Below are 277,494 nucleotides of genomic sequence, written 5' to 3' on the forward strand. Positions count from 1 at the left end.
TTCATATTTAGCTGGCAAACCAACACACCTGTATCCTCCTTTCATATCTGCCATCCCCAGCTCCACTTCCTGCCCCTCACTCTGGTCTTTCCTGCTTTTTTGTTCCTGCACTCACTGCCAGTTCCACCCCTCTGTGTCACTGTGTCCATTACAGGGTTGGGAGGATGCCTTTAAAAATGTAATCCGTTACAATTACTAGTTACCTCATAGGACCAAGCACCGATTCACCATGTTCAAATCATAAATCAAAACTCACCTTTTCAGAACTGCTTTTAATCTGTCATTTGTGTTTCATATATTTAAAGTGTGTTGTTCTAAATGTGTGTTGATGAATTTCTACGAGTTTCCAGAAAAGCGCTCTATAAATAAAATGCATAATTACCTGTAAAACTTTTTTGAATCAGTAACCAAATCTTGGATTAACCTCAACAATAGTAGAGAAAGAAATATCGATACGATGTTTTTGACCTCAGTATTTTCTGTAAAACAATAGAACAATGTGACCTTAGACAAAAAGGAACAGATATACTGTATATAGGATAAAAAGTAGTAATAGTAGAGCTTGATAAGAAATCAGTATTCTTGTTTTAATAAGGACAACATGAAATTAGCCTAAAATGAAAACCAAAGAAAGTTCTGGCAGTACGTCTACCTGCATTTTGTAATCCCCATTTAAAAAATGTAATCTGATTCATCTTTCTTCATGTAACTGCCAGGGAATACTTTTGTTTGTATCCTATCAAGTAATCCCGTAACCATTACTCCCCCATACCTGGTCGATTACCCAGTCATGGCAGTGACATGTGGAATTTTTCATTACCTCGCCCCGGGGGCACCATGCTGTCCGTGCCTGTGTATCGTGCAGATTTTTTTTCCACCCCTGCCTTCTCTCTCTCTCTCCCTCACACACACTGTCACTCTCCCTCTGTGGTATTATTGTGAGTCAGCCGCTGTTGGCTGGGGTTTGTTGTTTGTGCTTCACTCAGCTGTATGGGGCAGTAGTAGTGGTTGTCAGAGCTGCTCTCCATGGCCTGTCGACCCCCCGGCTCTGGCTCCTACACTGTGGTTATCATCCCGCTGAAGACCAGCCTCTACAGCCTGGACGCTCTGCGCTTCTACCTATGGGTGAGTAGGGAGGTAGGATGTGTGTGTGTGTGTGTGGGGGGGTGATCCAGTATGAACGTGCTTTCTAATCAGCTAGATCTCTTTGACTGAAGTGTGCTTTTCTATGGTTGAGGATTGCTATCAGCTACTGTGTGTACTAACATGTGTTTTGTTTCCCAGTTTTAGCACCAAAGATTGTGGTTATACGGTAAAAGCTTACTGTACAGTTTCTGATTGTAAAAAGTTCCCTGCTTACTGTTACCAGTTGGAAATATCCGGACACGGTACCTTCACGTGACATTTTCTATTCCTCTGGAATGTGGAACTAATTATTCATTTGACTCATCCTTTAAAATAGTTCACTTTTCAATTTGATACCAAAAGAGAGTTGTTTAGTCGATTTAGACACACTCACAATCCCAATAAAAAGGCCTTTATAGGATTTTATCCACGTTAAATGTGTCTGAATTGAGTTGTTATGATTAATGTAACATGGAGGGTGTGTCAACAGGAACGCAGTCATTTGAAATACTAATAATTATTCCAACTTCCTGCAGTACACACCTCCTTAAAGATATCAAACGCCTAAAAGAAAATCTTCAATTTCAAATCAATATTAGAACTTCCACAGCCTTACTGTTAAATTATTCTTCCTGTACCATTTTACATCCCATAGTGAAGGAATTAATGCAGCTCCAAAGCTTCCTCAACACTCCAATTAATACACATGTTGCTGGTAAATTCTAAATTCTATCTAAAGTCACGATGTCCCATTAAGTTCTCCCTACGTTTTTGGATTGGGGAATGAAAAACAAGTACTGATGACTGAACTGACCTTGACTGGCACATGACAGCACGAGTGAATGATTCCTGTAAAAATGAGAACTTGTTTTGTCCATGCTGGACATTTTTTCTCGTAAAGTCCCTGTTTTTAATCGGTTTTCCCATCGTTGCTCCAGTGTTATTTTGAAAGTAGCGTGGCTGCAGTCATCCCGGTGATACATTCCCACATGTCAAGTCTGGCTCTCACAGCTTGCTGTTAAAGGCTGAATATAACCAGTTTTTTAACTACTGTAAATGTATCAGTGTAAGAGTTGAGATCTGAGATTATTATCATAGCTGTAAGATCTTATAATAAAACACAGGGAGCTTGCGGGCATGTATTGGTACTTGATTAATCACACGCAGCTAAAATGAACCATTAACTAGTGATACAATACTGTCATGAGTTCCTAACTTCCTCTTAATCCATGTGATTGCTTTAAAACCGGACTGTTACCCCATGACAGTGGAGGTGTATCACCACCACCCTACAGTATGTTATGATTGCCTGTTGGTTGTTAGCTCTGTGTGAGCCCATTTAAACAGCATGTTATCCAAAGAGCGGGGACAAAAGGACTAAAGGCCTCCTGCGGCTCTGTAGATTGGCTCTGCTGATTCAAACAAAGCCTTGGGGCCTCTGGAAGACAACAGGCAGCGCTGTGCATTAGTCAGCCCCATGGTGACATCAAACACACACACACACCTCACAAAACTGTCTGTATCTCCATAAACAACATGATAGAGTTTCTGGGGGGGTTTTCTGCTTTATTCAATTGTGGAAATGTGACCTGAAGAGTCTGGATGCTGACTATGAGAGATAATTGTTTGTTTCTAATGGGGGTTTTATGAAGTACTTATCATAGTGACAGTATTATCTACAGTAGATGGTGGTCAACCTGCCACCAGTTTGGATAAATAGGAAGGATAACAGGTGCAGCAGTGGAAGATATTTTAGCCACCTAAACGAGCGCCCACCCTTAAAACTGTGTGAGTTCCCTGTATTAACCAGAATAATTTCACTGCTTCCCCTTGCCGTTGGACAGCCTGAGTAAGGTAAAATTGCTATTTTATCAAAGAAGAGTGGTGTCTTTGACCAGAACAAATTCCCAGTACCATCCAAAAAGGGGTTGGTGGTAAGGTAAAGGGGAGGAGATATTCTTACCGGATGTGTCTCTGGGGGCAAATGGGCAGCAACCAATTAAAGAGTTTGTGGTTCATCCTACAGCCCATGCAGTCAACATGTCCGAGTGTCCTAGAGCAAGACACCTTAACCCCCAGTTGCTCCCTTAGGCATGTCAATGGGATTTCAGTACACTGATTCCCCAGTTCACAGCAGGACATTTCTTAGCTTCCTTGCAAGTACTCCTGTCTGGTTCTCCAGAAAGGGTATCTCCTGCTGCAGGTGATACACTTAAGGATAAGTACCTTAATTAAACCCCACTTCAAACATCCTGAAGTACCCCCCTGAATTCACGTGATTGAGATGTGTTCCTCCCTCGTCAGGTTAAGCGTCGTAAGGACTTAGAGCAGGAGAAGGACGCCCTGTGCTCGGGCCTGGAGGTTCTGGAGAAAGCCCGCCTCTGGTACATCCAGCGGCTGGAGGAGAACCGAGCCAGGAAGGGCATCATCCAGACCCAGAGTGGGGTCGGCATCCGGCAGGACGGTGCAGCAGAGGTACAAAGCGGGGCCCGGGTGCATGGCCTTATTTACTTTACTGATCATAACTCAGTGTGCTGTCACTCATGGTGTGTATAAACGCCCGCCTCCCTGCGTCTCTGCAGGCCTGGTCTTGCCTCCTCAGGTCTCGAATCCAGCGGGTGAACGGTTCCCTGGGCTCTGTGATGAGTGAGCCAAACGTCACCAGCGGCAGCAGCGCCTCTCTGCCCGGCGCAGTGACCGACAGCGACCTCCGGTGGCAGAACACAGCACTGGCTCAGGTAAGGAGAATGTAATTACTGTAAACCTTTAAAAGTCTAATTGTTTTACTTTCTTTTGACATGATTTTGTGAAATTAAATCCCCCCCCACCCCCTTTCATTTTTCTTTTCAAACAAATGATGCCTTTGTTTCAATTTGCAATAATTTCTGATGGATTAGTCTGTTTCCGTCTTTTTGATGTGGCCATTTTTCCCCCATATCTTTGACAGGAGGTGAGTGACAAGAACCGTAAGATCTCACTTTTGGAATTTGAAAAAGATGCCATCCTTGAGCAGCTTGATGAACTGCAGGCACGTTAATCACATCATTTCACTTCATGTCACACGGTTGCTAACTTATACCCACTTGTAAATATGTATTTAATTTAATAAATAACACTTAAGGGTGCATCATTGACTTCTGTATGATCCTTTAAGAACCAACCAGTTTTTGCTGAGTCACTGAAACTTCACTGACTTGATAGTACTGCTGTGATGATTAGTAACTTTATTATAACCAAGCCCTGTTGTCATTATGCATCATGAAACAATAACTATTATAATTGTCCACTCCCTGCATCTCACAATTGATACAGTGAATCAGAGAGATTGTTTTAAGTGCATCAGCATATTTTCTCTGCAGTGTTTAGGGTACAGCCTTGCATCATTGTGTGTCCTGTTACTCGCATTTGTTCCGTCTCTGAATGTGGGCTCTGTGTCTCGACACGTTGCAAAAACCTTACCTGGTGGTCCCGCACTGATCTTATTTAACTGATAACGTTATCTATCATAGTCATAGTGCATGTTTGCAGGTATGTTCTCTCCTGCACAGCACACATCTGCAGCCTTCAACACAGAAGGCAACACTAGCAGGCTTATCAAAGAACTCTAATCTGTGGCACACACACACACACACACACACACACACACACACACACACACACACACACACACACACACACACACACACACACACACACACACACACACACACACACACAGGTGTTCTCTGATCATGTTGTTTAAGATATTTATTAATCCCATCTGTAATAACCCATTCCCTCCTCCATCTTGGTTAATTATTTCAGCCATGGATTGATTTTTTTAACAGGACCAGGAGCCCAAAGTTGCAGGGGTCCAACTGGCCTTCAGCTACAAAATGTCACTCGAAGATATATACCAACGAGGAAGAATGTCAAATGACCACAACGAAACACATCCCACTCTGCAGTCAGCTGCAAAGAGACCACAACAAGACTCTAAATTGTGAAGACAATAAGGCAACTATAAAGACTCCAAAATAACGACAGAGAGAGGCAAAACACCTGCAAAATAACTACAAATAGACTTAAAATGACAACAAAATTACTTCAGAGACACAAATTGACTAGATCAAGACTCAAAATAACAACAAAAACACAGAAAATTATGTAAAAGCTAAACAAACATCCATGAAGTCTGTCTTGCTTATGTTGCAGAGATGCCCAGGCTTTTTTAAATGACTGTCCCAGGGGCCATTGTCAAATTGTTTGCTAATGATTCTACTTTCTTAATATCCTTAATTAGGAAACCTTTTTCTTTGCATGTGCATGTATGATGTAAAGATATTGAATACAAGTGTGCAGTATAATGTGGGAATCTTAGACTACAAGGTTAATGTAGAATATTTTTCAACAGATATTCAAGGATATGATCCTTAAAGTTACCGAAGCCTTTTTGTTAAATCCCATTCATGTATTAGCAACTACCCTCCTGTAAAATAAAGCAATGCCTGTGAGGAATATGTGCAGGAATGAGATTAAAATCAGCATGTGAGCATCCGGAGAGAAAACATCCATTATAGAGGAGGCTTTCATTTAAGTAGCTCCATCTTCCCTATCTTCAGAATGCCACTGAACCATCCAGCCCCGGGTACCAGCACTTGGATAATTATTGGGTCTAATTCACACACTGCACAGCCGAACACCTTTGTTGTGTCACGCTGTTGTGGTAGGCAGTGCTTTTCTTCCACAGCAGCACGGTTCATTTGAAAAGCACTCTGCTGGTCTCTCCAAACCTCTTCTATTTGTCTACATTATCATGTTTACTCCCCCCCCCCCCCATTTGTGGTTTGGGTTTTTCTTAAAATCTGAAATTGTGAGCTGTTTCCGTGAGGGTCAGCGGAGGTGGGAAGTATAAACACAAAAGCATGGCTTCCTGATAAATGCATTCTTAAAGCTGTTAGGGAGGAAAGCTTCCTGAGATATACAGTGCAGTCAGTAGGTGGTCTTTGAAGAGCACTCAGGGAATACACACATGGTTTGGGGTGTCATTTGTGGGCTTCAGAAGCCAGTTAAGCCTACTTGTTATTTATAGCTTTAAAGCACATTTTGTAGCTTTGTAATATATTAAAAGTATTTAAGATCTGTTGTGTAAAAATGTATATTAAATATTAATCAAGATCTTGTCTTTATCAAATGTTCTTCTGGAAAAAGCATTTTCACACCTTTAAAATATCTAGCATGAAAGGAGTGACACTATAAAACACAATGTTGGAAAAAAGTGTGTCCGCACTGTCAACATAATAATTAAAATGACTGTAAATGGGATCCATCCACAGTATCTTTTGAGGTTATACTGTCATGTCTTAATATGTTTGTTATTTATGTCGTTTTTCCTGTATTAAATACACTGATAAAAAACGATAATCAACCCCCAAAAAAACGTTACAATAACCCTAATGTATTGATGTGTCTGTCAATTGTACCACAAAATAACCATAATTCTTCTTTGTAAAATGAACTCTGAATTCTTACGCCCAATATTGTTATATGAAAGAATTACGTTTTTTTATTTCGTGCTATATTAACCTCATTCAGTTTTTAAAATATTGAGAAGCTACGGGTTTTTTTTCTTCATGTTTTCAATGTCACAACTAAAACAACCAATGAGCAGTTACCACAAAGCACATAACCACTATAAATGTAACATGCAAAAAAGATATTTAAGCTTTAAAATATTAACTGCTTTGTTAATCTGATTCTAATTCTGATGGTTGTTTGTTATTTGTTAACTATGTTCATTTCTGTTAATGCAGACTATGGAATAAAATCAGACAGTTGAATATTGTTTCCATTTGGCATGTTTTACTTTACAATTTAAATAATGTACGACAGATCACCTAGAGACATGCACTTAATATCAGTAAACAATTTCCCCACTATCATTGAGGCCAGTTTTGGATTCTCCATCACTGTTGCACTCTGTCCCCTGCGGCAGCGACGCACGGTTACGCGCATCTCCAACAAGTGGCATCTCCATCCCGGACACGTTTAAGTCCAGTAGACTCTGCAGCTGTTTGATATAGTCAATAGCAGCGCGCAGGGTCTCCACTTTGCTGAGCCGCTTGTCCCCAAACTCCTGCGGCAGATGCTCTCTGAGCCGTGCATAACCTTCGTTTACGCAGCGCACTCGGTGCCGCTCCCTTTCGTTCCTCTTCCGGATAAACGCAGGCTCAAATGAATAATCATACACACCGAGGGGAACATGGAAAGGGAAATAAGGTAGCTGTCTGTAAGGTAACCTCTGTCCGTGCACTGGGTCCAGATATGCGTCCAGGTGGAGGGGCAGTCTCAGTCTTAACGCATCCTTGTAGTGTGCTGCACCGTCCAAGCCGTGGAGAGCCAGTGGAGGGATGAATGGAGTATGCTCCATTATATCCTTACAAGTATGGGACATCTTTCTGAAAGAAAAAAAAGACAAATTGAAATACATAGCTGTTAAGTATGAAATACACTTTGCTCCATCAATGCAACTTACCCTGAGTCTCCTCACAGTCATCTCGTGTTTTCAGCAAGAATTTCCTTTAAATCTCACCACTTCGTCACTAAATATCTAGGTTATGATCTTCTGAAAGTGGGCCCCTCTTGATTGGGTAAATGTTCTGTCCGTATGTCATCTTGTTAGTTTGGGTTTTGAGGCTGGAGGTATGGTGGGTGTGATACGGGGCGGAGATGCAGCGTGGTTTTCTTATCAAGATAAATGTGTTTACATGAAGTTTCTTCCTTCCGTTCACACTGTGAAGCAACTCTCATCACGAAACTGACTTTTTAATTGTAAATGTGTCGCACATTTAACCAAAATTAACTTGGTTTAATTTGTAATGATCTAAGCTGTGTATAAATATGTTATGTCAAAGAATGATCATTTAAGTTTACTCTTGGGTAGTGAAAGATGACATTTGTGTGGTGGAACATCTAACAATGAATTCAAATTATGAGTGACATTAAATTATTTGACAATTTCGGTGACATATGTTCAACATTGTATATTAGTTAGATAGATAGATAGATAGATAGATAGATAGATAGATAGATAGATAGATAGATAGATAGATAGATAGATAGATAGATAGATAGATGGATTTTTAAAAAAGGGTCCCCAGTAATTTTAATGACAGTATTCTTGGAAGTAATGAATCTCTTACTATGGTATTATTTTATCATATTAAGTCATTAAAAGGGAAAGTTTAGAATAATGACTTACATATTTATCGGTAGAGTGAAGGACGGAAAATCTGACCTGAGCTAGAGCCCACGTTCGCTCTTACATCTGCGCATGCGCACTATGGGCTAGAATACTGTCATGGCCCCGTTCAGGGAGCTATTGTGCTGGTATGTTTTTATTTTTAAGTCATACTCCTTTTCAAATAAGCAGTATTTTTGGAATGGAGATTCACATTCGGTGGTGACAGGTATTTATGCACTTTAAGATAGCTAAAATGCATGATGATTCTCTGTTTTGACGATGTTTGTATTTGTAAGTTAGCAAGGCTAATGTTAGCATTGTAACACAACTGGTTGAAGGTACTTGCAAAAAATGTCGCTTTAAATGCTATTCTTTGTTTTATTGGAGCTGCTCGAATGGAAAATCTACAAGAAGTATGAACTGGGTGTTGTTTAGGTAATGTTGTTATTATACCAGGTGTTTTATTTCACAGGGAGAGACGAATAAAAGCACCCCTCAGCAGTACGAGGTGAAGGATGGGCAGTTGTTGAATTCAGGTAACGTTGCTTAAGTGTACTAACTATGTGTCTCTACATGCTAACAATTACATAAGGGCAATACATCGAAATTAAGACTGATAAAATAGACTTAATCTAAGTGTTCATGATAGCTAACAGTGACTAAACAGTAGCCAGATAACAAACACTGTTTGCATGCTATGAGCTCGCTGACTTATAGATAAATAGATACTTTTTGGATCCCAAATTTGCAGCAACTGAAATATACACTTATACTACAGGAGCAGAAACATATACACACAGCATACACTTCTTTCTCTGGAGTAACGCTGCTGTTGTTCCTGCAGGATGAATGACATGAACCTGAGTCCTGTGGGCATGGACCAGCTCAGTGTGCCCTCAGTGAGTGCCAGCCACCTGGGTCTGCCCACCTCCCCCACACACAACCCCATTCCCACTACAGGTAGGAAAGACACCACCAGCCAGGCCTGTTCGCTCAAACAACGCACTATAGCAAGACCAAGTGTGATAAGACAAAGCGTCACATGGTCAGAGACTGTATAGATTGAAGTTAAAGAGGGGCACAAATTCCTCGTATGTGTAAACCAACTTGGTTATAAAATCGATTCTGATTCAGTTTTTTTGTTGACATCCTCTCAAACTATTGGGTCATGTTTAGATTTGCCCTGTTTTTAATTTTTGAATGTTTTATATAGAGTAACATACACTTTTAAAGTTTATAAAATAGTTATTCTACATTAGTCTTTGTTGGATTAGATATTAAGGATCAAGTCTCAGGCTTCTGCTTTCTTTCCTTTCTTTACAAAAAAATATTCTTGATGTCATTTCTTTTTTATTATGGTTCAGGCATGCCAGTGGCCATCCCCAGCCTGGGCCCTTCCCTGGGCTCCCTCCCCTCGGCCCTATCGCTGATGCTCCCCATGGGTCCGCTGAGTGACAGAGGAGTGATGTGCGGCCTGCCGGAGAGGAACTACTCTTTGCCCCCGCCTCCGTACCCCCACTTGGAGAGCAGCTACTTCCGACACATACTGCCAGGTAAGAAGCTGTTTGTGTGTGGGATATAAAACTCATCTCAGAGCAGTCTTCCAGATTCTTGTGTTGTGGACGCTCATTTAATTTGGCTTTATCCCAGATGGTCTAAATTGTTAGCCTTTCCTCCAGTTGCATTTTGTAATTTTGAAGTGACAGTAATCACGTTCCCTCTTACGTTCCTGCTGTAGGTATCCTGTCCTATCTGGCTGACCGTCCACCCCCTCAGTACATTCATCCCAGCAGCCTCAACATGGATGGGACCCTGTCTGTGGCCAGCAACAACCCCTCAGGTCTGGATCACTACAGTGGCCCTGGAGGCCCCCTGGAGCAGGGCCTGGTGCCCATGGACTCCAGACAGGTCAGCGGCCAGGGGGACCTCCACCAGCCCGGCACTCATGAGCTGGACTCTTCGGGATTGGCCATGGAGTCACGTGTCAGCAGCCCCATGTCCCCTGACCGGATGGGGGAGGAGCTGGCTTCCATGGAGGGAGTCGGAGTGGTGTCGGTGTCTGACTCCCAGCAGCAGCTCGGAGGTGGGAGGCAGTCTCAGCAGCACGATGGACTGAACGGGGTGGACTCGTCCGGCGGGGTTATGCCCCTCCATGGACCCCCTGTTCTGGAACTACCCGTGGTAATGGAGCCAGATCACATGGGGGGTCGAGTGGGGAACACTGGAGGAGGAGGAGGAGCAGGAGGACTCCACACAAATGGGGAGTTGAACTCGGGCGTAGTCAGTGTGGTGCTGAGCCAGGGCCAGCTGGAGCCAGTGTCGCTCCACGGACACTCTGGGATGGGGCTGGAGGCGGTGAACGTGTCCCCCATCACTGCAGAAGTGTCGCTGGGGCCCGAAAATAACCTGGTGCTGGTCAACTCCACCCTGCAGCTGGAGGACTCCACCTCCAACAAGGAGAACATGGTCACTGCCTACACCATCTGTGAGTGTGTTTTTTTCTTTTAACCTTAAAAATATCAATGGATTTTAAAATCATTTTCTAGGTCTGACAAAAGTTTTAGAAGCTATGAAGCTCTGGAAAAACTATTATTCCTCCAAAATTAGTTAAGTACATTACTTTATTCTTACCTTCTCCCATTTTTTTTCTCACTAATACCTTTTTGACAGCAATTAATTCTAGAAATCAGTCTTGAAGTTAAAGTAAAAAAAACATGGTGCACACAAAGCAGGTCCTCGACTCCCTATAAGGCAATAGTCTTGTATCTGTATTACCTCGTTATGTTGTTATTGTCTCCCAGGGTGCACGCTGTGTGAGCGCTCGTATACCTCAGACTGCCCAGAGCACGGACCGGTCACCTTCATCCCTGACGCTCCGATCCAAAGCCGGGCGCGCCTCTCTCTGCCGCGTCCGCTGTGCCTGCGCATCTCAGTGGCTGACGAACCGCTCGGTAAGAGCGTTGTGATCATTTATACGTCTGCTAGTTCATTTTTATCCGTGTTTATATAAAGAAATTATAATTTGTATATAAAAAAACTAACACATAAGTAGACAAAGCTTTTAGTAGACTATAAATTAGCTTGCTGACATGATGTGCCCCCTTTAGGAGTTTTTGCACGGGACATCATTCCCCCAAGGACCTGCTTTGGACCAATGGCGGGCCAGCACTGTAGCAACGTGGATTTCTCTGATTGGCCAGAAAAGGACACGCCACAAATATGGAAGGTCAGTGCGGTGGATTCTTTTTTTTTGGACTGTGGGTTTTCCCGTCACAATCAGTGCAAAACTATATTAAGTGATAAACCCGTCTCTTTTGTCTCAGATGTACCACAACAATGTGCTGGAATTCTACATCGTGACAACAGACGAGAACGAGTGCAACTGGATGATGTTTGTACGCAAAGCAAGGTAAGGAGTTAATATGTATTTCAAGACAACCAGAATTTTGATAAATGGCAAATACAATAATGAGAAGTGCCAATTTGTCATCGCTCGGGATCAATGTTTGCATTGACATTTCGCCAATATGTAAATAAACCTGTGGTGTTTATGTGTGTGTGTGTGTGATTGTGTGTGTTTAGGAGCCGTGAGGAGCAGAACCTGGTGGCGTACTCGGCCAACGGTAAACTGTTCTTCTGCACAACCACAGAGATCCACCCGGACCAGGAGCTGCTCTTCTACTACAGCCGAGACTACTGCAGGCTGATGGGTGAGATGACGGATGACTTTACATGTTGTGATTTAGGTTATCCACTGCTTGATGTTGACCTTTATACTGCCTTTGGGTCTCCACAGGTGTTCCTCAAGAGCCAGAGGGCCAGATCTGCCAATGTGGCAAAGAGTGCTCCTCTTTCTCCGAGCTCAAGTCTCACCTTGGCAGCCATAACAGCAACCACAGCCATAACCAACCTCCACACAGCCACAGCCCAGCGCAGCAGGACCACTCTCAACAGCAGCAGCAACAGCAGCAGCAGCAGCAACAGCAGCAACAGCAAGAGCAGCAGCAGCAGCAACACCAGGAAGAGAAGCTGACCAATGGGACCTCAAGCTCTTCCTCCTCCCCATGGCCCTGTCACGCCCACGCTGGGGGACAATTACACAGCAGCAGCAGCAGCAGCAGCAAAGGCGGCGGTGATAGAAACTCTAACAATGTAACAGCCAGAGGAAAAGGTCAGGGTCATGTTCGGGAGAAGAAATTCAAGTGCAGCATGTGTTCCCGGGCTTTCATCACATCCACCAGGCTCAACGTGCACTTCATGGGGCACGTGGGCATGAAACCACACAAGTGTGATTACTGCAGTAAGGCCTTCAGCGATCCCAGCAACCTCAGGCAGCACCTCAAGATTCACACAGGTAAAGGGGCCTTATTATGCTTTGGGGGGTTTTCCCTTTCCTCTAGTGTGATTATATAGGTTTAAGTGCATGTAAATGGTGCGCAAAGGCTAACATCCTAAAGTTCCTACACACTCATTCCCCTCCAGCACAGGCAGTATGGGAAAAATAAAGATCTTTTTGAACAGTAAACGTGTAAACATGTCACAGTAGAGGTACCAAATACCAAAATGAACCTGAAAATGAAATGAATACGGCTTTTTTTTTCTTTTCGGCACAACAGGTCAGAAGAACTACAGATGCACTGTTTGCGAGAAGCTGTTCACCCAGAAATCCCATGTGGCGTCGCACATGCTCATCCACACCGTTGCAGAGAAATTCAAGTGTGACCTCTGTGAACGAGCATTCATCAGGAAACATGACCTGAAACAGCACATGTTCTCTCACACACAGTACGTTACTTATTTATTGCACTTTATATAAAACTGTAGAACTAAGCTGATGTTTTAGTTTGTTTGCCTTTTCTTTCAGTCTGCTGGTCTCTTTTGCAGGAGAGATTTTTTGCAACCAAGGATATAAACGTTATATAATGTGTGTATTGTCCGTTTTTCCCCGCAGCGAGCGCCGGATACAGTGCCCAAAGTGCAACAAACATTTCCTCAAAAACAACCACCTGAAGAAGCACATGAACTCTCACGAGGGCCGGCGAGACTTTGTCTGTGAGAAATGCCACAAAGCTTTCCTCACCAAGTACCACCTTACCCGTCACCTCAAAATATGCAAAGGGCCCAAGACTGAGAGAGCGTCGCGTAAGGAGCAGGAAATAGAAGAGGAAGAAGAAGAAGATGAGGAGGAGGAGGAAGAAGATGAGGACGATGGCAGTAGAGGAAGAGGAGCAGATTCAGCCAGCAATGAAGACTGCGGTTTAGACGTTGGGGGATACAACTCGGAGAAGTCCCTGTCACCCCCCCATTGACAACACTGTGCCTTTTTGAGATTTTATTTATATACTTTACTACAAAACTGATGTTTACCTCCAGTTTTTTGCCAAATGTCTGTTTCATTGTCACATATTCACTGCATTGCAATTACCACATTGTATATAATTACACGTCAAGTCTCACAATATTATCAGTGCTGCTAAAATAATATTTGTCCTATTAAAAGAGAACTGATAAACATCTGACTGTATTTCTACAAAGCTCTCCTTTCTCTTCATTACCTCAGACCTGTGTAATATTGGTTACTTATTTCTTTTAACCCTCAATAACATGGGATGAATGGCTGGTGTTCATTTGTAGTTGCGTAATAATGTCAATTCAAACTTCTGATGCCATATTCTTGCATTTTAGAGCTGATATGTTATTGCTAACTGGACTGTGCATTACTCTATATATTTAAAAACAGGATTTTGTATTTCTTTTTATTTAAGTAAAAATGTCTGTGTGAATGAAAGTAAGACAGGAAAACGGGAATCTGGGCATTAAATTGATATTCCTTTTTGTTTGTGTTTAAATCATGAAATGTTATAGCTCCATCCTATCTGTTGCATTATGTTTGAATAAATGGACATTAACTGCTGCTTTATGTTGTTGACTGATTGAATTGAAAGCATACATAACTACTTCACTGAATACATATGTTGCTGCTGTACACCCATCGCATCTTCATTTTGTGCAATACTATACAGATCAAATTGAGCTATAACGCCCTCCTTTGGCAGTATACGATTATATCACTTCTGGCTAAAAATCCGACGATAATAACCATATAAATTAATACATATTATTGCTTTGCTAAGGGTGCTACTTATCTAAATATCAAACATAATTTAGCATATATCTTCAAACACTATCATAAAAAATATGTATGTATTTCTTCAATTCTATCTGTAACTGTCAGGGAATTAAAACAGCCCTTTTTCCTTTTGTTTTTGACTACTTGTCAATATTATGCTGCATTTCCTGGAGACGTATGTTATAGCAAAAACATTTAAACTTAAAGTTATTTAAAAACAAATGAAGTGCTAGTACCGGAAGTACATAGTGTAGCTTCCGGTTAAAATACAAAACATGCAGCGCTGCAGCTATCATTCACTTTAACGTGGTATGAATTATTTATATTACATGCATGTTCTGTTTTTTATGTTGGTTGTATTATAGTATCGGTAAAGCAAGTATGTATTTTTAGTGTTTGAAATGTACACTAAAATCTATATTTCCACGCGTTTTCGGTACTGTTTATATGTAAGCTAGCTAACTTATGCTAACCGTTTAGCTAGCATGTCTGCTAACTGTTCTGCACTTCCAGCATGTGTATCATGTAGCCACAGTCTTGCGGCACTATGTTTTATACGCTAAATGAGAGGGATTTGTTTGTAACACAAGCTACATGTTATTAGTTATTGTTATAGTAGTTATGGTTTAAGATCACTCCTGGAATGTAGCTTGGACAAAACAATACTGTCACTGGTACTGGATCTTTATTTTGTGAATGTGCAGTTGTTATTTTTATCCTAAATATTTGTATGCGTGGTTCTCAATTAATATTAAGCTATCTTTGTCTCATTACTTGCTGTAACAATGAACATTTCCCTTCTGTGTTGCAAATACAGATATTCTGATTTCTGTCTGCATGCTCATTTTGTCTGACTGTCTTTCTGTGCTTCATGCCTCAGCCTGAACAGATCAGATCATGTTGAGTCCAGTGAAGGACGGGATGCCCAGCATGATTGACAGGGCGCTGAGGATGAGGAGGGAGGAGCAGGCTCGACAGGTGGTCCTGGCCTGGGCTGTGCTGAATGTGTCTCTAGCTGGCATGATTTACACTGAAATGTAAGTTGGTCAGCAATGTTCTCTCCTGCAAACCCTAGCAATCGTTTTAATGACCACCTAATGATATGTTTACCTCTTGTACTTTATTTTAGGTCAGGGAAGTTGCTGAGCCGATACTACAACATCACCTACTGGCCTATCTGGTACATCGGTGAGGTCCCACTGCTCACTCATTTATTAATGGATGTGGATCTAAATTATATTGAAAATCAAAAATCTGAAATTGAATTTGACAATAACAGACATACGTGTGTCCTTGTATTCTTTCCTTGTTTGCAGAACTGGCGCTCGCCTCTCTTTTTAGCCTCAATGGTCTGTTTGACTTCTGGAAATATTTCAAATACACCATGGCTCCCTCCTCCATTGCTGTATCCCCAGAGCAGCATAAACTCCTGGGTCTAAGAAACACAAGTAAGGCTCTGTTTCTTTACCTAGAAATGTTGTTTTAGATGTTAGTAAAGAAATGTAGTTCTAAGTATGCTGGTTGTTGTCTCTCCCCTCCTAGGTATTCTGGCCTCTCCGCCTCAGAAGCCTGAAAAAAAGGAGACTCCAGTCCCCGCTCAGTCGTCTCCTCTGCAGGGTCAAAGCGTGCTGAGTTTCAGCCCCTCAAGGCCGGCCAGTACCAGCCCAAAGTTTTCCCCGAGCTGTGTACCTGGGTACAGCCCTCCACTCAGCAGCCCATCCACCCCCAACAGTGCAGGGGGGCCCTTTTCCCCTTCAGTGGCCTTTGGAAAGGTGCGTTCATCACATCACTGTTATCCCTTGTAGTCTGAGGGGTTGTGGTTGGTCAATTTATTGTATGACTTTTCCTCTTTACATTGAACACATTATGTCCTCCTCAGGTGTTGAACTACAGTCCCACCCCGGGCTCCTCTCCCTACGCCAGCAGCATCGGACCAGCAGAAGGCTCCAGTTTGAGAGCCCGATACCGCACATCCCCCTCTGTATTTAACTCCCCTGGAAGCAAGGAGGACTACATGGAGGATTTGAAAAGCCTGGAGAGGTTCATCCGCACAGAGGAGGAGAGGAGTCACCGCAGCCAGCTAGGTACAGTCTTTAGATTATTCAGTCATCTCAATCTGAGTTAACGTGGAGGGACATGCCCATGTTTGTGATCACCAAATGAAACCTGTTGGACATCATGATGTATTGATGTTCTCTATAGGGAGTCCAGAGTCTGTGTCTCCGAGCCACAGCCCAACATTTTGGAACTACAACCGCTCTGTGGGAGACTACGCCCAGAGCCTGAGGAAGTTCCTGTACCAGCCGGCCTGCCGCTCTCTGGCTCCGTCAGCCAGCAAGGACGAGACGGACCTGGGCTCCAAACAGGCTGCAGAGGAGGTCCGTGAATGAGCCGTATTGGTGTACTGTTATAAAGAAAATGATTACGGATTTTCAAAACTGGATAAGTTAGTCTGTCGGTGTCATAGTTGAATGCATGATTTACATTATATATTTTCCTCTTCCGGTTCTGCAGGTGTGGGCCAGAATCACAACCAGTCGCCCTGTAGTGGACCGCATTGATAGCTGGACCGCCAAACTTCGAAATGTGAGAGTTCAAACATATACACAAAACCACAAAAGAATTCCACTATTATAATAATGTACTTGCTATTTTTGTACCTAACATTGCAGCTTCACTGTATTGTGCATCATTTGTTTTGATTAAACAAATCTTTACAAAAATAGAAAATAACCGTAATATGTGTCTCTTCAGTGGATCAGTGACACCATCTTGGTCCCTCTGGTGAAGGAAATCGACTCCGTCAACAGTCAGCTCAGGAGGATGGGCTGCCCTGAGCTGCAGATAGGAGGTAAACCATCAGCATTTCGGCTGTGTGTGTCCACGGCCCACTGTAGATCCGTAAAAAAGGCTGTCATGAATGTAGATCTTATAGTATAATATTTCATTAAGTCAATATTCAAAGGCTTTATTTTCCCATGCACAATACATACTTATGCTTCCTCCACCAGAGGCCAGCATAAGCAGTTTAAAGCAGGCAGCCGTGATGAAGGCTTCCTCCATCCCCACCATGAACTCTATTGTTCAGTATCTGGACATCACCCCCAACCAGGAATACCTCGTGGAACGTGTGAAGGGTACGTTCAACAACACAGTACATGTGTGTGTGTCTGACATTTGATGTGATGGTTTGTGTGCGAGTACGTGTGTTTAAGTGAGGAGAAGGGAACAACTATATATTTCATGGTGGAATGGGTGAACGTGGAACATATTTGTTATTCCTTATCTGTGTGTTGTTTTTAATTCTGTCCTGTCAGAGCTCGCCCACAGCGGCTGCATGAGCTCCTTTCGCTGGAATGGTGGCGGAGATCTGAAGAACAGGAAGTGGGACACGGACCTCCCCACGGACTGCGCTGTGAGTAAACACACACACTCAGCTAATGTGACGCAACAACCAGATATTTTCGGGATTTATCTGGTCCATTAAGTATCGGCAAAGTGGGAAATGTGGACAAATGGAGTGCATCCAGTGACTTGGAGTAATCACAGTCTCAGCAAAAATTGCCTCTTTTACGGTTACAGTATAAACTGCAATGTTCTCAGATATTTACTTGATTTTCCCCCAAAAAAGGCAATCGGTGCATCTCAAATTTGTATCAATGGGTTTTTTATTTTTAAAACAAATACCAGCAAGAGAGCCGCCTCCTCCGGCTGGGAATAGATAGTCTTGCAACATAAAGTCACACAGTTTACAGAATGCTTAATGATATGTACTTACCAGCTGACATGGCCTTCCTTTAGTCTTATGTCTGCAGGATCTGTGCTGCAAACTGGATACAGTGACCGTGTGGGGGGCTTTTCCTCGTCAGTGTGGGGTTACTCACCAGATACCTCTGCTTCACACTCTGTCTCTTTAGATCCTCATGCATATGTGTTGCACATACTTGGACTCCAGGCTGCCCCCACACCCAAAGTACCTAGACGGGAAGACCTTTACCTCGCAGCACTTCAGCCACACCCCCGACAAACCTGGTGAGCACGCACGCACGCACACACACACACACACACACACACACACACACACACACACACACACACACACACACACACACACACACACACACACACACACACGAAAGAGGAATATTAAAAGGCTTGTGATTTCTTTGCTTCACATCGTCGTGCTGCTTCATGTCTCTTTCTGTGCTATTTCTCTCAGATGTTACCAAGGAGAGCCTTTTCTGCATCCACCAAAGCAGCACCACCCCCCCTCACTACCAGCTCATCTACCAGGGACACATCTACAGTCTACCCAAGGTGACAGCAAAGACAAACCGTGTACTCACTTTCTTTTTATTCAGATTTTTATCAAAAACTGTTTGTGCTCTTATTTTCCCCTTAACAACTTCAAATCCAATCCCAAGAGGTTTCAGTTCTTCTTATTTCTTTTTATACATCTCCTTCAAGGTGGAAGATCGAACCATCTTTACTCACTCCCTTAGGGATTGAACTGTCTTAATAGATCATAAAAAGCAAAATAATAAATGCAAAGTACATTAAAATAACGGGGTGACAGAAAGTAGCAAACATTTCCAGGAGTAAGAGGTTATATTCAGTACATCTGAACAAGGCATGCGATGATAGGAACATGATTATCGAGGGCCATGTAAAGTGTGATTTACAATGTTATCCTGATTATCATCAAAATGGGTTCACAACTTTTAAAATGGCACTACTTAAGCCTTTACTTTTCTATTGCATCACAGATAAAATAATTTTAGTCAGCATCCTTATTAGTAAAACATAAGGATGAGGTTATCATAAGCTTGTGAATACAGATGAAAGGAATTATCATTCCTGTGTTGAACAATCAATTCATCAGTCGTTAATTTTTTTAATTGGTATAAAATCTTATTGTGAACACAGCAGAGATCAGATGAATGTGGTTTAGTTGCATTCTGTAGGCTTTTCAATATGTCTGAATAGTTTGTTTGTACAGGGCTTTGTGGATTAGATCCACGGTTATAATTTATACAAGTGATACAACATAGAGAGCTTCGTATGTATGTGCGTTCATAATAGTAATCCACACGTATGTGAAAAATACCACTGAGAAATTCCAGGGAACTCAAGGGTTCTTGAACAGACACTCATTCATAAAAAATCAGCAGGTCTTCATTATTGCTATTACATAAACCCATCCTGATTTGTATTTCAGGGCAGGAACAACCTGTTCCACACTATCCTCATGTTCCTCTACGTCATCAAGACCAAGGAGTCAGGGATGCTGGGGTGAGTCCGTCTAATGCCGCTGCTACTATGTAATTTCACAGTGTAATCAAATATTGATTCATTCGCTGAGGCCAAACCCCAAATTGCAGATTGCATGTTGTTATGTAAGGGTTTGACCCTGCTTGTCTTCAGTATGATCATTTAATTCCTTTTTCTTATTTCCTTCAGGAGGGTAAATCTCGGCCTCTCTGGTGTGAACATCTTGTGGATATTTGAAAACTAACGTGTCATCATTTACGAGCAACAAAAAGCTACAAGTGGATTTTTCCACCCACAACGCTGTGTGGCCACACTGGTTGGAATAGCGCTCCAAATAAAGGACTGCCCTTTCAGCAGCACTGAAGACGATAATGCATATTTTTGGACATTTTTCTCAATTTTAGTGTAACAATCTGTACTGTCATTTTAAGGACACCTTTATGTTGCGCCAAAGTGTGCTTAAGATACGCTGCAGAGTTTTTTTATAACATGGTAAGGTTTTCGGATTTTGTATTTTGAGAATGTACCAGCCGTGTGAAATAATGCAATGTCAGTTTTATCTGGTGACATGTTGAGCGCTCAGACCCATTTAGCTTGAATGTAAATACAGTATGTGTGGAATTGACTTTTGTTACTTCAGTTGTAATAAATCTTTTGGAATTAGTATTATTTTTATTCCCTAGAGTTGAATGATTGCTTTAGTAGAGGCGTTCCTGACATGCTTGAAGTCACCCACAGAAATGGGACTTGCATTTGGAAGCAATACACACAAGTTTTAGGCTTTTAGTATTCTGTTTTCCCAAAGCTTCCCATAGTACTGGGCTGCAATGCAACACAACCCTGCTGGTAATTATTTTGGTATGAGATGAACAAATAAAAAGCCTTTGAACTACCAAAGCCCTTTTCTTCGGAATATAACGACCCTCAGAAGGGTTTAATGTGTACATGTTCAAACCTTCACATGGTTGCATATTTTCTAAACTGTCATTTTACATTTGTCAGATGAGACTTGAAAATAAAATTGAGATATTGACAAAAAAAAGAAGCAAATTCGTGTTCATCTTCCTCTACCTACTGACATGTGTTTTCTACTATCACAATGAAACACTTGGTGGCAGTGTAGTTCATTGTTTAAGATTTGACCTTACTCCTGGTCGCATTTTCTCATGACATACTGCATATCCACTGCACAAGCACTGTAATGTGATGCAGTATGTTGTGCTGCAGAACTGTAGAACATGCTGATTTAAAATGTCAAGTAACATTGAAATAACGTTGGGGAAACTCTTGCTGGGAAATTATTTTAAAATGCAAACAGCAAGTGCATCCTGGTGCATTCAATCATATGTGACACTGATGATTAAGCACATGATTCAGAGTGCATCATTTCCTAAAACCATGTGTAAATGTTCTATGAGATTTTCCTGTGAGCAAAACAGCCCTGTGTTGCATAAATCGGTTTGTTTTGTAGTTTGATGTCGTCTTCTTTTACGACAAACACCGTTTCCCACAATGCAGTTCGCAGTGGAGCTTGTCCTGCTGGGGAATGTGGTCACTTAATCAATTACGAGTCCTTTATAGATCAATTAAATTAATATGTCAACGGTTTGATTTGTTGTTTTTTTACCCATGTTGACTCGTGTTTTGTCAAATCTCACATGTATGCCCAATATTGGTACTGAATGTGGTCTGTGTTGGGGGACATGTTTTAAATACTTCTAAGAACTACACGGACCACAATGCATTTGGGCCGTAGTCGCTCCACGGTTCACATCCGCTCGACTCGCTATTTGTGTTAGAAAAAAAGGACTTTGTGAAACTGCAGCGATGTCAGTCCAGGTTGTGGCAGCGAAAATGGCAGAGGTCGAACTCAAAGACGTACCCACCGGCAAAGACTTACCGGCGGGTTCCCCGATGACACCGACCTCGGAGGGCAAAACCCTGGGCAGAAACGACCCACATGAGGCCGGTTCCTCCGCTGCTACGTCCCCTACAGCGGAGCCCTCCAAAGCCGGGGAAGGCAGCCTGGGTTTGCTGAACACGAACCCGGCGAAGATGCCTCAGGCGTCGGCTTTGAAGCGGACAGACCCGCAGCAGAACGGCGGAGAGGCGTTTGTCAACCGGGACGGTACCGTGGCCGAGGCTCCGCGTATGAAAAAGGCGAGTGAGACAACGTTTTTCTCCCCGATATACACTCTGTGTTATTGGATCAACCGCTTTGGAAAGCCTGCATTGTGTGACGATGCTAACAGGCTAGCTGGTCCCAATGCTGGTTCAGTGGTGACAGTTGTGGAAGAAGTATTTATGTTTTATCCCCAAGTAAAAGTACCAGAGTGTAGGAATACTCTGTTACAAGTAACATTCCTGCATTAGGAATGTTACTCAAGTAAAAGTAGAAACGTGTTAGCGTCAACATGCACTTCAATTGCCAAAAGTTTGCAGATTGGCCAATTTCAGAACCATATAAAGGATGTGTTTTGATTAAATGTAGTGAAGCATGCATGTGTTTATCAAAGCTGATACTTATACTGCAGGGTAGCTTTTGAATTTACTCCAGGTGCAAGTAAAGTCTTTTTATATTTCACATCATTAATCCAATTGTGCAAACATAGCTAAAGGTATTTAATACATGTAGTGGACTAAAAGTACATGATTTAACTCTGAATTGTAGAAGTACAAAGAAAAGGAAAGTACTTGAGTAAATGTACTGAGTTACTTTACACCCCTGCAGTCAACGCTTTTAATAATGCTCTTGGATTTTAATTGCAGTGTAGAGGGTGTAATAATGGCTAAACACTGTTTGTATGCATATCATATAGGCTGACATAGCTAAATATTGAGGACACACACTCAATTATAAAAAAGTATCCATAAGTTTTGTGGAGACTGGGTTTTGCTATTCCCTTTTGCTAAACTAGGTTACTTGTATTGCTTTGTGAATGTGTGAAAAACGACTATCCTGAACAGAAACCCCTTAAGCCAAACACAAAATACAGGCTATGATGCGAGCTAAGAAAGCTGTGTCAGTCACTTGAAAGATTGCTTAGCCTGTGGTCTTGGCTAAGCTGTTTAAAAAAACATGTTACCACAAGGACATCATAGTAACTTCCATTTAAAGTGGCTACAGGATTTGGACGCAGTAAAGCAAAAGTGAAGACTTGATTTTGGTAGTTCAAATGATCCTTGCACCTTGCTTGACCTCAGCTTCGAGATATTTACAGTTCACTGCCTTACATACACGCCATTGTAAACACGGTTTGATTGATGCATTGCCACCCAAGGTGTATGAACTGAGGCAGACATAACAGTAGTAACTAATCCCTGACCCCAGAGCACTGCTGTCACTTTTCTCAAGCCGGGTTTAGCCTGTATGGCACATTTACGTCAGCTAAGGGAGTTCCTGTCCTTGTTGCTTAATTCAGAGGTCGGACTGACTGAGCATGACTTTTCCTCTGCGAGCAAGGATCCAAAAATGTCTTTCTGTGGTTGTGACCTACATGCATCTTATCTCTTTGTGTCTCACAAAGTATTGATTGGGATAGAGTGAATATGAAGGACAAGGTTCAAGGAGAGAACGTTATTGATAAGAAATCCTTTGAGGAAGCTTCCAGCTCTAATCCTTTGATCAGTTATTATTAAAAGTTGACAGTAATTTATAGACTCCCGTACACTTTATCAGTGAATGTCAGAATCAGGAATTTACTTTAGATATCGGATCTTAATAAGCCTAATGCTTAAGTTGTTTCACTCATTGTGCTTGCCAGTTTCTGCTTCTACTGTGACACCATTGCAAAATACTTGTGTGTTTTTAGCTTTTGGGAATTATTTTAAGACATAATCAGAGTCCTATGTATCTGTATCTCTAGAAAAAAAGACTGTAATCTCTACCTAGTTAATCATTAACACCATATTATTATATATAATACTGAAATGTTCCTCAAATGTACATTACAGTTGTTTAAATCAAGGCCTAATGTCTTATAAAATGCTAAGTATTTTAAGTTAAAGTAATGAAATCAAATAAAACAAACATGTGCTTATACTTAGAGAGGCTGCAGGCCCTGTACGTATACATTTGTTTTATTTAAGCTCCAATCCAGTCACTCTAATTTAATTTTATATGAAGAATAATCATTTTAATGATGAAGTGAATAATAAAAATAATGTGAGGGTAATTCTCTGTCTGGTTAATCCACTTAAATGTTAAGGGATCATGTTAATGTAAAGAGAAACTGTACAATAAGGAACGTTTCAACCTAAAAGGCATTTCTGAATGTTTAGGGTCAAAGGTTGTTTTTATTGATATAATACAGAGACCTCTAAGCCTGAGTAACGGGTAATATACTCTTAAATACATTGGGGCTGGTATCAATCCATTATATTCATTTAAATACTCTATAGTTGCTGCATGTGTGTTCATCAACCACTTCAGTGTGTATCCACTGGTGCTTCCAGCCTATTTATAGTCCACAACGCATATATGGCACACTGCATTATAGATATACGACCACAGTCTGGCCTCGCACATCTGCTAGTTCCTGCTTGCCCAGTGCAGTAAAGGGTAAGTGAATCAGGACGCAGGCAGGCAGCAGTGTTTCCTGACTGACTGTACGACTGGCTGTCTTTTAATCCATGCCTTTATCATGTCGCCACATGAGGGGGATTAACTGACCAAACCCTCTGTTGTCGGTGGTCCCACATGTTGGCTTTTAGAGTCCAGTGATGAGTTTCATTCATGGCTCGGCACGCACATGTCCAGAAGTCTCATATTCAGCACACAAGGGTCGGCTGCGTGGCTTCACTGAGGCTTTGTTGGTAGAACACGGTTTACCTGTTGAGCACACTGACTACCACAGTGATTAGCATGATATTTGCAGGGTGTTGGTAAGGTCATCCCTCGCTGATGTAATGTGATGTCACCCACTAAGCCGGTGTTCTTGGTAGTGCTCGCAGGCTTACGGTGGCTGCTCCACTTGGGTTGAAGAGGTTATGTATCCAAAAAGACATTTAGGGTTTAATGCAGTGCTCCACTTCTCTCAGTCTGATTCTGTATTTTGTAACCATTCCATCCTGCTCGGCATTAGTGTCCCATTAAAAGCCTTTTTGGCAACCGATTATGTTTTGCATTTGGTGTTGCACACGTGTAATCCCTCAGCATTTCTATGGATGTCATATTCTTTAAATGACTAACACTACAGTGATTTCATTATGGTGGGAAAAGGTAGACAAGCATGCTCGTTGGAGCCAAAGGGTAATGGATAGTGAAGAAATTAATTAAGCGAACATAAGGCCACAGGTTGATGTTAGTTCATTAGCCAGTTTACTCATTAGTTCCCTTCATATGACGATGGAAAGTTAACCAATAACTAGCATTATTAAATAGGGAGATGAAAGCCAAAAAACATCCAACATCTGTTCAATTATCAGTAAAAAGGCCCCATTTTTTTCTGGATTTCCCTTTCCTTTATTGTGTTTGTGTAGGTTTTGGTGCATATAAATGGTCTGGAAAGGCTAAATTCCCTAGAAACTATATAGCTCTGTATCATATTTGTTTCATTTTTTTGTTAAATTGAACCTCGTTCTCTTGCATATCGTGTTTGATAATTGTGTTGAGCGATCTGAGGGAACAACTTCCCCATAATACCTTTTTGCTGATCGAGTTACTGTTACATTTCTGTCAAAATTCAACAAAGCATAGGTGGATCTCTCTGTAAGAGCACTGTAACGCGCTGTGTTGATTTCCAGAATTCTCATTGAGCATCTTCATCTGCCTGTGATGTCATCGGCTATAAAAGAGAACTCTTTCCACTACTATGCCTTCTTATTTGTGAGTCACCACCAACAGGAGCTGGTCTGCAATGCATGTTTCACTGGGAGCAAGCACAGTGGAAATCGCACGCAGTTTCCCAAGGGAATCCTGTCTTCTTTTATTGGAGTCAAAATGTGGCCAGAGTTTATCCTGCCGTCGATTTTGAGTAGATATAATATGGATTTTATTTGCCTGAATGACATCGTCACCCTCTTATACAAACTTGTCTAACGTTGGCCTTTAGGCTATAGAAACCAACAGTATTAATGAATGTCCTTGGCCCAGCAAAACCAACATTACATCACGGCTGTTATGTACTGTGACATTATGGCATTCATCTTTAAAAGATCCATTTCTATATCCACATAAACACGTTTGAGATGACATCTTAGTGCGACTGGAAGGTGATAAAATATAATATACGTGGCATTAAAACTCACATCTGCAGTCACAGTGAGTAAACCAGCACTCGCCAGCTGCGCCGTCTTTGGCAGCAGCATAAAAAAGTACCAAATGTGATTTCATTCTTAGTGTACTAGACACTTTACCACATTAGACGGATAGAGTGTCCTTTTTAAGAAGTCCAAACACACACATCCAGACATCCTTTTGCTGTGTGTCGACAAGGGGAATGTGGAGCCCTGGTGTGAAGTCTGAGAAATGCCCTGAAAGAAGGACAGGTTGGACTCAAATCCCTCAGTCCTCCACACGAAAAATAACCTTGAATGTAGGCATAGATATTTTTTAAAACGGCAAGGCCTTTCAGAGAACCATTACTATTGATTTAGAAACCGAGTGACAGGAGTTTGCCTTAAAGCTCCTGCTATCTCCGTGCAGCCCTGTAATAGATTCAGCTCTGCAGTGCTGGTTAGTGTGCTGACAGCAGCTTTCATTGGCTCTCCGAGGGCAGGAAGTCAGTTTGACCATTGTCAGAGGGAGCTCTCTGAGGAAGAGAAACACTCAGGTTAGGGCTGTATTTAGAAAAAGGGGTGGGGAGTGGATGGCGTTTTTCTGTTTGCTTTAACACATACCTTGGCTGTTAATGATTCACAGATGAAGAGTTAGTCACCTCTAAGGTTTGTGGGTAGTAATCCATGTGAAATATCAGTGCTAGGGTTTGTTTAGTAGACACCTCCCCAGTGTCCTGTCATGAACAACCCTGAAAAAACATTGGGACTTAACTGATGACGAATAAGGGAAATGACTGGAAAAGTATCGTCCCTTTTTTGCGTCCAATAAATGCTGCATGTAAGGGAGTATGTTGCGTAATTGGTAGGGAGAAATAATCAACACTACCTATAATTATACAGTATTTAGTGTCCTTTTTTACTTTTATGAAGTCTTCAATGTGTATAAATGTAGTAGATGATCAGAAGGTGTATAGTAAGTGATCTTTGTTTCCAATTATACACATACAGTATGCTCTTGTTCTTCTTTTGCTGCTGTGACACCTTCATCCCGTGGATTTTTTAAGTTAATATAATTGCGGTTCAAGATCCTTTAAATCTTTGTCTTAACTATACTGACTTATTGTGTGTTCTCCCAACCACGTGCTCTCAGCCACGGCCACTTTTCTGCGTAGAAACCCCATAATTATCTTATATTAGTCATATAACCGTCACAGACACCCTTTTTATTAGTCATTTAAGAGTATTTTTTTACATACTTTCTGGAGGCTCACTCTAATCCCTTTTTTCATTTAATTATTGTACTCGATCTTTGTGTATTTAATCACGGTTGTTCTCTCTTATTTGATGGACTCGTTGGCACCTTTAACCCTGTAAATGAGTTACAGTATCTTGCTAGACAATCAGTGTTGGCGGGGCGGACTAGACGTGTTTGGTTTTGTAATTCTGTAAACCTGAAGAAATAAGAGTCTTTCACCTACTGTAAAACTCTACCCTGCAGCAGAAGAAGGAACCCTTCAAATGAATTGTTATAATTCAGCATGTCTTAGCTACCATGGAAGAGGGATGGGATATATTTGGCAAGTTTAGCCCTCTGTGCACTTATCTCTGTTTTGATGACCTGTGAGTGAAACCTCGATTCATCTGATCTTTTCGTGGCGCTTTCACTCCTTTCTTTGCCTCAAATTTCCGTGTCACAACACTTTTATTTTTCCCTTTTCTCCCTTCGTACACTATTACACTCCTCTTCCTCTGTCTTTAGTTCCAAAATACACCAGCCCCAGGCCGCCACTTCCTCTGTAGTTTTTATTGTTTTGTTCTGGAGTTCCTGTCTTCTCACAGTCTCATTGTGTTCATGTGCTGAGCATTCTGTAAATCTCAGCAGCTCACAGCAAAGGCCTGAGTGAGATCTCACCCCGCTAACCATCTTCATCCGTGCCACGGAGGCCGACTCGGGGACAGGACTTTTTGGCACTTCACACCAGTTTGAGTTTCTCTCACCCCCGGGCTGCCAGAAAGTGATCTCTCCTTCTCATCACGGTCCAGACGGGATGTTCTAGCAGCTACATTGCTGTCGGGCTGCATGATAGGATTTAAGATCACAATTTTATCTTGATCTCAAAAGTCTTTGGAAGAATATTCTTTCAAGTGTGAAATATTTATTTAAAACCATATTTGTAAGCCTCAAAAAGAGACACGGTATCAACATAGGATTGAATAAGATTCACCTTAAGGAAATGACACTGATTTACAGTCTCTTTCAATGTAAGTCAATCCCATGACGGATGTGGAAGCGTTATACTAGCGCTTGGCCACTACGAGTAACTTGTTTCAACGCCCGGCTCACTTTCTGGGGGCTTGATGCTGCATACTAATAGCCTTATCTCTGTTTTTCTTCAATACAGAGGTACTGTACATGCATGAACACAGATGTTGGAGTGCCTTTGTCGAGGAATTCAAGCCAATATCTAGCAAAACTATTGCATAAACTTGAATTACCTCAAAGTTTGGCCGGTAGACCTTTTTAATGATCACCTCCAACCTTTTTGTGACATTTTAAAACGGTATGAGTTGAAAAGAGTCCCTGGTATGTATGAGTTCTGTCAGTTTCTGCCATTTTCCTATCCGACACCTGTGCATGATGTCGGAGGAATTACTTGCCTTGCCAATGGCAGTCACTTCCGAGCACCCATTGACTGTCTCTACATGCAACATTCATTTTCACACTCCGTATATTGGATTCCTTACACCAGGGGTCTTCAACGTTTTTCAGGCCAGGGACCCCCAAACTGATGGAGAGTTGGAGCAGGGACCCCCTACTATTAATATGGCATACAATTGTATTTTATATTAAACGGGGCCTAGTGCAGTGTGTAAACATAGATACTGTTATTGTACATTCAATACTAAGCTATTCAAATAATACACAGGTTAATATATTCATGTTTTTATTTTAAACAAGTGCAAGGTACAGTGTGGCCGTACCACTGCCATTTATGAACATATATCTTGCACACAACACAGGGCTATTAAAATAAATCACAATAAAAGTTTGAACTTTAAACAAGTGCAAGGTGCAGAGTGGCTGTGCCACTGTCATTTATAAACAAACACTGAGCTATGAGATTTTAACACTAAACATGCATGTAGATGGGACAATGAATCCTCAAACCATCTGTGGATGGCACACGTACTCTCACATCAGTGAGATGTCTGACCCTGATGAGCAGCACACAGCTGATCCAGCCTTGGACGGATGGAGGTTGTCAGGCAGAGGGTCATATCAGCCTCAGGCTGCAGCCTTGACCTGTATTTGTTTTTCAAGTAAGTCAGTGAGGAAAATCCAAAGATAGGTTGTGGCAAAGGGCAAAAGGCTCATCATGGCTTTTCCTGCCAATTGCGGAAAGTCTTTCTGGCAAGAGATCCAGAACTGGGTGAGTGGTTTTGTGTCATATATGTGTCTGAACGTACTGTCAGTGGATAGTTCGATTAGCTGATCCTCCTCCGTCAATGTCAGGTGTGTGCCGTCTGCTGCGTTGTCTGTGAATGGAAACAGTATCCATGTCTTGTCCCTGCGCCAGGAGTCAGCCTCAGAAAAGTAGTGCCCAAATTGTCCCTCGAGCGCCTCCAAATGCGCAAGAATTGCGCGTGTAATGGGGGGCGAGAGCACAGCAGAATCTCCCAGCTCATCCACTGATGGAAACATGGAAAATATTTCCTCCCCGATGCGCTCCCTCCACCTTTTGATTTTTTTTAGAAAGCCTTCCATTTTGTCATACAGTTGAATGGCATGGGTATTGCGGCCTTGCATTGAACTGTTCAGTTTGTTCAGCTCAGCGAAAACATCAGCAAGATAGGCAAGTTTGGTGACCCAAACATTGTCACTGAAAAGTGCAGCCAGCTCTGTGCGCTTTTGGAGAAGTAAAAACTCCCGAATAGACTTGCGCAATTCCAGCACACGTGACAACACTGTTCCACGTGAAAGCCACCGAACCTCGGAATGGTAGAGTAGCGCAGTGTGTTCTTCTCCCTCAGCAGCATAGAGATTCGAGAAGAGACGTGTTTGCAATGCGCTCTTCTTGACTAGGTTGACTACTTTCACTACCGAGTCCATGACATCTGCCAATTCAGCGCTCATATCTTTGGCAACAAGTGACTCCCTGTGTAGCATGCAGTGCGTCCAAATCACTTGCGGAGACACATCCCTTACAAGCGCGATTAGTCCACTTTTTAAACCAGCCATGGCTCTTGCACCCTCAGTGCACAGCGCAATACATTTTGTCCACGGAATGTCATTCTCTCTGAAAAAAACATCGATCACTTTGAAGATTTCAGAACTACAGAAAAAGGGAGGCACTTACAAAACAAAAATTCCTCCTGCATTTCCTTATCATCGACAAAGCGCACAAACGCCAGAAGCTGGGCGTCCTTCGACACATCTGTTGACTCGTCTAATTGTAACGCAAATGCATCTGCCAACCTCAGCTTCTCTATCAGTTGCATCCTCACATCAGATGCCATCTCGTCTATACGGCGAGCTATGGTTGTGTCCGACACTGGAATGGTTTTCAGTTTATTAATGTCAATATCATTTCCATACATGGTTTTACACATATCGGTTGCTGAAGGCAATATTAAATCCTCTGCAAGTGTGTATGGCTGTTTCTTCTGGGCAATCCGAAGAGCAATTTGATAAGAGCATTTCAAAGCTAGCTCCCCAACTTTGGCTGATTTTCTGATCAATGTCTGTTGACCTTGGAGGGATTTGAGGCTAGCTTGGAAGTATTCAACAGGTTTGTCTTTTAAGTGGCTGTGTGTTGTCTCCAAGTGACGCTGCAGCTTTGATGGCTTCATAGATTTGAAAGAACAGTAGAGCAAATGACACACATTGGAAACTCAATGCCATCTGTCTCCTTAAAGGTAAACTACTTCAGATAATGATCTGAATATTTTCGTGTCTTCTCCCTTTTGCGCTTACCCTTATTAGCTGCAACATCTGCAGGCGCAGCAGGTTCTGCCTCGTCACTTGCATGTTCACTGGTGGATGGTATCTCGCTTGTGCTTGTTGATTTTTTCGCTCGAGTTACAAAACGATCCATTTTATATGTATGGTCTTCTCAATAATGTCGCTGCGTGCATCCCTGTGTCTGGGTCTTCAGTAAACTGGGGCCTGAATAGGCTCTCGTCCAATCACAGGGAACCTGACATAATATTATGTCTATGAGCCAGCGTGTGTCACACGGCCTCGTGATTGGCACATCTGCCTCCATTTTTCCGTTCGCTATAATATTTTGGATTTGTGTTGTGCATTTAAAGACATTGCAATTTGTGGGAAAAAACGGTTTGTAAAAAAAAAAAATATATATAAAAAATTGTCTAATCAACCAAAGATTTCGCGACCCCCCTGCAGTACCTCTGCGGACCCCCTGGGGGTCGCGACCCCCCTGTTGAAGACCTCTGCCTTACACTATCCTAAGGCAGAGAAAAGAGTATCTTTGCTCTGGTTTCTGGCAAGTGGCTCTTGGGTTTTAGTCTCTCAGCTCTGTTTTTATGCTGCTATTGCCAACGCCTGTGTTTCCTTGTTCCTCCGTGTACTGTACCACCCACACATGTGCATCTGTGACTCCCCAGCTGACACTCATTTCCTGCCCCGTCATCCCAGCTTGCTATCTCTGAGCGTGTGTTCATCTCATTGAGTTACATATTTCTATTATAGACACATTTATTTTTCTCAGGTTCTTGGAACAGGGAAGTAAACAGAAAGAGATAGGACTCACTTTTCCAGGAACCTGTGCTCACAACAAGCCATCGTAGTGTGACATTTTAAACCCCTTGGTTTGGTTACTGTTGCATGGGTCAGTGTGTGTGTTTGTGCACACAGTGTTGAGTTTACATGAGGATCAGTAGACAGTAGCGGACATTAACACTGAACTGGCTTTGCACCATGACGAGGAATGCAGCTCCATATTTGAGCACTGCATGTGAACAAAGGACCAGTATTGTGTACAAAAAGTGCTGCCTCACAAAAGGGCCCTCACAAAGCCTGAAATGAACCCCCAACACTCCCATTAGTCTGCCCTGCTTCCTATTAGTCAGACCAAACCACCAACCCCTGGCAGACAGAGGGGAAAGCTGTTAGGCCTGGGAAATGGATATATACGTTCATATCATCGTATAGGTTTACATCAGGCAAACATGGAGCGTTATTCTCTTTCTTTTGGAGATGTATTCCTTGCCAAAAATAGAGTAGCACAAGTATCCAGTAGATTTAGGGTCCATTTCTTAATAGAAAACTTGCTGCTGTTTGAAGGAAACCAAACCGAGACTATAAAGTCGACAGCAGTCAAACCAAAACAAGAAGCTGAAAGAGGCTAAAACGTCCAGTGAAACTGAGTGGAGAGTGAGGTGATATTTACGTGAGCTCATCAATAAAAGTAGTTGATCGGATTTATACATTGCATTTCCTCACATTTAAGTCTTTTTTGCCAGCATCGACTTATCTAGAGCTTTTTCACCAAGAGGATAACAACATTTGAAATCCAGCCTAATAACCGACGAAGAATTGCTCCACAGCCCTTATTAAACATTGATCGTTGACCCCCTTAACAGGTTTATTCAAACAAAGACCAGCTTCACCTGGGTATGTGTGGTTTTCAGTGTAGTTATACCTTCCCCATTTGGCGATTCAAGAGCCGAGAAGAAACAGACAACTTTGTATTTTTGAGACTTTTTCTAGCTGTTAAATCTGTCGTTTTGCTTATGGGAGGATTCCTTTCAGCTTAAGGTCTGACAGTAACAATCCATTTGTTTAATTCAGTGAAAGGATTTAACCCTTAAGAGCTGGAATGGTTTTTAAAAACATGACTAGTGGAGTGGATTGATTTTGATAAAGTATACACAGCTTTTGTTTAATTCACGTAAAAGCCTCTGCGCTGTTGATCCATCGTTGAATCAAATCTCTTCATCTGCTGCATGCGTTCATTGGGTTTTAGCTCCGATTTGAGCACCCTATAGGGTCGGAAACAATATATATTTTAAACGATATGATCGATATTGCTGATCACTTTGCAGTCGGCGTCATTAGCTGCGATCGCTAAGCCTCGGGGCTCCAAACTGTGCCCTAGTTTGGTCAACTCAGGCAACAAGACCCCCGTCACACTACAGAAGTGTATTTGAGAAAGGGAGATAACATTTAGAAGTAATAATGGAATTTAAGGGGAAAACCACATACCTGTAGCAGACCTAGCTACAAAAAAGATCATTCTTGGGCATATTGCAAACAGATTTCTTTGATACCAGCAACCCAGTGAAAGCTTGTCCTTGAATGACCTGAAGCCTGCAGTCTTGGCATTCTGCAGCAGATAAGAAGGGGAAAAGCATGTGAACGAGAAGCACAAAGTTACAGAAAGCCTGAAGTGTGTGTGTGTGTGTGTGTGTGTGTGTGGACTCCTCTCCCCCCCCTCTCTGTTGAGACATAGGTAGGGTTTAATCTGTCACTAAGCCCCATCATTCATTGCCTGTTCTCCTTTTTAGTATCCGTGTCTCTGACTTTTTGCGGTGAATATCAGACCCTATCACAAGGAGTGTTCTAGTGGCCAGTGCTCGCTGGAGATGGCCCTGCATACTTTCCATAGTTTCACAGCAGCCCTGGGATTATTTAGGGCTGTAACAGTCAGTGAGTTTGTTTACATGGACATGAATAAACCGTTTATGAGGCTTATCCTGGTCATGATCATATTGGATATGTTGTTTACATAAGCATTAAGGCATCGGGTAATGGATGATAAATACTTAAACAGGTCACTGAATACTGCTTTCCATTGGCATAGGCACCTCATTTGTATAAAAACAGACAATACAGCCGTACATAAGTTTGCCTGTACATTAACTGCTAAGCAATGGTGTCACTGTCTCAAAAATAAACTTCACTACCGGTCATGCTTTAGTATTTCTGTCATTCACTGGTGCAGTGATTGCTAGACAGAAAGCAGTAGTAATTTTATATTGAACTTAGGATGTTGCAGATAATAAGCTCCTTGGCACACACACATTTATGACATCTACATATCAACACATGTGTAATAGTTTAGGCATACATGCAATCTCCAAAAGTAAAAAGCTAAAGTGAGGCTATGGATAAACTACATGACAGTGGCATGCCTTCACAAACTGCCGCTAAGCTAAAGGCAGCTAATGTTTGACTTGATGACGTTTAGTAGTCTCGTTTAGCCACTTGTTAGCAACATCGTTTTAAGATGCATTAAAGCATCAGGCATTCACCAGTGTGGTGTTTGTGATTTATGTCTTTAAAACAAAATGGGAAAGCTAACTGAAAACTAATTTTGGAGGGAACTCAGAAGTGCTAAAATGCTAACTAATTTCCTGGTTTAGGACTTATTCCTTCACCAGTTCATGATGGGTCCTATTGAGAGTTGTCTAAATGCAAGTGCTGTAGAATTGATTCATTCATCAAGTTTTTAGCACGGCAAACTGTGGCGCTCTCTTCCAATAACAGACATTTGTTACACCTGACCACCAGTTTGTCGAGCAGCAGGGACTTATGCTGTTAGCCTTTCCTCTGTATGCAGACGCTGTTTGTAGTATTCATAGAGGAGCGGCATTGGAGGACTTGGTCTGCTGCTGGTGGTGACGTGGCTGCAGTAGTGCAATTTTGTGTGTGTGTATGTTTGTGTGTGTGGGTGGGGGCATGTGTTAGGCCACTGGTAATTGCGTGTAGGACTATGTATGGTGGTGTGTGTGTCTAGGCAGTTGTCTGTATACATAAATCATCACGGCTCGTTCTTACATCACAGCCACCCTCAGGGCTGCATGCTGCGCTCTGATACGCACACTTACACACACACCACCACCTCACAGTAGCTGCTGCTCTTTCTTTCATTGGTTAGCTAGTCTTTACTATTCCATGAGAGGAGGATAATTGAGCTAATACTGGAGCAGCCACCTTCCCTTTCAGGATGTTCTTGTACTTGTGCCCTACTTTTTTGTATTTTCTCTCACTGTGCACGCAGACTCGCCTGTTGGATTTCTCGTATGTTGCATAAAAATCCCGTAGAAAATTGCACGTAGTCTAGTACAGGGACCTCCCACCATAGTGACCCTTGTATGGAAATGTCAAGGTCATAACAGCTGGTTCACATTAGAGGCATACAGTGACAGGAAAACACCAGTAATGTGTGCATGCACTCTGAAGATGAACACGTTTATGTATCTATGTCTCTCTTGCTTCTTCCCTGGGCTTTGACTTGAAGGTTTATCGCTTGCATTTACTTGGAGCAGTTTTTTCCGCTGAACTGGAGTCCACTCCACTGCTTGCAAGTGTCTGTAAAGTGTAAGCCAGTAACTTGACTTGTGACTCCGAAAATGCAAGTTAAGCTAAATTTGCCATTACTCAGACAAAAGGTGAACACAGACGGGGGTAAACACGCACATTGCACCCCTGCTGCTCAGTGTGAGTTAGTGGACTGCGCTTTGAGCTGTTAAATGATAACCTACTGCACAACACATTAAAGTTGTGTTCATGGATCTCAGTCTGTCTATTATATGGAAAAGTGCATAAAACACTAATTATTTTGTAGCTCAACGGCTTTTATAGTACTCATTATGGGGGATATTATAGAAATATAAAGCAGGGCTTCATTCTCAACTGCTATACAACTTGGTAAGCATTTCTAAGAACCGTGTTTACCACCAGTCTGAGGCTGTATACAGTTCAGTCTGTCCTTTTTTAATCCCTAAACATGGAAGCTGTGCGAGTTGAAACGGATGCCAGTGGATTGTGTTTGATGTAGCTTCATTAGGGATGCAGGGAAGGTGTGGAAAGGGCTGGTGGAGGGATGACAGAAAGGCAGAAGAAGGAAATCATAAGCACTGCTTTTGTTTTTCTTGCAAACATTGACAATTGGTCTTCCAGGAATAGTAGTTGAAAGCATAGAGAAACACATTTCCAGTGAACCACTCTTTGATGCGCCATGCAAACGGCTTCATAACATGGACATAATGAAACTCTGCTCTACTCTCCAGTCCATCAACTTGTATAACGACGAGTGTTTTTAACAGTGGGAAGGAAGAAAGGAGCATTTGAAAAGGAGTGAAATGAAAGGAGAAAAAGCACAAACAAGCCTCTGCAGAGTGTTGCGTGTGGGAAATCTGAAAATAACACGTCTCCTGCTTTGTCCAGTAGCCTCTCGTGTCCAACTGAAAGGCAGCTAAACAAAAGGACTCCGGCCTCTCATTTCTTTTTCACCTCTCTGTCAGAACATTTTGAGTTTTGCAGGCCTGTATTTTACTCTAAATGACTCCCAGATTTGGGAGAGCGTGGCAGAAGCACTTTCAGGATTTAGCTTTGAGGATATTTCCAGTCATTTGTTTATAGCATTAAGCCATTAACAGGACACGCTCCTCTGTTCCTCTTCCTGTAGCCCTTTCTGATACCATCACTCACTTTCGAGGTCTTTTGGCAGACGTCATAACATAAAGCTATTAAAAGCCCATTGGCACTTTGATTTGAGACGAACCCTCCCTGCACTTAGCCAGTCTCATCTCTGTGTGATCCCATTTTAACTTTGTTCAGTCATCAGTAGCTCTTCGGCTGCTAGCATCACATGGCCTGCCTGTGGAGAAGCATTAGAGCCAAACGCTGGCTGTTCGCCCTCTGAAAAAAGGCCTGTGGGTTTAACATTTGTACACCATGAGCTTTGACAGCTGTCCTATTCGTGGTCATGTTGTCTTTGAAACATTTAAATGAGATGCTGTTTATTTAATCCTTTGAGGCTTCTACCGCTGTATGTCTGGAGGAAATCATATCATAAGCCTGACTGAGCTACTTGTTGACAACACACTCATCCTCGCATCACCGACACACACGCTGACTCTGTGTCTGTCGGGTAATACGAGATTTCCTGTTCTGTGCTAGCTTTCCAGAACGGAGAAGGTGTTGATACTACACATACTGTAGTAGCGGTCCAAGTTTTCAGTTAACAGTGAAAATAGTACATTGTGTTTTGGTTTGATGTGGGTGAAGGACTCTTTACTGAGCAAATACCTCCAAGAATACTGCTTATTGGGATGACCAAAGCGTACTTTAATACCTTAATTTACTAATGTGATAAAGAAGTTGCAGTTATTTTCCAGAAATGATCACTCCCTCTTTTTATCTATTTACACAATGACATGGTTACCCTTAAAGAGAGCAACAAAAAAAGGTACTATTTTAAGGTGATTAATCCTTTATAGGACATTTAATTGTTGTCCACATAGACAATATAAAGTATAGGTAAATGTAAGACTTTAAAAATGCTTCTTTTCACTATTATTTGGGGAATATCTTAATATTTTATGGATATCCTGAGCCTAAATATGGTAATATGACAGTGTATTGCTGGATTTACAGGTTGCAAAATGGTAAAGTGATGTCATTCTCTGAACTAAGCAGACTTTTCTAGCTGTGCATTATTTGCCTTTCCCCATTCAGTCATTATACTGACATTACACATGATCATTTATCAAAAAAAGGTATTTTTTGTGAAAGAATCAATGGTCAAACCTCCGATGTCATTGCTACATTGATACTGAAGTATTTGGCCAAAGATATTGGTATACAATCCTCTCCTTCTCTGGTGTTGTTCCTTAATACCAGGCCCTGGCATATATACCCTTTGGCTGGAGCTCAGGTTGTGTTGCCAGCGACAGAGGCCTTGTTCCCCCATAGGAACGCAGCCAGGAGGAGGTATGAACGGCCAGCTTCCCAATGGGCCGTTATGGAGAACACTTCCTTCCCTTCCCTCCCTTTAGGCTTCCCCACAAAGGACCTTGCAACAGGTCCCTGCTGGTTTAGTTTTCCGCGAGAGCCTCTCTCTTCCCTGATTCAGATAGACATACAGGCTAAGAGAAGTTTACAGAAAGCTGCCGTTCTGCAACACACTCTAAACTTATTTCAGGAACAACGAATCCTGAGAAACATTAATCCTTAGGTCACAGCCGCTCCAAGTCCTGTAATTCCATCTCAATGTTAATAGCTTTTAAAATGTGTCAAATACTTAACATACTCTTTGTCTTTGTACGTTACATTGCATCATCTCAAAACCCAAGCTTGTAAACTTGAACAGAAGTTGGAAATTAACCCACAGGGTTCCAAACGGGTTGCCTGAAAACCATGAGATATCTTAAATCCTTATGTGATGTCTTCAAACCTTTTAAATATCCTTGCATTTTGAAGAGATGGGATTGAAACCGCTTGAAAGTGTAACGGCCAGACTTGGCACACAATGTATGTTTAGTGGAGCACAATAAAATTGCACGTGATAAATGTGTAAAATAATCAGGACACAGTACATCCTTTAAACTGTTTTAACTACTTAATTAACCAAAGGTGCTGGAAAAGCTTGGAAATGCACCTCGAAAGTGCTTGAATTCTTCCAATTTCGGTCAGATTTTTGATAAATTGTTGGGTGGAGTAACGGTACAAACGGAAACGCCTAAAGTCAAAGAAGTTGAGCTTTTGTTTTCTCAGTCAAGGAAAAATTGGCTCTGACTTTATCTTTATAAACACAGATGTGTTAGAACAGTTCCTTTCCTTACATTCAATTTGGTCTCTGGGCAATGGCTCCTTGTTTTTTTGCGATGGAGGTGTGAGTGATGTGACATTTAATGGTCTGTGGCAGGTCTTTGAGGTGCAGGTCTAGAAACAGACAACTGTCTGCGGTGATGGATGATTTAGTGTCTAAAGGGCAGTAATTATAGATGTCGTGCAGCTTGAAAGGCTGCGTTGAGGTGCTATAAATATCAATGTTTGTGGGAGTGTTTCTTTTTTTCCAATTTGATTTAATGATGAAAGACCAGGCTTGTCTTATTTTGTCTTCATTATATTGATGTTCTGCTTCCTCACTTCATCCTCTCATTTGCTGAAGGGTATAGAATTGCACAGAGAAACAAACCCATGAATCAGAAACATGTAACCGAGTGGATAAAAATAAGCGCACCCGTGACCTTGTCGAACAGTTTCAAGGTGGCGCTTTATCGTGAAGAGCTGAACCTCGCAGAGCACAATGGTGGAGTCGCTGTGCATCAGAGCAGATGAAGCCAAAACAAGCTTTCCATTTTCCGCCAATGAACACCATCACATTTACATTTTCTAAAATATGGGAATCTGCAAACGATGGTAAAGGTTCATTTTAAACTGGCCAACAAGTACATCCAATTTATTGAGGTCTAATTAACTGTTTCCGTGGACCAGTCCAATAATGGGGGTCAAAACTGGCTGCCAAAATGGTTTCATGATTTAGAATGTCTATTACGTTAGACCTTTGGCTACTACCCTAAAAAACCAAATTGAAGCACTTGGTTGCCATGTCTTCAATATGGTTTGCAGTTTAAGCAGCAAAACCAAGACATTGCTATTTCCAGCTGACAGCTGAAGAGGCCCAGTGTCGGCTCGCTTGCTGGGGTCTTCATCCCGTGACCCCTTTGTGTTTGATTAGGATCCGGTTCCCCTGTGACACATGTGTGGAAACATACTGAAGATGAATCTCTTCTGGTGTGGATCCGCTATAAAAATAAGCACAGGAAAAGCTCATACAGCGAGACAAATGTTATTTTTTTTAGATTTGTGGAGTCAGGTACTTTTGTTTTGAGAGACCCCAATGTTCAGTTCCTCTGCAGTGGTCTGGGAGGGGGGATTCTCATGTGTGGACTCCCTGCAGCTGTAGAGACATTGCTGTATGTCTTTAGCGTCACATACCATCTTGTATCTTCAGCTGAATACACACACACACGGCACACATGCAGCGTTGGTGTCGCCACGGATGTTAGCATCACCTTTAAATGTAAAATATTTAGCTGACTGCAGGTAATGCACGGGAAGGAGCTTCTGTTTTCCAGCAAGAATCCTTACCCAAGGACAAACGATAGAACTGTGATGTGTGCACATTTAAATGAGTAACGTATTCCCTATAATCCTATGTTAGGCGAAAACTAACACGCCATTAGATTTGTGTCGCTTGTATGACTATGACCCATTCAACCATCTCTAGTTAAAGACAAGCCAAAGAGTGTGTGTGTGTGTGTCTGTCTGTCTGTGTCTTAAGTTACACATTTCTATGCTCATCAACCAGGGACATCAGAGATGACGTCAAACTGGAGATACTGCAGTCCTGTTACCTTAACGTCTTGACATCAGAGATACTGTTTGACTTTTTCGAGACGTCACCACTGCTGATGTTTTGCCAAAGCTCCGACTAATCTGCTACGGTTTTAGACAGATTCCAGAGTCATGCCAAAGGCTTAGAGTGAGTGCAGCTGAGGGAGCTTGGCATTTTGAACTTCATGTGTACATTGTTCTTGTGTCATTTCAAGCTTTTCTGTAGAAGAGAAAAGTAACTTACATTGGCAGACAAATCCAAGCTATGCCTCGATTTCTCCGATCTGTCGATTTTGTTTTAGTAAACAGAGATTACTTTAGATCCAGCGGAAAAATATCAAGTGTCAGCCATACAAAATGAAACCTACGCACGCACACACATCCCTACCTGTAACCAAATCCACCCATCTTGTATGGTTTTTCGAACAGGAGCTGTATTCATTAACATAACTGCTAACCACCGAGTTGGGAAAAACCATTCCCGTACGGATTATGTAATAGTTTATAGTATTTAGGGTATTACTGTATACTATCACCAGTTAGATAAGCAGATGGAACACAAAGCCTGTGTGTGATCTCCTGGGTCGGATATTCATTGAGTTTGTATTTTGAGTTACAATGATGAATGAATTATTACTCAAGCTTACTCCTATACCCCGTCCCAGCTCACACATGGAATTTCTACATACATTTTTACTGACATTTGTGAGTGGTGTCTAATTTGTCCTATAGACCCTAGGAAGAAATCAAATCAATGTGTTAATATTTGAAAGCGTGAGTTGTAAAATTAAGCCACTTTTCTGACCAGTTGCGTAACATTTCCTGGAGGAATCATGGTGTGAATCTTTATTTGTATACCTCATTTAAATGTGTTAAGGAGTCGTAATCAAGAGGGCTGGGTTCTGCCAAGTCTGTGTGTTTGGTTTTCAATTGAAACACATGAAAAGAAAATCCAAGACTGTAGGTTACCGTATTTTAGTTTTCAGTACTTTGGGTGCCAGTGTGTGTCAGAAGAGTCATGGTCCCTTAGCAACACTAGGAACTATTATCAGCCTTTTGCACGGGCATTTGTATCGGACTGCTAGCGTCGTAAACAAGTTCCCGAGTCACCGTTGCCAAACTTCACAGTCCACCTCGGTGGGGTTGCTGCACCTGGCTTCACTCCCAGTATCCCACATCCGTGTCAATCCCACGCGTATAGTATCTAAAAGCAAGTTTTAGCTACTATGCCATTTGGTTTCCCTGCAGTCCAATTTGGAGTGCACGGTGTCGGTCTTGGGTGAGCTCCCATGTGTCCCAGTATTGAGTGAACATTCATTATTCACATGTCACCCTGTTCCCAATCAGTCACCATCCATAATGTAAAGCAGTGCGACGTTAGAGAGGTTAAAGGAGGATGGAAAATGTCACAGAAGGACGGCAAAAGAGACGGGAGGAGAAAAACGTCCAGTTTGCATCTTGTCACGGACACAACAGATTGTTTGTTCAGCAGTCTGCATACATTTCTCATCCCCATGAGGTATTTTCTACACTCTTATATGTAAAATAAGAGAAGATCTTACCCAGATATGGTAGAAATATTCCTTTCTTCATAGTCAGTCAGATTTATTTTCCCAAGCTGTACTCTAAATGTAGATTCAATGAACTCTACATGGTAACCTTTCTGAAAAAGCAGCCAGTGGTTTGTAAAATGAGCGTTTCACATGTTGCTGAGTCACTATAGAGTGAACTAGAATCTCTGCCTCCATTAGCTGTCCTCCGTGTATTTCTTACATAAGGGATAATACATCTCGGGGGTGGGGGGGGCTCTGTCATGTTTATAATGTGAGCTCAGGTCGCCCTCATTTGATGAACAGCTGTTTGTTTCAATATTGCCATTTGACCCCTCATAATGCGACAGACTTCTGTACTTGCACTCGCTCTATTGAGTGCGTTCATACTCAGAATTATGACAAGAAATCTCGGTGCTATGAGTACCCAGATGGTGCAGTCAAAATTCCCCACTCTAAATCCAAAATGTTCTCTGTGCGACATTTCAAACTACTGGGCGAGACACGGTATATGTATTAAAGGGGCCCTATTATGCTCTCAGAGGTTTGCCCTTTTCCTGTAGTTTCGTTCTATAGGTTTTGTGCATGTAAAGGGTCTGCAAAGGCTAAAATTCCAGAAGGAGTTTTTCTCCGACAGAATACCCCCCCCCCCCTCTGCCTGAAACCCCTCAATTGTAGTTTGTTGTTTACCTCTGCGTCATCACTACATAACACTCGTGCTTCGATTTGCTAGCGCTCCAACACCTTGTACGTGCTAGGCTAAGGGGCGGGACATCTCTAAGCGGTTGACCGATCACAACAGAGCCGGCCAGCTAACCAATCAGAGCAGACTGGGCTCTGGTTTCAGACAGAGGGTGAAAAGAGGAGCTGCAGCACAGGACAGTATGAGAAAAATAAAGAGCTTTCTGAACATTAAAGCATGGAGACGTGTCCCAGTAGAGACACTAAATATTAATAGGAACCTGAGAATAACCGTTATAGGGCCCCTTTAAGAAATTGCTCACAGAACTGAGAAAAAAGGCAAGACATTATTATAGTCTATCATGAAAAGTATAACACTTTTGTGCGAGACCTCCGGCAGACTCAATGTTCTTTGTGAGCTCGGTGCTTTTCAGAAGAGCGTACAGAACAGAAATCCTGCAATTTCTCTTTGATTGAAACCTAAAAATATTTGCTTCTATTGTACTCAAGGACGGTCCTTTTTCAACAAGGAGAATGAGGACGGTGAAAAATGAAAAGCACTGACTCATTCTGCTCCTCTTTTAATGCCGCTCACCACCTCCGTCTGCGTGGCATTGGCGAATTTGACGTCATTCAAAAGCTTTTCTCACTTAGAAAAACACACTTCAATTGCTTTTTCACCGAACTCCATTCACATGTTTTTTTTATGATAGGAATAAGTGAGCTATTTATTCTCCATAATGTTATCACTACATGGATTATAATGCACCAAGCTATTGACTGTAATAACGGAAAGAGATCAACAAAGAGATAGGATCATGGTCAGTTTGTGGCTACCGTTAATAAAACCTATTTCACAGACCCGAGATGAACTGTTGTACCTTGGGTCTGCTGTGTGGCCTTGTTGTCGGGTAGATAACGGCCCCATTGTCTTCATTATCTTATAAAAGTCAGAGTGAACTCAACTACTCCCTTGCAGACGGCACTGCAAACGTTCTGTCTTTTCTTTTTATCGTCAGCCTTATATCTTAAAAAAAAAGAAGCTTATTCCGCTGTCCTTGTATCGACGCAGGGAAAGAAAGTCATAAAAAAAGAGATTTGCTCTGAAGTCTACTGACAGCCCTGACGACCATATCACAACAGTGTGTGTTTACACAATAACTGTATATGTGTTCAAAACCTGGTGGTTATTTCCAAGAAGTAAGAGATACCTAAAGGCCCATGTCCACATACAACTTTTTCAATTGAACCAATGAGAACAGAGCACATGCCGTTGAATGGGGTTGCCTCATGAAAAACTACATCCAGAAAGAAAAGTAGCAGCCGAAAGTATTGAAAGCTTTCAGAAACAGCCGGTAGACATTTGTGAAGAAGCTTGTGTTTTTTTTCTCACTATAAGGCTTTCAGACTGAGGCATGAAGCTCATTAATACAGAGTGTGAGAGCAAGCACCTTCTAGATGGATGTAAGAGTAAAAAAAAAACAGATGTCAAACTGGAATATAGTACCACCAACAGATCCAAGGGCGCGACGCTAGTCTGTCATACAACAGTGGTGATTTGTTGCCTTTCTGACAGAAAAAGGCACTATTTGGACACAGGTTCTTTATATATGTGGTGGCTTGAAACTTCATAATGCCAGAAAAACAACCCTTTTTATGTGATCTTCATTACTGTGGTTGTAAATCTGTATCGCGCTCTGATCTCTGTCGCTTTTTGCTCTCTCCACCAGCAGATCCAGTTTGCGGACCAGAAGCAGGAGTTCAACAAGCGGCCCTCCAAGATTGGCCGGCGCTCCCTGTCCCGCTCCATCTCCCAGTCCTCCACAGACAGCTACAGCTCAGGTACACACTTCCTGTTGCTCAATGCCAAACAGCCCACTACTTATCAGATAGTGGACATGTTCCATTACGGTTTGTTTTTTTTATGACACCAGAGATAAAGAAAGTGATTCCCCTTGGAAATCTGTTTGCTTGGCCTGATTGTAGTTTCTATTAAGGGTCAAGTGAGATGGGTAAAACAAGGGAAAGTGGCACTAAAGGCTGAAAACGGAGGGAAACAGCTTCTCTAAAAAGCAACCTAATGTATCTTCCAGCTGCTTTTAAGCCCACAAGTTAAACATTATTCAAGAATGATTGTTAATTGGTTTTACGGGGGATTAATGCTGGACTGTTTCCTTACTTCCGGTGCTTGTCTCAATGAGTGGTCACGGCAAACGACCTTCTTTGACTCAGTGTTAATGTTGGCAGCTATTTTAGATTTAGTCTTAGTCTTAGTCTTTGGACAAAAATGGTTATTAGTTTAGTCACATTTTAGTCCTTTTTATCCTTCATAGTTTTAGTCTAGTTTTAGTCGACGACAACTCAAAACGTTTTAGTCCAGTTTTAGTCGATGAAAAATCATTACATTTTAGTCAACTTTTAGTCAAAATGTTTTTCTCTCTATAAACTAATTCAGTTAGGCAAATACAGGTATCTGAAATTGGAATCAAGGTGACAGTATTAAGTGTTGGAATTCGTAAAGCAACATTTCACCCTCTTAACACTTTGTGTAATATCTGGTGTTCTGCTATAAGGTTCATGCAGAGGCAGATCGCCCATCCCATTAAGAGAGAGAGAGAGAGAGAGAGAGAGAGAGAGAGAGAGAGAGAGAGAGAGAGAGAGAGAGAGAGAGAGAGAGAGAGAGAGAGAGAGAGAGAGAGAGAGAGAGAGAGAGAGAGAGAGAGAGAGAGAGAGAGAGAGAGAGAGAGAGAGAGAGAGAGAGAGAGAGAGAGAGAGAGAGAGAGAGAGAGAGAGAGAGAGAGAGAGAGAGAGAGAGAGAGAGAGAGAGAGAGAGAGAGAGAGAGAGAGAGAGAGAGAGAGAGAGAGAGAGAGAGAGAGAGAGAGAGAGAGAGAGAGAGAGAGAGAGAGAGAGAGAGAGAGAGAGAGAGAGAGAGAGAGAGAGAGAGGCGTGGCGCTGCATGTGTGTGTGCATGGTAGAGCGAGCAAGAGTGAGCGTGTATGTGTCTGGAGAAGTGAGCGGAACAGCAACAACAAAAGTATATGTGTAACAGGTTTTAATAAATACAACGGCCTCCAAAAGAAGAGCTTGCCTGTCCACTTATTTGGAAAAAGTGGGTTATTGAACCCGAAGCCGGAAGAGGAAAATAAAATATCCTGCATTTTGAATGTCCGATAGTCCACCATTTACACTTTAGTCCTGTCTCGTCTCGTCAACGAAAACAAAATACAGATTTCGTCATAGTTTTTAATAATCAAAAATCTATTTTTAGCTCGTCATCGTCTCCTCTTAGTCATGTTGAAAAGGTTGTTGACGAACTTTTTTCGTCATAGTTTTCGTTGACGAAATTAACACTGCTTTGACTACAGGTCAAAATCACTGTTTTTCCAAAAATGTCCAACTTCACTTCACAAAAGGCAACCTCTAAAGAAAAGTATTGTCTTCAAGAGAGACCGTCTGATATGAATAATCCTGTTCTGCCCTCGGAGCATCCATAGTTGAAACACAGTGTGTACACATTGGTGAACTCTGCTTTTAGAGTTCCAGCAGTGTGTCAGGGTCATTGACGTGATGGCTTAATCTTCATTAGCAGAATATGATGGACAAACAGATGGCCGGCAGATGCACAAATGGAGTTTCAGTTAGTAATATGGGATGGGTGCTTAAAATATAGTTAGTATATATTACTCTTTCTGAGAAATGATGACTTGTGACTTCCCACTGGGACGTTTGCCGGCCATCAAAGGCCGTTTAGGGTTAGGGTTAGCAACAAGGGTCAGCTGACCTGCAATGCATTACTCTATGTTTTCAAGGGGACTGCTGGAACTTGTATATCTATTGATTTGCTTCTTGAATTCAGCTCTGCTTTGATCTAGACCTTTGCTGGTCTAAGATCAAAGTTAGCTGGCTCGATGTTGGGTCCCCTTTATGGTGGGATTTGGATTTGTTCCCATTTCACTTTAACACACATCTTGTGTTGTCCTGTCTTCAATCTTTCCCTCCTCTCACCTCCCGCCAAGAGCCTTCCTCTCCAGCCTGAGGTGCTCTCATTAAGTATGATCTGGATTTATTCTACTAGATATTGAGATAATGATCAGAGCTGCATTTATTTCACTCAGTTATTCGACAAACTAGCTGTGCTTTCGGATTCCTTGCGTATTAAGCAGCAACTGTAAAAGTGAAATGCGTCAGTGCAGCCAACATTATTTTTCTCAGAAACATGTGTGGCCCTATTATCCCCCTTTTTGAACCATCTGTGTTATTATCCTCTTTCTTTTTTTTCTCTCCCACCCTGTCCGCTGATTCCCTGTCTTCTCCCATAATTCCCTCACCACAGTGCCTCTCATTTCTTTGATGGTTCCCACAGTGCAGAGGAGAACTTTTCCCAGGAACACTTTGGTTTAGATTAAGATTATAAAAGGTTCCCTTTAAGATTGTGGGCCTTGTAATACGTTTTTGAATGAGAGGAAAACAAGACATATTGGTTTGTGGTAATTTAGTTGTGTGAAATAAGAGTTTTAGATTTGTTACGGCCAAATATTTTCAAACAAGTCGTTCATTTTTACCCAATTTTTACCCTTTTGTGGCTCCAGTAAGTCTGAAGAAATTGCTTGTAGTGCATTCACTGTCCGGGCGACAAGACTACAAATTATAAAAATAAAAACAATATGGAAATGTGGTCGGGCTTAATATACCCCCAGAAACACCGCCACCATTATCCTCAAAGTGGAACCGATACCAATGCAGTTCTTGTTTGTTTCAGTCTGTTTACTTTGATCAAATCATGTCGATGGAAGCAGTTAATCGTGTGAAGTTCCACCACTTTTTCCCCCATAGCTCCTTTTGTAGCAAGCGCCAATCACACGTAGAAGAACGCTTGCGGTGATTTGCTTAGAGCGAAACCATTTGAATAGATAAGAGTACAAAAGGACTGAATGCAGGTCTACAGTAGTTTAACGGGACAGCTGGTGTTACTCTTTGAACTGGGTCGGGTTTTGGACGAATGCCCATAAGAAAAAGACAAATCTGACTGTAGGGGTACAATTCTACATCATTGGATGACTTTTTTTAATGCACACCAAGTTTTATCTTAAATCTATAATAACAGTTATAGATATAAGGAGTAATATTCCCTAGTTTAAGAATGGTAAAGTATTTCCTCCTCCATGTCTTTATCTTCACCAGCTCACTGTATTTGGCTTTGTCCCAGACACAAGTCTCTGTACCCCCCCCCCCACCATCACCCTTTCCTCCTGTCAGTATGGATGGGAGGTTTCAAAAGAAAAACGGTACTCATGGAATATTCTTTTTTTTTCCTTTAAAGCTCTTTCCCTTTCTTGCACAGTACAGCATGTTCTCTAACTGCAGTGTTGCTACAGTGCTGGCGAGGTACCCAGTGTTATCTGGTACTGATCCATGGTCATTTTGCATGGTCATGTGCTGCGGGGACACGTTTCCTTTGTGCATTTTTACCATCTTTACGTTCCACTGCAGTATTATATTGCGAAGACACTGGGGTTTTTGCAGAGGGGTTTTACACATGGCTTTATAATCAATTAAACTCTGAGCTGGCCAGCATGAATCTGTGGCCTACCAAAGTCTAATTGCAGGCTTGAGTAAAAATACAGGCTTTATTCACAGTGAAGAAACCAAAGGACGCATTGTGTTTGTTCCTGCGGTATGAAACCTTAAAGCTCTAAATTGCCTTTGCTGTTGAAAGGACAAACACACAAATCTGCAAGATATTCAAGGTGCTTTACATGCAAATAAAGTCATTAAGGCGAGGTGTAAACCCATGGCATGGTAAACACACGTAAATAGGCTTTAAAGGGATTAAAAACAAAGTAAAACAGAAGATTAAAGTAAGATTCCACGTGGCCGTGACCGCGGGCTGGATTTAATTCCCGCATTAACCAGCGTTTCTGTTTTTATCAGTGCATCCCAAGAGAGATGAGGCAGAGGATGGTGAAGGGAAGAGGATTTATGAGACTGATCCATAAGCTGGTTGTAAACACGCTGACATTGAGGCTGTGATGTTTTGTCTTAGCGGTGCCGGGTGCCGCGTGTCATCCTCAGGGCCGATGGGAAATAGTCCATCGGCCCTTTAACTCCCCCGACATAATGCCTGCGCTTAAAGGCACCATGTAATCGATCCTTTTCACACCGCAGGAATTGCCGAGTCATGGGTTGAGATCTCTTAGTCGGCTGAACATGCTGATCCCTCTGTTGACCATTGGCAGCGGTCCATACGGTTAAACAGTTCAATGAAACCCTTGTAATCTAGGGGTTACCGATGCAAAAACACAGGCCATAGTTGAAGTGCCATGGAGGTCAGAAGACTTCAGCATTGGGTAAATATCCTTGCCTTGAGTTTGAGTAATCTTCTCTAACGGAGAACAACAGTGTGTGTACTTTGTTGATTATGATAGCATAGCAAGTTCTGGGCACAAGGCTGTCAATCTGCATTTCCGCTTAATTATACTCCACTGCTCTACACAACTTACTCTTTCTGTGTTTTCCATTAGCAAAGTTGTGGATAATACCTGGTTTAATTAACCCGTTGGCCGGTTCGAAGCTAGCTAAAAGGGTATTAAAAGGTAGAGCAAAACACTGACTGGTCCAAGAGAATCATTGCTTGCCTTTTTTGCTTTTACTCTAACCCGAAGTGAGTCGAGTGGCGCAGAACCGATAAGTAGAAATTAAGTTTCTGTTAGAGTCGTGTTAATGTCTTGTTAGCAGATGGCACTTATAAGTAGATAATGGCCTCCTCCAAAATTCTTAATAGGAAACCAGCTTTTAATACGTTGTAGTTTGAAACGAGTAGAAATAAAATCATGAAAACAGTCAATTCGTTACAAGCCTATTTTCTACCTCCTTTATGTGTGTGAGATACTGACAGATAGTGTTTATGTGCTTGTTTCTTCTTTAGCGGCGTCGTACACGGACAGCTCTGACGATGAGACGTCTCCTCGGGACAAACAGCAGAAGAACTCCAAGGGTAACGGAGACTTCTGCATCAAAAACATCAAACAGGCCGACTTCGGACGCAGAGAGATCGAGATTGCAGAGCAAGGTAAACCAAACGACCATCAGTCATTACTTAATTAATTCACCGAGTCCATCACTAATCCAGACATAAAGTGTGTGTGTGAGACTGTGAGGACAACATTTAGAAACCAACGCATAAACACCAATCATACATATCACTACGTACACACACACACACACACACACACACACACACACACCCTTAGCATCAGTAACTGCTTCAGCAGGATGAGTCGATGGATTAGCGATGAAGTGTCAGAAGGATTAAACGTTTGGAGTTCCTCAAACATCCAGCTGATTATCTGCTCTCTCGTGTGTCTTTCAGAGATGCCGGCCCTGATGGCTCTGAGGAAGCGAGCCCAGGGGGAGAAACCCCTCGCCGGGGCCAAGGTGGTGGGCTGCACCCACATCACTGCCCAGACTGCTGTGAGTGGGAATGCAAAACACACACACCTTTTTATCATAAGTTATCTTTACTGCAGCTGTGATGACACACTCTCCTCCTCAGGTGCTGATGGAGACCCTCTCAGCTCTGGGGGCTCAGTGTAGATGGGCCGCCTGCAACATCTACTCCACCCAGAACGAAGTGGCAGCTGCTCTGGCAGAAGGAGGTGAGACTGAAAGCTTATTGATGTGTGTGACCAAATCCTTTTCCTGCTTTTTTCGGTATATGAATAAAATGCTTCCTGTCTCGGTTCTAGGTTTCAGTGTTTTTGCATGGAAGGGTGAGTCAGAGGACGACTTCTGGTGGTGCATCGATCGCTGTGTCAACGTGGAAGGCTGGCAACCCAATATGGTAGCACACCTACACTCTAAACAAAGCTTACGTACTGTCTTTCATACCCAATTTAAATATTTTCTCTCTGTTCTACTCTGTCAGATCCTGGATGACGGTGGAGACCTGACTCACTGGATCTATAAAAAGTACCCCAACATGTTCAAGAAGATAAAGGGCATTGTAGAGGAGAGTGTTACCGGTGTGCACAGGTAAGACACATGTGAACACATCCTTCTTTATCTTAAGCAATGTTTTTGAAATATATATTACGTCTTACCCCAGATAAAACCAGTTCACTCTAGTTTAAATGAGAGAATGTACAAGTAGTTTTTCCAAACTTCACACACTTATTGACACTCACAGTTTCTGGTGCACCATCGCCATCTAGTGGTGGAAATGTTAACAATAATAACTATTTATACATCCTTTCATACAAACATTCAGCCAAAAGGGTTCACACAAAAGAACAGATGCATAATCTACATTTTGCAAGACATAACAAATATGGAGCTTGACAATCTAACATTTCACAGAGCTTATATTTCACAGTTGCATAGTATTGTTTCTGACTTGTGTGATCGGAACACCTCCAGATCAGAAAATCAATATTTAATGAAATAAATACAATCATTTCCAAAATTCACATTCTTTTATTTGACAGAATATTCCCTTTCAAGCTGTATTTGTTCCAAAAACCAAAAAAAAATAATGTTAAAGAGCAATATTTGTTTGATAATACATACAAAACTGCCTACGGGTTGAAGCTGCATTGGCAACACTAGTCATACAAATGATTTGTTTGTGTTTGTGTGTAGGTTGTATCAGCTGTCCAAGGCGGGGAAGCTGTGTGTTCCAGCCATGAACGTCAACGACTCGGTGACCAAGCAGAAGTTTGACAACCTGTACTGCTGCAGGGAGTCCATCCTAGACGGGTATGAGACGTATATTAAAACAGAACAGAGTATTTATTGTGGGGCGGTTCCACTCTGTTCCAAACAGTCTGAATATGTATTACTCTGCCGGGGAAAATAATGGTGTTTCTGTCCTCAGCCTGAAGAGGACCACTGATGTCATGTTCGGAGGCAAACAGGTGGTGGTGTGTGGGTACGGAGAGGTAAGGAGGACATTCTCATACGGGAACATATATCTTACACCTCTATTCTGAAATACTGTTATTACTGAAATAATAAGAATCTACTTCACTATACGGAGAGATCTAGAGATAGAGGATCGGCCTCCCCCTTTTTTTAGGCACCAAAGTACGTAGGGGACAGGGAATTAAGTACGCCAAAGGTTTTCTTTTCAGCATATTGATTAATATAAATGGTGACAGGTCATTATAGAGCTATGCAATCCTCACCATCTATAGCATTGGCCAGCTGCTGTTGACAGCTTCTGTTTGATTCTGTTTTGCTGGATGGTTCATCATCAAAGACTACCAGACCGTGGAAAACTGTTGAATAATTCATGGTAAAAAAATGATATTGTGTTTTTTAAAGAAAGGTGAAAACAACAAAAATGACTTTTATTCGGGACATCCATTTTGGGTTTCCACTAGTGTTAAAAATGAAATACTAATTTGGAGTATAGATTAGCTGCTATATTAGCAAATACAAAGAAATGGGTAAGCCAGCCAGCCAATCTATGGCTTAATGAAGGGGAAGAATCTCCCCCTCTGTTATGCTTTGGGATTTTAAATTTCAGGACATTTGGGAATATGTGGTTCATGCATATTCCTGGAAATTACCTTTTTGTTTTGTTTTGATTTTTCTTAGTTTTCTAAACTTCAAATGAAAAGCAGACAATGTTTTCAACAGTCACAATATCACAATCTGAAAACGTTGATCATTCTCTAATGAGTAACAAAATGAAAGTCTGTAATGAGACTCCACATAAAGTAAAAAAGGATAAACAGTAAAACAGCCGATACGATAAGACAGGCTCCCACTGAAACACCGCCTGCTTTAACTGACGGATAAATGATTGAAACATACTGCTGTGCTTATTATCTCTTGTCGTTCACTCCCAGGTGGGCAAAGGCTGCTGCGCTGCCCTCAAAGCCATGGGCTCCATCGTGTACGTCACAGAGATCGACCCCATCTGTGCCTTGCAGGCGTGGTAAGACTCCACTCGTCTCACTTCCTATGCACCACTGCTGTGTTCCATTAGCTTCACACACTTTTATCTCCCAACCACAGCATGGACGGCTTCAGGCTGGTGAAACTGAATGAAGTCATCAGACAAGTGGACATCGTCATCACCTGCACAGGTGGGCTCAGCCGCCGCCGCCGCCGCTCTCTGTGCGAGCAACATGGCGTTCTCTCGGCGTTTCTTCAGGATGACTGGGCAGATTCTCAGTCTCTGTCGTCACAGTCGCTAATCAAGTTCTCAGATCAGCAGCCAGGGAGTTGCACTTAATTAGAGCTGAGAATTACTCGCCTCTCTGCGTCTTTACTTAATGTTTCGCTGGCAGGCCTGCAGCAGTGGGGGGGTCTCAAAGGGTGACTGCAATATGACAGACAGAAAGATAATAAGGTAGAAGAAGCTGCATGGGACTCATGAAAGATGTTCCCTTTTTAAAACAAAGTGGTGTAAATTAAGTTAGCTCCTTTAACTTGTTTGATTCTTGTGAATTAATAATGCTTCTGTAGTGAAATAAGGGGGAAATAAGCTGTCATAAAAATATCGAGCAGCTTTTGGACATAAATGATAAAGCTCCTCTACTGTCTTTCGTTGTGTCTATCTTTTTGTCTATTTCATATTTTTGATTTGTGACCGTCTTGCTCTGCGTTCTGTCATTTGTCCTCATCTTTTATCGTCTCTCCTCCTCCCTCAGGCAATAAGAACGTGGTGGTGAGAGAGTACCTGGACCGCATGAAGAACGGCTGCATCGTCTGCAACATGGGACACTCCAACACTGAGATCGATGTGGTCAGTTTCCAGCTAGAGATACCTTGTAAAGAAACCGAAACATTAGTGAATAAAACAAACCACGTGACATGAGGACAAGAGTTTGATGTAAGATGAACCATTTGTGGTCAGAATTTTAAAAAGCCAGGGACAAATGAACTATAAGCTTCCTTTACTGCTTCCTTTTTTACCTCTTTAACCTTTCCCAAACCCTTAATGAAGGTTATGATCCCACTGTGTAATGCTGTTGTTAGAACAGCTTAGTTCTTAAGTATAATTAAGCTTTTTACCCGTGTGCTCATGCAGAGTGTCTTACAATTAGTGTGCAGAGATGAGGGTCACGGTGCAATGATTCTATTCTCCTAAACATAAAAATGCACTCGAAAATATTGCAATTTTGATAAACTTATGATGAATTTTGCAGCTTTAACAAATGTGTGACTGATTGATTATTTGCTCCTCCTGTAGGCGAGCCTCCGGACTCCTGAGCTGACCTGGGAGAGAGTGCGCTCTCAGGTGGACCACGTCATCTGGCCTGATGGCAAGAGGATAGTGCTGCTGGCTGAGGTACACTCACTCACTCACTCACTCACTCACTCACTCACTCACTCACTCACTCACTCACTCACTCACTCACTCAGAACACATCAGTATAAGCACTTTTAAAATTCCTAGCTGGAGACTGTTATTTATTTGAGATGTTGTAAATAAATTTGAAAAGAACGAGGGATTATACTTACAGAAACAACACTGCAGATGCACATTGCAGTTTAAGAATAGGCGTGTGTGTCACACTGACAGAATGAGAGCAGTCTGTCTATCGACGGCTGTGTCTCTGCTGCTGTTAGATCTCCAGCAGGTTTTAACCTCATCAGTAGATCCTCCACCCTCACCTCTCCTGCCTCCATCATAGCTCTCTGTTCCAAAATATATTTAAAGAGCTGATACATAATCTTAACGTAATCATTTAGTGCTTCAGAAATAGTGACTTTTCGATAGCTGGTTTTCAAAATAAGAGCTTTGTCACCTTGTTTTACAATGCAAGGCTTCACAATCATACATTCTCATACACTTGTCTTCCTCTACAGGGTCGTCTGCTGAACCTCAGCTGTTCCACTGTGCCCACCTTTGTTCTCTCCATCACCGCCACCACCCAGGTAAAACAATTTAGTTCACATGATTTAGTTTTTGTATTTCACATTTATAAAGATGTTGGCAAAAGTGTGTTTGTGACTCACACTTGTGTTCTCCGCCCAGGCGCTGGCTCTGATAGAGCTGTACAACGCCCCAGAGGGACGCTACAAACAGGATGTTTACCTGCTGCCCAAGAAGATGGGTAAGACTATTATTCAGGCCACAATTTGCTAAGGAATCAACCAGACCTCTGAATACAAAAATACTTCAAACACGTGGCAAGATATCACGCCAGCATGATCCAAAATTCCCCTGTTTGGTACTGAAGTAGCCACTAAGCAGGAAGTCGTTCCAGGGAGGTTGTTTCTGCCCGAGCAGAGAGCCTGCAGGCAAATTGCTTTTATCTCTATAGACAACACAGTCAGTCTCATCTGCTCAGACTGTGGATATCATTCACAGTGGACTGACTCTGTGTGTGTGTGTGTCTGTGCAGCATGTCTGCAGCGCTGCCCGTCACATCTCTTAGCGTTCTCTCTGTGACTTAAAGCAGAGCACACACAAAGTAAATAAAAACAGAGGCAAATGTAGGTCAGTGTCGGCTGCTGCTAGCACAGCACACACTGATGATGGATGCGAGGAGAGGAAGGGGTGAGATGAGGAAGGAAGGAAGAATGTGGAGAAGGAAGAAGGAAAGAAACAGACGGTAAATCAGAGAGCTTCCGTCATTGGATAATGGATCAGCCACAGACACCTGGTCATGGTGAAATGTTTATTTTCTTTTTTGCCATTTCAGATGAGTATGTGGCCAGCCTACATCTCCCCACATTCGACGCACATCTCACAGAGCTGAGCGACGAGCAGGCCAAGTATCTGGGCTTGAACAAGAACGGGCCCTTTAAGCCAAACTACTATAGGTAAGCAAACACGTCAACACTTGACAACAATCTTATTTTGAAAGGACTTTAGGTGCTTTATACGACAACGTGTTGGAAGCATTGTATGTTGTATAGAATAAAGTGAAGCCACATGGAGGGTGGTACATTTCTCTGTAAACACTCAGGATTTCCGGGATTACATCTGTAAATGAATCTCAGATATCTGCCGGTTTAAATAGGTACAATGGCAAGATCAAACTCAGAAATTAAGTTCAATTAAAGTCACACATTTAAAAGAAAATATCCTAGAAAAATAGTGTGTGAAAAATTTGCAGGGTTGATTTTAAATAGTTTTTTTTAATGATTTAATAACATTATATTCTTTGGAGAAATTCCCCTTTTTCTCAGATTATTACCCCCTACCCTTGCTCGGTAATTTATTTATTTTTTAGCTACTATGTGCTGACATTTAAGGGATTATCCTTTAAAGGAAGAGACCGTAAAGTTGTTTTCACCTTTCTATATTTAAATCAACTATCATCCTAACGTGTGTGCTTTCTCCCTTTTCTCCCTCAGGTATTAAACCAGTGTCGGCGTTTGACTGCAGAAATACAAATACTCCATGATTGGCACAGACTCATAGAGGGGGAGGAGGAGGAGGAGGAGGAGGAGAACAGAAGGAAGGACACACCTGCTTTATATATTGGGGGGGGAGGTAGGGGAGGAGCTCTGACTGAACCTGAGGAGGGGCCTGGGCTTATCTTGCGTTATGGCAGCCGTTTTATTTATTCTCGCTCGACAACAATAATGGTAATTCTAAATCTGTGGAGCTGCTCCCGCCATTAGCCGTGAGCTAGCTCCGCGACGTCTTCTTCTGGAAGATGTTTTTCTTCCTTTTTCACCACAATTATCTCTCTTTCTCTTTAATCACTCGTTTGTATGTCGACTTGTATGTAAATCCTCCATCCACCCTCCCCTTCCCATTGCCAGATCTTTTATTGTTTAACTATTAAAGATGAAATTATTGATGCTTAAAAGATATATACTATATAAAAACAAAAAACTTGATTTAAGAAAAAAAAATCTGTGTGAATGATGGCCGTTGAAGATTCAGTGACGGACACTTTTCTTTCATGTCCTATTTTTGTTGTCTTCTCTTTTCTACCTGTGATTTTGTTTTTCTCTTGCGTAATATTGAGAGGGCGGGGTTAAGATCTAGTGGGCGGGGATTAGGCGGGATCTCAGGGTCCAATCATATCATGTCTTTTATTTGATCCTCCTCATTGAGATTCACCGTTGTGTCTGTTTTTAAACGGTTCTTTTTATGTTTTCTGTCCTATCCGATCAGCCTGTAGTTTTTCAGAACTTTTCTTAGTATGACTGGACCGGGTCTTCCCACCTGTCACTCAAAGCCACAGTGAAAACATCTCATTGGCTGCTTCTTTCTCGGCTTCCATGCTCACAAGGCGCCTGTGTTGAAGTATTTCCATCTTGTGAGAGATTTCATTTAGTCTCTTCCTTTACCAATACTGACTTTACTGTATTAGAAGCATGGCAGGTTGTCAGACCATTAAATACTGTATATTTAGATATTTATATTGAAGCATTTTCTATCCTTTTCTCTCCTGCGCCACCTCCTATCATTACTTTTCGAAAGGAATCATCATATGTCCTAAAGATAAGCAATTAAGTGTTCTGATGATAAGTGTAATAAATGTATTTAAGCCCTCACTTTGAATACTGTGACAGAAAATATTTAAAGAGAAACCAAATGAGCAGCTAATTGCTGCCTGGCCGGTACTTAAACAGATCTTCAATCAGGTCCTCAACAAAAAAAATGTATGTTTTTTTTTACAGTATTTACCATACACACTACAACTCTTTGGTACTCACTGAAAAAGTTCTGTTTAACAAGTAAGAATTATTCTCTCTTCAAGAAGCACATTTACCCTCGCTGTAAATCCACATGAATCTGCCTGTAAATGGAAATGTCCCCCCTTTTAAAAAAGAAAAAAAAAACTTGGCTTGCTAGCCTTGAAATATTTGAGTTTCTTCTTCCCCTCCTGAAAGGCTTAGATTCTCTCCAGCTGACATGACGGTGCAAATTAGAAAGTCCTGACAGTCATTTCAGCTGACAGCCAAGTTCTCCCCGCCCGCCGCAATACTGGCTCTGCACCTGAACCCATCAGGTGCTCTGCTAACCTGCTGAGAGACGCTGCCACCATTCCCCTCACAGAGAGGGATCACATGCTTAAAAACACATATTCAGGTCTTGGATCATTTTACACATTTCTAATGAGAGGAAATAGCACAAAAAGCTTTTTCATTTACCAGTTTTGCTCATTCAGACTAAAAATAGGCACAGGTAATGCAGTTTATTTGCTGTGTAACACTGACTAGTATATTAACAAACTTTTTAACATCAACAAAAGTCTTTTGAGAACTCTTAAGAAAATGTATGCCAGCAGCCAGTTAGCTCATTTTAGCATGAAGGTTAAAGGGCAACATTGTCCAACTACAAACGCCTCTGAAAGTTGGGTTTGCTTTAAAAACATTTTAAAAATTAGCAAAACTTAAGTGAGCTTTAAAGATGCTTGCAGCTAAATTTTGTTCATTTTGGACAAAGCCAGGGTAGCAGTTTTCCGCTGTTTACCGTCTTCGACCTAAGCTAACTGGCGGCTATCCACAGCTACAATTTTAGCATACAGTTATGAGTAGGATTGATCTTATTATCCAAGTTTCAACAAGTATGTCAATTAGAGTATTTCCCAAATGTCAAACTATTCCTTATTCATTTGATAAAAGCAAATTAAAGTATAAAGAAATATACATTTATAGGCGCGTAGTGACCTAGCATACGCCCAAAGATCCTACACTGTGTCACAGTGCACAACCTCATTATCACAATGTGTGTGCATTAATGTCTCCTTGTGCAGTTGAGAAACCCTTCTTATAGTCGTGCGACCTGTGCTCTTAAACCTGTTGTCTTACTTTACCCTTTTGTAGGTGTGAATGTGTGTATAACCTCTGGAGAGAAAGATAAGGTGATTATAGATGATGAGGTGTGTGTGTGTGTGTGTTAATGTCCTTCAGTGTTTTGAACACATCTTTTCGTCTACAATTGCTTTCCGTTAACAGCTGCCTCAGGATCCTATAGCCTGTGCGTTAGGGGGAGAAAGCATTTTTTTAGTTTGGTCGTACGGGTGGGCGGGGGAAGACACCAGCATCATATCTGTATATACTCTATATACAGATATGACAACCTTTAAAAGTATAGGAAGGTAAAAGAAGATCCACTCCTGTATTTATTGTTGTAAATCCTAATACAGTGCAAACTGGCAAATTCTCAAACATGTTTTAAGTTGTCGATTAAATAAAAAAATACCCTATGTTTAAATATTGCAAGTGATAATGGTAGATGATGAGCAATAATTTAAAACATTCTGTAATCTTACTGAATAAAGATGTAAAAAAACGGTAACCCCTTTGTGTTCATCTTCTTTATTCGACTGGTCTCTACACATAATCACCCACTTGTGTAGGTGTTTGTGTGTCTTTGCAGTCCGGTTTCTCAGTCGTAGTGGTTATGTGTGTTGGGGGAAGGGGTGCAGCTGCTGAGATCTGTCCCAGCCACAGTGATGTCATCTGAGCCAGGAGCCAACACACTGGGACGTCTCTGACATCTACAGCTGGCTGTGAGCCTTTTATTTATTTGTGACACACAAATCAACTCTACAAAGTTAGCCCATTTGGACCCTGAAAGTTAAATGTTTAAGACCTACAGGCACAAGGTCTGAAGAGATTTTCAAAATCTGTTCAGATGGAAAGTGAGTTTTCATTGTACTGTATTAAAGTCATCCGGCTCAGGGGACTACTCCTTTTTCTTTTGACTATATTAAAGGAGAAAGACTTAATATAGTCATGAAATTGCTGAACTGTATCTTTAGAAAATATAACTATATTTCAAATATTAACCCATCATGGTCGATATCAAAGAAATGTACACTTTTACATTGTAAACAATTGTATAAAATAAACACAATGAAAGTGTTCATTTAAAAATGAAAATCCTGACTTTGACCATTAACAGAAGTGTAATTCTATTCTCTGATCTGAAAAATGTCGTTTTGGGAGAACAAATGTGCTGGCTTCAGAGTATTTGGAACATCATTTTAAATGTGCACGCAAATTTGAGTGTAATCTGGAGCCGTGTCAATTGTTATTTTTGGAGATGCTCTATGGAGGCGTTTTAGAAATAACCCTGATGTCACCAACTTTATTTCAACTTGGGCTTGGAGACTATAAGTGTAAAATAAGCAGCATCCTAGAACCACAGATACAACCATCTGACAACTTCTAGAAAACTCTCATCTAGATAGATAGAATCGGAGGATGAAACCCTCTTTATTAGTCACATACATGCACACAGCAGAGCACACACAGTGAAATTGGTCCTCTGCATTTAACCCATCCTAGTACTAGGAGCAGTGGGCAGCTATCGAGCAATGGGGAGGGGGGATTGGAGGTGTCCGGTGCCTTGCTCAAGGGCACCACAGCAGGGCCTAGGAGGTGAACTGGGACCTCTCCAAGTAGCAGTCCACTTTCCATTTTACAAGTCTGTTCGGGAACTTGAACCGGCGACCCTACGATTCCCAGTCCAAGCCACTGACTGAGCCACTGCTGGACAGTTGTCATCATTATAGAAAATATGCATGGATATATAGCTTTGTGAGACTTGAGTCTAAAGTGATTTAACCAGCAGTACCAGAAGCTCGACTGTACAATCTAATCATGTCATCGTAAGTGGTTTTTCACAGTCAGGCGTTAGTGTGTGTTGGTAGAAATTGTTGCCATTATACACACAAGCCCCCACCTCCATATATCAATAATTCACTTGCTTCCCTGAAGGGAGGGTGTGGGCGCCTCCACCTCCATCTTACAATTGAACTGTCACAGAAATAAAGAAGCAGACACAACTGATGTGTACCACTGACAGCAGATTGAATTGCTCAACGTTTTATTACCAAGGACAAATCCTGTTTCATGTTGATTCAGTCTGACACAGCTGGTGGGGAACATCATCCATCATCCAAAGCTGGTAAAAATGTGATGGTTCATATTTTTCTACAGGCAACTGTAGCCACCCTGCTGTGCTGCCAAGGGCAAAACACAGTGACCACTATTTGATCAAAGGGTAACTTAAGAACACAATATGATGATAAGAGTTTATCCTTTTTTTGTTGTGTTTTTACATAAGATTACACAAATACACAGAATATCTACCTCCATATTTATCAAGCATTGGCTCTTGAGTTTTGAATGCACCACCTCGTTTTACTTTCATGTGGTCCTCTCTGATGTTAGATCTCTAACCCCGCCTTCTCCGGGCGTCCAGGGACAGCAAACCAAATAGATAGGAGGAGGAGGAAGAGGAAAAGGAGGAAGAGGAGGAGGAGATCCTCAACTTGAGCTCAGGAGCCGGTGCCTTGCTCCAGTCTCAGCTCTCCACCGGACCGGTATGCACTATCCGCCTCAGAGGAAGTGATCCGCGGCGACCGAGAACGATGCAGGCGGAGGACATGGAGGTACCTATCATAAATAACCTTAACGATAACGGCGACAGACAGAGGCCGAAAGGGAAAGATGTGTTCAAGGATCTGCAGAAGGAGTCGGAGGTAAATCGGAAGGGGTGTTTGTGTACACTCGGATACTACTGCTTATGGCATAGGAGTGTGTATGTGTGTGCGCGTGTTGTTGCTGGGGAGCTTTCACGCGTCCTTTTCCACGCAGAGACTCCGTGTCTTGGCTGGAGAGCAGGCAGGCAGGCAGGCAGGCAGGCAGACAGCGAGGTGTTATTTTGGACCCGGCTCCTATAAATAACCCAGCCGTAAGCTTACTGTGGAAGTCAACGTGGAGAAGAATGCAGGTGGAGGAATGTCAGGACAACACCACCACCACCACCACCACCAAACATACACCTGCATATTAGAGTCATGGTGTGGGAATTAGTCCATGACTTATAATATCTGTATTCTTCAAGTTGACATTGACTTCTGTCCTTTAATTCGTTGCTTTGTTGACATTTTGATAGTCTGCTATAAAAGCTAATAGTCGATGGTAAACATTTAGCAGGTTTCGACTTCAGATAGGCAATATAATCGTCACTTAATGTCATTATAAAGAGGTTTGCTAGTCAAATCTAATACATGACATGATAAGGCTATGGACATATGTTTGAAAAACACTTGATTGTAGGTGAGCCACTATCAATTATTTTCAATATTGTTTCATCAACTGTTTTCACCTTTCACCAGTTAATCATTTTGTCCATTACTTAAAGATTAACAGTGATAATTAGATATATTTTTTCCTCACCTTGCTTGTTTCATTAGACCAGCTGTCAAAAACCAGAAAAGATCCACCTTAACATTATATAAAAGCACCAAATCCCTACATATGAGATCTTGAGGAGCATCAGTTGTTGGCATTTCCTGTTGGAAAAATAACCAAAAACGTTACATTTTAGATTGCCTTTTTAGCGGCTGAGTCATTCCAGTTTACAAACCAACTTGATGTGATTTCAACAGTGTTTCGAGCCAGCTTCTAAAAATACGTAAGTCTGCTCTGCTTCTCTAAACATGAAAGCAGCGTGGCTCAGTCTGATGATGCCTCTTTTTCCTGCAGCTATAATTCATCCCCTCATAAAAAAATTAGAAGAAGATGTGTTTTCATTCCTGGGTTCCTCAGCCCTAGATACACCAGAGGAGCTGAGCAGTCAAGGCTGTCGTCCAAGCCAAAACTCCAGCCACCCCTGATGTCTGTGTGTGTGTGCGTGTGTGTGTGTCTGTGTCGTCTAAGCACATTGAATGGTTTTGAGGGGAATTAGAGCATATTCATCTGACAGCCATTGCATTCCGGGAGAGGGGGGTTTGATGGTGGTGTGTTTGGGGGGTGAATGACATGGATGTTGAAAGCACTTAACATCAACGTTGTGTTGAGGCTGAAACTCTCTGGCCACTGCAGTCTGTCAGCTAACTTGACCTTAAATCTGATTCACCCATGTATGTGAATTGTCATGTGTGCTGGGTAGAGGACTCGTCTATGTGGCATATGTTGCTGGGAGTGGGGGTGGTCTGCCTTGACATTGTGCCCAGTGTTTGCACATGATGTGGTGTAGGAGCACAGGAGCGGTGCCAGTTTGGAGCTTTGGTTATCAGCTGGGGTAGACTGGAGGAGGGCAATAATAGGGAGACAGGGTGAGAAAAAGGAGAAGTAGAAACTCAGGCGTTTTCTTTCCAGTGTGGATCCCTATTATTTAACGGGCAATGAGGTGCTCCATATCAAGGCACAGTTCCTTATAGTCGGCCTTCTAATAGAGCTTGTCCTTAATTGGTATTGGTTGCACAGCATCAGAAGATTTTAAGTTAAATCATTAATTCTCCTTGAATTATAATGTACTAAATTAATAATTATGACAGATAGTAATGAGGCTGCTGTCCCCTAAATGCCTCATGCCACTGGGTGAATATTAATCAAGTCAAGACATATGCCAGAAACAACATACTGGTGATATTTATTAACATCATAATTAGATTTTCAAATGACATCATGGTGTTTTAACTGCAAGGCCGCGCAGTTTACCAAAGAAACATTTCAAGTTGTAAGCCTCCAAAAAATGCCACTTCAGTTGTTTTTCTTGGTGATTTTTTTTTTTACAACTAGTTGTAAAAGTGAGGCAGCACCAAACACCCACAGGCTTCCTTCACTCGTACTCAAGAGTTGTGGGTAATTTTGTTGAATCATCCGAGCTCCCAAGTGGATATGATTTCTTGGTTTACACAAGCAGCAATGACGTCAAATCTCACTGCTGTGGCTCATCAAAAACAAACCGCCGTCTGACGTCCTGTTTATTTCAGATCCTGCTGACTGGGCCGCAGCAGGTATTTATAGCAGACAGTTACATGACATCACATGGAGTTATTAAAGATGACTCGCAGCAAATTTAATTAGATTCTGTCCCTGGGACACTTCTCACAGGGTAAACATAAAACACTCGTAGCTTGGGGCCTTGAGTTTTTTTTAATTGTGTATTCTCATTTACATAAAATGAATTGGTAGGCTTCCCTGGAGGGACATTTCATCAGTTCCCATCCTCTACCCGAAAGACAGAGAGATGATCCAGTCTCCAGGCTTACTCTCTTACTAAAATGAAGCTTCTTTATCGTCCCAGGTGTTTATCATATGCAGATTAGACTCTCAAAGTTCTTATTAAGGAGGCCCTACTATGCTTTTTTAGGTTTTCCCTTCCTTGTAGTGTGTTAAATAGATTTGCGTGTATGTATATGTTCTGCAAAAGGCTAAAATCCCAAAGTTGGAGTTCCTCTCAAGCACAACCCCCCTCCCCCACTGCCTGAAACGCCTTAATCGTAGTCCTTTGTTTATTTCCGTACCATAGTGACATCTCAATGTAACAGTTGCGCTTCTATTGGCTAGCACTCCAACACGTTGTACGTTATAGGCTAAGGGGCGGTATCTCTAAGCGGTTGACCAATTACAACAGAGCAGACCAGCTAACCAATCAGACTAGACTGGGCTCTGGTTTTCAGACAGAGATAGTAACTGGTCCTAGAAACGTTGTGCTAATCACAAAAGGACGCTAAATACAGAAGACCCTAAACCTACAGGAGCTTTAACTGCTCTAAAACAAGGGTCCATGTTGCCTGCTGCTCCGTATCTTTCCTTCATCTTTGCAGTAAAAATACTTAAACCTACGATCTGGATCTTTGTCATCGTTCAATCAGTCCAATCAAAGTTTTCCCGCAGTGAGCATCTGTGGTTGTGAGTAAAATGACTAATCAACCCTGTCTCAAAAGTACAAACAATGAGAGCAAACTGTGAACGAGCCTGAAGCGTGTGTGTGCGTGGGTGATGTGTGGTGACTGGAGTGGTGGTAGGTGTTGCGGATTGTGAACAGCCTGCAGTATGTTTGATTATTAGCTGCAATCAGTGTCATATTGTCATGTTTATGCTCATGTGTGTTTTCTTCTTCACAGAGCTCCATGGAGTCCCCTAACCTGGAGTTTGAGTACGGAGATACAGACGTGCTGACTGCTGAGCTTTCAGGTAACAGTGATCAGCAACTAAAAATAACCTCTAGGCCAATGGTGCATTCTAGACGTAGAGAGTTGTTCATCCAACTTCTGTGTGTTCATTCGATTCAAATTGTGATGTGGAAACAACATGGACAGAACCAACATTTTCATTAACTTTACGAGCGGTTGTCCAGACTTACATTTTTTTATTCCGACACCACATGAATGCAGCGCAATTCCCGTACATGAAAATGTTAACCAAGGTGTAAAATAATGAATCCACTGATGATTTGAATCTGATCAATAAGAATGTGTTATTCCTTGGCCCATTCTTCACCTTTCCACAACATTTAATGCAAAGTAGTTTTTCCAGTCATTCCGCTGAAGCTGACATGCACACATCTTGCCTGGTAGCTTGCTTGAACCTGTCCCTTTGCACGATGCAAAACAGAATTATAGCTTTTATTGTGAATGCTTCGCACGAGCATTCATGCGGTAATAACTCTGTTTCAAATTAGCATACAGACTACAATGTGCTATTGATTAGAAAATATAATTCCCCGTCTGCTTTCTTCATGTTGTTTTCAGCTGTTTTAAGTTACAGTGTTATATATCAAAACACAACAATGTGCTCACACAACGCCGAAGGAACAAAACATCATCTGGTCCTGACATCAATTCCAGACGCAGGGCACATTGAATGACTAATTTTATGAGCACTCATAAGAACTGAGATTATTTATTTTCATGATCCAGTATCTGGTAACAGCTCATGCATGACTTGGAACATGACTTCTAAACACCTAAAGATGCATGAATGACAGAAGAGCTGAATTCAACAACACTGACAGATGTTACTGATTGTAATCTGGTACAATTGTTTATTCCAAGTGCCTCATTTCGATTCCTATTTAGCACCAAAATAACAACATTGATTGACAGTCAAAACGTAGGGGCTTGGACTGGGAATCGTAGGGTCGCCGGTTCAAGTCCTCGAACAGACTTGAAATATGGAAAGTGGACTGCTACTTGGAGAGGTCCCAGTTCACCTCCTAGGCCCTGCTGTGGTGCCCTTGAGCAAGGCACCGGACACCTCCAATCCCCCCTCCCCATTGCTCCCCGGGCGCTGCACGATAGCTGCCCACTGCTCCTAGTACTAGGATGGGTTAAATGCAGAGGACTAATTTCACTGTGTGTGCTCTGCTGTGTGCATGCATGTGACAAATAAAGAGGGTTTCATCCTCCGATTCTATCTATCTATCTATCTATCTAACGAGTGTTCTCCTGTTGGATGGCAAGCAGCAGTCCACGTTAGTCACATTGGCATACACACACAACCAGACAGACATTCACATCGGCTTTCTAGTGACAGCTACTCAGGGTCGAGATGGAGAATCATGGCAACGTGACGAATCATTAGTTGTGCATGAGACAGATGAGATCACCAATGAGGAGACAGCTGCTTGTCTGTGTGTGTCATTACCGAGCACTGTGTTGATTATGGATTCATTTATGACCCGTTTAATCTATCAAATGTGGTGAAAACAAGTCTTCTAAGCTGTGGCGATTGCTAGGAAATGTATTAAAATCATAGATGGAACAACAAAAAAATGGCCAATTATTTCCTGTCTCTCATCTAATCGATTCTTAACTGATGTTCTTAATCTCTGATTCTTTTGTCTTCTGTCCACAGAGCTCTACAGTTACACAGAAGAGCCGGAGTTTGCGCTGAACAGAGACTACTTTGAGGAGGACTTCAGGAGCCATGGTAGTGTGTGTCTGTGTGTGTCTGTGTGTGTCTGTGTGTTTTAACTGAATAGGGCATGTTAAATGGATTGCATGTCCTTTAAATTACCTGTAATCTAATCTTCAGTGCTTATGTAAAGAGTAGAAACTGGGCTATCTGCACTCACAAATACTGACACTGATATGGCACAGCAGAGAAAGCTTGGCACACACACACACGTCCACAGCGTTGTTTCTCACAAAGACCTTGATAGCTCCACCGGCAATGTGTCTGCCGATGACTGACAGAATAGAGTCTTTTATTGTAGCTCTGAATATCCCTATTAAGTGTTTCATAATAGTTGTAAGATGTTGAAGGTTAATTAAACAAAATGTACACACACAGATGATAAAATGTGTGCCCGAAGGGAGTAACGTTGGTTTGTGCCATTACATGTGCACATAGTCAATTTTCCACCTCCCAAGATAATGAAATGTTATTATACACGAATCATGAGTCCATTTTCATGCTCCAGTGCATTTCCAAACTTCACACAAAAAGCTATTAAAGTGATGTGTTAAACTCCACTCCATTTTCTCACCTTTGAAGTGCGAAACGCGCTCATCAATGTGCTGCTGTGTTTTTTTTATTCATAAGCTGTCCTGTGTTAGGCGAGGGTAACCGGGCACATTAAAGCTCCGCTCTTTTAAGCTGTTCAAAGAATGAATATTCCCATGATTAATATGTGGTTAGCAAGAACTAGGCAGCTTTTTCAGCTCGCGTTAAGATATTTTGAATCACACTGTATTGGATTTCTCCTCTCTTTGGTGCATTTGGATGCACTTTAAACAGGTTTTTGGGTTGAGGATATATTGTCTAACATACCATAAATAAGCCATAAAGGTCTCAAGTCTCTGGCATCCAGACAAGCTTCATCCTCTTCATCTGTCGCCTCCTCTCCAAGCTGAGCGATAATGAATAGCAGGATTAGATGAGAGCATCTCTGGCTGCTGTTTTACAGCGATAGACCGTGGAGCCGCCTCTTCACGTTACATCCTTTTCATTAGCGTATTATTGTGTGTTTGTGCATGTGTGTTTAGTGTGCACTGCAGTTGTCTAAGGGTGGTGCTCCTGTTTGACTTTCTGTTTGCTGTGTATATATCAGGGCCCCTGACAATGTGCTCATCAATGTGTCCTGCCACTACCCATAAATTCCCACTCACCTAAACACTGTGATTATCTCGACAGGTCTAATGTTCATCTTGTCTCAGAAGAAAAAGATGTTTTTTTTAACTGACAGTGAAATTAGAAAGCCTTTTTGTTCTCCTGATTTCTAAGTAGACAGAGCATTTTAGAAGATCTTAAGTAAAGGAAGCACTGAGCTCCACATATCATGATGTTACGCTGCTTATTGCCTATTACTGTCTGTTTAATCAAATGAAAAGTCTAAGATTAGAAGACATACCTTGTAAAAACAGCCTTCCATGCACATATTGAATACTTGCCAGAGAAGGTCTGCAATTCTCATAAAAAATCCTGATTCAGTGAATTTTTGCCCTCTATGCTTCAGCGCTCACTAGCTTTCAGCTATTTCCAGAGCTGATGCAGTGGGCCTGATAATATTGTAAGAAACTAATTACACATAAACACAGTTAGTCTTTTTAATCAAACACGATTTACAAAATGATTACTGTGAATATCTAGATCAAGATTCAACAGTCTGACTAATTATTATTTTTAACTCATTTCCAGAACAGTCTGAGTTAAAATAAATGTACACGTGAGACCAGGGGAAGGAAAGCAGGATAGATGAGTGGTATGACATACAGACAGCTGAGAGTAAGGAGAAAGCACTACCGGGAATCCACTGAGGGAAAAACTGCACATTACTCGCACTTCCAAGTGTAAGGATTCAAGATGAGGCAATTCCCCAAATTGCTGAATTGTGAATCCTTAATTTAGCAGAATATACAGATTTGCAGTTTGCCTGTAGAGTTGTCTGTGTCATAGAAATGTTGCTCTTAATTACATTCCAATGTAAACTTAACAATGTATTACAACCAGAAGACAAATAGTTTGTGACTGACAGAAAACTAATGAGCATGATACATGAAGCTAATTGTGTTGCAATGGAAAGTTAACAAGCATATCATCGACTGTGTATTCACAGTCTATGGTGTGTTAACTACAGGAAGCTAGTAAAATGGTTATACAGTACTAAGTAAATATGTTAACTACACTAAGTCAATGGTATAATAGCTACAGTAAGGTAACTAGTATGAAATGATGGTTAGCTAACAAAGCTAATGGTATTGTAACCACAGTAAGCTAACAACTTTGTTTGCTTCTAAGCTTACAAATATGACACTACAGTAACGCAAAGCAAAAAGAAAAGTAAACTGTAGTAAGCCAATACACTAAGGTAACACATCATAACGATGGTGAGCAACGTAGCATTAACGTTAGCAAGTGGTACGATAAGGAAAGTAAGCTAATGTATGATACAGTAGGGTCACAAGTATGCTAACTAAGCTAAGCTAATGATATAATAATAAGTAATAGTTCAATAATGTTTGTGAACTTTAGGTAAATGTTGCTGTGTAATAGACATTGTTGAGACATATTTCTGACTTTATAACTTTAGATGACTCCATTTTTGATTTGGGTTGAGTGCCTTAGCATTCAGGCTAATTTTGCTTAATCTTATTCAATTTAGCTACTCGACCCAGGAATCAAATCTTTCTCTCTTCCTCATGTTTACAGTCTACTGTCACCTTTTAATAAAGGAAAAATTCAACAAAGATATTATAGTGACCTAGTCTACACTGTTTATGAAAAGGGTGCCTCTGTTAATAACCTTGTGTTGTTGTGCCTTCCTGCAGCTCGAGACAGGAGGTGGATCGAGCTGAAGGTGGAGGAGCAGAAAACCTATGTGATGAGGTTGTTGGATGCGTTGGAGGTCACGGACAGAGATAAGAGGCTGAAGGTGGCCAGGGCAATCCTCTACTTGGCTCAGGGTGCGTGGGTCTAATACCGTACAACCGGCATTATCCATTTTCCACTTTGTTATTATCAGACAAAGTAGGATAAGCACAGGTGTAACTATAAAGACATCCTAGTGAGTAAGCTACTATAGTTTGACAATGTGCCAGGATGCACAATACCGGAATTAAACATAAACTCAGCTATATTTAAGATTATTTTTACCAATTGTGCTTTCTACTGTGAAAAGTCAAAATGTCACCATGCTGTAGCAGTTCATGTATGGCCATTAACCACCTACTTTTTAATTAACAGAAGCTTTATTAGAAAAGTCATCAATGTGTGTACAGCATTGCTCATATGTGCATACACATCTATAGCTTTGACCAAGCCTAAAGGGTAATGCGTTTGATTGATAAATGACCTGCAAACCCCCCGAGGTAAAGGCATAACACTTTGGAAACATAAACTAACACCTCTTGTCTACTGTTTACCCCAGGAGTGTTTGATGAGTGTGACACTGATGTGGATGTGCTCCACTGGTCCAGACACAATGTCTTTCTGCTCTACGACATGGGAATCTTCACAGCACTGCTGGAGCTGCTTACCATGGAGATAGAGTGAGTAGGACACGTCGCATATGCTTGGGATATACAAGTTGTTGAATATGTTTTTTAACTTCTTCAAAAGGTTTAAAAAACACACATGCTGGTGTGTCATTCTGAGCTTGAATTTGATCGATAAGATAACAGGGTTGCTCCCATCCAACGGGATATGGAGTCCTACAAAATACATAGGTTAGACTTTTTCTTGCAGTGGTGCAACACAGTTCATCTATTTAAAAATATATATACATCCACATTAGGCAAGGCCTGCAGCAAGATAGAAAATCTTTATCATGCAATCTTTCATAGGGGGACTGTCTTGATACCAAGCGGTCATAGGTTCAAGCCCAGAAAAAGCCTTCAAAGATCTAAGATCTCTTAGTATCCTCCTGTGTTTCAAGACCTAGTCCCTCAGCACATCTCTTAGTTCCCTCCAAGGAGTATAAGTATAGAAAGGCAATCATAGAAAGGCTTTGAGAGAAAGGACGAGAGATACTGAAATGCAGGAAAACAGCAAACGCACCATCTGTGATCCGCACTTCAAATCTTTCGTTGAGGACACGTTGCAGCAGCGGCTCCTTCAAGTCAGTTTTGTTGCTGCTGGTGTCAGCCTCAGTTTGGGATCCTGCTCTTCTTTGTTGTTACATAAGCTGCTCTGAGGCCTCATTGCACATTGTCTGGCATACTGCACATCAAAGCAGTGTAAGCAAACACTTCCATGGTGCTGCTTATACATCGCATTGAAAATGAGTCTGTTTGAAAACTCTGTTCTTTTTCAAATAGACCACTGAAATGATGCAGTGTTTACTTTCTGTGTGCAGCAATAACCAGGCGTGCAGCAGTGCAGTGAGGAAGCCTGCCATCTCTCTTGCAGACAGCACAGAGCTCAGGTAAGAAAAACTGTAAATAAGCTCATGACTCAGAGCCTACTACACATTCCTCTCACTTCACACAAAGCCAATAAGTACAACAATATCTTCCAATTCTTCAAGTTTATGCCTCCTGTCTTGCTCTTTCTATTATATACTTCATTCTCTGACATTTATTTTCAGCTTCTACATAATGGAATTGATTTTGAACAAAAGAGGCTGAGCAGCTCCTCTGCACACACGCACGCACGCACACACACACACACACACACACACACACACACACACACACACACACACACACACACACACACACACACACACACACACAAACACACAAACACAAAAAGCTTCATACCCAGAGTCATACGCTTACAAATAATAACAGGCTACAGGAGTAGATTTGCACTTAATTGCTGCTACGGAATTGAAAGCCATTATAGTTATTTTGAACTTGAGATGCTTTGTTGAGGGGACAAAGCGTCTTAATGCACAAAACACCGCCTGACTTGCATCAGGTAATTGTGAATGGATGCTGCATTATCCTGACAGAGAACACAAATCATTTCCTTTTGTACCTCTGAGAACAAGAGATTGCATTCAGTCCTTCTTTGTTGGTACTCATTACTACCTCCACCATGTTATTGTCTCTTGTACTTGTAGACCTTTTAGTCCAATCATTCATTGTTTTACGTACCAGGGAAATGTCTAACGCACATACACACAAGCTAAGAAATGTGTTTTTTGTCCTTGCAGAGTGCTACTGAGCATCATGTACCTGATGGTGGAGACAGTTAGAGTTCAAACTGAGGATGATCGCCCAGAGTGGAGAGCAGCAAGAGAAGCCTTCAAGAATGAGCTAGGTGTGTGTGTGTGTGTGTGTGTGTGTGTGTGTGTGTGTGTGTGTGTGTGTGTGTGTGTGTGTGTGTGTGTGTGTGTGTGTGTGTGTGTGTGTGTGTGTGTGTGTGTGTGTGTGTGTGTGTGTGTGTGTGTGTGTGTGTGTGTGTGTGTGTGTGTGTGTGGTTGTGTGTGTTGTGTGTGTGTGAATTTATGTATCTATTTAACAAGTAGTAGCTGTTTACTTTCATTAATGTACATTCCTTTGATCTGATTTTGCTTACATTTCTGTACAGATGACTAGTTCATTAAGGAAGCCGTGAGAGGACTTAGAAAACAGATCTTCTCACTTACCTTCAGGGCTTCGTAGTTTATTTATCTAAAGAAATAAATGCTAAATCGCCATATTTTAGCATTATAAGCTCAGAATGCTGCCCTTAACAGATGCTTTCCAATATCCAATCCAAAATCCACCTTTGACCCCTCAGGTTCCCCTCTGTACAACGGAGAGCCCTTTGCCCTGCTCCTCTTCACCATGGTGACCAAGTTCTGCAGCATGAATGCCCCACACTTCCCCATGAAGAAAGTGCTGCTGCTGCTCTGGAAGACAATACTGGTTAGTATATTATGACCTTTCAAACTTTGAAACATAATGCATTACATATTCTATACTTTTTTGCTTGTTTATTCATTATGTTTGAACCTGATATTTCTGCAAAGTTGCAGATAAATATTAAGCTACATTAAAAGTATTATGATTATAATACTATTGGTGGTGTTGGAGCTAGGTGCCAGTGATGGTTGTGAAGGATTTTTAACTCGCAGAGCATTGTTGGATCAAAAAGTCAAAATCTGTGCAATAAAGAGTCCCATCAAATTGGATGAATCACATCTCTGAATGTAACAAAAATCACTTTCCTATATTTTGTACATCCCCTCCATTGCATTACTCACTTACCTTCCATGTAGCATTCTGAGTATCATCTACAGAATGGACTGTATTCTAGTGAAGATACACCCGTTCCTCCTGACTCTCTTTGACTCCCTGCACATACCCTTATCTTTCAGTTCACCTTGGGGGGGTTCGAGGAGCTCCAGGAGATGAATGTGCGGGGCCGGGAGCGTCTGAACCTGCCCCCGCTGCCGGAGGACAGCATCAAGGTGGTGAGGGCGATGAGAGCTGCCTCCCCTCCGGCCTCTGCCATGGAGCTCATCGAACAACAGCAGCAGCAGAAGAGAGGCCGCCGCAGCCGAAGGGTACACACAAACACACATAAATACATACACACAGCTAGTGTATCAATCCGAGTCCCACAATATATTTGTACTAACATAAAATACAGCTTCGTCTGTTTCAAACTGATCCCTTAGACTTCCTTCTGTAACCCGCATTCTAACACCCTGCTGAGTCATCACTGGTTTCTGCTGTAAGTCAGAGATGTTCTCTGTGCTGGGCTTTGACTGGACAGGCTCTCCTCTTTAAATCCGCTCTGGTTTCTCATTGCCCCTCTTCCTTGTGTCCCCACAGAGTGCCTTTGTTGATAGCTTGGAAGGAGACAGTCCCTTTCCCAAGAAGCAGGTCTTTACCCACAAGTTCCCTCTTTTCCTTCTGCATTTTCTCTCTGCATTGAGCTGGACTTGCACTCCTCCTTTCCCAAATCCCTGCAACCTTCTTTACGCTCTTTCTGCTTTCTGCCCTCCTCTCCTTTCCCTTTCTTTGACTCTCTTCTCTTTTTCTCTTGTCATTTAACCTCATACAATCTGGATGCACCAAAAACAGGAAGCAATTTTTTTTCAACAGGTCAAAAATGTGTCCTTTTCCCATAGTGAATATAAATGTCCAAACTATACTGTTTTTCCATCAAAGTAATACACGAGAAACCAATAGATCAATGCTCCAAGTGGTTTTGGTGCAATCCTACTCATTGCCATTAATATCAAAAGGGATAGTTTGAAATTTGGGAAATGCATTTTTTTGTGTTTTTGCTACGAGTCAGATGAGCATTAAGATGATGCTCTTCATATCGAAATGCTAAATATGAAGCTACACAAAACAGATGGTTAGCTTAGCTTAGTTTAGCTTAGAATAAAGGCTAACAACATTGGGAAACATGTGGCTTGCCTTTTCCAAACCTCTAAAACACATTATAGCTTGTTGTTAAATCAGCACCCCAACTAAAGCGTAAAAACAGCAGTATGTGATTTCACTGGCAGTTACGCGCTGGGACTAGTTCTTGTCCGGGTCAGTGACTTCCTGAAATCTTCGATTGTTGCCTGGCAACGCCACTGTGACGAGAAGCAAAATTGATATCAATCCTCTCAAGTACTGTAACTGATGTGTGAAGAAAGCGAACAACCAATCTTCCCAAAATGTTGAACTATTCCTTTTATGTAATTGTCATCATCTGCATTTTTCCATTTTGTTGTACTTTAATATATCTTTCCTTTTAATTAACCTTTTCCTTATCAAATGCTTATCTTTTAATTCCTCCTCCATACATATCCTCTACATACCTCCTCACTTTCCTTCCTTTCCTTCATAGGCCCTCATTATTAACTACTGTTTGCAAATAAGCATTTGTTCTTCTTCTTTATATTCCTTATTTCCTCACTTTCATCCTCCCTTTCCTCCATTTCCTTCAATCCATTAAAAGTAGTTACACAACAAGTTCATACATAAGTGAACATACTCTAGACTTCAACCCAGGAGAGAGACGTTGGAGTCTTGAGGGAAATTAAAAAGACAGCAGGAAAAGTTTTGAGTAAAAATTAGACAACGTGTGACTTACTTAACGAACTGCGTGATATACATAACATAAAAAATGTCCTTCCTGTCCTACTGTCCTATTCCCTCATCTTCCCATGCTCATTCCACCATTTACATCCTTCCCCATACTCGTCCTCTGCCACCTCTTCTTTCTCCCTTCTTTTCCCTCCACTGTGGCCTGCTCAGTACGGGGGTGGGATTTAGAGACAGGGCTGACTTGCTGGCTGTTGTCATTGGTGCTGGAGCGGTCACTTTCCACTGTCCCGTTAAAGTCACTTCAGACATCGACTGTATTAGCATCTCCCCTGTAGTTCTCATCACATTGCTACCAGGTTTGTCCGCAAAAATCACCTTGCACTGAAGATTCTGGACTAGGGGCCAATGTCCTTGATATGCATTCATTGAGGAGGTGAATTGTACGGTGGTCAACGGGTGCAAACGCATGACCAGAACACACCCATTAGAAGAAACGCCTGCAGTTTCAAAAACGATGCAAATATATAAAAGCAAAGTGCAGCGCGTTTCTTCTAATGGGTGTGTATTGGGTCGTTGTGGCGCGTTTTAACAGCCACCGTAGAATTGAGACCAACATGAACATGCTTTCTCTTTCAGTTGACCTCTCTCTCACGTGGATGTCATTGAAAGCGGTTGTCCCCTAACCCTGATGGAAAAACGTAGCTTTACATTCCCACATAGCACAGAATGGCTGCTCCATAGAGAATGGCTCACAACACCTCTACCTGCCTCCCTCCCCCCCTCCCTCCCCACCATATTCTCACTAGGCCTCCTCACTTAGTCCAGCGTTAGCACTGCCACCGGCGCACCATGCATCGACTGCACAAGCTCCACTAATGTCCAGAACGCTGACTCATGCCTGATGCTTGCAACTTTGCCACAGTCATTCATTGGAGAAGTTGTGAAAACTGCGGTACTGTGTGTGGGAATGTATGTTTGACATGTTTTCAGTAAAGAGTTAAATATAAAGTCTTAGCCTTATTGGGCCATGCTTGCATTTTCTTTGTATGTTTTGAAATGCAGATGTGTGGTAAGTTGAATGTGAAAATGTTGCTTGCGTTTGCTGTGGGTACCTTTGGGCAGAGCCAGGCTAGCTGTTTATGCTAAGCTAGGCTAAGCTAATCGTCGCCTGCTAGTAGCATGATATTTGATGGACAAATAGGATTTATTTTTAAATAATGGACAAATTGGCTGCTTCTTTCTTATATACAGTATGTCCCATGCATTGTGCCTTTAGGATGCATTCAAGCTGCAAGCCGTAGTGCTTAATATTGCTCTATAAATGGGCTTTAAATGCGTATCTTTCTGTACATATGGGAGATATCAAATCCTGCTGCATATATAAAGTGCAGTATACAATGCATTAGAAAAAATAGAATAATGTCAAGTACATATAGACAATGGCTATATCTCAAAAATAAATCAGTAGTCTTTTATTTGAATATCAAAATAAAGGACAGTTTCTTTGGATAGTAGTTTCAGGATAGTAAAATTAAGCCCTAGGTTGTTTAATTTGTTAATATTATTTTATTCCACAGTATTTGACAATTTCACACAGTTCTGTATAAGCTCGTCCTAACTCTAAAATAAAGCTATATAAAGAGTTAAATAATTACATTCAAAACCGTGCAATTCATCATTTTATACATATTTCCTTAACATTTGTGACATATTTGGTGTTTTTTGGAACTAGAGTGGGTTTGAACAATGTTTGACTGCACAGCATGAGCCTGCTTGTTAAGGGGCTGATAAATCATGTGGTTGATTTGGGTAATTTTTTGCAGTTTTACAGCTGGAATTCACTACATTTCCAATAAATGATGAGCTTAATTCCCAGCGGTGTTTTAAAAGTTCACGTGGCTCTTAAGATAAGCATTTGACGGTCTCTCCTCTCTCTCTCAGCCCCTGGTGAAACAGGACAGCCTGGACACGTACAACGAGCGGGACCCCTTCAAGAATGACGACGCCCGGGATGAGGAGGAGGACCCCGAGGACACAGACAGCGGCATCGAGGGAGAGGTGGACCCCTTGGACCGCGATGTCATCATCCAGCCCCCGCCTCCACCGCCGCCCCTCAGACCCCCCACAGAGAAGGTCAACTTACCCAAAGGTCTTCCCTGGGCCCCTAAAGTCAGGTTAATGCACAGTCTTCAGTCCTTTTTTGTTTCTTTATATGTTTTTGTGACATGACGTGAGACTAGAAGGGACGGAGTGCATTGTGTGACATCACAGGAATAAAGGGGCTTTCCTCATACTGCCTCTTTTCACCCTCTGTCTGAAACCAGAGCCCAGTCTGCTCTTCCTGGTTATCTGGCCGGCTCTGTTGTGATTGGTCAACCTCTAAGAGATGAGGATTTTAGCTTTTGCAGACCATTTACATGCACAAAAACGTATACAACTCACTACAGGAAAGGGAAAACCCCACCAAGCACAATAGCGCCTCTTTAACATGACAAAGCTTAAATAACCTCAGTATGGTTTGAGCTTATGGTGTGAGATGTGTGTATTAGCAAAGGTGCAGTAATTAATTTTGAAGGGTTCTTGTGAGCAAATGTGGAGGAACCACTGCAGGGAGGGTTTTATTCTTCTTGTTTATGGGCCAGATTAGCCTTTATTTGAGAGTGACAGTGTTAAAAAGAGGAGATGACATGCATATAAGGGATGCAAGCCTGAGAAACAGCCAATAAGAGCTTTTCTGCCTGGGATGGCTGATGCAATCCCTTGGTCCAACTATTTTCTGTTCTCATTATTTGCCAGTTTTTTTACTCAAATGTGTTTGTTTTTGTGTAACGCAGTGGAAACACCTACTTATGTGGCCCTGAGGCCGTGGGAAGGAAGTCGATTCCCTAATTCCCTTTCCCCTTAACCCACCCTGAACAACCCCAGGATCCATTGGGAGAACTTGTTCATATGGGGAAACATAATGTATTTATTTTGGTCTTTTTACTAAGACATCAGTCTACCCCAGCAGGGAAAGAGAAGGAAAATATCATTGGAAAAATAAATGAGAACAAAAGAATAAAAAGGAAGTAAAAACACCTACAAAATATCGATAAATTAACGATATAAGCTGTGGTTATATGCGTCTTCTTGAAGTTTTAACTACCCTTTTACAGCCTTACTTCATTATAAATGACTTATTAAATCCCCAAGCCACAACGGAATTGTTAACACGCATTAAAAACTGCTTAAGTAAGAGCTTTGTGTGATAAATAAAACAGATCCATTACTGTAGCGGCCAAAAATGATCCTTGCCAGATTTGTGTATTAGTTTAAAAGCACTTAGCTCTTATGCCACTGAATAAAACATATAAATAATGCTTGGGCTTCTGCCATTCTGACCAGTAAGATGGGAAACTGAGAACAGCTGGCAGCTGTTCTCAGTTTCCCATCTTGATTTTGTGCCACCATTTGAACGTTAAATCTCTCAGTTTACTTTCCTCGCTGTCATCCAGCAATACGCTCTCCATCTGTGTGTTCCTCACAGTGCCGTGTGGTGTCCTCGCAGGGTGCCGCCTCTGCTCTGCAGCATGAATAATGCATCAGAGACAGGACACAAATCATTTATAGCAGTCCATTTATCAGCCGTTCATTATCACAAAACCTATATCTGTCTTTCTCCTAGTGAACCTTGAGCAGGAGTGAGTGCTGCAACATACAGGGCTGATGAAGTGCTGATCAGAAAGAGGCTCGCAGAGTGTGACTGATGAGATTTTAGAAAGCGTCATGTTGCTCTTTTTCATGTTTGAGTGGGTGCATGTGAGTGCTCCCTTGAAAAATGCCTGTTTATTTCTCAAAATCTGTCTGTGTGTGTACAGGGAGAAAGACATCGAGCACTTCCTCGAGACCAGCCGAAACAAGTTCATCGGTTTCACTCTGGGGAAGTAGGTATTCGATCCGAGACAATATCACATATTCTGCCTTCTTCAGGTGCTGCTGTAACTGTGTGTTGTGTTCCAGTGATACAGACACCCTGGTGGGCCTGCCCAGACCAATCCACGAGAGCGTGAAGACTCTCAAACAGGTGAGTGGGGAATTCTTCGCCTTAAAGACATCACTTTAAGTCACTTTAACAAATGTTCTTCTTCTTCTTCTTCTTCTTCTTCTCCTTCTTCTCCTTCTTCTTCTTCTTCTTCTTCTTCTTCTTCTTCTTCTTCTTCTTCTTCTTCTTCTTCTTCTCCATCTTCGTCTTCTTCTTCTTCTCCTTCTCCTTCTCCTCAAAGTGTTTGTTAATCAATACTCTCTTTCTGCTGATTCCCCTGACATTGAGATCACACTTCAAAATCAATACTTGGTGTTTAAACAAGCTGGATGTGTATTTACAGAGAGGAACACCCCTCTGTGTGTCAGTTAGCAGTGCTAATTAACCCTTGCACCTCACTAGGGACCTTGGCTTTTTGGCAAGTTTAAGCTCAGCTCCTATAATAAAGAGAGATAATACACTCATCCTTTAGAGGACAGAAATGTCCCGTATTGCAACCCAACATTATTGATCCAACTTCCATTACAGCAGAAAATAATACCTTTGATATAACAGGCTGTTAATCTACAGCTCTGGCTCCTATTTTCCAGCAGATTAAAACACTTGTTTCATATCTGCCCTTGGCCTGCTGCACCAAAAAGTATAAAAATGGATCAAAAATCAGGTAGAGAATCATATACCTAATAAAGTCTTGAAGAGAAATTCCCAGCATTAAATGTGCAGAATTCAGATTCACATTTTTGGGGATTTATTTTTCACAATCTGGGATAGTCCAGGGTTTGAAATTCTTAAAAATCAACAAATATTTGGTCATGATCAGAACTGTAGTGGTTTAAAAGATTTCACTGAAAAATAAATGTTGGGTTTTTATTATGTATACATTTTTGTACTCTTAGGACGTCAACTTTTATAGTTAGTAACAAGAGTGAACACTTCTTCTTACATTTATATAATTTGTTTTTATTCATATGGTTTTTCTTGTCTTCTCCAGCACAAATATGTTTCCATCGCAGAAGTCCAGATCCAAAAGGAGGACGAGCTGCAGCAGTGTCCAATGACTCTGGTCAGTAACGTCACTCCTTTGTGCTATGCTATTTCCAATCAAGACACTTTTACTCAATAAAGCTATTCTATTCTTCTGTAAAGTTTGTTTGCATAATTCTCTCTGTGTGTGTTGTGCAGGGGGAGGAGGATGTGGAGGACACGCCAACAGAGATGCTGTACCTGGGCATGCTTCCTAACCTCTCCCAGTATGTGGTGAGTGGCTCTCAATCTGTGTCATTTTACGGTCACTCTCTTCACACCTGTTTTTTACCCCGTTTTCACACCATTTTGCTACCAACTGTGTCATTTTGGTGTCAAGAGAGCCTTTATAAACACTCTAAACAAACGGATCAATGTTTTACAAGCGGTACATTATCTCCCTAAAAGAGAACATAATGAAAATGACAGTTATTGGAACTATTTTCAGGAATGCATTTTATCTGTTAAAAATCCAAACATAGATCAGAATCAGAATACCTTTAATATGGTTAATGGTTTAATATCTCAGTCAAGGTGTAAAAGGTTTTATTGTTACCCGTGTCAGATTGCCCTCCTGAAGCTGCTGCTGGCTGCAGCTCCCACCTCCAAAGCCAAAACGGACTCAATAAACATCTTGGCTGATGTTCTGCCTGAGGAGATGCCGTGAGTACTGAACGACACTGTTTGAATCTTTTGCCTGATACTCAAAAAGCATCTCAGGGACACATGAATTTCTTCAATTTTTTCACAAACTACCACTTAAGGATACACTGATTTAAATTTGGAACCAAACACCTCTTTGGATAATATTAGAGTTAACTCTTTTTGCCATTTTTTGACTAATTTATTCTGGGCTTGTTTTGGGTCTGCAATATGGGCTGTAAAATAAATAGGAATAGAATAGAAACCATAATAATCACCACACTGTCCGACAGCGACACACCTGCAGCCTGTACGTGTTTTTGTTTGCTTTCCAAGGAGAACATAGTCTCATTATATATTTATTTTACTGAAACAAAGATGTGTTTTTATTAGAGATTTAGAAGCCTTACAATTTGTGTGTGTGCCTCCTCCAGTATCACAGTCCTTCAGAGCATGAAGCTGGGAATCGATGTGAACCGCCACAAGGAAATCATCGTCAAGGCCATCTCTGCTCTGCTGCTGCTGCTCCTCAAACACTTCAAACTCAACCATATTTACCAGGTCTCGCACACGCACGCACGCACGCACGCACGCACGCACGCACGCACGCACGCACGCACGCACGCACGCACACACACACACACACACACACACACACACACACACACACACACACACACACACACACACACACACATACACACCTCCAGCCCTCGCTCACATTACCACCGTTCTCTCCTTTTACATTATTCTCCATCTCGCCTTCCCCCAGCACACACACATATCCCTGCCCCTCCCCCCATGCCACCTCCACTGCCCTCCACCTGATTCTCCCATCAAGTCTTCAATTGCTTTCCTCCTCTAATCATCCTCTCCACCCCCACCTTTAGACCTCCACCCTCCCAACAATCTCATGAGCTCCTTCCCTCACAGTTCATCTCAATGAAGACGTTCAAAGAGGATTATTTGGCCGCTTATGTTGTCTTTTTAAATCCAAAACAATTTGTATTCAATTCACTGGGATTTTCTGTTGCTAGGAAGAGATATTCCTTCTCACACTTGTAGCAGTAGCGCCCCCTGCTGCCACAGCAGGAGATTGCACGCAGAAGGAACAAATCAATAAGTCTAGGACATTGTATTATGAGAACTGTTGTTATATATCTGTGATAATAACACAAATCTACAGAACAACCAGGCAAAATATAGCACTTTTGAATGAAACACAGTCGGTGAAATGCTGAAATATGACCCAGCAGCAGTTTTTTAATCTTGGTAAAGCTTCTTGGACGAGGGGAAGTATTTTAAGATATTTTTTGGGGGGCTTTTTGCCTTTAAACGGATAGGACAGTGGAGCGTGACAGGAAAGTGGGAGAGAGAGTTGGGGTGGGATCCGGAACGGGAATCAAACCCGGGTCGCCGGCGTATGATGCAGGTGCCCCAGGCAGTTGCTCCACGGCCGGGGCCGAGGTGAAGGATTTGTATAACCTCTGGATGAGAATACAAATCCTTATCCTGACCTTTTGCCCACTCATCAATCTCATCGTCAAACTCATCAATGACGCAGGATTATGGGCTACAGGATTATTTTTACAGTCTTCTATTCTTTCCTGATATATGGATTCCCCCTTCTGGCATTTGGCCAATCAACAAAATAATCTATCAGATGTCCTTCATCTCATCTCCTTTATGAATCCCAAAACATAACTAAGAGATAGAAGTTTAAAACTTTATTTCTGTGGTTATTTTTCTCCTAAGGCCTAATGTAATAATTCAAATCGATTTTGAGTTGTTGTTCTTCTCCAGCCTTTAACTCTGCCGCCTCCTCTTTTCCCGCAGTTCGAGATTGTCTCCCAGCATCTGGTGTTTGCCAACTGTATCCCACTCATCCTTAAGTTCTTCAACCAGAACATCATGTCCTATATCAGTGCCAAAAACAGGTAGGGTACTTTTCTCTTTCTCTGTCGCCTCACAGAAAGCACTGCATGTCTCCTGCTGCTTACAGATGCAGGGAGATTATGTAATTGTGCCTCCATTTTCAGTAACTCTTGTAAGAAACAGCTCCCATTTTAGTACTTCTACTGTTCCTGAAAATATCCGCTGCACCAAGGTTAATTTAAGAACCATCCAGGTATGGAATCAGCAGGCGTCCAGATGGCACAGATGGCATCCCAGCAGCAATACAATTACAGGAGATGAAGGTGGGGGAGAGAAACACCTCAATGGTGCATTCAAGTGCACCTTCGAAGATCCCATTTCTTAATTTAAGAAGTTGTTCTGCAGACTTTGGTTTGCTTTAAGTCATAATGTGGAAACAGCATGGAGGCTATAAAGAAGATGTGTCGTATTGAAACGCTCAGAGCATTGGATTCCAGTATTTTCCCGACAACGACAAACAAAGAACATTTCTAAGCTTTAAAACTATACTAAATTCTCAATCAGGGTGAATAAACAAATACGAAGGCATTTTATAACTTATTCAGGTCACTCATACACAAACACAACACAAACTTACCCCTGTCCGCCATGTTTCTGCATACTATGACGTAAAATCGGAAAGTCGTGTACCAACATTGTAAGGGACTTCCGAGGTCTTAATCCACTTGAATGTAGAAATCATGAGGGATTACATCCTTACGATTAGTCCAACACCGATTGAATTCAGCATAAGCATCAAAATAGGTGTCAGGAGACGTATATGAAGCAGGGGAAAGTTCCAAACTCAAGGCCGACCGGCTGTGAGGTAGTTTGGTCGCCTAACAACTTAAGGTTGGGAGTTTTATCCCAGCCACTGTAGTCAATGTATCCTTGGGCAAGGTACTTCACCCCAAATGTATTCTGATGGCATGGCCTAAGTTAGTTTCCTTGAGCAGGTGCACGTTGCATGGCAGCCCCGGCCTTTTTGTGAATGATGACATGAGCGTTTAAAGACTGGAAAAGCACTTTTATAAAAGCAGTCCATTCACCATTTAGAAGGCTGGACAGATTTAGGTGATGTTAGAGTAAATGTGGTGGGTAGATTTGGAAAGTGACCAGTGTGTGTGTTTTTGCAGCATTTGTGTGCTGGACTTCCCCCACTGCGTGGTCCATGAAATGCCTGAGCTCACCGCAGAGAGCCTGGTGAGTCAGCGGGACCCCTGATTGTTCGTCAGTGGATGAAGGTCATGGTGTGTGTGTGTGTGTGTGTGTGTGTGTGTGTGTGTGTGTGTGTGTGTGTGTGTGTGTGTGTGTGTGTGTGTGTGTGTGTGTGTGTGTGTGTGTGTGTGTGTGTGTGTGTGTGTGTGTGTGTGTGTGTGTGTGTGTGTGTGTGTGTGTGTGTGTGTGTGTGTGTGTGTGTGTGTGTGTGTGTGTGTGTGTTTGAACTGTGTGAACTGTGTGAACTGTGCATGTCTTTCAGGAAGCAGGAGACAGCAACCAGTTCTGCTGGAGGAACCTGTTTTCATGCATCAATCTGCTGAGAATATTAAACAAGCTGACCAAGTGGAAACACTCCAGGACGATGGTGAGACTGCAGAACCTCATACTGCTGCCACAGTGTGGGAATTTTAGTAAAGTAACCCATCCTAATGAGTCTAATAAATCATGTTGTGTTATATTTTGAATAATTAGTAGGTGAGAAGTAGTTTTCATAAAAGAAGTGCCGCACACGTTCTGTACAGGAAGGAAAATAGCCATCAAATAAGCATGAAAGGGGAAATAATTAGTGGGAAAATTGATATAAAAATAAGATAAAATACAATCCATTAAATAATACAAATTCTAAAAGTGCAGTAAACCCAATCTGTGTACATTTTATATTGGGGTGCTACACCCAAAAAGGTCTTCATGGGTGGGCATTTTGTCGCAATATGCCTCCAAATCAGCTCCAACATGTTTCCCCTTTTCAGATGCTGGTGGTGTTCAAGTCCGCCCCCATCCTGAAGAGAGCTCTGAAGGTGAAGCAGGCCATGATGCAGCTCTACGTCCTCAAGCTGCTGAAGATCCAGACCAAGTACCTGGGCCGCCAGTGGAGGAAGAGCAACATGAAGACCATGTCGGCCATCTATCAGAAGGTCCGCCACAGGCTCAATGACGACTGGGCCTACGGAAACGGTAAATAGCAGCAGTCGGTCAGGACGTATGTTCAAAAAGTGCCTCTTTTCACCCTCTGTCTGACACCAGAGCCCAGTCTGATCTATATCCGACATATACAACACACTACAGGAAAGGGAAAGCATAAAGGGTCCGTTTAAGAGCGAGTGTTTTATACAATAACAGTTTTATACCTATATCCCTCCTATTTTTAATCAACCAATTGCAACCTTTCCTTAAAAAGACAGATGCAATGCTGTTCTTTGTTACAGCCCTAATTCATAATTGATGGTGCGAAGCTTATTACATCATCCATAATTGATCAAGTGCAGATTTAATTTATTTATTCTCTTGAACCCAGTTGGCCTCTCTTGAGGTCTTGATGAATAAAACGGCCTTGAAGATAATTATTCCTAGCAGCCCTCACACATACTGATTATAAAACACAGACTGCAGCATGAAGAGGGTAGCGCTGCAAACACCATATTCTATACCAGTACACATGTTCCTACTTCCTGACGAGTGGTAGTGGTGTGCATGTGTGTTTAAGTACCTGTCTGTATGGATGTACCGTGCGTGTGTGAAATACAATGCTCCTGCAGCCATAGGGGAACAGCCTGGACTGGGTTGCCATAGCAACAGAGAAAAAAGGAGGACTTTTTCAGGGTCACTGTCCCTCGCGAGACAGCAAGTGATCTGTCAGCATTAGTGTGTAGAGAGAGGGTAGATAGAAGGGTGAGAAGAGGGGAGGGAAACGTGAAGATTCAAACATTAAATACAGAGGTGGGAGAAGTACTCAGATCTTGTACTTGAGTCAAAGTAGAACTACCAGAGTGTGGGAAAACTCTGTTACAAGTAAAAGTACACAGTTATTGGCATCTAGTGTCAGTTCAAACATTTAAAAACTCAAGTAGAGTGCTGGTACCTCAAAATGATACCTAAATACAATACTTGAGTAAATCTACTGTACATATCCCCCCGTCTGTTTTTTAATCCCCAGATATCGACGCTCGTCCCTGGGACTTCCAGGCGGAGGAGTGCGCCCTGCGGGAGAGCATTGAGAAGTTCAACAGCCGCCGCTACGACAAGAACAAGAACGGGGAGTTTGCGCCCGTTGACAACTGTCTGCAGAGCGTGCTGGGCCAGCGGGTGGAGCTGCCCGAGGACTTCCACTACAGCTACGAGATGTGGCTGGAGAGAGAGGTCTTCTCACAGCCCATCCAGTGGGAGGGGCTGCTGCAGTATGGAGGGCAGGGAGCGAAGGGTGGGATGTAGAGAGAGGTCAAGCCTATTGGAATGGTTTTAAGGTGTTTCCTTAGTGCAAAAAATGGAAGTTGAAGGAGGATGGGGGTTATACTTCACATGAGTGATGGGGGAATGGGGGAGGGTGAAGAAGCTGGAGATGGAGAAGCCACCTCCCAGGCTATGCAGGGATGACAGAAAATGGAAGATGAAGGGAAGCAAATTTGACGAACGAATGGAGCGTCCTACTGTGAGCCAAACACACACAGACACACACTCGATGTTAACATGTGCCTACGACTACTGTGAACACACATGGACAGGCAAGAGCAGAGGTAGCAGCTAATAAGAAGTAGCAGGACATGGCCAGTTATACTACCCCCCACCCCCCCCCCCCCCCCCCCACCTGAAAAAACAATGTCACCACTTTGTCAATTTGTATGTCCCCCTTTTTAAAACGTTGGTGCTTTTTTGGACGGTCTTTTCCTATTTATTTGTGAGGCGTTGAAATTCTTATTTTTTTCAAATTAAGATGATTTATAATCCGTTTGTTTTTTTAATTATTTTTTACACAAAGCCTACTTTAGGTTTCGGGGTGTAGTTGATGGATTTTTCTTAAGCATTTTCTAGAAAAATATAAGGGCCTTTTGGGAAGAAAAACCACAGGGTGATTTTCATGGTTTAAACGTACAAGTCGGATCTATTTCCACCAATGGCATAGTGATTTTACATAATATGTCAAGAGAATATACCAGCTGTATTGTTTGTTTGTTCGTGAATGTAAAAATGATGTAGCAGGAGAAAGAAAAAAGCTACATGAAAATAGGAAGAAGTTGTGATATAGAAGGAATCTGATATCTTTTTCAAATAGAAACCGATATAGAATCGTTAATATTCCAGGACTTTTAGGGACTTCAAAATCCAGAAATCACACATTTATATCCCTGATGTCATCCAGCATTTATTCCTATTCACATTTCAAACCTAAGAGCAGTTATGGTCCCATAGAGAAAACAGAGGGGTGTTTTTGTGCACCAAAAAACGTTGTCTCCACTTTCTAAAAATACTCTTTAAAAATCTTCAGATAAATTGGAAATTCCCGTTTTTGTGTCGCCTGTCAAAGGTCATTTCTGAGTATGGGGGACATACCACTGAGTTTTTATGATGAAATGATCAGAATAACTAACAATCGTGACTCCACCCCCCCCCTCTGACCAACAGCACAATTACCCACAGTCCTCCTCGGTGGTGGCCTTGGTGAGCACTTTGCCACCCTTTGCTTAGAAGAACACAGCTGTCACAATAATGGTGCTGGTTTTTTTTCTCATTCGTCTTCACTGTCGCTCACATCCAACTACCTAAAGCGGGGCCCCAGAGTTGGGAGCTCCTGTAAATGTCTGAAAACTGAAGCACATAAAACAAAAAAGCGTGGTCACCTTCTTTTCATATCACTCACACTCAGATTGAAGAGCAGTCATTTATTAACTCTGTATAGAACAATAGTTTTGTCTTTCTGTGGAAATGTGCATGGCCACTTTTTTTGTACCTGGTCACATTTTAATTTGTGGAATGGCTTTATTTTTTTTCCCAGCACAAATAGAAAAGTGTACTTGTTTCCTCTTCTGCATTGCAAGAGAGTTTTTCTTCTTCTTCTTCTTCTTCTTCTTCTTCTTCTTCTTCTCGTATAAAAATAATATTGTGTTCTTAATAGATTCTCAGGTTTCCGGAGATAATATATTGCAAAGGTTTTTAAGCTTCCTTGCCATCATCTAGCTCATTACCTGTAGTGATGAAGACACTTTGATAATCACATTCTTATATAAAAACACCTGAAGCATTAAACGTATACTGCACAGGCTGGTCAACACAACAACTCATCGTAAGTTTGTATTCACGTCAGGAACGTTTCATGTTGGGATGTATTTTTTTGTATCTTGTGCCAAATTTCAGTGCCATTTTGTATATTGTATTTCATCGTTGTTGCCTCCATGATTATATTTTTTATCATTCAATTAACCACTGAAGGTTTGCAATACAAAACTGTTTTTTTTCTACAGGAGAATTGTAAAATCAATGAAAGTAGATGTTTCTTGTATCTGGTTCAGTATTTTAACAGGGGTGTTACGCATTGTATGGGTGTTGCTACAGTATCTAAGTGTTTTTTTTTTGTTACTCACATTTCCATATCTGTATAGTCTATAAAAAATAAATGAAATACTGGATCTGTTCTGGGGTATGTGCAATGACAGATTCATAGAGGCATTATTTAATAGAATGAAGTACAATATTAAATAATGTTGAAGAGTTTTTTGGTGAAGTGAGTTTTTATTGGCTGATGGAGTTGTGCAGCTGGTACACAACACACACACACACACACACACACACACACACACACACACACACACACACACACACAGAAGGTCGAAGTGACCACACACTGGCATCACACTTTTCCTCAGGCCAATGTTCCACCGGAGCGGGTACAGCTGTAGTGAACATACCCCCTTTGGGATTGGCTAGTGGTGTAAGGATGTAAAAATGCCCTTTATTCATCCCTCAATATACAGTATAGTCAAAGCAATGAAATAACTGCAGCAAACATGCTTACGATAGGGCGAGCTGTCTGGTTTCAGACAGAGGGGGAAAATAGGTGCTGCAGCACAGGCAGTATAAGGAAAAACAGAACTGTATGGACATTAAAACATGTAAATCAGTCACAGTGGAGACACAAAATACATATATGAATTTAAAAATGAGCATAATGGGCCCCCTTTAAGGTCTTTGTCAGAATTAAGTACAACAAAAATCAGTATTTTAGATGAGTCTTTACCTATATAATGTAAATTTGAAATGTACATAAAGAGTGATTTAGACATTCCAGTACAATGATGTTTTGCCTAAATGTTGTGCTGCATTTTCAGGCCCAGCGCTGCTTTGCCATGGAACTCCCCAGTCCATACTAGTCCCTGGATGTCAGTGAACGACCCGTCTCCCTCCAACCTGCAACACAAAAATCTTACATTGGATATGGTTGCCAAAAGGTCTAAATATATATCCCAACCAAAATTAACTTCATTTTGAATAAGGTGTTCTGTGCAGCTTTTAAACTTACTCCAGGGGAAATGAAAGGAAATTGGTTAAAGGGGCTCATTTATAAAACCCTCCAAAGGTCAAAATGATCTTCACTAAAACACTTATCGCATTGGGAATGTACAACTACAGTCTCTTGTGCTTTAGTCTGGTTATATAAGCAGGCTAAACTGAACCACTGCTTATTTATTAGACACAGTCCTACATAATAATCATTTGGACATGGCTTTTTCTAGAAAGAAATAAAGGAACTACCCAGTACGGCTAAGTGCCTCTTACCTGTTATTGTTGAAGTGACCCTTGTAAGTAGAGCCATCTGGAAAGGTGTATGTTCCCGTGCCATAGTACATGTTGTCTTTGAATTCTCCTTCATAGTGTGCTCCAGAGGGATGATTCAGGGTCCCTCTGCCATGCATCTGTGAGAAAGAGAGCGTGCCTGTGTGACTAACCACAGACATGGATGGGTTGCTGAACTGGACTATTAGTCGCAGGCTCAGGGGTCAAAAGTGTCAGGGCCCCAATGTCTCCAACTGCAAAATGTCCCTCGAAGAGACACGTACCAACAAGGAGGATAGTGAAATTGGCCACAGGAAGCATAAAAGAGACTCAAAATGACCTCAAAGAAACGCAAAAGGATTACAAAGTGACACAAAATGACAACAAGTAGACAAAAAAATACTACAAAGAGACCCAAAATGAAATGAAAATGACAGAAAGTCACAAAACAACAGAAATACACAAAATGACCAAAGATATAAAACCAACTCTAAATACAAAGAGACCCACAAGTACCACAAAGGGACACAAACAAGTCTTATGCATTTCGCTTATTATAGGGAATGTGGTGGGTTTGCAGGACTGTGACTGCATAGCAAATATAACTATCAAGCCTTTAGTAACAGAGAATAAATACATACTTTGTCTTCCAGCCACTCTCCTGTGTACATGATGCCATCTGCTGAGGTTTGTGTACCGGTACCGCTTCTCATCATCACACCTGCACACCTGCTGCACTCCCCCTCTGTGGAGAAGAGAAGACACCTTAACACACACCTATATATCTGTATTGTCAATTTGAATCTGTGCCATCCGGTTATCACTCACCATATATGTCACCATTGGGAAAAATGTAGGATACCTTAATAGGTCCTTCCCCTGTAAACACATATTTTACTTTAAGCAACTTAAATCTCATGATGTCATGAATTTGCAGGTGTTTAACTGTGATATTTACCTTGAGTTTTAACATCTCACTTTCCTGAATGTCTGAAAGTGGAAACAAATACAAAATAAGACAGAAGACAGTCAAGACAACAGAAATGGTGGGTGTGCTGGGCGTTAATGGAACATATTCACAATCACACCCCACCAGACATAAGAGATGGCTGTCAGATTGGACAGGAAACGCTGTGAAGGGAATTCGAGAAGTCAGAAACTTGAATAAAAATAAAGTTTAGTGCTGTTTTAGTTCACTTTATCGTTTAAATAAGAAACAGTTCTCTGTGTTGAAGGTAGCGCGACCAAGCGAACCGCAGTTGCCATGGTTACATGATTTGGCGTTTTTCACGTCTTTTTTTTTAAACAGTTACCAGAGCCATAATGAGTATTACTATTTCCATAACAATTCACTTTAGCTAGAAAAAAAGTCGACTTTAATGTAGTGCAACCACGTCAACATGTTGATTATAAAAAATGTATAATATGTTGTTGTTTATTTCCTGTCACCGTTCTCTGTGGAGAAGGCAGCAAACTGCAGTTGCGATGGGTACGAGATTTGGAACAGCCTTACAATTAATTTTGTTTTTTAAACAGTATTAATTTAGCGGGGGTAAAAAGGAAAGTTTACTTTTAATTTTAGTCCGACCCCCTTCCAAATATTAATACAAATATAATATTGTATTGTTTATTTCCTTGTCACCGGACACCGGAAAGACACTTTGACCTCGGAGTTTCGACCAATGAAAGAGAAGCAGGCTACCGGTGGTCGGAACCGGTCGAAACAGCAGCCTCAGGTTAGTCTATACTAGTTATAAAAGTAAAGTTTGATCAAGTACGTATAGGTTTATAGCGTATAATAAACATGAATACGTTGAAGACATCCTTTAGCATTAAATACATCTGTCTCGACTAATGAGAAAGCTTTCTCTGCTAGCTTGTTAAACCAGAAGTGAGCTTGCTGGCTTGTTAGCATGTTAGCTAGCAGAAGCTTTATGCACTTTACTTTCCGGCATGGCACGCTATGGCACAAAACCACGTTATTGCTAATACCAGATACATATTGTCCTTTCATAACTTTGCTAACTAAGTACGTTGTCAGTCCGCCAGGCTTGGAGGGTAAATGGACTTCGGCTTTGTTGGGTTGTTAAGTGTGCATGCTCTGTTTGGTTGCATAATTGTAGCCACCAGCGCTGTCAGTCCCCTTCTCATTGCTCGCACTTGAACTAAAGTACCACAACGAGCCACCCAGCCTACAGCGATGTGCAGCTCTGTGCACTGCAGTGGATATACAGTAGCTGTCTGCCCAGGATCGCAACTAACAGCTCTCTCTGTCGTTTCCAGGATTATTGTACACTTCCAGGACTGAGAATATTTACTAAAACGATGCATTTGATGTCTCTCTTCACAGATTATTTGCTACTATGAAAGGACAATAACAGAACGTAAGTACACTGTGTAAAAGCTGTTTATTTTTGGCAATCCAGGATGTTGATCATAATTCTAAGGCAAATTGCTCCAAATATGTGATGTGTTCATGTATGGTTTTTGACAGAGAAATGAATGCAAGGAGAAGAGGGGGGCAGCCTAATAGAGGAGGGGGGAAGTTTAACAAGCCAAGAGGAAGTGGACGTGGAGGTCGAGGTGGTGGTGGCGGCGGCGGCGCTGGAGGTGGAAGTAAAAAAGGAGGAGCTTGCTATGATGACGGTGATGATTTCAGTCTTGATTTCGGACCCTCTCGTCCAAGCAGGTATGTAAAGTGCAGGAACTAATTATCAGATTCTACCTTTTTCATAGTGTGCTCATTTCCAGCTGAATCCCTCTTTCACCCTACTCCTCTTGTTCCTCTCCCTCTCTTTTGGATTACCAGACCTGGACGAGGTGGAGGCGGTGGTAGAGGTGGTGGTGGCAGTGGCAGCGGTGGTCGAGGTGGTGGAGGCCGAGGTGGTGGGGGCCGAGGTGGCGGTGGTGGGGGCCGAGGTGGCGGTCGTGGTGGCGGCAGGGATGGAGGTCGAGGAAGGGGAGGGAGAGATCGAGACAGAGATGGCAGAGGCAGTGGGAAAAGCAGCAGCCAGCCTCTCCCAAGGTCCCTGGCGAGGACACGAACAAGCCCAAAGCCAGGTGACAGCATCCGGCCGGAGATGAGCACCATGCCCCTGCAGAGGATCTTCATGACTAATGAGAACCAAGAACAACTCAAGGAACTGCTACGGAACCTGCAAACCCGGGACTTTGACGTGCCATACGAGTAAGTACATTCTACTAAATATACTTCAAATATATAAAGATATTTCCTTCCTTCAATTCCACAAGTGCTCTTATCATTCTCTCTGCCTCAGTGAATCTGATTCAGATTATTCTGAAGAAGAGGAGGATGATGAGGAAATTGATGAGTTGGACCACCGTGACGAGGGCCAGTTTTGGGCGACAAATGATGAGCCTGTGGAGAAGGCAGGGAGCCCCGTGTATCTGACCGAGTCTGATGATGAGGATGAACGGCCCACCCCTGAACCTGTCATCTCCTTATTCGCCATAGGAAAACTCTGCAGGTAATGCACAGAATTGTTGTCCTGCTTTTCATCTGAAGCTATCTTTAACTGCTGTGCTTTCCGGAACCTAAGAGAAGCTGGAGAAGATTGGGAAAAAGGGTTCAGATACAGTTGAGTGAGTGACTCAGGCAACAAAAGGGGAACAATCTATTTTGATATACATTTTGTATGCAGGAATGCAAGGAGATGCTGTTTTCTGCCTGCCCAATTTGCAGATTTCCTTATTATTTAATTTAATTGAATCATAATAATCTGAATTCTTTGGGTTCTAACTGAAATAATGTGACATTCATCTTGGACATTTAACAATCATTTTCTTTAAATCATCTTCTCACATTTTCCGGACCAAACAAATAAATCAATAATAAAAATAATCTTCTGTTGCAGGCACACTCATAAACATTTGTTTTCTTATTGTTATTTTGCGTAGGTATGGCTTTGACAGGGAGCGTGGCAAGCAGGCATTGGAGACTAGTGGAGGAGAATTCGGGTGCACTCTGGAAAAGCTCCTCCTCCAGATATTCAGTGAGCGCTACGGCCAGAAAGCTGTTTCCCCTGATGGTCTGGAAGTGGTGCCTATGGATGAGTGTTTGAGCCAGAGGCAGGAGGAAGCTCTGGCTCTCGCTGCCATTTACGGGGAGCGCTTCAACGAGCGCATTGCCAATGCAGTGTGGACTGTAACCCTGGACCTCTCATTCCTCTCTGAAAATGCAGCCAAGAATGGCAGGCACGGTCGAAGGGGTGAAGGAGTCGTTCACATCCGAGATGTCTGCAAGTTCTTCCTGAAAGGACAAGGCTGTCGCTTTGGGAACAAATGCAAGTTTAAGCACGAGTTCCCCACTAAAGGGAAATCTGGGGCTGGCTCCCCAGATTTTCAGGGCCCGAGCCAGCCTGGCTTCAGCAGCATTTCCCCTCCTGAGTATGAACTAGAGGTGCGTTTCCCCAAAGGAAACCGTTACCCATTTCAGGCACCAATAGTCGCCTTCAGCACGACCGATGAGTCTTTAGGGGCTGCGGGGAGGCTCAGCGTGACTGAAAGATTGTTCGGAGAAGCGTTGGCCGCATCAAAGAGCAACGAGCCTGTCGTTTACACTCTGATCACATTATGTGAGGATGAAACTGCCATCAAGGAGCTGCTGGCTGTCCAGCATCACAAATACAGCACGCCTCCGCCTGTGGTGGTGATTCCTCGACCCTCTCTTCCCGTGGCTAAGAGTGTGAGGAGTAATGCTACTGAGGACAGCAGGAGCAGCAGTACCAACAGCAGGAGGACTGCACCACCTACCAACCAGAGAGCCATTGATTGTGAGTCAAACATTTTTCACCGATTTGTTCTCCCCTTTTTGCACCAAATGAATACTCAACATTGTATTTAAAGTGTTTATGAGTTGAAATCCTATCTCTGTCTTTAAAGTGAAAGACACAGTAGAGGCAGAGGAGCTGGATGAAAAGGATGAGGAAGAAGAGGATGAGGCGGTTCCAGTCGAGAGCGAGAGTTACGTCAACCTGAGGAAGAAGATGGTGACTAAGCACAACATGAAGATGGACAACCTGCAGAAAGAAAATGGCAAGCTCTGCCGAGAGTTCAAGAAGAAGCAGGTAAAGGAAGACTCCTCTTAATAGTGAATCTTATCCAACATGATGAATGGTTTCTAACTCATGGCTGTTCTTCCATCCCTCTGTTTACGCAGTCATCTGGGCGTTTCAGGTCCATGTTGGAGCAGAGGAGAAAACTGCCGGCTTGGAACGAAAAAGAAAACATCTTGGACCTGCTGGACCGGTGCCAGGTGCTTGTTGTCAGCGGGATGACTGGGTGGGTTTCAGCGTGGCATTCACAGAGACTCAAATGGGGGAAATGCTATTAATAATTTTGAGATCTGCTAAATATCCAAAAGCTTTTCATACCTCTATACCAGGGAAATGGCATACACATTTCATCTAAAATACTTCTCCAGTTGACATCTTACTCCTCCTATCAACAGATTTTTTTGTATTACCAGTATTTGGAAATGTTATTTAAATATGACAAATTATCTAATGCTAACTTTGGTTTATGTAGGTGGAATCTACATGTTTGATATGGATGTTTTCTTATAAATAGCCCCAACTCTAAAATACATTTTAAAAAGTATAACCTTTCTCTGCAGGTGTGGTAAGACCACTCAGATCCCTCAGTTCATTCTGGACGCCTCTTTAGGGGGTCCGGCAGATCAGGTGGTCAACATCATCTGTACTCAGCCACGCCGCATCTCTGCCATCTCTGTGGCCCAGAGAGTGGCTCAGGAGCGAGCAGAGAATCTCGGCAACTCGGTGGGATACCAGATCCGCCTGGAGACTGTTCGGGTACGGCCACATTTGAATTGATGCATGATTTGATGCCGTAGGATCAGGATAGGACTTATCTATTACATATGAGTCCGAGGTATATGTGGCTTTATGAGCCCTTTTAATGCTTTCTTTTTTCAGTCGTCTGCCACCAGACTGCTGTACTGCACCACCGGCGTGTTACTGCGCAGACTGGAGGGCGAGGCAGACCTCAAAGGAGTCTCGCACGTCATTGTGGATGAGGTGCACGAGCGAACAGAGGAGAGGTGAGATTATGCAAATCCCTCACATATGGTGCAGAACGTAGGCTTTCACGCTCTTCTTAATGCATCTGAGCAGACACATGGTGAGACACTACAGGCAAATGTTTTTTCACCCTTGGATTTGGTATATTTAAGCTATTTTCCTTCCATTACAAACTGCCTTTCAGTATACTGGAAAGAAAACCTCCAAAACCAACATTTAAGTTAATTTATTTAATTTGAAGACACTGAAAAAAACTAAATACAGACAGACTTCTGCAATAAGTCCCCTCTTCTGCATCTGGTGCTGTGATAATGTAAAAATACAACTCAAGATGGTAGTTTTAGATAATGCCTCATTTACGTTATTCGAACATAACATTTTAGAGAACTTCACCCAATTCACCTGCATTGTCTTCAAATCTTTTGTTATTTCATTTATCTCAGACACAACCTTCACAGATACTGTTTGCTCCTCTCTTACCTTTGTTTCCTCTTCTCCTGGTCAGTGACTTCCTGCTGTTGGTATTAAAAGACCTGATCATGCAGAGGCCAGACCTGAAGATCATTCTGATGAGCGCCACACTCAATGCTAACCTCTTCTCTGATTATTTCTACAACTGTCCCACTGTGCACATACCAGGTAATAACCCACCCGTGGTGTCTGTTTCAGATATGTGTAATACATGGTCAAATAGGACACCTCATTACATTGGTGTTTTTTTTTTCTCAACTTAACACATTTCTCTCATTTCAGGCCGTACCTTCCCCGTCGACCAGTTTTTCCTTGAGGATGCTATCGCTAAATCCGGGTAAGTACATGTGCCTTCGTCCCAACAAAGATGTATTTAACTTGAGGTTTCCTGCAAACTCAAGCCCATTGTTTTTTTCTTCCCCAGCTATGTCATCGAGGATGGCAGCCCATTCATGCGCTCAGGGAAACAGAATTCGTCTTCCACAGGTGGACGAGGAGGGAAAGCAGAGCCAAGGGACAAGGTGGACGACTTGGGCGACGACATGTGGAACTACATGTCTTTCTGTAAGAAGGACACTGTCAAAGACTCCATTCCAGACCAGCAGCTCAGCCTGCAGGATCTCACGGTCAGATACAAAGGTTAGTGAAGAATCAGCGTCATGAACTGATCTGGTAAAGGCTCCTAAACTGTCCTCTATAAATAAGCTGCTGCCTGCTATGAATGTTACATTGTCTTTTGTTTTTGCAGATACTAAGAAGTCTGTACTGAAGAACATTGCAGCGATGGACCTGGACAAGATCAACATGGACCTGGTGGAGAGCCTGCTGGAGTGGATTGTAGATGGAAAACACAACTACCCTCCAGGTAACAAGCTACTACAACTACTCAGTACAGCCGAGGAGAATTCAAGACTCTCTGAGTGTGAACGCTGGTGATGTTGGTGTGACATGGTGTTTCTGCCTCCAGGTGCGGTGCTAGTGTTTTTGCCGGGCCTGGCTGAAATCAAGATGCTGTACGAGCAGCTCAAGTCCAACAGAATGTTCAACAACCGGGGCAAATCCAGGTCTGTGTCTAAAACCCTGTATACATGCAGCAACCCCAATTCCTATTATTACTGTTCATATTTCCAGCTCTGTGCCATTTTCAAACCTGACTTCATTGATACCTTTTTGAAATAGAAAAAGGACACATAGTTCTGATGATAAGTAATGTGGATGTATTTCCTTTCGTTAGATGTGAAGTGTACCCACTCCACTCAAGCTTGTCCAATGAGGAGCAGCAGGCAGTTTTCAGTCGGCCCCCAGAGGGTGTCACAAAAATCATCATCTCTACCAACATCGCAGAGACCTCGGTAACCATTGACGACGTGGTATATGTCATCGACTCCGGCAAGATGAAGGAGAAAAGGTAACGGCCTCATGTTTGGCTAAAGTGAATAGACATCAGTTAACTCTTTGGATGAACTGTGAATGTTTTAGTGTTTCTTTTTTTCAGATACGATGCCACTAAAAGCATGGAGAGCCTGGAGGACTCGTGGGTGTCTCGCGCCAACGCTCTGCAGAGGAAGGGTCGAGCGGGGCGCGTGGCCTCGGGGGTCTGCTTCCACCTCTTCACCAGCCACTGCTTCGAGCACCAGCTGGCTGAGCAGCAGCTGCCTGAGATCCAGAGAGTACCTCTCGAGCAGCTCTGCCTCCGGTACCTCCATCTGTTTGCTCTTTGCACCATGCCAACCTCCTTTTATCTGTCAATGCAAATTAAAGAGGAGAAAAATGGCCTTGACAATGAAGGAGGGTCTTCTATCCAGAAAGGCCTAATGTCAGATTTTAGGAATAAACATGAATTCCCCATGCTAGTATTTACCCTTCTCCCCCCTGTCCAACAGAATCAAGATCCTGGACCTGTTCGCTGATCGGATGCTGGAGTCCGTCTTCTCTCGGCTCATCGAGCCCCCAGCTATGGAGAGCTTAGATGCAGCCAAGCAGCGCCTGCGGGACCTCGGGGCCCTTACTGACGATGAGAAACTGACCCCGCTGGGCTACCACCTGGCCTGCCTGCCCGTCGACGTGCGCATCGGGAAACTCATGCTGTTCGGCGCCATCTTTCGGTGCCTCGACCCTGCACTCACCATCGCTGCCAGTCTGGCCTTCAAATCGCCATTTGTAAGAAAGTGCTTGCTTCATAACTCTGATTTATTATCCATAACTAACGCCTTGATTATTATTTGTGTGGCTATTTTTTAAAGACATTTCTATATCTGGTCCTGTGTCTGTTTTCCAGGTGTCTCCATGGGATAAGCGAGAAGAAGCCAATGAGAAGAAGGTGGCCTTTGCCTTGGCCAGTAGTGACCATCTAGCCTTGTTACAGGCATACAAGGTACTGACTGACTGTCAGAATAATGTTTTGAGAATTTGTTTAGATTGCTAGGTTAAGCAAAGGACATTAATGGAAGGAAACAGAACAGTATCAGAATTGGACATGAGAAAGGTCGAGCCATCCCTTAAGCCTAGCTACTGTAAATGATGAAATGATACATGTGATGGGTTGCCCCTCTCCTGCAGGGATGGTGCTGCGCTGCAAAGAATGGCCACCAGGCCGGCTTCCTCTACTGCAGGGAGAACTTCCTGTCTTCACGAGGCTTACAGGTGAGGCAGTGCTGCTGTAAGCAACTCTTCTACACAAAAAAAGTCAACTTCCAAAGTCATACACTTCTTAGAAATATGTCTGTTGTGACCTGTGCAGGAGATCGCCAGTCTGAAGAGGCAGTTTGCTGAGCTGCTGTCTGACATTGGCTTCATCAAGGAAGGACTGAGGGCCCGTGTTATCGAGCGCATGAGCTCTAAAGGCGCTGATGGTATTCTGGAGGCCACCGGCCCCGAGGTAACACACACAGGGTTTTATTTGTTGTTCAAATGAACATAAATTATCAGTAAGATGAAAATTATAGGATACTAACGGTATATTTCTTCCTGTCCAGGCTAACTTGAACTCAGACAACATCAGGCTGATGTCCGCCATGCTCTGTGCTGCGCTCTATCCCAATGTGGTCCAGGTCTGTATCCATTCTCTCCATTGGAATAACAATCTGAGGGCAGTGTTATGAAGTACAGCAGCTGTCCTCTACCTGTTGTACTCACTGGGTTTCACACTCTGGTGTTTGACTCTTTGCTCCAGGTACGATCTCCTCAGGGCAGTTACAAGATGACGAGCAAAGGAGCGATGAAGATGCAGCCCAAAGCCAACGAGCTCCGCTTCATGACCAAGAGCGACGGCTGCGTCCACATCCACCCGTCCTCCGTCAACTACACAGTGAGATAAAAGGGAAAGGTGTACAGTATTCAGCAGCTGATTAGAGGGGCCAGCCCGTTGTAAGCCTTCTTTGTGCCGCAGGTTCGCCATTACAACAGCCCGTACCTGGTGTACCACGAGAAGGTGAAGACGAGCCGCATCTTCATCAGGGACTGCAGCATGGTGTCCGTCTACGCGCTGGTGCTGTTCGGAGGCGGGCAGGTCCACATGGAGCTGCACAAGGGAGAGTTTGTCATCTCCCTCGATGACGGATGGATCCGATTCGCCGCTTCTTCTCATCAGGTCAGGAAGAAGAGTTTAGGTTAACAAAGCTGTTCATATCTTAAACAGTCTCATTGCAAATGTCTTTCTTTTGATAATAATAAAAAAAGGCCAACATTTCATCGACGGGTTATAAAATTAAAAACAGAAAATGTAAGCAAATATTTAATTGAGTTGTTATTCATGAAATAAATAAGAACTTGATCTAACTCCAGTTCTTTACAGGATTCTGTCTTTTTAAATTGAATTTAGAAGCACAGTGATAATATGTTTATGATAAATAAAATGGCTTCAGTGAGGGAGGATGTTGTTTATACCGTCATTTAATATGCCTTATAGATTTAACAGGCCTTTACAAGCAGTGCGAAGAAAACAATGCACTATGTTGTCACATAAAAGGGTTTTAATAAGCAGAGTAAAAAAAGTATTTGTGTCATATAATCTGTATTGATAGTGATAAAAGGAGATAGAACAGACACGTGTGAGTTAAATTATGTTGACTAAATGCATGCGCAACAGCAGGAATAATAACTAGACGTAACTCCAGATCCCTGCTCTGTACGGGTCGCTCTTTTGGTTTAACTTTAATGAAACTTCGCCTTGGCACCTGAGGAAGTGCGCCCCAGGCCACCACGTGCTTCTCCCCCTTTTCTCCTCAGTTACCTTTTTAGAACGCGTTTCACCATATGGTGTTGCAGAAGCTAACTTTCCCCATGTGTGTTACGCAGGTGGCTGAGCTGGTGAAGGAGCTGCGCTGGGAGCTGGACCAGCTGCTGGAGGACAAGATCAGGAACCCGAGCATAGACCTGTGCACCTGTCCCCGCGGCTCCCGCATCATCCACATGATCGTCCAGCTCGTCTCCACACAGTAACGCCACCTTTCAATGACCTAAATGTACGGAGCTCTTCAGTAAAAAGGTCTGTCTGCTCCTGCATCATTGCCACAAAGGGAATTTGAAACACCTCAATTAGGGACGTCGGGGTCAATAAAACTGAATCTGGTTAAAATTTGTTTTGTATTTATCATAGACAGATCAGCAAGGCTTATGCTGATCTTGACTTGTTATTGAAGTACTTCTAAGTATCAGTTTACCTGGAAAAACATGCTGTTTTGTTGCTGCACTGGAGGCTTTTTAAACCAGACATTGCCTTTAAAGAAAAATATGGCTCTATGCAGATGATCCACAAACCTCCACAACAAATCATCACTGCTTGAATAAGGCACTTAGGGTGTGCAGTAGATGGGCACACAGTTGATTGCTAAACATGACGTCAGATATGAATTGTGTAAAGCTCTTTTTATTTTGGGGTTGTGTGTGTCAAGCTCACGACTGACGCGTTTCTTGGGTCCATATTGGATTTCTTATAATCACACTGACTGCATACTTGTTATGGTCATGATATTTATTTGTATTGCATGATTGAGCGGTTCCAAGATCTTCTGCATGGTATTCCACTGGTTTACATTCACTGAATGTACCTACATGTTACAGTGATGTCAAAACTACACTTTCACAAAGTGAATGCAAGGGCTTTTAAAAACTGTAAAATTTGGTGAGGATATCCAAAGAATTTGAAAGCCTATTGTCTTAAGTGATGCATTCTACTGTACCAAAAATAAAATAATGCAAACATAGCTGTCTGTGGGCTCAAATGATTTTCTTACCATTTAGCTTTTGCCTTCTGCTCTTATCTATGGTGAGCTTGGTGTTGTTTTTAAGCCTAGCGGTAACTTGGACGCAACAAAAGAATTTACAACCCCTTCCTTCATCAGTGAGTCTGATCCGTCTCTACGACAACAGGGCATAAACAAATGGGGTATCATTGTCCCAGTTGAAGCCATTCAGATGCCACATACAGCAGTGCCAAGTCCAGAACTGGTAAGATTTATGCTTATTTATTTAATCTGTGATAATTTCATGCATTGAAGCTTTTTCAAAACAGCACTTTATGTACAAGCTAGCAATTCAAGCCTGTTGTGTATCTGAAAGAAAACAGATCTACTATTTATTGTTGCATTCCTGTGTACGCATCTCTTTTTACAGATGGGTAAATAAACTTCATATTTGAAGTGACCTTGGCTTCTACCATGGTGAAGTATATGTAATGTTTAACTAGGGATTAAACTATTCAATGAAGTACAGGAACCAGTAGTTGATGTATTAAACTGCCACTTATTTTCTTCCAAGCCCACCAAATCCAAATCTCGCAGTTCTGGTCCCGCAAAGAAGACTGGGGCTCCAAAAATTCCCAAAAAGAGGTCACCCAGTGCCAAATCCGCCCAGACAGAGGTGGACCTCCTCGGCCCAGCAGCCATGGAGAACATCTACTACATTTCCCACAATGCGGTGGACTGTCTGCAGTTCAGAGGCTTTGGATGGCCAAATTCAAATAAAAAGAAAAACTATGGAATGCCGTTCAAGACAAAGTAACTAAATAAATATGCTTACTAAATAAATAAATGAGGCAATAAATATATATAAATGTATGTGTGTATATAAAAACAGCCCATGTAAACCAAATATTTACTGCTAGAACCAGTGCAATGCAGATATAGAAATGTATGGATTTTCTTTTTTCTAAAAGCAAAAAATGTGCCAGTCCAACTTTACTTCATTCAGGAGGCAAAAACTTCTTAACAGCAATTTTATTGTAAACTGATTCAGATTCATGAATGTGAAGATTTGGCAGTTATTGTCACACTACAAGCTTGCTCAAGGAAAACCTTTGCTTTTGTGGAATACAACAGAAGAGAACAACTGAATGCCCTATTAAAATTCACTTTAAAAGAACATTGTGTACACCTAATGTGAATATAATGAATGTTACGTGCAAGGAATAACCAGAGTGCATCATAGAAAAGGCAACAGTGCCATAACACTGGACCTAAAGTGTTCCCACTAGGCAGTTGTTATATTCTCTAAATCCAGTTTTTGTACGATTTATCTTATAAAAATAGGCTACAATGAGAACATGGCTATAAAACTAAGGTTAGAAACAAGTGTGGTTCCAGGCACTCTTAATATTCTTATACACATTTTACATTATCAATGAAATGTACACTCATTGTAACATAGCCATGTAAAATAAATAGTTTCTCTCCAGGGTTGCATCTGCTTGCTTTGCATCATGGTCCCGATGCTCACTCTGGGGGCTTCTTCTTGGCCTCCACATCTTTTTTGAAGGCTTCGATTTTCTTGGCTATGTTCGGGACCTAGGAATGAAACAGCAGTAGTAGAAGTAGTCAGTGGTTTAGGTACACCTTGCTGAATTCCAAGGTTATAGTGGTCAGTTTATATTATACAGAGAGGGGTTTCTAATTATGTCTATCGTAGTTGAGGATGACCTTACTTTTGGTCAAATCAACACATCCAAAAACAGCAGGACTGACTTTCTACCAACTAGTTTTAGATTACCAATTAAAATGACGACCTTCTGCAGCACCTGTCCGGACTACTGTACCTCAGTTTGCCCGGTGGAGGGTGTGGTAGAGATGGGTCAGTGTGACAAGCAGATTACTTCACTTAACCATATACATTTATAACTTACATCATAGTTTTGAGCCAGGTACATCCCCACGACATTTCCCAGGGTAAAGCCAGCCTGAAAGGTAAGGAACAAAGGTTATTTGAGGCCAAAATGTCCGACTGACTGATCAAGTAGCATCTGCTTTATTTCAAATAAAGGTCAATTAAAGTGACTTGTTTGAGATGCCATGTTTAACTGAACTGCTGTCTTTGTTGTGAGGGACATACACATTAAGCTTTGCTTACAAACGCTAAGGAAGACGTTTTGAATTAAACTGACAAGAGTTTTGACAGCAAGTTATGCTAACATATTAGCTTCTAGTTTCACATCCCTTAGCTTCCTTGTAAATGTGGATGTCATGCCTAACAATGTTAGTTAAACCCACCAGAAACTGTAGCATGTTGAAACAATGAAGGATTGATAGCAGTAGAACGAAACACTGACTCAAAAGCAGGCAGTAAGTTAAAATGTAGAGCAACGAGATCAACCAATCGACTTGGCTAACGAAGCTAGCCTGTCATAAACAAGACGTATGCGCATGCGCGAGGAATTAAACTATCACGTTATTTCTACAGAGCACAAGGGCTGTAGTCTTTTCCTCAGTCTGAGCAATGCCACTTGCCCATTAAACAACTACAACTCCCAGCACCACATAACACCTGTATTCCAGTGGGTGTTGTTGCAATGGTGGTGTCGGTGGGACATTGAATGACTTTGGCTCCATCACGAAATTAGCTAGGTTTATTAATTTTACTCATAAACCGCGAGCATGGAGGCTCTTATTCCCGTGATAAACAAGCTCCAAGATGTTTTCAACACAGTGGGGGCTGATATCATACAGCTGCCGCAGATAGCAGTTGTGGGGACTCAGGTAAAATGACTGTGTGCATGTGTGCATGCTAGCAAGATAACCATGCTATACCTTAAAGCATGCACAGTTAAATATATCATTGTCAAAAGAAACATGGATATTTGTAGAGCAATAGTTAACAGAAACGTAAATATATATAGAAGCCTTTGTCGACATATGCATGACTGTATTCAACTGGACATTTGCAAAGTGTGCACTGGCAGTGAAATCTATTTTGATCAAATTCAATCAGGTCTATTTGAAGAGCCTCATCCACACCCAGCCCGTTAGCCAACACCAGGTTATTATTATTAAAAACAGGTGTTTTGGCTGTAGCCCTGGTTATATGTGGGCTATGCTGGTGTGTTAAATCTCAAAGTAGGTCATTGTCATTGGTTAGTTTCTCTTCTCACTTGTGTGTATCTGTTTTGTGTCTACAGAGCAGTGGTAAGAGCTCAGTGCTGGAGAGCCTGGTGGGCAGGGACCTGCTGCCTCGAGGGACCGGCATCGTCACCAGGCGACCGCTCATCCTCCAACTGGTCCATGTAGAACCTGGAGATGCCAGGAAAAATGAGGAAGGCGGTAAGCTCCAAAATCCCTCAGTCAACAGTGTCTTGGACAGAGAACCATAGTGACACATTGTCTCTGGATCTCCTCCAAGGAACAGGTGTATTGTTTTTCTGGTGCCCAATATGTTAAAGTTATATAATTTGCGGGTGCTCAGTGTGCCCGCACTGGTTTTAAAGTTCTGTTTCTGTCATTGTGTTTCTTATCATTTGCAGATGCCAGGGATTGAAAAAAAGCACTGTGCCTTTACAAAGGTGCATTGTACAGGTTTATTCCAGATAACCTGGATTAGCTTCTTAGTGCTGCTCCCTTCTCTAAGCTACACTTGTAATTCCAGCTGCTTTGTTCACTGTAAGGTGTCCATTGCTTCTGTTAGCCGTGCTTTGCTTAGTTGTAGTCTTCGGTGTTGTAATGGCTAACACTTTTGTTTTCCATAATTGAGAGTTCTACCCTACAACTGTAACACATACTGTTTTCCCACAGGCAGAGAAGGTGAAGACTGGGGCAAGTTTTTGCACACGAAAAATCAGGTGCGTATTTAATGATGCAAAGAATGTAATTAGTTCTTTTGACCTTTGCTTGCCTTTATGCTCTGTAGTTTTTTTTTGGCAGATCTTCACAGATTTTGAAGAAATCAGGCAAGAAATTGAAAATGAAACGGAGCGAATATCTGGGAATAATAAGGTGAGACATGAATGAAGGCTTTACTGCTAAATAAGGAACTCAAAATGTGTGTGTCTCACAGTCAGTGCTGCTGTATACAGTGTATTATTCATATTAACCCCAAACAACATGTCTTAAAGTTAATTCAGCTGCTTAAAAAGTTCATTAATGGATGGATGTTAAATAAATGATGATAGTAATAATGATGATAGTGTTTAGTACAACAAAAGGCCCTTATTCCATAACAGTATCATATAACTTGTGTATGCACTAATACATAACAGGCACAAACGGGGGCTATAGTGTATACCTAACGGTGTAAATGTTAATACATATAACCTCTAATATTGCTATCATCAGATTTGTCAGCCAGTAGATAAAACCTAAAATGGCCAAGTCTGCCAAAAAGCATTTCCAACATCTTACTCCATGTCCTGTGAAAGAGGGCTGAGCCTTTAAATACACAGAACACGTCTCCTCTTCCCTCTGCAGGGGATCAGCGATGATCCCATTCATCTGAAGATATTCTCTCCTCACGTTGTCAACCTCACGCTGGTGGATCTGCCTGGCATCACTAAGGTAACGCATGCTGTACTTCCTGCTCTCCGTGACAAGGCTTTAATCATCTCGTAGCTCTGGGGAAATTTGTTCTAAAACGACTACAAGATGTACAAGATATAACCGGTCACTGGTGTTCATTTCCATGCTACTGTTTGTGTTATTTCCAGACCGCAGGGATTCAGTAACTGGGTTTTGATGCTTCTTAACCACATGCTGTCACAGCCCCAGTGTGCGCAGGCTTTGATTTCGGCCTCCTCCCCGGTTGAACACAAGTTCATTTGATAAATCCCCCCCGCTGTCGTTTGTGATAAATCAAATTGAGATTTACTGTGTCTTTTCTCTTTCATTGGTATTGACCCCTGTAGGTGCCCGTGGGTGATCAGCCTAATGACATTGAGGTTCAAATAAAAGATCTAATCCTGAAGCACATCTCCAACCCCAACTGCATCATCCTGGCTGTCTCTGCGGCCAACACCGACATGGCCACCTCGGAGGCGCTGAAGGTGGCCCGGGAGGTCGACCCAGACGGTAAGGGAAAGTGAAAGGGAGACATTATTCAAAACGCTATTAATAAAACACAATTTTGGGGGCAAATCAAACTTTTCAGCTGACTTTTCCTCATAGATTGTCATTAAAACAGCAAATTGTAGCATTGCATTTAAATGTGATGTTGACATTTTATTTTTTTATAAATATGACTTTTACTCTAATTGATTTTATATTACAATTTGGAAGCAACATTTCACTTTTTATTCCACTACATTTACTTGACAAAATTAGTTCCTTTTAGAGATTCAGATGATTAGCACAACATTTAGATCAACTAATGAATTATAATTTACTAATATGGATTAGTTTCACCTAAAAAAAAACCTATCAAAGTTAGCCCCACCTTTACCAGCTGCACAATTTAAATGACATTAGTGATCACTGATATAATCAGTGATATAATTAAACAAATGTTACTAAAACGCCCATTCTGCACAATATATATATTTAGTTTTGGAAGCATGTTTTGATGCTTATAATTCAAATGATAAAAAATACAGGATTTTACTTTCCAGAGATACACTGAAGTATTAATGCTTTTACTTATGTTGACTATCTTCCTCCTCTCCAGGCAGGAGGACTCTGGCTGTGGTGACCAAGCTGGACCTGATGGACGCCGGCACCGATGCTATGGACGTGCTGATGGGCCGAGTCATTCCTGTCAAACTGGGACTCATTGGGGTGGTCAACAGGTCAGGAAACTATATATATATATATATATATATATATATACTGTATAATCCAAGACTCATAACAGACAGGAGTACATATTTAATGCAGGATGTCAATATGTATATTTTTTGGATCGACAGCGATAAAGGAATTCAGTGTGGGATGTTTTCACATGATGAAATATTCAAATCCATTATCATTCAGTTCAGTTTCATGAACTTTATGTAAAGAAACTGAGACAATATGATGATATACAGAACATCTGGCAACTAAAGATATGATATATTGATGCCTTCACATTTATTTTTGATGTCCTTTGTGGCTCAGGATGTTTTGTTGATGTGTGTTTAAAAATGTAGGAGCCAGCTGGACATCAACAATAAGAAGACTGTGGCCGACGCCATTCGAGACGAACATGCTTTCCTGCAGAAGAAATATCCATCTCTCGCCAACAGGAACGGAACCAAATACCTAGCCAGAACCCTCAACAGGTAAATAAGATCATAAATATATTGCAAAGACAAATAGTACATGTGTTTAAAGAATAAGAGACAGATATATAGAAATGCTGTACACGTGACATTATACTAGGACATATTAAAGGGACGCTTCAGCCCAGAAGAATCTGCTGTAGATATGTCTGCCTTCTCTCCAATATGATGAAACTAGATGGCACTTTAAATACATTTAAAAAGCTCAAAAGCAGTCTTTTCTGAAATAAAGACCCTGCAATTTAATATAGAAACTATTTCCTTTCTACTTTAATTTGATTTGGGTGTGAACTGTCCCTTTTTAAGATAATAATAATAATAATAATACACTTTATTTGTATAGCACTTTCAAACAGAGTTACAAAGTGCTTTCAGTAATAAAAACATTAAAGAACACAGAAAGTGAAAAATATAAATAAAAGCCAACCTAATAAGTGGGTTTTTAAAAGAGCAGACTGGGTTTGCAGCCCTGCTCTCCTCAGGCAGGTCGCTCCATGTCATGTTGGCTTCCCCTCAGAGGAGTTGTCTTTCATTCATTTAGCTTGACCAATCACAGCTCAGAATATAATTGGACATATCTGCAAAGTTCCTGAATCCTCTGCCCTTTTCCTGCCATGATGTCAGGCTATTGATGCATCACATCCGGGACTGCCTCCCCGAGCTGAAGACACGGATCAACGTCCTGGCGGCGCAGTACCAGTCCCTGCTCAGCAGCTACGGCGAGCCAGTGGAGGACCAGAGCGCCACGCTGCTCCAGCTCATCACCAAGTTCGCCACAGAGTACTGCAACACCATCGAAGGCACGGCCAAATACATCGAGACGGCCGAGCTGTGAGTACCTCCGCTCGGCCACTGGGGGGGGCTGTTAATCCAGCACAGTGGGTGGAAGCAATGAGCAAAACAACTGCATTGGTTTCATCATTTAATATGATTCAGCTTGTGAGTTGAGGCACGCACTGCCTCCGCGCAGGAAGAGCTGACAGGAGAGGAGGCCACGGGGTTCACATCACAGCTTATACACCCCCCCTCGCTGCTATTTTTCAGATGTGGTGGAGCCAGGATTTGTTACATATTCCACGAGACTTTTGGCCGAACATTGGAGTCGGTGGATCCTCTGGGAGGACTTAGCACCATCGACATACTGACTGCCATCCGGAATGCAACAGTGAGTGCTGCATCATAACTGTGACATCACAACATAAACATAATACACGCTCAGAAAGAATAACACGGGTATAACATACATGACAGTTACAGTGCAGGGTAACATATGAATAGTTAAATTAGAAGCATCACAAAGAAAAGTCTTCAGTCTGGATTTCACTACAGTAAGAGTTGCAGCAGACCTGCACATCCAGAGGTATGGAGCATAATAGATGACTATTGCTAACCTGAGGCCCCCTCCTCCCCCATTGTCAGGGCCCGCGTCCGTCCCTGTTTGTGCCGGAGATTTCCTTCGAGCTGCTGGTGAAGAAGCAGGTGAAGCGGCTGGAGGAGCCCAGTCTGCGCTGCGTGGAGCTGGTCCACGAGGAGATGCAGAGGATCATCCAGCACTGCAGCAACTACAGCACACAGGAGCTGCAGAGGTTCCCGAAGCTGCACGAGGCCATAGTGGAAGTGGTCACATCCCTCCTGAGGAAGAGGCTGCCTATCACCAACGACATGGTACCCTCACCCTCCTCTCTCTCGGGCTGCTGAGTTTAATGAGAGGCTGAATCTCGGCTGAAGTTTCCTCTCTTCTTGTCTCAGGTGCATAACTTGGTGGCAATAGAGCTGGCGTACATCAACACCAAGCACCCAGACTTTGCAGACGCCTGTGGGGTCATGAACAACAACATAGAGGTGTGTACTCAACAAAACACTGCAACATGCCATCATTTCTCTCAGGCTGAATAAAGAGGAGACAAGAGGTGGAGACATGGGGTTATTTTTAGACCTGGAATTGCATGTTTTTAGCAACAAGTACGAAATAGCTAAAAAGCCAAAAAGCTGCAATATTTTGCACAAAAACAACTAAAATGATAGCAATTAATTAGTCAACTTCCTAAAAATATCAGTTTGAATTGATAAAAGTTGACCTTGTGCCATTTAGATAACTTTTTCAAGTTTTCAACTATTGTTTGAAAGTTTTCTAGACAATGCAGATGTGCAAAGTTAAAACGTATTTAAGGAGCTTGAATTAATTCATTTTCAGGTCTTAAAAATGTCAACAAAATTGACTTTGAAGAATTCAAATGTGAACATCCTGGTTATTAAAGTTACTTCTTGCTCTTGTTATTAAAGCTGATTGCACCCTTATCATTTGACACAAGGCTATATTGATTTACATTTCTCGCTACAAATGGTTCAAAGTTGAATCTTTCATATTAGAATATGTTTTTAAAATGTCACTATTCCAATTTCAGCAACCGTTTAAAGTTTCAGATGTAAAATGATTATCACAGGCCTTTCTTTACCTCCAAAGCAATGTGGGAGACGTTATTGTAGGTTGTGCATTTTTTTTATATTTAGGAAATCATAGACAATTATCAAAGTGTTAAAATGATGAGATGGGGATCGCATAACACAGAACATAAACGACACCCTCTTGACAAAAACACCTTTTTTAATGAGCAGAATAATCAGAAGAACTTTTCTTTAAGATTTGACCTTTTTAGGGAGTTATCTTACATTGCAGATTTAGTATTTTTGACATTATTTACAACCTGTGTGTTGTAGGAGCAAAGGAGAAACAGGATGAGAGAGCTGCCCTCTGCAGTGCTCAGAGACAAGGTAAAAGAAACATCCTCATTTTATAAGAATTACCAGCGGCTCATCTGGTCTAACACTTGACTGCATTCTGCAGAGTTAAATGGGACTGTGCGGTGTTACAGCACAGCGCCGCAGGGTGAGGACCTGTGAACCCTCAGATAGTTTTCACCGAGCTATTTCATCTCCCCTCAGAGAGTTGGGTGACTTTCCCCTGCCAGCCTCCTCTCCTCTGTCTCCACATTTCTTCTTCTCATTGCTTTCTCTCTCTCCTTTCCTGCTCTCATATTCCTGCTAGTCTGTTGGCAGGGGCCCGGCTGGCCTAACTGGGGTTCCTGGCGAGCCTCCTGCGGGTGGAGCAGACATGCAGGGTGCCAAGGTGTGCCCGTACGCAGCTCGCTAGTGGAGCATGGATGGATGAGCATGGGCTGCTGCTGGCATGCTCTCCGCTCTGTGTCTGCTGATGCCGTGCTCTTGTGTTGCTCTCCCTCATCCTGTGTGCGCCAACCACCGCTGCGTTTCCTGCAGAGTGTGTCCCCCAAAGTTGCTCCACCTGTGTGCCAGAAACAGCCTTCCTCTCCTTTTGTTTCCTCCTCTTAACCTTTTGGTGGCTCTAATCGCCTCCTCTGCTGAGGCCGGAGGCGTTATGTTTAGGTGTTGTTCGTCCATCCCTTTCTCACAAAACGCCTGGAGGGATTTTCTTCACCATAGACACAAACATCTACCGACCTCACAAAACACATTTTCAAGCCATAACTATAACTAGTGATTTAAATTCCAGTTATGACAATTCTCGAGTTATCATTAGGTATAACTACAGACTATTTTGCAATTGGATTACACCGGCCACGTTGGCAAAACAAGCCAAAGGTTACCTACTTCTGACTACATCTTAACTGCTACTTGCCTGGTCGGTTGTGGCCGTTCATAGGATTAGTGGAAGTCCTTCCACTGCATCTACCTCTACCTACCCTCTTTTTCTTCTTTAAAAATGCACTTATAGAGCAATGTTTATTGGAGGGATGGCAATATCAGTCAGTCCACCCTTTGTTCCAGACCTAAATGTCTCAACAACTATTGAAAGATTACCATGACATGTTGCTCATTCATGGTGGCCAAGTAGGACAAAACCCACTGGCTTTGGTGAACCTCTCATTTTAAAACTTCTCAACAACAACTGAATGGATGTCTGATGCCTAAGCTACTCTGTCTTCAATGCTAATGGGCTAATATTACTACTGCACTGTTACTGCACCTCGTTCCTGCCTTCTAGTGTTGTCGTGAGAATGTGAGCATGCTAATGAAACAGCGCAGCATTGTGAGATATGTTTACATTTAATTCTGTACTCTGCTCAGTCTTGTGTGTTTATCTGTTCTAATCTTCTGTGTGCCCTGTGTTTGCATTATTACATATGAACCAGTCATGGTTATTGTGCTACAAACCCTAACCATCCTTCCCCTGTGAACCCTAATCACAAGATAGGGGCCCGTTTTTAACAATTGTGTGACCTGAGTGGTTTGATGTCTGTGATTCTTATAGTGTTTTTGTTTTGCTCCTCAGGCCCCACCAGCCGGGCCCCAGGGGGAGCAGGACGGTACAGGGAACTGGAGGGGGATGCTGAAGAAAGGTGAAGAAGCCCCCGGCTCCGGACCCGGAAGCCCCCTTAAAGGGGCAGTCAACCTGCTCGATGTGGTAACTAAACACAAGCCCGTCAACATGCCCCACCATGAAAGACATATTGCAGGGAACATTACTAAAAACACCGTCTCCCCCCCCCCCTCCCCCCCACACCCCCAGCCTGTGCCAGTCGCCAGGAAGCTGTCGTCACGTGAGCAGCGGGACTGTGAGGTCATTGAACGCCTCATCAAGTCTTACTTCCTCATCGTACGCAAGAATATCCAGGACAGGTAGGCCAGCTCCTCCTCAGAGTCTGGGGATTTGCCTCTATTGTAGATACACCCCATGGAAACTTTGAGTGTCTGTCGTAATATTTTAAGAGGTTAGCACCCCAAACAAAATGCAAAATCCGTTATATAATTAAAATAAAGTTTTATAATGTAATAATATATATTTTAAAAAAAAGGGATTTATTTACAATTGGAACAACATAAAATATGGCCAGCTTTTTAAAGTTTCCTAACAAATAACATATCTAACCATGTCTGAACAGCAAGAACTGGTTTACTACCCACATGTTGCTTTGTGATTTGACTTTAGCCACACACTGAAGCTAAAATGGGGATACTTTAATTGGATTTATTTGATAGCTTGTACTTAGACAGGCCCAGCCACCTGTAGGGTCAAACCTGAGCCCCTCCATCTGGGGAGAGAACACAATCAGCAGGCCATCTTGCCTCCTTGTTGTCAACCATCTGTTGGGTCCGTCTCTCCCTCGCAGTGTGCCCAAAGCAGTGATGCACTTCCTGGTCAACCATGTGAAGGACAGCCTCCAGAGCGAGCTGGTGGGCCAGCTGTATAAATCTGGCCTCCTCAACGACCTGCTCACGGAATCAGAGGACATGGCTCAGCGGCGCAAGGAGGCCGCCGACATGCTACAGGTAACATACACCCCCCACCCCTCTTATGGTGTCAGTTTTTCATGATAAATGGTGGTTCCTTTATCAGTCATTCCTTTGTTTTTCTTATTTATCTTTCTCCACAGGCGTTGCAGAAAGCCAGCCAGGTGATTGCAGAGATCAGGGAAACGCATATGTGGTGAAGGATGAACCCGACCTGCTATCTCCTCATCGTATCTGAACATGAAGTCTGGATTAGCAACCATGATAATGCACTGTTCTGATCCCTGCTCAAAGTAGGTATCCTTGGCTTAAAGCGGAAATAAATGTAAGTTAAACGTTTATTTAAAATGCTTAGTGTTGTCTAGAGATGTGCTACGCTAACGTTCAAGATTTTAGTTACTGCAGTTGCCACCCACGGTTTCTGGAGGATAGAGAGCGGCAAAGGTACCTGCACTTTTTGACCACCACTATAGCATTGCACTAACCTTTCCAGGTTATATAAGAGAACTTCAACATGTATCTCCCTATCTGTAACAGTTTCATTTAGGAGTCAGAAACCATGAAACCTCAAGTCATAATGTCAGCAGGGATCAGCTCACTAAGTGTTAGTCCTGAGTACAGATTTTTTGCACTGTTGTCCCCACTGTACTTGTATAGAAAGCCCACCTTCCTGACACTTATTACCATCAGAAGCTTTTATTTATTAATGTGTTATTTAAAAAGGATAATGTCCAGCACTGCTCGAGTCATGTCATTATGTTTACATATCTCTGCCTACATGTGAAGTGTGTGGTTCGTTGTGTAAGGTTCCCAGAAGAATAAACAGGGGTATTTAATTGCAAATACTTGGTTTCATTTGCTTTATTCAACTGACAAGTATGGGGATTGGTTAGATAAATATATCCACTAGTTAACAATGTAAAGCACACATTGGTTGTGTAAGCGTACAGAAGTGTCACCAAAGTGAATACAGCTGATTATTTTTCAGACGCTTCCTTGGAGAACTGCGGGTGTTTGCGTCTACCTCAGCCGGCCCTTGCCCTTTCCTCTTCCTTTGGCGCTGTGGACTCAAACAGAATCAGTCAGTTTTACAAGCTCAGTGATCTACGGGGGCCTTCAGGGGACAATCTAGAGCCAGTGTTTGGTTCGGCTGTTCTGACCAGTTGTTCTGAAGTTAATGTGCACATTGTATTACGTATCCAATTTAGTTTCAGCCAAACATATCCCTCTGAATAGTACACACTGTCTCTTTAACAAACTGAACAGGATCTGGGGTGGGGGGGGGTGGGGCAGGCAGGAAGGCATCATGCTATTAGAAAAGGGCAGAGCACTCGTTTCACTCAGCAGCACTTACCTTTTCTTTGTAACTTTACAAAACACCTGACACAGTTTAACCTCCCAGATATTAGCCTTGGAAGTTGACTTTATCGCCTGATTCAGAACTAATGTTTCACTGCTGCCTAAAAACATTGACGTGCATAACGGAGGGTTTTTAAATGTTCTACAAAGCAATTCAAAAGAGTCAAGCAGGTTAAGAATCCGATAGTTTGGTAAACCTTACAAAAGACTGCTTTCTACTTCTTCTCCGTGTCTTGATCGTCATTTTAAGGCGGTATTTCATTCTGCAGCTGGTTTTCAAGACGTGGAATTGTCTTCAGAAGTTATTGTAAAAAAACAGTTTTCTTAAAGTGTGGCATTTTTCACATTTATATCCCAATAATGTGACCTCCCACGTCAAACTACACCGAGCATTATTCTTTCCTAATAGTTTCCTCTGATGCAGTTATCTCATGTTTTCGACACTCTGGGTTATTTTGACGTTCTATACTGTTGTTTGTTTGTCATTTTTTTGTCTTGCGTGAGAAACAACAAACTATGCTGGGTTTTAGAAATACATACTATGCTTTGTCCTTTGAATCTGATATTTTCAACACTATTCATACAGTTTCTGTTTATTTTTTCCACCTGTTTTACATTTTCAACGCTAAAGCTACACTGACTTTAGTGATATGGCCAGGCTTTCTTCATATTACACTGACATTCTGATTCAACATACTTTGCTAGGAGTGTTTTTGTATTTCTAACATTGTATGATTTTGTTATGGCATAAAACAAGTAAAACTCTAAAGTGAAAGGCTACTTGTTAACAGCCAGAGGAAGGTGAGAAGACTGCGTCACATGTTCCCACTTTACCTCAAGCAGGATGATGTGAGGTTAAAAGGCCTTGGTTTGTAGGAGATAATGTAACATAAATCTCAACATGTCCCAAGGCTCTTTAAAGGAAGACAAAACTCTACCAGTAGCTTTCAGGAAAACCCAAAGATACTTTCAGCCCTGGTATGAGCTGAGAGTAAGAAGGTCTACTACTTACCTCTGACTGTCCTGAATGCGATGCTGGAGCTGATTGATCTGTTGGGGGGGGGGGGGGGGCAAACATGGAGGACTTGCTAAGCAAAAGGAGCAACAGCAGACACACGTGGGACCAGCTGAGCTAAAGAGCGGACCCTGAGATCCTGAAGAAGAGCTCAGCTGGACGAGATAAGTTCAACTGACTCACCTCTAGTCTGCCCGATCAGCTGATCGTTTCAGTAACAACAATATCTGACCTCTCCCGCGGTATTTAACAAAACTACATGGCGGTTCTTTCAGGCTTCGTCGTCGTCACTAATAGTTTCACCTTTCTTTGTGACCCAGTGGTCCGATGCTTGGTATGTGTGGCCCTTGAAACACACGGGCAGCAAGACTACACAACAACCACGAGGCTCACGCTGCTCATTAACAGTTACTCACAACTTCTGCTGCTCAGTGATTCGGGTCTGGAATACATTGATCTGGAAGTCAAGCCACATTCATTTTAGATCAAGGCCCTCGGCACAGCCGTGCTCTTAAAAGCACAACTTCGGTTCAGCTCAGGGCTGAAGGCTGCTTATTATCAGTACGCAACGCTGGTCTTTAGCATGTTATCCCATGCTCTACTTTCACATAGTTTGAGTTGTGAGTATTTTGGGGGTAGATTGTATTTAATTCATTTACAACCTTAAATCTGCCTCTTTATAAGCAAAGACATCAACGGATTTTTTATACATTTTGTGGCTTGTATTAATAATCCTTTAGAAATATGTAATCCTTTTCCTAACCACACTTCACACGGACACTGTGGCTATGCTTTCCTGCAGCTGGCGCATCCCAACTTAAGGATAAGTACTTACTTCATATTTCTGTTTCTTCAGTTTCTCGCTGAGGTCGAACTTCTCAGACTCCAGGGTGAACAGCCACTGCCACATCTCATTGGCCTTCTCCCTTCAGGGCACAAACCAGAAAGAAATTCAGTGACGGAAAACTAAAAGCAATCTGTAAAACTCTTACAGATGTGGATATTAGCCTGTAGAAAATATGGATAAAGGCTTCCAATAGAAACGTAGCATCCTTACTTCACTTTCTCCTCATTGAGATGGTCGATGGTGAGAGGCTTCCTCCTGTCAGCCAGGATCTTCTTCTTCTTCTCCCTCTCCGTCTGCTTCTTCGCTCCCTTCTTTCCATCCTGTGGAAGAGGAGAATAGATCCAATGTGTTGAGAGAATGCAAGAAAAAGATAACATCGAAGAAGCCATACACCTTGTGTCATTTATTCTAGCAGTGCTTGTATACATTTCATCTCTTGGGAAACTGTGTGTGTGTGTGTGATGACTGACCCTCTGTTGGACACCAGCGTACTGCTGAGTCATGTTTGTCAGAGCCTTCTTCTTCTTGGCGTCCCCATCATGCTTCTTACGCGCCTCCTCCAGTTCCTTCCTCTCCTTTTCCTCCTGTTGGACAGACGTAAATAAATACATTAACATGCAGAAAAGTTTGACAAACACCCGAAATCTGAGACTTCTTACAGCCGATAGCTCTTAATCTCCTGTCCCTGCGCTTATTTACTAGTACATCACAGGATGCATATGGTGTTTACAGAACTGTTGTGGTTCCCCATGTACATTTTCATTCTTGTTTAACCACCTTTATAACGTGATACAAATTATACAAATCTGGGGAAGTTTTGATAGCGAGTGAAGTTCCATCTTTATGGCTTTACTGGCAGAGGCATTATCAAAACAGTGACGTTTAATTCAGCATTAAACCAAAACAAGGAGCTAAAATATGCCATGTCAGTAGTTCTGATGGCAGCTGAAGAGGGGGTACCCTAACTTTTGTCATTAGATTTATTTGAGTGCCCCAAAGGCAAAGACTTCAAGATGTGTGTATTTGAGCTGAAACTGCACGAGGCAATTGTGTAACACGTTATCAGTGAACTAGAGCAGATAGACTGTAAGCACCGAGGGCCAGTCTGTGTATCTGTCGAAGCAGAAATGGAAAAGATATAGAAAACATCCAGTAACTGCTTTCTGTTGTGGAGGATACAATATAATCACAGAGATGACTCCCCAGCAGGACACACACACACACACACCTGACACCCAAATAGTATTTAGGAAGCAAGATGAAACCACAGAGTGTCTTTATGTTCTGAAATAAAGAGTGATGGGGGGGGGGGGACTCACAGCAACACGAGCCTGCCTCTCCTTCTCCTGCTCGGCACGGACCCTCTGCTGTTCAGCCCTCTCGGTACGACGCTTCTCCTGCTCACCCACACACCCACACACACACACACACACCCACACTGTTATTGTTTGCCGGGTGGTGCATCACTGCAGCGATCTGGCACGCTTTTCCTGGAAGACTTACGATCCTGTTGACGAGAGCGATGAGCTCCGCCTCGTCGTTCTTCCTCTGGATGAAGTGGGCCTCGATCAGAGACTGCAGCTCGGTCAGATCCTTCTCCTGACGCTTCCTGTGAATGTCCTGCAGACACACACAAACACACACATACAGTTTTTAATGCATACTTACAAGGACTGCATTACAAATAAGGAAAAGTCCTAAAAAATGACAACTACTCTACTGCAGCAGATACGTGGGCCTGAGGGGAAATGATTAGAGCTGAATGTGTAGATTCTAGACAAACACAAACAGGACAGATAAACACTTCCAGACACATTACTACAAAGACATCATAAAAGGGGACTCAATCACTTACATCAAAGTCGACTTTGTCTCCTCCCTCCGGTATCTTTGGCACAGTTAAAGCTGGAGCAAATGCCCTAAAATAACGGATCAGAGTTAGAAAAATAACTTTCAATGAGAAGTTAATCACCAACCTGTTGATGTATTTAGATTAACAATTCACAAAACTTGTGAGACCTACTTTGGTTTGGGTTTTGATTCATCTATTAGATAAAAGAAGGAGAATCACAGTTACCCAAACACAAAAAAGGCAAACGTTCTGATGATTGTGTTTACTTAACAAACATCTCTTGAGTGACAGTACCTTCATCTGCAGGAGGAGCCTCTGCAGGAGAGGACAGAGGGACATGTTAGTGCATCGGCTGGCAGAGGACAAATAAATGGGAGTTTATCGTTTGGAAATACTATTCCACTCAGGTTAGACTTTCAATATGAAAAACCTCTAAGTCTCAGGAATATCTGAATGCAGTGTCAGTCAGTGTGAGCACTCCAGGGGTTTCCAGGCATGAAAGCTTTGTTTACATTGCACAAAAGAGGCATGTCTTTATAAGTGAGGAATAATATTACACTTCTTATGGATTTATCCATTTTTCTTGCCCCGACTAAAGGACTGTGAACATGATGGGATGCACACACAGCAGAGTGATATTCAGTCACACCAACATGCAGGCTGAACAGAGACGCTGTACCTTCTTCTGTAGGCTCTTTAGGAGGAATACGTTGCAGTATAATAAAGAAGCAGGAAGAGAATAATAGATCATTAGTAAATGTTCATGACAAACATATAATGAGTGTATGTGCCATTCAAGACAAGAGAGAGTATGCTTTACCTTCCTCTGCAGGCTCTTTGTGAAGGAAATCAGAGGCAGGTATAATAAAGCAAGAAAAGAGAAAGGCTTTATCAGTAAATGTAAAACACATTGAAAGATGGATGTTATATGGTGTATAAGAATAGAACATGTCTTTACCTTCTGCTGTAGGAACTTATGAAGTGGTGTGAAAAGATGAACACATGATTAGATGCTGCTCATGGTCATTCAATAATATGTTTACAGTGGACACTATACAAGGAAACACGTCTATGCTGTTATATAAATGTAATTATGTGAGGTGCATTACTTGGTTTAAGAAGAATAGTGACGTTAAAACGTTTTGGGAAAATGTCTCAGATGTTCAGGCCTCTAAATGCTGGATGTCAAATTCTTCACAAATGTATTCAGCAGCCTAAACATAGCAGTGATTAGCAAATACTGAGGGTGAAAAGGTAATATTGAAACAGGAAAATGAAGGGTTTAGAATTAAATGAGGTAGAAAAGGACTCTAATGCGTTGGGGAGACGAGCACAAGAGTGTTCAAATAATCAAGGGTCTGCATGTATGAGCAGTGCTATCTTAATCACGTGCTATGAAAACAAACAGTACGGTGCATATTCATATTTAAAGAGGGCAATTACCTTCTTCTCCTTCTTCAGGAGCAGCTTCTCCCACTTCAACTTCCACAACTTCACAACAAGAAGTAACAAAGCCGAGTTACGCTTTTGTTGGATGAAAACAACAACAACAATCTGCCAGACGAGTGTAAGTTTAAGTTAAAGATTTACTGACAAAAGGAAGTCATGCAGACCTTCTCTTGGTGAATTCATGTCTGAGTGAACAGAGTATGGATTGTCGGGTCGATGGTCAGACTCGGAGCTTTGTGATATCGTCTCTGGGGGAGATCTGAAACCATTGCTGGTGTCTGACTGAGCTAAACTGATCTGGGATCAGAACCTGAGCCTGTGGGCTGTGGCAGGTCAGATATCAGCAGGAATAATCTGAGCAACATTTTGGTTCAGCTTTTATTATTTTGTATTAAACGCCACACAGCGGTGGAACAATGACCGGGTTCCGTTCTGAAGTTAAAGTGGAAATCTAAAACTAAAGCAAGAGTCCAGAAGTGTCAGCTTATGTTTAAAGTGGAGTAAATGTTGGACACTCCTTCTGAAATGTAGAGGGCTAAAGGTATAACAGTATTCAATGGAAACACAAAAACTAAAAGAAGATAATGTACTTTCCAGCACTGATGCTCAAAATAGTTTTTCTTCTTCACCAAGAAATATCACAATGCCTCTTTGACCAAATTCTGGCGTACGTTAGATATCTTTAAAAATATCTGAAATGCAATCCCATAAACGTATATACAATTACTCCAGAGCGAGCCAAGGCTTCACTTGGCAGCTACTTCAGAAAACTTTTCATGCAACTTTTGCCAGATCACAATTTGAAAGATTTATGAACCAAACATTGTAGTCGCGAAAAGGGGGGAGTCACACATGAAGCTGACAGAACGGTGTTAACAATGAAGTGTGAGGATTAAACAGGAAACACACACGCTGCAAAAACGTAGTATCCAGTTCATTAGGAAGGAAAGCCTGTCGTCTCCAGCTAAAATCTAACTTCTACCACACATTACACACTATTTATTATCAGACAACACACACACGGTAAACAAGACAACACGCATGGAGCCGTGCAGAAGCCTTTACCTTCCTCCTGCTGGGTTTCTTCCTCTGAGCAGACATAATAAGGTCAGCTACGTTTAGCTACAGAAGCCTGAAAGTGACATGTTGCTCTCAAAGGCTTACTCACCTTCCTCCCTGCAAAACAAAAGACATGTTGTTGTGAACTTTTTACAGCAATCAGGTGAATCCTGCAAACACTGGAGACGCTGCTGGAATGCAACGAGCGGAACTTACTGCATCTCCTCCACGACTTCTTCTTCTCCGGACATCTTCAACTCCAATTACCTGCATCAATACGAGAGCAGCCGATGCATCACAGACAAGAACCATCGTTTCAACACAGCACGGAGAAAAGATGAAGTGCTTGTTTTCAGATAATAAAAGGAGTTTTAAAGCAGCTGTGAAAGAGACCCTCGCATATTCATAACCGACTCAATCTTCTTCTATAAAATTAGGTTACATCTGTTTTTGTATATTTAATGTTCTCCTTGTTTATCTTCTTGATATACCCCCCCTCCTCTTATCGACTGCTGTGTTTTTACAACCCCTGAGGATCGTTTCCCCCGGACAGATGGTTTCTATCCCTCTTCTTTTATTCTCCTTTCAGCGCCTTTGTGCAAACAGCTAAACCAAAACCTACGTGTTGAAAGATCGGAGCAATTGTAGAATTTAAAAATGATTCAACCATGGGCACTGAGAGCAGGGGCTTTGAACAGAAGCAGGCTTAATCCTCAGCCATTTCCTCTTGGCCGTGATCAATGCAGCTGCCTGGAGTTGGAGCAGCGCTGTAACCACCCGGACCGAACCGCTCCTTCAGGGACCAACGCACGCTTCTGAAGCTACCCATCTCATATTGGCTCAGATATGTTCACTCGTAAACAATGTTCCAGGTGCTCAGAGGGCTCTGAAGAGGTACGCTCTGAGAAATATCCACCATAACCAGTCTGAATGAGTCGGATATTCATGCAGGTTATCTGAGTCATGCCGTTTAAAAAGAGGCCCTACTCTGCTTTTGGGGTCATCCCTGTCCTGTGCATGCAAATGGTCTGCAAAGGCCCAAATCCGAAAGTTTCATCCAGAGACCTCCACACACTCTCCCCCCCCTGCCTGAAGCTCCTCCATTGGACTCTTTTGTTTACTTGAGTAACATAATGACACCACTATGTCATTATGACTTTTTGGCTAGTTCTCCAACACATTGTACATAATAGGCTAAGGGGCGGGACATCTCTAAGCGGTTGACCAATCCCAACAGAGCCGTCCGGCTAACCAATCAGAGCAGACTGGGCCCTGGTTTCAGACGGACGGTGAAAAAGAGGTGATGCAGCACAGGCAGTATCAGAAAAATAAAGAGCTTTCTGAACATTAAAGCGTGGAGACATGTCCCAGGAGAGGCACAAAATACAAGTATGAACCTGAAAATGTGTCCTCTCTAAAACATCTTTGAGACACACATTCATTTAAAGTGCCTTCCACAAATTTGCCATAAAGATCAGATTACTTGTCACGAGGAGTCGACCTCCAACCAGAATGTCTGTTTCAAGGTTACAGCGATGGATTCAACTGGCATCTTAAAGTCCCCTAAATATAAATATATCAGTTACATGTCAGCCTTGGACAACAACCCTACGATTGTTCCCACGTGTTTATGAATAACGACATCATAAAACACGCTGTCAGGAGGCTGAGGGAGAGCGGGGATCTATTTTTAAAGATAATAATGTGTGCTTTTGAACAGGTGTGGAGCTTCTCCTCCAGACAATGAGTTTGGCTCACCTCACCATACTCGCAGTAAATCAATGAGCTGGGACCCCTATTCAGACGGGCTATTTGTGTCGCCGCGGTGAGGTCAGCTGCATGGGGAACATTTCTAACAATGCATCTCGGGAGGAGGGTGACTTGCTACTTGAACAAACATGTTTCATTATTTGATATTCATGTTGAATTGGAGCGACATAGAAAGTTGGATCCCCTGTTCCACCCTCCCTCCTCCTCCTCCTCCAGCCTGGCTACAATCCCATTCTTTCTTTCCAAGTCATATGAAAAGGCCAGCTGCACATTCAGCCTCTGCATGCCATATTTACACCTTTGCTGTATGGGGCTACCCCCCACAGTCATGCTTCTGTTTAAAATCTGCTCAAATATCCAACGTCATGGTGTCTGAAGCCCCTCTTTTGCTGTTTCTTGCATCTTCAGATTGAGCAGTTGACTTCCAAAAGGATCAGAAAAGAGAAATGTGAGGAGGAGAAGTGAAGAATACCATCTGGTTAAAGAAAAGCACTGACTGGAAACCCAGAAAGAATGCACAGTGTATGAGGGTTGTCATGGCAGAGGTATTAAACGTGTATTTGCTTTAATGCGTGTGGTCAGTCCCCGTCTGGCTAGAAAAGGAAAATACCACAGCGGCAGGAATGCTGCGGGCGCTGGTTTCAGCATTAGGCAGCATTAAGTCAAAGCCCAAAGCATGCTACCAACACAGCAGTCTCAGGGGCAAGCTTAGCACCTTTAATTCAGAATATGCACTGCTCAGATCAGAGCACATCCAAGAAAAGCCATCATAAAATCTACACAGTGAGGGAAATTTGAATCACATTCTTGACCTTGTAATTTAGATCATTCACTTTTTGTCAAATATATCAATTGGTTAAACTGCTTAAAAAGAACTGTCACTTAATATCAATTCATAACACACGTTTGTGTTGATATTGTTGTTGTCAAGCACCCAGAGGTCATGCACAGGTCTTACCTCCCGTTTATCCCTGAGGAAGAGATGGGATTAGCAGCAAATTCAGATCTGGTACTTTGACATCCAGACAAAGACAAGTTCACTCATCCTCCCACAACCATAAGCACACTTAATACGGCCCTGTCTATCATCTGACTACACATCTCCTCTGTGATTGGTTGGGATTGTCAGTTCTATTGTTGGATGAGTTACACCTGGAGAGGAATGCTGCCTTTAAGGGCTCCTCGTAAAATGCTACATTCGAGGCCAGAAATTGGAAAATACAACCTCCACCTCATGGTATTATTCAGCTGGGGGATAAAACATAATCTTAAACAACATTGTGTAGTCATTACAAAGTTGTTGATTTTGTTTGTAATTAAAATGGTAGAGGTGTTTCATATTTAAGTCGAAGTACAGTAGAAAATGCTCGCAACACACCGAGTATTACAGCATTCCCGACAGTACCTGAAGGCAGCACATGAAATTAGGGTCCTTTTCAAATAATTTAGCCATTTTAAATGTTCACAGTAGTCTACATATTCCCAAGTCGGGTGGTTTTAAAAAGCAAAATGCAGATATTTTTTAATTGTAAACATAAACCAAATTTAGCCACATTAACACAGTAAGCTAGCTAGCTCAGTGAACCACAGCATTCCACCACTTATTACGAAACATAGTTCACTATTTTCCCACTCAGGTGAAGATCCCAAACATACCTCAATGTATTGCTCGAGTGAAGTCCAGCGTCTTCCTCTTCGAGCTAACATTAGCAGTTAGCCATGTTTTTACGAACAACCCCTCCCAAATTAATATCATTTTACTAGCTTGGTCTGTAACAAATATCCCGCGGCTGGTGTGCACCAATTTGTTTAATCCCATGTGTTGTGTTTGTAGAAGATAATCCACATTGTTTCATGGTGACCGCTGTATTCAACTTTCAGAAACACTCAATTCTGACAATTAGCGCAAATCTATACAGCTCTGGCGCAAACAGCAGCACCTGTGAACAGCCAATCAGAATGCAGCAGGATAACACGCGATCAGCCCTACCACTCTCAGTACTACACCTTTTAGGATGGCATATCGCTGTTTTCAGGACCTCAATGTAAATGTCGTGCCCCTCTCCAGGAAAGTGCAATTAAAACACCAATTTCAAAACTATTCTATCAGCCAGTGATCTTAAAGGTAGGCTACAGTAACTCTTAAGTACAAGTACCTCAAATGTGTGCTTCAGAACAGTGCTCATATACTTATATTACTTTAGACAGTAGAACTTCACTACATCTCACTGACTGATTTTTACTACACTTTTTGTAATATATTGAAGGATGATATTTCTTTAAGGGTTGAGGAAATTGTCCTACTTTTTAAGCAAATTAAACTACTTTAAAATCCTCTTGGATCAAGTCAACATGCATCACCACAAAGCAGTGTTTCTGAGCTCAGAGGAAGTTGACAGTGAGTAACATAGGAGGATCTTATACATTGTTTTAGAACGGACTACCTGTATGCTATTTAAAAAGGAGTTACCATTAGCACAACCTCAAACAAAATAGGTATATAAAGTGGTCTTTAGTAGAATAATGGAAGGAAACGTAACCATGTGTAATACCTCAATGTCTTTATTGCTGTTTTTGAGTGAAGCGTACAATGTTTAAAACATTCATCCAGTTGGAAACTGCCCACTTGGCTGACATTGGGAGTGTTTAGAGAGGCTACAGATAGTGTGGTTTGCATAGGCTTGGAGCTACACAAACAAGTGTCTGGTTAAACATGGAAGAACTTTAAAAAACATAAAATGGACACAAAGGTTGTAAAAAAACCAAAACAGTATGGCATTATGAAACCACTGTATTTAAAAAAACAACATCATACATGTCACATTAAATCACGCTTCAAAATGTTTTGGTCAAGCTCCCCTGCTCTTTTTCAGGAGCCGTGGAATGTGATTGTCACACTTTTGAGCAGTAACACCAATTTAATGCCCCAGCAAATCGTTAATATTATCAAAGCTTGTGCCGCGCAAAAACTATAAAAGGGAGTGTGCTACTTAAGACCATGTAAGGGAAAGAAAAGCAGGAGAAATCACAAGTCTTAATATTATACTGAGTTGCTTTGAGGCGTTCATGTACTGTTCCTCAGCTGTCATAAATGTTTCCATTGCAATCATAAGGCCAGACTTACATAGTGGTAAATATCCTTGCATTGTACTAGTATCTTGCTATATGCTTCGGCACCCTGACTTTACTTCATATGCCCTCAATGATCGCTGAGCATAAGAGTGTGCATAGAGGCAATGAAGAAGTTAGCAGAAGTTAAGGTAGATTAAAAAAAAAAAAAAAGTGGGTTGGAATGTCGATTTCCTACATTGTAAAACGTACAGCGAAGGCACCGCGTGCAGCTGCTTCTTAAAGAGGAATGTTTGAAGATTTTAAAGTGATCAAACAGGTACAAAAGCTACAAAAAAAGCTAGAATTATAGAAAAGGACAATAAAACATAAATAAAATGACATGAAGGATAATAAAAGTCATAATGGCCTCTGAATATTCAACACTCCACTGTAATTAACTGCCTTGTTGGTGAATACAAAATAAGCAAAACATACCTTTTGTTGTGAGTATAAAGATGTTATATAAGATACAGTATGATATTCAGAACATCACATGTGCTAACATATATTACTCAGACCATTGCTGCACTATTGGTAAGACATAATAAAAGTGAAATCAGCTAAAATCTATAAGTGCTTATATTTCTATCCTGAACTGGTGAACGTTGAATAAAATAGCAATGTGTGAAGCTTTTGCTTTAAATATAAATAAAATAGGAGATGGAAAATGAACTGTGGGAGGGAGAGAACGGATTTCAACCATCTCTTTGGAATGTGGAAACTTTTAACTCATCTACTCCGTCTCTATCAACCGTCGGCATGGAGAACAACACATAAATGTAAATTCAATTAGGTTTTTTTCTTCCTGGCAGGATCGTATGGAGTAATTAGTAATAGTAATTACAAATGTCCAAATTTCACAGCATTTTGTTTCTTTTAGAAAGCAAAAATCATTGTGCAAAGGCACTACACGTGGCAACCGTACAGAAATATGATGCTGTTTCGGTACAGTGCTTGGACAGCGTGTCTCCTGTCCCTCCGTTTTCTTGGGGTCCCTCTGGGGTGGTCATTTTTTGGTTCTTAAGACAAAGTCAAAGGAAGAGTCTTGGATTGTCGTGGTCCCCAGCTTCAGTGGCTCCTTCATGACATTAGTGTCCCATACCTGTAAAGAGAGCAAAAACGAGTCCATCAGCGGCTTCACTCTGCAGACAGCTGTGGGTTAACAGCTCTGACCTTGTGACAGAGAGGGTTAAACCAAGCAACAAACACCACATGCAGTTAACCGAGCGCAGTGTCAAGGCCGCTCCATGTTTACTTTAATAAACAGGAGCAAACTCAACAGGAAAACACGTCAGCTCTTCTCAATTACCTTTTTCTTTAAAACAATTGAAATAGTTCTCTTTTATTTTTTCCCCAGGTACAACATCTTACAATTACTCGCTTCACAAGGAAACAACACGGAGGGATATTATTGGGGGTGTTATCGTGACTGACTGTATTTTTCTGCTTTCTTGCCCCACTTTGGCTTCACACTGACCCTCAAAACTCAAATTTAGAATAGTTTAGGCCTTAAAAACGAACACATTTGTGATAAATGAAAAAATAAAATGAGAATTTAAAGTATCTGTTTTGAAAACTTTCAGTGAAATCACAGAAACTATGATAACGTTTGCTTTTTATCAGGGTGATCAATGTTACATTTTAAATGCCTGCGACTCGTCTGAAAACTTTAATGTGTTTAAGAAAAAATGCTTCTGGAAAAATGTCAGACTTCATGCCAAAAATTCAGGAACTTAACTTGCTTGTTATAATAAAGTAAAAATCCTCTGGTTTGTCAAATCAAATCTAACTTAAACAAGTTATCGCTTTAGCTTTGTAACATTATTTCTGAAGCTCTGTAATACAGCCGAGCATGTGGAGCGTGTGTGGCTGCTAACTTGCATGTGGTCCTGTGTGGTGTCCAATGTCTGTAAGGTCCCGCAGCCAACTACAAGCACTAAATACAAAATCTATACAAAGCCTCTGTCATTCTCTGAGTCAGAGTGTGATGGTGTGTTAATCTCCAACATACCAGCTATTAATGTGACAGACACGCTTGGCAGGAAAGCTGCTGCTCACTCACACACACACACGGGAGCGGCAGGCCTGTGGTGTGAGCAGTGGACTACACATTGAAGTGAATAAGCTGAGAGGTTTAAGTGGCGTCAAGATGGCTGTTGAGTACGTCTACAGAGGAGATATTGGTGTGTATCTGTGTGTGTGTGTGTGATGCTGTGTTCTTAACAGCCAACACATTGCTCAGACATGTAAAGAATCCCTCAAGGCCAAAGCCCCTCTTCTGCCCGTTGGGAGAACAAAAAGAGGAGGAGGCTGCACTCACATCTGATTCTAAAATAGAAAGCAATGTTAAGGTGGCATCCTATCACGCTGCGGTGCAAAAGGCCAAACGGCGATCTGAAAAAGACTGCAGGCGAGGCCATGAAGGGTCGGTTATTGGTTTTGTGACACATGGTGTTGTATAAATCAAAGCAGCGGTGACAAGATGACACATTTAACGAGAAGGTGACACCTTCCCCGGGAACAATTTACTGTTTTTGCTCAACCGCAGGGTACGGAAGCCCTCAGAGGCAATGAGAGGAAAACAATCTGGTGTATTTATGACGAGGAAGGTTTCTCAGGAACATATTTCTAAATCACTCTGTAAAAATCATACGTGATGTTGAGAAAATAGGTTGGCAAATGTTTTGTGGTCAGGCTAATTAGTTTGTGGTAATACTTATTTCAGTCACGAGCGGCTGCAATGCAACACATGCCTATGTTTCCAATCAAGTGAACAAAAAATCTATTCGCTTTCTAGATCTAAATTGGTTTCTCTAACGGGTTTTTTTCTGTAGTTGTCAGGATCGTTTTTGCTGTTGTTATATTAATTACATCCACAAGAGGCTGAAATGCACCACTACCCCATATATAAAGGAGGCTAAAAGGCATTCATGTTCTTTTCCTTTCCATTGAAACAAGTCATTTATAAAACAATCAGTGAAACAAGAAGCAAGATATAACATCATTTTAAAAGCATACAAATTATGGAGGTGTCCAAAGATCCCCCAGGCCATCAGTTTAGAAACAGTGTGGATATGTCATGACCAAAATAAACTGATGGAATCTCAATACAGACTTCATCCTATTGGGCCTTTTTCACAGATGAAAATCAATAAATTATAAACCTTTTTTAACTTTCCTTAATTCAAACATATGAGACAAAGAAAAGCTTCTCAGGGCTTCCGTACACGCACAAGCTCTGCAGTTACTGGCTGACACTTCTGGGTTAAAAACTCACCGTTGGCGACTGATTTGGTCTCCCCTCCGCCTGCCACCTGCAAAACACACAAAGACAAGAAGGTAACAAGGCAGCAAGTGTGAAAAGAGATGCAGAAAGCAAAACAGAGCTGCACAGCCTCCAGTCAGAGCAGCTAGTGCTTATTATCACCTCTCTACACTTCCACCGATACAGACACTCATCTTCATCCTCCGTCTTTATCCCGCACATCTTGCCTTCCCTGACATCACAGCATAGCATGGTTAGGTAATGATAAGGTTGCTAACCGCTACCTTTCCTGTCCAGGGCCCTTTCTGCGTCAGTGCAGACCACCGCCTTGTGCCCTCCAACCCAACTAACTCACTGTGGCGGACCACAGCCTCCGGTCTGGAAACACACTTGCACCAGAAAGGAAGGTTTTTCTAAAGTGACTTTTAAAAAATGTGCTGTTTCACTTCCACTAATCAGCTCTACAAACAACTTTATCTTTGTATATGAATAAAGATAAGACCATTTATTTAAGGTTTAGTCCGTCTGGTTTGAAAATGTGAGCTGATAACAGACATTCAATAATGCCAAGCTGCCATTCTGCAACTCAGCAAGGCGTCTTAATTCTAAAGAAGGCTGTAAATAGTTTTCCATTAGGGCAATATAACGGCAAGTGGAGTTGGACTGAGCGCGGTGATTTGTGGTCGTCATAAATAGGAGCGGTGATGTGATACAGCCATTTGTGAGAAGCAGGCGCACTGTTTTCTTTTACAGCCCTGAATTTACCCTGAACTGTAATTTTCTGGATTTCGTTGAGTGGGCTTTAACAAGTAACGGGTGTTAATAGAGTCAACAGCGTAATGGTTTTAAATTGGCTTTGCTACGGTTTTGTTGATATGTTCTCTTGCATCCTTTAATTTTACAGCACTTGGAACATTTGGCACACATGCTTTATAAGTTTATTCCTTAATGAAGGCATTTTAGAGAGCAACTAATGTAAACTGCTCAGCATTTACAAAATGCAGACCATTACATCCTGTGAAATGTTGTGCGTTTTGTGTGTGTAGAGAGAGTATCCAGCACATTTTTCAAATCATAAATAACTAACTGTGGACTGTAACTCCTAGATATTATCCTTTTAATTGAATCAAGCAGTAGCCTCAAACCAAAGCAGAGCGGAGCGCAGCTTGCCAACAGCACAGATCCAAAAGCCGACAGAGCGACAGCAGAAGGTGAGGTCATTCTGTGATAAGCGCTTTGAAGAAACGTGGATGAATTACACATTTACCTCTCCAGGCTTATTCCAGATTTAAGGGTGAGGTCAACTAGCTATGAGAGTTCTTTTAAAACAAAAACAAACACAGATGATTGTTACTCCCATGACACCAAGGTCATCATCGTGAGATTATTTGAATATTCCGACACCGTCTCTCGAACAAAACGCTCTCGTGATTGACGTATGGAAAACTACGAGAAACCACGGGAAATCCTTTCAAGACCACAGAGCAATTTGGCGTAGTTAAAACTTCATCTGGAGGCTCACATGGATTTTCCCCGCTGGTTGAGGCTGGTACTCTGATCAGCGCACAAATTCCTCATCATGATGCTGCGGGAAATGAATCATAGCTACCTTGGTTGGAGAGGCACCTTTGTTTTCCCATAGACTCCTCTTGTTGGTGACGTCCACGGGCTTCAGGTCCTGTCAGAGACACACAGACAACAAGAGGCGAAGACAAAGCATCATATCAGTGGTGCTCAGAGTGCGCGGTGTTTATCGGTCAATTTGAAAATGGTTGTCATTTTGCTGAGTGTCTGGGATGTAGAGGAGCGGGAATGACAGAGAAGGACAGAGAGCTCGGTGGACACTGTCAAGCAGTTTGGAGTGGAGAAAAAGCACTCTCCTCTGTGAAGGCAATTGTTTTTCAATCACAATATAAAGAAAACCTATAAACACCTATTCGAGCACAAGCCATGATCTGTGACACTGAAAGCTCTAACGTAAATATTTGGGTAAAATATGGCTCAGAGTGAAGAGTGGCACGATAAACACACGAGCAGCTTATGATCAACTGGAGATAAAATGCTTAAGTGACAGTGTATACTAAACTGCTGCCAAGGCTACAGTATCCACATGTAAATGTATATTATGACAGATGTAAGAGTGGACTGAACAAGCACAGACACATCTAGAAAGTGACTTTGCTTTGTAGCCACCAGGTGGAGCCAGACAGATCACATCTCAACCTGACCTACTGTGTGTATCATTGGAAATAGAGTATAAAACATCTAGTGTAAAGAACAAGACCATCAGTTATTGTGATTATCATCATTACATGAATAAGAATGTTACTGCAGGGCTTATACAAGTGGGAGCAGTGTGTAAGGAGTGGTGGCTGGGATGAGTGCAGCTGTAGTGTTTCTATAAAAAACAGACCGCTGAATCAGGCAAATGTTGCATTCATGTGTTCTCTTTCCTCCAAGTACATATCACTTTAAATCCAGCTGATCCACGACTGATTAAGTGAATGAGATTGACAGTGACTAAATAACCTACCCACCGTCAAGGAGCACAATTAAGTCCTAGCGACAACTGATTGGGTGCAGACAACGACAATTAACCCGATCTCTGTCATTGGAAACACGCCCTAACTATGCTGTATATAGTGCACTAACAACAGGGTAAAGCAGCCTGAACTACGATTTGATAAGCTGCTGAACTGTAAAAACGATCCCTTTAAGTAGGCAAAAGTAGATACAGGGATTTAGACTCATCAGTGTTAAGAAGGGAAACATTTTGGGATCCTTTCGCTAACGTAGGTTTAGGCTAGCTATATTTCTCTAAGTTAAGCTTTGGAGTTTTCAGAGTATCTATCTTGTTATAGTGCGATGTGGGAAAGCCGAAGTGCAGTATCATGTACGTTTCTAAGATAACTACAGTAACGCATAGTCACCATCAGCTTGCTAAAACTATATTATTCATAACCCCCAACCCTGTGTCTACCAGGGTCGAAATAATCGCTGTTGAACTTAATGATTTAGGAAAGCTTCAAGTATTCTGTTAGCATTGTGGGCCTGATTGTTTTTCCTTCTGGTGGTTGCAGTTTTTAGAGTATAATGCATGTCTCTATCATGTGTCTACTTTAAATCAGAGAGAAGAGCACAGTAAACGTATGCTAAGTAGTAAAGAAAAGCAGTATTTGTGTGCATGGATCTGAGCTTTACAGTACATGTATTGTACTTCCTGAGGCAGAGACAGGGGTTGCTACGGTGACGACCTACCGTTGGCCTTCCTCCTGCCGCTTTGCCGCTCTCCGGGGTTTTATTCAGCCAGTCGTTAATGCGACCCGCCACGCCTGTCTTCATCACAGCTGCTTCCTGTTTGGATAAGGTGAAAGGTCAGCTGAGCCTGTTCGTCATCGGCATCGAGGCCGGGCAGGAAGTGGCCGTGCATTGGGCTCTTTCCTCTCTCTCTGTCTCTCTCCACGAGCCACTCACAACGCTTCATTAACTTTCCTCCAACACCTCGTCTTTTACCTTGAACGGGCTTCCTCCGTTTCCAGGTGAGCCGAATACGTTGCCTTTCTCCCACATGCTCTTGATGTTTCGGATGCTGTCGGTAACCATGGGGAGATCCGTGGCTCCGGAGCGGGGGGACCGGGACTCCTTGTTCTCTCTCTGCAGAGACAAAGCAGTGGGTTTAAATTGGTGGAAATCAGGGATGACTGTTCTGATCAAAGCTGTATTTTTCTTTTATACAAATCCACAAGGGCTTGACATTAATGACAGTGACAAACTTTTACTTTTGGGCAACTTCTGGACCTAGAACAGCACGAATTATGTTGGCATACAAGCATCTAAAATGTAAATATATATGTCATTTAAACATATTTCGGGGTAAATTGTGTTACTGCAAATAATCTGAGATAAGCCTATTACAGAGCTGTAATTTGACATACAGCTCTGGGTCTTGCATTCCCAAGTGAAATAGGGCAAATGTTTTTCATAGACACTGAAATAAAAGGTGAATACATGTGTCACCGTAGTGGACGCCACACTGCTTCTTATTTCACAGTGTAGGAAATGCTAACCTGAGCAGCAGAGGTGTACTGCTCCAGCCTGTTGTCTATCTTGGACACCACGGGAGCATGAGACGCCTTCACTGCGCTGCTGGGCGGAAGACAACATTTAGCATAAACGTCATGGGAGCACTTTTGATTATACAGAAAGATGGAATCAAAGTCTGGGTGAGATTTGTTTTTACTTCAACAGAACTGTGAGCTTTACATGCACCACTAGAAGCTTTGTGAGAGGGAGAAATACATGACGTTTCATCATGTTTGTACCTCTTCTGTGCAGACTTGTTCAGGAACTCTGCCCTCTCTCCAATCTGTGGAGAACCAAGCTCCAGGTTAATAAATATTGCAGTGATGTTCAGCACACGCATGCAACAACATTTCTTAACTCGTCAGTAGCCTGAAACAGATGTTGAACTCCCTTTTGCGTGCTCCTATAAGGTAATGCTCATTTTCAGGTTTCATATTTTGTGCTTTAATTTTCCATACGGTCTTTAATCTTCTCATTCACCCTCTGTCTGAAACCAGAGACCATTTGCCCTGATTGGTTAGCTGGATGGCTTTGTTGTGGTTGGTCAACTGCTTAGAGTAGAGATGTCCCGCCCCTTAGCCTATCACGTACAATGTGTCGGAGTGATAGCCAAAAAGCCTACAGAACACACGACAGGAAGGGGAAACCCCAAGACAGCGTAACAGGGCCTCTTCATTTCATTGTAAACCATCCCTAACTTAAGTTTAATAGTCAATATGTAGAGATGTCTGGGACAGATTACATATTTAAAAAAGGGTCAAAAAGCTGTGATCTCCTGCAACACACGCTAATGGATAGTACCCTCCATGCTCAAAAAGACATGCATCACACCCACACACACAGACACACAAAAAACACACAGACAGCAAAAAGAATGCAAGTTCTGCCTCGAGACTGTGGGAATCTCAGAGGATTGTTTATGATGTCTACCAGAGGGGGCAACGCATGCGTTCCTCAGACGCTCACAAAAAATAACCCCTTTAAATGGAAAAAAGGAGAAACTGCAGAAAAAGCTCCCCCCCCCTCCTCCCTGTGAAAAAGGACCTTGCGCTCCGCAGCTACCGAATGTGGGAGTTCCCAAAATACTCCCCGACAGGAAATTCCCCATTCTCAGATGCATTTTAAAGAGCCGCAGCCATCCGAACGCAGTTACAGTAATCCTGTTAACCCTAATCGCTTTCCTGCATCCCTGCAGCCTGTCCTTCATTCTGTCCCTCTGCCCTTCCCTCACAGAGAACATGTACTTTATCTAATGTACAGAGCAGGGTTCAACTGTATGCTGCTTCGCTGCTGATAACATGTGGGCAAGCTCCTGGGACTTTGTGTTCCAATGGGAGGTGATGGCTGACAGCGAAGCATATTCCTCTGCTGTAACCAGAGCCACGAGCTGTCCGAAAAACTGAACAACGTCAAAACAGTGTATGTTCTAAATGGCATGCATGCAATTCAAAAAGTAGAGTGTTGGCAGGTTTCAAAGATCCACAGAAGCTGGAATACAAATATCTTAGATTCATATGAGGAATTAAAACTAAATTGGCACAACCGACGTGAGACAGATCTGAATCCATTTTCCATGTCTCGTTAAAACACGTTCAAAAGATGCCCTGATCAATATTTTTCATGCCAACATTACTCTGTGAAAAGATATGAATGGTATTAATTAACCTAGAGAGAATAATCAGCCATTTATAAGCATCTTTCAGCTCACGGTTTTGGTTTTACTAACCTTTTTAAAATGGAAATGCAGAAAATTGCAGTTCCTGGACTGGCCACTAGAAGCTGTCTCCAAAAAACTGTTTTCGGTTTCTTTAGCTAATTTTCAAGTTTACAAGCTGAATATTTTTTACTCATTCTTCTAAGCTATGCTACGACTTCAAGTTATGCATAATCATTGTTTTGCTTCATTATTACCACTTTCATTAACTCACCTGTTTTCCATTAAAATGCTTTTATAAACCAACTGTAAGCTACCTACCAAACGGCAGGTAGAAAAAAGTAAGTAATAAGAGCATTTAGAAGATAAAGAGCTGAATATGTAACTCAGAAGTTGTTAAGACCAAGGTGGATCATGGAATAAATGGATGATAGAAAGTAAATAAGCAGCTGTTTGCCGTATCAACTGGTGAATATATGAATGTGTTTGTAGCTTCCACCAAGTATTAAATTGTCTAAATATCTGTATTTAACCACGCCATATCGTCCATTTTCCTTTCGACCCACTTGCTCGGAGGTGAAAATGTCCCCTTTTAGCTGTAGAGTATGATGAAAACACAAACACTGCTTCTGTATCATCACCTGGTAATACAATGACACATAAACAGAATAAGGGATAGGTAGGAAGGGGAAAGAACAAACACAGCAAAGCAACAATTCAGACACAACACAGTGTGGCGTGTATGACATATAAACCAGTCAGTTGCACACACACACACACACACACACACACACACACACACACACACGAACACAGCAGTACCTACAGTGAACATCACCACAAAGTAGAGCTGTGTCTGTGAGGCGAGTGCAAAGGGGTGGAGAATGACAGTTGAACATTATTTGCAAAAGTAATCACAAACAAACCGAGCCTCTGGTCTGGATTCTCACCGGGACGGGCCAGATGGATATTACTGCTAACTGTCACTAATTAGATTTTCTCCACTGGCTGAAAATCCCCCTCGATTTTCACTGTGTGGGAGTTGGCTTTCGGCAACATTGGAAAACATTTATTCACCAATGAGTTGATTAAACGATCCTTGGCCGTGACAAACATTTATCTCTGGATGACACGGGGAGGGGCACGTACTGGGATCACATTTTCATAGTGAACTTTCTCATGTCATAGAATTAAAGTGAACAGTGAAAGGAAACTTGCCAGACTTTCCCTGCATTTCTCTTAGTTCATCGAGGCTCTTTCTAATCCTGAACTCCCTCATCTCAGTCAAACAACACTTTATGCAGAGCGCTAGAGAGGTGAGGAGGGCAGATGCGGGTCATCTGGCGCTTGATCTCGCCAAATATTTGGAATATTTAGCTTGAGCTTTCCTGCACTGCCGGATGAGCGGGATTTGGAACGGTTATTCTGACTCCATTAAAACCGACAACTGCATTGGACGGGATGCAAAAACAGACGGAAAAAACACAACACAGGAAAAAAGGATTACAGTTTAAATAGTGTGAAGAAATATCTGTGTTTATGAAGATTGTCTGATCGATCTCCTCACATGTTGACACATCGTAAGAGGCTGCAGTGAGAGAAATATGTAATGGCAAAAATCTGCATTACATTAGTTTGGATGGTTGTGTTTTTGTATTGAAACGAGGCATTTGTCTGCTTTAAAACCAACTGCAGGCCCCGGCCGTGGCGCAACTGGCTGGGGCTCCTGCACCGTACGCCGGCGACCCGGGTTCGATTCGCGACCCGTGGTCCTTTCCGGATCCCACCTCGACTCTCTCTCCCACTTTCCTGTCACTCTCCACTGTCCTGTCCGATTAAAGGCAAAAAGCCCCCAAAAAATAACTTTAAAAAAACCAACAGCAATCTTTAGCAGTTCTTGCAAAACATCGGTCATTTTAATGTATATAATTGGTGTAGATCGTCTCTGAAGGGAACTTTGGGATTTTAGCCTTTGCAGACCATTTACATGCACCACAACCTATACATTGCACTGGAGGAAAGGGAAAAGCCCAAAAAGCATAAAAGTCTCCCTTCAAGTAAATAATAATACTAGGACTAACTAAATCTGAAGTGCAAAACAACAATGTTATTTTCACATTTCTTTACGGAGCATCCACTGGTGAGGATTTTAAATGAGAGTACTAAAAACTAAAAATATATCGCAAAAACTACTATGATGCATGAGGGTTAGGGTCATTTGGCAGATAGAACCGGACAGAAACTCTCCTGTTGGACGCAGAGCAGAGGTGGGGGGGGGTTAAAAGTGGCGGACTGACCTTCAGAGAGGAGCCTCGAGGGCTGACGCACTTGAAAGGCCGGCCCTCCTCGTCCATGTCCTCCACCTTCTGCCTCTTCTCAGCTGCCTCCGCTCTCCTCCTCTCAATCTCCTCCTTCATCTTCCGCTTCTCCTCCTGAGAAGAGACAGATGCATTTTGAGTCATTCAGCTGTTGCACATCTGATCGCAATATAAGAAAGAAATGAATTGGTGATCCATCATGTCACTTTTTATTTTGCGCTATGAGTTGACAGGAGGAGCGTACGCAGGTGGCGCTCTGTTCTTTGGAATCCTTACCATGCATATTGCTGCTTATGCTAACTGCAAATGTGTCTTGTATTTACTTCAAACATACCCCTGTTGCTGCGGGAAACCTGAAGTACACTTCCTGTGCACGAGTGGATTGTCCCTGGGAACAAACTACCCAGTGTGTTCAGAGCAGCACGTGCAATGTCTTTTAAGAACTGGCTGAAAAACCTTTATGGGTTATTACATTGATCAGCAGAAGCCATAAACATGATAGGCAGCACACAATCTGTGACTTTTTCTAATTCATTCCCATGAAGCTGGTCAGGATCAAATTCAATTACTCAGAGCTAATTCTTATTTACAGGGATGGCCGGCCCCAGGAAAAAAAATAAACATTTTGGAAAGCTTGAGGCATGCAGACTATCATGTTTTATTCCCCTCAAACTATTATTGTATGAATCATTTGTAGTGTATTCAGGAGAGGGCTGGTGTTGGCAGTATATCAGCCTTCTCCAGCAGCCTTGTCTTGGTTAATTAGTCTCTCTGTATCTCTGGGCCATCTTTTAATTACAAACCAAAAGGCCTCATTAACATCACACAAGAGGAGAAGAACAGGGGCAGATAGCGAGAGACGGGCTGCCACGTTCGGAGCCAACATCAACAAAAGAAGAGCGGTCAGGGTAATGGGGAGAATGCAGGGCCTCAGAGCGGGCGGGTGGAAGGGGAAAACCGACAACATGGCGCGGTTAAATACAGATGTGAGCTCATAACAAAGGGAAGGTTATACAGGGTGGCCTATCATGGACAATGTGCTGGAGTGCTTGCCAATAGAAGTGCAAGTGTCACCATGTTAAGGAAGTAAACAGAGGAGTCCAATGGAGGCATTTCAGGCATGGGGTGGGGGATTTAGCCTTAGCAGACCATTTACATGCACTAAATCCTATACAACAAATTACAGGAAGGGGAAAAAGAGCAGAATGTGGCCCCTTTAAACTAGCTAACTGGATGGAGCTCCAGTTTTTTGCACACCATGGAAATTGACAGCATGTTTCCTAGCAACACCGCCTCTCAGGTGTCACGTACACACGTTTAGACGTTTTCACAAACACGTCTGAAAACATCTTCACTTTGCACAACACACTGAACACTACATTTCAGAGGCAGGCAGAGCTGAACAGATCAAACTGCATTCATAAAGTTACGTCTCTTCCTTACCTCCTCTCTGGCTTTTCTCTCCCCCTCCTCCTGCTTCTTCAGCCGCTCCTCCTCCTCCAGCACCTTCTTCCTCTCCTCCCTCTTCCTCTTCAGCTCCTCCAGTTCGGCTTCAGCTTCCTGCTGCTTCTGCCTCATCCTCTCGAACTCCTCGCTCTCGGTGTCGTCACGGCGGCGCTTCAGCTCCTCCAGCTTGCGCTCTGCCTCCAGGCGGGCGGCGTCTTCCTGGTCGTCACCGGCGGACGCCTCGGTGGAACGCACACTGCCGCGACTGGGACGGACACACGGACACGGGTCAGAGCGCACACAGGCAGCAGGAACAGGAAGTGTGGGACATGACATTCAGCTTAACTCTTGACATTTGATTAATATTCAAACACACCCTGTCTCTTTCACAGACAAACAAGCACTCAGACAGACAAAAACATGTGTACGTGTGCACAAACAAAAAACAAGAATCACCTTAGCAAAGATACTGTTACAGCATAGCTCAAGTTTCATCCTGCTGGGGACCAACTGCAGGTGCTCTGCTACAGCTCTCTACACAAACAGCTTGTTGCTTGAAAATCAGTTTCAGACACTTTTTTATAATTAATTTGCTCATCCCTCAGGCGACACTTCCATGCTTTTTAAAAATATACCCAGCCTGCCATAGTATCATTTAGTAAATACAGGATGTGTTGAGTTTCCTTAAAATTGTAATACCTTGTGCCTTAATTCAATGCTATTAACTTCTCACAGGAATACATGTGTTTTCCTCACACTGCTGGATATCTTATTTTGGAAAGCAACAGTGAGCCCTTTATTGTTTCGTTTCTTAATCTTCTCGACTGACCTTTGAGAAAAAGATATTAGATTACAGCAGTCATTTTCCACAAGTGGAACTGTCAGAAACGGGTTAGGGTTAGCAGTACGGGTTTTTCATAATTGTTGTGTTTTAATGCAAATATTAGTCGGGGAATTATAATCTTGTCAAATGAGCTCGTACACATTGCTCAATTATCTTTGACTACCCAATTAGGTTTTCATTAGAACACATTAACAATATGATCATTAACATATTCCCTTTTGCAAAAAGTAATAAATTAAATAAGATAGTGAAATGATCCTGGGATAATAAGATCCAAACACACATTGTGATATAATTTGGCATAATTTAAATTTGATTCTTAATATTTGAGCAACATTTCTAATCACAATACGGTCACTTCCTTTTCTTCAGCCGCACATGCTGTGGTTAAATTGGGACATGAACTTTGTTTTTTTAAATAATTCATCAGACCTGGCTATCCCCAATCTGGCCTCTGTGGAAACCCATGATGTCACTCAGTGTGTGTGTGTGTGTGTGTGTGTGTGTGTACCTCAGGGTCCTCTCAGGTTTCCTGTGCTGTATGGGAGCCGCCTCCTCCTCGTGCATTCCTCCGTTCTGCTTCCTCTGCTCCTCCCTGCCTCTCTCATTCACCTGCACAGAAACACCCGGAACAGTGAGCAAGGATGCGATTGGTGGGCGTGCTGAATGTCATGTGACATCACAGGATGTCCAATAAAAACACCCCACACGAAAATAACACAGCAGAACATCACGCAACACAGCGTCCACTCCAAACTACCACTGAGACGGGATTATCTAACACACTGATCAGCATGGGAGTGTTTCTGACCATCATGGGAACGTCATTCAACTCAGATATATTATAGTTATTAGAAATTGCAATGAGATCACAGCCAGTCAAGCTATTAAAGCACCACATATTGTCAGCCTGTAGCACAGAGCACGTTTGCCTTACTATTTGTGGTATCTAGCTGTGACTACTTTAATATGAACTTGCTGTAAATAACAAGCTGTGTCAATAACCGAGAAAAACTAACAATAGATACAGTATGTCAGAAGAAATGTTTCTCAGCAGCGGAAAGTGCAACTAAGCGTCTTTAAATACTGATGTTTACTACAGCATCAAAGGCATCTTGAAACTGAGGAGCTGTGATTAAAATGTCACCCTGACCTGAGCTGAATACAACATCAAATGCTTTGGTCATGAGGGTGTTTTGTTTATGAAAGATAAGGTTAGAGAGGAGAGTACAGACCAGTTTAGGAGGCACAGCTTATGGGTTGTAGGATTAATCGGAGGCTTTTATTGATGCTTTAAAACTGTTTATAGGCTTGCTTTCACTCTAAAGAACCTAAAACACTATATCTTGGACAAGTTTATGAGTTTGCAATCCTTTTCAAAATGAACATTTCTCAATTCTTTCCTCTAATTTTAGGGGTTTCAACTAAAGAAAATCCTAGCTTGGTGTCAAACATTGACTGGAAGTATACGCATGATAGAATGGATTCATGATCTACTTGTAATGTCCCGTTGCAGTAAACACATCATTAGTTTAAATGACATTATGTTCCAGTGGGTATTTGGAGTGGAGTCAGTGTAATAACTGTTGCTGCTCTCATTGCTGAGGTGGAAGACATGCAGAAAAAACTTGGTGACCACGGAAACGTAGGCTCAGTTGCCGCCAGTTTGCAAACGGTGCAAGCCACACTGTGACGGCAGGGGGAGTCTGGGTAATTTCAGCGTCTCACTCGGACAGAGGATGATTGTTTTTGTGGTTTGATCTACAGAATGTGTGTTTATTTATCTCTGTTGCATCAAGACACTGAAGTTACCCAGAGAGATAGTCAGTGCTGTGCATCACACCTCTACTGTAACGCTTACCACAGGAGCAATACCTCATTATCCTCTGAATGCAGTATCTCAGAGACCTCATTGTCCTCGTCAGTGACATTTCTGAGACACATAGACTTATTCTCTGATGAATAATCTACATAATTATCCCCAGGTACCTCCTCAGCCTCCTCTGACGCTACTGCATTCTCCTCAGTCACTGAACTTGTTGTCTTGACCTGGTTTGAAATCTCACTGACTACAGACTGAGTTTCTTCTTCAGTGGGTGCCTATGGAAAGGGTTTATAACATTTCTTTGAAAGAAAGATCAGTGATTGCCTCGAGGATGTGCATAAAGTAGTCAAAAGATGGATGACCATACCTCGTTTTGCATTTTAGGTTCTTCAGATGATTCCTACAGAGACAAGCATCACATTTGCATAGACTATGAATAAAACATTAAACGCCAAGAAAAGATGTGAAAACACATTATGTTCAAACACTGCATTCTGTAATAACCGGCCAAAATGTTTTACATATTCACTTCATTATAAAACAATACCTACATTTAGAAAAGATCTGCCACATTTTGGAAGAACAGCTTCTTTCTAAGAGCTTTGGCCTCCATCACTCCCAGGACACACTATAATAATGTTTCTTTTACCATCCATTTATAAACACCCACTCATATTTAAATGTTGTAGTCTGTGAATATGTACATTTAAACTCCCTCTGGAGGAAACTTTGGGATTTTAGCCTTTGCAGACCATTTACATGCACTAAAACACACTACAGGAAAGGGAAAACCCACAAATCTTCTATAAAATTAAGTAGGATGTAACACAAATTGCGTCAAAGCTGTTAAAAAAGCAGCAGATTATAACAAAACATAATCTAATAAACAATGAAGTGATATTGTGTAACATTCTGTTGAGTTATTACATAATGAGACACAACATAGAGGCTCACTTGGTCTCTCATGTAGGACCTCCTCGGTTTGTCCTCCAACAGCTCCACTTTCTGCTCCTCCTCTTCCTCCACACCCTCATCTGCTTCATCTCCCCCCTCAGGCGCAGCCTCCTCTTCTTCCTCCCTCGGCTCCTGCTGCTCTCTCCTTGAGCTGTAAGACTCAGCCTTCTCCTCTTCATCCTCATTGTCACGGTTACGACCCCTGCGCAAGGAGGATGGCCTCTCCTCTTCTGCGTTGTTTTTCTCCGTGGTGACGCTGCTACTGCTGTTACCCTCTGTCCCATCCATCTCGTTTTGTCTATCCAGCGCCTCCTTCATGCGTTTCTGCCGTCTCTCCTCCCGTTTGGCCATGCGATCCATTAGGGCCTGCTCATCGTCGTCTGCGCCTCCTCCATAAGAGCTGCTCACAGACACCGTCTCGGTCACACTAGGAGGAGAGAGGGAAGACAAACATGTTATTGTGTGGACTTTTGTGAAAAAAGAAAAGACCTTGAGTCCTTTAACCAATGAGATGCCCTCGATTAAGGCCTGTAACAACAATGAGCATTTCATAGCTCATTGTAAGTAGAAAAAAAGTCAAAAAATCAGGGCAAAATCCCCCAAAAAAACAAACACTCTCAAATGCTTTTGGAGTGGCTGCCACATCAGTCCGCCCTTCAGCCAGTATGTAGATAGTGCTGGGAACCGGCTGTATTGGCATGTCTTTACCACAGATACTCTTAACAACTATTGGTCAGACCTTAAAAATAAACAGAAAATCAGTAAATTGCTCTTGGATTTCAGGCCTAGAGTTACAACTGTATCCTTGACTCAATAGGTCTTTTGTAAACGTGAGACGAAAAGCCAAGGAATTACCAGTCAGTCATACACATCCTCTGGGGCACTTGTTTTACTTAAGTCTAGACTAAAGTGGTGGAACAACTGTCCAACTAAATGGCTAAACACTATTTATTTATTATACATATTCTTCAATTCACCTCATAATATTCTGAGCTAAAAGTCTGGCAAACATTATCCCTGCATTCACACAATGGCTATTCAACAGCCTCAGCATCCTCCTGCACAATCCCCTTGTTGTTTGATTTGCCCAGGATGTATCTCTGAGCTCATAGAGAGGAAACATTCATATCCACAAAGCAGTGTCTGTGTTACTGGATGTCAGAGCAACCCACTATTTCCACTGGAGCCAAGGAAATTGATCTCATAGCATTGAAACGGATATTGAGCCCCTTTGTTCTTATGGCGGGCTTTCTGATGGATCGGTATGAGATCATGTCATGTCGACAGCTGGGACTGTGTAGAAACTGGAGTCCTATATGCATTGGTTGACCTGAATGCATTCAAGGATGCAACAAATAATGAATGGTTTGCAAAAAGCCACTTCACAAGGATTCCATCATGCAACACCTGACAATGTTACAATATGTCATCTTATTTTTGTCGTCCTAACGAGGCACAGCAGGCCTGTCTAGCTTCGGGTTTTTCCACATGTTAGAGATCTGTGCATGGGGCTCTTTTATAAGAAACACTCTTTATTATTCTTACGATTTTTGAGGTTTTATTTTAAGCCAGAAATAGCCACATATAGTATAGTGAAAAAGAGCCCATTAAGTTGTGTTTATATCGGCTTTAGCGTTAGCTGCTAGTGTTAGCATGTCTAGCTAACTAGCTTGCTACCTGCTGTAGTTGCTGAGTGTTACTTCCAACATTTCTGGGGTTAAAATAAAAAGGCCAGTTTAAGACTAATACATCCACTGTCTAGTCATTATTCACCTTTTAAAAATATGACAGTGAGCAATTGTCCTGCTTCAATAGGATTTAAGTTATTTAAGCTCCAACAAACCCAGCTTATGTTACCAGACAGACATATTATTTGTAAATTAGCTTAGCAGTCAAACAGGATTATGTTGTAACAAAAGGCCTCACTTAATATTTTAGCACAATTTCACTGTCGTTGTCAAGTTAATACTCAAAACCACTTTAACAAATATCAGCTAGAGACAGAGTTTCAAACAAACGTGTGGTGCTAAGGATAGCTAGCAACCTACTAGCTAACTAGCTAGCTTATTTGCCAGATAAAGTTGTTGTTATAACAGGCAGCAACATGTACAACTGGTAGAAAAAAATTACAAGGCTGCTTTTGTTTCCTTCAGTCTCCTGAGTGGTGAATCCACCACCATTTTACTTTTAAACTATCACTGTAAAAGCATAAAAAGCTTAACATAAATACAGTCTGGCAGTTTTCCTCCCTTTTGCCTCTTCACCTGGACCAAAAATAGGGAGCTGCTGGCATACATTTGTCAGAGACAGACCCTGTGTTGTTAGATGTGTGTCACCTGTGGCTGTTGGTCATGACCAGACTGTCTGGCTGTCCGCCGGTCTCCTCAGTGTCCTTGCCCTTCATCCTCTCCTGGCGTGCCCTGCGCCTCCTCTCGCGGGCAGCCTCCTCCTCGTCATCATCATTTCTCGCCAACCTGAGGGAGACAAAAGGGAGGTGGTGACATTAGAAGTGATTCGATTTTTCTGCAGCTTCAACTATGCTTCTCCTACCATTTCTCAGTTTAACTTCAGAATCTTTAAAGTAAACGACTCCTTAAATTGGAGCGTTTTTCTTCTTCCCTCCTATCAAGCTGACCTGTCAGCCGTGCTACAACCTATACTTCTTATCGTCGCTGCAGTTTCCTGATAAACTGATTAAAATCTCAGCCTGCAGACAAACTGTAGGTGAGGACAAGAGCGCCAGAGAAACAGTGTCTCAAAGGTTTGGCTTAAAAGTGTGTAGTTCTAAAAGGAAAAGTGCTGGCTCAGTATTCCTGATACCCCGATGATAACGAATATAATTGTCCCGTTTGATTTCTTTCATAACTGGAACGTAGAAAAAATTTCAGAGGAAAACCCCACCCTGGAAAAGTTTGACTGTTGAACAAATTTGTTTCTTTGTGTTTGCATAACTGATCAATCATTCAGTAGATGAAGCCAGGTCACTCCAGGCAGTGTCTAAATTATCCTAGTTAAAAACGTTTGCATTAGACACAGGATTTTAAGAGCGGCTTCTTTTTTATTCCCTCCATCTTGCCCTGCCATTAACAGGGAGAAATCCATTGTAAAAACAAACCGCCCATATCCCTAAGAGAGCAAAATCCAAAGCAGACATGAAGTGGATTATGCACGTCTTTATTAAATGCAGTGGTTTAAGTAAAAGGGTGCGGCTGCATACAATCATCAACACAGCTCCATTGTTCACAGTAAAGTTGGCTAGAGCGCTACTGTATATTTATGTGCTTTAATTTGATTGAAAGCTAAATGTCGAGGCCTTTCTCTGGAGTCACTCTGGGAAAATCAGAATGTCTACGTTAAATAGAAGAAGGCATGTTTAGGGGTTGAAACTACATCCAAAAAGTAGATTAACGAGACACACTTTGGTGTATTCTTCCAAAGTATTAAATCAGTTCCCAAACGGCTGTGTTTCTGGCCACCTGACATCCATGAACTCGGCTCCATGCTTGACCTTTACACTCCCACTGCTAACCACATGCCTAGCTACCTGACATCGCAGCGCCGCCTTTGAGGTCATCTAGCGAAGCGTGCTATTGCATGTTAATTGCAACACGTGTGGTGAGCCGAGCTAAAGCTGCTTGAGTTTATGTGAGGTTTTACAGCTTGTGAACAACAATTTCCTTCTTTCTTTCCTTCCCCTTCGCTGTTCTCTTAGCCTCCCGTTTCGTGCTCTCAGATGAGGAATGTTGTCAAAACAGAACGGATGAATCTGTCAACGCCCAATCTGGACCTACGGGACGTGACATTGGTGATGTCAGGCAATGATTTACACATGTATTTGTGCTTAGTATGGATGTTTCAGGGTAGAAAGCAAGTCTAATCCGTAATAATTACAGTGTTTGTGCTTTAAATCAGCCTTTGTTACAACAGCTAAAGGCTAAAATGTAGCAAGACAAAGAAAAATAGGTTATATCAGTATTGCAACATACAAGCTATCAATCCTCTCTATGGGTGTGAATCCTAAGTTTCCTCACGAAACAATGACACAACAACCTGGTATTTGCCATGATACAATTTCAGTTTGAATTATTCAGGGTCAATATGAGGTATCGTATGTCTTTTTGACACACGTTAAATGTATATTCACTGACAAAAAGCAACTATGTTGGGTCTGTACAGGAATGATGACCACGGGGAATTTCAAAATAAAGGCGCATCTTAAAAATCATGATATTTGCTTTGCATCAACGATATTGGATTGCTGATCATCAAATTAATACACAGATTCAGATCAATGGATCGTCACACACGAGTGAGTCATTGCTCATACTGTAGAGCTACAGTAAACACACCCGTGTGAGTGTCGAAGTGAGAAGGGTTTAAGAAATAATTCAACTTTTTTTGTTTTTAAGAACAAGAACGTGTTATTTCTTCTTTTAAAAGTCAGAGTTTCACTTCAAATCTGTATTCTTCCCCCCACATCCAAGTCTTTTTCAATAACCTTCATACACTCATACTTTCCCTTCAGCAGAAAGTACATTAACTCTTTTTTTAAATGTCAGAGCCATATGTTTTTCCTGTTGAAAAAAATGAATAGAAACGTAAAACAACTGCCTTAACTCCCAAAGGAATGCGCCATCTCTGAAACAGCATCCAAATGTCATGAGAAACACGACAGCTAAACGTGGAAAAGAAAGAGCTGTCGGTGGCGATGACGACGACAAACTCAGGGTTAAAGATTCCTCAGTAGGAGAGAAGAACCTCCTAAAAGCTGAATTAGCATTCCTGTCAATCACAGCCTTTGCTAGAGACACGTACACAACCAAAGGCCTGATTTAATATCCCTTTCCTTGCCTAGGCCCCAAACTCTATCAGCATACTGACACAGAAATATGGGGAGAGGTGAAAGCAGGGAAAGGGAAAAAAAAATTGCGTGAAAGAGAAATGGAGAGTTAGGATAAAAAGAAGAACAGGGAAATATAAAGCGGGAAGGAAAGGGTGTGCACGATAATGGTAACAGGAGTAATCTGCAGATTTTATTATTTTGCCACGCAGAATGATTTGTAGTCACACTTAAAAACTTCAGGTTGCATCCGGTACAGACGCCCCTTTCTTGGGTGGCAGAGTACAGTATGTAATGAAAGCAAATGCATGGTACTGACTGACAGCTAATATGCACTTCCTATGTTACAGCTGAATAGGAAATTAAAAGACTGGCTACACATGTGCATAAATTCCTCCTTTTTTTTTTGCTGCATAGTACAGTAAAGCTGATTTAAGCATTCGCAAAGTAACCGTCTGCGTGGACACGAAACATTGCCATCAGCGAGCCTATTAGGGAGAAATATGTCCAAATATTTTCTTTGCAGCGAAATATCTCAGAAATGTCAGTGAAAACAATTTGGGAAAAGCCCATGAGAAAAGACTTCTTCACCCCTCCTCAAGAGGAGGGACAGAGGGAGAAAAGTAGAGAGGAAGATCGAAAAGAAAAGCTGCTGTGAACAGAGGGGAGGTTAGAGAAGGGGGAGAGGGACAGAGGGTGGGGGCTCCGCAGAAATGCTGACCCATTCCCACGCTGGCCTCTCTGGACTTTTTCCCTTCCTACGGCCGGCCAAAAGAACTGCAACGTACCCCGTCTGTCTCCCTTCCCCACCCTTTGCTCTGCTGGGCCGACTCATCATACTCATTTTACAGTTTTTGTAGGGAGTAAAAAAGTACAATCAGGCTTTAAAAATCTCCTTTCTGTGATTTAGAAGACGGCATACGTAGCTCAACCTGTCCCTGAATCTGTACGTCCCTTCTCTTCCTGACAGAACCAACAGGTTTACGACGCAGGACCGACCCGGGGCATGTTTGGAGTCCATTCACCCGGGGCGGGGAGTGTTTGGCATGGCTCATTCACGGAGGATGGGTGTTATTTCCTCGGCCCTTCCTGGTCTCTCAGGGGAAAGGGGGCAGCACAGATGTAAAGGAAGAGGAGAAAAAGGAAGAAGAGAATAGAGCAGTGGCGGGGGAGTGGCAGAAGGGATGCAAAGGGTAGATGAGAAGAAGGATTAAAAATGGAAGTAGATGACGACAAGGATGAGGTGATTTATTTGTATTTTCTTTAAATACACTGCTAGAGCTGAGGAGGGTTAGCTTAGCTTAGCATGAAGACTACATACCAGGATTTTGTGCGTTTGGGGACTATGTTTTTAATTGTTTTTTCTTTCTTTTACTGAGCATACTGTCACTGTTATAAAAGAAGACTATTTCAGGCACATGCCCCTTGGTCACTGATTGACTGGGAACATTCCACATCCATGTTCCCTCTTTGGTAAAAAAAGAAGAGAAAAAGCAATCGAGACATTCCTGTGCGTTTCATGAAACAGAAATGTACTATAGCGCTGATGATGAGCAGGGGAGCTGAAGAGCATGAGAGTGTGAGAAAGGTCCGTAGAGCAGAAAAGTGTGTGTGTGTGTGTGTGTAGCTTTAAAGAATAGAACAAGAAGTGAATTGAAGCCCATAGCGCACCTCTACATCAACAGTGTTTTTTTTACAACTATAACTGAAGCTGATGTAAGACAGAACAGGGAAGGCTGTTCTCTCTCCAGACACACACACACACACACACACACACACACACACACACACACACACACACACACACACACACACACACACACACACACACACACACACACACACACACACACACACACACACACACACACACACACACACACTAGTAGTTCTGAAAAGTGAATGGAGCTTGTCAAACCCTCATCACCTGACGTTGATTCAAACACACACAAGTGATTTGCATGGTTAACTGAATGCAAGCACTATTTTGCACATTTCCACAGACTGTCGAACACACACACACACACACACACGCACAGGCACACGCACAGGCACACGCACACACACTCTCACTGTCCCAGCATGTAGGAAACGGCTCATGGAGACATGGCCAGTAAACACTTATAATAGCCAGGAATTTGGCATTTCTTCAGCAGTTATTATATGGCCCCTCCACTCTCTCCGTCTCCTCACAGCGGGCTCAGTGATGGTTGAATGGAAGCGGGCCAATGAGACAACATGTGGTTTTGACTAGTCGGACCAAGAGAGACATGTAAATATTGATTGTTTCAATATATTGGCATGAATGGAAACAATGTAGAGATGTAATCTTTTATCAATAACAGGAGCGGCGTGTCGTCTGCCAGCTTATTGCTGCTCCAACCAAATAAACAAACTCCTGCCGAGCTGAGAACGTAAAAGTCAGAGGCGCTTACAACTCTGGCTCTTTCTCACTCTCGGTCCATTTCTCCTTCGGTCAGTCATCTCTTCCCACTGCAGGCTCGTGTTAGTCTGCATTTTCTGCCAAATTCCATATTCTCAGTGTAACATAAACACTCCGAAACTGCATAAATATTTCTAGCAGCAGGGGGGTTTATAGGGGGGGGGTTAAGCCATGAAACATAACAACGGCATTAACCTTCACTTCAATCAGCTATTTAGAATGCATCTGGGGAAACGAGGCATTAAATTATCAAAGAAGTGAAAGTGAAAGGATGCCAAGAGGGAGAATATCACAACACTGACACACACACATTAGGATATTTACCCTGAAATTATTCCAAAGGGTTTAGATAAAGACTCTATGGAACTAGTAACTCAAAGAAGCATTTTAGCATCTTTTTGGCCCAAATATTGTCTCCCATTTACCTTGTTTTTCAGCTAGTAGGCAGCTATTATCAGCAAAAACCCGAACGAACAAACACCCTTCAAACTATCTACCAAGCACTGACTGACGGACAAAATTAATAACTTCCTGGTGAAACATTTAGACGTGAAGGAAACTCAGGGGTTGGTTGAGACCAAAACAGAGCTGAAAGTAGAGAAATATTGGACCCTCATTTGCCAGGTCAACTTTGTGAAAGGGGTTTTTACCTCGATTTAATGCTCTTAAGTGACCGATAAACTATGTTAATGCAGCTTTAAATATGGACCATAGGGTGTTTTCATGACCCAGATTAAACCAGTTTTAGAAGTTTCAAAAAGATGTTTTTCTCTCCATGGAATAGGCTAGCCTGGCACCATTCAGACAACACTCACAAGCTCATTTATTTCCAATGTCCGGATGAATGATTTAACCCTGAATGTTATAAGCAAGTATATCTCCTTCACACGTTTTGGATGCTGCAGAATTTCTTCTAAACAAGAAAGGCTTTTTTACCTTCACCAAATGACCCTGACATATTCTTTGTGTCATAGAAACGTTATCAGAGACATCTATGCATTCAGCAGTGGTCAGCTTGTTTTTCCACCGGGGATGGAGTAGCTGGCTTGAACAAAATCTTCTCACAGATACATCAAACAGCGAGTGACCTTGCTTGGTATCTGCATCCACATCAACCTGGTCCTTAATTAGAAGACGGGCTGCAGCCCACATGGAGAGACTTGAGTGAAAAGGCTCTATTAAATGCCTCCTTGGCACACACATCAAGTTCTCGCAATAAAAAAACCCTTTTTACTAGTTTTGATTACTGCACTTGCCGTGTTACCGCTCAATCACAAAGCTGAAATGAACTTTAGCTTAATCAATTCCTCCCATTGAATCAAAGGAAGTTCACAAGGCCGCAGTATCTGGGAGAGAAAATTGGAAAGAGGGGCGGGAGGGCGCGATTGAACATTCTCACTTAAAGGTCATCTCTTTGGTTATCAGATTTCTTATCAACCCTTTTTTTTGCCTCCAGCCCGGGTCGGGGAAGCCAATATTTGCTGAGTGATGCTTTTAAAGACCGAAGGGAGGGTCCAAGCTGTTAAAGCTGGCGCCCTCCTGTTCCGACTTGGCAGGAACATCAGTGCACTGACAACCGGAGCCTCATTACACAACACTGCAGCTTCACATAACCAAAGATCTTAAGTGACAGCTCGTTCTGTGGCTCCAACTACAAATTAATCCATTGTAGAGAATTTACTTTTTCTAAACACTTTCTGCTTTACAAGATAACTATTGGAAAAATTGTACAGTACTAATCTGCAGACATGAATGACAGGCAACCAAACGGGTCTTACCGCTCGGCCTCCAGGCGCATCTCCTCTCGTTTCTGCCTCCTCAGCTCCCGGCGCCGCTCAAAGTCCATTTCCTCCATGATTGTGCCCTGAGGGATGACATCACCAAACACAGACATGTTGATTTACTCACTTTCAGGAAGGCAGAAAGGAAGGAAAATGCATTCATTTGAGCATCCTGAGAGGGCTGAAATACTAGTCAAACCAAGCCTATGTTCTCTGATATGTGGTAAAATACTGTATTTTAAATGAGTTTTTAGAATAATAAATAATGTGCATTTTAATTCTAGATTCAAACTGCATTCACACAGGGGACAGGGGTATTTCAGAGGTACCGTTACAGCCGTATCACAGCTGTATTATCTTCCTGCTAATGCAAATGTGACATCCTGCTGCTGTTGCTTCAAGTTGAAAGCATTTAGAAGGACAGCTTTTATTGTGAAGAAAGACAACGCACAGCGCTGAACAGTTATTCTTCAAAACAGTAATTTTGGAGATACATTTATCTGCTTCTCATCATTTGTTATTATTGAAAAGAGCCAAAAAAAGCTGAGAGGCTGCACAGTGAGGCTTTGCTGTTTCATTTAACCACTGTCAGCTGTAAGCGTGGTTGTTGCCAAATCATTGTGGCATAAAATCTTAAGGATAATAACATACTAACATCTTTATACGCACAGTACAGATAAAAGCCAACTTCCCTCAAACAATACCGAGACATTTCGGTGGACAACCCAATATGAGGAAGACCATAAAAGAAAGAAGAACCGAGATACAAAAAGAGAAGGGAGAAGCCAACACGGGATGTTAACTCGATCAGTGAAGAACAACTCTCACTAAAAATACCCCAGTTGGGTACGTGACTGCACTGAGGACCGAGACCACCCAGGAGCTATGAGCCTCCCCTCGTACATCCTCAAACTACGTCTTCTACACACAGGAGCACGGTAAACAAAAGACAAAAGGTGCATGAAGGTTTACAGACTCAAGAGACTGTTGTGTTTAAATCACATCGAAATGGCAGGAAATAAGATGCTTGAGAGTGCAACAGGATCATTTGAGGAAACAAAAGGAAGAAATGTTGTCTGTCATACCTTGAATTCAAACAATTCCTTCACACCATACCAGTTTCTCACAATGCTCTCTCCAAGCAGATGCACACAATGCTACAACGTGAAGTCTCCCACAGCCCGGCCTCAGCTGACAGAAAAGGCAAATTCTTGTTCCCTTCCCCTCCCTGCTAGTCCCTCCCTCCATCCTCCAGTGACCTCCTTCCTTCTCTCCCTTAGCCTTACCCCCTACTCCCTCCCTCCTTTCTCCTCTCCCTATCTCTACTGCTAACTTTTCCGGTGTCCTGTGCCCACATGTCAGAGCTTGGCTAAACTCCGTTCTCGGACGTGACTCGGCTCTTGAGGCTAGGTTCCTGTGTGCTACAAGCGTGCTTTTTTCCAGTATCTGCGTACAGGAAAGGTTAAGCGAGCCTCTTCACACATCTGTAAATAAGTATGCATGCACACAGGCACGCAACATTACAGCGTCTGTGTGCATGCATTTACACAGAGCAATAAGCATACTAATGAGAATGTACACACGGACAGGAAACACACAGAGAAGCTAAAGGAAAAAAAAGCATGACTGAGGGATCCTACTCCCCCCTCTCCACTGCATCTTCTCACCCAGCTCCCTCCCTTTCCCTATTTGAGCCTGCAAAGTAAACACAGCTTCGTCTCCCCGCTATTACACTGTAAAAGCCACTGTGACTCGGAGGAGGGAGAGATATTTTAAATACCGCAAAAATGCAATCTATGTTTAGATGCACTCCGAGTATCATTTGCGAAACAATAGGGGAGGGGAGAGGGGATTGAATGAGGGGCTATACCACCGTAATTAAGACGAAATAAGCTCAATAAGTAAAACCGACAAGGCCTCCAAACATCACCAGTCTAATCACATACTTCCTAGAAGCAGGGATGCCAAGGGAGACAAAGTTATTAGCAACACAAGCACGGCAGGCATATAAATTACGAGTTATTGTTGCAAATAATGCGTGATTTATGCAGCGGAGGAGAGTGCGTTTTCATTTGCTGTTCGGGTTTGTTAGAAGAAAAAAAAAAAAGGAGTTGTAGATAATTTAAAAACATGCAATTTTACAAAGTAAATTAGAGCGGAAGACCTGGGATCGCAGCGGGACATATATACGTGATTTAACATGAATCATAAACCCGAGGTAATTATATTTGATTTATGATGGATGAATAGGGCTGTGAAATGAATGCAAGAGTGAATGCGGCACAGTCACATTGTCTCGTCTCCACGTGGGAGAGCACCAGGAAGAAGAGGAAGCCTGTGGCTCGCAGACAAGGCCCTCAGTAAGACGTAGAAGTGTAACGGTTGTGTATATCACTGAAGGGACCACCCGCACTTCTGCAAAAGCTAACAGAGGCAGAACGAGAGAAAGACAGCATTCCATAAAGTTGAGCAACCTGGAGTTGCACGTTTGGGACGTTTTCAGACTTTTTGCCTGTCTTAGCATGTCCACTGTAAAACCTCTTCTTCTGTCTGTCTACGCTTCGACCATTTGTCTCCAGAACCTGCAGCCATACATCCTGCCCTCACTTCTTATTCTGTCTCTATCTACTCCCTTCCTCCCCCTCTTTCTCTCCCCCTGCCAGCCCCTACTTCTACAATGGCTATAATGACACATTTACCAGTCAAATTACTACCTGTCGAGACTGCCAGACCCTGGCACAGAACCCAGTGTTTAAGTGCCAGTCTCTTAAAAAGCCCTAAAAGCCAAGTTGATAGTATCCCGACAGCCACTGGGATTACAACCCCCCCCCCCATTATAATGCCTCTATCTTCTCACGGAGTCTTAGGTTAGAAGCCCCCTATTGGACAAATGACAAACAAAGTAGATCAAGCAACAGTCTGGGAGTAAAGCTGAAGCATGGGCCAGCAGAACGTCTATTTTTGGTCATTGGTGAAATGTTCCTAACGCTGGCTTTGCATTCTTTGAGAGGAGAAAACTGCAGCGTTTTGGGCGGATCTGTAACTGTGATCAGTCCGAACAACCATCCCCTCACCACCTTCAGACAAACACATTAATCTCCACATTATGGCTATGGAGCTATGCGAGGAATGCTTCTATTTAACCTCTGATTTTAGCCGAGGGGACTTGAAAGAGCCTCCAATTACTCACTCAGAAGCCAGTTAAAGACAACTCCTCATTTGGAATTTCCTTTGTGAGCAGTGACAGTGTTGGTTGCTGAATAAAGGGAATGAATGTGAAGATAAACAAGTAAAAACTAGCTTTACGCACGTTGTATGCCTGCTAGCTGTGAAGTTGGCAAATAAAGGAACAATGGTTACTTGTTGCAGCTGAGGGTTACAAGGATTAGTCACAAATCACATTTATTTAGTTTATATTAAAGTGACTTTTATGACAGTAAAAATAATACCTGCTACATTCTAGTCTCGACCATGTTGGACTATAAACTCCTTTTTATGAGAAATTAAGATTTAACATTAATCCTCTATTGACTTTATCCTCTAAACAGAACATGTCAGAACTCACTGAAAGCCAGAAATGAGGTCGACTGATGCTAGGCAGAGCAAAGTCATTTAACGGGCGCTTTTTGTGCTTATTTTGCCTTTTAAAAACAATACGTGTCATTCAAAACTTACGCATTAGAGCATTTGAGCCTTCAGAGTCTACTGTAAGCTACAGTCATCGAGCTACAATGCTTACATGCTAAGGTTAGGCAGGCAAGTTAACCCATGTTAACAAGGTTTTTGTATTTTCATCTAATGCCAAATGTCCAATGACTTGCACGCTGTATTCAACTAGACTTGTTTTTCCTTTGGAATGGGACCTGGATTTTTTACCAACTCACTCAAAGTTTCAAGCAGCTGAACCGATTGAAGAACGTTGATTTAAAACGCTGCCGCCCTCTGATTGGTCAGGGACAATCGTCGATGGTGCAAAACGGGATATCCTGAACAAATCCCACAATTTTAAATAGCAGAGCCACAGTCAATAGTGACACCAATGCCTATAAGCCCGCAATTTCCTCTCTTTGGTTTTATGAGGCACCGCTAAGGCGATTAGCTGATCACCCCTTCAGAAAAGTGATCATTGGTTAAACAACAGTGCCGACAACAAGTCTGCAGTTAACAATTTGTACAAGAACACTTTAAAACCTGAACGCTGCATTACGAGAGGAACAGTTGTATCTCTAGCAGCAATAGAGTCACAGCTGTCCAGGTGTCCAGGTGAAGAGAGGTATTCCAGTAATCTGGAAAGTGAAGGTAACACGGACACAAAGCCCGGTCTTTCTAGTCTTTGCATGAATGGAAGGAAATATTCGTCCACCTGCTACAAAGGTTGGTATGTTGAAGAATTTTCACTATTTTACCCGTCACTTACCGTTTAACTTTCAGAAATAATAGTTTACCGTGGAGACAAGCTGGAGATGTCAATGCTATGTCAAACATGCCTTTTATAAAATAATACTGAATAGAAATACATTTAATAAGCTATATATCATTTTGTATTATGGAAGATTACGACTGAGAAAAGCGAGCAGCAGGATTTCAGTATTTTGACAGGTGCTGTCTTCACCTATCAATACTCGGTCAGTCAGACTGAAAACCTCAGGGCTTTAGTCATAAGTTAGAAAAAGACGAAATTACAATTGTCTCCTCACTTCAAAACGTTGATGCTTTTATTATGACAGCCTCTCATGAATACAATCATAGCTTACTCTGTTTTCGCTAAAAGTCCCCTTATCTTTGAGGTCCTGTGTTTCTCGGAAACAAAGTTATTTCACAATCAGGTTTTCTTGCATTTCTGGGCTAATAAAACAACTGCACTTTGCATTGCTTTCATTCACATTGGCTTAATCACAGTATTCTTGTCCACTGGCTTTTTTGGGCTGTATCGCTCCGAAGCACCACTAGTGGTCAGAAACGTTAGAAAGTATTGCACTGGAACACATCATTAAAGAACTCATACTTAGAGAGTTTCAATTTTCAGTGCGTAGGAGTTAAGTAACACTATGGGAATTAAACATCTAACCCTGACACGCTCCTCCATTTGCATTCAGCTGTTAGACAAACTACAGTAAATTGTCCATTTATGGGAGTATTGGATACCGACATGACAGGGAACCAACCCACACATAAACCAGAGAGGTCCTTTTGTTCAGACTAAGATATACTGCATTACTAAGTATTGTGTCAAAGAATGATCATTTTGTTTACTGTTTTATTACACTGATAAGCTTCCGCAGTAACACGGAGCGAAATAAAGAGAGGGAGATAATGCATGCCTGTAGGTCGTGCACACTAACAGCTGTTTTAGCTGAGGCTCTGGGGACAGTTTGAGTGGGGTAAACCTAACGTTTTCTGCAGCGGTAAAGAGTCTCCTGAGATTAGGCTGACAGGGCAGGTAAAATGTTCTCAGTGTGAGCATCACGATAAACACTATTCAAATGTAAAAATGTGTGTATTAATGGAAAGTGTGCATGGAAAGTGAGTACAGAGGAAATGCATATGACAGATTTTCTGCATCAGCTTTACGGGATGTGAGAATGTATGTTTTTACACGTTTTTTACTGAAAATATACGGCCACCGCAAGTACAGTACGTGTGTTTATGGTACGGTAAATGTGTGTACATGTGTGATATCCATCACCACCTACAGCGCTGTGTTTGGAAAGCTGGCCTTGTGGTCGTGGTTCCCTGCGCTATGCGTCTCCTCTCACACGTCAAGGCATCGGCAGCATTAACACGTTTACAGTCCCGGGATGGGGAGCGGCGCTGGTTGAGCATTCATAAATTCACTGGAGGTTTTTTGGCGCACCAAGGCCAAGCCTTTTTTTCTCTCTTTCCATCCCCGCTCGTCCATCTCTCGGCTTCATCCGTCATCTAGTGTCGCCTTTTCTGCCTGCCTTTTACAGTCTTAACAGATACTCTGGTGGGCTGGAATTAATGATGATACTGTGTATTGGTATATAATAGGGCTGTGACATGTTATTTGCTGTTTGAGCTGGGGAAATGATTCAATATTTGCATCTGTTTTCCAGTGTATTGGCACAGAAGACTGGTGTCCAGGAAGAAGCTTGTCCATTGACCTACAGTCCGGCAGCGAGCTAGGCTATTGTTTTTCTTTAAGTTAATGCTAACGCAACACTGAGCGGATAATAGTGCCAATATTATACATATTTGAAACATGTACATTTGTGTTCAGTGAAAAAAATAACAAGCAGCTCCATTACCAGTTGCCTGTACTGTCTTTGCCAATGCATTTTATTTATTTATTTCTACTGTCATCATTTACTCACTGATTCTATCTCCTCTTGGACCACAATGCAGCAGCTTAGCCAACAGCTGCAGAGTATGTGTTACGCTGCCATATAAGGACACTCAGCGATGGTTTGCTGTGAATTAAGTAGAGTAATTGGTTTAATATTTCATAGGGTTTACCTATGTCCAAGCAGACAAGCTTATTTCTGTATTTGTCTGTGTCTGCATTTCACGTCACAGTGTGAAAATCAACCACAATAGCTGGCGTTGTCAAAGCGGAGGTCTTCAGCTGCGACTATATATGCAAGGCAACATACTGTATGAAGTGGCCAAGTGCATCAGCTCAATCTCAATACCATCTGCTTTCCACTCGCACTCTATCTCCTCCAAAACTATTTTTTGAAAGTGTGGCTTCGGCTGGAATGAGGAAAAAATTCACTGAGCATGAGCAGACGGCATTCATAGGCAAACCTAAGAAGCTAATGCCACTGTGGCAAGTGAAACGCGGAGGAATAAAGTGCTGATGGTTTTCGAGGGTTGGGGCAAGAAATGGGCTCGGGTCCCTGAATGCCTCAGATGGATAGTCATGAGTGACTTTAGATGCGGCGATCAGACACAGTCTCCTCAAATCCCCTCTACGATATGCTCAGCGCTGACTTTCAGATGGAAGATGAACCAGCGAGAGGAAATTTCCCTCCAGTGTAAGAAAAGACCTGAAGGATAAAGATGTTAAGTTTCCATTTGCTGGAGAAAAAGGAGACTCCTGCATTCCCAGACAATGGTTCACATTCCATAACACCTCTCTGTGCCCTGTGAATCATACACACTGAGACAGACTGACTGAGGTTATCTGTTCTCACACAGCCAAGGAAATCTCAATGGAATACCTTGTGTGCATTATAGTTTATAGGCCGCTAGCAGGTTCCACTAAGCACTGCTGGAAGTAATCATTAACCACTCCATTTATGAATTCCAAATAAGCAGCGTTCAAAAATAAAAGTAGAGAAAAAAATTCCTGATTTTCGTTAAAGATTTACACCGAAAGACTTCATTGGATAAGTCCCGTACGATGACTGTGATTGGTGCATTCAAGGGGACATCATCTTTATCCAGTAAGGCCCGCCCACCTCAAACCAGTAAAAAAAGCCAAGATATAATTAAAATACAGAAGTCCCCTCAGGGTGCAGGGCCCCTCTTACCAAGATGAAGATAAAGGGACCCCATGATGCTTTGTGGGTTTTCCCTTTCCTGTAGTGTAGGTATTAGTGCATGTAAATGGTATGCAAAAGCTAAGATTTCCTGAAAATGAGCATAATAGGGCCCATTCAAATGCAACAAAAATTTGCACCCACTTAATCAAATGCAGAGACCTTTGAAAATCTTAAAAAATAACAACTTCCTGGTTTGTCTTTGCCCCGCTCTACTTGCCAAAGTTGTGCACGCACAGTTTTTCTGTACACTGAGGTATTATTAGCAACATATTGGCCGCGCTTTCTCCTTTTGCCTCCAAATAAAGTGGTTGAGATAATCTGGCTCGAGTCTTGGCATGTTTACAACCTGTCTAATCTTCAGCCCGCTTGTGTTTCTTTCCCTATTGTTGCAGTGATGACTTAATGTTCCCAGATCTCAGTAATTTTTTTATCACAGCTAATAAAAATGATGACTGCGAAACGTAAGACTCTAAAAACAGCTCTAACCCTCATGTCTTTCTTCCTCAAACAGCATGTTGTTAGATGCTCCGGATAATAAATAGCAGTTGTTTCGATTATCTGTCAAAGTAAAAAAATCAGATTTGGAAAAGAAGCTGCATTTTGATACTCCTAAACTCTTGTGTTGCTCTGATTAAAACAAATGACTGTCCATGTAGCCTTTCTTCAACTGTTTTACTTTCCACTGTCAGACTGATAACCTCACTGTCATCTGCAGTATATATATTTAGAGAGTGACTCACTATCGTTTATTATTTTCTCCTCTCTCTTTCCCACACACGAATGGGAGTTTTGTACCGCTCCTTACACTTTAGGCTGCGTTACATCTGAAAGTATTATGACCTTCTTTCTCTCCTTGGAGACGCAGCTGAAACACCTGAGCATCACCAGCCGGCATCCCCCTTCAGGTTGAAGGTGTGTTTATGTATCTTTATACCTCAAGCCTGAAGCTAAGTCACACTTAAATTGCAATAAAAACATTACCCCAGCATGACATGATCCATCATCTGAATCGCAAAGCTTCTCAATGGCAGGTTTTAGCCTACAGATGCTCCATTTGAACTGAAAACACCATCTGTATTCTCATTTTTGAGCAGCTCCAACTAAATTCAGCATCAGCAACTTTCAGAAATCTCTAGCTCTTAAAAGCGAACCACTGAAATGAGATAATAAATTCTTATTTGTCAGCTGCTGAACTAATTTACCAAATGAAATAACTGCCCGAGGATTTGATGTAGCAGTTGGCTGCAAGAGAAGGGTTATAAAACATTGTCCTACTTTTAGATGCGGGTTTTAAGAGGGACATTTGCATTAGAAGTTGGATTCTTGCTGTCTAAATCATAAATAATACTGTAAAAAGGCACGGTTTTTTTTAAACAGCAGCACGAGCCAGCACAAATCCTCTCCCGTCTTTGACTTTTAACAGGCTTGTGTCCCTTTTTAAACTGCACTCTCAAATGCAACACCCACAATCAGGCAGAATTGGAGAAAAAGCATTCCAAAAAGTACAAATCCCACACAAAATAGGGATGTTTGTGCGGCATCAAAAAGCTACTGCACCCTGGCTGTGCTCCATATGACCAAATATGGAAAGAAAAATGCTGCCTTTTCCCGTAACCAAACTGGGGAAAAGAAAAAAAAAGGGGGGGGGGATAGGAGGAGGTTCTCTTGCATGCTGCGTTGCACAGCGAGATAGAGCTCTCACACTCACTACACAGTGGCCACGGTCTTGGCTTCCTCTCAAAACAGAATGACTGATGGTGATGTCGGACCTGTGGTGACATCTCGGCGGTGAACACTGTTGGGCACACACACACAGACACAGACACAGACACAGACACACACACCTGCACAACTCAGGAGTCATGAGAGAGGCACACCGATCCTTTCCCTGCGCTGACATTTCATTCTTTAAACACAAACAAAAAGCTCTCTCCACTTCCACATACACCGGGAGTCTGGGCAGTGCTCTGGAGTTCGGAGCCGCCTGGAAGAGAACATTCCTCTCGGTGAAAAAGCAGCCGTCTCAAAGGCCACAGTCCTCTGCTTAAGTTAGAAACGGTTTGTTTATCTACCCCCCCAGCCCCTCCTCGCTATATGGAGCGGCTCTGACATTCTCCCGCCACTGCAAAAAATGCCAAATTATTTTTGTCTCCTGTTCGCTTGGGATCCAGACAGTTTTAGAACTCTTATGTAAGCACTTTCTTGAAAAAAATACATTACATATTCTGCTGCACATATGCAAGATGTCAAATAATCTCAATAGATATGCACCCCCTGTACCTGACATGCCATAGTAACAATATCTTGTGTAACTCCACAAGGACGTTAGAGTCAGAAATTCTTTTTGTCACTCAATGTCAGAACATAGATGCTATAAAAAAAAGCCCGACTGTATAAAACCTCACTATAATAGCGTCAAACAAACCAGGACTAATGAATAAATACATGCAATTTTTTCCCACATCATTTCCCTGTCATAACAAACTAGAGTTATGATGAATACAAGGACAACATCATCGAGCCACTTAGTACTGGAGAGCGCACTGTGACTTATAAGTGTATTAAATAGGATTGTAAATAAATAATGACAGACAGATGCTGTATGAGGCCAGTGACAAAGGAGCTGATACTATCCACACACAAAAAATAAACTTAACAGGTCATTTAATGGTCTTGGAAGCCTATTGCACCATTTTCTCATTTCAAGCAAGGCACACAGAGCTTGTGACATGTCGCGAATCCATTCCTCATGTGTCCCTCGTGTCCCTTTCCAAAAGAAAAGCCGCCTCCTCTTGTTCCTTCAGGACAGACTGTCTTGACACCTGCCTTCTGTCAGAGTAAATGAGCCCCGGGCAGCAGTCTGTGTCTCCTCAACAGGACATTAATCTGCTACTAGTGAGCTGACCAGAGAGACTAGTGGAACCTGAGTGCTGATATATGGAAGGGTGTTAGTGTAAAATCTGCTACTGCCGACACTGCAGCGAGAGAACAGTTTATCCAGCTGATGGCAATAAAGCAGAGTTGAACGGAAAGGGATAAAAACGCGACGGAAGAGAGGCTCTGCTACACTTGAAATCTGTGCTTTGTTTCAGAGCTGCGAGCAAAAGTTCAGCAGAAACTGAAATATCACAGTTTCAATCACCGCAGAAAAGCCAGCGCGTCTGGGTAGAAGACCCCCCAGGCAAGATCCTGAACTCAGACTATTTTTTTTATAAGTGTAATTCGCTTGGGTTATGCACCAAAGTTCAATGACTGAAATGTAGAAGTATACGTGATCAGCATGAGCCACAGCAGCCCACGGCCTCTGGTACACGGGCAATAACGTGACATGCTGGAAACATTAAGTGGAACATAAAAATGTATTTCTCATAAAGCCTGAGAGGTTCCTGATGTGTTTCTCTAAGGCAAAGAAAAGGAAAGAAAATGGATCCGCTGAACATTTGTGACATGCTTCCTATAAAAGGCACGTTTCTCTCGCGGTGGACGTGTGGCTCTCTGTGGCCGGAGAGAAATTACACTTTGGTGAAAGAGGGAGAGGAAAAGGAATGAAAACGGTGGAGTGATTTATGTGGCTGGCTGGAACCACACTACGGGAAAACGTCTTCCCATCATACCTTACATGGAAACATACATGAGGTTAGAGTGAGGCTAAGAAGCATGATGCAATGCCCCCACATCCTGTGAGCCTGCTGAAAACATGACAGCTGAGTGCAAAACCTGACACAAGCTTGCCTTTTTTGCACATCCCCTTTCACAGAGGCCGTATTTATTTAAATCTTTCCAAAATATCATAACTCTTTATCTGTCTTCCCTTGCTTTAACACAAGTCAGTAAATCGCAGCAGTGGAATGCCCTTTTTTTTGTGTGTGCTGTGAGGCTTTCAAGGGTATTACAAGACAAGGTATTTTTCAAAATAAGGGTCTGCATTCCTGGAGAGAGATAGGAGGAGATTAAGGAGTGGGGTAGGGATGTGGGTCGGGGAGCAAGATGACCTGACCAAGTGGGTCTATTCAACCTGACAGTGCTTTCAGTTCTGGCTTATGATGGGAGAAATGTGAGGGTTTTATTAGAAGACATGTTTGGTGTCCATCGTGTCTCTCTGGGTATTCATGCAGCCTGACATGCTCTCAGAGAGCTGAAGCAGGGCCAGGCCATATAATGGTGGATGTGCTCCTTAGCCAGGTGTGGAAACTACATGATGTCTCTGTGTACTCAGCAGACAGGTGATGAATGGGCTTCACTGACTGTGTGACAGCGATCAAGGGATTTTTTTTTGACGGTATGAGGAATTCAACAGCTTCAAGTTACATTAAGCACTACAATATACAGTATATACCTCTGTAAAGCTACCCTGAAGGTAGCCTACATTACAAAACAGTTATAGCTAAATAGCTATTTAAATGTTCAGCAGACATGGAGCAACACATTTGTGACACCTGGCAATGCAACTCCAATATTTACTTTTCTTTCAGCTAAATGCCAATGCTCTCTTTTTCCGGTTTGTGCTAGGCAGGTAACAAAAACATTTGCCTGCTCGGATCAGAAACAATGCTGATGAGTGATGAGACATAGCACCTTTCACTTTTCCATCTTTTTTGTATAAACTATGTTGAAAAACACAGATTTCCGGACAGACAAACACAAAGAAAGCTTTGCTTTCAACAGAGACATTACCAAACATAACCTGCCTGTTGCACATTGCTACTTTTAACCTTTTTACCTACCATCACACACCATTGATATGCTCAAAAACACCTGCAACAGATTAAATTGAATACTCATTTTACGGTAATAGTCGTGTGGAAGTTTAGGTTGGTACATCCAGTGTGCAACCAGCCCACGGAATAAAAACAGTAGATGTACTGTAATAGAAAAAGGCCGAGCCCTGCTCTTGACAAAGGACTGCAGGAGTCAGCACAAAATTCAGCAAAGTAAACCGTTCCTAATCCCAGTCCACCTACACTGGCAGACAGACATGATGCCAGGGACTGGAAATGTGAAGCTCTTTTCATTGAAGGTGAAATCCGGAAAGATATCAAACCCCCGTGGAAAACATGGCATCTTCTTTTTCCATCTTCCAGTGGTCAGTAGTATCATATTTCACGGTATAAAAGCATTAGCATTGCTTTGAATCAGCGGATGCACATTCTCCGAGTGACATGGAGCTCACCTCTGCTTCCAAAAAATATATTCCACTCTTCTCATACCTCAAATCCTTTCAGGGCTCTACAGGGCTAAAGTTCACTAGCTTTACCAGATCTCATTTTCGTGCATGGCTGTTATTGTTATAGCGGCAGCCGCTCAGCATGGACGGGTACACGTCTGCTGCCACACCTCGAGGAAAAAAGTCTCAATACGGGTCTTTAATCTGCAGGTATACAGTAGGTAAGTCACGTTACACTCTGAAGGTGTGTTTGTACTGTTCATAGTTTCAGATTTTCATATATCTGCAGTGGCAGGGCAACTAATGTGTGTCTCTCAGAAGAGTTACCCCCCGTCTCTCCCTATTTCTTCTCTTTCTGTGGTTATGTGACTTCAGAATGCATTGCCAGAAATTCCAGGAAACCCTAGAGTTTCATGAGACATAACAAAGCTCTCTCTCTTCCTCTGTCTTTGTCTCTTTCATTGAAGATTACACTATGTTTCTCTGTCTGCCTTTTGCAGGCCTGGGAGCTCTGCAGCTCTTTCTCCCTGAAAGTAATTTTCGTCAGTGTCTGATTGGCTCCTATCACTTTAATTGAAATGGTTGAATTTCTTACTTTTAATACCCGAGTTAATAGTAGACCACAGACTGGTTGGTATTTGCTTAAAAGACCATGAAAGACGCTACTACCGAATGCCATTAGCATGATGTGGAATTTACCAGTAAATTGAGGATAAAATTCAGCTATGGGGGTTAATATATGTGGGGCAATTAAGCCTTCTAATTCCTGCATTTATTAGAATAACATATATCTCAGACAGCCGTGAAATTGTAAATAATTGAGCGGTGCTCTTACGAGGCTTCTCTGGTTGCCCAGTCTAAGTTTGCTGCAAGCTTTTTTATAGCTTGTGGCAAAACTGGAAATGAGATTCGGTTCGCAACGCACTGCTAAATGGGAATAAACCCATAACCCCTGGCTATAATCTGTCCATGGGGGGGCTCATCAATCTCCTCATGCTTGAAAATTGTCTCCTCCATCTGGATCACCTCTGCTCCCAAACGCCAGATGCATGTCTGAGCGCCCTCGTACACTAGCACCTAAAGAAATACCTATTCACCCACACCCACCACCCACCTTGTGTTTACATTCAGAGCTTGAGTGACTGGTATTTCATTTCGGCCTGCCCGGAGCCCTTCTGCACAGTTTAGGTTGGCCGGTGTACCATTACTGGTCATTAAGTCTAACCTGAACTAATAGGGGCCCATTTTCCAAGGTGGTCTCCCAGGTGGCTGTCACTGAAGTGAGTGGCACTGCGGTGCTGAGGGCTCGACTCGGGCACACTGCGGCTCAGTGAGAATCCGCCGGGACTCGAGCCAGACTCCATCACACACTGGACGCAGTTCTTTGATAACAAGAAGCCATTGTTGTAGGCGGGCGTCTGGGTGTTTTGTTTCTCATTAAGGCATGTTTTATGAGGCTAGCCAGAATGAGAACCTCAGCTCACCCCCTCTTAAACATAGTTGAACCTTCTTCAACATCTGATCTATTGAACCATCAACAGTCCACCTAAAACTATTTGCTCGAATCATATCCCTCCAAAATCCCTCCTAATTTAAGCCACAAAAAAAAGACAATAATCAATATACAGTATTATATTATTATGTAGTTGAGCTTTTTGCAGATTTATCAGTAAACGTGGATATTGATAATGCTAACAACATGCTATATATTAAAGCTAGACTTAGGTAAGTAGAGCTTGAGATATACTGTTGTAGCTTTTTGGAGATATAACAATTACTGTGTGTATTAGCATGTAAATAAGTTGATTTCTTCAGGTAACTTAAAAACAATGAGGCCATTACATCGCTTTTTGCATCAGACATTACGTACTTAAGAAAACGCTGAGTGCAGCACATAACTCGGTCATTATGTTTGAAGAATAACAGGATTTATCAACATTTTTATGCTAAGCACTTAGTAAGAATTAGCATACATCAGATTTTTAGAACCCAAAATCCCTGTACAAGTCAGCTAATAGTAGTTTACTCCTACAGTAAATATCAACACTGTCATAAAAACCCCCAAAATCGTTGTTAGTTATGGCCTATCACACTTACAATCATTGGAATAATACAGTCCTACGAGTTTTATAACATTACAGAACCACATTCCCTTAATGTGCATTGCTAATACAATACATAACGGCCATATTCTCTTTAGAAACTCCACACTCCTACATAAGGGTGCTGACTGACGCATGACTTCATTAATAAAGAAAACAAACAGTGTTTTTCATACACCATAATCCTAAGCACCCTAATATTTAAATGGAAGATGTCTTCTTTGAACATAAAACAGTTCATATGTTTTAGCTGTGCCCTCCTCCGTGTGACGTGTATCATCATTAATCAGAAGAGAAAGAGCCATTAGTCGAAATATTGGGGTAATTAATCCACACTCACACTCCATTAGATGTCATGCTCAATTTGCACGGAGAGCTGTGTACTGGGTAAATAAGCGGGGACGACAGAACCCACAGCTATTATCCCCGTTCTCACGTGCATCTCCGAGGGAAGCTTTCATCTGAACACACACATCGTTCAAGAGGATATTAGTTCAATTGGAAGAATGAAATTACTGTCTGATTGAAATCATTTTTGGTGAACTTCGCTGTAATTGTACACATCTGTATCTCAAGTCATAAAAGTGACTGGACTTCAGCAAAGCCTCCAACAAGGTTAAACCACAGTAGGGCACATAGCATGAATCAGCCCTTAGTTTAATAAGTACCATTTGGCTGTCACCTCGGCGGCGGTAGAGCTGCTCTATTACAGTAAAGCCCCTGCAGTACAGGGCCGGGGTTATTCAATAAAATCCTGACTGAGTGTTTCTCCCAATCACCACTGGCAGAGCTCTGATGAGGTAAAGAGCTCTCCTATGCCAGCCTCTGTCCCTGCGGACGACTGTCTGATTAAAATGGTTTTCTGAGGCCATATTTTTGTTCTCCTTGTCTTCTTGCCAGACCTGAGTTAAAGTAGAGAAGAAAAATTGACAAATTACCTAATGCGTACTGAAAGGAAAATACATCTAATCTATAAAAGGTAGACAGATTGTTCTATTGAGAAAAATAGGTTGTTCTGTTGTCTCAAAAGACACAAATAAAATACATGTCTTACTGGTGTTCACGGAGGCTTCGCATCAGCCGCTCTGCGCTTTTGATCTTCAGCCTTAATCACTTTCAACCCCCCCGTCCTTGCAGCAGAGCAGTGACATGTGAAGTGGAAAGAAATGGCAACAGCCGAGTGGCCCACTAGTGCGGCTTTCCTGCTCTTCCGTCCATTTGCCTTGCGTGTAATGCATTCCTGAGCAGTCCTCGGAGGCTCATCTGTAAATGCCTGAGTATGCTTCTGATTAGGAGGCACAAAGAGTACACTCTATAAATGCACTCTTAAACAATTACCGCTGCTCCCGACTGCAGCCCCCGACACAGACCTCAGACTGTGCTGCTGCCTGACTACCTTATCCAGGTAGGAAAAGTCGATGTGGACCATTTCAAACAACGAGCCTTGATATACGAACACGTCTGACTTTGGAAACCAGAGCAAGAAAGGTTTTAGGAATGTGATGAAATAATGAGGTTTTATTTAGTGTTGAAACGAGTCGATAAAAGAAACCAACCATCAGTGGAGTCATAACCTCTGGCTGTCGTGTCTCACTCTCCTTATTCTGTGTTTTGTATAATCTGCTTTAGCTGATATATCTGCTCAGACAATGATAATGATCACCATGCACTCCCATTAGTGCGACCATGTGAAATTTGTATTCAAACACATGCAGAAATGGACGGATATGCAACTATTGAGGTCGCAATCTGGAGCCAGGAGCTTTGTGTTATGATCTTAGACAAGCCTGAAGAGCGTTCTGTTGTCTATTAACTCTTTGTTTTGGTTGTCCGGGCCTCACTTATCAAAGTTCGGTATCAAGTAGGCTAGTTTTTAACCAACAAAAGATGAACCCACTGTTCACTAACTGGCACCAAAGAGCAGATTGACCAAGCTGGTGTCTAGTTTTTGAAAAAAGTGGAATATTTAGCTGCTCAAGAGACTGGTATGTACCTCAGGAGGGGGTGGAGACCAAAAACAAAGCTACAAGGAGAGAGAATATTAGACTTACACTCATCAGTTGAACAGAAATACAATTGTAAATGAATGATAATATATCAGTCTAACTAAATAAAACTGGTGCAAGTTTAAATAAATATTAACTGGTTTCAAATTCTGGCTCAAACGTGACTAAACAATTAAGTTCTATATTTTCTTATCAACAAAATATTTGGTAGTTTCGATGGGAAATAAATCATTAGTCAGATCGCTAAATAAATAACCAAGTTGTATCATTGTATTCTCCTTAGATTTGAAACTGAGAATTGATAAATAGTTGAAATACTCAGAAGTGGTTGGCGTAACACACACACTCCACTTTGTAGTTATTCCAAACGGTGAAACAGAATAACAATAGAAATCTGACTCATGTGAATACCCATGTAAGGACAGAGTGATTGTTTTATGTGCATGAGGTAAGAACTCACTTCCATCATTACCACATACAAGCCCGAGCTAGCTCTCGCCAGTTCTCACTCCCATGATGGCAGGCGTCCAATGTGGACTCTACGAGCTGTCCTTCACATTCGCCATACACACTTCAGCACACGCTGGCCTCTATAGCTGCAAGCAGAAATCCAGCATGCCTATAACTGACCTGCACACTGGCCTGTCTGTTTCCCCGTGCGATTCAGAGAGCGGTTAACCTCGCTAACTGTGTAAACACATGACCTCACCGGTCATGTGTTTACACCCGCTGGTATTTTTCACACAACGTTGGGATTTACATCAACTTATTACCTCCACGTTCCTTTAGTTCCCCATTACACACGATTTTTGTTGACCGGCTCTTGATAAGCTATGTTTGTTTAGTTTCCGTTCGCGATGGGAGGAAGACAAGAGGTTGAGAGGAGAAAGAAGGAGGGGGAGGTGAAGAGAGGACAGGGAGGAAAGAATGGAAAGCTGGCAAAGGAAAGAAGCAGGGTGAATTGAGAATAAACGTTATAGTAATCATTTCTTTTTCAGGGAAAAGGGTTGAGGTAGAATAGATTGGTGTTAAAGGAGAGGAGAGAGGCGCAGGGAAAGTTAATGTAGCTGTTAGGAAAGAGACAAGTAAGGTGGTTTCTCTGCCACAGGGACAAACTGTGCACGTCTGAGGTCCCAGTGGGAGGACGCTGAAGGAAAACACAAGGCCAATCAGCTAACAGAGACATTTCCTGTGCTTGTTTTATCAGATGAGAAGAAGCCCAAAGGCTAAATGTCCCTCTTAACAATTTTGTACACTTCTCCGAATAACCCGCTTAGGGGAACGAAGGGAAGAACATGCATCTTTTTAGGATGACATCAGAACCGCTGCTTTAGGAGCACTGACCTCACTTTCGCACAATCAATCATCCACAAAGACCAGATGAAATGTAGGCCACGTGAATAAGAGAGGTTTTACCTTTTAAGATATAAAGCAAGGCTGCCTCATGATTTCAATCATCACCCTGCAGAAGAAAGTTGAGTTAGAGGGGAAAAAATGTAATAGTTGTTTTTTTTTATAGCTATGTAACTCCTGGAAAAGCTTGGCATCTGGCAACAAGCAGATGGCGGGCCAATATGCCAATTACCAACATTGACATGCCATGCTGCCTGTTAGGCAATCTGGCCTTGAGTGATAGCACTTTAAAGTCAGAATATGACACGAGTGAGAGGCTGATCTAACAAACCCTCTTCATCAGAGTGTGACTAAAGCCCAGAGGAATTCAAACACAGGTCTTTCATGCCCACATGACTGCTTCAGTCAGGAGAATTAAAGTTTTGGAAATAGTTTGTAATGAAAGGATACAGATCTTGGGACGAAGGATCATTATGACATTCTTTACACATGTGCATGTATCAAATCTGTTGCTTGAAAATAGCTTTATAAATGTGGTCGGATTAAATAACACTTTATTTGGTTTGGAAAATATCATAGGGAGGGAGGGGGTTGAGAGTAAGCATCACCCATGAGACTAATTGTGCACAGAAACGCCACAACAACCGAAAAGCACCGTAGATATCTAAAACCAGTGCATGTCTGCTTGGCGGCATAACAAGGAACACGTTTCTTTTCGTAAAAATGGCAAAGAACAGGAATTTAAATTTGTATCACAAACACCTGGAAAAATCTTACGGCATATTTTCCAGGATCTAAATAAACATCATCTAAGGTTACATGGCATCGTGTGACTTCCCAAGCAATCAAGAAGGGCTTCCAGTTTTTTGCCTACCACTTGTTGACCGTTGCTACCCGGTGAATGAGTTAAGAATTATTTTCCAACTCGAAATCTGCCCATCCATCCAAGCTCACCATATTATACAACTTGTGCGGTTCTGGATGCAGTGCATTCAAATTACATGCTATCAAATTCTAAGGCGAGGGGGAACAGAGCGAGTGTGCTGTGGGGCTCCAGTCCGGGGCCACAGTCCAAGGAGCTCTAGCTGCATGTCAATCATAATCACTTCAAATGAGCCGCACCTTGTCCTACTGCTGCTGTTGTCCAGGAAACACAACCCTAGCTTTATGTGAAGCAACTGGTGGAAACTGATGTGAAGGATACCATTGATTAAACAGAATGAACACATTATGCTTGTGGTTGTTTAGGCAACATCTCTATCCATAACTATATTTTCAGAACAAACAAATCTGAATATAATTAAGACTGGAACACAGGAAACATGCTTGACATAGCTTCACTGGTCTGTTATGAGAAGAAACCAGAAAATAGCTCTGGCACCTGCTGTGTGGAAACAATGTATGTTTGGACTGAAATGTCCGAACCACAATTGGAAAACCTACACACTGAACCCAGTATAGGTAAACATCTATTTAAAAAAAGAACAGTACGGTCTGATCATTTGTGTTAGGAATCTGTCTCTGCCAGTTTTCCATTTAATTCAAATTCAGTTTGCCACTTGGTCTGCAGCCTTAGCTCAGTGGTGGTAAGAAGCCATTGCCTTGCAAGGAAACTCTGGATTCTTGCTTTGGAACTTGATACTGTGGTGGATTATGAGTATCTAGCATCAGACTATAACAACACACCCACATATGTTGCATCGTGTTAACACTTAACTGCACAGGGATAGATTCATAAATGCCTTGAGCTTTAACCCATGTTAAATATGCTGAGAATGAGGTACAATAATTACCCAATCCAACATTTCACTTATAAGTGTATAGAGGAGGGAGAGAGGAGGAGAGGGAGAGAGCATACAGTAACTAGAAGCCTTCACCGCACTGTGCAGTCCAGAGCCAGACTCCGGAAATGCATGGCAGTGTTCCCTACATCCTGCCCGCCCAGCCCTAACCCTGGCCCTGGCTCTCGCCCCGCACTGCCAAACCCCTGTTATCACTCTGTGCAATTACCTCCAGATTCTTGTGCGCCCATATCATATCGTGCCAATTATGAAATCCCCTTCTAAGCACACTACAAAGCACTATGCATTTTAGTGTAAAGCCTGCAGTTTGCTGTACGTGATCCGGCCCAAAAATAGCTGAGTGAGAGAATTTAAATGCATGTGAATATGCATGTAAAAACAAAACAAAAAAACTCCTAGGGTTGGGATTCCCATTACGGCTGCTCTTATCCAAGGAAATACTAATGCGGCAGTGGTAATGCAGTACTTGGAAATATAAAGTGGTTCAACTAGTTCAGGATGTCATCAGCATTTTAAGTCAGCTGTTACAATGGAAGACATGTTGGGATTGGTAGTGAGTGAAAAGTAGTGAGTAGAGAAGTCTAATTAGTCATGGGTAAATGTTGAAATAGCTAGCTTAAAGTCAGGTTTAACCTTTGCAATAGTTATCTAAAAGTAATAGATCAACAATTGGATTTGTTTGTCAAAAGCAAAGAATAAAGATGGAATAGTAAGCTTAAAGAAACCAAAACACTCACTGTTGAAATATTTAGCTAAAAGTCTTGCATTAACTGTTTGAATAGTTAAAAGTAGCATTTAAACTGTGGAAGTAGTTTGCCAAAAGTAAAACCTTTTGCTATAAATAAATGCTAAAATTGTTAGCAAACATCTGGTAAACTGTTGAAATAGTAAGCTGAAAGTAGCAGGTAAAATGTTGGAGTAGCTAGCCAAAAGTACCTGATTAGCTATTGAGGTTAGGTTGAAGTTCAATGCCATGAAGAAGTGATTATCCAATTTCATTTTATACATGGTGTTAATAAGCATCTAGTTTGGAATCAATCCAAATGAACAGATTTATAGGATGAGGGTTGGTGTCCATGAAGGAGTGCTTTGGTTCATATGACGGGGCTGTGGGGGAACATCAAACTGTACCAGAAGGCTGTTATGCATTGCATTCCAGAGGCTTTTCCAATCACCTATCACCAGGTTGGGCCTGTGCCTTATAAGGAGAGGAGGGCACTTTCCACGTGTTTTCCAAACACTGCACAACTTATCAGATAGAGTTTCATGTACAATTACGATGCTGTCTCTCGCCCGAAAGCATTCCAAAAAGAAAAAGACCTACAGATCTAGCCTCAGCAACCCCCTCCCTCCCCACTCTCCCATTTTCCATGCTTCCATTTCACAGATACTAGTATGTAATAAAGCCGAGATCAAAAGACCTGCTGGCCAACTCAAGTACAATGAGAGTCGAAGAGAGCCTTTTGCCTCAGGGGTGGTGGGACTGAAAAGAATGTGATACCTCAGAATTATGAGAAGTGGATTCATCTGCGAGTGAGCGGGCCTGCCTTGTGCAAGACTGCCCTGTGGCTTTGTCTGCAGGAGATGCTGGATGTGTTTAAAGCTCTTACACCAAAGGACAATTGCCTTCTGTATCTCAGCAAGCTCTTATGGTCAAATTTTTACTTTTGAAGGGTGTGCATGTGGTGTGCTGGAAGCCATAAGGGGCCCATTCTTGCTTATAGCCAACTGTGTACACCTTCCACATGTCATATTTCAACAGGTTTATCCACACTGTGCAGTCATGGGTCAGGAAAACAGCGTCCCTTTGAGCATTGGGAGAATACTATGAGTATTATAAACAATCAGAAATATGGGATGTCAACATATTTAGTGCTGAGGCGATGAGAAAGTTGTGTGGCTGTGGGTTTGGAGACAACCCCCGCCCCGAAGGAGTGAGCGCGCATTACGGGAGTGGACGTAAGCTTTTCTTTGTTGTACCGCGGTGAATACAGCCTTACTATAACAGATCGGTGCATAGAAAAGTGTATTATAGCTCACAAACGTGTAGTGGACGCACAAGCTGCAGTTGAGATACAAAACATCGCCCATCGCAAAATATTTCGCTAAATCTTCCGTACGTCACCAACTTTCTTCCACGTGTTTTTAAAAGTTTACGCGTTGATTTAACAAGCGGTTGAAAGTGCTTGCGCTTACCTGTGGATCTTATCTGGACAAAGAAGAGCTCTTGAGTCGATGAGGAGAGGAGAGGGAGCCAGTCTGCAGTCGGTCCTCCACTACACTCAATGATAAAAAACCGAGGATCAAGCCCCTCCCTTTAAGGCACAACCGCACATCTACTCTTGGCTACTCTTAAAAAAAGTTCAACCACGACTCAGATTGCTCTCACAAAGCATGCACAAAGTTTGCCACAAAGAAAACCGTCAACTTTGCGAAGAATGTGTGCAGAACTCACAATAGGGAAAGGGATTTCAGGCTGAAAGTCCCTCTTTCTGGTTCACCTTCGGGGGGCCTCTCAAAGAAAATCATCTGTCAAGAGCGATCATATGAAATGTTAGTCTTGGGACAAAAAGGAGGGCTGTGCACTCACAGGAAACCCAGGCCCATAATATCAATGGTTACTCTTAGGTATAACGTGGTGACCAAACTGGTTTTTGCTTCATATGAAATACAAATGATTTCTTTAACCGCAAAGACATGCAAATACCAACACAAATATGAATCCTCTCATCTACAAACAAGCAGTGTTGGGTAGTTGTCAACTAGGCCAGCATGTGATTAAACTAGCAGTTAACCACATGTTGCAATTACTTTGAGCGTTCAACTATATACAACTATTGACTTCTTTTAAATGTCAAGTTATTCAATATTAATTCAGACTAGGTATAAGAAAACAACAGTTCTTGAAGCAGAATGGAAGAAAGCATGGCTTACAAAGGATAGCCCCTCCTGAGAGTCATCCCTTCGGTTAAATTACTTTATTTTCCATTTTCTGTACTTAACTACTTATGCTAGAAACAATTGTGGGCATAAAAGGAATGTAGTGTTTTTTTCTGTTCATGGCATTGCCTGTGTTGTAATTTGAACCCCTTTGACAAGTTAATACGTTTTATTGTCATTTGATTTTCTTGTTTGAAACTTCGTTATAATTTATTATCCAATGTGCTTTGAATCATATACCTTCAGTTATTAGCTTATGCCATACTTCACTTAAAAGATTGTTTGTGTCCTACACGAAGACACACTCCTGCACAGCTAGACTAGCTGCTCAGTGAGCTGTAGCTATAAGGGCTCTAATTAGCTCAATGTTAACGTTAGCATAACCAAACACAATGCATACATGCTGATGTTTACCCTAGTGATCACTATTTTTCCCATCTTGGTTTAGTGTGTTAGCATGCTAACATTTGCTACTATTAGCACCCAACCTTTTTTTAGCTATCTAATGTGATGCTAGCTCTTAAATGTAATGGGTATACTAATGGTGATACTTCTAGAAAATCTAAAAACACTGGAAGAATATTACCAATGTAGGTTCAAATACAGTACAGCTTATTTAAAAATGACCACAACTTTTTACATATTAACCATAATCAAGTTTGATTTTCCTGCCCTGCAATATGTGACCTTTTGTCTGTCAGCAATTTTAGCAAGGACGCAGTGAGTTAGGAGTTGGCTAACACAATAGGCGCAGTGTTCTACTTTCTACTACGAAACAGCAGCGCAGGGACACTGCCCCGCTTTGTGTTCCCCTTTAAAACAATGATGCTCACAACAAAGAATGAACTTAAGAGCATTAGGCCACTGGTGCAGAAATGAGCACCATATGCACTGCTGCACTTTTGCATGTGTTTCTTTTAAGATAAAGTTAAATAAATGCAGTCTGTTGATTGTGTGCAAGTGTGTGTGTGTGTGTGTGTGTGTGTGTACGAGAGACAATGTGAATAAAGAGAAGAGAGAAGGAGTGGAGGGGGGGGTTAGCGGGCCATCCTTATCTTCATTCCTTTGTGAAATGATGCATCTTTAGATAAAAACCTGCATGTCATCCTTCATCTTGAAGGGTTTTTTTCTAGCTTGCTTTCCAGTTTGCACACAACCTCTAGGCCCCTAAAAAACACATTAATCTGATGCAAAATCACTTCCTGACATATCTTGATTGCCTTAAATGATGCTCTGTCTGGGCCAAGTTTATAGTTAGTGTAACGCCTTTATACTTAGGGCCAATGCTCACTTGCTATATTTACATATGAGCTAAGGTGTTTACCCCAGCCACTACACTGCAGTTTACGCTTGGCCTCCTCAGGGCTTTGCGTTACTTAGATAGAATAGGAGGATGAAGCCCTCTTTATTAGTCACATAAATTGCACACACAGTGAAATTTTTCCTCTGCATTTAACCCATCCTAGTACTAGGAGCAGTGGGCAGCTATCGTGCAGCGCCCGGGGAGCAATGGGGAGGGGGGATTGGAGGTGTCCGGTGCCTTGCTCAAGGGCACCACAGCAGGGCCTAGGGGGTTAACTGGGACCTCTCCAAGTAGCAGTCCACTTTCCATATTTCAAGTCTGTTCGGGGACTTGAACCGGCGACCCTACGATTCCCAGTCCAAGCCCCTACTGACCGAGCCACTGCTGGGCAGCAGTTACTTATTGGTTTGTTTAAAAAAGACAGTTATTACAACAGAAAGAAAACATCACCACATTAACCTCAACCATATTAGTGCTACTAAAGAGCGGCTCAGTGAAGTTTCAAATAATGTGTGCATACGATATAATATCAAATGTATAGACATCCTGCTTCCCTCTGAGACATAATGATTATCAGCTTTCAATAAAAAACTGCTTGCAAGTTGGTTCAGTGACATTGTAACATTAGTGATGTTAGCAAGGGAAGCCAGATTTGTAATAGTCTTGGAAATAGTACAAAGATAATATATACCATGGAGGTTTTTTTTCAAAAACTTGCATGACATGTCGTGCTAGCGTTTAGACAGCACAACAGTCCCTGTTTTTCAAAGTGAAGAAGAAGGCCAAACAGCAATAGTTAGGCTTCAGTCAACTGTGTTTGCTATTCAAGGTGGTTGTCAGGAACCATAAAAGTAAGACTTCACTGCTTTTCCCTATTAAAACTCTTGGCCATTTTTGTTTTGTCAAATTAGCTCTCAGAGGAAAAGAGGTTAGCGAGCCCTGCACTAGAGGCAGCACTAAACATATGGATGTTTATCTGCCCACAAACCACTGAAAAAACATTATAACTTCAAGTTGTTTTACTTTCTGTGTGCAGCCCACTGTCAACGATGAACAAGATATTTGGAGCCCCAGGCCAGAAAGATCACTCCTACCAAATGTACCTGACTTATATACCTTCACCATGTTACATCAGAAGAAACACCTCTGAACCAATTATAAAGGTTTATACAAAACCTTTGACGGCTTCCAATTTCATCATATTGTTCTAAATCAGATGAAAGACTCTGTTGCCATCTTGCGCGAGAGTGACGTTAGAGGTGAGGATGGGATTTTCCTTCAAAGTTGTGTTCACTTGAAGAAAAGTGTTAGAGTTAATGATGAAAGTCCCAAATGTTAGTCTGCAACAGCACTAGTATTAACAAAGAATCTCTCTGTTTAAGGATGTCATCAATGTCAGACATCAATTTAAAATGGCTTAAAACTCACACCAGCCTCATCTCTCACTGTGTATGTATGACTGATGTTTGGTAGCAAGGATATCCCAGCTGGTGGATGTGCATACCATACTGTAGCATCCTGGGTAAAGTCCAGGACTTTAATCCTTCTCATCTGTCCTCTGTTCCTTCCTGTAGCTCTCCGCTGTGTGCTGTCAAACACAAAAATGCCAACGAGGATAGACACCTGCAGTAGCTAACACCTGGATTATTTCCCTATCGCATGGTTCTTGTTTGATTTAATACTGACTACTGCTCTGCCACATTTCATGGAGAAACAGAAGGATTATAATTGGAATATATAACTGATGTGTCCAACTACCCCAACGAAGATAGGATACACTGGGTGTAACCCACCATAGTAATAGGTGGAGTTAAAATGTGTAGGAATTGTACAAATGAAGATGACATCATTGCCATATCTGTGAAAAGGATACTATTTTGAAAACCTCTAGTCTGTAATGTACACAATTTGAATCTATGAAAACATTAGATAATGGATAACATACATTGATAACTGAAAGAGTAAGTGTTACATATGAAACTCAAGCCTCTTCTGTTTCGACTCCCCTCACTGTGCTGACGCCTCTGACCCCCTTCCACGCCTAATTTCCATTACAGAAAGTGATCTATAATGGTCAAATACACGTAGCGTGCAGGAGGGCTCAGGCAGGGATTAAAAGCCTTGCTGTGACACACGTGGCTCAAGTTCTAACTCTTTTTACGTGTTCAGGGGCCCTGGGTCAGATCCCTGAGGGACTCCGTCACACCAACTACAAGCTAACTAAAGCAAACAAAGGACCTCTTGTTTATTGACTTGTACGAAATGTTGGATCTATTAAAAAAAATACATTTATGTGAGATAGGGTTTTAAAAAGGTAAAATCTCTTTCATGTCGCCTTTTGATGACATCAAAGTATCTCTGAGCTGAATTCCCAAAGCTGCACACATTAAAACTTTATGAAGAGAAAGTTATGTTATTACTCTTCAGAGATAAAATGCACCTCTTATTTGAAAGAAGCATCAATGGAAAAGAGATTTCCATCTTCTGTCCTTCGGAGATTTTCAATCATAGGTACCAATTGTACAAAGAAAATAGAAAATGCATTTGTGGACAGATGAGCTGGGTTGTCTCTTTCAGTCCCTCTGGTATCTTCTCTCAGCAGGTTTTCAAAGTTGCCAAAAAATCCAGTGCTGGTATCCTCCGGAAAATCAATAAATGGGCCATATTGTGAAATCCTTTCCCTACCATATAATTTATAGGCATCAAATGTGAAGAGGTAAAAATTGCATATGAAGAAACCTGGCTTTGATATGCAGGAAAGAAAGAGGGATGAGAAAGAGAGAGAGAGAGTGTCACTGAGGTTATTAAGTGGGCACCTCCCATCACAGATGTTTAACTGAATCACTCCCATGACACCTCGGCGAGGCTCCTCCGAATCCCAGAACCGCCACATCAACAAACATAAAAAAGATAAATATCTGGATAAGGATGGATCCCTCCGCCAAGACTTTGGTTGATACATGAGAGGCAATCAAAGCCGATCAAAGGCGTCTCATGTTAAGCCATTTGACCGTACAGTAATATTAGCAGTTTATGGCAACACGAGCGCTCTTATGGCTTATTTCTTGCTTCTTTCAGTCTAAGCTGCTCTGACACACATAAAAGACGGCAGCAGACAATAGGCTTTGAAATCATTTCTGCTCGGGAGTCAAAGCCGGGGCAAATATAACATTGTGTGGGATGTTTTATATTGCCACGGAAACCCCATCTGTGTCCAATCACAACACGGCCATCTGTTCAGTATAAAAAAGTGAAAGGAAGAGCATGGGAAATCAGGATTTTTGTCATATGTATATTCTATATTTATAGCTCATGTGGACATATTGCTCTGCCACCTGCAATCAAAACATATATTCCTCCCAGCTTACCAAGTTGCTTTAATATGGAATTAATGCACAAACTGAGCCCCTGATGCCTCCAGTCCTGGCTTAATTATCACACACTGTATTGTGTCTATCGGCCAGATCACTTTAATTACCCATTGGGCTAAAGTGGGGTCGTTTTGCCAGCAGTATAGCCACTCCCTCAGCCCGTTTGCATGCATCAGTAGAGAATGAATGGATGAATAAAGGGTGATGCTTGGACAGCCCCTGGTGGAGATTATCATAAAGTGAACATTATGAGATCCCTTATTTCTTATGGCGTCAGCTGGATGAACTATACTGCCACCAACAGCTCAGAATGCAAAGTAGATTTGGTCCCATGTAAAGGACCACTCTGTATTACACTCTATATTACGCAGATTCAAATATCCTTTTTTTTTTAAGAAAAGGTCTAAGGAAGGAATGTTTTATGATGCCAGCAAAAAGCTCTACTGTGTATCCTACACACTGCAAGGGGCACTTATGACTCTATGAGGGCCGCTCAAAAAAATGATTGACGCTTTCATCACATGGCTGCAATTCTCCTAGGAATAAAAAGCCACTCAGATGCCACGGCTGGCACGGTGCGAGTGTTTCTCCACTGCGGAACAAGGTGAGGTTGTTTACCTTGATGATGTTTCAGAGGTGCGTTAGTCAAAATCCACAGTAAGAGTCTGTCGCCTCCAGGCCTTCCACGCTCATTGTTGGTGTTACTGTTTGTACTGTTCCCTCCGGCAACATTTAAAGTTGAACTGCAGGACAATAATAATAATTAAAAAATAATTGCTGCCCTCAAAATCTTACTTAGTAAACGACCAATTGTCTGCATCGAATTAGATTTACAGTATTCTATAAGTATAGAGAGTAAAAGCATTTGTCATTTTAGTTACATATTTTAAAAACTGCAAATCGAATATGTTGGTTCAGTGTTGCCTGATTGGACTCACTCAATTATCATTAAGAAACATAGTTTAACATTTTAAATGTTCCCTTTTTATTTTGGAATGACTGAGTAATTGGTCCTGGCACCGTTATTAGGCATAATCCTATTGATCATCAGTTTGGTTGTGACACTATTGTATTTTAGTGAATGACAGCTTAGTTGTAATAAACTCATTCTCTGAGACCTACATCATACCTGGACACAAAGAAAGGACACACACATGTGCACAAGAGTATGTTCATTACAAAGAACAGTCATAGAAAATGCTTGTGACAATATCTCATTCAGGGTCTGAATAACCAGCGTCTTTACAACAGCAACAGATTACTTGGTGTCATTGGGGCATGGGGCATCATTATGTTCTCAATCAGATAACTCTTTCACTACTGTCTGCATCTAAAAAGACAACCATCTCCATGCTACGATTTCAACACAGCCTTGTGTAGAGGGGTTTTCAAAACCAATACAGTAGGGAAGCTTTTGTATGTTATTGAGAATAGAGGGAAAGAGTCTTGTTGGATAAACTTCCACCTCGAGTCTAATGCAATAATAACTAATACTGCAGTAACCTATTTCACATTAGCATTCAGTTGCACAGACACAGGGTCTGGATCTGAAAAAAAGCTCATTTCCAAGGTCACAAATCCTTATTCTAGCTAACACTGATTCGCAGGCTGCTTTCAAAAGATATTTCTATACTTAAAGGGACGTTTGATTTCATACAAGGTTAACCTATCACTTGAATTTAATGTGGAATTCCTATTCCAAATGACGGACAGTAAGGGGGGAGGTAGGCGTTCACAATGACATCCATTTATGACACCCTTTAAATGGTCCAGTGACCTGAATGTGACGGATGATGTAAAGCCATTTTGAATCCTCTTATTTGTCTCGAGAGGAACTATGAAAGATAATGCACTTATCTGCATCTTTAAAATGTCAAGTCATGCAGTGGTACAGTGATGACGTATTTTTGTAGGTCGACCTAGAAGTTAGCGTCTCATGGGCTTCATTGACAAAAGCAATGTGATATTTCCATTGGATTTCAGAAAATAAGATCTGCTGCTCTTATAACACTTGGTCATTAAGTTCAGCCGGAGAATCTCCACATATTTGGGATTTTTGAAGCGTATATGCAATCAGCAGTCACAAAAAGCTGACGTTAGGCTACAAAAGAACCACACAGGACTTCGACTGCTAAGCTAAAGGCGGCTAAAGTCGGTGTGATGATGTTTGGTAGTCTTAATACATTCACCAATGGAGTGTTTACTGACGTAGTCTGTGTTGTAAAACAAAATACATGTATATCTTCATCTTGTTTTAACCACACCCCTCACTACAGGCATCTAACAACAACAAAAATGGACTTACAAACAGAGGTTCAAAATCTAATTTCTGGGTTTTAGGACTCATTCCTGCACCACTTTATTCCCACAAATAGCCCAAAATATGTATCTTTGAGAAAGAAAAAGTCATCTCCGACAGACTTACTTCCTCTTTCTGTGTTTATGGTTCTTCAGAATGTCTGGATATGTTGCAGGCAGATACAGCATGAATGCAGAACGTATTTGATTCTGTATCCTTTGTGGATTAGAGCAGATCATAAGGTCTGCAGAATACAATCTGACATGACACATGGCTTTTCATACCAATCTTCCCTGTGAGTTATGGCTGTGCATACGGGATCATAATTTCGCTTTGGTGTGCTTGGAGATGTAAATAGATAAAATCTTTGAAGGAGGATTAAGATGAGAGTGTAGCATTTGATCTTCAAAGGGCCGGAGGTTATCCCAGGTAAAGTACAAGTGCGCTTAGCTTCCATAAGAAATTCTGACACAGAGTTAGACTTCTGTTCATTTCCATTACAAAGACAAGTACGTCGTTTTCATTCTTGGCCACCTTCACCTCGATATCGTGGCACTCATCATCCTCGGTGTCAATCCTTCACTGCAAATCCTTACAGAGCTCTGGAAATAAGAGGAAAGAAAGGAATGATTCATCATCAAATGGCATGTAAAAGCTGCGGCTTTCAAACCTCACTCAGTCGTCAAAGTAGACAGGCTGCAGGGTGTCTTTAAAAGTGTATTTTTCGAGAGAAAAGTATACAGCACAGGGAGAGTTGTTGTTTATGTGAGAGACACATGGGAACGGTTGCAGCAAAATAATGTCCGTTTGATCCAATAGACAAAATAAATCCACATTTAAGCCTTTTCTCAACAATTTTGGATATGAGGACGTGGGAACAGAGGCGTACAATACATCCAGACACCTGCAATGTGTTAACTGGCTATAATTCAGCATGTCAGAGGGTCTTGGTAGTGTGAAACGATATTTGACATCTGAGTGACAGCGCTGACAGATCACAAAGAGCAATGCAGCATTCATCAGAGGACAAAACGGAAATCACAACAAGCCAACAATGACACAAAAATAGATGGCCACACAATCCAATTGTCGATCCTACAGCATGAGAAGGAGACAGACATATGCCGTGTGTGCCTTTGATGTCGCTGCAAGCTCAACCTTCACCCACAATTCCTAAAATTGTGTATTCAAACCCCAACTCATTCAGTAAAAATAACATTTCACAAACTAAAATGGTTCATTTTGATCCCAGGCCATACCTATTTTGGTACTGAAAACTGAAAGCAAATCTCAACACAAGGTTTAATAACTTGGCAATTTCAAAGCTCTTGAGCAACATCCTATTATGGCAATATCCAAAACATGCAGATGGTATAGTGCGGTGGTGGTGAAATCTGTAGGGATATGGAAGGTCACCGGTTCAAGTCCCCTACACTGCTCCCCGAGCGCCGTCCATATGGCAGCCCACTGCTCCTGACACTAGGATGGGTCAAATGCAGAATGTACAATTTCCGCTCTGTGGGACGAATAACGGTTCCACTTCCTTCTTCTAACCATTGGTTCCCAACATTGGGCTAAAAAAAAGTTAAGTAAAAATGTAAAGGACCTAATGTTTTGCCAAATACATTTTAGCTAATAAAGCAGTGTGTTGAATATGTTTACGACCTTCATGTGTTTGCAGATTATTTTGATATGCCTTGACATTTCCCCTGTACAGCTGTTCTGCACCATAGAAAGGTTGTAGGATGGTTGAGAGCCCTCTGTCCTTTATCCCTGCCTCTGCATTCTTGACTTCCTGCTCCACAAACGGTGATGCCACTGCCTCTTTTTTTTAGCAGCTTGCCATGTCGATTAGCCATATTAAGTTTATCGTGCACAGAGGAGACAATTCACTCAGCAGTGTTTGATTCCGTTGCAAACGCCCCCCATTAGACTCATGATACCAAAGTGCAGAGTGGATTACCCTGCCGTGACAGCCCGCAGGGAGGTAACCCAGTACGGATACAGTTATTTAGATATGAAGAGATCATGCACTGCAAACAGGGATTTAGAGTGGAGCAGGAACATAAAGAAACCTCTCACAGCATGGAACTGTCACAACATCGCGGATAATTGCAAGCAAGAATCCCCCTGGACGTTTGTTGCTCTCAGGATCTTTTTATCCCCCAAACCTCTAAACAGTAAGATGGGTGTCGGAGCCTATTGCGAGACCTGCTGGCGGGGGATGCACACACACACGCACACCCACACACACACAGGAAGCGGCGCCACACTCTTCCATCATCAGCTGTTTAAAGTGGAAACGCTCCGGTAAAACCAAACAATTGGTTCAAGAGGGTCAAGTGAAAACAAAACCTAGCTGAGTGAGTGATTTGTGTGGTTGCGTTGTTTACTGCCATCACTTCTTTTCTCTTCTCAGGCAGTCATTACCGCTGTTTTGTAGAAAAAGCCAGCAGAATCTCAAACCCAAATTGAAAAGCTTGAACTCAAACAAAGAGGTGATGGTATTTTCTCAGTTTGTTAGCAGGAATACATAAAAACTACCTGCCAGATTTCAAGGAATCTTAAGGGAAGGGTGTACTATGACTAAAAAAAAAACCCAATCCATTTTGGAGCGGATTTGAATCACAAGGTAGATAAACAATCTAAATGTAACTTTGTTTTACATTGCCTTATAAGGCTGCATTTCAGTGATGTCAGAATATATACAAAATTAGACCTGGACTGTGAAAATCTCAACACCAATTTGAAAGTCTGTGTTTAGTACACATTGGAAGGCTCACCTGGTCCGTTTCCAGTCCTCTTTTTGGACCAGAATACTGGAAAGACTCAGAGAAAAAGGCATCCGATACGACTTCCTTGAAAAGGGTACATGTTGTTCCCGCAATACCAGATTGAAACTTAAAGCTAATAACACAACAAAGTTATAAGAATGACTTCCTAACTCAGTGAAGGGATCATCTGAGGAGCATAAACATGTATATGTCATATAGGGATGGTATAGTATTGGATCAACATAATCACCTTATCTCCATTTCAAAAATACTCTCACTTGAACTGAGCTAAGTCTCGAGTCTATCGTCATACTTTTTAGAACTAATAAACAACTGTAGGTTATTGTTAGCAATGAGATGTAAGGAAATGAAAAATGAAGACAGAACCATAGATAGGCACAGAAAATCATTAGCATTATTCACGGTTCTTGGAGATTAAAAAGCCTGAAACACCCATGCTAACAAAAGAAACATCACCGGGAGCAAAAACAACAAATCAACAACAATAATTGCTATTACACACCCAGTGTCAAGGCCCAGGACAACGAACAAACACAACAGGAGCCAGCAAATCATTTCTCGAGTGGAATCAATAACAGGTACATTAATAGGATGATGACTGATTGAGATGCACGACAGTGTGACAGGCAGACAATCAGCCCTCAGACAGACCGCCCTTGTTGAGATTTCCTAAATGAAGTGAACCAACACAGTAAGCAATTGGCTGGCCTACATTCCCAGCTGTGGCACGTCATACGGGGCACCATATGGCAGGTATAACAAGATCACTAGATTGGATTATGTGTTATTATATCGAGTCCTGTAAGGTATTTGCATTCATATTAAACGTTAAATCAGCATTATTTTACAGTATATTATAATGCAAATTGAATGTTAACAGTCTACTATGTTAACATAATGTAACTGACTAATGTAATGATCTCTTTTTCATTATTTAACACAGCATCGATCTTCACACATGCCCGGAGAATGAGCCTATAGCATTAGTTCGACCCATAAGTGGTTACGAGCAGCTCTGATTTAACATACATCACATTGATTTAAGCAGCTATGGGCTGAGGCGGCACTGATTATCAGGATGTAATCGTGTAAGAGTCCTATGGCCATACTGGTCTCCTCTCCTACACACAGCCCTGACTGTCTCTCATCCCTGCCTTTTCCTCAGAAAATGCTATTACAGCCACCTCTCAGGGGACCAGATCAAAAAGGTCCTCACCGCCTCCGTACGGGATAAAAACAGCTGACCCCGTCTCCCTCATCACACGCGGGGATGAGGGTACACGAGAATGGGGCGTAAGTTCATCCCGAGGGGTTAATAGGGTCCTTGAATGAAATCACGTGTATGACACAAACAAAGAAAAGTAAAGGTGGAGAAGTTTTAAAAAAGGGTCTCCCAGCTCTTTGATTTCCTCTCTGTCTTTCCCTACTTGTGCGGCCGATTGCCCTTCAAGTGTTTTGAAGGAGAACATTAACTTGTAGGAGATAAGATTTCATGCTGTAATTGAAGCTTAGGGAACATAATAGGGGTTTCAGATACAGTGTGTGCTGTACAAAAGAGCGGCACGAGGCAGCTGAGTAAAGTGGCCGTCTGCCTTAATGTCACCAGTGTGGCGTTACACTCGGGGATTGAACTTGTGACCTTCAGTGTGACACATCGTTCTGTTGGTTGCAGTGGCGTTATTAGCTCCCCTAAGCTAAAACACCTTGTCAGACACAGACACACACACTCACAAACACCCCCAAACACACACACAGAATCGATGTACTGTATGTCACAATGTCACAGACCAGGAATGGCCGTCTTGTTAGAAGGTTACAATACATTACAAAGAGCCTCTTGACAGTAGCTCATTTTTCTCTCTTTTACACACACGCACATGCACACGCACACACACACACACACACACACACAAATAAAAATTAGAAGGACAGGAGGGGGATGGAGTCAATGCAGCATTTTACAAGCAAACGATCTGACACCAATAAAACGCGGCTTTATTGGGAGAATTTCTCGCTTAAAATATGAAGGAAGATATGAGCTGTGACCTACAGGAAGGCTGAGTGTGCTACTACCATCGTCACACACACGAGGAAAAAGGCAGGGACAATGTCGCCCTGACCTATTTCCCTTCATTATCATTCATACATCACGTTGCATTCTGTCAAGACAATTAACTTTGATTTAGCTGGGATTATTACAAAACCACTTGAATCATAAAAACACAACCCTCAAAGGGTAATTGTCTCTAGTTAAAGAACACTTCAGTTAATTATACAGTCACTAACTTTTGAGAGGCGGACGGAAGTGTTTAACGGTGAACTGATTAAGTGTTTAGGTGATTGACTTACATGCACCTGTTGACTTGTACCACGGGGACTGAGTGGGTAACTAAGAAAAGCTATTTGCAAGTTTTATAACACGTCATTATCTGGAGTGGATTACATCTGCTTTTTTTCCAGAAAACTACTAACTTAATTTCCAAATATGTCTTCTTAGCAACAATTAGCTGGTTATAAACTAGCTCAGAATAAAGTAACTATACTAATGAATACATTGGATTTATAATAACTTCGAGAAACAATAGCTTATCTACATGTTCCATTTTTTGTAGGTCTTTTTGTGTAGTTGGTTTAATTCATTTCTTTATCTTTAATCTAGAATTATCTGTGTCGCCCCCCCCTTTGAAATTTGAGCAAACAATGATACAGGCTAACGTGCTAATGTTGCTAACATGAGTCCAGTTATTAGTGTGAATCTGAGCTTCCTATGCAGTGTGGTTGCACACATCCGCTTGGGAGCAGTGCGAGAGCGAGACAAAAACATTTGTCCGATTTAAGGCATATAGTCCAATTTTCTTTATAAAACATCTTTTAACACAGCTCACTTTGCGTTTCTCTGGGTATGATTCTTATTTAAATGTTCTACGATGCAAGCTGTTCTTATTTGGGCAATATCCAGCCCGTTGAGTGTCTCAGTGTCATATAACCACAGGTCTGGTAAACAGGGAGATTACGAGTCAATAATTTTGGCGAGGTAATCACCCCATGCCAAAATCCCCACAAAACCTGAGCCTCTTTTTCCCCACTTCCAAAGACAACAGTGGCTGTGGATGGTCTTATGGTCAGCTGGTGCGGTCGTAAAGCCTCATAATTGTTTAATAGTGCGTTTTATGAGGCTACACTGTGAGTCAGTGCAGCCTGAAGGCTCTGAATTCCAGACGATAACACGGTGGGCTCACTAATGCGAGGTTAATCACAGGTGGATATTATTTCACTGAGGGCTACGGGCAGCTGCTGAATTGCGTGCAGCCTTGGGTGGAGGAAGAGGTGCATCCAGAGCTTTCTGCCTGCCTCTCTGAGTCAGGCCGACCTTGCTGTCTGAGCACAAACAGGGGGACATGCTGTTCCCCTGCAAATACAACACACAACTGCAGATGAGCTGAGTGTGTGAGCCCCACACTCGTACATACATATTGTGTAAGTGCACACAAAAGATGTGCTGAGGTAGGAATCTTCTGCTTTGTTCCTTGATTAAAATGACTTCTTCCCAGCTGTCTGCGCGCAGTGATGCGGGGTAACCCGAAACTGTCCCCAGTGCTTTTCTACACGAGCTGCGCAGGCCTCTATAGACACCTCCCAAAGTCACACAGTCACACTGGAGTCATAAAACACGGTCTTATTCTAGACTGTACACTCGGCATCTACCCACCATCCCGTTGTTGTCGCAATGGTACTTCTCCTCAATGACGCTGCCTGGTGTTTTATATACTGTGGGAATATTGTGTACGTCTTTGTTTATGGTATCGAACTTGTTACTTTTGAATGTTCTTTTCAGTAAAAAATGTCCCAATTAACCCAGCATTATGTCTTAATGCCTTGGCACATTAAGCTTGATTTTCAACACACACTAAAGATGATGAACTGTTGATGGATTTCAACTTCCAGTGTTATTTCACTTTTTGCTATCCTCATCAATCTATTCTATAAAGCAATTATACAACAGGTCTATAAAAAAGACACTTTTAACACTAAATCAGTTTAAATGCAGGTGATATACTTTCATGAATAACAAACCCCTTAAATTGCCTTACAGAATAAAAAATCAAACTTCATTTTAAACATTTCCAAGCTACTCACCAGTTGTTTGAAATAACAATAAGTCTTTGAAGGTTAGAAATGTAAAAGAAACAACTCTGATAGGTCACCTTGAGATCTTATTTGATGTGAATTTGTAAAAATAGATGAAGCTGTGGCCTACCACACATTAAAACTTCAGAATATAAAGCCTTATATCTAGTATTTAATCATCTGTCATTACCGTTTCTTAGGGTAAAGCTTTGTCTCAGAATCGTACATCATTAGAATTCTGTTATCAAGAATACTGCCACAGTTGACGCTTTTGAATTAGTGTAATTAAAATGAGTTACCCAGCATTTTTCTAAAATATGCAGATGGAGCTTTGCCTCAACTGCCAGTGGCTTTGGATGCAAAATACTAATGGTTTTTCTAATGTTTTGATAAAAGCAAGATAGACTTCCTTGTATTTTATTTCTGAGCGACATGTTTGCTTTAAACACTGTAGACTGTTTTTCTCAATTCCTCTTTCAAAGTTCTGACCATCTTGTGCTTGATTTACTTTTCAGAATAAATCATCAGAATAAAAAGGGTCTTCCTGTTTTGTATTCCTGTGTTTACAACCTGAAGTATGGTACCTTTCAACACTCGGAGTTAGCAACACAAGTATAGTTAGTATGGTAATCCCATATGAGCTGTGTGATGCATGACATTGAAATAGATTACATTACAAAGTCTCCCTCTCATCTCCACACATACTGTACGTCACACCCACACAGGCTCAGCTCTGCCATGTGTGACTTGAGCCTCCTAATCAGATGACAGAGACTCAACAATTTAGCTTTAAAACTAAAGGCCTGCATCTCGCCTCTCATGCATATGAGCTAATAATTAGGCTAATCCTGACTACGAGGTGAATTTGAGTGTATTCTAAAGTGTCACACATTATCAGGGTATGCTCTGCGTCATAGAGGAAGAATTGTACTTGCAAACGCTCAGGTTAGTCGGTGCTCGATCCTATGATTCATCTCTATATCCCAGCCCAATAACAGAGCTGGGTTATTTGTTTGGATTTATGCAGCGATGCAACCAGATATGAGTGTGAAGAGAAATGCGGCACGACGGTGAATTAGGTTATGCAAATGAGGCGGAGTAATAATATGATTTAACGTCCCGTCTCCCCATTCATACCTTAGACTTGACTGGTGCGGTTATGATTTTAATTAGATTAGATTAACATAACGATTTCCCATTAACTGGGTCCCCGGTGACCCCTCAGTGACGGTGCCAACTGGTCCCCTAATCCCAGCCCCCACACACACACACAGTATGAATAGTTTCCAGTCCTTTACAAATCCCGATATTTTCCGTATTATTCCAATATGGGAAAACCTTTTTTGTATGTTGGTATTTCTGTCGTGTTTTTCCTGTCCTTTTTTATTTGTATTTTTTACAAGATGATGAAAATGACATTCCATTCAAGATTTCATGACACCAAGAAATGAATTAGCACCAAAAACGACTTAAATTAGATCGCACCGATTAATGGGAAACATTTTTAAAGGATAAACTAAGAAAAATATAAATATATAAGAGAACAGAGTTAATGAAATGATGTTTCACCTGTTCTTGTATGTCTCCTATGGTTAGACACCTTAAATGAAGCATGTTTTACTGCTGTATGTATCCTTCTTCCTGGTAAAAGTATTTGAATAAGAAAAGGTATACAGTATTGCCGGTTGAGAAATTGTTGAGAAAACCTTTTTCTTTTTGTGGACACATTTGCAAATCCTGATTAACAAATGGATTAAAAAACAATATACCATATTGTACATTATTGCCAGTAGTATACTTGTCAATTAACCTTACAATGCAGGTAAAGAAAGATGCACAGCTCCCCACACAGTAACAGTGGTTTAATAGAGGTCGCCATATTGCATCTTATAGAAGCATGTTCAGATGTGTTGACTGCCAAAACCGGGATAAACAAACACCATTTCTCGAGAAAACTCAGGGTTATCTCCACTCCCTGCACACTCGCAGAAGGTGGCGCATTGTTTAACATGGATGAAAGCCTTGAACGGGTTCTGCACACTGCGGGAGGAAAGCGAGACGCAGGGGGCCTCCTCCACTATCTCCTGACACACTTACACACACACATGCTTGGTGCTTTTTACTCCGAACTGGGGAACAGTTCAAACAAATCTCCCCCCTCCATCACATACTGTCTTTTGCAGTTTACATTGGCCTTGAGCGGGGAGGTGGAGGAGGAGAAGGAGAAGGAGAAGGAGAAGGAGAAGGAGAAGGAGAAGGAGAAGAAGAAGAAGAAGAAGAAGAAGAAGAAGAAGATTCTTGGTGCTGACCTAAAAACAACTCCTTGTGGACATTCTCCATGTCTCAAAGACACAAGGCCACACTATCAAATATTCACCAAAAAGCTGTGCCCGATCACTGCGTGTTTGGTGAGAAAAGGTCTTTGAATTCTAAAGTATCTGTGAGCATCGAGTAGGAGCTCTCTTCCTTCCTGCTCTTTGAATGGTGATGCAAGGAGAAAGAAAAACACATCCTTTCTTTCTCACTTGCCCCCAATTCCACGGAGTGATTATATGTGCCGGTATAGAGTCTTTCAGTGTGACAGATGCGAGCTGTAATTCTGTCAATGCTCTGGGATCATGAGAAAGCATTTGCATATGTATGATTGGGCTGCACAATAAGTAATCTGTGCAACACATGTAGGGATTCACTGCACATCACTGACTTAAGCCCTCAAACCCAATTCCACGTACTCTTTTGCAATTAAGGTGCTTTTCTATGTGTTTTCACTACTCTAGATTACCATTAGTCACCATGCGTTTGGCAAAGCCGAAACCATATCATACATATGAAATGAACTCAGTGGTGCGCAACCAAGTCTTCTCCTGTCACTGAGGCAACACTGCACATCTGAGCTGCAGTACTCATCTCGACCACTGGGGGGTAGAGGTCCTCTGCTGTGAGTAGCTCCACAAGCTTTGCAGGGGGGAAAGAGTAAAAACTGATGCTATGATTTCAAATGAGCCGGCTTGTAAACATGCCACAGACAGTTGTTAAAGACGATAATGAAAACGGGGGGCTGCCAGAGTGCAAAGCACAATGACTCCTCTTTGCAATATGCATAAAGGGGAGTGGAAAGAAAGCCGAGGGAGTTCTTGTAACTGCAGTCGAGGTTGAAAAATGTTTACATCTCAAAGTAGGACCCTTTACATTGCAGCCGTCTTAAATCTTTCAGCCCCCAGACAGAATAACAGCCTCTCGCTCCCATCTCCGAGACTATTATCGTAGCTTTTAATTGCATTGTTGTGGATCTCCGTCACTCCGCTGTGTCTGCTGTGTTTGCACGCTGTGTGCTGCTGTCACTCAGACCTGCCAGGTGTTCCTCTGAGATGATGTGAGGATGTTTTTCTTGCCTCTGTAAATCCATGTGTGTGTGTGTGTCTGTGATTGATTGGCAGTGACACATTTGATCAACTTGTGTGCTGGGGTGACACTGTCTTGGAGGTGACTGGCTGATTTGCCTTTCTACAGGTGACAGAGTGTTGTCACCCTCAAAGTCTGCATCATGTGTGGAGGGACAGAAGAGTGAAGGACTCTTCTCTAATGCCGTGATAAGATCTTGTGTACTGTGAAGGGAATTGACTCGGGCTGCCTGGGAGCCATGTGGGTCACTGTCAGTATCGGCCAGCATGTCCATCACGAATCTGACCTCAGGGTGGAGGCTTGGACCCGAGGCGAAGGAACAGAACATAGAGCTGCAGCAAAGAAGCTGATGGATGGAGATGGATAGGTCGCTGGTGAGAAGGATGCATGTGATGGAGGAACATAATTCTGTATGACATGATAATTAGGAAACAGCTTTGATTGACAGATGAAGATAACGCAAGAAGACGCATGCATGACGATAAATACTCATATATATACTCTTTGGCCACGTGGGTGTAGCTAAGACACTATTGTTACCACTCTAGTTGCTCTATGCTATATATATATATAATACAGTACAAAGCACCTTTAGCAGTTGGTTAGCCCAGCTTAGCAAACTAAATGTAATAGAGGAGGAAACAGCTAGCTTGCTTTTGTTCGAAAGTAACAGAAACTGCATACCAGCACCTCCAGAGGTCACTAATTTACACACTGTGTTTTGTTGGTTCATTGGGTTCAAAGATATATTACACACAAAATATAGTGTTATTGTTGAGGGATTATTATTCAAGACTCTAGTGAGTAACTGGTCGAGGTCAATAAAAAGAGAATAAAAGAAATGCTAAAACTGTAAACAGTTGCTTCTACAGTTTTTGTAAGTCTCTCAGACTCCTAAAAAAGCCAAGCAAACTCATTTGAAATTACCTCTGAGTTTCATTTGGGAACAAAGCAGGAAGTGCAAAATAATTAACTTATGACCCTTAACAAATTACTTTCTGTTGGCTCCAGATCTGCCCGATTAAAAACACAGCTTTTGTTGTAATTTGGTGGTTGATGGAGGTGCAGGAGTATCAACCCCAACGACGAGTCTTATCAATCCAAGCACACATAGTTCATTAGCAGGCACAAAGGCTTTGAGCTGATTAATTGATTTTTAATTGGCTGAATGCGACATGGCGACCACAGGCACAGCAGGATGGCTTTCTGGGAGGAAGAAATCAGTTTGACAACCCTTGGCCATTGTAACACACACACACACACACACACACACACACACCCTTTAGTGTGGTTGTGATGATGTTAATTGAGCGGTAGAAACTCTATGCCCCTCACGCCATGAAGCGCACAGGGAACAGGATAATCATCAGGACTATGCACAGGCTTCCCGGCCCACAATCCTTTGCTGCCGGGGAGTTCTCAAGGGCTTAGCTGGTGTCAGGAGCCCTTTCCCTTCCTCAGCGCTGCTCTGACAGAGTAGCCTATTAAACCTGCCTTTATTATACCGGCTCCCGATACAGCCTAAAATAAAGTCTAGGAAGACTATCACAGACGCCGCTGGTTTTTGTTTCCACATGTATTACGTGTACTGTGCGACATCTCGAGGGCTGCATGTTACAAACGGTAAGCATTCTAACGTTGTTATCCGAACATCACACCATATGCACAAACAATGTTTTCATAATTTCCACAGCGCTTCATCTTCACAGAAGTCAAATTTGGATATGTGAAACCTCCATGAATGGGAGGTGCCGTGCAAAATCAAATACGATAGGGTACGGCTCTGTCTGATACCCCCAAGCCTCTTCACTGATAGCAGCGGCGTTATAACTTTCGAGGAGGGGGCTGTGTTTTGATGAAATCTCTGAGGTAAACACGAATCCGAGACGTGCCGGTGAAAGCGATGATTCATCGTGGAGACGTGGGACTTACTGTACAGGCAATTATCTGTGCACAAAACAGACAATGCAGAGCTGATGTGTGCTTCCACGAGAGTTTATCAGCTTTCAGTCGGTGCACCTGAAGCGACAGTGCAAATAGGCCTGCTCACATACAGGAGATCGAATAGTAATGAAGAAAAAACAGGCTGTATTGTCGAGGGAGCCATTCAAAAAGCAGCATCATTACTACAAGTCCTTGCTTTCATTATGTTGATGGAGTAAATAAATCACATATTCTGCTATCATATTCTAGTTGGAGTGCCTTCAAAATGTGACCTATTTACACTGTGGGTCTAATGTATAGAACTGGCAGAGTTACACATCATCCATGGCCAGTTCTGGTATTTTCTTTTCTCAGATCTGGAACATCGCCTGAGCAATAATTACACTTCCACTCAGCTGCTTATCTGGAAAGCGGCTGTGAAGCAGCGGCAGAGGGAGGCAAGCCGGATGCCTCTCAGCATTAACTGTCTCTCTGTGAAATTCTGCAAATGAGGAGGATTTAAGCGTTGCCAGAAACTAAACGTAAATCACCATGGTCGATTATCCTGACCCAAACTCTACTGACATACCTGCTCACACGGACTGATTTTACTCTAACTCTCCTGCAGATTCCGTTTGCTTGTGAATGTAAGGTTTGTAGAAAAATCGACTTCTGTTTCATTTTCTTTCCTCCAGATTGTCTCTGAAACCGCTTTCTAATCCCCAGGGAGATATAAAATTAGGACACACTCATTTCCTGCATTTCTTATCATTACAATTAGAACTTAATGTGAAAGTTACACTGAAGCATAACGCTGCTGATCAGGAACAAATACGTATCCTAAACTCCTCGTGTTATTCGGGCATGAAATTGTTGATATCATTCAACTTACAACACATCTGAAGAATCGAAAATCCCCATCCTTTGCAATCAGTAGCAGAAGTGCCCTGATTTCCATCTCTTCCCCCAGACTAGGTTGAACATTAATTTGGGTTTTGATGGTGAATATGTATTGACATTAATCACAGATGAAAGAAATTTGCAAGTTTGATTTTGCCCTCTGAAATCTCAGCTGCTCATGAATAGTGTTTTTTTTTTACCCCCTCAAATATTTGCCAAAATAAATAAATAATTACAGACAGATATAAAGTGTTGATGATAACTCGGTGATTTCAAGTGCACTTAATGGTCTATTGTCTAAATCTGTCAAGCGCAAAGAGTTGTTTTGTTGTCTTTCAGAGTGGTAATTAGCCAAGTGCAGTCTGTCCTCAAACGCAGTATCTACATGACTCGCCTATTTCAGCCAATTTATCTCCAGGCTGTCACAACAATGGCAGCTAATGAAGAGAATGGGCATCTCAAACATCCAATTTCAAAAACTCACAATGCCTCGTCCTTTGTCACGGCATTACAACCTGCTCTCTCTGACAGCCATATTCAATTCCCCAAGAACTCCATCGGTTCATGTTCAATGGATTTTATGAAATGTTAAGTCCTTTAGCACATTTTGTATCCATTACTTTGGGTGACAATTTTACCTGTATACACATTACCTTAAGCTAACTACAGCGTCTCCACTCATTTTAGCAAACTAATTTACCCAATCCTTTAGCTAGCACATTCAACGATTTATCCATCTCTAAAAGCTAAGTATTTAAACTCTTTATCCATCTCTAAAAGCTAACTATTTAAACTCTTCATCCATCTCTAAAAGCTAACTATTTAAACTCTTTATCCATCTCTAAAAGCTAACTATTTAAACTCTTTATCCATCTCTAAAAGCTAACTATTTAAACTCTTTATCCATCTCTAAAAGCTAACTATTTAAACTCTTTATCCATCTCTAAAAGCTAACTATTTAAACTCTTTGTCCATCTCTAAAAGCTAACTATTTAAACTCTTTATCCATCTCTAAAAGCTAACTATTTAAACTATTTATCCATTTCTAAAAGCTAAGTATTTAAACTCTTTATCCATCTCTAAAAGCTAACTATTTAAACTCTTTATCCATCTCTAAAAGCTAAGTATTTAAACTCTTTATCCATCTCTAAAAGCTAACTATTTAAACTATTTATCCATCTCTAAAAGCTAAGTATTTAAACTCTTTATCCATCTCTAAAAGCTAAGTATTTAAACTCTTTATCCATCTCTAAAAGCTAAGTATTTAAACTCTTTATCCATCTCTAAAAGCTAACTATTTAAACTCTTTATCCATCTCTAAAAGCTAACTATTTAAACTCTTTTTATCCATCTCTAAATGCTAACTATTTAAACTCTTTATCCATCTCTAAAAGCTAAGTATTTAAACTCTTTATCCATCTCTAAAAGCTAAGTATTTAAACTCTTTATCCATCTCTAAAAGCTAACTATTTAAACTCTTTATCCATCTCTAAAAGCTAACTATTTAAACTCTTTATCCATCTCTAAAAGCTAACTATTTAAACTCTTTTTATCCATCTCTTAAAGCTAACTATTTAAACTCTTTTTATCCATCTCTAAAAGCTAACTATTTAAACTCTTTATCCATCTCTAAAAGCTAACTATTTAAACTCTTTATCCATCTCTAAAAGCTAACTATTTAAACTCTTTTTATCCATCTCTTAAAGCTAACTATTTAAACTCTTTTTATCCATCTCTAAAAGCTAACTATTTAAACTCTTTATCCATCTCTAAAAGCTAACTATTTAAACTCTTTATCCATCTCTAAAAGCTAAGTATTTAAACGATTTATCCATCTCTAAAAGCTAAGTATTTAAACTATTTATCCATCTCTAAAAGCTAAGTATTTAAACTCTTTATCCATCTCTAAAAGCTAACTATTTAAACTCTTTATCCATCTCTAAAAGCTAACTATTTAAACTCTTTATCCATCTCTAAAAGCTAACTATTTAAACTCTTTATCCATCTCTAAAAGCTAACTATTTAAACTCTTTTTATCCATCTCTAAAAGCTAACTATTTAAACTCTTTATCCATCTCTAAAAGCTAAGTATTTAAACGATTTATCCATCTCTAAAAGCTAAGTATTTAAACTCTTTATCCATCTCTAAAAGCTAAGTATTTAAACTCTTTATCCATCTCTAAAAGCTAACTATTTAAACTCTTTATCCATCTCTAAAAGCTATCTATTTAAACTCTTTATCCATCTCTAAAAGCTAACTATTTAAACTCTTTATCCATCTCTAAAAGCTAACTATTTAAACGATTTATCCATCTCTAAAAGCTAACTATTTAAACTCTTTATCCATCTCTAAAAGCTAACTATTTAAACTCTTTATCCATCTCTAAAAGCTAACTATTTAAACTCTTTATCCATCTCTAAAAGCTAAGTATTTAAACTCTTTATCCATCTCTAAAAGCTAACTATTTAAACTCTTTATCCATCTCTAAAAGCTAACTATTTAAACTCTTTATCCATCTCTAAAAGCTAAGTATTTAAACTCTTTATCCATCTCTAAAAGCTAAGTATTTAAACTATTTATCCATCTCTAAAAGCTAAGTATTTAAACTATTTATCCATCTCTAAAAGCTAAGTATTTAAACTCTTTATCCATCTCTAAAAGCTAACTATTTAAACTCTTTATCCATCTCTAAAAGCTAACAATTTAAACTCTTTATCCATCTCTAAAAGCTAACTATTTAAACTCTTTATCCATCTCTAAAAGCTAACTATTTATCCATTACTTTGAGCAAACTATTTCAACATATGCTCATCACTATAAGCTAACTGTTTATCCCTCACTTTATGCTAACTATTTCCTACATTACTTTTAGTATACAATTTAGTCTTTTTACCCATCATATTCAGCTAACTATTCCAGCTATTTATCCATTAGTTTCAGTACACAATTTGAACGGTTCATTCATTCCTGTTTATCCAGTACTTTTGGTTATCTTTTCACCATTAATCCATAACATTTAGCTAGTTTAAGGATTCCTTTTAGAAAAACATTTCAACCATTCTTCAAACAAAACGCTTTACTGTTTCAACTTTCCTGCTTGCTTTCTGACTGAAAGAACACTGCTTTGTATTATACTCTATATCCAGGGAAGGGACTAGTACTAGAATAATTTACTCAAGTAAAAATAATGTCAGGTTTTTAGAAAATAATAGAACATAGAGTATCTTCCTGTCACCTTGAAGCATTCAAACAGTGAGCAGTACTGTAGGCTCACCATCTCTCGTCTCCCTCATCTCCCTCGTCTGTGATTTTCTTCCTGTTCACTGGTGTATGTGCCATACAATAATAGAGACCATCATTGTGAGGAGATTGTGTCCTGAAATGGGAAGCAGCAGCAGCAGCAGGCTGAGTCCTTTGGATCATCTCTCCACAGATTAAAAGCTTATTCAAATTATATTCCTCCCTCTCTTATAAACATGGCGAGCTTTGCATTCCCTGCAGAGAAGTGCTAGTAAGTAGCTTTGCAAACATTTTGGTTCTCCAAGCGCACAAATTGAAGCCTGAATGAGCTACTTCTTGTTTGGAAAATGAATGCCCAAAGACATAAATGGATTATAAGTCATTTAGCAGTATTGTCAAAAAGGAAGTTGGTAATTGTTTTTTGTAATCTGATTGACTTCCATCAATAGGTAAATGTAAAAGTCATATATATTATTGTTTATGGAAGGAACTGTCAAGCCTTGATGGAGTCCTGTTAGAAAATAGGTTTACTATTAAGTTAGAAAAGGTGGTCATCACACAATCTCAGCCATAATAGCAGAAATTCGTTGGTGAAATAACATATCATGTGTACTTCCTGTATGAGAAGCTTAAGATCTGCACAAAAGAGATTGGCTATGCTGTAGCAGCTTTTGGCAGCTTGGAAGTCCCAACGCTTTGCATATTCATGTGAAACTGTGCCTGCCGATGAAACTGCGATCCCTGACACCTTGTTGCAAACACAGTTGGTAGTAGTAAGACGCTGGCCCTCAGAAAAAAGGAGGTGCAGATATTTTTTTTCTGTCAGCCAGGTGTCTGCTTCTCACTGCAGCGTCTCACAAGCATTTAGGGGACGGGAAATTTCCGAGGCTTCATCGTGCTTCAACAATGGCTGGGGATAAATGAAACAGCGCAACACCTCAGCATGCTGGGAGAGAGAAATTGCTCTAATGAGGCGGTGTTATCCTCTCTCTTTGTTTTTAAACAAACCCATTGAATATTGATGCCGCAGAGAAATCACAAACGATGTCTGGAGGATTTATTCTGGTTTCAACGCTTCAACTAAAGAGGAAGTTAAGAATGCACAGATGCTGATTTTCTATTTCAGACAACTTTTACATGCTACATCCCGACACACATAATCATTCATATGTTTTTAATGAATCCATTCAGCTAGATTAGGGTGGCAGTGGCTTAGTGTGTAGGGACCTGGCTTGGGAACTGAAGAGTCGCTGGTTCAAGACCCGATCAGACCAACAAATGTGGAGTGTGGACTGGTAGCTGGAGAGGTGCCAGTCCACCTCCTGTTCGTCCTTTCTATAAAAAAGCACGTGTTGCATAACTGTATTCAGACATAATTTGTAATGTGTGTGTATAAAATAACAGAGTAGAAGGTGATTATCCCCTTGGGTATAATAAAGGGTCATGATGGCTCACTCAAACCAGAATTACAACTATGTTTTGTTTTGGCCTTCAGAAATCTGAGCACATTTCCTCCTAATACCTCGGTGCTAACTTTCCAGTAAGCATCCGCATTATACAGTCCGGCAGTATTCACATCCGTCTAAATGAATGATGTGCAATTACTGTCCCTGCTCCCCTACTAACCCCGCGCTCCGTGCACGCCCAGGCGCTACCACGGCACACTGCCTCGCTGCGATGTCATATCGCATTATGAAGAATGACCTTTGTCTTTGCTGTATCACAAGCCCGGAGTCTGTACTTAATCAAAGTTGATTAGTTCAATTTACTAAGTCTGCTCGGTAATGGGTGCACAGAGGACCCGTGGCACCGGGGAGAGGTCAAACTGAGAGGAATTCAACCCCTCTGTCATCTGAGTGACGTGTGTGGGTAAACACTCACAGGGGCTCAGCTGGTGAGGGTGCCCTTTATCTGCATCATTCCTGGGTTACACATTTAGCTCTGTGTGTCTTATTATTTGAATTAGTATGCATAATTACAGGTTTTTCCGTGTCAGCAATATATAACAAGTTTCAAATTCATAAATTATTATATATTTATATTTATTGAATTTCAAAATGATTCATTGGTTGAGAGCTAATTTAAGAAATCTATAGGTCAATACATGTCTAATATTATTCAAAAAAATATGTTGATGTTCTTTCACATAACTAAGACTTTTATTGTACAAATAATTATTAAAAAAGATCTAAGTTTACCCCAGAAACATGGCGTCATCTGTCGTGGCCCTATCCATCCAGATTTGTCCAAAAAGAGAAGACCTTTTCTTGAATTAGTCACAAATTCTAACTTTATAAATTCCAATGATCCATAAACAGATTTTCAGACTAAATGGAGTAATGAGAATCATTTTTTTTAGTATATGCATAATAGTCAAACTACTTAAGATAAGCAAGTCTAATGGAGAGCCATCACCCAATTGGTGATCAATCTAGGCTGGACCAAATACAAGGGTTAGTGAATAATATAAAACATGGTGCTGTTAACATGACAAGAGCTATCCAATACGGTTGTATTACTGTAGATCTTTGTGTGCCATGAGGCTTGGTACTTAACAGGATTGCTGTGTGTGTGTGTGTGTGTGTGTTTGTATGTACACTTTATTATTTTACACGTAGCACGCTCGTATTGCATTTGTGATATGATTGTGTATGCAGATTAATCGCGCCGTGCGTCAGATGTGACAGCTGCTGATAAAACGCTCACTTCTTTTCGTGAACCTGTCCACCTTCTCTCACCTCTGCTTTCTCCCCAGTGTTGGACATGCAGTGGGCACATTTCTTTTATGTTCTCTAACAGTATGCGCACCTGTCTCTCTCCTTTTCATTGGAGGCCTGTTTCTGTCAGCTACTGATATGCGCACGGTAACATGGCCTTTGTCAGAGCTCTGACTCTGACTAATTTGTTAGCTGATAGAAAGTTACTTAACTGTGAGGCTGCGAGAGCCTGGCCCCTGGGCGTCTACCTCCTCTGCCAATTAAATGAAAGCTAATTAAAGCCGTTTAAGCAAAATAAAAAAATTCAACACAGGCTGCCGACCACATATGAAGGTTTTGAGGTGTGTTTGTTCAGTAAGGAGGGTAACAACGTCTTCAGTCCATGGCAATAGCTAAAAATAGTCACATTACGCTTTGCTCTTTTCCGTTATATTTATTAACATTTTTTCAGTCTATGTACGCCACCATACACACCTTGTCGAATTCCTTGTTTGTGTAATCCTACTAGGGAAAACAACGTATTCTGATTTTAAAATAAAGGTTAGTGACACAAGTACAAACACAGTTCTGATGTTACGGTGTGCAAAATGTTCAAATACTACTTTAAAGTGCCTTTTATTCAGCAGTCTTTATCATTAATAGCAGAGTCCAGCGTTCCCGCACTGGACTGCTTTCTACACATGTAAAATGTCCTTTGTCAGAGTTTAATTTGGTAACTGCTCAACTATGGGATGCGAGAGCCTTGCCCTGGGCAACTCCCTTTACTAATTAAATGAAAGCTAATTAAAGCCATTTAGGCAAAAAAACCAATACAACACAGGATGCTTATACATAAACAAAAGGGGACAGTGCGCTGCCTTTGTTTGTTTTATCACCATGGTAATAAATCCACAGCCCGACCGGTGAAAAGGTTGCCTTTATAGGCATTAACTGCAAGGGAACCAACGCAGGCAAACAAAGGTCTCTTGTATTTACTTATGATGTGATATGTTTATTGGGGAGCATTTTGGTAGAATCGGAGGATGAAACCCTCTTTATTAGTCACACACATGCACACAGCAGAGCACACACAGTGAAATTGGTCCTCTGCATTTAACCCATCCTAGTACTAGGAGCAGTGGGCAGCTATCGTGCAGCGCCCGGGGAGCAATGGGGAGGGGGGGATTGGAGGTGTCCGGTGCCTTGCTCAAGGGCACCACAGCAGGGCCTAGGAGGTGAACTGGGACCTCTCCAAGTAGCAGTCCACTTTCCATATTCCAAGTCTGTTCGGGGACTTGAACCGGCGACCCTACGATTCCCAGTCCAAGCCCCTACTGACTGAGCCACTGCTGGACAACCTGGTAACCTGCCTTTCTATAAATGGACAGATTTAAGTCGCTTTAAAAGGATCCTATTGTGCTTTTTGGATGGTTCCATCTTTCTGTAGTGTGTTACACAGGCTTTAGTGCATGTAATTGGTCTTCAAAGGCAAAAAATAAAGAGCTTTTTGAACATTAAAGCATGGAAACATGTCACAGTAGAGGCACAAAATACAAATATGTACCTAAGCATTTGCATAATAGGGCCTCTTTAAAACCAAATTCAAATAGCATTAAGGTGGAAACAATCAACTGAGGGAGCACATGTTTGAATTAAGTACAAACATGTGCTAAGGAAGAACATTCAAAGCTGAATTCATTAATTAAAAGGTCCTATACTGTGGGGATTGAGTTCAATATGAAATATAAGTACGCAGATTAACGTAAGAATACAGCACACCCCAGAAGCCATTTCCTCCCTTATAGAAGTCACCAGGCAGTGTCCAACAATACAATATTGGGGATTTAATAATACATCTATGCTGCATGCTAAAAATACATGCACTTATGGCACTATATGTGGCTTTGGCTAGCATAGATTTGCCAAATGACTGCTATTATGTTGTTGGCCTTCTAAGTGCAGCATTTAGCTATAGAAAGACTGAAATATGGGGCATTAGCGTGTCCTTGTGTCATATTTGCATATCATGCTGTTGTGGTATAAATGATACTGTATGGACAGTATATTCTGGGCAGGGATAAGTATTTCAACGGTGTGTGAAGGGCTGTTTTAAAAAAAAGAAGAGGAGAACAAATGATACATGGCAGAAGGAGGAGAGAGGAAGAGAAATATAGAGGAGGAGGCAGTCTGCTAGTTCCAGCACGGCGGATGCTGCAGCCTGCTATCCAATCTGTGAGACTGCAAAACGCATTAAGGCCTATTGAAAATATCCCTGCCGCCTGATGGAATCCCATAGGAGATATGAACAGTCGTACCTCAATATCAGCTTTTGATCTAATTTGACAAATGGAGGCCTATTATACAATTTCCAATGATAGGTGTGCTAGGCAGTGGAGTGCGGGCTGCTGCCACTTTGAATTTAGAAATAAAACATCCCTTTTCTAAATTCCTCCTCTCCTGTTCCTGATCCTCTAGATCTGCCTGGATTTGTATGTTATCTTGAGGATGTTCTCTGATTAAATTCATGGGAATGCTGGCTATACATCTTCAATATCTCATGACATGTTCCCTTTCTTTGAACCTGCTGTTGGCCTTCGAATGAACTGCACACACATGATTCACATTAATACTTTAACTGCCATTTTTCCCCATCAAAACACACACACACACACTCTGTCTTCATCACACATATCCTCCTCCCAAACGTAATTATCAATTCTTAGTCAAGAGTCGTGTGTGTGACGGGGTCTCAGTGTGGAGAGGGAAATTTCTCTCTTTTTTGTCCGTCTTAAGATGTGAATTTACGTGGAGAAAATGAATCTGCTTAATTAGATCGACCCTCTCAGTGGAAGTGTGACATCCCAGACTGGTAAAACTGCAGAGCTGCGAAGTGATTTCATTATCTAGTCAGGCTAATGATCTTATTTTCTAAAACTGGTGAAAACACGTTGACATTAGGGTGGAATTAATTCTTTCTGTGGCATATTTTTCTTTTTAACAGTTAACGCAATTAAAAAAGTGGTCCATTCAAGTTATTGGTTAAGAAACCAAACCCAAGGTCTGATGTGCTGTGCTGTGTTTCATACATTAAAGCTTCAGTAGATACAGCTGCGGAAAACATTAAGAGACCACTTCAGCATCATCATTTCCTCTTGTTTGATTATTTATAGACATGTCTTTGAGTTAAATTAATTGTCATTTTATTTCATTGTATTTTATAAACTACTGACACGTTTTCTCTGTGTTGGAATTCAACAGACACTCGACTGGCTGCCATACATGTAGAGATCAAGATTTAGGAAACATTTGGAGTGGTCTCTTAATTTTTATCCGTGGCTGTATGTTGAGTAATTAACATGTGTCTTTAATTCATGTCCAGTTAGTAACAATGGATCATAACTACTCGCATGGGAAAGGTGTCAAAATTAGGACTTGATTCCAAAGTTTTTGTTGAGTTGAATTTCTTTCTAAGGTTGTGGTTGATTTATTGCTCACACCAGTAGGTTTGCCATTAACCAGTATGACACATTAAAGTGTCCTGGAATACAAACACTGCATTACCCTACTCCCCTCACTGTCATTTTGCCCTTTTTATTGAAATGAAACCCTTTAGTTCATTTCAGGGCCAATGTTTACAAAATGAAAGACTCTTATTTGTGAGGCACTAAAAATGTGATTTATACTAAGCTGGACCTCTGATGCCAAAATGATAAACTACAAGTGTCTGTACACCTTCACCGATAATGCCAACGCTATTAGCAACCAAGTATAATAGAAAGTATAATGAGGTACGCAGAATAAGGTACACATCTATCTATCGCAACAGATGAGCAGGACCATTTGAACAAACTAGTTCTACAGTTTTTCATTTTAAAATCTACACTATAAAAACGACCTCAAGTCTCTCCAATTGAGCCACTGATTAACTGCAGATAGTAAAGCATTTCACATAGTTTCTTCCATCTGAGCAATGAGCACATAGTCTTCCTTAAAAAGATCCCGTGTGAATAATGAACTGCACTAGTAGAATAGATAATAGTTAACAGGATTTTTTTATATTATACATAAAAACATTCAAATAAAAGCAAAGATGGTAAAAATAAGCCATAAAAAGTAAAAGCGTGTACATAAATAAATGTAAACAGGTGCTAAAATTAAGATTTTAAGAGCCTTCTGGCCTGAGCTACAATTGCAGTCCTTGACGACTTTAACCAAGGTTTCAGAAGATCCAGTTCTGGCCGAGGTTTCAAAGCTGGCACCGGATCATAGGAAGTTAAGAAAGTTTACAATACATCCCTGGACCAGACCCAGGTGAAGACTGACTATATTTGATGTATTTTTCTCAGACTGGGCTACTTGATATCAGCTCCTGCAAAATAGAGTAGAATATCTTAAACATTAAGGGATATAAGCATGAGTGACTTCCTGCAGATTACTAAATGGTGAAAATGGCCGTGGCAGTCACTGATAATGTCAAACTGTGCTTCTTAAAAAAACTAAAAAACTAATCAGAACAGTCCACGCTTAAACTGATAAATGTCTTGCGTATTCCAAAACTGATTCACAGCCCGCTCATTTATCAGCGCGATAAGGGAGTGGATGAGAGACTGGCATGGGTCTGGCTGATGCATTGGCACTGTTCACAACCCTTCCAAAGATATCCAACAGCGAACGCAACATTTCTCACTGTGTCCCCGTGCCAGAAGCTCTGACTGATGCAGGAGATGTCAGAAAGATTATCGTTGCTTTAATGTAAGGAGGTGAACCCACACTAAATCTCGATAACAGTGGCAGGCAAATAAAACTTCAGATATATTCCCCCCCCCCCCTCCCCCCTGCTGTTGATGGTCATGTTTCACAGTGTTTGTTTTTTTTTACATTCGAAAGAGCTTTAATCCCCTGGTCGCTCACAACTTTAAACCTCTACGATGGAGGTAAGTGGGCTGTTTATTTGCTTAGTGCTTACGGTGTTTTAATCTTTAATCTGAATTTCAATTAGCTTTCTTTTCTCATCTGTACAGAGGAAATTGCCAATGCTAATGGGCAACAAAGGAGAATTATTGAGTTAGAGACTAAGCCAAAATAAATAGTGTTTCATTTCTCAGATACATTAAGAGTGTGTGTCTGCTGCTGCTGCTGCTCTTCTGGGAAAATGTCATGTTTAACCATCAGCTGAACATTAAGTGTTGATTAAAAAGACCCCTTGAGTTTAAGCTCATTGATAAGCTTTCCAACTTAACGGTTCACACTCACCATCCTCAGTGAAAAAAACATTGTATCCTCAGCGTCATACAACTAACAGATCATCAAGCAGCTAGCTCAGTATTATCGTGGAGCATTTAGCAGCTAAAGAGCCAGATATGCAGTATTTTCCAGAGAGAGGGGTGCAGGAATGAGTCCCAAAACCCAAAAATGAAAGCGGTGTTAGTATTTGGAGATTATCCTGCTGAACTAAACATGTGCAGCTCTGGAAAAAATGAAGAGACCACTGCGGCTTTATCAGTTTATCTGCTTTTGCTATTTATAGGTATGTTTTAAAAAAAGAGTATATACTATAAACTACTGACAACATCTCTCTGTGTCAATAAAGATTTAGGAATCATTTGGATCAGTCTCTTTATTTTTTGGGAGCTGTAGGTATCATACATGTGTGTTTGCCAAAGAGCTTATTTTCATCACAATTACGAAATCCAACGGAGAAACCTATACTTTTGTCAAAGGAGCCGTTGCTACTGTATGCTAACTTCCAGGTCTACAGAAATACCTCTCCACTGCACTTCTCAATTTCTGGGACAAAGAACCAAGCCAAAAGCAGAGGGACTTATCAGGTGGACAGAAACATAACTCCAAATCAATGAGTTTTGTGGCCTTCTATTTGTATCATTTTGAGGGATCAGGAAACAGTCATTATGTAATGGTACACGGGAATGATCATACTTAGAGATTCTACTGATCTTCTACTAGCTCTTTAGGTAGTTTTGGAAGGTTAGGACAACCAAACTATTTCGGGTTTTAGTTCAGAAGCCTAAAAACATTCCTATTCCTCGGTTTCTTATGAGAAGGAGTCGGAATTAATGGATGGAGAAATTGGTCCGCTGGCTGATGTCAAAAGCCTGCGGGGACAGGACTTCAGTATTAAATGAAAAGCATGGTCTTGGTTTGTCTGTGTCGCTTGCAAAGCGAAAGGATGACAGTTAGCAGCCAGCGGAGCACGACGCGACGACTCTCGTTTTCTCACTTCAAACGACGTTAATCAGTAAATTAGCTTTCAATATAGATGTTAACACTTCCATGGGAGGTTATGATGATCGGCTTTGTAGAATTTCTCAACAGATCTTTCCAGAAAGGGCTGCTGCGCGGCTCAGACTTGCATGAATGCTGCTGGAGTCCCTCTGTGATCGCGCTCCGATGCACACTGATAATAAGCACAGTCTTTGAGATAATACTATTTCCACCGATAGCGGCTACGTAATATCTGCATATCCAGCCAATAGATAATAGGAACTAGCTGGTTGTACTGTATGTTGAGATGTGTGTTCTTCCCTATACTTTACTGTGGTTTAAGGCCTGTGAAAACTTGGATTAGTCTACCCTTGGGTGTTTCAGTCTGTGGCAATGTCATTGGCGAGGTTTTAAATATTTATCAGAGGTATCTGTTAATTAAAACAGAGAGGGGCTGCACTCTAATCCATTTTAACGAACATCTGCCAGCATTGAATACGAGAAGATGTCATTAAAATTAGCTGCAAAAGTATGCCGCTTTATAATCTCCTCCCAACTAAAAGAGTGAACCGCTCTGAATTATTGAATTTATGATGATAGCCACGTAGTTTAAAGAAAACCTACTGAATAATCTTTGCCCAGAGCATCTTATCATCTAAACAACTTATAGTGTAGGACTTCTTATATAGAAAAATCATGTGGTTCTGAAAAGTTAGTGCAATCACAACTTTTAATGAAACTAGAAGAACAATGCTAGAGCAGCGAATCCTTTAACAATCGCCATAAAAACAATTTTGTTAGATTCTTCTGTAATTCCTGTTTGTTTTCCAGTGCAGCTGATAATGTAATGTAGTGCCAGGCAACAGTAAGATTTAGCAGCCTAACCTTTCCACACATAATTCATGAAAAGAAGCAATTATAGATTGGAACAATGCATGAAAGAGAGCCATCACCACATTGCAAGACTCTCAGCTTTCTCAATAATGGAGGAGATAATCCTATCAAAAGTAAGAAACATTTGTGAGGTCAAACTCTCAAACTGGCAACAAGTGAAAGGGTTTTTCTCTGCTGCGTTCACAAAAGAGACATGTTGAGACAAGTACCAGCTCTGGTTTTTCATTAATTCCTCCTCCAGTTTGCCGTTGCGTTTTTGGAAGCTCAAATCAATTTCATTCTTTTGGACGAGCCAAACACAACTAGTTAGTCTGAGCAAACAACGCTCAATCCAGACCGTCAAACTGTCCATTTACAGTAATCCATCAACATTCTGAAACAATAAAATAAACTAAAACTGCAATTCCCCCGAGCACGGTGTGTTTCTGATGTCATTTATTAGACTGCAGGATGTGCAGCCCCAGCTGATGATAAGAGAAGCTTGGTTTAACAAATGAAAGGGAGGGAGGAAGATAGGAAGACAGGGAAAAAATCCTCTAACTTTGATTTACAACTGGAATGAAGAGCAAAATGAATGTGAGTCTGAGAAGCTGAGACCTCCCATCTGCTGTGCTGTAGGACAGGGGCTGAGCCATCTGTGCCTGAATCTGCTTTAACATTTACATTTAGCCGTGAAAGATAGGCAATCTAGATAACAGGCCCAAGACGATACAATCTGCTATTAGATGCATACTATATCTTCATGTACCATACTGTGGGTGGGAACTTCTTCCATCAGTAAGAGGTAATTTCACTTTTCATTTGCAATGCACAACATGTTCTAATAACTCTCCGAGACATTATTTCATAATAACTATAGTGCGGGTTATTTCATGAACTCGGTTATGACCATGATCCAATCTCATTCATCTCAAATATTAGCAAATCCATACCCTTAGATTGCATGAACTGGTGCCGTTCAGATTTGAAATGATAATTTCCTGAGAACCAAATGTCAGGACTCTACTTTAAAAATCAAATCACATCTTTCCTGCCTCCTCCACCGGACCTTGGGTTTATGACAAATGTCTCATATTTGAACACTTGCCAGACATCACTCTCACATTCTGTCTTTGGCCACACAATTCACAAGGACAGAGAATGAATTGAGGCTAGATTAGAAGGGATGGATAGGGAGAACACATTTAAATTGTGTTGCTTTGAATTATCTTTACATTTTTCAGCCTTAAACCCTTTCTAGGCCAACTAGAATGAAATCCAATTTGGTGTTGAAGTAAAACAATAATGTATAAATCGTGTAGCATAATCACGAATACAGCTACATAGCTAGTAGTCGTAGAGAGATAGCAAGTTAGCTAGCTAAACCAATACTGAGGATGTAGATAAATACAGGGTTAATGAGAACGCTAGCAATTTGGCATTATAGTTAGACAACTTGATAGGTGGCTGGCATGATTGACAGCTAGCTTGAGAGCTAGTTGGAATGATAGATAGGTAGCTTGTTAGATAGCGGGTACTGAGCCCCAGGAAGTGCGACAGCTGTTGAAGCAAATGTCATTATTGACAGCTAGCTTGTTAGCTACTTGGCATGTTAAAAGAGATAGTTAGCATGATACACAAGTAGCTTGTTAGCTAGTTTGTACCGACCCCCATGAAGTGGCCAAATGTCGGTACTACGACCCAACTATCCAGATTACAAGATGATTCGTTAGCTAGTTGGCATAATAGATAGCTAGCTACTGTAAATAGATGGCTACCTTGATTATGACAAATTCATTGAAAGAGTTGAGCAGCTTAGCAATAGTTAAATATGATTTATTTAAATCATTGAAGCAGTAACAGGACGTTTAACAAGCAATAACTTCAGAGGACGGACACAATCAGAATTGGGTAACTGCAGAGAGAGCATGAGAAGGACAGGGAAAGACAGATAGGGGGTGACTTTAATGCCAAATATCACCCGGTCCTTGGATTCAGTGCGAGCCACCCCGTGCAGATGATTCACATTGTGAGATGCAATTACCAGCATGACATTTCCTTTTAATTGGGTTACCAATGACTCCTCTCTGAGGCAAAGGTCATTTTCTGGCACAAGTCAAAGTCTTCTCCCGCCTATATTTCAATGGAGGCTGAAGAAGGATGGACGTAAAGAAAGGCAAACTCACACAGCGCTGACAGTGATAATAACATATAATTTACAAGCTCTTTGGTGAGTGCAATTACAAAGGCCATATCTCGTATATCAATCCCTATGGAAACAACTTACTGTTATGTGCATGTGTTACAGCAAACACATTATGTAGGCAAAGGTCAAACTTTGACATGGTTTTTACGAACAGGTGCTTTACAGCCGAGTAGTGAAAACACAATGAGTACAACTTCACAATAAGTGTTCAAGATCGGAGTATGTTGCATTTCCACCTTACTAAATCCATGTTTTTACCAAGAGAAAAGGCATTCAAGACAGGTTGGTAAAGGATTGTTAAAATAATTCTACAGCAATGACGATTTAAATGTAGAAAAGTCAACTTAATTAACGGTGTATGTTGGTCATGTTTTCTGAAAACAGACATGTTTTTAAGGTTAGCAGGAAACTGAAGCTCAAATTAGCTGCAGTTAGCTGTACTTTGAAATGTCACTCATGCTGATTGTGCTCAAATGAGAAACATAATATAAGCCAATGTTTGTAGTTTATACCTAAACTAACCTAAGGCATAACAAAAATCATCTTTCAATAAAAGAAGGAAGAACTTTGACACTGCACTTTAAGGAAGAATTACGCTTTCGGGATTCATTTTACCCAAATCGAAATCTTACAGTTCAAGTGTTGACACCTACTTTGGCAGCTTCCTGCATGTATTAACCCTGACTTTAACCATGGTAAGTAGAATTCATTTGAGGGAAACGTATACCATTTCTTATCATTACTTTTTTACCTATAATTGTCAGGGTTGGACTTTAAAGGGGATATACAGAAGCTTGAGGGGGGAACTGCAAATACAGACAAGAGGCTCTATACCATTTATGGATTAATTTAACCTACTATCCTAACGATGTCTAAAAGGTAAGCCCCTAAAATATTGTACATTGACATTAAACATGTTATTTTAATTGAGGTTTATTTAATTCCAGTCTTAGTGCTAAGCCATTCTAAGTGAACCCACTGCTGGCTGGTGTTTAACAGACACATGAGAGGAGGTTATAGTCTGCTAGGCTACACACACTTTCTCATCCGTGTATCCAAACAGCGTTACTGAGGAAGTGGTTTTAAACAGCCATCACCTGCTCAATACTCGGGAGTTACAACCTGAGTGAGTCGATGACAGTCAAAGCAATTTTGCCACTTGCTCACTTTTTTGCAATTAACTAATCAGGTCAGATACTCAGGGAGCTGGCCCCAAGGTGTTTCCTAGCAACCATGCCGCCGCGGTCGACCCGCAGCGTTGGTGTGTGTGTGTGTGTGTGTGTGTGAAGAGCGAGAGTTACTGCCGCAGTAAAACTGTCTCTCGGCCCATAAGTGATTTGTGACTTTCCTCTCTTTGCTATGCCAATGTAGTGGAAGGCACGCACCGCCTTTTGTTTGAGCAAGCACACTTTTATTACGAGGAAGAGATTGGCAGGTGGTGCAGGATCCCACTTACAGTACAGCCATGCTTCATCCAAAGGACAGAGCAGCTCCTTTTCACTATGAAATGAAGAAGTTTGGTGCAAGCCTACGCAATATATTCTACTTTTATTATCTTTGGCAAATGTTCTTTATGTAGTAAACACATCGCAGCGGGGCAATATCACACTAGGTCGAATCAGAGTGCTGGTAAACAACATTTCCAGGTGGCAAACAAAATAACAGATGTGCAGACTCAGATTGCATCATCCTTTTATTTGAGATGCAAATCACAGTGTTTGTTTTTTATGAATAAGATGTAACTTTAGCTACACTGTGGTCGACATGGAAATAACTTTGAAAGGATCTGATACCAAATAAAAAGTGTCATTCATGTCGTCCTCAGAATGAATTTTTAGGAAGTTAACACCCCTCATAGCGGGACGTAGGACTTTGGATGGAAATCAAAAACTCAATTGTATATACTTTTAACTGTATATGTAACCACTTAATCACTCTACATGTATTAAAGCTCATTTTCTGTACAGGCTGAAAGATCTTCCACTCTCTCTGAAGATGAATATGATAATATATAAATGCAGCGGTCTCATAAACTAAGCCAACAAGCTACTGTGTAAAATGATGCAATATAAAGGCACCCAGTGTTTCAATAGCCTCCGTGCAAGTGCCATAATGAGTGCTGATCAACCTTAAATTAATGGACAATTACACTAGAATTTAATTGCACATCAACAATATGGCGAAGTGGACCATTGGGGGTGGCGGGCGCCTCGAGGGATGACAACAGATCATGTGGGGGAGGGATTTTGCGTACCCTTTCTCATAAGTAAAGATAAACTGAAGGAATTAAATGATCCAAAAATAAGGAAACATTGATTTCCTTGCTTGCTGTCTATGAGAGTTTGTGAAATCACTTCCCCCTATTGTTTCCTGCTGCTGTTCAGCTTTGTATGACAATACTGTAACAATGTTATTCTTAGAATTAGCTGTGAACAACACAAAAAGCGCTGTCAACTTCATTAGCTGTTGCCGATTTCGTTAACTGTTCATGAGCTTATGAAGTCGAAAGTGATCCTGACTCGGGACAAAGCTTTGCTTTGATCAAATTCAGTCATCCCGGGAGGAGGCTGGCTCTTTGTCTTCATGATATCTTGACAACAAACCCCACAAGTCTGTCCTCTGAAGTGTGCGTGCATGTGGATCTGTCTGTTGGGTGTGTGAGAGCTGAGTAGAGTGGGAGTGTGTGTGTGTGTGTGTGTGTGTGTGTGTGTGTGTGTGTCTGGGTGCGTGTGAACTGACATATCTGAAAGTGCCTTCGATCTCCCGTCGGCAGCGGCTCCCGCTTGCAGCTCTCTGTCTCTGTTGTGTTTTTAGATTACAGAGGCCGTTGATTTTGGGATGTTTTTTTTTTTTCAAACTTCAAAGTTTGACTGCTTGCAGTGAGGGACTGAGCCACTTAAAACTTTCATTATTACTTTCCTCCCTTCCAGTTCTCTCTTAACATCTGTCCACAAACGCAAAAAAAGTGTGCACTGCTGCTTCCATGTTAGCGCTGAAGTACATAAGACTGCATACCAGCAGCAACACTCAGATTTCCCTCGCCAGCGTATAAAAGAAGCCTGGAAGACGATGAAAAAATAGCAGCAAGATGGACAGTTCAATCAGGCTCATACAGCTTTGGAGCGAGCGTTAATGCGAAGCAGCAGGCGCTAAGGTGTCTGCGAGTTGCCACAGCAAAGTAGCCGCATTAAAAATCCATCTGAAATTAAATAGAACAACTTGAAAGCCTTTTAAAACTCAAGAGAGTTGAGAGTCAGAGTGCATTACTCTGTGTATTAGTAAGTAAGGGCTGGTTAGCGGTAAATGACATTAATCAGGTACCCACTCAGTGTGTTGTCATGGAACCTTTTTGTGGAAGTGTTGCTAAATAAATGCTTGGAGAAGAAAGGACACAGAATAACACCTCTTGTCAATCACAGCATAAATCCTTCATTATATTCAGCACTATAGTGGGAATGTGTTAAATGTTCAATGTTTGGCTGTGATCAATGCTTCTTGTACTGCTGCTTATGTTTCTCTTCTGCACGTGATTTATTTTGCCTATATTGCACATTAATGATGCCTCTGTGACTGTTGTTAAGTAGCCCCAGTGTTAATTAAGTAACACCAGACCATCAAATGCATTACAGATCAGACTGAAGCTACTAAATTAGCATAATTGCTACATTTTAGTGGTAGGAGAATTGATGTTTCAAAGCCATTACTGGTGGTGAAAGTGTCAGGTTTTACATAAAGTGATTGAATTAAAAGGACGAGTTAGGCCTTATGTTGTTGTGTAATCACGCTCATTATTTGCCTAATCCTATTGGACCTCTAGATTAGAATCACGTTCCTCTGATCAAGTCAGGAAATCAAAGTGGGATTACTGCGGCCCTATCATGGATTTCTAAGAAGATTAAGGGCTGAAACACTCATTATAATGTAAGAATATAGTTCATTTCACTGATTAATTGTTGATAAATGGGGAAAATAAATGTGCTTTTCAGACCGTCAGTGTCCATAGCAACAAAACCCTGCATGTGATGTACTTGAAATCTGACAGTTGAGTGGTGTGAACATTTTGGATTTCACAGTCTGTCTCTCTATTATCCTTCGCCGGAGAACAATCAGCTTTGAGATGATCAGATTTAAAGCTATCGTGTTGATGTGAGGATAGAAGGAGGTGGGAAGCAGAGAGAAAAGAAACAGCAGTGCAACGTTTGAATGAAGCAGCTCTGTGTTTGCATTCGTCTTGTTTTACATATGTACATATCATTTCCTCCCGCCCTCAAAATCGGTCTCCCGGCGTGCTTGAATCAAATTAGCCGAAGAAATCGGTGTAGAACATCCCGCAGAACTTGTTAAACATGCTTCCCAACCAACTTCGGCTGTGTAATTAATCATGTGGAAATTAAAATAACGGGAGAGGGGTTTGACCTTGTCCTCAGAGAGTTAACCTGAGTCCTCGGCACACGACTATTTTTACATTATTTTCAATTATCATCTGAAATGGACAGGGACCCTTGAGGAAGGTAGCCTCATTTTTTGCCAAGTCCCTGTCAGTGGGTCACATTACCACGTTCTTTATATAGCCGAGCTGTGGAAACACAGTCCGCTGCAGGAAACAATGTCCTTCACTTCAGAGCTGCTTTAGATTTCAGACTTGATTTGACAGAAATGCTGGGTTTGAAACACTAGATCTGAACACTGTAGACAAAATTACAGATGAGGTTAGTATAAGAAACTACATTATAACTCAGGGATGGGGAGTAACGGATTACATGTATACACAAAATGGTATTCCCCTACAGTTACCTTTCTTACAATTGGGGATTACTAGCAGGTTACTAACAAAATTAAAAAGAGCACACACACACACACACACACACACACACACACACACACACACACACACACACACACACACACACACACACACACACACACACACACACACACACACACACACACACACACACACACACACACACACTTTATGACATCACAATGTTTTTTTATAGGTTGTGCAACCATTAGCCAATAAGGTGACAGCTCTGTTTTTTTACAAACCAATCATCTCGCAGAGGGGCGTGGCCAGCAGTAGTTCATTAGCATTTCAAGCTACAGACACAGAATCAGCACTTGGAGCTGAAACAGAGGGCAATGACGCATGCTACAATGCATGATCTGTTTGGTACTTTGAGCAAAAACACTTCAGAGACATGTGTTTTTTATATCTGAGACCTGTAATATAATGTTGAAAAACAGTATAATAGTGTGAATCTATACACCTACTGTCTGAATTTGTTTTATGGTTTGACTTTCTTCAGTTTTTTTATTCCTGATTACATACACATCAGCAGAAAAGACGAGTGTTGACAGGAACATTCCCCGATGATGGTTTTATAGAACTACCTTGCCTGAGAAACGTTGTAAAAATGTCACTTGAGTAATAACAGAAACGCACTCCAATACCCGCGTAGTGTCCAGGATAATGACTTTAGAGATACTGTCTTGTTATGCACCAAATACTTCTTCGTTTAGTGTGACAGCATCTTAATTAATACACACTCTGAGGGTGCTGGAGTGGACTGGGTGCCTGTGGTGATTGGCAGATAGATTAATATTGTCAGACCCTCGAGACACGTGTCACATTCCACTTGAAGCTATTGTTACTTGTTTCAAGGACGATTTCCCCACCTCGACTTCTTTTCTATTCCAGTGTTGACGCACTGAGAAAGAGACTGCGAGAGTCATTGAAACTAAAGACAAATGCCGAAGTGAAGTAGCACCCATGGGAGAAGCTGCACTTTGTATAAAACATACTGACACCTCGGTATTCTGTGAAAAGTGCTTCTACGAAAAATAAAGTCAGCGTTATGAAATGAAGCAAGAACCTTCACCATCTGCTCTGCTAACTACCATCTACAAGATGTTGTTGTATTAGTGTTAATTATGAATTAACCGGTCACTAGACCCCCCCCCTCCTCCAAACACAGCTTAGCAACCATAACTAGGGTCTGCAGGCCTGGAAGAATGGCGTGTAGCAAGGCAGATCTGGAGTTGGGAAGGATGGTGTCTTTTTTTAGCCTTTCTTCAACCAAAACTACAGGAGGGAGTGTGTAAAAACAAGCATCCAAACAATAAATATGAATAAATAGAGGGAGTAATCCAAAGCAGAGCAAAGTAACTGAGCTCATTTACTGAGTGAATACTATTTATTGAGCATATACATTTTATGCTACTTTAAACCTCTACTCTACTACATTTCAGAGGCAGATATCGCACTTCATTTGTGTAATACTGATCATTAATACCAATTCTTTCCATATAAAACACGTTGATGCAGTACTATACTACTTATTTACCCAGCATTTTACTCACTACACAACATTAACATGCTCATATATACATTTCTTAGGGTAAAACCTTATAATATAATGTTAAATTATAATATATAAACTGAAAAAAAGTACATTTAGTTGATAATAGTTCCGTACTTGTACTTGAAGAGGACACATTATGCTCATTTCCAGCTTCATATTTGTATTTTGTGCCTCTACTCTGACATGTCTCCATGCTTTAATGTTCAAAAAGCTCTTTATTCTTCTCATACTGCCTGTACCTCAGATCCTCTTCTCACCCTCTGTCTGAAACATACAGTTTTTTATAATCCTGCTGTACTTGAATGAGAGGTTTCAAATTATTCTTATCCAGAACTAATTTAAATGCTATCATTGGAAGTTTGTATTTTCGAGCTGCAGCATTTAGAGGGAAGAGTTAAAATAAGCTTGGCAAGATTGACAGCTTGTGAGCGGCAACTGCTGTGCCAGAATGAGAAGCTAGACAGTGATATTTATTAAGATTGAAGGTCGGAACCTCGCTTTAGTTTTACAGACAGACTGTAACTACTAACTCTTTTTTTGTCTTGCAGCATTTAGACAAAAGGTGATGCATCGATTCTCCACTGATAAGCATGTCTTCCTTTTCGAGGCATCCTTCTTGTTTTCATTACTCTGTTTTTGGAGGTCATCAAATAAACCAAATCAAAGGCATGTATTTCGCACACAGCTTTAACTCCACCAGGGGCTATGTTTCACTTCGCGGACTGCACAATTTATATCTTTTTTTTTTACCCCTTTACCTTGTTCCTTTCCCATAAGGCTTCTCCTTCATGTTTGTACTCTGCTTCAACTCTGCCTTAGGCCCAACTTTAGAATGAGTCTGTCTCTCAGAGATGATTGGCGGTCGGGTTGCAGCCAGGGACAACTGGGCTTTAAGAAACTTGTCTTGGTGTTTGGAATACATTAACGGCCACCGCGCTCAAGGTGCCTTGATGTAGTTGAAGAAGTCAGGATGCTTTTGACACTCCATTTTCTTTTAATATCTTGTTTGACATTTTGGATGTAGATTTATTTATTCAGGAATTTATTCCATCTAGTTATAACCTCCCCCCCTCCCCGCGCTTCTGCACAGCATTAGAATCATATTGACACATGAATCTGTCACTCAAAGGCAGACGCATTCCTCTTGTTGAAATTGCCTGCTTATGCGTTCGTCGAAAGCACAGTTACTTAGCATCCCCCACAGTCAATACAAACATTTTATTTATCAGGGACTGACAGAATATGCCCCAGAGTTTTAATGCCACATTTGTTATCGTCGCTTAATTGCAGTCTACATGTTTAACACTCCACTGGGCCATGGATGATTCAAAATTGCTTCATTTAAAATGACTGCAGCACCAGTCAATAGGGGGATCCACACTGTCTTCTGAAACTGCATTATCAGAATTCTAAATGATAAGAGCAGAGTGAAGGGAGGATATCATTTCCAAAGACGTTCTTCCTGAATATCACTGCATCTCCCTGAGTGCCATAGGTAGTTAAAATGCATGAATGTATTCATAGTTTATATGATAGCAACCGTGTTCGACGGTAACCCATTCATGTGGAACAAAAATGGGATTGTTTTTCTCTGTCAGGAATAGAGTCACTCGTATAAACACCGTATCTTTCCGCTGATTCAAAATGAGTTTTACCTTCTTAGCTAGCTTGCCAATGTTAGCCACCTGTCATCTTACACTCAGGAGTGGGGGTTTTGCTGAAAGTCGGAGGGTGTCTGAACCATGTAGCTTTACTGACGGGGACCTTGCGCTAACAATCACTGGAGCTAACATTAAGCTAACTGTATATGTTCACTAAATGCATCCATCCTTGTGGAGACATTGCATTTTCTATTTCTACATGTGTTACATTTATGAATTAGACATGGGTTTTGGCGTTGTTTAAAGGTAGCTTTGCAAGTAATGAGGTCATTTGCCCACTTGTAATTAGTTTTACATTTTAACTTAATTGCCTGGACACTACATACTGGACCAGCATCAAAGAAATCAAACCTGTTCAGCTGGCTACAGAATGTGCAACACATCTTCTTGAGCTTACATTTTCTGTTTGTTATGGACAGGGTACATTTTTTGTAAGGCCTTGCCAATGGGAATAGGATTTCACAACAATAATCAGAGTTATATGTAACTGTCTGTTGTGAAGATGACATTGTGGGTTTTGCTTCGCAGCCAAGGACGACCCCCCCTCTTTGCCTCTGTAGCCATGTGTTGCCCAGCTTATTGAAGTTGCCTTTGCTGCTTGGCAGGTGAAAGTATACGTGTGGCCAAGTCCCACAGTGAATGACCTCCATGTCCTCGACCTGGCCAGAGCTGCCATCTCTGTAATGGCTATCATATCTCAGCCCCACTGTTCATGCTCTCCAATTGTGCTTTACTTTCTCTCCCTCTCCTATTCTCACTATCTCTGCCTCAAGTTACTGTGAATTTGGTGTTATTAAACGTCAGCCTGTTGAGGAAGATATATAAAATGACTGATTTTTACAGTGGAATGTGTGTTTAAGACAACGGCAACAAAGAGTCAATATTAGCGCTGATATTTTGTCTCTGTAAAATAACCGCTTATTATTTTCTGAAGATGGCTGCCGTGATAATGGAGTTAGCGAGCTGAAAGATAGCTCGGCCAAACAGTGGAGGTACACAACCGCCCGAGGCTCGTCTCGTCAAGCCAAATAAAGTTTGTACGAAACATTTTGTTCTTTACAGTACATTAGGCAATTCCGTTTCCCTACCCGCTTTGTAAATATCCCAAAACAGTATCATTCACTGCGACCAACTGGAGCAAGAGAAAACTCAGGCGCACTAATGCAAATCAAGTTAAGTGACCCCTTTGTTTACAAAAAAATACTAGTCTGTAGTGAAGTTCCTATTCCCCTTAGGAAAACTGCTTTTTTCTCCATGGTTGTGCAAATGGTTTCACTACTGCGAGGTTAAAGACTAACACACTGGATTGATAAAGAAGAGCTCCATTACTATTTGTTTGCAGCAGCACTGCCTCGAATGTTTGTCACACAACACAATTTGAATGTGAAAGTGGATCTTGGCTTATTTCCCTTACAAAAAAAAACTAGAACACGGTGAGTGGATAAACGCGGTTGCCCTCTTGAAACAACATGTTCTGTTCACTGTTTGTGTCTGCTTTTTGAGTGACTCGACTACACTTGTGTTGACGTGGCCAGATGGCGTTATTAGTTCGCTGCCTCTGAGCATTACTGAAAAAAAAACCCTTACATTGTAAACGGTTTGGTACATTTTTTGGCAGCGTGATGCAGTTGAAACAGATCCAGAATAATGTTCAGACGAGAGTTTTGTGGTGCAATGACCTATTTATTTTTCAGTGTTTTTACAAATTATTTAAAGGGAGACATATTTAAAAGTGGCAGATTTAACCGTCATACGATCTGAATATCAATGTGAAAAGGGACAATTAAGTAAAGCTCACTAACATAACATTGTTTCAGCCAATATAACGGTGCAACCAAACATGGTCTGTGTAATGCAATGAACTATAGAGTAATTATGGTATCTACTGTGATCATTTTGAATGATATTCAAATTGCGATGATTCATGTTCACTGCTGCATCATTATTTTCATGATCATTAAAAGATATATTTAAAATGATCATAGAGTGATATTTTTAAGAGGATCCGAACCAAACAAAGATATTTGATCAAGTCTGTGAAATATGATTGGCTGACAGGGACTACTATGCAACACCCAATCCTTATTTCAAAAAGTCATTTTACATATTTAACCTTTACAAATCGCGCCGCCTGCAATTCAAACTATGCTCTAGGAGTTCATATTATGATTAAGATTACATTAAAATACATTTTTCAGCCCTTAGCTGAAATAGTAGGACTTGCAGACCATTTAAAGCACTGTGTGAAAAAGCTCCCCCCTGTTTGTTCTGTCCAGGTTCAAATCAGAAATTGTAAGAATACTGTGTGGTACATTGCTGGATCAGTTCTCTACTTTCTTCCTCTGCCAAGATGAATGCAGGACCCTGCTTCCAATTGGCCTTTTAAATTACCTAATGTGATCTTTTTATCGTATTTATTGTTTATTGTTTGTCCGATGGTTATGTGGTTACTGCTGGCTGTACAACAAATGGCCCCTTCAGGGATAATAAAGATATCCCTGATCCTTGATTTACCAGCAGTTGTATCCCATAGGCTACAATTCTCCTAGCAATAAGACCTACATCTTACCACTGTCACGCTGGTCAAAGTACATAAGATAAGCAGCAAACAGGGTAGAGCTAGAATATGATAAGGTGGAAGTCTATAGTTTAAGGAAAGAGCAATATTCCCACTTTATTTGTATGCCTTGTGCACAAATCATCCACTAATGATAATGCTTTTTACCCTTGGAGCATAGCAACTTTTCCGAAACCAGTCGGAAAGGGCAACAACTAATTTTCAAAGAAAGTTCTGATAAAACGGATGCTAATACAACATCTAGGCTAACATTTTTAGGTGCTGCCGTTGTTCCATTTGAAAACAAACAGTTGAATAATCTAGTACAGAAGTTACGTGACAAAGGGAAAGTTGGAGTACCTGCTGATGATAGCTGAGTTAGCTATCGAGCTAGCTAGTAACAGTTACAACTGAATTAGCTCAACTAAGGAGCCTCATTTTGTCCAACTGTCTCTAAAATGAGGGACTGTTGTTTCCAAAAAAAGAATATCACTTTGAGTGCCACTGCCAAAGTGTAATACTTATAGTGAGCGCGTTCAGTCTGAAGACTTCTGATACTATGTTAGATTGTTGTTTTCTATACCAGGTGTGCATGTGAAGTGTTTTGAAAACCTTCACCTTGAATATATGGTAAGTATTAATAAAAAAGCCTTTGGAGGTCTCGCTTACTAAACAGGACTGCCACCACAATATTAAGCATACCTCTGACCAGTGAACATATTTAAGTGCATCAGGATCCAACACACTCCAACATGCACAAATTAGCCTACTCCCTCCTCCTGAAAGGGTCTTAATGATATGCTTTTAAGAATAATTATTCTCAAAGGCACACAGATGAAGCAGATGAAGTAAAAAAAAGAGAGGCAGAGTGCCTGTATGTCCCCGACCTTAGCCGCGATTAGCATAATTGAATTTCAAACGATCAGGGGAGTATTGAGGAAAAGGGAAGCCACTGAAAGTGTGGAAATGGTCCACAGTCTGCACACCTTGGTGATCTCGTCAGAGAGTGTGGATGTGGTTGCCTGGGGGGTTGATGTGCTAAATAACTAAAGAACACTAAGTGAAGACATGACAGAGGGTCAAAAGGTCATGTAGGTATTTGGTACAACTCAGCCTGTTTGATAAGATGTAATTACTGTGTGCAAAACTCTTCAAGTCCATGTAAAGTATTTGCATGACATCCTTTATGCCACATCTTTTAATTGAACCACACATATTTCGGAAATGTCACAAACAGGACAGTCATCCTGCCGATAGACAACCTGACGTGCTGCATGGTTTGAGAACCATCTGAGTAGCTCCCATTGAGAACTGTTCTGAAAAAGGACAGGCACTTTCAAAAAGTACTTGGCAAGTGATTGTATTAATTATTCACTATCAAGAAAAGCCTTAGTGCTGTTCTCTTTTCAATAAAGAAAGAGTCTGAATTTCTGATAAAACACTTGCTATTGCAGCAGCTAGGCTAACCTCTTCAGGTGCCACCATTGCTTGTAAAGCAGTCGCATCGGCAAGACATCTCTCACACACCTAAACCATGCTTGAAGCTGCAGCTCTTCAAAGCACGCTGATTGGTCGGATCATTGGTGGTTTAGACAAAAATGTGATACTTAAGCCTGACAAGATAGATTTTCCATTAAACTAAATACCCTGCAAGGTAAGTCGATAGGGGCGATCAGAAAACTCCTCTGTGTGATTGCAAAGGGCAAGTATTTCAAAGTTTAATTTTAAGGTCTTCTTGGGTATTTAGGTTCAACCTTCAAAGTACTTTCTAAATGTCAGCTATTTTCCCTTTCACTATCTTTATTTTCCCCTCAGCGTTTAACCAAGCTATGCTTTCTTTAATTCTACCCGCCTGTCACTTGTCTGTTGACACGATGTCCCTCTCCATGTTAGCGGAAAGGATAAGATCATATGGAGATATTCTGCGCTCTCTGTGTCATTATGATGAATGACCAGAGGAGGTGTGGTAGTGGGTCGGGCAGGTTTCTCCTTGTGGAGCTGTGAGCTATCGCTCAAACAGCCTCTCTGGAGCTGAGCTGTCCATAAACATGCACATAAAATCAGAATCCTCAGCAGGTGGTATTCTGTCCTTGGCAGAGGAAGGGAAACATAAATTGGCATACATTAAAATGATGGCAGCAATCCCTGAGGACGCACTGTTTTAAACTATATGTCACTAGTCAAAAGACATAGCCTGCTTAAGGATAACATTATGATAGGAGAGGATTTTCGCCTCATAGACGACTTAATGTAATCTTAAAACTCCCAACAGCTGCTGCCCACCTCGCAATGCAGAGCAAATGAAACCCATTAAAGAACAGAAGATTAAAACTACAGGCAAGACAGAAGAAATCATAGTGTCGCCCAAAGCTGTTATTTATTTTTCATAGTTTGTTTAAGAGTGGAGTGCATTATGCATACAAATAGCAGGTCATTTATCTTAATGATTAACCATTTCTTAACACACACCATTATCTTTATATCCAGGTCTTATTTTTTAAAGCTGCAGCACAGCCCATAAACAACATATGCTCACAACAGTTATGGTTACCCTGGAGGCTAATTTAACCTTGAGTCTTCGCAGCAGATGTTGGCAAAAATAACAGAGATTGTAACAGCTTTGGATGCATGATTCATTGGGATTGATTAGCTCTTATATTGGTCACTGTCGTCTGCCGCCGTTCAACTTCTTCTTGGTAGTTGTTGTTTTAATCTGCACGATATTAAATACCATTTCACACTCGGTTTTGATTTTGTTGAGCCACAAAATGTCATTGTCTGCGTAGCAGAGGTAGCAACAGTCTCATTTATGGAGACTGCTCAAAAAGCAGGATACTATATCTATTCTCTTTCTCACGCTGGGTCACATGAATAACAACAATATTGATTTTAGTCACTGCTCCAGAAAGCATTTTACAGCCAAACTTTGGGGCTTTGTTCGTAAAAGTGTAATTTGTTTTCTGCACTGCAACAAAAGGCTTGTGATCATCAAAAGGTATAAACTTCAAAACAACATTAAAGACAATCTAAGCATTATTTGTTGAATTTGGAAATGATTGCTAAGTTTCAGGCATGGCTCTCTCTACTCCTTAAAGACCCGTTTATGTTCCAAATAAGCTTTGGGAGAAACGCTGTGCTTCGGTTGCATATACATCAGGGTCTCAAAGTGCATCTGCCTTTATCATGGTAAAAAACCTTGACATTCTGAGGAGTTAAAAAAAAAGATGTTTGGTACGAACATGGCCATAGAAGGTTTTGTCAAAAAACGGACTTTGCTTTTGCGGTGTCCGCCCTCCATGAGATAAGACATCCCCCGAAAATTCCTACTTCCCTTTAGACCCACTCTGGCTATTTGCAAAACATCACAAAAAGCTTGTTTTGTTTATACAACCTACACCTCCGAACTAGACCACAGGCATGCTAGCAGCTGCTAACGTTAGTATAGCATCATGGTAGTGATTTTCAAGCTAACAAGCTAATGTTGAGCTAATGTTTACCAGGTTAGTTTAACACGTTAGCATTGTAGCATTCACTGAATAGCACTAAATAGAAAGTACAGCTGAGGCTAATGGATAAAATGTTGTGTTACAAAATGCATTTTATATTCGCCAAGAAGTAAAAAAACTTGTAAACAATCTCACTGTATCTTAGATAAGTGAGTTTACCAAAAGCCTCTTTTTCTGATGATTTTAGATCATGAAGACAGCCTTGAGCGAGACACCTGTATGCCAGTCATCATCTATAAGTGTTCAGTGAGCGATATCCCTTATTGTTCCAGGTGTCACATCAGAACACTTTATTATAAATGAGTGTGAGCTTTCCTTCTGCTCTACAGTGTTAGATCAATGCCACAAGAGGTTATAAAATCCAATCTCATTCCTTTTTCACAAGTAAATTAATTTTAAAAGACGTGGCGCACCAGGTTGACAGACTCTTGACTCAAGGGAATCTCTTTTTATCAAACAGTCAAATCATTTACTGCTATCTTTGGGTCTTTTTTATTATTCTCCTCAATCATTATGACATCAATGTATGACATTTAGAAGTGTTTTATGAATATTTGCACAAGAACAAATGACATAATGTTATATGTGAATTAGCCTTGAGGAGCCACGTTGATGAAATGTTGAATTCCCAGTATACTGTAGGGCCAGGCTACAACTGACAGCCTTCATATGCCGGAGGTGTTTATCATTTGCTTTATATCCTAAATGTCAGTTTTGGGAGGAATCCTGGCAGGATGACACACAGTAAAACATTATTGGTCATAAATTGCTATGCAGACTAAGATCTAAACGGTTAGGCTGAAATGCAAATGACATTTTTAGGGTGACATTTTTAGTTTGAATGAAATGTCTGTGCAATTATCAGATGGATTGCCATGAAATTGGGTACACACATTCCAATCCCCGTCAGGATGAATTGTTATAACGATGGGGATGCCTCAACTTTTCCTCTAGCTCCATCATCAGGCTAAAATGTCAACTTGCTCATGGGCAAATCTGATAGCATTCTCGTTAGCTGTCCTATATTTTAAAGCTAATTATGATACATTAACATGCTAACTTCTTTAACTTAGATTGTGACCATGACAAACATTATACCGGCTTTGTCATAGTCAGAGACGATGATGTTAGCATTTAGCTTAAATCTCCAGTGTGCTAAAATAAATGTGCCCATTATTTCTGTAGACTCCTATCTTTGTTTTATACATCTACAAAAACTGCTCAGCAATGGACAGTATGTCCTTTTTGTTTGCAGTCTCCATGAGAGCTAATTTAAAAAGGACATGTATTAAGTGTCTCTACTGGGACATGTCTGCATGCTTTAATGTTCAAAAAGCTCTTTATTTCTCTCATACTGCCTGTGCTGCAGCACCTCTTTTCACCCTCTGTCTGAAACCCGAGCCCAGTCTGCTTTGATTGGTTAGCTGGCCGTCTCTGTTGTGATTGGTCAACTGCTTAGAGATGTGTCGGAAACATCACGTCCCATAGCCTATCACAGTCAATAACCAACTGTTATGAAGTGATGTCACTATGTTACAGAATAAAACTGTGGGAATATGTGGGAGATTAAATCCCTCTGTAGGAAATGTGGGGATTTTAGCCTTTGCAGACCATTAACATGCACAGAAACCTATAAAAACACACTACAGGAAAGGGAAAACCCCCAGCCTAATAGGGCTTTTTTTTAAAGACATGTCATATGGTGGTGTCACCATACTGGTAGAAGGGACAGTTTAAGAAAAGAGATGACAAGATATGGAAGATAAGGGGATTTCAATACATAAAACATAGTCTTTACATCAGGATATATAAATGTTATCGCTGCCGAACGATAAAAGCTGAAGACGCAGTATGTCTAACCATTATAAGAACCTAATGGCAGTCCAAAACAGCATTGACATACAGTACACTGACACCTGAATGTAAATCTTTTCCAACGTGCCTCAGAAAGTGCTTCAACATATCATTCTTGCAGCACACCTTCAGATAATGAAGACGTTATGAGAGCACAGAGTTCTTCTGATGCAGCAGCTCCACACTGAGCCACATTTCTTTGCACAAATCTTTCACAGCATGACACGTTTCAGCCTCAGGACCTATACATTATTGAGCGTAACTACTTTATGCTTCACTTGTCACCGTTTCTTTCTCTACAGCTGCAACCACACTCTAATGTACAACATGCAATCTGAATGCTGTATTTGTATGTTGTATCTGAACAATTCAGTGTCTACAGTATGTTTGATGCCGTCTCACTGTTGTGGGTTTTTGTACTTTAACCTTTGTTACCATGTATTCAGTACTAGACTGTAAAGGACCTGTTTTATTACAAAAAAATGTCTGTTTTTATAGTTTTTAGCCATTATTCCTCTTATAATAATAAGACGAGAGCGGTAAAACACAGCCACAATTTTTAGATGGAGGGTGAAATCCCCAAAAATCTGACAATCCTAGAGTACATGTTTCAAACAAACCCCCACATTTATCTGGGGAAAAAAAGAAAAACTATAACCCATCCATCCATCCATCCATCCATCCATCCATCCATCCGTCCATCCATCTTCTCCCGCTTATCCGTCAGGGTCGCGGAGGTAACAGCTCCAGCAGAGAGCCCCAAACTTCTCTTTCCCTGGCCACATCAACCAGCTCTGACTGGGGGATTCCAGGGCGTTCCCAGGCCAGCGAAGAGATATAATCCCTCCACCTGGTCCTAGGTCTACCCTCGGTCTCTTCCCAGCTGGACGTGCCTGGAACACCTCCCTAGGGAGGCGCCCAGTTGGCATCCTCACTAGGTGCCCGAACCACCTCAACTGGCTCCTTTCAACGCGAAGGAGCAGCGGTTCTACTCCGAGTCCCTCCCGGATGACTGAACTTCTTACCTTATCCCTAAGGGAGATGCCAGCCACCCTGCGGAGAAATCCCATTTCGGCCGCTTGTATCTGTGAAACTATAACCCAAAGTTGCTATCATAGACTTACATTTGATAAAAGGAAACAAAGGTCATTGCATGTGACACTGTATGAGGTGGTCTAATAAAGTCTTGATGGCCAACGTAGAGTTAGCAGGAGGCTAGCAGCATCATGAGTCTCTACTTCACTGTTTTGGGAGTAATTCTGCAATAAGTCTGCATTAGGGCTCGGTCATTGGAAATAATATGTCAGCATTTGGCTGACTAAATCGCCTGTTATGTAATTGGCCTATTTCAGTCATTGTATTTTGCTAAGTTATTGGATGTGTGAGAGCTGCAGTTCAGTGGGAAGCTGATAATGTTTTTTTATTTGACAAAAATAGCTTAGAGTACGTACGACTCAATGAGGAGCAACAGTACATGCAAGAAACCAGAATGATCCTTTTATAACTGCACATCAAGGACTCAAGATACACCATCCTCAAGTTTTTGGTCTTCACTACAGTCATGCTGTTACACAATATGCAGAAGAGATTAGTGGTTTTTTTAAATCCAAACTGTAATTCGACAAAAATCATTGTGCATTGAAGCCATACGGTATTCCCTTTAGGAATCTAGAGCATTCGTGCAGTAGCTGACACATCTACCGTAGTGTCTTTATCTGTAGATCACAAGATTCAAAGACAGCTCTCAGAGGGGTTCTGTAATAACTCTGTGTTCACTCTAACACAGCTGCCCGTGCGTAGGTTGAGGGTTTCCTGTTTCTCTGTGCTGCAAGTAAGTTTGATGGATGGAGGCCGGGTTGAACCCCGCTGCACCACAATGCCAAATTGCAGCTATCTGCTGATGGTGTTTAAGAAATAACATTCTCCATCTCACCCTGTCGGGATGCCAGGCTGCTTGGCCTGGCGGCGATGTATTAAATGGTAAATTGATAATTGAAATCTTCGCGGCCCCAGCAATGCCTTTCTGCTGACTGTGATCTTTCGGGCAGATGGTCTCTATTACTCATGTGCAATTGGAGGACAGAGAGGAGGGGAGGACAGAGAGGAGGGGAGGACAGATAGGGCTTATGTAAAATTTGGATCTTATTATTACAGCCATGTGTTGAGATTCCACAAGACATGCAGAATACATTAACACCTGATTGGACCGGCAAATTTCAAAGCACATTATCTTTTCGAATCCTTGTATTTCATTTTCCCCATTTAATATTCCAAACATACTTAAGAATTGATAAATGTTGACCTCACAGGCTCCTTCTGACTATGTGCATCGGAGCTATAACCAGATCACTGCAGTGCAAATGAGAGACCTCTTTTCATTTCCATTGCCTCCGAAATATCACATTGAAGGGTAATAGCCCATTTCGTTTCGATTCCAATGGACCTCGCGAGTGTATTTCCACCCGTGGCGCTCGGCTGAAATAGAAATAGAACAGACTGTTGACAGTAACCAATGTCACATAATCTCCCCCTGAAGGACAAGCATCAAAGATCAATTTATTTTCCTAAATGCTATTCGTATATCCATCTCTGCCGAGCGCCAGGGGACATTGCATATCAGAGTTTAAATCTAATGTTGCACGAATGGATTCTACGGAGGTGCAAAAGACAATACAGTGAAATGCGGACATGAGAGAGAGGTGACAAACAAGCTCATGGAAAGCAACGGGATGAATTGAAAAGCTGCATGCAAAGTGACGTGGGAAATCAGGAAAGCTATTTGCACCGCACCTAGGGATGGTTGACCCTGACAAAGACACAGGTGATACTGGGAATAACATGTCCTGATAAAACAAAGTGCTTATTTGATGTATTTACAATGCATAATTAAAGCTAATTGTAAGTGTTCCTTTGCTTGTAACTTTTTGGCTCAACTGTTTTTTGTTTCTTTTTATAGTTCATGCTAAAACCTGCTTCTTCTTGCACTTCATAATTGCACGCCACCCATGGGACAGCAAGGCTTTGTTTACTGTACCACGAGCCGGCAGATCAATTCCTCTCCCACTCTGCCCCCTTTGATAATTGCTGAGCAGAAGATGTGTTGTTTCGCAGTTACAATTCTGCCAGCTCTGAAACACTTTGGACAGGAATAAAAAGCGCAAGGCTGTGAGGTGCACGGGGGAGAGGAGAGAATAAAAAGCTGGCAGCATCTTTTTGAAAATGCAAGGCCTGATATGATCGGGGAAAAATCAATACTATTAAAAATGAGGGATGGGCCAACAGAAAAGCCCTTCAAAGTGTCAGCTTCAATAAAAGATGGCACTGGGATAATTAGCCAGTGTGAAGAAGCCACAGATCTCCTGCGTGACCTTGTGAAATATTAATGCTCGGAAAAAGACACGCTTACAGAGTGAAAGCAATCGAAAGAATTCTTTCTAGGACGCTAAGAATTTGAGCTAAATTATTTGTATTTTGAATACGAATAGAAGAAACATTGGTTTGTTTGACTAGTGAGAATGTACCAGAAGTTAAAGGGGGCCCTTTTAAGCGTTTCTGGGTTTTTCCTTTCCTGTACTTTGTGATATAGGTTTTAGTGCATGTAAATGGTCTGCAAAGGCTAAAATCCCAAAGGTTCCTCCAGTCACAGTCATAAGGTGTCAAGACAAAAGGTTTTTGAAGTAATAAGTCAGATGATTAAAGACATTTTCAGCTCTCCTTTTATAAACATGTCACATTGACGTCTAAATTAAGTTCAGTCACATTCAGAAGCATTACATCATTTCTTTTATCAGTCAGTAGAATTAAGGTATTCATTGTTTTGTAAAGATTATTTTTAATGCATCTTCTGATTGTGATATGTGGGATGTTCCTTTATTTTTAGCACTAATGTTGATGCTAATAATAAATGAAGCTCAAACACACTTCATTAACGCCATCGCTATTTTTGCTGACCAACATACAAAAGCGAGTCAAATGTGTTGCAGATATGTTAGGAGAGAGATAGAAAAAATAATCTTGCCGATAAACGAAATGCTTCTAAAATAGGGGTTTGTGTAGCATGCAGCTTTCATGTTGTCTCTTAAAGCTCAACATGAGGAATGGGAAAAGGTCTAGGTAATGAAAATATTATTACCATTTATATCTATGAGGAGGCAGGTGTCCAATCAAGGCTCCTACCCTGCAGATACGGTAGAGGCCGGTTATTTATGTGGCCCCGGAGAGACACCTATAAAGTGACACTGCAAAGAGTTCCACGGGCAGGGCAATGAACTTTGTCCTCCTTCTGAAAGAGGGGTAAAGAGAGGCAATTTCTGGAGTGACGGGTGCCGGAGATGATGCCCAATATGCTTCAGCTCTTTACAATTTACAGCCTCTGCAGCACTGAGTAAACAGCTGGGGAGCAAAGCAGGGTGCTCTGCAATTTCCTCCTCCCCTTTCCGCCTTTTCTTTTTTTAATGCTCTGTCGGCAATGTCCTTGAGAGAACTACTTTTTAGATTTCTCAGGAGAAATGTATAGCTATAGTGCCTCGCCTGTTGTTTGGATGCCAATATTGCAGTTTTTGAGCCACGCATCTATCACTGGTGACGGAGCAGGGTTGTTTACAGGAGGGCATTGGCGCCTGTGTAAGCATGCAGGGGTTAAGAATGCTGTTATGAGCAGGTGTTTAATGGATAGGTGTGGGTTTGACAACAAGAACTCACTGCTATCTCGATGCAAGGCCATTATTGTGAATCTTTTTTACGATGCCTGTCGGGCGAAAAGAGTCCTATCAAAGATAGAGACTCTTAGCTTTTCATGCTGTGTAGTATACCAATATATAAATCGTTAGGGCCAACTTCATAACACTGAGCTGTATAATCCATACCTCCGGCTCGTATCCGGGTTTGAAAAAATACTTATTCACCCGTATCGTTTTTGTTTGGAGGTGAGATGATTGAGGTGTCCGGTGCCTTGCTCAAGGGCAACACAGCAGGGCCTAGGAGGTGAACTGGTGAACAAGTAGCAGTCCGATTTCCATATTTCAAGTCTGATGGGGACTTGAACCGGTGACCCTACGATTCCCAGTCCAAGCCCCTACTGACTGAGCCACTGCTCAATTTACTGAGACAACTGAACTTGTTATGTTAAGTACAGGTGTGTTGCTTGGCGTGGCCCGGAAGTGGTCAAGACTATGAACCAATCAGATCACTTGATTTGAACTACCCACTAAAAAAAAAGAAAATAGACCTCTGCATCTATCCATCTATTATTCAGAGCCTCATATTGTAATCCCATTGAGAATATATTTCCAACTCTTTATTTAACAAATGTTATTTAAATCAACTAAATCATTTTTTGCCAAAACGTCTGCATACCAATGTACTGTATTTTCGAAAGTTTTACTTTTGTGGATATCTATTTGATTTTCTATTCATAAGAGCTGTGCATGTTGCCTTCTTCTGGGGTTTGTGTGCATGCTAGAGGCCGAAAGAGCTCACACAGTCGAGCCTTGTTGGTCAAATCCCTGTCGAGAACGGCTAGAATGCTTGTGCCAAACATCTTGAGCTGTGACCTCAAGAGAAATCTATCGCTCACTCTGGCCCGGGTTGTCTGACTGGAAACTTTAGACCCTGATGCCCATCTGTAGTGGTAGCTGCAGGGGATCTCACATGCTGCCACGGCTTTGAGGTCCAAGGGGCAAACAAGTCAACACACAGAAGAGTTCGCTGGGTTTTGCTCAGAGCTGGAGCAAGGAGCTGCGTGTTGGTCCTGATGCACTGCCTGTTCCCAATGCAGAGGCATTATGCAAGGTAGCGTGGATAAGGAAGTGGTTCTGTCCACCCACAGGGACGGAATCTTAAGACTGTGTGCAGGGAGAGAATGAAATGTGGTGGTACTTGTTGTTGTTTTTATATTTCTTTCCTGCTGCTGCTGTAAAAGGCTCATGTACATTTCTACCCAATGCACAATAAGAGTCCACTGGATGACCCCGACCTTTCCAGTAATGCACAAGACAATGTTTAAGTGGCACAGCAGAACCATTGAACTGTGTATCATATTTTCCGTTGGGCTCCATATTGTTTAAGATAACCAAACGTTCCAGCACAATGGAGAAGATTAAAAAGTATATTACAGGGAATAAATGGTGGTATGGTGTAAACAAAGCTTCAGCAATATTCTCATTGCTTTATTTATATCTCCAAACTGTGACCGATTCTCAGTCAAGGATCTCTATTTGGAAATAAACACGGGTAAATATCTATGTTACACCTTTGTTTTCTCACCTTAGTGTGTGTTTTGTTTTGACGACTTCCAGCATTACCACGAGGGAGAGGCGGAAAAATAGAGAAGGGAAACACAATGCATATTTCAGCCTGAGAAAGGAATGTGATGGAAATGCACGATGATGATGATTCATGCATATAATGGCTTTGGCATCCCAAATGAACGCCTTCGTTGCGCAACCCTTCAAGCCGGCGTCGAGATACCGCATCAAACTGTCATACTCATATTCATTTTACATATTGCCCCGAGGGTTGTCGGGTACAGTTTGCATCCGGGACACCTTTCGATAAAACATAAAAATTGAACTTGTGAACTCCCTTTCCACCTTAGTGTAGCTGTTGTGATTCATACAAGTGAGGGAAAGCTGTATTTACCGTGTATCCATCACTAACAGAGGCGTCAGGTGGGGGGCATCCCTGGTGGGAGGGACTAATGCCCAAGGAAAATACGCAAGTGAGGGACGCAGGGATGCAAGTTAAGTGTTAGATAGATAGCATGATGGTTATGTAGTGATGTCACGATGTTCCTGAAGTAAATAAAGGAGTCAAATGCAGGCGTTTGAGGCAGGGGGGGAGTGTGAGGGAGAGAAACTCCGTCTGGAGGAAACACAGGAGGATATTTTCTATTACAGCTTTAAAAAGATGTATTACTTACCTGGGCTGAATAAATATAAGCAAGCACAGAAACCAAACTAGCCATAGTCTTTGACTATTGATGCTTGTTTGACTGGGAATGGAAACACAGCATTTCCTGGTTAGCCTCAATTATACATTTACAGCAAAGGAGGAAGTACTGTTAAAAAGAAAAAGCCCATCATTCACTGTAGTGAAGTAAACAAGGCATGAAACAAGGTGCATCCATGCAGTTTGTATGGATGTGTGTACATCTCGGCGCTGGGTATCCCTGCAGGGGAACACCGGATGCACAGACACGCACACAGACACACAGACACACTCGCAGAGATTAACATGATAAACATGTCTCCTGGGGAAGGGTAAGTAACAGGGTAAGATGGACACACAGTATTGGATGCTTCCCAGGACTGCAGAGCATGTAGTGTCGTTTCATATTCATATCACACACAGCAACACACAGCAGCGGCAAGCACTGCTATTGGCCAGCACTGCTGCTTTAATTAGATTTTAAAACATGCATTTTGACAGGTTTTCAATAAAGGAAGAAATATTAAAACTGCAGAAAAAAATATGATGTCTGAAACAAATAGAAATATGTGACGCTTATATGAAACTATCTCACACATTTACCAATCTAACAAAGGGTGATGGAAACAGCTTGAATTATTGAGATCAGCAGCAGGAGGAAATGTGTGATTACTCTGACACAACAGGACAAAGGAAGACTATTTTTGAGAACTGTTTATGTATTAACAATGCCAGTTGTGGCTGCATTTGGCAGAATTGCCCGGATAAATGATGCACCAGTGAAAGTGTAAGATTAATAAGCAGTTCATCCCTGAAGGGGTAACATCTCCTGCATGTTAATGTGTTTACTCTCTTCCTTTTGTGAAAATAAACAAAAGCATACACAGGCATACTAAATGATTTTCAGATAACCAGGTTATCTCGTTATGTGATAAAATGTTACATTTTTTATCAGAAAATAACATAATTTAATCGCCCAAGGGAGGTGTTTCAGGGAGAGGGGGAGTGTGTGGGAGAGTAACTCCCTCTGGAGGGAACTTTGGGATCCTAGCCTTTGCAGACCATTTACATGCACACAAATATTTACCACACTACAGCAAAAGGAAAACCCAAAAAAGGCATAATAGGGCGCCTTTAAAACGTTTTGTGCAGGAAGTGGATTGTTCATTTTCACACATATTTTACATATTTTATGTCCTGCCACTTAAAGACTGTTCACTGCAGAAAAACAATGTCATTTTCCAAGAAGCACAGCAGAGGAAAAATGAGAGAAAAATAAAATGGGCTGATCATTATGCAGTCCCTCATAGTAATTGAAAAAAAGAGAAGAAAAAAACAGCAATTACTAGAAACAATGTCCCAGTTACTCAGGATAATCCACAGACCCCAGCATCAATCATTCTCATATAGGGGCTAATTCTTCAGTTAGGAAGAAGTTTGAGTAAAAACTGGAGGTCTGTTGATTAACAGGGACTGGGAAGACACACTGCTGAGCCATTCTTTCAAACCTCTAAGCTCCAGGAACAACATTACATTCACTACCATTGTGTTGTAGCAGCAGAAGAGGTGGACATCTTCAAAGCCGAGGGATGCAAACTAAATCTATCTGCGTGGCTAGATACCACCACTGAGAAATATGCTTTTGTATGCTTTTAGTACTTTGGTTTGGATAAATCCCTAGATTCAAAATAAATTATAATTGTTAGCCCTAATCTGTATCAGGTTGTTCCACAACATAGGGTCCTAATAATAAGCATCACCAGATACCCTGTGGGAGGCTTCTAAAAGTACGGCAGTGAAAGACCTGTTCAAATTAATCCTAAAGGATTCAGGTTTTGAAAATAGCAATAATAATACTGTACTGAGGCTGAACAGGATATGCCCTTTCGGCTTTCGAAACCTATTGGCCATGTTTGGACGAGAGGGTGGACTTGAAGAGAGGAAGGCCCCAGCGTTGCCACATACCGTTAGCATAGCAAACAGAATGCTACCAGCTAACTAGCATGCTTAGTGATAATAATTTCGACACTAACTATGGTAAGCAAAATACCTGCTTGTCTAAAAACTAATACAGTACATTCCTGCAATGGACTGTCAGTACAATAAGCTAAGCTAACAAGCAAGGTTAGGTGCATTAGCCCGTAAACAAAGTAGTATTTTATAATAAAGGGGCAAATTAGCATGTCTGCTTCTGCAGCTCTTAATAGGCACTGCAGTTCCCTTTTCTGTCCTTTTTTATTTTGTGATGACGCGGAACATTTTAGGGCCCTTCCTCCACCTCATTTGTATTTTTAGCATCCAAAATTATCCACCGAGATTGCTCCAATTCCTGTGATCCTTGTCCAAGAAAAATTGTTTGATGTTGAGCGTGGGGTTTTGTTGGAAATTTTCAGCAGGCTCTAAAAGAATATTTTCGCCATATTTTGAGTGGCAACACTGCATGGCGGTGCCAGCAGCCACCAACTGTCTCCTCTTTGAAACTGTCCTGGAAAAGAAGGCCCTTAGTGGCACTAAAGAAGAACAGGGGCAAAGAGGGAATACTCATCCATGTTGTTTCCCGTCCCGAAAATATGATAAATCCTCCGTGACTCAAAGCACACATGGTGAGTCCACCCAGAGCTGTGTGTGTGTGTGTGTGTGTGTGTGTGTGTGTGTGTGTGTGTGTGTGTGTGTGTGTGTGTGTGTGTGTGATTTGTTCATCACGAGTAACTATTCCTGTTTGAAGATAATTTAACATGCCTCTACTACACCTGACTGGTTCTGCCTCAGCACCGAAATCAATTTTCCCTCTCTCCCCACTGTAGATCCCACTCTGAGCCTCACATCCTCTGCTGCCAGACTCAGTTGCCCGTCATATAGCAGCCGTTAGCATCCCAGACAGTAATTGGATGTGTGCTGCACACACGCAGTCTCCTTCATTTACATTAGACTGTGAATATCTGAGCAGAAAATGCATTGATATGCTTATACATCTAGATTAACTTCTTTACAGCTATAGGAGTCAATATTCATATAGATCCATCTTGAAAGGAACACCTGCCTCTGCAGAAAGATGACTCATGGGAAGGAAAGAGGAAAAAGTGAACACCTCACTTCCAATCGTCAGCCAAGGTGTAGAAAGTAGGAATAGGTGTGAATTAAAAAATGAGATATAGCTGAGTCACAAGGAGCAACACGACATGTTTTAATGCCCATGATCAAATGTTCCATACTTTACTTTTCACGTGTTGTTTTGCTTCTTTGGAGAGTGCATCATCTGCATGACCACTATAGTCCACTAGCAGCAAGCTTGAGTAATACCAACATACTTCCTGTCTTTGTTTGATTTCATTTCTGAACACTTGGACACCGATGTTTTAGTGCAAGATCAAAGCAAAGCAAAGCAAATCCCCTGCATTGTTTTGGTATTCGTCCTGAAGCTGATTTAAGAGAGCAATATTCTCACTCAATCATGAAATATTTACCACCGCTTAATTATTTGAGGCTTGGCAGCCATATTCAAGAGCACCTCAGTGGATGAGCCAGTTTCTAAAGGAAAAAAACATCCTGTGAAGTTAGCCATGGCCCCGATTAATATTCCTCTATGTAAAAGCTAGATGATCTTCCCACACATTTAAGAGTTGGGCCCTTCTGCAATTCCCTGGCTGACTCACAGCCCAAAAGGAAATGACTTTAATTATTTTTCTACACAGTGTAGAAGCAGAGAGCCGATGCATGCAAGAATGTGGTAGAAATACATAAACAGTATCTGAAAGCTGCATTGCTGAATTCTGAAGAGAGTGGGATTTAAATTGTAAAGAATGATTTCAAAGTTACATCTCCGCTTCCTACAAACAACCTACAACTACAAATAGCACTTGTAGCAAAGTGAGAACAATTTCTGTGTTTTAAAGTGAACTATGAACCACTTTTCAGAGCCAATGTAAACCTTTTTACTTAGCCTGGCACACTCAATTAACACTGAAAATAGAAGCACCGATCAATGCTTCTGATTCATTCTAGCGTCCTGCTATAAAACAACTCCAACCTTTAGCTTTTGATATGAATATCATCCCGCTGATCTTACCAAAACAGTAAAGTAGATAGCATTCAAGCATCAAACTCCTCCATAATGATTACATCTGCTGATGAAAAATAGAGCATGGTGTTAGTTCAGGCAGAGCATCAACTGTTTTATTCATTTTTAACAATCACTTGCTCATCCCCGAGCTATGTGCCTACCAGCTGACTAGTCATGTCCAATTATATTCACAGCGGTGCACAGTGCAGCCAATGAAACTCAGCACATGCGATCGCTATTTGGTGCCACAGCTCCTTCTCTATTCTAAAGTTCCTCCTGTTAAAAAAGTGTGTTGGATCACAGAGCCATTGGAGAACATAGTTATGTTGACATTAGGTATCTTTCTTAATATTGAGGGGGGTCCACATTTATAGGAGCTCAGTTGGCACACTCATGATGCAACTGTCCAAAAATCCATCTGCCTTCCATTTGTTTTGAGACTTTTTTTGGTGCTTCTTTTCGACAGCGGTATGACGAGCTGGAAACCAGTTTAAGAGCAAGATATTGAGTTGGGATATAACAGAAGGGATGGTTATGGGAAAAGTCAACACCACTTGCACTTCAAGACATTTTTGAGTGGTCAACTATTTAGCAGGCCAACATAATTGTATCCATCCCTGTCAATGAATTCTAGGAGGTAACGGGTGCTGTAGTGTAGGCGTAATCTGTATGAACCTTTATTTGATCAATGAACAACTTCTGAGGGATAGACAGAAAGATAAGGAGGGAATCAGTTATTTTGTAAAATTATTTTACAGATTGATTAGTTTCTTGTGATAACATAAAGTGAGACTATGGTGTATAATTTAGAATCATTTATGGCTTGACTTCCCGTAGGTCTGAACAGAGGGAATGGCTCGTGATTAATTGTCTGCATGTTTTTATCCCAGGCTAATGTTCTTATTCAATCATTTCATTGCAGTGTCAGGTAAATATTCCAAGACTATTTTCAGCCATTGCAGACCATAAAATAACCATAACCTTTATATATCATTTCGATGCAGGTAGCGCAGCTCAACGATCCTGACCTGGTCCCCACCAGAGGGTTCGGATCAAGCCCTCAATGAATTCTCTACCTTGAGACGGCATCAAGCCTGAGGCTGAAGAAACTGGCATTCACAAGGCTGCTTACTACCAGCATCAAAGAACAGATGGCGAGCGCAGGCAGGCTGCCATGAAAAGAGCAGTACTGACGCTCCCCCATATTTTTGAGCTTTTCTTGTCCGTACACTGGACTGCTCATTTAGTCCTTACTAAAAATGGCCAAGTTATTCTTGTTGACTCTACCCTTTGCTGTTTCCAAAGCATTTCCACAGTCTAAAACTGTAACATTTCATAAATGTACTACATTCACATGTCAGCAAGAGACTGGTTATTTGAAGATAGACAACTAATCGTTAGCATGTTTTTGTCATTGCAAGCACATTAGCTTGTAGCTTAAAGCACCATTCTGCCTACATACTTTAGACTTATAGACTCTTAGTCTTCTTTTGTTTTTATGTTGTTCTAATGAAGGCACTAAGTCAAAGCTGCTTGACAATGACCAAAGGATGGTACACTCCCTTAAAACACGTGCACACACCTACAACCTAAAGGCTGATTGAATGGCACTGGCAATGACTTAAAGACATAAAACAAATCCGATGGTAAGCCCCCAAAGTTGCAAGCAGACAAGAACACAGGAGAAAACACATTTCACTTTTGTCTATCCTCCTTCTCTTTTCTTTTAAGAACCTCTGAGGCCTTGTTCTTGTGGCGACAGTACTTGGCAGCCGGCGGCGGTGTCACGCCTGCAATACAACACCGGGGGTCGTTTGCCAGCCTATTGTAGCTCGGTTTCCATAATTTGTGATGTCTCGCTTCACAGCTCAGTGTGGACGAAGGTCTCCCTGGCAACTGGACAGATGCTGAGCAGGAGACATTACTGTTCTGAACACACACACACACACACACACACACACTATATTACTATACAAACTATTTGTGATGTTCACCGTTCACGGTAGCCCAAGGGAGGACCAGTGGACCAAGAAGGCTTCTGTGTTTCATGCACTGTTAGGTTAGCTCGGGGCACTCTTTATAGCCGACTCCTGCCAGTCAGAATCCTGCTGATCCAGAGAGATCCCTTAGCATCTCATGGGAACATAATGAAAAATAATGCCTACTGACGCATTATCACTGAAGAGAGCCGGCTTATGAGTCTCAACGCAGACAACAAGTTGCATATGAGTGAGGCTTAAAAAATAAAAAAAGGTGTTAAGCACTCTTTGTTTCCAACAAACCTCTGTGGGAACCGGGGTTGATAGAGCAGAAAATCAAACAAGTGGTGATTTTGTTTTGCATTCTGAACGCTTGTGTGACACCTCTCTGACAGCTTGGCTTGCAGCCCCAGAGATCAAAAAGGGGGAGTTTTGGAAAATGAACAGGTCCAGATTGAGATTTCCATTATCTCATGCTTGATCACCTCTCAAATTGCTATATTTTGCCAAGACAAATTTGTTCCTTCATGCTTTGCTAGTTTTAGGTTAGATTGTTTCATTCTGGGCCTAAGCGAAAAAGTCATTTTATGGGTTGTTATACCAAATCGTGTTATTCCGAAATGAGCCATTACTTACACTAATATGACACAAAGCTCATTCTGACCAAAGGCCCCGTATTTCCCAGCCTCGCTGAAGCAATTCATATTTCCATGATAAAGACTTCTTCATTTAGCGGATCTACTCGTATCTACAGTTCCCTCCAAGCCTTTTATCAGTAAGAATGCAATACTCTGCTGCTGGGCCCCTTTCCTTTAACCAATGTTCCTCTGATCCGAGGCACTACAAGGCAGGGCTCGATCGTCTCATTACGCCAAATACTGAATTTTTTATGAGTCATTACGATGGGCCACTTTCCAACAGCGGTTCTGTCGGTGCAAACAGGTGGAATAGGGTTCCGTCAGGTCACCGTCTGCACAGGCAAAAAATATCCACTGATCCCCATCTATATCCTGTCCGCCAAATGAAAAGAAAAAAAAAACCCGACAAGGGATAAAAGCTTGCCGCTGCCATATCAGAGCCGGATCTTGACCCATAATGTCCTTGTGGAGTGACTGCGAGACGCACAGTACCCTTCAGAAGCCATCAATTTGTTTCAGGGTGAGGCCAAAGCTAATTTCAACAGCCCTCAAAGGATCTGCTGATATAATAGATTAGGCAGAGCAGCATTATAACCCTACTGTACTCCTGTATGCCATTAGACTTATTTGCACTGCATTACTGATTTAATCTTATTTAAATGTACTCTGGTAATTAGGCCCTACAGTAATTATAGGGAATGATCATATTAATGCAAATTTGAAAATAGAGATTTGACAAATGCAGGCTTATTAACGGACTTCCAAATGCACCTCATATTTATTCAAGGTTTTTTTTATGCTGGTGTCTGTACATCAGAGAGACCAGCAGCAGACCGAGCGCCAAGAGTAAGAGACCATTAAGCCTCCAGAGACGGGCAGCAGAGGGGGCATAAGACAAAGAGGGAGTGGAGAGTCCGATCAATATTCAAACAGCAAAATGAATTTGACTGGAGCGAGAACTTCTCATCAAATGGGAAAAGAAATTGGATATGAAAGATGACCTGCCATAAAATCCGATATCCCACAATGCCATCTGTCAGACAGCGGCTGGGGAATAATGACAACGGCTAATGAAAGTTGAGCCCTGGTTCGGCGGCGGTTTAAATCAGCTCCTCGCTGTGCTGACTCAGAGATCTGTCCGCTGTCCAACCCAGCAGGATGCCACGGAACAAAAGAGCGGGAAAACCCTCTACATTATCCCGAGCTGTTTCAACGGAATATGGATGGGGTCGTTTGTGATGTGAGGTGCTACATTTGGTTCATACTAACCTCAGATTAACAGGGGGTCCGATTTCAGGATCAGTAACAGGACTGGAGGAGCTGGTGGAAATGAAGGACTCCTCCAGTTCTGTTACATTTCTAAAACATGGAGGATTACTTTATGGTTTTCACTTTCTTTGGTTCTTTTGGTTTGCTTTTATTCAGTAGGTGAACCTATACGTAAATAAAACAGGGTGTGTGTGTGTGTGTGTGTGTGTGTGTGTGTGTGTGTGTGTGTGTGTGTGTGTGTGTGTGTGTGTGTGTGTGTGAGAGCTTAACTGTATGGATTAAAATAAAACGGAGCATTTCCAGTACACTGAGATTTTATTTCAGCGTTTTTAAACTGTAGTTTGTGCTCATGTGTTTCATTGTTGGTGTATAAGCTACTGCCTGAAAATGCTTAATGAAAGACACGTTACTATAAATAAAATCCTAGCCGAGGACACATTGTTCTGTTGTCTTTCATAATACACTTAAGTAAAAACATCTTATTTGTCTTTCTTTTCTCTTGTATTTATGGGCATTGCATTGCAGACTCAGAGCAGGTTATTGATGTTTAAAGGTAACTAGTTATTGTAACGAATAACATTTTTAACATTTACAAAGTGGCCTTGCACAGAGCAACAAAGTTTGGCTCACACACTTCTTTAAATGCTAGAAATGGAAGAAGACTTTAAAACTTTAAAAGAAAAATAAATAAAAAGTGTATTTTCTTAAAGTTTCTTAGACTTTCTTTTCAATTAAAAAGAAACACCTACTGAAAGGGCATTAATTAGACATAAACTGACTTTTTGTTTGCCTTAGTTCCTCTCTTTTTCTATCCTTGTCATTTGTTCCAGCCTTCATGTTCATTTCTTGGCGACTTACAGACCAACATGAAACTGGAAAGGTCAAGCTGTCATGCTTTCCGTATTCCTCCTGGTTCTATTAGCAGAACAGCATGAGATACACGTAAGGAGCAGCAGCGAGCTCCCATTCTTGAAAGGTTTTCATTAGAGAAGTGTTTTCCTTAATCTGGTGTGTTTTCAGCATCGTGGCAGCTGGGAAACTCAGAGCCTCGGGGCCTTAAACTGGAACACAAGTGTCTACCTTTTCAAAGCAAACGTATGTAAAGTTAATGGCCTCTTAAATAAACTGTCAATCGTGTTGGCTTGTTTTTCTTAGCCGCCCGAGTGCACAAATCTTCCACCATGAAAGATGCACAGCTTTCCTGCTTCCCCTCCCCTCCTTTACCCACCAACCTCTTCTCTATAATAATTGATCGTCGTTGATCCTGACGATTTACATTTCAATCTTGAAAAATCTATCAGATGGAGGTGGGGGGAGGGAGGCAGTTGTGGCCGGGAAATGGGAGCAATGACACAGTGTTCGGATAGATTGCGCGGGTGCAAGGTGACTAATGTCAGGAGAAAGGGGTGTTATATCTTACTGTCTCATTCAAATATACACTCTGCTGTCGGGCTGTCAGCTTAAATCACGGTGCACTGGTTTCCCTGGGCCAGAAGGCGACTTAGCAATATTGAATCTGCAGTCGAATATAGAACAGCTCATAGAGTTTGGCAACTTTGGACCTGTAATAAAAGTCTTCACAGAAACGGGAAAACAGACCAAGTAGTTGTAGCTTCTTCATTAGAGGTATGAGGGGGTTTGATTTATAGCAGGAGAATATGAAGTGCTCAAACAGCAGATAAACCTTGGTGACAACGGAATCTGTGGGCATCTGTTCCTGCATTTCACGTTCAGATATAACTCCAGGACTGCGCCCAACGCCCTGACATACTATCCCCTCCGCCAGGGCCAATGAATATCCTGAATACAGCTCTGAGGTTGACAGCTAGATGCGTGTTTTTGTCTCAGTCTCATCAGTTAAGGACATTTAGACCAGATGTGCCCTCTTCTCTTTTTTTTGCCTGCGAGTCTCTAAAAGCAGTTTCGTTGTTAAATATTCATGTTGCCCTTCTCTTTCAGGCAGGCGAAGATTTTTTTTGAAGTGCTGTATTGGTGTTTTGATGGCGGAGCGTAAATGGAGCGTGAGGACTGCAGATGTGCAGCCCAGGATTGGGCTGATAATAGCCGTGTCCGTTACATGAGGGAAGAAAACCAAGGCGCGCACCTGAAGACAGCAATCTACCTTTGTTTGTGTAGATGAGAAAGGCAGAGGGAGGCGTGGAAGGAAAGGAGGAGTGAGATACTCTAGAAGGAAAAGCCCTCAGTAGAAATCTTATATTTTGCGAGTTCCCCGTCTTTGTCCTCGCTCTAACCCACCCAACAGCTCCTTACTTGAAAGCCAGAACTTCTTGCACGCCCTTGAGAATAACCTGCTTGTAATGAGCGCTGTGTAATCTTTCGTAGGACTTATTTAATTGACAAAAGAACCATCAAAGGCAACTTCATAGCTTGGACTAAGCGTAAATCATGTTTTAATTAAGGATATAAGGATTCCCTTTTCCCTTAGCGAGGAAGACATTCCCAGTGGACTGCCTTCACATTCCTCAGTAACATCACTCCAAATAGCTTAACTAGATGCTAATTGGAGACTGTGCTAGCCAAGAACAGACTACATCGGGTTTTTTATTTACATCAGTGTTTTAGGTAAAAGGGCTACGGTGCTGCTTTTTTACTTTAAAAAAAGGAGCCAAGTTGATTGCTTCCAAAACAGCACTTCCTTTTGGGCAAGGGATTTTGCAAACGTGACAGAACAAGAAAGGGATACAGTGTAAGAGTCAGCAATTTGTTTGTGGCTTTGCCCTTTGATTCTTCCCTCAGAACTTTTCGTTTGAAAAAAACCGAAGAGATGCTGTGCAATGGGTATGAAATGTAAGAATGACGTGAAAATCCCTGACAAAGAAAAGCGGTTAACATTGCAGCGAGTCGGGTACACTACACTTCTCCAAGACGGAGCTAAATTATGTCTGCCAGACGAGGCATAATTTATGTCTTTCAAGGAGAGCCTAAAACACATGCAATTAATGTATTGTATTCTGTTAAGCAATCACAGCTCTCATTCAGCTGCATGATTCACAGATAACCTTGAGGAATGAATGGAGCCAACAAATAACTGCCCACAGAGGCCATCACCAGTGTACCAGTCATTAACATGTCATTTATGTATATTGGGGCGTGGGGGGAGACAATAGGCCGTAAGAGGGGCCAGGTGGAAGAATTAAACTCGCAAATCACTTAGGATCTGCCATTTCTACTGGCAACACGTTAGCAATAAACACAAACTCATTATTGCAGCGCTCTTCCTTGGCCTATAAATGTCTCCACAACGGAGACAGGTAATAGTGATGACTAAAGACTTGCATCGGTGTTTGATGTGATAGGCCAGAAGGGATCCCGCCCAGCTTCTGTGAGTATTCCAGCAAAAAAAAAAATGGCTGAAATGGCAGTTGCAATGGCCTGCGAGTTATTCGATTAGGGCTCCCTGTGGACCATTCACGCAGCTACAGAGAGAGCGGAGAGAAAGGAGGAAGAGCGAGCTGTTGGTGAGCATTAACCACCTGTAACAAGCCGTGCTACTGAAGCAGTTTGATTCCAATCACACGTCACATACAGTATGAAGCTGGAGACAAATAGCTTAGCATGAAGATTGAAAAACAATGGGAACTGTGAAAAATCAATATCACCCGCTTAGAAAAACTCCTAAATGTCTCTAATTAGCAATTATACTTTATGACCAAAATGCAAAACAACATTTTTTATAATTTTATGATTCTTCTGAATACATTTGCTCTCTCGTCCCTGTCAAAGTGTGTAAATTAAGTGAAATGTTATGTACTCTGCAACAATCACAATCACATATTATTTAAAAAACGTCCCAATATTAAGTCCTCATGCTAGGCAAAGCAGACACTTCATGCACAGCACAAACCCTGTGGCATTAAGTGACAGTTTGTTTCAGTTTATTCATATCCCATCTTTGCTTGCTAAAAAGTTGACCCCCCCCCCCCCCCACTCCTTGGTAGCTGCAAATGCAAAGTGTCCCATCAATTGGCAAACAATCTCATCTAGCCAGGCCTTTAACCTTGAGAGCTGGCATCCGATGCAAAGGCAAGTTTTATGATTCGAGTCTGGCCTCCAGAAGAAAAACAGTGAGTCACTGTTCATTTACATCCGTAGCAGCATGCCCTCTGGTGATACCTAGGCAAATGACTGTGCCTAATTCTTGAACGTTACACAATTATAACCGCACTTTAAATTACACAAACAAGACCTCCATGCACTCACACTTACTTAAAGCCCACTTGTCACATCAGAGCAACACTCACATTACGCCAGCCCACCCAAACACACATCACACGCAGGCGCTAATGAATGGCACCGCTAATTAGCCTTCCTTCCTTTTCTTCTGCCTCCCACTCCCTTAACACAGGATCACAGAGTGTGGGTCGGCCGTTCTCAGTGTGGAGGGCAGACTATTCACCAGAGGGCCCTTTACTGCCCAAATCACCAAGATGCCGGTGAGCAGCTTGTCTGATTAGCACTGATTACTCTCTAATTGGAGTTCTCCAAAACACGATGACCTCTGCTTTGTTTACTGATGGGATTAATCACAGTCTGGCAGAATTAGAAATCCCAACTGAATTCATTCCTTCCTCATTATTTGCAGGCTGCGTAGCTCGGCGCCCTGCCCCTCACCACCCCGACGCCTTTCTTGTTGGATGCTGAGTGGTCTGCAAATCATTTCAAAATGCTGAACAAGGGGGTGTGTCAAAACCAGGTGAAACATCAGCCATGTCACCATCCCCTCTGTTTTGATTTTCCAGTTCAATCCAGCTGTTGTTCTGCTTTTGTTAACACGGAAAAGCTTTAGTTTCACACACCGGCAAAAGATCAGTGTCTCTTTGAAGAACACTAAACACCGTATGTGAAAGAGGCTCTATTATGATATTTTGGGTTTTCCCCTTCCTGTCGTGTGTTATATTCCAACACAATTCACGTGATAGGCTAAGGGGCAGGACATCTCTAAGCGGATGACTAATCACAAAAGAGCCGGCCAGCTGACCAATCAGAGCAGACTGGTCTCTGGTTTCAGACAGAAGGTGAAAAGAGGTGCTGCAGCACAGGCAGTATGAGAAAAATAAAGAGCTTTTTGAACATTAAAGCATGGAGACATGTCACACTAGAGGCACAAAATACAAATATGAACCTAAAATTAGCACAATGTGTCCTCTTTAAAGATAATTTCACTGATTTGTATGCGTGCATTTCTTATTATAGCTAACACCATTTCTGATTAATGGGAATTTGTTTTAATCACACAAACAAACTATCCCTCAGATGCCTTTGTCATATGGTCCAGCCACATGTTTTTAATTCTAAATACACATCTCATAATAAACATATGATAAACCAGTGATATATTATCAGAGACTCACTCCCAAATAGGGAGATTTTGGCTGTTTCTCGATTGAGTACTTCACTGATTTGCACTTGTATCATGTTCTTGTTTAGAATCAGCATTACTCTTATCAATACTCTTTTATACCATAGACGGCCTCTGTTCAGCACAACTCAACATGGCGCAGGCACAGGCTGAGATAAGAAAAATCAGATTTGTTTTGGTTGCAGTGTCTCTGTACTGCTTGGTAAAATGACTGATGAGAGCTCTATGGGAGGGGGTCTTGCGGTAACTCCTCTTATGCTTGCTTCATCACGTGAAGAACTTGGGGATAAGCCTTTAACAACATCCACCTATTGTTGTTTTGATGGTTGAATACAGTAATGTGAGGCTTTGTTGGAGATACACAGATGCAGTACATCTGACGAGAAAGAGCAGCACCACTGAGATTGTGCACAAAGGATGACAAAGTGATGAAAACAACAACCTTCAAGTTTGTGTGACCACTTCAGACAAGCAAGGTAACTGACGACATAACAAGAATCCTCCGGAGAGCCCGAAGACAGGAGTAGTTATACATGTAGACAGGTACAAAGACAGAAACACAGATGCATGTGGATAGATCTGGTGTGACAGGCAGGATACCAGGCAGCAAGTGAGAGGACAGAACAGATGCTCTGGGACAGCATGGGCTCGCTGCCGTCAAAACCACAGTGTGTTGTCAGTGCAGAGAGGTTGATGGCAACATCACAGATCCCACTTAAGATCCTCCTCGGGAGCGTCTGCTGCACCCCCAGGACGGACTTACTGTGTGGCTGGCAGTGGCGAGAAATGACCAGGTTTCCAATCATTTCACTGGCATCTGTCACCCCCTGAACTCGGTGGTCCAGTGTAAATAGTGTTCAGTGTGTAGGCTTTCAAGATGAAAAAACTATTGAAATATTTGTTATTCTTCTGGAGACTCTTGAAGACACTGTGTGACGTTACGCTTAATGACTATAGATACGCCTCATGTGAATACATTTTTTAAAGGAGCAGGCAATTAGCCTAGCTTAGCATACAGTCTAAAAGCAATGGGGCAACAGCTGGCTTGGCTCTTGAGGTTAACAAATATACATACTAACACCTTTAAATCTGATTACTTCTGTGGTTTTACAAGGAAATATGTTTTGCAGATGCAGTGTGGAAGCTGTTTGACACAAAATATCTACAGCACAGCATGATTCCCTCAGTGAATGAATTCAACAAATAATGATATGCATTAATTAGGGAGCTGCTGGTACAGTGAAGTGTACTTTTGCACTTGGTACAAAGCTAGGCCAGCTGTTTCCTCTTGCCTTCAGTCTTTATGCGATGCTACGCTAATTGTCTCCTCGCTCCGGCTGGATACTCACACACAGACATGAGAGCGGTGTCGACCCTCTTATCAAGCTATCGTCAACAAAGCCAATGAATAATCACATCAAGGCACTATGCATGTGTTAGACAAAGGCAAAAATGTTTTGGACATTTTTCTACTTATTTGACTCCTCCTCCGCCCGGCCCTGTTTGTTGAAAAATGGTTACCCTACCAACAGCTGTTGGAAGCTACGTTGTTAAGTAGTAAGCTAGGTGGTTGAGTTGCCTCCAAGCACAAAGGCTCTATAGGAGTTCACGACCCCGAGCCAAACATTATTACATTGTAAGGCTTGTAGGAAACACATTTTAAATGGAGATAGCGTCATTATCCTACAGCCCATATATTGTGCAATCAAAATGAAAGATAGAGCAGGATTGTTATCTCTTTTCACAGGAAATTGGTAGATCATCTGAAGCCATTATCCTTTTTTACAGTTAGCCAAGCATCATCCTGATGATTCATTAGGGTCCTGTTTTTATGTCCGAATTTCCTGGAATCTGGACTAACACTGAAAAACACATCTCTGTGTAAGTAGTCAGAACTGATAATATCACTATCCATTCATCTCTCAGAACCATCCTACAGACATTTGCTATTAGGCACATTGAAAAATAGCTCATTTCAAAACGCCACAGATTAGTTGGTAATGGATCTTTTTCAGTTCAAAATGTACGTTTGTGGCATCGGAAAAATGCTGCCCTCTTGGTTTCAAACCCAAAGGATCCATTAAGGGTACGAAGCATTTAACCTCACAGGTGCAACCAAGGACTATGAGCCAAACAGCTAAACATCTAGATTCAACTAGAAAAACACCTGCAAGACTAAAGAACTGTACTAGGTGAAGCATACAGTTCAAAATGGTTTTTAACATGACTTTATGTGCAAATCATTCCTCGTCTCTCTCCATGCTGTCTGGGATCCGAGGCTGTAAAGATCTCTCATCAATAACAGTGAGCGAACACTGCGCTGTCATCTGAGCATCATCAAAGAGGAATCTGTTCTGAATGGTTAAATAGAGCACGGCTCACTCTCACCACACAAGGACCTGCTGAGCACACCTCTTAGCCTTTTGCAGTCTGAACCAAATTGCCTTATCTTGTGCAGAAAAACGATGGAGCTGCTATTACCAACGGGGACACTAAAACATTTAACTGACAGCTTCCAATTACACACGTATTGATTACAGTAGAATTCTCTCTTACCTCTGCTATACCTATCATCTAGATCTTTTTTTGCCCTTCTGCAGATGACAAGATAGTGAGGCTGCGCTGCCCCACGGATCAAAATTTCAAGAGAAAAATAGGAGAGAAATTACAGAGAAGAGCCGAACAGAGAGCAGTACCCAGAGAGCCTTGCTGACAATAATTGCAGCAGAGTGGTAATGGCTCACAATTGCACTTGTAAACTTTGTACCCTAAGATTAATAAAAGGATGTTTTTATAGGAACATTTAACTGCAGATGGAACACATAGGCCTTTTCAAAAGCTTTTTGAAGGATGCAGAAGGTTGCATTTTAATTTCTGCAGTAGGAGTAGCTTTCAATCCAAGTTTCTTAAGAAAAATCTCCCGTTATCAGGAGAGTAAGAAAAATAATAAGAATTCAGTTCGACAGGCCCTCTAGATGACCCTGATGTTTTACTAACGGAAATATACCAAATCCCGCTCAGCCTGACAGGACTGTGCCTACAAGCGGAATGTAAACCACATAATTGGCTGTGTAAAACTCTTGCTCTATTACGAAGGGAGCATGGTGCCTGAAAGCCTTTATCGCCACTAAAGCTCTTCATTAATCTCCATCCACAAGGTCAAGGGGTTCCACTGTACGAGACAGACAAATCAAAGCTCCGCCATCAAGAAACGAGCCTGGTCCGACCAAGCGTCAGAGGGTGGTGTGCAGATTTTGTGGTGAGAGTTTAATGGTAATTCTTTACAGAGAAGACAATGTTGTGTTGCAGAAAGGGTTGGTGATGAAATCAGTGTGTCTGCTGTGTCTTCAGGTTGTGTGAAGAAGTCTAATTTCATTTCTATTGCTATGAAGACTGACAGGTGGAGGTCAATTTGTCTTCATGTGTTTTGATTTTGATGTGTAATTGTGTAATCTGTTACTGTAAAACATCAACCACAAATGCAAAAAATAATATATGTAAAAGTTTGTCTCAAAACTACGGAAGAGGATAAGGATGTGAAATAATATGTCTCTGAAGTTTTTGCTCAAACCACCAAACATATCATGAGTTATAGCATGCCACAAACCCCTCTGTTTCAGCCCCTTTAAAAAAGTGCTAATTCTGTGTCTGTAGCTTTAAATGCAAATGAGCTGCTGGGGCCACGCCCCTTTGTGGAAGTGTTTCAGGCTGTCCGGCCCCCACCCGAGCATCTCCATGGTCACCGTGAACACTGCGGAGGAGAAGCGTTTCACAATGTCCACTGGCAGAAACTCAAAACAGCACAGCGTCTGGTCTTCTTAGACACACTAGTAAAACCGATGGCCAAAACACACAGGTGTTGAGGGAGGGGATTCAGGTAAGAGGGTGGGCGGGGGCTTACCGTGGTTGCTTGTTGCTAATGCCGTACAACTCACAAATTACGTCAAAGAATTTTACATCACCAAATGTTAGAGCAGCTTTCACATGCTTGGATCAGGAGGGAAAGACCGTTTCTGAGTCTCTGTACACACAGGTAAAAAGTGCATTTAGCATAATAGGGGATCTTTAAGTCTCAATTCTGACTATTCTCAGAACAAATAAAACAAATCACTTCACAATTATAATATTAAGACAAATCTACCTCCATAAAAACCCTTTAAGCTCCAAACCCCAAGTAAAACTCAACGACTCCTCCCAATGCAGACAACAAAAACTCTGGGCATCACCAGAGCTTTTATGTGTATAGCACCTGACCCTGAAATAATTCCCTCCTTCTAAAGCAGGCTTGGTAAAGGTTAGCCTCTAGGGCAGCACTTAATGTAAAGGAGAAATATTGCGCGCCTATACAAATAAATCAAAATGCATTTAGGACAGGTGTGCACTCATTCATAGCCTCCAGTTCACTGCACACACTCTCCCTCCCGTGAGCATTGCATTCAGCTAACACAACTGCTCACACCAGAACATTGTGCTTTCATTACCGCTCATATCCCGGCAGGTGTGTGCCCTTTTCCTCCCAGTTTTTAATCAAGGTTTGCTAATGGAATATGAAATGAAATTCCAATGTAGTTTATCCATAGTTCCGGGTCAGCTGCAGGGAACTCACCTTTGTGAAAGACACTCTCTTATTAAGGCCTGTGATCAAAAGTGCTTCGGCTGATGATAAGATGGGGTTATATGAGAGAGGCCTCTTTAATAAATCCTCTTCCAGTGGATGTTTTGGAGCCATTACATCGTGTCCTCAGAGGACAAGGGGAATCAAAAATTGTAATGGGGGTGGATACTGCCATCAAGATTTTAATGACGGACATTTTGCGGGAGAAGTGACCAGAGAAAAATTGGTGGTACTTGACAAGAGAACATGGATGAGAAGCTAATGGCCTGAGCTCAATTACATGCCTCTGAGTTTGTATCGCAGCTGGAGATACACATCTGCATAACACCTCACTAAATGCATACTTGCTTGTGCACTTTCACAGACACATACTTATTGAACATTAGTACATTAGAGATTACAGAGCCACTTTGTAAGCATTCTGTCTTTCTTTGTCCTCCTTTTTTCTAGTGTTAAAAATCTTTATACATATTTATTTTTCAAAAGGAAACAACTGATTCATTTTAAAGTAAAAAGTTGTGCTGAGTGCAATTCTCTCTCGACGTTTTTAAGGTTGGTTTTTCCCTTATAAAAAACAAACCAGTGTAAAGACTTTTATCAGATTTCCCCCAAAATGTTTTAAGGACTTTTCTTGTCAACAAAAAATGTTGTAGCTCACCAACATACGCTGAGTTTCACTGATGTTCAACAAATGAGATTTTCTTCATCATAAAGAATATTTTCCTCTTTCTTTATATTTTTTATTTCTACCTGTTAGCGTGCTAGCAATCTTGTCCATGGAAAAAAACGGACTAGAAAACAGGACAGTTGTTCTTTAAAGTAATACATCTTGCAAGAATTTCCAAAATGGGGATCGATCAGATCGATCTATCTATCTATCTATCTATCTATCTATCTATCTATCTATCTATCTATCTTTCTATCTATCTATCTATCTATCTATCTATCTATCTATCTATCTATCTATCTATCTATCTATCTATCTATCTATCTATCTATCTATCTATCTATCCATCTATCCATCTATCTATCTATCTATCTATCTATCTATCTATCTATCTATCTATCTATCTATCTATCTATCTGCAGGAAAGCCTGGAGGACAGCCCTTTTAGATTCTGAAGGAATGATTTTAATAAAATGTCCCTCAACTGATGAGTTCCTCTTGATTAACTAAGCTATTTTTCTTTTTTACTGCAGAGTTGTAGAAATGAAGAGACAGGACAAAGTGTTTGTCTGTAATGCAATGTTAGAAGTTGTACTGCAACATTATTTATATTGCAGATAAGTCTGTGTGAGCTGTGAAATTCGACTTACATACATTCAATACAATGAGCAATCCCCACAGTATTCATTTGGGGGGAAGCTTCTTGCCCAGGGACACAACGACCTGCTGACTGCAGTGGGAAATGGAACCAGCGCACCATCCCACTGAGCCATAGCCTCCCTGTGCGTATCAAAATAGTATGATTTCCACATAACTAGCTAAATGCTCAGGCAGTGAAAAGTGCAATGTCTGATATGGTCTTGGAAGAAAATCCCTAGTGGTGGGATTTCGTAGGATTTGTTTGGAGCTTGGTCCATTTAATGCAAAAAAAGGTTGGATATTTTAGGTTCTAGATCTTTATTGTGACCATTCTTCTGCTTATCTGTCCCTTATCCTGTACACCAAAATACAATACTAACTCACTTGATTCCTCTTCACACACACTTGCCTTTGTATTGCCTTTCAAAACAAAGGGTGCAAACATACAAAACAAAGTGAAGACATCTGCCATTCCATCTTTCGTTCACTCGTGGTCACACAAGTGCAGCGAAACACTACTTCACTCATAGAAGCTCATATAAAAGCTGGAGCGATAATGGAGGTGAAAAACTGGTCAAGGTCAGCTAGGCAACTTCTCTCCATTACACACATGAAATGGGGGGGACGGGACATGCTGTTCTGTTCCATATCAGCAAGATCACATGATATGCTCACACTCTTCTGAAGCACTTACACACTTTGCCGTAATAATTCACGCTCTCTCGCGCACGCTGTGTCAATGTGAGGCTCACTAAATGGGAAACACCATTTGTTGTGGTAGGACGGCTGGTGGTGCATGTAAAACGTGGCTCCCCATAGCTAAACATCATTACAAATCTATATGTGTGTGTGTTGGCGCTCAGTGGGAGGGACAGGGATGCATGTTTGCCGCAAGCGCTTATAAGACGAGTGGCTGTTGCATTGCATACACACGTCAAAAAGGGTAAGCGTCACGCGTGTAGGATGGTACAGTGGGTGGAGTTGGGTTGCCAAAGGGTTAGACTTGTCGCAGAGTAAAGAGACTAAAAGGGAATAACTGTAAAGATGTTGTCAGTCTTAACGCAATAAGGCTTATGATTAAAGTAGAAAGACCTCAACATGTTTAAAAAAATGAAGGAAATGAATGACAATCAGCAACTTTGACCCAAAGTTGTTTCCAGAAAACCAGCAAGGATGTTTACCATGAGTTGCATTGCAGTGAAAAATCAAAGGAAGTGAAGGAATCAGCACAAGATACATTTAGTGCACTGACTGGAGACTCCTGCACATCAGCAAGCACCATCACTACCTCGCTGTGACACAACTAATTGATGACAAATAGCAACTGCGCCGGTGTGGGGAAAACAGAAGCAAGGCATTTTGCTGAAGCGTGTGCCAGTTTCTTTAAGTTGCACAGGAGATGGAGATAGCTTTATCACTGTAGGAACAGACAGAGCCCACAATAGGATAGAGAGAGCTGATACAGAGGGTGATCACATAGGTCTGGTTGACCCTGATTGATAGGATATATTAATTAACTAAACAGTAAAATCTCTTATTGATGCACCTGATATAAACACTGTATCTAATCCAGTCATGATTTGCATATTCATATCACCAACTTCTACATAATATTGCTTTGTTATGGCTCTGATACACAATTAGGTATGAATTAGTTCTACACTCAACGAAAAACAAATGCAAAATTCATCACAGCGCTTGAAATAACTGCAAGTTGCTAAATATTCCCTCGAAACTCAAACTGAAAAATTCTCTGCCCCCATTTTATAACCTCCTGGCTTTGCTTCTTGGCCGCTGCTACATGAGATGCGGAGCTTGGCCACCACTTAACAGCTGCAGCATGGAAAAAAAGACATTTCAGATAAGTCGAGCTCTGTGGGTGGAAGCTCCCCCGTGGAGCACCCCGCTTTATTGTCCCAACAACCGGCGGTCATGTCACACCTCAGAGTGTAACTTAGCCCTGACACCTCACACACTGGCTCCCTGCCCTGCGGTGGCTTAAGAACGCCGCTGAGCCGTGTTACCGTGTCCTGGCCAATGACACTCACTAGCAAGGTGACTCTGGGCTCGCCTGCTGTAAAATGGCACCGCTTCACTTCAGATTGATAGTGTGTTTCTGTGTGAATGTGTGTGTGTGTGTGTGTGTGCATCCTGACCTGTAGCAGCCTGTCTCTGATGTTCCCTCTCTGGTTAACTGGTCAACGGGATGCATGACGGGATGCATGCCTGAGGAAGAGAGAAAGGACAGAAATAAGAGCGCAGTAATTAGCATGTATTGTTAAAAGTTGCATCTCATTTATCAAAAGCACACCACTGAATGAAATGAAATTCGGGGGGATTTTTCTCATGTCTGAAATGTGGCTTTTATGAGTTGAAGTCTGCTTGAGATAGCCACCTAAATTCCTCCTCTTCAGCATTTCAAAAGCGCCACCTCCACCCAGGCATCCACCTCTGAGTCCGTCATTGTTACATTAACAAAAACACAGACGAAATTAAGCAATTTTTTCTTTATACAGAATACTCTTTCAGAAGCACGTGTGATTAAACCACTCAGAGAATGGATACTAAATATAGTCCATTTTTGAGCCTGCTGTTCATGGAGAATGTTTACCCACAATGCAATGCACTGCTCCTTGGAAAAGAGCATTATAACACTTGTTTTGCGTTACTTTAACTGGTAGTGACATTAAAAAAGGTGCAACTTAATAAGGAGTGAGTGATTCCTGTTAGTATAGTCATTCATTATGTGTATGAAAACGGATATCTAGCATAAAAAGTTTGGAATATGTAGTTAGTCATCATTTTCACTCCCTGTTTTGCATGGCTTGGTCTTTGAGTAGTGACAAAGTTAAAAGCTTGAACCTCAAGATAAACTTTCCACTGCTGAAAATACATTTCCTTCGGATACACTTTCTCCTACTTCCGCCTCAGTCAATCATGATAAATAGTTTCAAACAGGGCAATAAGTACATAGCAACGTACTGTATAGCAACAATATGAGTCACAGCAGTAAAAGCCCATAAAATGTACCCTAATCTGGACCCACTTAGGAGTCAATTTACAATACTTCTTATACATAGATGCACATGTTGCATAAAGGCTGTGACAGAAGATAGTTGAACTATTTACATGACGTAAACCCTCTACACCTGCTGGTTTGCAGCAGCCTCTGAGAATGTAGACTTCATAATTATATTCTGCTTTACAATTGTGTCTGCAAAAGTCTCTCCCCTGTCCATTGGAACAAGATATCACTTGCATGCTAATTTGCACTATTAATATCAAAGTGTCTCTAATTCAACAGGACCTCTTTTATGTGTAGAAAACTTTATTGCCAGGAGGATGTGCTTAATTAGTTTGGCGGCAGATTGCAAACACTGTGCTGATTGACTTTGAGAAAACCCCACAAATCTAATTTTCAGTATTTGTTTTTGTTTTGATGAAGACTAATGGGTTTCCTAATTATTCATAACGAGGATAATTTGTGCATGGGTTCTGTTGGTTCCTGTCAAATCGATGGATTGGTTTCTACCTGAAGCTCTGATCCAACTCAAATTAACTTTTAACCAAACATCATTTAAAGAGGACTTATTGTGCTAATTTCATCATCGTGTTCATATTTATACTTTGTGTCTCTTCTGGGACATGTCTCCATGCTTTAATGTTCAAAAAGCTCTTTATTCTTCTCATACAGCCTGTGCTGCAGCACCTCTTTTCTCCCTCTGTCTGAAACCAGAGCCCAGTCTGCTCTCCATAACCAACCATCAACTTCGGTGCAAATACGCATATAAAGAAACACAGCCTTTAACTCGAAGATACAAAGAGGTGTATTTGGGGCTCCTGGCACCAGAAAATAACACCGGAAATGAGAGTGTTTAAAAGCTGTGGGCGCACCATCATTTGGGAACTGTGATACAGTATGTGTGTACTTGTGTGTGATGATACTGTATGCATGCATGTGTGTGGCTTGTGTCTAGGTGGGAGAGTGGAGACATCCCTGGAGATTTAATCCACCACCCCCATGATCCTTTCTTCCTCTTCTTCCTCTCACTCCTGTTAGCTCTCGGTCGCTCGTTCTCATGGTTTGATTTGAGTCAGAACTCAATTCCTCAATTCCACACCCTGAGTGCTGTTGATAAGGGCCCTCGCTCGCTGCAGTCGGGGCCTCAGAGAGGGACGCAGCATGCACTCAGAACGGCAGAAAATCGAATTCCTCAAGACAATGAGGTCCATTTGTAGAGTTAAGCCGGATGAAAGGCCCATATTTAGCCAGCCACTGTTTCTGCCACCATCTCCATTGTCGGCCAGAGGAAAATAAAAGCTTATTTAAGAGAAAGAATAGTTGTGAAAATTGTTGTGGCTCCGATAATTAGCAGAGTGAAGCCAGCTTGAATGTGTATTCCTATTTTCCCAGTTATTCTATGGATAATTGGCAGATATTTTCACTGCTTTTACAGAAACTAACAAAAATGAATTATCCTAGTGGATTACTGTTTACGAGGCTTAATGCATTAGTTGAATGGAATATAAACTGTGAGCGAGGATCTCTGAAGGATGTCACAATCATTTTTGTCTTTGTGTCAATCAAAATTTGCACATATTCTATTCTATTCTTTATTAGGATCCCCATTAGCACTAGCATAAGCGTTGGCTATTCTTCCTGGGGTCCTCACACACACACAAAACAAACATTAAACAAAACTAAAAGCAAAATAGAACAACTCATTTCATCATATGAACAATGGCATATGAAGTGAAACAAAAATGGTCATCACATTTTAGCCATCATCACAAGGCCCAACCTACAGGCACAGTTACATGTTACTCTGTAATGCTCATATAATGTTTTAGCAACCTTTTAAAATGCACTTGAGAATTTTCCTGAATTATGTGGACTGGTAAAGAGTTCCAGCTGACCATGGCTCTGTACATGACTGTTTTCTGTCTGATATTTGATTTAGATGTGGGTAACACAAACCTTCTTTCTATTGCATGTCATGTTTGATAGTTATACATAACAGCTTTTAAAATGGAGAAAAAAAATCATAAAACAGCGTACAAAATGTGCTATCTCTTCTGAGCGACCTAATAAAATTAAACAAAATATACTGTAAATGGAATAAATGTTGCTAATTGACAACAAGCGGCTTAATTTAGGATAATGAACGTAAATGGGATGCTACAGTGCGGTCTGTGAGTGTTCAGTGAAGCAGGCGAGCATTAGTTCCAGTTGTTCCTCATTAACTGTATGTCCCATTGATTCCTCCAACGGTGCGGTAAATGGAACAGACCTCAGTCAATGAACTGCCTGCAAACAATCTCTTGGATTGGGGGTGGGGTGGGGGGGGGGGGGGGGGGGGGGGGTGACATCATCCACAAATAACACAGTGCCAGCTCTCGCTTCACAAATCCTAAGATAGATCTTCTGGAGATACACGGCATGGTCATCTTAAAAGGTAAATTAGACAAAAAGAAGAACCATCAGCTGGTTTCGTATCCCCAACACTTTTACTTTTTTGAATTAAACCCTTTAATTAAACCCTCAATGTTGATTTATATATAACTTTGACACTCTCCTGGACAATGTAGCCATCCTACATGTCTATGTTCTGGCCTCCTGTATCTGCTTTAGTTTCAATTATCTAACCTCTTTTTCTGTGAAATCCTGACTCTCATATCGCATAGCAGAACTTTAGGATCTGTGAGTGGATGTTCCTTCGGACAATGAACATCTTTACGTTACAAGTGTACCCTGGATTTTGTTTGAAAATCCAGATATTTTCTAATGCAGTTTCAATATTTTGGACTATGGAGAGATGATTATTCCAGCTGTGGAAATGCTTCAACTGTCAGTCACGTAATACCGTCTCAAGGAAAAAGTAATGCGACTTTTAAAACAAGTGGCATATGAAATAGATCCTTCTGCTTTAGATGTTAATATTCTACTATTATCATCAGGATTGCTAAGAGAGTCCTACCAAGGTGACTTTAAGCAGTCCGGGACCTGCTGCAATCCTCAGGGCAATGGAAAGAGAGGAAGACGAGACAGAAATGGAAAAAGGATAGAACAGAACGCCAGTCTTTAAATAAACGTAATGACTAACAAAATCTGTTTTTATAAGTGAGTTATGGGGTTTCTTCCTCCTCATTTGTTGTTCAGTCATTGCATGGGAATGCTGTGAGAGGATATAGGAGGAGGTGAAGAGGAGCAAACAAAGACTTGATGACTTGTGTTTTTTCTGGCATGGCCAATAGGAGGAAGGGATGCAGTTTTTATTGGCATTGATTGGAGCATTATACAGTGCATTGTTGCAAGATTATTGCATTATCTGGCCTGACGTAATCACATTAGGAATGCGAGAGAAGAGAATGGAGTATGTCATACCCCTTGCAGATACACACATCATAGCCTCGGCCCTTTCTGCCCCGCCGGCTTGTTTGGCGGTGTGCCAGGCAGCTACGAGAACTGCGGTAAGTTTGCTGACTTCACCAACAAATGGACTTTTATTCTTGAAAGGAGAAGGCAACTTTTCGAGCCGATGATTTATGTTTTGAATCTGTCCTCGATGACTGTAGTGATCTACCCTAGCGCGGTCCCGTGGATTTCAGATTTGACCTATTGTCCCGATCGTTTGGAGATGACATGCTTTTGTTCTCTAAAACAATGGCAATAGTGGAAATACAATTTCTGCTGTAACTTTTTTTTGCTGCTAGCGATATTCCTTCAAAAGTTCGCCCGGTGCCTGACCCCGTTAAAGGAAGTGTTCCTGAGAGGAAGCGACACTGCGGGCCAAAGTGAGGATCCTTTGTGGTTGGTATGCCTCCTACGCCTCATTGCCTCGTGACCTACTTCACGCAGGTACCCTCGCAGTTTGCGGAGACAAATTGTGCCTCGTCAGTGTCTATAAAAACCAGTGTTCCTCAGAGCCCAACTCGAGCTGCTCTAGAGGTTAATTGACCCCAGGCAGTCTGCCTACCTTCGCTCAAGTCAGGGGGCCACTTAGCCGGAGAACTGAAGATCTCAAAGTTGGGTTCTCATGTGGGCGTCTGCGCCTTTCCCATTTAGTCCTGCCGTCTCCGTTTCCCCTCCATCTCTATCCGTCTGTCTTAGTCTATCTTTGTTTCTCTCACTTCATCTGTGTATACCTCTCCACGCATAATGAGAAATTTCACTCCTCAGAGAGAGGTGCTTAAGGCCTGCTGCTAGGACCCCACCTGTTCACCACGGGGACCCGCACCTCCTGGTTGCCCTCATTAGAGCCTGGGTGAATGCTGCAGCTCTGCATGTGTCTGTTTCCATGATGATCGTAGCCAGAGTACAGCAGGTCAATTACACGGGTAATAAAAGCTGGATTCATCCTACAGGTGGGAAATCTCTAAGCGGCCGACCAACAACAGAGCCGGCCAGCTTACCAATCAGGGCAAACTGGGTTCTGGTTTCAGACAGAGGGTGCTGCAGCAAAATAAAGACCTTTTTGAACATTAAAGCATGGAGACATGTCACAGTAGCACAACATACAAATATGAACCTAAAAATAACCAAAAAAGGGCATCTTTAAGTCTGTTGAATATAGCTTGAGATGTCTCTGCAGAAATACAAAACTTAATTCAAAGGGATTTTGTTGATGATTTACAAAATATTGCGGCTCCTGCAATTTGAATATTAAACGGTCTAAAATGATATTTCGATTACATTTGATTATTGTGTAACCTTATTCAAAGCATGGAACAGCTGGTTCTGTGGGATAAAATAAACTACTTTGCACCACACTACACATAATGAGTAGACGTCACAAAAACCTTGGGCGGATCACTATGGCCACAATCTCCAAAGCCCCAAGATAGTCCAAAATTATTTTAAAAAAAACTCTATCACACACACATCGCAAACCCATGGTTTTCTCTTCAGCAGTCAGAGAATTTCAAAAAGCCTCATTCTCCTCTGCGATAATTACCCATGCTGCTCTCTGATGGAACATTTGCATAATCATCATCAGCCATTCACAGAGGACACACAAAGGATTATAATGAGGCAACAGAGAAACAAGAAGAATTTCAGGGAGCCATTGAAGAGTCACAGCGAGGGGGCAGCCATTGTCGCCTGATATAACGCACAGACCGCCAACGAAAGAGGAACGGAGATGTGATGATCTTCAGTTCAGGGGGAAAAGAAATCACAAAAAACGCTTAGGCCTGTGTGTCCCCAAGTGATCATGTTGCTTAACTTTGCGTAGCCTTTTTAGTTTTCTGAGATAATGTATTTGTTGAGAGTTGCTGGGGAGGTGCACCAGAGAGTGGGAAGTTAAAAAAAGCAATCCTCTTACAACCTAGCTGCAACAATCACAGCAGGTGAAGCAGCAGAAGCTGTCAGATTCACCTGCCTATCCACAGTCGTACTTCCTGAGGCATGAGTTCAAGTGCAAGGCAGCAGGTAAAGTTTATTACACTGCAAAAAGAAGGTAGATAGATAGTTAGAGAAGCTTCTGTTTTTAATTCAGATACAGTTTTTAAATATTGTTGTTTATTTATTAATCTAATTGTTTAATGTTTTTAGGTAAACTTCATTTTACTGCACACTGTGTGTTGGCAATACTTGATTTTAATTAAAATAAACACAATTTGGTTCAGTTGTATTTGCATTATTCTACATTTATTTAATTGGTTTAATTTATGTATTTCTAAAAGATATTTTTACATTGGTTCATAGATTTTTTATTTTTAACTATTGTTCTTGCCGATTGTTTGTTTTTTATCATTTAAAACTGTAATTGCACATAATAGATAATTGCTTATATGTTCCATCTTAATTATCTCTATGTATGTTATGCACCATGACACCCACGCACATTTCTTGTAGGCCTTTGTAAAATCCCCCTATAATCAACATTCAGATTCTTATTCTGATGTAAAGACTGCAGACGTACTCGGACAACAAACACTTTTGTAAGCTGCATTTAAAGTTTGGAATTTTGGATTACCTTTCCTCAAATTTCGGGAGACAAACCATTTAAATGACAAAAACTAAAACTGAGTTATGTCGAGGTTGGGAGGGATGATAATATTTACAAATCAAAAATAAAATACTTTCTTTCACCTTCAGCAGCTGTGAGCAGGGCTCAGCTCTGTGTTGATATTTCTGGAGGCCACCAGATACAGAGTTTTTGTGCAAGGTTCAGCATTAAAGCTTTATAGTCCTTTGAATTCAATTATAAGGAAACTGCAATACGTTAGAAGTTTCTACCTCAATAATATTATGTTCAGGTCTTTGTAATCACTTTTATGAGGACCTTAGAAAGCAAAACACAATCTGTATCCGTCAGTTAGAGAGTGCATCATCCTGCAAGCCTTTTAATGCTGGGTTCAGGATGATAGAGAGGAGGTGTGTGTTCGATAAGGCAATCATAAAGTCATAAATTCTCGCTGTGACTTGGCCCGAGATAACACGACGGACTACACATTGGGCGCAAACCAATCATAGCTCGCTGTTATTCACGGCCTGCGTGAGGTACAAAGGTAAACAATGTGTTTTGGTCTACCGGCAGCTAAAAGATAATTCCTCTTTGTCATGTTTTGTATTTGGTGTAAAAACGTCGAAGAACATTTCTTAGATGCTGTCAAACATCAGGAGACAAACTGAAGTCGAACACGGTAGTGTTTTTGTCACTAGTTTTCTTCTACAGCACGGGATGAACCAGGAAAATGTTAAACAAAATACACATTTTTTTTATCCTTCATCCCGCGAATGACTCTTCAGAACATTCTCAGGACGATACTCTCCGACCCCCGACAGAAAAGTAGTTGAAACTCTTTTGTTTGTCTCAGAGTGAAAAAAAGTTATAGATTTTTTTGCTAAGAGTCTTAGGGACAAATCTTTTTCTGGAGCTTTTTTTTTATCACAGTCTGGGATAAACTAGAAAACGAGTGTGTGCACATCAAAGAGAATGGCCTGAGCCGTGATCAACAGGCCTTACTTACTCCCATGTGCCGTCTTTCAAAATAAATACATCTGCACTTTGAAGTGAAGGAGCTTTATTTATGGACGGGGAGCTGAAAAGTAGGCAGACCGGTATGACACATCAAGGGTGGAGAGGGGAAGGGGGGGGGTGCGTGTATTCCATCATTCAGTCCGATGAATGACTAATTGAAGCTCCATGATGTGCTGCCTTAAACATTGATGTTGTAAAAGCGACAGAGCACTCTGAGTCAATAATTCAGGTTAAGATGATAATGTATGCAGGCAGAGTTTGTATCACAACAGAAGCCTTACATGGTTATACCACACATGAGCAAAGGAGGTTAAACCATGACATGGGAAGGGAACGTTGGAAGAGTTGCTAAATTCGTGTTGTGCAAAGCTAACTACGTTTCAACTGAGGGGTAAACATATGGTTTATTTAATACACAGATTAGTTGAATCCTAGATTCTTATTGGTCAATTTTTGAGCTAGTTCATTTTTGCGAACAGCTTCTGAGGAAAATCAAGGGACTATATGGAGTCATATGGAGGCGGGACTTAAGGGAAACGTAGGAAAAATGCCCAAATTGAGCATTCAGCCAATGAGAGCAACATATGCCCATTGCACTGTGCAGCAGGCTAGCTTATTTGAGGACTGCTTGCCAAACAGCCATCTGTGGGAGAAGTGCCATCAGTGAGATGTTTCTCCTCAGAAAAACATCCTGCCTGTGTCCCCCTTCCCTTCCCTCCAGTCTCTCTCCCTCTCCCTTTCTGCAGCTTCCTCACCTCACTAAAGTCCCCAATGAAGGCACTTGTCATCTGTACACCTCCTCCTTGTCATGTTTTCTTTCCCCCTCCTCTCCCTCCCTGTAACTTTCACTTTCCCTGCCTCGTCTTCCTCGGAGCCGGTCCATAGTGACAGCGCTGCCTCTTCCCCTGGATGCTGCAGGGTCGACAAGGGGAAGGGAGGCCCAGAAAACACTGAGAGACCTCCGTGCACTCTCGCCAAGAGAAGCGTACAGGAGGGAAAAATACTGAATTAGAGGAGGAGAAGGAGAAGTTAAGACAAAGCAAGAAAAAAAAATGAAAGATATGGTAAAATGGAGCGAAAAGGCGAGTGATTATAAAAAAGAGGGGGTGCAGAGAGTGTGCAGTGAAAGCTGTAGGGATATGAAACATCCTCAGGCAATATTACTCAGTCTCAGTTCTCTCACGGTGAAAAGACGAAAACTTAGCTTTTATGCCGCAAACTTTGCTGCGTTGTAGACGGGGCTTTGGAATAAGTGCAGCGCAGCGAGGGTGATGAGGAATACAAATGTTAACTCTCCTTTGACTGCAAAACACAGGGCATTAAGTCGTTACTGGTGAGGTGTGATCTTTTTGACAAGGGCATCAGAGCAACCACCGTGGGCTGCCAGAGAGGTTGAGCAGAATGAACTTGTGGCTGCGTTGACCCGCTGACACAGACTTCATCATTCATTACAGTAGAGGCAACTCTTGGTTAAAAAAATCTGCTGTTCTTTTCAGGAGGCGGGAAACATCGATCTTCCTCTAAAACTTCCTTGAACAGCGGTTTTCCAATGATACCGTAGCAGCTTTAGCTAGAAACAGCAGGTCTGTAAAGCTTTAGATTCCTAACATGTTGAAGTGATGTGCGTCATTTCAAGTTTGGAGGTTCCCTTTAAGACCAGAACTAATACCTTTAAGGAATGGATTCAAAACTGTGATTATATGGTCCAACAAAAGCAAATTATTAGCATATTCCGCTAACTAGCTTACTTAGCATAACCATAGGAACATTTAAGTCCTTGTTCACTGTGTGGAAGTGACTCTGTCCTGTGTGTTTCAGGTTTTGGGTATGTTTACAGTACCTGAGATAATGTAAGCGTTACATTTGCCAAACACATTGGTTATTCCTCCTCCAAAACATTTTACTGTGCTAATGCTAACAATGAGAACAGACACAAGAGGAGCAGCCAAACAGGGTAACGTTAGGAAGGAAATAACTGTGATTTTATCATTGACCTGAGTAACTAGCTCCAAACTGCAAAATAAAAGCAATGCCGTTTTCTAATCTCCTGAGAAACCTGCGTTTCCTACCACTGTTTGAAATCATGTATCTAAAATAAAAATGACAGAGTTTCCTGTGGTTACTGTTATCACTGTAAACTGCACCTGTGCTATGCAAGATCTAAAGACAGGCATAGCAACTGTATCCAAGGTGGGCAGGGCCTAGCGCATGGTCAATTACCCGAGATATTGAAAACATAAAGTTTTTGAAGAAACTGCTCGACTTCTATTTCAAAGTTGTGCATAAAGTGCATATTGATTAGTGCTTGGAGTACTCTCTAGGCTTCCTTTTTCTGACCACACTTGGAGATGGAGCCTCAGGCTGTGAAGTGTGTGTGTGTGTGTGTGTGTGTGTGTGTGTGTGTGTGTGTGTGTGTGTGTGTTGGAGCGTCAGAGAGGTGTGTGGGCACATTTTGACTGCTTGAGAAGAACAAGGTCTGCGGAGCTAACATGACAAGTTCCCCTCATTCTTTTGCTCCCTGTCACTCTACTCCTCCTGTCATCATTATGAATTAGTGTCCTGCCTGCCGCACAACTGCCTGAGAGTCTTTAATGTGAGCTAGGTCATTGGAACTGTGGCACTGTGAGTCACTCAGGATCGAGCATGCGGATTTCAAGCATTTGCCCATTATATCATTACACACGTCTACTTCTCTTGCAATGTACTGCTGACATGATGCATATTGGCAAAGTGTGAGTGAAGTATTCCTGTTTGATCGCTACGGGAGGTAATGCTAGTAGGCGTATTCTCTCTCCTATACATCTCATTATGCAACATATTTATTTACAGAAGAGATGAAACAGGTTGTGTGCACTATCACAGATAGCATGCTGTTATTGCACCCATTGAGGGTCATTACTCGTGGGGATTTTCGTACATCATCCATCAGAAGTATGATTATCAGGAAGAAAATACAATTTCCCTCAGTTGTTTATAAAGGGCACCGGGTTTAATTCAATCAGACACAGCATGATGCAGAAGAACAATAAAGCCGGGCCAAGGTATAGCTAGGTTGCTTTCTTATTTTATTCTTGGCACATGCGGAGCAAAAACGGAGGGAAAAAAAGGAACTTAATTGGAATTTTAAGTCCTGAATTTTGGAGTCTGCCGACGTCCAGGTTTGTCATTTCTTCGGGGGCTTTAACCAAAGCACAGGCAGCCTGTTCTGTCTTAGACAGATAAACGCTGCAAGCCCAAACCTGCACTGCGAGTCTTAACTATTATTTAAAGAAGCACCCAGGAGGGCTAATGTCTGACGTCACGGCTATTGTAGGGGGTGTGATTAGCTGGAAATAGATTTGGAATCAGTGCTAAGAATGGCGTCTTCAAGGGAACGTGATTGATGTGATCCTGAAAGGCCTCCAGCTCTGGAGAATATTGATAAATTACAAATTAGTGGTGCAATATTTCCATTTCCACCACCAACAGAAATAAATAGAAGTGACTGTTTGTACATCAAGGTTTTACATTTTGGGAGGAGGAAATAGGATTGCTTCAAATGAAATAATAGCTAAGCAGCAGTCGCCACAAGGATAAAACAGACAGTAAAAACTCATTAAAACGAAATACAAGCTGTCATAGTGCTGCCCACACAGGTGACCTCATGTCAGGTTAAGAGCCAAAATGACAAAACACAAACTGTGTGAAGGAATGAGGAATGAATCATAGGTTAAAGGAAATGAAAGAAAAGGAGGCTTAATGAGCTATAGGTGAGACTAACCTATAGCTCATAGAAGTCTGACTCACTTATTCAGCATAACAAAGACGGATTACTTCACAGTGCAGGAAAATATTCTCTTCTTTCTTGATTTGCTTTAAAAGATATACAATAAGTTGTGTAGTATGTGTGGCTTGTAATATGCCTTTACTTTCACCCCCAATAATCTAAATCTCGAGCTTTTACTTGTTATTTTTACTTCACAAACTATTTTCTGGCCATTCAAAACTTCAAGTTTTCTGTTAAAATCCATCCATCTTTACCTCTGAAGTAAAGTCTGTCTCATTCAAAGATAATGCCACTTTCGACTGTCTCGCCCCCGCACCAGCAAGGTGTTTGTTTGCCGAAATAAGTTTTCGACTTTGCGGAAAACTATAATTTCAAGAGGAAATTGCTTTATATCTAAACAGTGTGCAACACAGCTGTATTTTCAGACCGCTACAATCAGGACAGACATTAAAGCCTCGGTGGGGCATTATGAAGAAAATGTGTTGTTTGAGTTACGCCGTGCAACATCGACAGTGGTCTCTTTATATACAGCTTTCCCCGAGAGACGATTATGCCTCTGAGGACCTCCCCCATGGACATTCTTCAGAGCAGAATAGAAGGATTTTGCAAAAAAAATAAAGACAATGATAGTGAACGTAGCTCGAGTAACGTAGCAAAATGCTAATGCAGGCTGTGCCTACAGTGCCTAAGGAGAATGAACATATAGCTTGCAGACAGAATAAATTCAAGGGTTTTCTGGGAAAGAATTCAATGTGGTTTAAAAACTTTGCATTTATCTTCGATTCCATGCGCAAAAGCAAAGTCTATTGAATAAAGCTTTGTTTAATGCATGACTGCTGGCGGTACACAGAACCAGTTTACAGATCTGCACGGCCTCAGCAGAGCACAGATCATTTTCTTTATGTCACTTGTAAAAGACCCATTTATAACTGTGAAATTCAGTCAATAAATTCTACTGGCCTCTGCGGCCTTTTTCTCCCCCTGCGGAACACATCACTATAATGTCACCATGAAACGCTACCAGAATATTCCCCAATCTCTGCAATAAACAAAAAAGGAGCGAAAACATAACTCACACTGTAAACACCTCGGGCCTTTTTGCAGGTCGCTCCCACTCTACTCCAAAATAATCATTCATAGCATCAAATTCGATGCAGATTATTCTCGCCGGGGTGTTTTTTTGTCTATATGGAAGATCCTAACTCCTCTTTGACACTGCCGAGCTGTGGAGGAGTTTTATGATGCACCGAGCGCACCCTTGACTGGCTTCATGAGGTGCGAAGTCACCGCGGTCAACTTATACAGTGAAGGGCCAGGATAAAAATGCAGAATCAGCTCTGGGTATAGTGCCATTCCTGACCCACTCTTCCTGAACATTTGAAATAGTTTTGGTTTCTGGTAAGAAGGGTAGGAGATATCTTTGATTTGATTACATATAAGGGCTGAACTCTAGCTGTCAGGAAGAATACACATAGTCTCAGATGCTTTAAATATTCAGAGGGTGTTTTTAAAGCATTGCAGAGACTTGTTAAGACAGGATTTGCTGTTGGAGGTTAACTACACTGACAGCCCACGTGCTAAAGTGTATTTTCATGTCTCTGTCAGTAACCATGTTCCACAGTAGAATAAAACACAGCATGGTCGAGTTGTGCAAAAACCTTACTTGTGTTTGCATATCTTTTTGAAAGGGAGAAGTAAAATGGACTCAAGTTCAAGACACAACACAACCTAAAATAAATGTATTCAACAACTTCTGGGTGTAATTTCAGGTTTTATAGAGACTCCGTTTGGAAAGAAAGGATCCTGCATTTTCCTCAATAAATCTAAAAAGCTACATTACAAATCATGTATTCCTTGCATTTTTGAAGTGGCGATTCATAAATAAGAGGTGCTCTAGTCTGAGTACTCAGTAGTGTGTCACTTGGTGAAAGCTTCCCTGCCCCTCTGTGGTTTGAAAACCGCTGAAGAGCCTCAATACTTTGACAAGTTGCACCTTGGCTGATATTGTTATATCCCGCCTACTGAATAGCAAATTCATTGTGTGGTTCATACTTTCTAAATGACCACATGCAAAGGCAGTAATGGGGAGGGACAAGTCGTTTTATCTTTAAAATATGGATCAATGGGGAATATACATAAATGGTTGGATAATGCTGCACTTCCAAGTCTGAGAAATTAAACAAATGTGGAAGTGCCCAAAACGTGCATTCTTTATAAAAGCCACAGGGGTCGACGCCACCGGTTGCAAAAATAATTGAGATTGTATAGAAGTCTATGAGAGTATGACCCTACATTTCACTTGATTTATTTCAATGGTAAACACTTTCCCTATGAGTTTAGATGATAAAACAGTGCCTTCAGTGTGGCCTTGTGATTGACAGGTTGCTACGACACAGTATTTGGGTATTCTCCATTTTAGTTTTAGAACATCATTTCATAATGTCAGGTATTTGTGACATTTTGGTCACCTAAGAGTGACTTGGTCAGCGATTGGTTCTACTAATCTCCATTCTTGTGTCACTTCTGGTAAAAAAAAAAACAAGACTTCCTTCTTAAGAGTTCTATGTTTCTCTGGATGCTAATCCTTCCCTGTATGCATTAGCCACATCGTCCTAACTGTACTTTAACACAGCTTATGTCCACTCTTCTTAAGTTTGTTGAACAAGGTTTGACACAAGAAAAGGATTCATGATTAAATGTACAACTGGACATTTAATCTATGAAAGGGCACATTTAGAGAAATATTGGGTATGTTTAATATCACAAAAGGCATACATGAATAATGCATAACTTTTCTCCTAAAAACCACTAAAGGAGATTTAGAAATGACCACAAAAGCATATGACCACTTTAAATACAGAAAAGAGAAGTTGACTCTTCAGTTTTGTGAAGCTTTAAAAAACCTGACATTTTCTTCATAATTATGGAGCCAAAGAACTGACTTGTATTTCACCACATATTAAACCAGACAAGGTTAACTCATTAAGCTTGACCACATCAGGGAAAATGCTTACATAATAGCTTCTCTACAGCTGATTACATTTTGCACTATCATTAAAGCTGGGGTCTGTTTAAAGGGCATTTGTCCCATCATCGCCAACGAAAGGCTGTTAGGGACTTAACCGTAAACAAAGATCTAGTGGAAATATATAAAATGCAGAAAAGTGAAGAAAGGGGAAAAAGCAGAATGTCTTTGAACTACTTTAGTTTGAGAGAGCAGCACCTAAACATCATCTGCATTTAATTAAAGATAACTGTCTTAAAAGTCATCGTATTTATTCATCAAGGTCGTCGACTTATATGTTCAGTTTCAAAACAAATCATTTTGTGCGATATACATAACATTTGAATAATCACTGGTGATTCAAAGAGGAACCTATGGGGATATTGACCCAGCTAAAACTCCCAGAGGCTTTACACAAATGAGAATGACATGGACTAGATAAAACTAGACTAGACTTGTACGGTAAGGTTGTATTTATTAAGACTTTCACCCAGCCTAACAGCCTCAGTTAGTACAGTCTTTGGATCAGAGCCCTACGGGCTGTCAGACGAGGAACGTTTCGTTTAGAGGCAGTGGATAACCCTGCCCGACCTCTAGGAACATCAGTTTGTAGAACATTGTGTTAGAAAATCCTCCTGGGATCTGAGTCGGGAGCTGTGGCGCTAATAGGTACAGATATCCATTTTCTTCCCTGCCTGCACCTTCTTCCTCATTCCCCCTGCACTGCAAGAAATGTCCGTCACAAATGTACATATACAGGAAGGCGGCAGCTGCTGGTCAGGCGGATTAAGTTAGTATAAGTGCCAGGAAGTAGCGGCAAATCCCAAATAATGTGTAATCGCATTAGTGACACACTGTTCTCAACAAAGTCAAACAGCTATGATAACAAGCATGTATTAAAGTACACTGAAAAATGTTGCCTATTGCTATTTACATTATCTGTTGAGTGTCACAATAATTAGAGTGCTGTTTTACACCAAAAGGCAGAAACAGAAAGCTTATCTGTGCTCACAGTAAACCGAGTGTAGGCAGGTACAAGCGTTCAATCACAGTGCGGTATGTAACGTACACAAGGAAGATGTATTGGCACCTCTGGCGCACAAATAGAGAAGGAAAATTCAGATTTTATGGAGTGTAGATTTAGTACAACTCAACAGGAAAACACGACACACACTTTGAGGCTCTGAAGTAGTGTGATCGTCTAGCGATCGTATGGTTTAGGGTTCAATTCCAGCCCCTGCGGTCAATAAGTCGATATGTCCTTGGACAAGAAAGTTAACACTGAGTTGCTCCTGAAGGCCTGGCCAGCGGTGAATGAATGTGTGTTATTTTCCCTGTGCGGATGGCGCCTCCCTATGAATGGTAAGAATGGTGTGAATGGGGGAATGCTGACTTGTACAGAAATTGAAAATGTGCTTTCAGGGGTCGTAAATACTGGCTATATAAATGCAGTTTATTTACCATTTATCATTTAATGCAAATCATTTATATATGTCTTGAAGCATATGTTAGTCCTTAGTCCACACTTTGCAATGGCTAATTCTCTATCTTTACTATGCATTTAAGAAGATGTTTAGTTGATAAAGCGTTTTGCAATGCAACATTCTCTCGATGCCACTACTATTACCACCACACAGGACACCAAATAATGTCTAGCATAACTGAATGTGTAATATCCCGTTCAGGCTAAACTGCTTACTTGATAAATTGTTCTGAACGCTACATTTCTCTAAGTACACAGAACAACAATCGTAGCTTTACTGTATTATGGATCATTTAGTTATAGTTAGGTAGAAAGTAACCAAGTAAGGGGTTAATGTGTCAACAGCTTGACTGTCCTTGGTTCGATCCCGTTCCCTGTAGTCATAATTATAAAGTGTCCTTGGGTAAGATGCTCTATTCAACCCCAGATCGCTCCAGTAGGCATGTCCAAGGTATTTCATTATATGGATGTAAATACATTTGTATAACACATAAACTAAACGAACCGTAAGGCTATGTAATGTTTATGTACATTTTAATCGAATATTTCCATTTCATGATTCTTTATCATTTGACAAATCTGTGGGAAATACTGTACTACTTACTCTACTACAAATAAAAGTTCGTAAGTGCAGTACGAGATTTCAAATAAGGTACCCAACATTATATAAAATAGTTCAAATTAGCACTACTTAGAACAATGCTGTAGGAATCAAATACTCCAATATGTCATTTTGATGTTAGTGCCTGTATTAACATCTATAAAACTGCTTCAGAACCAATGTGCAGCAGACAATTAAATATCACCCTTCAGCCACATAAATATGTCTTAAGTCAGCACTATTTACACCTCAGAAGAATGTTGTAAATATGGATATTTCTTGCAGCGTGCTTCACCTCCAACAGAAGAAGACATGGATGAGAGCAGACTTCTGGGATATGACTGACAGCTGCTCTCAGCCAACCAGAGCCGGGATGCTGCGAGCTTCTCTGACGCTATTGGCTGTCCTCAGGAGAGCCGGGGTTTGTTTTCATATTAATGACTGCTGAGGAGACGGTGGTCCGCCTGACACTTGATCGAGGGGAGAGATGCGCCGTTAACAGACGCTGTGAGGACGGGAAGGGAAGGGCACGCGGGGAATCGCTCTCCACACACAACCTGCTTTTTGGACTTCGACGTTTTTCATTTTCATGCAGAAGCCGTGCGTTTGGCCGTGGAAGAATCCGAGAACTGATTTCTCGCCAACTGCGTAAAAATAAGAAGACCACACATTGTTGCCTGGCTTTATGTCGCGCGCTGGAGCTCGCTCGTCATTGGAGCGGTGCACTTGATGGGAATATAGACACCACACACACAGGGTTATCATGATTAAATCGGGTAAGTTTACTCTGTTTACTCCTTCAATGTATTTCTGTCACTTATTGGGCTCGTTACGTATCGGTTCGTATGCGCAATGCATTTTACAAGTTAAGGGAAAACGCCGTGGATGTTTCCTGGTGTTTCAATAACGTACCATTAGCTTTGTTAAACAACAATCGCCTATGTAAATGCAGAATTTAGTGGATATTTTTGCAGGAAATTGTTGCTGTAGACTGGGCTCGAACCCTCACTTGACGCGCTTTTGCGCAACTATGCAGGATGCGCCTCAACCAGACCGGATTTATGATGGACTCGCTAAAAAGGCGAATTCGTTTAGAAAATTCGAGGCGGACTCGTGTATGTGTGTGTAGCCGATGTGTGTGGAGTGGCAGGGTTATGTCCCCCGGTTCTGCTTGTGAGTTCACACCAGACACCTCTCGAAGAAATCCACAGAACGGTGCCCCCCCCCCCCCCCTCTTTCATAAAACCTTCCTGTTGCAAAGTCCTCACCTACACATGCCACGAAAGTAGGTTACGAATCTGTGCTTCTTTTGAACGCTTTCACACTTAAAGCTGGAGGGAGATGATCATGCATTTCTCCCCCACATGCATGCAGGGCTTTTGTGTAATCAACACAGCCGCTGAGAGGCGTCTTTAAACGCATTCAACTCATCACTGCCCCTGCTTCTGCCCGTACACCCACACATCCAGGGCTGGAGAGAGAGGGAATTCACTAATCCTTTAACTGCATTGGGGCGTCTCTCAACCATCTCTCTCTCTCTCTCTCTCTGTCTCTCTCTCACCCCCCTCTGTCCTAAATGCATGTCATCCAGCAGATGTATAACTCATGAATATTTCAAAGGCAGATAAACTGATAATGGCCGATAATGACAAATGTGATTTTCACCAACGTGGGGGCTACTGAATTTGAACGCTGTAATCCTCATGTTCTTCCTATGGCTGCCTGTCCGTGTGCGCGTGCTTGTTCCCGGTGATGGATACAATAGATGTTGGCCTCCACAGTGCGAATGACTCACCCCAAAGCAGCTGCTCGATACGAAACACACAGTGAAATGCCACATGAGAGCCATCATGCCCCAACACCAGTCACGCTGAGAATACCTCGGCCCACACACTCTGCATTGTTCCCACCTCAAATGATGTGACTACCTGCTGAGCCAGGGTAGCTTATATTGGAATACTCAGCCATAAAAAGTGCACTAGAGATCCTTCAAAGCACATGTTTATGAAGGCTTGTTCCTGTGAACACCGAACGTTGCACGCAAAACATAGTCCCAAACTGTTTGTGAGGTTCAGTATAAAGTATGTATCCATGTTCCTCCCCAAAGGTGATAAAAACTGAAAGGCAAAACAGTAATGGGTTGCTTTATTAATTCGGTCACATTTGTTCAAAACAAATCGATATTACATGTCCACACTGAGTCATACACTTAAAGCGAGTGGCTTTGCGAATTGCCTATTGATCTGCGTGTGAAACAGTGAAGCAGTGTGTGTGTGTGGTGGGGGGTGGAGAAGGTATTGTGCCTGCAGTGGCCTTGTGGAGGCTTGGAGATCATGATAGGCAGCAGCACGGTGTAGGTGTTCCATATTCATGTCTCTATAGGCAGAGGGCAGCAGGTTTCTGTAAACTGGAGAGGATGTGTCGATGCCAAACTGCTACTACCGGTTCAGAGGTGCCTCGTCAGAAATCAAATTAATCACCAGATCTTTTTTCAATAATAGTGGTAACAAGATGCTCCAGGATCTATCCAGGCTCCTCAGTGAAATGCATGTAAACATATTCACGAGACGGCTGCAGGGGATCAGCATGTGCACCCGAGCATAGGCTTTCTGATAGCATCCAGTTCCGAAACAAACACAGGCACCTATTAAAAGGGAATAAGCACACAGAGGAGGGCAAAAAGGAACAAGGGGGACGAGAGTGTTTTCACATTTTTCAAAATGTACGATCTGGTGGATGGACTGTAGCACACCCACATCATGAGACACAAAGAGAGCGGGGAAAAAAGCCAAGGATCAAAACGGTTTGATGGCAGCATTCGTGACATTTTGCTGTTCGGTCCATATCAAAAGGTCAGAATGGGATGTGACACTTCCTTTGTACGCAATGACATTTGTTTTCGCATTAGCATTTTGAGTATTTAGCTAGCACACGTTTCTAGAGTGTGTGTGTTGTTTTAAAAAAAAGGATCACGTGTCGGGTATATTGGGGAAAAAAAGGCTGATGTTCACAACAAAATATCAAAACCAACATCACTAATGAGTCTGCTATTGTGCCGATTCCTATCAGAGACGGACAGATAGGGACATATGTTCAGATTGCCGTTTCAAACATGAGCAGAGAAGAAAGAGGACATCTGAGGGCCACTGCTGTGCTGTCCATCTGTTCTGCGTTCAGATTGATACATATCCTCAGTGCATTAACAAAACCAAGAATAAGTGTGCATGTATTGATACAGCTGCAGTGACTTATGCATAGACAAAATGCATGATCCTACAGACATACAGATTGCCTGTCGAGATGCACATAAATGCAGATACATAAAGCAACGTCTGTCTTCAAATCAGCCCGTCATTCGCCTGCCGAGCCTTTGAACAGACACAAGGACATTGTGTCTGTTCAAAGTGCCACATCTATCATCTGTTTTAGCTGAGGAAGAGTAGCACAGAATGAAAACAGAAGGAGAAAGCCCATATCAAACCCCATGAAATCATAATAAAGAGGTCCGAGCCGGCGATAAATGCATTTCAGTGGCATATAATGATTGATTCCGTCTGCCGTAGGAGCTTATTCCCTGCAGGCGTGTGGCCCCTTGACCAGCCATATTTTATTCATATAAATATAGATAGCTGCGCATCATAGAGGCAGCACACATGCCACATTTGCACCTGCAGATTCAATTTGTCTCTGACTTTGAGGGATATGCCGCTGGCTCCATTCCCCTCTCCCGGTCCCAGCCCCCTCCCCTCCCTCACACCTCCATCTTTCATTCTGGCTAGCAGCTATACACGGGACATTATGCAGATTTTTGTCAAGAGTGAGTGCGATTATGTAGGGGGAAAAATGAGTGTTGGAATGTTCGCTACGCCTTTGACCTTATCAGCGGCAGCCTTAAGCTGGATACCTTGGCTTAATTTTAATAGATGCAGCACTATGCGAATTAGACAAGGAGACCTAGATGTGCTCTCTCACTGCTGGCTGCCTTCTGCATGCATTATGCCAATGAGCTGTTTGTTTCTGTGTGTCTGCAAAGTTACACGTGTCTGCGATACATGTATCTTTCCATGTATCTGTGTATTCCTGTCTGCTCGACTGTGCAGCTGTTTTGTTCTCCCTCATTCAGCCCAAGGGCATGTCTTGTCCAGAAAGAGAAAAAAAAGGGCTGAAAAACCGGAGACTTAGGTCCTGTGGTTAATTTGGACCATTGATTTTACATTAACAGTCGACTTGCCTCTGATTCATAGCCATACAAGTGCAGATGTAAGGGGAACGGTTTCCATCCTCTCCCACACGGAAACATACAGGAAGCTTCATTATGCATACACACTGCATAGAAGGCTCACTTTAATGGACTCTGCATTACCTTGGAGAAAGTATAATAGTAAATCAATGAGGTGAAGGGCAGGGGGAGGGACAGTAAAGCCTTCCAGAGGCACCCACTATGGGGGCTTACCCTGATTTCTATCAGAAGTGGCATGGTCAGAACATGGCTTCGTGCCCACTTTCAGTCCATTGTCCACTGGAAGCAATATAGATCAATCTGATAAGAATTAACTCCAGAAACTCTACAAAAGCTTACATACAAATAATGTTACTGCCTTAGTATAATCAAATGGGTTTTAAATGGTTTTATTTAACATCTTAAAAAGGCATACCTAACCTTTCCGTCGATCACCAAATAATCGTTTTGTTTTGACAGTGATGGTAGATCACCTCTAATTTCGCAATACTGCCAAATGACTGCCTGTCAAAACGGGACTAGAATATTATCCACACTGATATATTAAACTGGCTATCAGCAGCTGTATATGAAATGCTAATTATCATATTTATTTGACGTAAATGGAGGCGTGTAAAGATGGCGGAGTAGAGTGAAGCATATGAGCTTTAGGCAGAGATTGTTGTATTTTTTTAAAGGAGGGCCATGCATGAAAAGACATTACATCTCAAAAAGAGAAGGGATGATTGTTGCCAGATTTAGCTATTTCCATCTGCCGTCCCTGGGCAGGCACACAAAACAATTATGAAACCTTTAAAACATTACATAGACTATCAAACTAACAAAAACACAGACTTGCAGTTCATTCATCAGTACAAAGATCAATGCTATGTGTTCAGTGGACATTAGTGAACTGGGTTGTGGGCATTTGGTCTTGCCTGTGGACTAAACCACATCTGGTGGACTTCAGGGGATACAAAGAACAATACGCGAGCCAAAAAAAGACTCGCACAGACACATTTGTAATTAGGAAAAAGCAGCTACTGAGAAAGTCCGTCTCTGCAGGCATATAGACTAGATTTGGCACAGCTGGGGTGACAAGTATTGAGAAGGCAATTAGGCAGACAGCGGAGGAACAACGAGACAGTAGGAGGCCCAGGAGGAAGGACAGGGAGCTGGATGTGCAGGGGGACTGAAACAAATGCCTGCTTTCTAAATAATCATAAAGAGAAATGTTTACAATAAGGGTTTGAAGAGCAGAGACAAATGTGAGAGTGCAGGATGAAAAGGAAAGGATTTATAAAAAGAGATGTGGGGGTTGCAGTCTCATGAGAACAAGCTAGTAGGAAGAAGGAGCCTGAGAGAGAGGTGGGGGTGACTCGAAGAAGAAAGCCTTACGAGGCTTATTACCAGTGGATCAAAATTCCCAGTGAACCATTTCTACGATACACAGGCTATTCTCCTGAAAGAGGAGGCAATTCTGCTGCGCCCTACTTTCCACTTACGTCTGACCTTTATGTCTTCCGACCAGTTTTACCACGGTGAGAGTAATGTCTACCTCTCAGCAGATGCAATACTGCCTTGTTATAACTTAAACTGTGCAGGCCTCATAATCATTTCCCTGAGGGGCCAACACGCTCCCCACATGCATCTCTGTTTCACAGCTCACATCTCACAAACCTCCTCTCTGATGCCTGCCATAACCCTCTCAGTGCTTGTGTAATAAATGATTTTATTTTTTACATAAACGGCAGGTCAGCCCCAGACTCGCCACACGGGACATTCATTGAGCACCCAACCTGCGAAAAAGCAATCATCTTTACTTCCCTGCTCCGCTAAACCTCATCCAAGCCCTGTGAAGCGAGGGGGAGGATTTATAACTCATTTCAATAAACAGCGTAAAACAAACAGCGTTGCCCGGCTGTTTGGTGGCCCGGCTGACCCGAGTCTGGCCGGCCTGAATTAGCACCGCAGAGCCAACCGGACCAATGCTTCCTGCCCTTACTGTGCACACTCATTAATTTAAAGTGGTCATATCTCACTGGTCTCTAATCAAGCTGTATTTGTTCCATTACTGTCCGAAACGGCCACAGTGTTAGTGTAATGGAGGTGGCCCGGTGGGAAAGTGAGAGTGAGGCGTTGCCAAGATCTGGATGAAAGAGCTTTTCACCTTGACAACGGCCAAACCTCTTAAATGTCATCTGGCCATGTTGGGAACATATTTCATGAAATCCACTCAACACACATTTATGCCGCTGTGTCAAATTATTATTACTGATATTTTTTTACCTGACAACAAGTCGGAAATGTGAGACATTTTAATGAGGAGGTGTGCTAGGTTTTTCTAAAATGTCAAATATCACGCTAATTAAGAGTATAACATGTGTCTAACCAGGACTAAAGACATAGCGGTTTATAATGGTGACGCAATGACACCATCAGGTCGCAAATAGCTTCTCAGTTTGAGTGCTACAACATTTTTACAGATTCCAGCTGCAAGGTACAAATATAGTTTTAATTCTGAGTCATTTTTCTACTCGGCAACATCATTTCTTTCTCTGTCAAGACAAACAAAATGTGAAATGCTATAGAATCGTAAATACTGAGGCAGTTGTACCAGACAGTTAAATAAGGAGTACAACTTGAATTAAAAATATAAATATATATATTCGTGACATAGTTAAAACCCACCAGGTGCGACATTTGTTTTCTGAAAAGATTTCATTTCTTGATCAAATTACTATGTGTAATTTGGAATAGGGTATCTTTTAGTAACTAGTGATTAGATTTTTGAATTCCCCAATTTTTAAATCAGTCTTCTGTTTGGCATTTATAACTGTAGCAGGCAGCTGTTCAACGAAAACTCATTTTGCACAGCAGATATCATCTAAAAAGCTGAATGTTGGGACCAGAGGTAAAAGGAAGTGAGTATTGGATTTGGTGGCCGGAAACACAAATTCAAATAAATGCTAATGTGGCTCCTTATCAGCTGGATGTGCAGTGAAAAAAGGTCTGTTAAATAACTTAAAAAGGTCGTATTTTGATGTTGTCCTACAAATTATTGCAGGTTTTCTTGGTGCAACCGGAGGTGGTAAACAAACCTAGCTGTATATCTCACATTTAACGCAGTGCCCCGGTATTAGGAGCTTGTTTGCAGTGATGTTCGCAGTCAGGATTGACACTGGTGAAAGTGAAAAGCCCATGGGCCAGACTGTCAGCCTGCTACTGTAATGGAGGTGCTTTGGAGACCAGGGCTTGAATGATTGCCCCCCTCTTTCCTCTGACACCTGGGAACTCGCGTTAGCTCCATGAGTGAACACCTTAGCCTGACCTATAAAAGGCTTCCATTGGCTGCCCAAACAAATGTCAAAGTTTAGACTAAATGTGTGAGTGCAGTTAGTGGTTAGGTAACAGGAGATCCAATTTCGAGCCGTCAAGGTTATAACAGCTGTTGATTATGTACTGTATCTCTCTACACCCCACATATTACCAGCATCCATCCTTTGATTCAATTTGCCCCGGCCATATTAACCACATTTATCTTCTGTGGGCCAAATGCACGTTATTTCCACTTAATGCCAAACACACAGAGGTGGAAGTCGTTGTTTTCTCGCAGTCTTATCCGGCTAATTCTTGTTCTTCATGGTGTTGCTAATATTTCCTGCAATGGAAGCAATCTCAGGGTCAGCAGGGGTTAATACACCCCCACTGACTCTTTGACAAGTTCTTACTTTGGCAAGTCATTTTGTCCTCCACATCTCCCCCTTCTCCAGCTCAATTACTGTCAACAGAGCAGTGGATTGAGGGAAATTAGCTCTACATCGTAGCGGTGGGTGTGTGTAACTTGACTGGACCTCTTTGCTAATAGGTTAGTACAAGTGTGTGGAATTAAGTGTGTGGATTGTCACAGCAGTCACGGTGCAAAGCCTCCAGAATATAGACTGCCTCTTCACCGGGCTTCACACAAAGCAGCGGTACAATACCAATTTACCTGTTTAACCGCCTGTGCATGATTCGGGTATATCACTTTAGATCACGCAGTTTGGTACAATAATTCAACACTATAACAAAGGGTATTGAATGCAGTGTCTCTACCCTTAACGAGCCCAATTTCTCTGAGTGTTCTTAATGGACGCTCCATTGTTGAAAGCTTTTCAATTTTGCCGATGTGTTAACAAATCTTGATTAAGTACGGTGAGCTCCTGAGATGTTCCACTTGTCATTAACATTCAGCTATTCAGAAAGCGTATAGTGTATCAACAATTTTTGTAGTTATTTTACTTATTCGGCTTGCCCCAATTGTCTCCATTCCATCTATTACATAACCGAGTCAACCCTGTTCGCTCAGATGGCAAGCACGCCACCCAAGTTGTCACCTCTGATTCAAATGTCTCCAAATGTTTTCCTTCCGCTGCCTTTTCTCTGTGACATCCAGTATTTCTGGAACAATGAAAGCCATGTCATGTTGACATTATATATAAAATAAGGACGTGGTATAAATAATACTTATTAGACTTGGAGATGGATCTTCATTTCAAATGTCTTGGCTGAGTTTACTTAGCTAATTGAAAATGTCAAAAGTATAACTCTGCCCTCGAGTGGACTAGCCATGTG

At 41.6% G+C, this 277,494-nt stretch overlaps 13 protein-coding genes across 30 annotated transcripts in view; 9 read left to right on the top strand and 4 right to left on the bottom strand.

Annotated features, from left to right (window-relative positions):
• The first annotated feature begins 857 nt into the window (after positions 1–857).
• sapcd1 (suppressor APC domain containing 1) lies at positions 858–6,944 on the top strand. Of its 2 annotated transcripts, XM_063906015.1 has the most exons (5): positions 858–1,125; positions 3,430–3,600; positions 3,708–3,863; positions 4,073–4,153; positions 4,953–6,944. In XM_063906015.1, exons 1-5 carry the CDS (start codon positions 1,027–1,029, stop codon positions 5,109–5,111), a joined length of 666 nt encoding a protein of 221 aa, XP_063762085.1. In that variant the 5' UTR covers positions 858–1,026; the 3' UTR covers positions 5,112–6,944. The 2 variants fall into 2 exon arrangements, with proteins under 2 accessions (XP_063762085.1, XP_063762086.1); XM_063906016.1 differs by lacking the exon at positions 4,073–4,153 and having other exon boundaries at positions 860–1,125.
• Positions 6,945–8,444: 1,500 nt separating this feature from the next.
• Positions 8,445–14,261, top strand: prdm4 (PR domain containing 4). 2 transcript variants are annotated; one of them, XM_063905055.1, is made up of 12 exons: positions 8,445–8,573; positions 8,820–8,883; positions 9,192–9,307; positions 9,712–9,900; positions 10,086–10,832; positions 11,149–11,298; positions 11,455–11,573; positions 11,671–11,756; positions 11,930–12,057; positions 12,144–12,701; positions 12,964–13,132; positions 13,299–14,261. In XM_063905055.1, exons 3-12 carry the CDS (start codon positions 9,193–9,195, stop codon positions 13,654–13,656), a joined length of 2,619 nt encoding a protein of 872 aa, XP_063761125.1. In that variant the 5' UTR covers positions 8,445–8,573; positions 8,820–8,883; position 9,192; the 3' UTR covers positions 13,657–14,261. The 2 variants fall into 2 exon arrangements, with proteins under 2 accessions (XP_063761125.1, XP_063761127.1); XM_063905057.1 differs by having other exon boundaries at positions 8,449–8,493.
• A 442-nt stretch (positions 14,262–14,703) lies between these two features.
• Positions 14,704–20,783, top strand: tmem209 (transmembrane protein 209). Its single transcript, XM_063905066.1, has 15 exons — positions 14,704–14,786; positions 15,358–15,514; positions 15,607–15,665; positions 15,794–15,925; positions 16,020–16,249; positions 16,357–16,561; positions 16,680–16,855; positions 16,992–17,063; positions 17,232–17,328; positions 17,489–17,614; positions 17,795–17,892; positions 18,395–18,509; positions 18,697–18,794; positions 19,696–19,769; positions 19,938–20,783. Exons 2-15 carry the CDS (start codon positions 15,375–15,377, stop codon positions 19,990–19,992), a joined length of 1,677 nt encoding a protein of 558 aa, XP_063761136.1. The 5' UTR covers positions 14,704–14,786; positions 15,358–15,374; the 3' UTR covers positions 19,993–20,783.
• Positions 20,784–21,505: 722 nt separating this feature from the next.
• On the top strand, positions 21,506–58,573 carry ahcyl2b (adenosylhomocysteinase like 2b). Of its 3 annotated transcripts, XM_063905601.1 has the most exons (17): positions 21,506–21,908; positions 44,084–44,192; positions 49,277–49,420; positions 49,721–49,821; positions 49,904–50,006; positions 50,097–50,191; positions 50,276–50,382; positions 50,989–51,105; positions 51,224–51,287; positions 52,203–52,291; positions 52,372–52,442; positions 53,010–53,104; positions 53,552–53,650; positions 54,172–54,240; positions 54,341–54,419; positions 55,011–55,131; positions 55,669–58,573. In XM_063905601.1, exons 1-17 carry the CDS (start codon positions 21,576–21,578, stop codon positions 55,673–55,675), a joined length of 1,803 nt encoding a protein of 600 aa, XP_063761671.1. In that variant the 5' UTR covers positions 21,506–21,575; the 3' UTR covers positions 55,676–58,573. The 3 variants fall into 3 exon arrangements, 2 of the variants coding, with proteins under 2 accessions (XP_063761671.1, XP_063761672.1); XM_063905602.1 differs by lacking the exon at positions 55,669–58,573 and having other exon boundaries at positions 55,011–55,135; XR_010167809.1 differs by lacking the exons at positions 54,341–54,419; positions 55,011–55,131; positions 55,669–58,573 and having other exon boundaries at positions 53,010–53,191.
• A 1,982-nt stretch (positions 58,574–60,555) lies between these two features.
• On the top strand, positions 60,556–87,248 carry strip2 (striatin interacting protein 2). Of its 2 annotated transcripts, XM_063906077.1 has the most exons (22): positions 60,556–60,767; positions 64,146–64,215; positions 65,878–65,952; positions 68,793–68,927; positions 69,392–69,512; positions 70,319–70,387; positions 71,123–71,229; positions 71,692–71,819; positions 72,272–72,460; positions 72,732–72,782; positions 75,888–76,120; positions 77,804–77,869; positions 77,946–78,009; positions 78,959–79,030; positions 79,150–79,224; positions 79,556–79,653; positions 80,067–80,193; positions 81,469–81,569; positions 82,683–82,749; positions 83,027–83,131; positions 83,517–83,721; positions 84,701–87,248. In XM_063906077.1, the coding sequence occupies exons 1-22, from the start codon at positions 60,657–60,659 to the stop codon at positions 84,973–84,975; spliced, it is 2,544 nt and encodes an 847-aa protein (XP_063762147.1). In that variant the 5' UTR covers positions 60,556–60,656; the 3' UTR covers positions 84,976–87,248. The 2 variants fall into 2 exon arrangements, with proteins under 2 accessions (XP_063762147.1, XP_063762148.1); XM_063906078.1 differs by lacking the exon at positions 72,732–72,782.
• A 119-nt stretch (positions 87,249–87,367) lies between these two features.
• morn2 (MORN repeat containing 2) lies at positions 87,368–90,263 on the bottom strand. The gene is made up of 6 exons (XM_063906073.1): positions 90,254–90,263; positions 89,267–89,281; positions 89,137–89,187; positions 88,950–89,053; positions 88,312–88,448; positions 87,368–87,942 (listed from the first exon to the last, which is right to left on the bottom strand). Exons 1-6 carry the CDS (start codon positions 90,261–90,263, stop codon positions 87,840–87,842), a joined length of 420 nt encoding a protein of 139 aa, XP_063762143.1. The 3' UTR covers positions 87,368–87,839.
• dhx57 (DEAH (Asp-Glu-Ala-Asp/His) box polypeptide 57) lies at positions 89,908–100,042 on the top strand. Of its 2 annotated transcripts, XM_063905595.1 has the most exons (25): positions 89,908–90,044; positions 90,659–90,692; positions 90,803–90,997; positions 91,118–91,495; positions 91,587–91,796; positions 92,227–93,101; positions 93,211–93,395; positions 93,488–93,609; positions 93,944–94,139; positions 94,263–94,387; positions 94,873–95,006; positions 95,121–95,175; positions 95,263–95,477; positions 95,587–95,703; positions 95,806–95,902; positions 96,073–96,246; positions 96,334–96,534; positions 96,722–96,998; positions 97,117–97,212; positions 97,398–97,481; positions 97,579–97,716; positions 97,814–97,888; positions 98,011–98,145; positions 98,227–98,427; positions 99,135–100,042. In XM_063905595.1, exons 3-25 carry the CDS (start codon positions 90,807–90,809, stop codon positions 99,276–99,278), a joined length of 4,425 nt encoding a protein of 1,474 aa, XP_063761665.1. In that variant the 5' UTR covers positions 89,908–90,044; positions 90,659–90,692; positions 90,803–90,806; the 3' UTR covers positions 99,279–100,042. The 2 variants fall into 2 exon arrangements, with proteins under 2 accessions (XP_063761665.1, XP_063761666.1); XM_063905596.1 differs by lacking the exon at positions 89,908–90,044 and having other exon boundaries at positions 90,592–90,692.
• Positions 100,043–100,060: 18 nt separating this feature from the next.
• LOC134879223 (small lysine-rich protein 1) lies at positions 100,061–101,614 on the top strand. The gene is made up of 3 exons (XM_063905597.1): positions 100,061–100,286; positions 100,452–100,498; positions 100,596–101,614. The coding sequence occupies exons 2-3, from the start codon at positions 100,496–100,498 to the stop codon at positions 100,836–100,838; spliced, it is 246 nt and encodes an 81-aa protein (XP_063761667.1). The 5' UTR covers positions 100,061–100,286; positions 100,452–100,495; the 3' UTR covers positions 100,839–101,614.
• Positions 101,039–102,478, bottom strand: stmp1 (short transmembrane mitochondrial protein 1). Its single transcript, XM_063905598.1, has 3 exons — positions 102,320–102,478; positions 101,956–102,009; positions 101,039–101,620 (listed from the first exon to the last, which is right to left on the bottom strand). The coding sequence occupies exons 1-3, from the start codon at positions 102,332–102,334 to the stop codon at positions 101,549–101,551; spliced, it is 141 nt and encodes a 46-aa protein (XP_063761668.1). The 5' UTR covers positions 102,335–102,478; the 3' UTR covers positions 101,039–101,548.
• Positions 102,479–102,603: 125 nt separating this feature from the next.
• LOC134879179 (dynamin-1-like protein) lies at positions 102,604–112,398 on the top strand. Of its 4 annotated transcripts, XM_063905534.1 has the most exons (18): positions 102,604–102,805; positions 103,225–103,366; positions 103,835–103,881; positions 103,964–104,035; positions 104,507–104,593; positions 104,941–105,103; positions 105,696–105,816; positions 106,156–106,287; positions 106,912–107,118; positions 107,332–107,452; positions 107,707–107,952; positions 108,037–108,129; positions 109,006–109,059; positions 109,334–109,414; positions 110,597–110,728; positions 110,834–110,943; positions 111,435–111,594; positions 111,699–112,398. In XM_063905534.1, the coding sequence occupies exons 1-18, from the start codon at positions 102,704–102,706 to the stop codon at positions 111,753–111,755; spliced, it is 2,127 nt and encodes a 708-aa protein (XP_063761604.1). In that variant the 5' UTR covers positions 102,604–102,703; the 3' UTR covers positions 111,756–112,398. The 4 variants fall into 4 exon arrangements, with proteins under 4 accessions (XP_063761604.1, XP_063761606.1, XP_063761605.1 ...); XM_063905536.1 differs by lacking the exon at positions 109,334–109,414; XM_063905535.1 differs by lacking the exon at positions 109,006–109,059.
• Positions 112,399–112,401: 3 nt separating this feature from the next.
• tnnt2e (troponin T2e, cardiac) lies at positions 112,402–119,222 on the bottom strand. The gene is made up of 16 exons (XM_063906074.1): positions 119,210–119,222; positions 119,143–119,166; positions 118,072–118,119; positions 117,587–117,601; positions 117,449–117,463; positions 117,308–117,322; positions 116,923–116,943; positions 116,800–116,821; positions 116,632–116,695; positions 116,280–116,396; positions 116,096–116,173; positions 115,247–115,360; positions 114,987–115,096; positions 114,765–114,855; positions 114,346–114,386; positions 112,402–112,615 (listed from the first exon to the last, which is right to left on the bottom strand). Exons 1-16 carry the CDS (start codon positions 119,220–119,222, stop codon positions 112,576–112,578), a joined length of 828 nt encoding a protein of 275 aa, XP_063762144.1. The 3' UTR covers positions 112,402–112,575.
• Positions 119,223–123,446: 4,224 nt separating this feature from the next.
• On the bottom strand, positions 123,447–171,806 carry cald1a (caldesmon 1a). Of its 9 annotated transcripts, XR_010167769.1 has the most exons (17): positions 171,602–171,806; positions 149,468–149,553; positions 142,743–142,880; positions 140,407–140,833; positions 139,820–139,852; positions 139,503–139,727; positions 138,139–138,239; positions 136,781–137,048; positions 135,317–135,451; positions 131,605–131,648; positions 131,350–131,428; positions 130,796–130,936; positions 130,541–130,636; positions 128,892–128,960; positions 128,550–128,601; positions 127,295–127,331; positions 123,447–125,119 (listed from the first exon to the last, which is right to left on the bottom strand). XR_010167769.1 is itself a non-coding variant. In XM_063905280.1 (16 exons), the coding sequence occupies exons 2-16, from the start codon at positions 149,542–149,544 to the stop codon at positions 125,106–125,108; spliced, it is 1,767 nt and encodes a 588-aa protein (XP_063761350.1). In that variant the 5' UTR covers positions 149,545–149,553; positions 171,602–171,805; the 3' UTR covers positions 123,447–125,105. The 9 variants fall into 9 exon arrangements, 8 of the variants coding, with proteins under 8 accessions (XP_063761350.1, XP_063761349.1, XP_063761347.1 ...); XM_063905280.1 differs by lacking the exon at positions 128,550–128,601 and having other exon boundaries at positions 131,350–131,425; positions 139,617–139,727; positions 171,602–171,805; XM_063905279.1 differs by lacking the exon at positions 128,550–128,601 and having other exon boundaries at positions 139,617–139,727; positions 171,602–171,805.
• A 97,330-nt stretch (positions 171,807–269,136) lies between these two features.
• Positions 269,137–277,494, top strand: part of LOC134878931 (leucine-rich repeat neuronal protein 3) — a 14,949-nt gene continuing 6,591 nt past the window's right edge. The window contains exon 1 of the mRNA XM_063905113.1: positions 269,137–269,437. The gene's annotated coding sequence lies outside the window, so the exon portion shown is untranslated. The remainder of the gene's footprint in view (positions 269,438–277,494) is intronic.

The sequence above is a fragment of the Eleginops maclovinus genome, chromosome 17, assembly GCF_036324505.1.
Source record: "Eleginops maclovinus isolate JMC-PN-2008 ecotype Puerto Natales chromosome 17, JC_Emac_rtc_rv5, whole genome shotgun sequence".
Classification (NCBI taxonomy): Eukaryota; Metazoa; Chordata; class Actinopteri; order Perciformes; family Eleginopidae; genus Eleginops; species Eleginops maclovinus.

Bases quoted from the DNA above. Each gene is read 5' to 3' on its own strand.
- tnnt2e (XM_063906074.1), bottom strand. The intron at 116,397-116,631 runs GTAAGTGATTGA...GTGTGTCTGCAG, and splicing joins GAGACAAAGTCGACTTTGAT to GACATTCACAGGAAGCGTCA. The intron at 114,387-114,764 runs GTAAGTACTTAT...CTTGACTTCCAG, and splicing joins TGAAGAAACAGAAATATGAA to ATCAATGTATTCCAGACCCG.
- prdm4 (XM_063905055.1), top strand. From the start codon at position 9,193: ATGAATGACATGAACCTGAGTCCTGTGGGCATGGACCAGCTCAGTGTG. The intron at 9,308-9,711 runs GTAGGAAAGACA...ATTATGGTTCAG, and splicing joins CAACCCCATTCCCACTACAG to GCATGCCAGTGGCCATCCCC. The intron at 11,574-11,670 runs GTCAGTGCGGTG...CTTTTGTCTCAG, and splicing joins ACACGCCACAAATATGGAAG to ATGTACCACAACAATGTGCT.
- cald1a (XM_063905275.1), bottom strand. From the start codon at position 149,544: ATGGAGGAAATGGACTTTGAGCGGCGCCGGGAGCTGAGGAGGCAGAAA. The intron at 139,853-140,406 runs GTGAGCCTCTAT...TTGTCTCTGTAG, and splicing joins GGTCCTACATGAGAGACCAA to GAATCATCTGAAGAACCTAA. The intron at 131,429-131,604 runs GTACAAACATGA...TCTTCCGCCCAG, and splicing joins AACAAGTCTGCACAGAAGAG to CAGCGCAGTGAAGGCGTCTC.
- stmp1 (XM_063905598.1), bottom strand. The intron at 101,621-101,955 runs GTAAGTTATAAA...TTTCATTCCTAG, and splicing joins ACCTGGCTCAAAACTATGAT to GTCCCGAACATAGCCAAGAA.
- morn2 (XM_063906073.1), bottom strand. The intron at 89,054-89,136 runs GTGAGTGATAAC...TCTTCTCCACAG, and splicing joins TCCCAATGGTGACATATATG to AGGGGGAGTGCAGCAGGTGT. The intron at 87,943-88,311 runs GTAAGAGGCACT...TTTGTGTTGCAG, and splicing joins GGTCACTTCAACAATAACAG to GTTGGAGGGAGACGGGTCGT.
- sapcd1 (XM_063906015.1), top strand. From the start codon at position 1,027: ATGGCCTGTCGACCCCCCGGCTCTGGCTCCTACACTGTGGTTATCATC. The intron at 3,601-3,707 runs GTACAAAGCGGG...GCGTCTCTGCAG, and splicing joins GGCAGGACGGTGCAGCAGAG to GCCTGGTCTTGCCTCCTCAG. The intron at 4,154-4,952 runs GCACGTTAATCA...TTTTTTTAACAG, and splicing joins AGCAGCTTGATGAACTGCAG to GACCAGGAGCCCAAAGTTGC.
- LOC134879179 (XM_063905534.1), top strand. From the start codon at position 102,704: ATGGAGGCTCTTATTCCCGTGATAAACAAGCTCCAAGATGTTTTCAAC. The intron at 103,882-103,963 runs GTGCGTATTTAA...TTTTTTTGGCAG, and splicing joins TTTTGCACACGAAAAATCAG to ATCTTCACAGATTTTGAAGA. The intron at 107,953-108,036 runs GTACCCTCACCC...TTCTTGTCTCAG, and splicing joins TGCCTATCACCAACGACATG to GTGCATAACTTGGTGGCAAT.
- tmem209 (XM_063905066.1), top strand. From the start codon at position 15,375: ATGTTGAGTCCAGTGAAGGACGGGATGCCCAGCATGATTGACAGGGCG. The intron at 17,329-17,488 runs GTAAACCATCAG...TTCCTCCACCAG, and splicing joins CCCTGAGCTGCAGATAGGAG to AGGCCAGCATAAGCAGTTTA. The intron at 18,510-18,696 runs GTGAGCACGCAC...TATTTCTCTCAG, and splicing joins CCACACCCCCGACAAACCTG to ATGTTACCAAGGAGAGCCTT.
- ahcyl2b (XM_063905601.1), top strand. From the start codon at position 21,576: ATGTCAGTCCAGGTTGTGGCAGCGAAAATGGCAGAGGTCGAACTCAAA. The intron at 50,007-50,096 runs GTGAGACTGAAA...TCTCGGTTCTAG, and splicing joins AGCTGCTCTGGCAGAAGGAG to GTTTCAGTGTTTTTGCATGG. The intron at 50,383-50,988 runs GTAAGACACATG...GTTTGTGTGTAG, and splicing joins AGTGTTACCGGTGTGCACAG to GTTGTATCAGCTGTCCAAGG.
- strip2 (XM_063906077.1), top strand. From the start codon at position 60,657: ATGCAGGCGGAGGACATGGAGGTACCTATCATAAATAACCTTAACGAT. The intron at 65,953-68,792 runs GTAGTGTGTGTC...GCCTTCCTGCAG, and splicing joins GGAGGACTTCAGGAGCCATG to CTCGAGACAGGAGGTGGATC. The intron at 79,225-79,555 runs GTGAGTGGCTCT...TACCCGTGTCAG, and splicing joins CTAACCTCTCCCAGTATGTG to ATTGCCCTCCTGAAGCTGCT.
- dhx57 (XM_063905595.1), top strand. From the start codon at position 90,807: ATGAATGCAAGGAGAAGAGGGGGGCAGCCTAATAGAGGAGGGGGGAAG. The intron at 91,496-91,586 runs GTAAGTACATTC...TCTCTGCCTCAG, and splicing joins GACTTTGACGTGCCATACGA to TGAATCTGATTCAGATTATT. The intron at 97,717-97,813 runs GTAACACACACA...CTTCCTGTCCAG, and splicing joins TGGAGGCCACCGGCCCCGAG to GCTAACTTGAACTCAGACAA.